Source organism: Arachis ipaensis, chromosome B3 (assembly GCF_059453495.1).
Source record: "Arachis ipaensis isolate K30076 ecotype BB chromosome B3, ASM5945349v1, whole genome shotgun sequence".
NCBI lineage: Eukaryota > Viridiplantae > Streptophyta > Magnoliopsida > Fabales > Fabaceae > Arachis > Arachis ipaensis.
In genome coordinates, this window is record NC_142438.1 from 144005426 (window position 1) to 144288664 (window position 283239).

At 33.9% G+C, this 283239-nt stretch overlaps 35 protein-coding genes, 2 long non-coding RNA genes, 1 other non-coding gene and 3 pseudogenes across 65 annotated transcripts in view; 14 read left to right on the forward strand and 27 right to left on the reverse strand.

The window, feature by feature from the left end:
* The window catches only part of SS4 (starch synthase 4), a 7955-nt gene extending 4863 nt beyond the window's left edge, over positions 1 to 3092 (reverse strand). Inside the window, exons 1-6 of one of the 2 annotated variants that reach the window (XM_016335048.3) lie at positions 2952 to 3089; positions 2660 to 2833; positions 2085 to 2307; positions 1433 to 1523; positions 235 to 1327; positions 106 to 157 (exon numbers count right to left, since the gene is read on the reverse strand). In XM_016335048.3, the coding sequence (XP_016190534.1) occupies positions 106 to 157; positions 235 to 1327; positions 1433 to 1523; positions 2085 to 2307; positions 2660 to 2799 (1599 nt within the window). In that variant the 5' untranslated portion in view covers positions 2800 to 2833; positions 2952 to 3089. Of the gene's footprint in view, positions 1 to 105; positions 158 to 234; positions 1328 to 1432; positions 1524 to 2084; positions 2308 to 2659 lie in introns of both variants that reach the window. The other variant, XM_016335047.3, reaches the window with a different exon arrangement.
* A 198-nt stretch (positions 3093 to 3290) lies between these two features.
* On the forward strand, positions 3291 to 5377 carry LOC107631557 (Pentatricopeptide repeat (PPR) superfamily protein). The gene has a single exon (XM_016335039.3). It carries the CDS (start codon positions 3291 to 3293, stop codon positions 5160 to 5162), a length of 1872 nt encoding a protein of 623 aa, XP_016190525.1. The 3' UTR covers positions 5163 to 5377.
* Positions 5286 to 10075, reverse strand: LOC107631559 (putative purine permease 10). Of its 5 annotated transcripts, XM_016335044.3 has the most exons (4): positions 9776 to 10075; positions 9429 to 9586; positions 8799 to 8922; positions 5286 to 6820 (listed from the first exon to the last, which is right to left on the reverse strand). In XM_016335044.3, exon 4 carries the CDS (start codon positions 6753 to 6755, stop codon positions 5628 to 5630), a length of 1128 nt encoding a protein of 375 aa, XP_016190530.1. In that variant the 5' UTR covers positions 6756 to 6820; positions 8799 to 8922; positions 9429 to 9586; positions 9776 to 10075; the 3' UTR covers positions 5286 to 5627. The 5 variants fall into 5 exon arrangements, 3 of the variants coding, with proteins under 3 accessions (XP_016190530.1, XP_088364143.1, XP_016190528.1); XR_015907199.1 differs by lacking the exon at positions 5286 to 6820 and having other exon boundaries at positions 8794 to 8911; positions 9776 to 10065; XM_088508017.1 differs by lacking the exons at positions 8799 to 8922; positions 9429 to 9586; positions 9776 to 10075 and adding an exon at positions 8558 to 8698.
* Positions 10076 to 14807: 4732 nt separating this feature from the next.
* On the forward strand, positions 14808 to 16761 carry LOC148572679 (uncharacterized). The gene is made up of 2 exons (XR_015907585.1): positions 14808 to 15045; positions 16475 to 16761. It is a non-coding gene; the product is annotated as an uncharacterized LOC148572679 (long non-coding RNA).
* Positions 16762 to 17022: 261 nt separating this feature from the next.
* On the reverse strand, positions 17023 to 18141 carry LOC148572680 (uncharacterized). Its single transcript, XM_088507689.1, has 4 exons — positions 17998 to 18141; positions 17717 to 17914; positions 17156 to 17629; positions 17023 to 17049 (listed from the first exon to the last, which is right to left on the reverse strand). Exons 1-4 carry the CDS (start codon positions 18139 to 18141, stop codon positions 17023 to 17025), a joined length of 843 nt encoding a protein of 280 aa, XP_088363815.1.
* Positions 18142 to 20779: 2638 nt separating this feature from the next.
* Positions 20780 to 28217, reverse strand: LOC107631558 (protein REDUCED WALL ACETYLATION 3). 2 transcript variants are annotated; one of them, XM_016335041.3, is made up of 17 exons: positions 27885 to 28217; positions 27732 to 27785; positions 27008 to 27099; positions 26080 to 26217; positions 25933 to 25989; positions 25769 to 25841; positions 24854 to 25012; positions 24272 to 24421; positions 23927 to 24182; positions 23430 to 23545; positions 23254 to 23340; positions 23059 to 23147; positions 22836 to 22898; positions 22634 to 22690; positions 21785 to 21881; positions 21501 to 21659; positions 20780 to 21270 (listed from the first exon to the last, which is right to left on the reverse strand). In XM_016335041.3, exons 2-17 carry the CDS (start codon positions 27762 to 27764, stop codon positions 21265 to 21267), a joined length of 1632 nt encoding a protein of 543 aa, XP_016190527.1. In that variant the 5' UTR covers positions 27765 to 27785; positions 27885 to 28217; the 3' UTR covers positions 20780 to 21264. The 2 variants fall into 2 exon arrangements, with proteins under 2 accessions (XP_016190527.1, XP_088364142.1); XM_088508016.1 differs by having other exon boundaries at positions 27861 to 28115.
* Positions 28218 to 33390: 5173 nt separating this feature from the next.
* LOC107631556 (WRKY transcription factor 28) lies at positions 33391 to 35047 on the reverse strand. The gene is made up of 3 exons (XM_016335038.3): positions 34446 to 35047; positions 34160 to 34315; positions 33391 to 34080 (listed from the first exon to the last, which is right to left on the reverse strand). The coding sequence occupies exons 1-3, from the start codon at positions 34910 to 34912 to the stop codon at positions 33627 to 33629; spliced, it is 1077 nt and encodes a 358-aa protein (XP_016190524.1). The 5' UTR covers positions 34913 to 35047; the 3' UTR covers positions 33391 to 33626.
* Positions 35048 to 48385: 13338 nt separating this feature from the next.
* Positions 48386 to 50192, reverse strand: LOC107633860 (putative ribose-5-phosphate isomerase 1 pseudogene; annotated as a pseudogene).
* Positions 50193 to 64350: 14158 nt separating this feature from the next.
* On the reverse strand, positions 64351 to 68489 carry LOC107631555 (two-pore potassium channel 3). 2 transcript variants are annotated; one of them, XM_016335037.3, is made up of 2 exons: positions 67034 to 68489; positions 64351 to 64923 (listed from the first exon to the last, which is right to left on the reverse strand). In XM_016335037.3, exons 1-2 carry the CDS (start codon positions 68185 to 68187, stop codon positions 64776 to 64778), a joined length of 1302 nt encoding a protein of 433 aa, XP_016190523.1. In that variant the 5' UTR covers positions 68188 to 68489; the 3' UTR covers positions 64351 to 64775. The 2 variants fall into 2 exon arrangements, with proteins under 2 accessions (XP_016190523.1, XP_088366336.1); XM_088510210.1 differs by having other exon boundaries at positions 64351 to 64898; positions 67034 to 68379.
* Positions 68490 to 70698: 2209 nt separating this feature from the next.
* LOC107631553 (double-stranded DNA-binding family protein) lies at positions 70699 to 74196 on the reverse strand. 4 transcript variants are annotated; one of them, XM_021119909.2, is made up of 8 exons: positions 73984 to 74196; positions 73346 to 73411; positions 73173 to 73225; positions 72971 to 73035; positions 72201 to 72292; positions 71406 to 71477; positions 71243 to 71321; positions 70699 to 70726 (listed from the first exon to the last, which is right to left on the reverse strand). In XM_021119909.2, the coding sequence occupies exons 1-7, from the start codon at positions 73984 to 73986 to the stop codon at positions 71283 to 71285; spliced, it is 390 nt and encodes a 129-aa protein (XP_020975568.1). In that variant the 5' UTR covers positions 73987 to 74196; the 3' UTR covers positions 70699 to 70726; positions 71243 to 71282. The 4 variants fall into 4 exon arrangements, with proteins under 4 accessions (XP_020975568.1, XP_088364145.1, XP_016190521.1 ...); XM_088508019.1 differs by lacking the exon at positions 70699 to 70726 and adding an exon at positions 70909 to 71017; XM_016335035.3 differs by lacking the exon at positions 70699 to 70726 and having other exon boundaries at positions 70909 to 71321.
* A 156-nt stretch (positions 74197 to 74352) lies between these two features.
* RPN12A (regulatory particle non-ATPase 12A) lies at positions 74353 to 80652 on the forward strand. The gene is made up of 7 exons (XM_016335034.3): positions 74353 to 74568; positions 75015 to 75093; positions 75859 to 75961; positions 76064 to 76327; positions 76656 to 76767; positions 76910 to 79541; positions 80287 to 80652. The coding sequence occupies exons 1-6, from the start codon at positions 74464 to 74466 to the stop codon at positions 77048 to 77050; spliced, it is 804 nt and encodes a 267-aa protein (XP_016190520.1). The 5' UTR covers positions 74353 to 74463; the 3' UTR covers positions 77051 to 79541; positions 80287 to 80652.
* LOC107631551 (S-adenosyl-L-methionine-dependent methyltransferases superfamily protein) lies at positions 77738 to 80652 on the forward strand. Its single transcript, XM_016335033.3, has 2 exons — positions 77738 to 79541; positions 80287 to 80652. The coding sequence occupies exon 1, from the start codon at positions 78366 to 78368 to the stop codon at positions 79494 to 79496; it is 1131 nt and encodes a 376-aa protein (XP_016190519.1). The 5' UTR covers positions 77738 to 78365; the 3' UTR covers positions 79497 to 79541; positions 80287 to 80652.
* Positions 80653 to 90186: 9534 nt separating this feature from the next.
* On the forward strand, positions 90187 to 92857 carry LOC107631549 (stress up-regulated Nod 19 protein). Of its 2 annotated transcripts, none has more exons than XM_016335030.3 (4): positions 90187 to 90488; positions 90959 to 91862; positions 91946 to 92107; positions 92424 to 92857. In XM_016335030.3, the coding sequence occupies exons 1-4, from the start codon at positions 90418 to 90420 to the stop codon at positions 92658 to 92660; spliced, it is 1374 nt and encodes a 457-aa protein (XP_016190516.1). In that variant the 5' UTR covers positions 90187 to 90417; the 3' UTR covers positions 92661 to 92857. The 2 variants fall into 2 exon arrangements, with proteins under 2 accessions (XP_016190516.1, XP_088364147.1); XM_088508021.1 differs by having other exon boundaries at positions 90188 to 90488; positions 90974 to 91862.
* Positions 92858 to 105083: 12226 nt separating this feature from the next.
* LOC148572681 (uncharacterized) lies at positions 105084 to 106344 on the reverse strand. Its single transcript, XM_088507690.1, has 5 exons — positions 106245 to 106344; positions 105673 to 106127; positions 105537 to 105611; positions 105359 to 105381; positions 105084 to 105240 (listed from the first exon to the last, which is right to left on the reverse strand). The coding sequence occupies exons 1-5, from the start codon at positions 106342 to 106344 to the stop codon at positions 105084 to 105086; spliced, it is 810 nt and encodes a 269-aa protein (XP_088363816.1).
* A 6166-nt stretch (positions 106345 to 112510) lies between these two features.
* On the forward strand, positions 112511 to 114852 carry LOC107631550 (uncharacterized). 2 transcript variants are annotated; one of them, XM_021119910.2, is made up of 4 exons: positions 112511 to 112689; positions 113096 to 113963; positions 114107 to 114265; positions 114352 to 114852. In XM_021119910.2, coding segments are annotated over exons 1-4 (1317 nt in total). In that variant the 5' UTR covers positions 112511 to 112687; the 3' UTR covers positions 114640 to 114852. The 2 variants fall into 2 exon arrangements, with proteins under 2 accessions (XP_020975569.1, XP_016190518.2); XM_016335032.3 differs by having other exon boundaries at positions 112562 to 112689; positions 113082 to 113963.
* Positions 114853 to 118101: 3249 nt separating this feature from the next.
* On the reverse strand, positions 118102 to 121960 carry LOC148572682 (uncharacterized). The gene is made up of 8 exons (XM_088507691.1): positions 121900 to 121960; positions 121440 to 121589; positions 120809 to 121299; positions 120511 to 120700; positions 120050 to 120306; positions 119698 to 119773; positions 118959 to 119123; positions 118102 to 118865 (listed from the first exon to the last, which is right to left on the reverse strand). Exons 1-8 carry the CDS (start codon positions 121958 to 121960, stop codon positions 118102 to 118104), a joined length of 2154 nt encoding a protein of 717 aa, XP_088363817.1.
* A 6308-nt stretch (positions 121961 to 128268) lies between these two features.
* LOC148572683 (uncharacterized) lies at positions 128269 to 130370 on the forward strand. The gene is made up of 3 exons (XM_088507692.1): positions 128269 to 129552; positions 129646 to 129653; positions 129782 to 130370. Exons 1-3 carry the CDS (start codon positions 128269 to 128271, stop codon positions 130368 to 130370), a joined length of 1881 nt encoding a protein of 626 aa, XP_088363818.1.
* A 934-nt stretch (positions 130371 to 131304) lies between these two features.
* Positions 131305 to 138094, forward strand: HEN1 (double-stranded RNA binding protein-related / DsRBD protein-like protein). Of its 4 annotated transcripts, none has more exons than XM_016335028.3 (10): positions 131305 to 131524; positions 132028 to 132325; positions 133016 to 133105; positions 133758 to 134212; positions 134283 to 134528; positions 135013 to 135935; positions 136019 to 136170; positions 136247 to 136363; positions 137076 to 137213; positions 137437 to 138094. In XM_016335028.3, exons 2-10 carry the CDS (start codon positions 132053 to 132055, stop codon positions 137881 to 137883), a joined length of 2841 nt encoding a protein of 946 aa, XP_016190514.1. In that variant the 5' UTR covers positions 131305 to 131524; positions 132028 to 132052; the 3' UTR covers positions 137884 to 138094. The 4 variants fall into 4 exon arrangements, with proteins under 4 accessions (XP_016190514.1, XP_016190515.1, XP_020975573.1 ...); XM_016335029.3 differs by having other exon boundaries at positions 131308 to 131524; positions 132033 to 132325; XM_021119914.2 differs by having other exon boundaries at positions 131313 to 131524; positions 137421 to 137602.
* A 496-nt stretch (positions 138095 to 138590) lies between these two features.
* LOC107631544 (histidinol dehydrogenase, chloroplastic) lies at positions 138591 to 142388 on the forward strand. Its single transcript, XM_016335022.3, has 13 exons — positions 138591 to 139140; positions 139220 to 139272; positions 139366 to 139438; positions 139563 to 139664; positions 140003 to 140104; positions 140197 to 140268; positions 140347 to 140409; positions 140556 to 140597; positions 140864 to 140923; positions 141064 to 141174; positions 141285 to 141455; positions 141634 to 141724; positions 141938 to 142388. The coding sequence occupies exons 1-13, from the start codon at positions 139048 to 139050 to the stop codon at positions 142216 to 142218; spliced, it is 1314 nt and encodes a 437-aa protein (XP_016190508.1). The 5' UTR covers positions 138591 to 139047; the 3' UTR covers positions 142219 to 142388.
* Positions 142389 to 142575: 187 nt separating this feature from the next.
* Positions 142576 to 144993, reverse strand: LOC107631545 (putative protein phosphatase 2C 39). 3 transcript variants are annotated; one of them, XM_088508324.1, is made up of 8 exons: positions 144881 to 144993; positions 144570 to 144635; positions 144224 to 144271; positions 143979 to 144140; positions 143585 to 143830; positions 143226 to 143499; positions 142954 to 143108; positions 142576 to 142876 (listed from the first exon to the last, which is right to left on the reverse strand). In XM_088508324.1, the coding sequence occupies exons 1-8, from the start codon at positions 144884 to 144886 to the stop codon at positions 142739 to 142741; spliced, it is 1095 nt and encodes a 364-aa protein (XP_088364450.1). In that variant the 5' UTR covers positions 144887 to 144993; the 3' UTR covers positions 142576 to 142738. The 3 variants fall into 3 exon arrangements, with proteins under 3 accessions (XP_088364450.1, XP_016190509.1, XP_020975575.1); XM_016335023.3 differs by having other exon boundaries at positions 143585 to 143833; XM_021119916.2 differs by lacking the exons at positions 144570 to 144635; positions 144881 to 144993 and adding an exon at positions 144458 to 144538 and having other exon boundaries at positions 143585 to 143833.
* On the reverse strand, positions 144761 to 148507 carry LOC107631543 (putative disease resistance protein RGA1). Of its 4 annotated transcripts, none has more exons than XR_015907248.1 (2): positions 145668 to 148507; positions 144761 to 144880 (listed from the first exon to the last, which is right to left on the reverse strand). XR_015907248.1 is itself a non-coding variant. In XM_088508322.1 (2 exons), the coding sequence occupies exons 1-2, from the start codon at positions 148363 to 148365 to the stop codon at positions 145778 to 145780; spliced, it is 2484 nt and encodes an 827-aa protein (XP_088364448.1). In that variant the 5' UTR covers positions 148366 to 148507; the 3' UTR covers positions 145455 to 145777. The 4 variants fall into 4 exon arrangements, 3 of the variants coding, with proteins under 3 accessions (XP_088364448.1, XP_016190503.1, XP_088364449.1); XM_088508322.1 differs by lacking the exon at positions 144761 to 144880 and having other exon boundaries at positions 145455 to 148052; positions 148157 to 148507; XM_016335017.3 differs by lacking the exon at positions 144761 to 144880 and having other exon boundaries at positions 145455 to 145805; positions 145898 to 148507.
* A 474-nt stretch (positions 148508 to 148981) lies between these two features.
* Positions 148982 to 154116, forward strand: LOC107631546 (uncharacterized). 4 transcript variants are annotated; one of them, XM_088508944.1, is made up of 10 exons: positions 148982 to 149553; positions 150785 to 151003; positions 151364 to 151434; positions 152043 to 152107; positions 152419 to 152463; positions 152566 to 152646; positions 152811 to 152878; positions 153213 to 153264; positions 153365 to 153525; positions 153731 to 154116. In XM_088508944.1, exons 2-10 carry the CDS (start codon positions 150837 to 150839, stop codon positions 153798 to 153800), a joined length of 780 nt encoding a protein of 259 aa, XP_088365070.1. In that variant the 5' UTR covers positions 148982 to 149553; positions 150785 to 150836; the 3' UTR covers positions 153801 to 154116. The 4 variants fall into 4 exon arrangements, with proteins under 4 accessions (XP_088365070.1, XP_016190512.1, XP_088365071.1 ...); XM_016335026.3 differs by having other exon boundaries at positions 149049 to 149553; positions 153216 to 153264; XM_088508945.1 differs by having other exon boundaries at positions 149208 to 149553; positions 150795 to 151003.
* LOC107633856 (uncharacterized) lies at positions 153999 to 164572 on the reverse strand. The gene is made up of 5 exons (XM_016337454.3): positions 163824 to 164572; positions 157567 to 157932; positions 157158 to 157376; positions 155027 to 156997; positions 153999 to 154705 (listed from the first exon to the last, which is right to left on the reverse strand). Exons 1-5 carry the CDS (start codon positions 164539 to 164541, stop codon positions 154326 to 154328), a joined length of 3654 nt encoding a protein of 1217 aa, XP_016192940.2. The 5' UTR covers positions 164542 to 164572; the 3' UTR covers positions 153999 to 154325.
* A 5215-nt stretch (positions 164573 to 169787) lies between these two features.
* Positions 169788 to 172688, forward strand: LOC107631540 (tubulin beta-5 chain). Its single transcript, XM_016335014.2, has 3 exons — positions 169788 to 170502; positions 171227 to 171496; positions 171826 to 172688. Exons 1-3 carry the CDS (start codon positions 170109 to 170111, stop codon positions 172494 to 172496), a joined length of 1335 nt encoding a protein of 444 aa, XP_016190500.1. The 5' UTR covers positions 169788 to 170108; the 3' UTR covers positions 172497 to 172688.
* A 4034-nt stretch (positions 172689 to 176722) lies between these two features.
* Positions 176723 to 179391, forward strand: LOC107631542 (dihydroceramide fatty acyl 2-hydroxylase FAH1). The gene is made up of 4 exons (XM_016335016.3): positions 176723 to 178524; positions 178595 to 178700; positions 178793 to 178939; positions 179087 to 179391. Exons 1-4 carry the CDS (start codon positions 178196 to 178198, stop codon positions 179207 to 179209), a joined length of 705 nt encoding a protein of 234 aa, XP_016190502.1. The 5' UTR covers positions 176723 to 178195; the 3' UTR covers positions 179210 to 179391.
* LOC107631541 (uncharacterized) lies at positions 176737 to 177959 on the forward strand. The gene has a single exon (XM_016335015.3). It carries the CDS (start codon positions 176737 to 176739, stop codon positions 177880 to 177882), a length of 1146 nt encoding a protein of 381 aa, XP_016190501.1. The 3' UTR covers positions 177883 to 177959.
* A 513-nt stretch (positions 179392 to 179904) lies between the features above and the next one.
* LOC107631539 (berberine bridge enzyme-like 26) lies at positions 179905 to 181920 on the reverse strand. The gene has a single exon (XM_016335013.3). The coding sequence runs from the start codon at positions 181592 to 181594 to the stop codon at positions 179990 to 179992; it is 1605 nt and encodes a 534-aa protein (XP_016190499.1). The 5' UTR covers positions 181595 to 181920; the 3' UTR covers positions 179905 to 179989.
* Positions 181921 to 183687: 1767 nt separating this feature from the next.
* Positions 183688 to 185725, reverse strand: LOC107631538 (monolignol oxidoreductase AtBBE-like 13). Its single transcript, XM_088508022.1, has 2 exons — positions 183849 to 185725; positions 183688 to 183789 (listed from the first exon to the last, which is right to left on the reverse strand). Exon 1 carries the CDS (start codon positions 185571 to 185573, stop codon positions 183996 to 183998), a length of 1578 nt encoding a protein of 525 aa, XP_088364148.1. The 5' UTR covers positions 185574 to 185725; the 3' UTR covers positions 183688 to 183789; positions 183849 to 183995.
* A 6065-nt stretch (positions 185726 to 191790) lies between these two features.
* LOC148572684 (uncharacterized) lies at positions 191791 to 194330 on the reverse strand. The gene is made up of 3 exons (XM_088509625.1): positions 192887 to 194330; positions 192417 to 192805; positions 191791 to 192341 (listed from the first exon to the last, which is right to left on the reverse strand). The coding sequence occupies exons 1-3, from the start codon at positions 193647 to 193649 to the stop codon at positions 191871 to 191873; spliced, it is 1623 nt and encodes a 540-aa protein (XP_088365751.1). The 5' UTR covers positions 193650 to 194330; the 3' UTR covers positions 191791 to 191870.
* A 17444-nt stretch (positions 194331 to 211774) lies between these two features.
* Positions 211775 to 212427, reverse strand: LOC148572685 (uncharacterized). The gene is made up of 2 exons (XM_088507693.1): positions 211958 to 212427; positions 211775 to 211835 (listed from the first exon to the last, which is right to left on the reverse strand). The coding sequence occupies exons 1-2, from the start codon at positions 212425 to 212427 to the stop codon at positions 211775 to 211777; spliced, it is 531 nt and encodes a 176-aa protein (XP_088363819.1).
* Positions 212428 to 214432: 2005 nt separating this feature from the next.
* Positions 214433 to 216301, reverse strand: LOC107631537 (berberine bridge enzyme-like 21 pseudogene; annotated as a pseudogene). The gene has a single exon (XR_015907411.1). The product of XR_015907411.1 is annotated as a berberine bridge enzyme-like 21 pseudogene (transcript).
* On the reverse strand, positions 214433 to 219466 carry LOC107631536 (berberine bridge enzyme-like 21). Its single transcript, XM_016335008.3, has 2 exons — positions 217650 to 219466; positions 214433 to 217271 (listed from the first exon to the last, which is right to left on the reverse strand). The coding sequence occupies exons 1-2, from the start codon at positions 219268 to 219270 to the stop codon at positions 217165 to 217167; spliced, it is 1728 nt and encodes a 575-aa protein (XP_016190494.1). The 5' UTR covers positions 219271 to 219466; the 3' UTR covers positions 214433 to 217164.
* A 141-nt stretch (positions 219467 to 219607) lies between these two features.
* Positions 219608 to 223544, reverse strand: REME1 (Pentatricopeptide repeat (PPR) superfamily protein). The gene is made up of 2 exons (XM_016335006.3): positions 222302 to 223544; positions 219608 to 221757 (listed from the first exon to the last, which is right to left on the reverse strand). Exons 1-2 carry the CDS (start codon positions 223488 to 223490, stop codon positions 219920 to 219922), a joined length of 3027 nt encoding a protein of 1008 aa, XP_016190492.3. The 5' UTR covers positions 223491 to 223544; the 3' UTR covers positions 219608 to 219919.
* A 10673-nt stretch (positions 223545 to 234217) lies between these two features.
* Positions 234218 to 235749, reverse strand: LOC107631533 (GRAS family transcription factor family protein). The gene has a single exon (XM_016335005.3). The coding sequence runs from the start codon at positions 235532 to 235534 to the stop codon at positions 234356 to 234358; it is 1179 nt and encodes a 392-aa protein (XP_016190491.1). The 5' UTR covers positions 235535 to 235749; the 3' UTR covers positions 234218 to 234355.
* A 3814-nt stretch (positions 235750 to 239563) lies between these two features.
* LOC148572686 (uncharacterized) lies at positions 239564 to 241190 on the reverse strand. The gene is made up of 2 exons (XR_015907036.1): positions 240304 to 241190; positions 239564 to 240123 (listed from the first exon to the last, which is right to left on the reverse strand). It is a non-coding gene; the product is annotated as an uncharacterized LOC148572686 (long non-coding RNA).
* A 2313-nt stretch (positions 241191 to 243503) lies between these two features.
* LOC107631532 (berberine bridge enzyme-like 26 pseudogene) lies at positions 243504 to 245212 on the reverse strand (annotated as a pseudogene). The gene has a single exon (XR_015907037.1). The product of XR_015907037.1 is annotated as a berberine bridge enzyme-like 26 pseudogene (transcript).
* A 2717-nt stretch (positions 245213 to 247929) lies between these two features.
* LOC107634724 (berberine bridge enzyme-like 28) lies at positions 247930 to 250964 on the reverse strand. The gene is made up of 2 exons (XM_016338148.3): positions 249972 to 250964; positions 247930 to 249059 (listed from the first exon to the last, which is right to left on the reverse strand). The coding sequence occupies exons 1-2, from the start codon at positions 250639 to 250641 to the stop codon at positions 248092 to 248094; spliced, it is 1638 nt and encodes a 545-aa protein (XP_016193634.1). The 5' UTR covers positions 250642 to 250964; the 3' UTR covers positions 247930 to 248091.
* A 1167-nt stretch (positions 250965 to 252131) lies between these two features.
* Positions 252132 to 255407, reverse strand: LOC107631531 (tetrahydroberberine oxidase). Of its 2 annotated transcripts, none has more exons than XM_088508743.1 (2): positions 255347 to 255407; positions 252132 to 255093 (listed from the first exon to the last, which is right to left on the reverse strand). In XM_088508743.1, exon 2 carries the CDS (start codon positions 253954 to 253956, stop codon positions 252355 to 252357), a length of 1602 nt encoding a protein of 533 aa, XP_088364869.1. In that variant the 5' UTR covers positions 253957 to 255093; positions 255347 to 255407; the 3' UTR covers positions 252132 to 252354. The 2 variants fall into 2 exon arrangements, with proteins under 2 accessions (XP_088364869.1, XP_016190487.1); XM_016335001.3 differs by lacking the exon at positions 255347 to 255407 and having other exon boundaries at positions 252132 to 254794; positions 254916 to 255317.
* An 11499-nt stretch (positions 255408 to 266906) lies between these two features.
* On the reverse strand, positions 266907 to 266978 carry TRNAP-AGG (transfer RNA proline (anticodon AGG)). The gene has a single exon. It is a non-coding gene; the product is annotated as a tRNA-Pro (tRNA).
* Positions 266979 to 271482: 4504 nt separating this feature from the next.
* LOC107631530 (basic helix-loop-helix (bHLH) DNA-binding superfamily protein) lies at positions 271483 to 272741 on the forward strand. The gene has a single exon (XM_021119924.2). It carries the CDS (start codon positions 271749 to 271751, stop codon positions 272457 to 272459), a length of 711 nt encoding a protein of 236 aa, XP_020975583.1. The 5' UTR covers positions 271483 to 271748; the 3' UTR covers positions 272460 to 272741.
* An 849-nt stretch (positions 272742 to 273590) lies between these two features.
* On the reverse strand, positions 273591 to 280522 carry CAND3 (tobamovirus multiplication protein). 2 transcript variants are annotated; one of them, XM_088508906.1, is made up of 13 exons: positions 280040 to 280522; positions 279365 to 279415; positions 278926 to 278959; positions 278638 to 278724; positions 278491 to 278542; positions 277660 to 277831; positions 277425 to 277520; positions 276186 to 276246; positions 275515 to 275579; positions 275187 to 275261; positions 275022 to 275097; positions 274642 to 274808; positions 273591 to 273905 (listed from the first exon to the last, which is right to left on the reverse strand). In XM_088508906.1, exons 1-13 carry the CDS (start codon positions 280142 to 280144, stop codon positions 273882 to 273884), a joined length of 1065 nt encoding a protein of 354 aa, XP_088365032.1. In that variant the 5' UTR covers positions 280145 to 280522; the 3' UTR covers positions 273591 to 273881. The 2 variants fall into 2 exon arrangements, with proteins under 2 accessions (XP_088365032.1, XP_088365031.1); XM_088508905.1 differs by having other exon boundaries at positions 276186 to 276255.
* Positions 280523 to 283239: the final 2717 nt, after the last annotated feature.

Sequence of the window (283239 nt, forward strand, 5' to 3'; positions counted from 1 at the left end):
TTATAAAAAAAAGAGAGAAGAAATATTGTTAGCATGGAGAGAAGCATACTAGACAAAATGAGTTAACCAGGATGAAACATAGGGATACGCAAATAATGGGTTCACCTTGGCAACTGGTGCCATCTCTGCTGCAATATGAATCACACGCAATCCCTGACTAAAAATTAAAAATAAGAGAAATATAAGGCAATGGATATTATATAAAAGTCATAATTTACAAGTAAAAGGTAATACCTTGTTGCAGATGATGTAAGCTTGAGAAATGCAGAAATAGCCTCATTTTCACTTTGTTCTTTACAAGCCATATATGTGTCTCTAATACGTCTGTCTCTCTTCCACACCTTTTCTCTCAAAAGATTTGCGTCATCCACTGATATTTTCTTTTCAAGTGACCAACCATCAATCATAAGCAACAATCGGCTCCAAAACTCCCATGGCATATCTTCCACTGGTCCATCCAGCGCCCTTTTCTTGGTTTCTTCTCTCAGATCACTAAGTGTAACTTGAAATTCCTTCTCTGAATCTTGATACTTCTGAACATAAGAATTTATTTCTTCATCTGACTTTTGAAGGCGTTCCTCCAATGATTTTATCTTCTGCTGCATTTCTTCATTGTACTTTTGCAATTTATCTGATGACAGCTTATAGTTATTAGCTTCTTCCAGGGATGCTTCCAATTTTTCAAGCTTTCTTCGAAGATCCTGGTTTTGTTGCAACACTGTAATATCTTGATTAGCTTGTTTGGTTGCATTATCTAGCATCACTTGTAGATCTTCAACCTTCTCCCGTAAATCCTTGCATTCAACTCTTAATGTAGACAGTTCTGAAAAGTCTTCCTGTGATTCTAGTAATTTTGATTCTAAGTCCTTCAGGGCAGATTCCAAAGATGACCGTTCTTTTTCCAAGACCACTACACGCTCACTAGTATTATTGACATCATTAAGCTGAGCTTTGAATGATTCTATGGCACTCTTCAGAGAGGCATTTTCTTCCCTCAAAGAATTAAGCTCCACAGTAAGAGAATGAATGCTTTCATTATGACTCGGAGGGTATTCATCGTTCAAAAATCTCTTTAGATGGGCGTGCAATTCAGTATCTCCTCCTTCAGGATTGCCCCTTTGAGCCAACTCACTGCGCAGTTTCTCTAACTGTTCCTCCAAGCGTTTCACATGTATCTTTTCCTGGGTTGCAACCTCAATTCGGGCATCAGTCTCAGCCAACCTCGTCTCTAAGACATTAATTTCTCCTTGTAATGCTTCCTTTTCAGCAAGAATCTTTTCAAGGTCCTGAAGTGCATGAATTCTAGCTTGATTTAGAAGAAGGATGTCTGCAAGAAGAATATATAATTATTAATAACAGGTGGCAAGACAACAAACCAAGAATGTTGGTAGTAGAAAAGTATATCCATAACCATTACAGAATGATATCTTACTTTTCTCTGTATTTTGTATCATGCCTAGCATATCCACAAGTTGACCACCAGACAATTGTTCGGCCTGCTCTGCTCCATTTATATTTACAGCCTATTTCATAGTTAAATAATTAGTTGGCTGACCTTCTAACCTCGACAAAATTTCCACCCAATAATGTCACTAGGTACTCATGTCTAAAAAACTTGCACATAGGTACATATCCAACTAGGGAAAAGAAAATTATGGAGATTCATGACATGGGAACCAAATTATAATGATTTTGTTATAATGTGCTTTTATAACTTTATGCAGTTCTATTGGGATCCTAGCTAGTGTGGTAATCTTATCTATAGATAAACCATCAAATCTAGGTCCTTTTTAATAGTTACATTATAGTTTTCTTGATCACTTTTGTACTTTTCATATAATCTACATTTCTACTAAGGCCTCTATATGTCTTCTCCTTTCGTGGTCCAACTACCTAAGATGAGACCCTACTATCTTTTAACAATGGCAACTGTTAACATTAAAAGCCTGGGGCTCTGTACCTATAAACATGCCATAATTCATATAAATAAAACGATTGGAAAATACAGACTGTATTTTTATAAAGAATCACACAGTATACATTCTCAATTTAAAGTTATATCTGTAATTAGTTGACTGTGATACCGAAGGTGTAGTTTCGGGTATTAAAATCGGACTATCCAATTGCTCCACAGAATCAATGTTTCCAGTATCAGTACTGCTCAAGATTTCGTTGTTTACGATTGGGAGACTATCCAACGAAGCCTCTCTGTGCTCTGAATCCCTATCTTGATCTGGTTGGGGATCTCCATCTGTGGAAGGCTGTTCATGAGAAGCTTTCTTGATATGTTGTTTCTTGTGCTGGGAACTGTATACAACACAATAAGTTCGTGTGCATGCTAAACATCAAAGATAGAGCATTACCAGCTAGAGGAATCCAATCAGACCTCATAAAAGCAAAATCCAAAATAGTCAACAAAACATCCCAAGAAAATGTAAGGACATTTTGAGAATCAGACAAGTAACGAAAATTGATGAGCCACATATTTGGAGCTTAGCTAAACCAATTCTAACACATAACGCTCATTTTCAAGAAACGCATAACACACAAGAAAGAAAGAAAGAAAGAAAGAAAGTAGCTAATAGGGCAGGGAAGGGCGTAACATCAAGCAAGCAGAGTGCAATAAAACAAAATTTGAATAATATAAAAAAAAAGGCACCTGAGACTCCGTTGGCGCATTTTGCAGGAAGCGGGAAGAAGAAGGCCATGGGAAGATGAAGAAGGAAAGCGAACAACCGTGTTGGGATGGCTCTGGTTGAGGTTCCAGCATACGAAGCATGTTGTCAACTTCGAAGCCATTCTCGGATCAATCTATCTACAAAACCTACTAGACCTATACAAAACAACTGTATATACTGAAATCTGGTATATTATGATCGCGCAAATACAACGAAGAACTGAAGAAGAAGAAGAAGAAGAAGAAGAAGAAGAAGAAGAAAGAGGTGTGTTACTGTGTTCTGTTCTTTTCTTCTCTTCTCTTTTCTTTTCTTTTCTCCTTTTGGTTACTTGGGCCGTTAGGAACGGTTCTTGTCACACCACACTCCCTTCCACCGCACACTTAGGATTTTATTTTCCAACGAAATAAGAGTGAGATTTTTACTTTTCTTGTACACCTATATATAAAAATATCTCACTATCTACCAAGCGACGGGAACGTGACTCTCCAAAAAGATGACGAGGCTTGGGTTCCATCACGTGCGCTCTCACGTGATCCAAGAAAAAATGCTCACTTTCCGTTATAGTATAGTTGGCGTGAGTGACTGAGTGTTGAGGTGGTTAATGGCAGTTAGATGAATGTAACTAGAATCCAAAGAGTTGTTCTCCTCAACAACCCACGCCGTCGCTGTTTCTCGACATCAACCTGCTTCGACATAGCAACTTGCATTGCGTCCCTTCAGTCATGTGCCCACCATGCCAACCTCTCCAAAGGCAAGGAGCTCCATTTGTATGCAATCAAAAGCGGGTATCTTGCATCGCCGCTTGTCGTAACCAGCCTCATTAACATGTACTCGAAGTGCACCCTCATGAGCAATGCCTTCAAGGTCTTCAACTACCCTACCGATCTTGATAAGAATGTCTTCGCCTACAATGCTGTCATTGCTGGATTTGTTGGGAATGGGCTTTCCCTTGATGGCTTCTTGGTTTACAAGCGAATGCGCCATCTGGGTGTCACTCCGGATAAGTACACATTCCCGTGTGTGATCAGAGCCTGTGTGGAGGATTTAGAGGTTAAGAAGATTCATGGATTGTTGTTTAAGTTTGGATTGGAGTTGGATGTGTTTGTAGGGAGTGCTCTGGTTAATACTTACATGAAATTTGGGTTGGTGATGGATGCACATGAGGTGTTTGAGGAATTGCCTGTTAGAGATTTGGTACTTTGGAACTCAATGCTCAATGGGTATGCACAAGTTGGGCTGTTTGAGGAGGCTCTGGAGGCATTTAGGAGGATGAGGAAGAATGGAGTGGTTGCTTGTAGGTTTACTGTTACAGGTGTTTTATCTATTTTTTCTGTGATTGGAGACCTTTGCAATGGAAGAGCTGTTCATGGATTTGTGATGAAAATGGGTTATGATTCCAGTGTGGTTGTTTCGAATGCACTGATTGATATGTATGGGAAATGCAAATGCATTACTGATGCCTTGGGTGTTTTTGAGATGATGGACGAGAAGGATATCTTTACATGGAACTCAATCATCTCAGCTCATGAATGTTGCGATGATCATTATGGAACTTTGAGGCTCTTTGATTGGATGCTGGGAAACAAGGTTCAACCTGACTTGGTCACAATTACGGCAGTGCTTCCGGCTTGTACTCATCTAGCAGCCTTGATGCATGGTAGAGAGATACATGGGTTTATGATTGTAAATGGGTTGGGAAAAGATGGAAGCAACAATGGTTTTGATGATGTTCTGTTGAAAAATGCTCTGATGGACATGTATGCCAAATGTGGAAATATGAGGGATGCTCGCATGGTTTTCAATAATATGAGAGAAAAGGATGTGGCCTCATGGAACATAATGATCACTGGTTATGGAATGCATGGCTATGGTGATGAGGCACTGAACACATTTTCTCGTATGTGTCAAGCTCAGATGGTGCCTAATGAAATTAGTTTTGTTGGATTGTTATCTGCATGCAACCATGCCGGCATGGTGGAAGAGGGGCTTGAGTTTCTAGCCGTAATGGAATCAAAATATGGCGTCTCACCATCCATTGAACACTACACCTGCGTGATAGACATGCTCAGTCGAGCTGGAAAGCTCACCGAGGCATATGAGTTGGTACGAACAATGCCATATCAAGCTGATCCTGTAGGATGGAGGTCTTTGCTGGCAGCATGCCGTCTCCATAAGGACACGGACTTGGCTGAGATTGCTGCGAGCAAGGTGATTGAACTTGAGCCGGACCATTGTGGGAACTATGTATTGATGGCAAATGTTTACGGAGTTGCTGGTCGATATGAAGAAGTATCAGAGGTGAGATATGCAATGAGGGAACAGAATGTGAAGAAGAGTCCAGGGTGTAGCTGGATTGAGCTCATAAATGGCTTGCATGTTTTTGTAACAGGAGATAGGACCCATCCCCAAACAGAAATAATTTATTCTGGTTTAAATTCATTGGCAACAGTTATGCATGAGTATGGATATGTCCCATTGATCTAGCATTTGGTATGCAAGAGAAAGTCTATTCACACATCAAAATGTAAACTTCCCTTTGCTTAATTGGTAGTCCAAAAGTTGCTTTGAATTAATGTCAATTGTCCACATTAATTGTAATTATTAGGATTGCTCATAACTCAACATAGGATATTTATATCAGCTACCAGTCTAACATCAATTACAACATACATAAATAAACTATAGAACTATTTTCCTCCTCTGAGAATAGTATATATGAATGACATTTTTTTTGGGGTGATATATGAGAAATCAAGCAGAGAGGAATGAATGAGTGGAGATATACAACTATAGGACTCCGTTCTATCATTGATATAATTGGATCTCAACATAAAACCCTTAATATTCTAATAACACACAGCTCCCATTTTTATGCCTATCCATCAATGTTAAACTAGATATATTTTAAGAAGTATGGAACCAGAGACAGGTTACAGCTTCAATAATCACTCAAGCCTTCCCAAATTGATCATTAATGTCTTCTAATGTTGAAGTATTGAGAATATGATCAGTATTGGAGCTCTTGTCATCCAGGTAGTACTGATAAAGGTATGACAGAAAGCCCCAAACAGCTAGCACCAAAGAGATGGCCTTTATTCCATGCATTATGTCATGAAAAACGAACACTGCCAAAATCGGAATGATAGGCAAACCCAAAACGACTATGGAATTGGATAAGAGGGAAGACGTCTCGAAAATCAGCCCCACACAACCAATGTTAAAGAGATTCCAACATATTGCTGAGAAACTGAGAGTTAGCAGATAAGATACTTTTCCCATCTCATACTCCTCTATTTCTGTATGCAGCTTATTTCCCTCTCCACTAGCAAATAGTCCCACAAGAGTAACAATGGTGGCCACAAGGGATTCGTATACTATCACATCCATAAGAACTCTGATAGTATTTCTTTTCAAAACCTTCAGAAATGAAAGCTGTGTAAGGGAAAGTAATAATCCATACGCAGCCGATCCAGCCACTGAAGCTATGAATCCTAGCACATAATTATGCTTAGAGTTCCCACTGGAAATTTCATTTTCAGGTTGAAAGGCAAGTAGGGTGGGAGAGAGAGTTAGAAGGACTAGAGAATTTATAAGGTAAGGTGTAAACTTCACTGAGTTGAGGAAAAAAGAGAAAAAGGCATTGAAAGCCAACCGGGATGAGGTAATGAGTGCAAAAGTGGAAGCAGGAAGGTGTGCTAGCCCCAAAGACTCCAAGTAACTGGTCAATGCCACAAGTAGACCAAGGGAGACATAGACAAGTGCTAAAGCTGAGGCAGATGGGTTTGGAAGAATGCTGTTTCTGCTGGGAGTTTTTCGTGTTGTGATGCAGTAATAAGGCAGCAGAATAGGGAACCCAACAACCTGGACAAGTGATCCCATCCATTTGCTATTTCCGCCTTTGTCATAGTACAACCTTCCCAGGAGTGTAGCAGCAGCCTGGCCGGACAAGACAAATACTGAATAGAGAGTTATGAGGAACCAACGACGATAACTTCTTTGATGTTTGATTGTTGGTTGATCTGCGTTGTTGAGAAAACCATTCATTGGTTGATCTGCATGGTTGGGAAAACCATTCATTGGTTGATCAATGTGGTTGAGCAAATCATTACTCTCCACTGGTTTTGTTTCATTCACTGCATAATCTGCAAACAAAATATCAGCATTCAGTGATTTGCTTCAAGACTTGGATGTTTCACATTCATGCAAGGTAGGATTTCTTAGCCTATGATCGCAACTAGAGCATAATCAAAAGAGTGAAGATGATGAACTTTAGTTCATTCCCTCGAGAAACCAGAAATATACAGTTATTAACTTAGCACTTTAGTGATACTGATTTCAAATCTCATAACTAAGGTGGCCTAATTATATGTTGAATAAGATGAAATTTATGTACCCTCCACGCAGAGTTGCACTTCCTGTGATTCTCTCATGTCAAAACAACTAGCTTGTGAGAAACACAGATGAAAGGGAGCTTGCATGCAAATGAGTGACTATGAAAACGTATGTAAAATGAAATGTGTAATGTGTTATGTTTGTACAAACTATAATACAGAGGCCAGTAAGATTGTAAGATGATATTTTATAAGATAATTAATTGTTTGGTATTTTTAACTTAGAAGATACATTTTGATTTTTTTAAAGAAAATGAATATTATGTCTTTCGGTCTCTAGTTAAAGTTAGTCCAACACACATATTCTGAAAGAGCAAAACATGATAATATTTATAAGTGTGAATGTGTTGCTTTTTATCTTCCTCATAAGTACTGGCCCTTTGTTACCTTTAAAAGGCATATTTCATTTACAACATCGCTTCTAAAATATAGTTTTAGACTTTCAAGAGGTATTATTTATTATTTATATTTTTTACGTCTTTTCACCTATTAATGCAGCCATCACACCGAAGGAGAAAAAACCGAAGGCAGTACTCGTTACTCAATTGACTTATTTGTCTGGCTGATGGTTGATACACACACACAAAGACCGAAATTTTAAAGCATTGAAAGCAATACCTATTGCTTAATTAGTTAATTTCAGAAAGAAAAAGCTTTAACTTGTCTTGTAAGCACATAAATGAAAAACCAAAGAAAATCTAAAATAGAAACATCGTGAATCTTTAGGCATTGCTATTAACGGGAATGGATCTTCTCAATTGTTAAAAAAAATTGAGAGTGTAAAGTGTGATCTCTAACCTTTCATTGTTCTCTCTCTCATAGTTATTTTTGATCCCACTTATAAAATTAATGGTGAGAGATCACACTTTACTCTCTTAATTGTTAAAAAAAATTGAGAGGATCCATTTTCGCCATTAACTAGGTATTAATGCAGTGGGGGCAAAAAAACATTAATACTAGAAATTTAGAATGTGCAAAAAAAAAAAGATATTTGTTTTATGGGTTTTAAAATGGGTCAGGTTATTTGTTTCTTTCAAATATATGACTAAATTCAATCTATTTAATGCTTCAAAGAAAGTTTAGACTAATTGAGCACCTCAATCATACAAGTGATAATATCGCTTTCGGCTTTTGCCCCTCAATCATATTGGCCCGCATCTAATCATTCTCTATAGTTTTTTATTATTGAAGGACTAAACTAATGACAACTTTCTTTAGAGTGCTAAATTTATATCACCTATAACTTTTGGGGATCAAAGTGATCGTTTGCTAGTTACTTTTTTATTTGAGACAAGAATTTCATTGAGAATGAGGAGGAAAATCAGCATTTAAAAAGAAAACGAAAAACAAACTTGATATTTCAAGTAATTACACATTGTCAATAACTTGATATCTCAACCAACTCGAAAGTAATTGGAGTTATTAATGACTGAGGTAATTGTTTTACGATGAAAATTGAAAAGTAAATGGACTTAATTCACTACGTACCTACAAAGGCTTTCTTGTCTATTTGTTTATTGATGACAGCTTGTCATTATTCATACATACAAATGGTGCTGTTGAACCAGAATATTGCATTATCTCAATGTGCAGAATCTCCCTAACTTGTTTTTGTTAATACTGAATTCTCTTGGCTCCCGCAATTAAATAATTTAGAAAAGATTGCATCAGAAATTCAGATTACATTAAAAAAAAAAAAAGAAGATAAATAAATAAGTAAATAACTTACAGCTGCATTTGGTAACTGAATTAATGGGTACAATCAGAACATCACTCCGATCTTCTTTCTTAGACAGTTAGACATGGTTTTACTTCATCAGATTGAAGCATCCTCTCCAAAACCTGATCAATGGCTACATCAATCCGAAAAGATAGAAAGTTAAACTTAGAAATGTCAAAAGGAAAGAGATAATATGTTCAGTACATTGTTTATGGCCACTATTCAAATGCAGTTATCCCTGTGTATCCCTCCTCACCCCAAAGTCGTTTCAGAACTCAGTTGTTCTGAAATGTTTCCAAATTGTTATGTTGAGGTTGAGCAGCAACCCTTAGGAAGCAATGCATCATATATCGTGTTTTAATTGGGGCAAAAGAAAGGCTAATTCAATAGAAGTTAGTACAGAAATCAAAATCAATAAGCAACTTCTCAAGGTTATTCTAAATAATCTCTCCAAATGTTCCAGACATATTATATTATATAATAAGTGCCATAAAACAACAATTTTTTTTTAAAAAAAAGTGCAAACATCATTTTAACAGAAAAGAAAAATTTTTTAAATTCAGATTGACATTAGATCAACATACTTTTTTCTTTATTGCACACACCACCTTCCAAGTAAATGAAGGAACAAGAACATACCCCCAAGTTGTTGAAACCGAATACCAAGCCATACTCTCCATTTGACCAATCACTTATTGGCAGTAAAATCCAAAATTCTTCAGCCTTCATTTATATACCCCGAGAGGGATCCAAAACCTCACTTAAAATCATAACAATCTCCCCACTTGTCTTCATTCCTGGTAGTGGCATTTTAAATCATACAAAAGCAATGCACAAAATCATTCACCTACACAACTAAACAAAAGAACAAAACAAAGTAGATTCTTTTCTAGACATTGAAGATCATATTTGAACCCTAACTACTTTGTACTTTCAAACTCTTTTAACTAAAAAAAACTAATGCCGAAAGTATTTCAAGAATTAACCTGTTTGTGCCACGAGAGCATTCTGCGAAACCTTCCGCATCGAAAACTTCCGCGAAGCCAAGCCATGCGGGAGCGCCATTTGTGATTTGAAAAGTTGGAATCGTACAGATGAAACAAACACCTTAGGGTTCTGATGTGGCTTCGGCGTCGGTTCGGGGGCAGTTTCCCCCATCGCCACGGCGGTAACGGTGTAGGTGGCCGTACATTCGCGGGAAAATGGAAACGAAATTGCGAAACGATAGTGACAGTGGCGCGAGGCATGGAATGAAGAACAGAAAAACTGTAACCCTAACCAAAAGGGAAAACAAAAAAAAAATCAAAGTCGAATTTATTGAGCAAAGCTGAATTATGGAAGCCCAATAAGAGTCCAATGTGAGCCCATTATATGCTGTTGTTAGCGTCTATCTTGGCCTGGCGGATAAGAGATACTGTGAAAAACAAATTAAAAAAATAAAAGTCTGTTCGTCCTACGTTTGTTAGAAGTAAGAACTAATAAAATTAGTAGTTTGTAGTTTTTTAAATAATTTAACAAAATTTAAATTTATCTATTAAAATATGTTTCATTAGATGGTAAAATTAGAATACATTTTCTTATAATAAATCTAACATAAAAATAAAACTATTTATAAAAAATCATAACACTAATAAATTGATAGTATATTTATAACCTTTTATTTATCCGAATATATAAAAGATTAAAAAAATAAAATTCGTCAAACAATTATGAATTTGAATATTATAAATAGTAAAAGTTTTTTTTATAGATATACATAATAAAAGATATTTTAAAAAATATATATATTAAATTTTTTTTATCTTAATTATATATAGTAGATAAGTATTTTGGACTTAAAAAAGAACAACCAAAAACAAAATCTTTTGTTATATTATCGAGGAAGTGATTTTTCTTAAATCAAATTTTTTAATTGACAAAAGATAAATATAATCCCCTATCATATAACTTTTAAATGAGACTTATACAAGACATTTATTAATTTATATAGGAATTTAAAAGTTAACACAAACATAATGCTTTTTTTTTTAACAAAAACCAAACAAAATGACGAGAAAAATATAAAATAAATGGTTACTGAAATATATTTTTTTGTGTGTCTATTTTTCTTTCCCTTTTCTCTTTTGTTTTCCTTTCACAAGTGTAAAAAGTTCATAACTTTTGGAAATCTTGATGTGTTTTCAGGAGCACAAAAAATGAAAAGGAGGATGAAGACAGGTATTTTTCTTTTCTTTGTTTGCACGTTCTAATAGGAGTCCTTTTTTTTAAAAAAGAAACTTTCCAACTGCATTATTAGTGAGTCAGTGGCAATGCCTCGAGATTCAAGAATCAAGATCTTTCTCCTTTCTATTTTAGGGTTTCTTTGGTTTTGCTTTGTTATGCTTGCAAGACAAGTTCAAGCTTTGATGTTTTGAAATTAAGCAATGGGTATTATTTCATATTGTTTTTTATTGGCTATTATGTTAGGCAAAGGTAAAAAATTGTGTCTAACCAACTTGTTCTCAAGAGTAGGAAATTATGTCTAGTCAAATTATTTTTTGGTCAACTATTTGGCTGTTTATTTGTTTGTTTGTTATAGCAAGTCTTTTGTGAAAATGGTTGATAGAAATGGACTATAATATGATTGCTAGAATAGTAGAATATGATTGTTAGAATAAGTTGTATTGTATTTGACATTATAGTTGACATTTTGGGTGTCTGGTCTCATTAAAACTCTCCTTAGGTAAAATTTTTCTTTGGGATAAAACCTCTAAGGAAAAAAAAGAGTACCTTCATCCGCTGATTACAAAATTTACGATCAATATAACTTTAATGAAAAAATATTCCAGTTCCCTGGTAATGATCGCCCTTTAGTGTTTGTAATTGATAAGCCTCCATTTCGAGCACTTTGGAAATTCGGAATGGTCCTTCCAATTTGCTGTGAGTTTGTTATGTGATGGAGGTCGCCTTGCTTCCTCTGTTCTTCTGAGGATGAGGTCTCCTTCATGAAACATTCTTGGTACTACTTTTTTATTGTGTCTTCTTTCAATGAGTTGCTTCATGGCTTTTTGCTTTATTGCCACGATTTCTCTCTCTTCCTCTATGAGGTCTACTTCGGCCGATCTTGTGTTAGTGTTATGACGTTGATTATATAGTTCGGCCCTTATGGTTGGAATGCCGACCTCGATGGGTACTAGTGCCTCCTTGCCGTAGACCAACCTAAATGGAGTCTCGCTTGTAGTGGTTTGTATTGTAGTGTTATAGCTCCATAATATTTCTGGGATCAAATCCGCCCATTCTCCTTTCGCTTAAGTGAGCTTCTTTTTTATTGCCTGCAAGATTATTCGGTTAGCAGCTTCGGCCTGTCCATTTGTCTGTGGGTGCTCGACCGAGCTAAAATGATGTTGCATGTTAAAATTTTTCAAAAATGATGTGAGTTTACTATCTGTAAATTGTCTACCGTTATCCGATATTATCTCTCTGAAAATTCTAAACATACATATGATGTTTCTCCATATGAAAGTTTGTACCTTTTCAGCTGTTATTTTGGCTAATGGATGTGCCTCTATCCATTTTGAGAAGTAATCTATTGAAACTAAGAGAAATTTTACCTGTCTCGGTGCTCTTGGGAATGGGCCAAGGATGTCCAGCCCCCACCTATAGAAAGGCCAGCTTACCTCCATACTGTGTAACACCTCGGCTGGCTTCATTGAAATGGAAGTGTGCTTTTGACAGTTGTCACATGCCTTGACCTTTGCTATACAATCCCTTTTCATCATCGGCCAATAATGTCGCGTCCGGATGATCTTGGCTTTTAGTGCTTGCCCTCCTATATGGTTGCCGCACACGCCCTCATGGACTTCGGCCATAACTTCATCGGCTTCATATTTGCCAAGGCATTTTAGGAGCAGTTGTGAGAATTCTCTCCTGTATAAGTTGTTTGCCACAGTTGTGTAAAAGCTTGCTTTTTGCCTAAAGAGTTGGGGGTTCGCCTCATTCTTCGGAATGGTCCCTGCATTAATATACTCAAGGAAAGGCATTCTCCAGTCGTTTACCTGGGTGATACTCATTATGCACAATGATTCGATACTAGGTTTTTCTAGTGTGAGCTGTGTTAGTGTGGAAGTGTGTGCATTTGCTCTGGTGGCAGCTAGTTTAAATAGTATATCTGCCCTAGTGTTCTGTTCTCTATGCACGTGCATTATAATAAAGTTATCAAATTTCGAGATTAGATCCTTTGCTATGAGCCAATATTGCTCTAGTAGAGGATCTTTTACCTGAAATCTCCTTTAATTTGTTGAACCACCAACAGAGAATCACAAAAGACCGTTAGGCATCGTATACAGAAGCTGAGAGCGAGCTTTAGTCCTGCTATTAGTGCCGCATACTTGGCTTGATTGTTGCTTGCTATGAAATGGAATTGAAGTGACTGCTCGGAAACTACTGCCTCCCCTTCCCTAAGCACGATTCCGGCTCCGCTTCCATCACGGTTTGAGGCTCAATCTACCTGCAATTTCCAAACCTGTTCCTCGTGTTGCTCACTAGTTGTAAACTCGGATACAAAATTTGTGATCTTAAAGTCGGTCGTGATTCACATTGAATATCGAACTTGGAAAGCTCGATGGACCACTTAGTTAGTCGTCCTGCCAATTCTGGCTTTGTCAGTATTTGTCGCAGCGGTTGGTCCGTTCTGATTATTACTGTGTGGCTTTGGAAATAGTGCCTTAGCCTTTTTGCCATTGTTACCAATGACAAGGCCAACTGTTCTATTCTAGGATACCTTTTTTTCACTGGTTGCATGATTCTACTGACAAAGTATACCGGTTTCTGTACTTTTCCTATTTCAACAACGAGTACTGAATTTATAGAATAGTTAGAAACAGATAAATACAAATATAAAGGTTTACCGATCTCTGGCCTTTGTAATATTGGCAGGGAGGATAAGATAGCTTTCAACTTGGCAAATGAATTTTCGCACTCATCAGTCCAATCAAACTTCTTGGTATTTGAGATCGTCCTGAAGAAGTGGTATGATCGGTTTGCTAATGTGGGCAGGAATCGTGACAGTGTGGCCACCCTTCCTGTTAACTGTTGTACTTCTTTAATTGTTTTCGGACTTGTCATTTTAAGTATAGCCTCACATTTTTCTGGGTTTGCTTCAATTCCTCGTGAAGTCAACATAAATCCGAGGAACTTTCCTCCTTGTACCCCCAAAAGCGCATTTCTCTGGATTGAGTCTCATATTATATGCTCGGATTCGTCTGAAGATTTTTTCTAGGTCGTCACAGTGTGATCCTTGTGATGGAGTTTTGGCCACCATGTCATCTACGTAGATCTCCATGTTTCGACCTATTTGCTTGTGGAAGATCTTGTCTATTAGTCTTTGATATGTTGCACCTACATTCTTTAGGCCAAATTGCATTACCTTATAACAAAAATTTTCATGTTCCGTTATGAAAGCTGTTTTGCTTTGGTCTTCTGAATGCATAAGGATCTGGTTATAACCAGTGTAAACCCCGGTTAAATTAGTAGATAATTAGTCAATAAATTAATTTTTAATAAGGAAGATTAGAAATGTGAATATTATATTAAATTAGGATAGAGCTCATCGAAACGAGAATTTTGACACTAATTTCGAAGAAATCGGTCCAAAATTAGACCGAACGGGCCGAACCGGTTGAACCGGGCCCAAACCGGGCCCAACCGGACCAGCCCTTTAAGTGAACCCACGTTCTTCTTCTCCCCATTTTTGGCAGCGTCGAAGAGCATCAGGGAGAAGAAAGGAAGAACGTCAAAATTGTTACGTTAACTTCCGATCCCCGTAACTTCTCCGTCCGAGCTCCAATCGCCGCACCGTTTGCGGCCACGCGTTCACCGCGTCGAGCTCTACATTTCTATCGGAACAATTTCATAGGTAACTTGCTATTTCACTCTCAGCTTCATCTTCCCCCAATTTTCGAATTTTAAGTGGGAATATTGAATTTCTTTGATTTCTGATGTTTTAGGATCCAATTAGCTTGAGAGAAACGTTCACTCTTGCTTATGTGAAGCTTGGGTAAGGTGAGGATACGATAATTCTATTTTAATTTCATTAAATTTGAGCTTTGAGTATTAAATTGGGTATATATGTATTATGAATGTGTATTAGGTTGAAAATAAATAATTGGAGCTTGAAATTGTGAATACTGGAACTTGGAGGAAGCGGATTAGTTGAGTTTTGAGGGGCTGTCTTGGTTTTGAATAAATAGCTTTGGTCGTTACGTGGAAATCGGCTAAGGTATGGTTTAGATTTCTTGCATTTAATATATAATGTTCTGTGAAAACTTAGGCTAGACGGCCATAGGATAAGTTGGAATGCAGGTGTATGTTTAATGTTTAGTAATTTGTTGATGAATATATTTGGTTGAAGTTTATTGGATAATTAGTTATTAATCTTGGATGGTGAATGTTATTGTTGATGAACATGGTTGGTCTAGTGCTAATGATTTGGTGAATTATTGATTTGAGATATTATGTGTTAGAAGCCTAGGGTTAGTGAACTATGATCCTTAGTTGAATTTTTGGTTGTTGGATTTGAATATTGTATGAATATAATTGTAAATCTGAAGTAGATTTATTGTGGTGACTGTTATGATGATGAGGAAGGGTATGTTGAATTGAAAAGAAAGCAGGTTTGGACCCGAAAAGGGTGGCAAAGTCCGAGTTTTAGAGGAGATGCTGCCGAAATTTTATAAAAAATTAGAGATTTTGTTTAGATGATTATTTAAAAGAGATTTAGATTTAAATGTTATATGGTTTGATTTTGAGTTATTAAGAAAGTGAGTATGTTTTAAGTTTGAAGTTTGATTCTTAGAAAAGAATGAATTATGTTTTGAATTGAAACTATTGATGGACGGAATGGGAGGTGTGATAATGAAGGATAAGGATTGAATATGTTTAATGTATGATGATGAATGAGATGCAATTGAGAATGATGTGGATGTTGAGGAATTATAATTGAATTATTTATATGGCTTATGAATTTGAATAATCTGAGATACGAGATTCCCTGGATTAAGTGCCGTGGCTTGCCACCACGTGTACCAGGTTGAAAACTCGATACTCTGTTGACCCTACGACGTAAGTGTGACCGGGCACTATATAAATTCCCGGGAATGTTACCCCCATTGAGCAATATTGATTATTTGAGAAAAATCTATGCATAGACTCTTGGGGATGCACGTCGGGGGACAGTCTAAGGACAATTCAGACTTGTCGGGTTGGCTGGATAACCGACAGATGAGCCTCATCAGCCATAGGACAGGCATGCATCATATGCATATTACTTGAATTACTTGCTTGTGTATTAACTGGGTGTGCCTAAATGTACTTGCCATGTTAAATGTATATTTGTTATCTGCAGTACTTGTAACCTTCTTGTGCTTGCCTTTGTCTGTTTAGTTGTCTGTGAAAATGCATGATGGAGTCGGAGGTATGGAGGAATGGCAGAATGGGATTTAGATTTAAGGTTAAGTTAAGTTAGGTTTAAATATCCTTAGTAAACCACCTTTTATGGTTTCTGTTTAATACTTTAAGCTCTACAATCTGAGTGTCGGCGTTCTAGGATTGCCTCTGGCATTCCCAGGACCTTATATATTATGTGTGTGGCACCTTTACCATACTGAGAACCTCCGGTTCTCATTCCATACTATGTTGTTGTTTTTCAGATGCAGGTCGGGAGCCATCTCGTTAGGCGTTTGGACTCTTAAAGCGGAGGGGTTACTGGATAGTGTTGTTGTATAGTTTTGTTGTACAGTGATGTATATATATGTACTTAGCTTTCTCTCCGCATAACTTGTCCTTTTTGATCCTCTTAGAGGTTTATGGAGAGGCAGGATTGTGTGTATGTACTTTTGGGTTTTGGATATGTATGTATATATGTGTAAATATTCTCCGGCCAGTCTTGACTTCGCAGGCTGAGTTAGGAGCTTGTTATTTTGTATCTTTGGCACTCTATTCCTACTTCTGTTATCTTATGTTTGACAGTTACAGTTTTCTTAGCATGCAAGTTAACTCGTTCCTTGAGCGTTGCGCTTTTATCTCGCGATTTTTATTTTCCCTATCCTTCAAGGCTCCTAGCATATTATAACTCTTCTGCTATTATATGTACTTATTTTATTTTAGAGGTCGTAATACCACATCACCTCTGTTTTACGACTTAAGCGTAAAGCTTTGTGTGGTAGGGTGTTACAACCAGAGTAGGCATCCATGAAGCTTAAGCTTTTGAACCCGGAAGCATTGTCTACTAGTTTGTCAATACAAGGCAATGGGTAAGCATCTTTTGGACAGGCCTTGTTAAGATTTGTAAAGTCTACGCACATGCACCATTTACCTAAGTTCTTTCTTACCATTACCACATTTGAGAGCCATGTGGTAAAGCGGATTTCTTTGATGAAGCTGGCGTTGAGGAGCTTCTTAGTCTCTTCCAGAGTTGCTTTCACCTTTTCTGCTCCAAGGTTCCTTTTCTTTTGAGCAACAGATCGGATTGTTCTGTCGATAGCGAGTTTATGGCAGATGACGCTTGGGTTTATCCCTGGCATGTCTGCCGATGTCCAAGTAAACAAGTCGGCATTGTCCTGTAGCACCTTTATCAGCTTTGATCGCTCTTCTCCCTCAAGAGCTCGCCCAATGTACGTGAACTGGCCGGCCTTTGCGGTCAAAGGAACCCTCTGAAGGTCATCCACCGGTTGAGGTCTTTCCTGGAAATCTTCCCTGGGATCAAGTTCTGCTAGTGACAGTACCTCATTTGTGCTATGGATTGCTTTCACTTCTTGCCGAGGTTTTTTCTCTATGTTGGCCCCCTTTAGGCTTGCATTGTAGCACTGCCGAGCTTGTTAGCGATCTAAGTGTATTGTCGCTATCCTGCCATCCTGTACCTAAAACTTAACACATAGATGTAAAGTAGATACCACTGCTTTGAAGGTGTTCAAGGCAGGTCTTCTGAGGATAATATTGTAAGGACTGGGGCAGTCGACTATGAGGTATTGAATATCAATTGTCTTTGATAATGGAGTGTTTCCCATTGTCGTTCTTAACCATATGTAGCCCTTAATTGAGACCCGCTCTCTAGAGAACCCAACCAGTTCTCCAGATGAAGGTTGCATAGCCTTTTCAGTCAGTTTCATTTTTTGAAAAGTAGAATAGAATAGGACATCAGCCTACTACCTAGGTCGAGGAGGACCTTTCTTACAAAAAATTCTCCTGTTTGGATGGAAATCACTACAAGGTCGTCGAGGTTTGGTCCTGGCGAAGCTAGGTCGGCTTGACTGAAGGTTATCTTGGGTTCTGCTGCATCCTCTTTTGTCGGGGATATTGTTTCTTCGATTGCCAGCATTGCTCGGTAACTTCGTTTTCATGCCGCGTTTGTCTCACCTCCCCCAGCAAATTCTCCGGATATGCAGTTTATAACCCCCTTGGAGGGCTAGGGTTGGCCCATTTACTGTTGTTTTTTTCCTCCGAGGTTCGTGGGCGCTCTTCTCAGTCCCGGTTGTTTTTCCTACTTCTTCGCCCTTCGACATACTTGTCCAGGAGGTCTTGTCTGGCTAATCTCTCCAACAAGTCCTTAGCTATCATGCATTCATCCGTTGTGTGTCCATACTTCTGGTAGAACGCACAGTGTTTGCCTTTGTCTACAAATCGCTGATCTTGGTAACTCCCTGCTCGAGCAGGGGGCTTTATTATTTTGGCGTTGAGGATCTCCTTGATTATATTCTCCCTCTTCGTATTGAATTTGGTGTAAGTATCAAATTTTGGTGTGAGCCTGAAGGGCTTCTTTGGCTCCTTGTTGCTTGTCGGCTTGTGAGCCTTCTCTTCTTCTTCTTTTCTGGGTGGGTGTTTATCTGTTTTTCGAGCTTCATGAAGCTCTTCTATCTCCATTTGACCTGCGGCCCTTTCTCGGAATTCTTCTAGAGTTCTCGGTTTGGTTACTGTGATCATCTCTTGGAACTTTCCAGGTCTGAGGCCACTTTTAAGGGCGTGTAGGTGGACTGCTGGGTCTAAGTCCGGAATCTCCATAGTTGCCTCGACAAACCGGGTCATGTATTCTTTTAGGCTTTCGTGCTGCCCCTGTCTGATTGTGCTTAGGTAGTTTGATCCATGCACATATATCCTTGACACAGCAAAGTAATCGATGAAGGACCTCGCCAATTACTCAAAAGAAGAAATCGAACCTACAGACAGCTTAGAAAACTAGAGTAATGCAACACCATCGAGATAAGTAGGAAAAGCTCGGCAAAGTATAGGTTCATTAGGTCCGTTAAAAAATATCATTGATTGGAACTTTTTAATATGGGCACGAGGATCACCGAACCCCTTATATGGCTCAAGGGCAGTAGGGAGCACAAAATTTTTCGGCATCTGAAAATTTGTGATTTCTTTTGAGAAAGGGTTGTCCAAAGTCAGCTTCTCTTTTGGTGGGGTGAGATTCTGGGGGTCTGCATTGCCTTGAGTCGAGATCTTGGAGTTTCCCTCGCCATACTTCCCCGTATTGTAGGCGGACGACAATTCAGCTATTCTCCGAACTTCCACCTGAAGTTCGGCAATTTGAGCTAGGAGTTCCGCTTGTGTGGGTTGTTGGACTCCATTGTAAGTCATCTTTGGGAATTAGGGATCCTGACAAAGAAAAAATGCAAAACTCTACAAAGAAGGTTAAATTCAGTGGGGTCTTTAGATTTCGGGCCCACGGTAGGCGCCAAATGTTCCGTCCGTATGCTGCCAAGGTATGATAACTCCTTCTACTGATGTTCTACTCGGGTGGAGGAGCTATACGTCGGCTTAGATGAAACACCACGGCGGGAACACCTGCAAAAAGCACTCCGACGCTCAAGTTAAAATATAGCTTAAGAGAAACAATAATGAAAAGATTAGAGTAACTTGTGTGACCTGTCTCTTCCGAGCTTACTACTTCGGTTTATATAGGTACTTAACAAAGTGGTTCTTGTTGATTTTATCCGAGATTCCTGCCTTGACTGAAGTTTGTTATGGTAATGGTTGTGGCTTATCTTTGACTGACGTTGTTGTTTGTTAAGTTTATCCGACCTTATCGTCTTTTCCGAGCTTATCGCTTTTTTGGCCGAGGTATAGAGAATGTATCACTAGTCATAACTGATTTTGTTATGTTAGACTAATTTAATTGAATTTAGTTAACAAAAAAACTTAGATGTGTAGCATTACTTTAATTTATTATATCACCTCTTAAATAGTTACATGGCCAACAATTATGGATCCTATATCACTTCTTAAATAGTTTGGTCAAATATAAAATAACTAATAATGAAAAAAATTACCTTAATTTGAATAATTAATTTATTCAAATACAGAGTCACGTAAATCGTCACAGTTTGTTAACTAATTGCAAAAACTAAATTATTTAACATCTTTAATAGTTAAAAACTGACATTTATTATATCACCTCTTAAATAGTTACATGGCCAACAATTATGGACCCTATATCACTTCTTAAATAGTTTGGTCAAATATAAAATAACTAATGAAAAAAATTACCTTAATTTGAATAATTAATTTATTCAAATACAGAGTCACGTAAATCGTCACAGTTTGTTAACTAATTGCAAAAAATAAATTATTATTTAACATCTTTAATAGTTAAAAACTGACATTTTCGAATGTTAAGAGATTGTCATTCAAGAAAATAGTTAAAGACCGGAATGGCTTCTACTCAAGAAAATTAGTTCTACTGTGATTATTTAGAAAGTAACATGTCAATAATAATTAAAAGCATTTTTTATTCCGTAGGTAATCATGATGACGACTATTTTTCTTTCCATCAATAATTAACTGAGAAGTCTGACCACCTCTTCCCACATTCTTTTTTACTTTCCCTGTCTCAAATTCAAAAATCACCAAGAGGACACACTTTTGCTACTGCAAGTCTGCAAGGAACTTAGCATTCATGCTAAAGTAGAAAGAACATTCCCCACAATGAAATGGTAACACTAAACACTACACTTGCATTTATGGCTGTTGAAAGAAATAGCTATTATTACAAGGGTATGACGACGCGTTTCTGCTCAAGATTGTCAAAATGAATATACATATTTCTCCTTATCCTTCACAGATGTAAAAAAGGCAAAAAATGACAACAAAAATTTGAAAAGATAATGAATCTTGAATTTCCTCACAGCCATGACAGAGAACTCGTAAGCTACCCTATTTTTTTTGTCTCCTTTTTATGTGTGAGCACAAACGAATTTATAGAAAATTGGTTCAAATTTCTTCAGGATTAGTCCCTCTCTTCCTCTGCCAACTTCAAATGCAAACCACCACCGTTCATATCTCTGTTGTGACTGAGGATATTAATTGACAACTACAGGACACACTGCTCCAAAAATTATGAGATTCCACATTTCCCTGTATCCTTATTTTAACTCACTAGTGTCCTTTCAGCACAGCAAATCCAACGGGAACTTTCTATGTAAAGTCTTTGGGGTCTTGAATTTCAAGCCTATCAACATCAAAGAAATTACAATTATTATAAATAAACACATTTTAAAAAATAAGAAGGCATCTTAGTTTTGGAGATATCATTTATATACTCCTCTTTCTTTTAATTTTTATCTTTTTCCCCCTTTTGCAGGGCAATTTTCCATGTAATAGCAATTAGTAACAAAATTATGTAATTATCCTTCATCAAGATTCTCCATAAACCCTTTTATGTAGCAAATAGAAGCTTACCGTGGAATGCGGAATCTGAAGTAGAACAACTGCAATGAAGTACAAAGAAAAGGAAATTGCAATCCCGGAGATACAATTATGCAGCAGTCGTCGATTGTCTTTGGTAGGTATGAAGACGGACTTGAGTGTATTTGTTAATTCAAAAAGTCGATGTGATATCTACAAAACCAGGTCAAGTGAATACAAAAGGCACAACTTATTAACATGGCTCTTATGAGAATTGAAGATGAATGGTAAAAAACATAAAAACAAAAAGCAAAAAGGTAAAGAGGAAGGCTACTTACGAAGACGTATATAGCTGTAGTAAGCATGAAGTTGAGCATAGGATACTCTGGGATGAGACACAGAAGCCACTTTGGCTGTCCATTTGGCATGTTAGATCTGTAGGCAACAAGGAAACAGTCAGTATCTTAATACTTACTAGCTAACAGTTCTTTCACCAGCTTTCTCGCATTATGATTAAATAGTGTATTGATAGGTACTCGCTATTCCACTTTTTATAAATTTTATAAATTAAACATGTACAATGATAACAAGTATGAGATTTTTCAAAAAGATAAGTACCTTGTAATCTAATTAAGAAGTTTTGGATTCAGATAATAACATTTTTTATGGATTACATATGAAAAATATTTTATGAAAGAGGGTTATGTACCAAACCTCTCTTGTACTGTAGATATGAAGAAGATTTACTGCTTACTTGGTGTCATTATTTTTCAAAGAAAGAAAAAAAAAATCCTTTTTAAATTAAAGAAACCAATTTAAATTTTTTGGGATATCTGGATAAATATTTTTCATACAGGCAGAATGCTAGAAAAGGCAAAAGGAAAAAAATTAAATTCTACACGACCAAAAATTTATTTATTTTCATAACAAATATGCTTGAGAATAAAAAATCTTTTATTTATATGATGTCCAAACATATTTGCATTTTCAAAAAACTTCGAAGACAATATCATTTTAGTAAAGTTTATGTGAAGACTCGTATTCTATCACACTAAAGTGAAACATGGAGGCCAGGATGATCAACAAAAGGAAACAGAAGACACACTAATCATGGAACAACAACTAAGATCCACACAAAATGATGCCAAATGAAGAGTGAAAAAACAAGTTGACCAATATGCACGAACCTCAACCAAATGTGAAATTGGGAAATGTAAGTCTCAAGAGTAATCTTCCCAAGCCACCTGATAAACACAAAATATAGAAAAATACGAAAATAAAAGATAGAAAAAAGCATAAGTACCGCTAAATTAAAAGGGGAGGTATGGGAGGAAGGGAGAGATAACCAAACAAAATGGAACTTCAATAACAAAGGTAAGGAACACATACGCAAATAGGGTCAGAGAGACATTCCGAAGCTGCTGAGTGAAATTCCTCAAGCAAATGTAAACACTGTAAAATATTTTAGTTAAAATCACAAGGATCAATGGAATAACCTAAAAAAAAAATGTCACCCGATATTATTATAGGATTAGTCTCCTTAATAATGAAAAGGAAACAATGGAATCTGAAAGAACGACAAAATGGCAAAAGGAAAATAGATAATACTGACGTAATTGGTATCCATGAAGTGTAGGGGTGCATCTTGTTATAATTGACCTTGTCCAGCTTGTAAATGTATTCATACCACAAGTACCCAGCCTAGAAAGGAATGGTGAGAGTGAGATATTCTTTCTTACTATTTTTGGTCTAGAACTGAGATAATTGAAGTGAAATATGAAAAGAGATGTAGACATGTATAACTCACAAATAATGAAATTGAAACAATGCTTGTTTTAATTGTTAATCTCCTCCTGGTTTCACACTCCTCCAATTTTTCCATCCATTTCTCAACCTGAGACAGTAAATTATTTCAAATTTAAATAGTTGGATATCATCAAATATAATTCCCAGACCCATCAAATAAACCAGCATATGGATTACATTTGGATGAAAGTAGGCATAAATCATTCCAATTATCCAGATGTAGCGATCAAGCCCAGATCTGAAATGCCACTCGTGCATTCGAGGGAGATCAGGCTTTGCAGGATCAGTATAACCTGTGACACATAAAGATTTCTATTATGTACTTACAGTGTAAACATGCAAGCTTATATTCTTGGATTAACAAATCAGCTTGAACCATGCAAATACACTACATGTAAAACCATGCACTTTAGACAGAGTATCTACAATATAACTATGATTTTTGTTTCCCTTCATAATATGATCACAATTGATGAGAAAATCATACCATTCAATTTACAAGTTAGCAGATCAAAACAAAGATCAAAAGAAAAACGAAGATTAAAAAACTAGTTCAGGACTTTAACCAGCAGGAAGATCAAGTAACTTAACCTTAAGAAAAATTGCAACAGAACAAACACAACAAAGGTCAAACTAATAATAATATAAATGTCCAAGTTAAATATCTTACTAACCCAAAAAGAATGCAAATGGACTCCAGAGTATGTCAAAGAATCCAGGGATTTCCCAAATCAAGATCACCACAAGAAAGCATGCAAGAATTTTTGCAGCCATCACTGAGCTGTTTTCGTTATACTTGCTATATATACCCAATGCTCCATACACCATCAAAGTGAAAAGCGTGTGCATGGGACATATATAATAGAGCATGTAGTCATTGTTAAGCACAATACAACAGAAGGCCACAAAAAAATTAAGCCGCCACATCATCTGCAAGAAGTTTAATGAGTTAATAATATTGTTTTATGAACAAAGAGTAGCAAGTTAAGGATACAGAATAGACACCACATATATATCACCTGAGCAAAGCGAGCAAGGCTGAAATCTTTTCTAACATAATAATATGAGAAGTTTCCAAATCCAGTCATCCAAACATATGCAGCAATAAAAACACGTATTGCATTGTATATCTCCGTCGCGGCAAAATAATGATACATTAGAAAGAGGACCTGAACAAATGGAATATGATCACAGCCACAGTTAAAAATTAGACACTGCAGGAAGATATTCACTGAATTATGGAATAATTGAAGAAATACACATATGGACTATGTTGAGCTAAATCCAATTTAAGTTTCATCTCTTAAAGTCTTATACATCTAGACTACATTTTTGTGATAATCAGATTTCAGTTTCATCATGAGAATAACCAATGGCTTTAATTTCCATTCTCCTGTTGTTAACCTTTTAAAAAAATATAATTCATGACAAGGCCTCAAAGCATCTATGACCGAGTGGCGTAAAATTTCATTCTAGCTACCCAGTTCTATATAAAGTTCAGTACAAGCTAAGGTGAGCCTATTCAATGCCCACACTCCACGCTATGATATGTACTATAATTAATGTACTAAAATATGTAAGGCATCCAAATTGAAACCTACCTGCATCCATCCTTTCCATTCCTCTGTTTGATGTCGGTTAAGATAAAGTATGCTTCTTCCAGAAAATGCTGATGAGTCATTATGTTTCTTTAAAGAGGTCATGGCTGACACTATAATCAGAAGAATGTACAAGAAGATGAAAAGATCCCGACTATAATTCTGTCAAACAAATAGAAAAGGAAAATCTAGTTAAAAAAGAAGCTATTACAAAATGGCAATAATTTAAGTCATATAATGATTTAAATACAAAGTACATGACAGCTTATTTAAACATATATTTTGATCCCTTAGCTCCAGTGCATTTTTGTATTCCCTTCTCAAGTCAAACCTGTGATACAACATATATCTAACCAAAAGCTTGATCCCCAATAAAATAAATAAATGAACTAAAATAGTTGCACACTGGAGCTTTGGCTATGAATATTGTAATCTATGATTCCAAGTGTAAAACCCTACAAGGTGAAACATATTGCAAGATATGTCTTCCCAAGCATTGATTGAACAACAAATTATTACTGACCAGAAAAAAGAAATAAATAAACAAAACAACAGCAAAATCGTTGCACAAAAGTGTACTGGGCTATGAAATCATGCATTATGAACTAAGCTAAGTATAGAAACTAAGAGTAAAAATTATAAACAAGGTGAAATGTATAAGAAATAGCCTCCTTTCATTTACTTTGTTCTTCATACAGTTAGTTTATAGGCTTTCAGATACAAATATCAAAAGGGGTACTCATATAACTCACATGTAGATAATTCACAAATTAATTTTATATGTTTTATAAATAAAAGAGCATTAATAGCATTAGCAATTTAGCACCAAAAAGAGTTTGTATAAACCCAACTGATATACTATATACTGATATTGCAGTCACGAAACAAGTGGAAAAGTAATAAGTGGTATAGAAATACCTTTGTAGACTCTCCAAGTAAGTTGGTTCGATCACAAATGTAGAAATAAAACAGGATCAGCCCAAACTCAGCCCTAATAATTGTTGTAAATAAGTTTTAAGAACTCAGAAGATTCAAGAGCATAACATAAAATGTTTTGAGTCATTTAAAGAATGATGACCTACAGTGCCCTTAAAGTTGCTCGATTTTCTAGCAAGAACGAATCATCCATGGTCAAAAACCTAGACAGGACAAGTAAGAAGGTAAGGATATTGAAGAATAAGTGTGAGAAACTGAAGACAACCTCATGAATATATAATGTAGAAAATGACCTGATCAGATTTGATTTGACAGATGATCCATAGAATTTTGCTGATGATGATCGTGTAAGCCCTGCTTCAAGCAAAATGGCTCGATCATCTTCCTTAATGCTTTCCTTCCCCAACTCATCAAGATTAGTGTCTGAATGACTGCAATCCTCAAAGACAAATTACTAAGCATCAGATATTTTTCTAAGAGATTTTTTTTATGCTTTTCAGATCTCAAAATCTTAGAGGGAGAGGTTAAAACCATCAAATACAAGTCAGTAAAAAAGAGTATTATATCCAGTTTACATGTTTCAACAAGATATACTTGTTTCAATCAGGCAACAAAAATTTTCAAATGGATCCAAGATGGAAACATAATCCATATCAGTCTCTTCTTGTGTCTAACTTTACTTGCATTTTTCTGATTTCAAATTCTTTAATAACTTTTAGCGGTTTTAAGAGAACTATACATCTAGTTTCATGCTGGCATGAAACCCATAAAATTGGATTTGTTATCTCTGCAAACATTATTCGGGTTTGTAATGTTCAACTCGTAAACTTGATAATGAAGTTTAAGTGCTGTTACTACATTTCTGGATGCATAATGATCCCTGAATACCTAGCAATCTAGCACAATGCTTATGTAAGAGATTTTTCCTCTACTAATCAATATATCTCATTATTTTCCAGATCTAGATTATCATCAACTGCCTCTACAAGACGTCCCTGCATATTAACAAAGTTATCACCTACAGAAAGATTGATCTGTATGTCTAGAGTTTTTTAAGAACATATTTTCATCACAAATCTATCCAATCACAGAAGATACATACAATTAATAGAAATGTGGAAACTCATCCTTGATATATATTCCACCACTTCAAAATCCAATATGATTTAATCTGTTGAAAGGTCAACAATTTCCCACGACTATAACAGTGCAACAACTTACACTTTAGGAGGAGGTGACACTTTCTTGTACTCTAAGTACTCTGAATATATCCATGTAACAAAAACTGGAATAATACCGAGCAAGAAAGACACCTGGGGTCAAAATAAGCAAAATTCCATAAGAAAATTGACTATTTCATATCAAATAGTATCATGATAATAGTATGGAAAGAAGGTAAAGAAACCATGATGGTGTAATCTAACAGAATTAATTCATTAAGCATAGATGCATTATTCAATGAGCATAAAAAAAGTTTCAAATTTAGATTTCTCCAAATTTAACCCAACTTCACTATGCTCAATTTCAAGTACACAGTTAAAGAACTCCACTCGAATTTGAAATATATCAAATTATGCTGTCATTCAGGTCCAACTCCAAAATTGTTTTTCCCCCAAACATACATATATTCATCCAAATGGTTTTTAGCTGCTGAACTAACATGACTCTGTATCTACCAACTTAAAAATCTCATTCGTTACTCTTACTCAATGTTCCAGATTGAATGAGAGTTATGACCTATATTATAGTCCAATCCGACATCAAACACTTCCCTTCCAGAAACTCAACCAATCATTAACAGTTAGATTCAAACAACATTACACCAAAGCAGATCACCGACAATTAACCTCTGTTTCGGAAATTTCACAACCGAATCGAAGTAATCAGAGAGAAAAATTATCAATCAGAAAAATCAAATCTCACAGAGACACACACACACACACACCTGCCCCGGCGTGATTGGCCCCGAAACAACCATGTTGGATGAACCTGCTCCAATCTGCAGAAACGAAAGGGAAATCAGCGAAGAAGCAAGCACATTGGAATGGAAGAATCGAAATCTGAGAGCGTATACCGAAAGGCAAAGAGATCGAAGCACCTGATATTGGTAAGGGGAAGGTGTCAGAGAATGATCATAAATAGCTTTGAGAGTGAGAGGAAGAAAGAGAAACCCTAGAGATCTGAAACGAGGAGTTTGCTTCAAGAATAGAGAAAATGTCAGAGGGGATGTCTCTCTCTCAAGTGGTTGAATACTTGAAGAAGCCTCTTCTCTTCTCTTCTTCTCCTTCTATTCCTTTTTTTCTTTCTTTTCTGTCTCTTTTCTTTTATTAGATCATTTCTTCTTGTGTGTTTTGTGTTTTATTTGTGTGTGTGCAACTGTTCTTTTCCTTTTACTAAATTACTAATCAGCATTAATGTTTGTTGCCACTTTGCTTTCTTACTTTCTTTCCTTGCCTCTTTTATTTCTTAAAACTAATCACATGATTTTGGTCATTTTTTAACTAACACTAAATAAATTAAATACGTATTCCCAATCCAACCACTGAAAGTTTGGTATGGCTTCATGTGATGATTAGTTTTTAGATTAATTAATTAATTAATAATTAATTGGAAGCATGATTGGATTGGATGTCTTGTTTATTGGATCAAATCTTCCTTAAAACTTGGTAAGTTTTTTCTTCAACACGTCTTCGTCATAAAATATGGTGAATTTATATGATCATAGACTTATGTCTGTGCTTCAATTGGAAATTTGGAATATTACAGCCGTACCAACTAGTAGACAAGGGTGAAATACTAAAGAATGGACACTGATGCAGCCGTTAAATAATGTGTCTCGCTATGGTTCATAATCCATAATTTATTATCGATTCGTATTAATTGCTTTGTATAATTTTAAATGCAAAATTAAACAATTTATTTCGGTCCACGCTGTTTTTTGTAAATACTAAATACCCTGCATCCTGTCCATTTCTTTTCAATTCCTTTCAGTGGTTGTCATTTTTTTAGACCATAAATATTTTCCAATACCCTAACTTTGACCTGAAGTTATAGGGTGTGTTTAATAAAATGGTAAGAACAAAATTATTTTAAAAATCTATTTACATATGTCAAAATCAATTTATATTTTGAAACATAGCTAAAATACTTTTAAGATTTATTTGTTTAAATTGTATAAAAATATGTATTTTGGTGGTTAAGATATAAAGTAAATATTCATAATGCACACATAAAAGACATATATTTATCATCTCATTATCTTCGTATTTTCTTTTTTATTTTTTAGTTGTCCACGATATTTCTCATCCAGACAAATCAATAACTAATCCATTACGGATCTTAATTCTATTTAAGGGTTGCCGCTGCATGTACAAGACGAGAGTCGACTCTCAACACTTATTTAAGCGGACGAGTGAGCTGTCTACTTCACGAATCCAAGTCGATTTATTTGTATTTTCTTTTAAAAATACAAAAAATAACATTTATTGGTCATTCGATTCTCTACATTGATTTCCCCGAAAACTTTTATGGAAGCCCAAATTAAAATATCTCTATTGTTGTGTTTCTTCTTTATCATTTTATTTTGGGCTTTGGCCTTGTTTTTCTTGATTTTGTTCAGATAAAGCCCAATATAAATCGTTTTTTTTTTTGGAGACAAAATAAATATTTTGTCACCAAATTTAACTACAAAAAATTCATCAAATCCAACTAATTCACCTAAAACAAATAAATCAAGCAATAATTAATACCCAAAAAAACAAGCAATAATAAACCAAAAAAAATAAATAATAAATAAAGCAAACAATATTTATTCAAAATATAAAAAAAAAAAAAAAGATTCACATATGAAATAACAGGGGAAAAAGATTCATAGAATTCTTGATCAAATTCGAACACCTAAAAAAGGTACCTTTGAGTATCAAATTTCCCCAGTCAAGTTTTAAGAAAATAAGCAAACAATAATTATATGGTCCAATATATTATCATTTGTGACTATATTCACATCACACATTTGGAGAACACCGGTTGTTTAAAATAAAATAAAAAATGTGTAGGTGTACGTGGATGTGAAATTATGGAGATCGCTAGTAATTGATAGCACAATAAATTAAATTTAAAAATGAATTAATTAATTAATTAAACTTTCTGAAATGAGATGAGTGGTCCTATTTCAGCTATCCCCCATCTAAAAAGTAGGCAAATTAATTATTTGGCGTAATACATCCCACATTTCTGCCTCAAAACATCGAATGATTACGATGGAATCCATAAAATGTATGCATGGGGTGGTTATATTAAAGAGCAGGTAAGAATTATTTTGGCCTTTACTTGTGGAACGGGATATCTTTTATTAATTAAAATGGGAAACTAAGAATCTAAGACCAAGTCTAGCTAAGTAGTTTGAGGACACACATACATAACTCACATTTAATTTGAAGGGAGGAATAACCATTAAATCTTGGCTAAATATTTAATTGATTTAAAACGGAAATATTTTCAAAAAAAATTAAGTAAAAATAGTCATAATTTGTCTTATTTAGCGACAATTAATAAATACTAAATAAGACAAGTTATAACTTTTTTTTCTCTCTTTAGCATTACCAATTTAGAACCCAAACTATATGCTGAGGTAGAATTAGGGCTGGCAATGGATAGGGTAGGGTAGGGTAGGGTTTGGACTCTACCCTAACCCTACCCGCGGGTTGAAAATTCTATTAAAACTCTACCCTACTTTATCCGCGGGTTGAGAATCTCTCAACCCTAACCCTACCTGCACCCTAAAGTTCTAAATCCTACCCTACCCTACTCTACCCGCAGAAATATTAAATTTTTTCAAAATAAATATAAAATTCAATCATTTCAAATTTTATACATATTAATAACATAAAAAATAACAAACTAATGCTCTAAATTACTAAATTAACTAACTAGTTTAGTGGTTGTTCACTTATTGTAAGTCATTACATAAGAGAGGTTGTGGGTTTAATTCTCACTTCCTTCACTATATATCTAATTTTTATAAAATATGTATTATATTTGAGGTGCAGGTAGGATAGGATAGGATACACCCTAAATCCGTACCCTACCTTACCCGCAGATATACCTGGACCGGATTGAGTACCTGCGGATAGGATATGAATTGCCAGCCTAGGTAGAATTCAATATTCATTCCCAGAAACATTTTTAATTAACTTTGAAATTACTATATATATATAATAGTACATTTATTTTGATGAAAGTACATACGATGTCAAACTCTCTCTAGTTTTACTTTTGTTTATTGACGACACATATATTATATGTCAACCTTAATTAAAAAAATTGCATTGACGCTTTTTTCTAAGGTTATTATAGGCAGTATCACGTTTGATGTCTTTTTATTTATTATGTCTATATTGATCTCGTTACAAAAATGACCAAGATCGTGCCTTATAAATATCGTGTGAATTTAAGTGTAATTATTTTTATGTAAAATTATTAATTAAAAATTATTAAATGATAATTTAGTTAAATATATTAATTTATTTAATAATTTTTAATTATAAATTCTATATGAAATTGTTTCACCTATAAAAATATATAAGGATATTGAATATCATATAATCTAAATTTTCAGAGATGGGTTACTATAACATATTTTGTTATTTTTGTATAGGAGCTTTTATTTTGTTATTTTGTTAGGATTACGGTCTAATTTTTAAACGTGATCTAATGCAATAGTTAGCTAAAAAATGCCAGCTTATAAAAGCTAAAAAAGTAATTTGAACATATCCTCATATGGTATGCATTTGTACATATTTATTTTAATCCTCCTCAAATTTCCTATTAAAATACTATAAATAAATAGTTTAATATCATACTATTTTATCCTAATTCTTTTACTTAAACTATTACCTACTTCAGTATCAAAATCTCTTCCAGTAGATACACGTACACCTGACCACCGTGGAGGCACTAACCTAAATCAAGGGAGATATATATGTCCTAATCTCATATTATTATTTATATCATATAAATTTAATTTATGTTCTACGAATATGAAAACTAGTCCTAATCTTACTTTCAGGACAGAGATAGTTTTACATCTTCTTTACTAATTTGAGAACAAAATATATACTAGTTTGTGTGTGTGTGGTGCTTTTCAGTTTTGATCATAAAATTTTGATTTTGTTTTATATTTTTAACTTGTATTTGAATTTTTAGGTAAAACAAAAATTAGGGAGTGAGATGAACATTATTAATTTTTTTGTATTAATTCATTATGAAATTTATTTGGCCATGGTCTATCTAAAATGATCTCTTTCAAAAAATTAATTAAACAAGTAGTAGTTAATAAAGTACACAAATAATCTTTTAGCAGTATTATATGACTAATAAAATTTATTGTTTTGACCAATATTACTAAGTACTAAATTTTAGTAATATAAAAATAAATTATGAATTCAAAGATTGACTAATAATATTAATAAAAAATATTATCTTTTATTATTCGTCATAATTTTATGTTGCATTACCTTTATTCCTTTTATCAAAAGAATGTTCTTATTGTTTTTTATGATGAAATAAAATTCTTCATTATATCATTTTAAAAAAAAAATTTCTTCATTATATACCATGTACTGCATATCCGTGAATGTATATAGCTACAGCTCCACAATCCGTAAATTTTTTTCATTATATCATTTAAAATTTTATTGATTAAGTATTGTTTAAAAATAATAAATTTTATTAATTAATTAAGTATAGCATTGCTAATTAATTTACATCCTCGCGCTATTCATATAATCTCATGAAATTAACTATGAAAATTTCCCTCTTAATTATATCCCACCTTTTTCTTAGGGTTAAACTTATATCCAATCCATAGAATAATCCACTTCCGATAAAAAATTATGAACAAGAGAGACAAATGATGCTAGTGAGAGGGCTTCAATGATATATGCATGAATGTATGGATACAATTACGTGGAAGCAAACTTGCCATGATTCTGAATTTAGACAATATTTTCTTACCTTTTTCTACATGGTTTCCAGTTTAAGATATAAAGCGAGGGCGAAACATGCACACAAAATATAATTTCTACTGTATTGTCGACTCCCTAAAAAAGGACAAGATATTAACGAAGAATATTTCTTTGTCACAGAACTTAATTAGCAGCTTTGTTTTACTTTGACTATGGAAGAGAATATTAGGCAAATGTGAACATGATTCAGGCCCTGCCTCTACATACATATGTATAATTTGAGAGTAATAAGAAAGGCCAATAATATTCAGAAAGAGCTAATATAATTATAGTAGATAATTGACTTTATGTATTATGTAAGAATACCAGTTTGTTTTTGGCACTTACACTACTTGTAATTGCGCCTTAAGATCCACGGTATATATGTACTTACTACTGTGCAAATACATACATATAAAACCCATTTTTAATTTAAATAAGCAAATCAATGATTTAATTAGGTTAACATATATGGATACACACTTGAAAATAAACCTATGAAATGAGCAGCATATATATATGCAGATCGAATAATTAAGCACATAAAATATATAGCTAGCTATTAATATAACCTCTCCTAGCTAAATATGAAATATTCTCTTGGACGAACACAAGAGTTGCCGCTAATATAAACGACGCAATTGGAATGAGCTGAGTCAGAAATACATAATGATAGAAATTAAACTAATAACTATACCCTGCTATATATAATTTAACCTTAATAACCATATATATGTACAAGATGAGAGATGATAACAATTAAAGAAGTAGTCCAAAGACATATATATATATATATATAGTGCGTGATAGAAATGGGAGATACATACTACATGATCTCATGGCTCTTGCTTGAGGAACATGGAAGGGAGCATGTCTTGAAGGAGGCCATATTCAGGAGGAAGCTGCTGATTATTATACGGATGATGATGATGATTGAGAAGAAGAAGAGAGTTATTATTATTATTATTGTTGTTGTTATTAAAGTTGTTGTTAATGCTCTGATGGTGATGAAACAATGATCCAGAAGCAGCGGAATATTGGTTGTGGTGGTGGGAAAGGGGAGCAAAAAGGGCGAGGTCGTGATGTGCGGCGGATGAGAGGAGGGGAGTGGGGGCGGAGATGGAGAGCATGGAAGGTGTGAACATTGAAGCCGCATTCCCTCTCAAAGAAGTGGGGACTGGATGGTTGTGTTGACCTTCATAGGTTGTTATCACAGTCGTTGGATCCTGATAACACCTCTCCACGCGTTTCTTCACGCTGCACTTCTGTGTCGTGCATCTGTAGTAACTCCTGATCATACAATTCAATTCAATTAGGAACAAATAAACCTAATCATTCTCATAGTGCTGAATTGAATTCTATTCTATACCTTGGATAAGGGCTATTCTTAACGGCTTTCTGTCCGTATTTTCTCCATCGGTATCCATCTTCAAGATGATCAACCTCGCTCTTTGTCATGAACGCAAACCTTGGCTCCTTCTGCTTCTTCTCCCCTTTCTTCTTATTATTATTATTCTCCTTGTTCCTGTAATACAACCAACATCCACATTCCAAATTCAAATACATTCATATATATAGTGGAAGAATTAATTAAGTTGCACTTTTCATAATTAACCTAGAATGATGGATCGGAAGGTTCAAATTAAAATTATTACCCCTTCTTAGAGGTTTCTCCTGCTGCTTCTTCTTTGACCTGGCTATCTTTGTTGCTCTTTCCAGAATCTTCTTCGCCCCCGGCTTCAGATGATGACGAAGAGATCGATGAGTTCAGGGTTGCAAGGGTTTCACTACCTCCACCACCGCCACCAGTTCCTAATACATCACCTTCGAGCTTTTGATTATTATTGTTGCCTTCGATGGATGAAAAGACCTCCGATGAAGAAGGAGACAAACCAAAAGAAGTTGCAAGCGAGTTATAGTCCATCCCTCCTTGAAGGCATTCAGTGAAGCTCATGTATGAAGATGGATCAAACGCTACTTGTGATGATGATGATGATGATGGAAACTGCTTCTCACAGAACATGTTGTTGGATAATCTTCCTCCTCCTGCAATAATATTCTGATTCTGATGATGATCAAGAATAAGGTCTTGGTAGAGAAGTTGTTTAGCTTCATCAGACATGAAGAACAAGAGGAAGAAAATGAAAAAGCAGAAGAGAAGAGAAGAGAAGACAGTGTGCCTGTGTGTGTGTGTGTGAGAGAAAGAGAGAGAGAATGGTAGTGAGACTTTGTAGCTTATCTCTTGAAGTTATTTGCAATTGAATACATATATAAGATAAAGAGAAAAAAAAAGAAAATTAAAATAATGAATGGAAAGTCTTGGGGTTTGAATAGAGAGTTGCTAGGGTCACTTTAAAAAGGAGGTTGACAAAATACACCTTCCAATCACAAGACCTCAAAGTGCTTTCTTATATGGAAACATTGATTCATCACCTATATAATATATATTCTATCGGTCCATGTTACTTCCATTAAGGAGACTTATCAGACATTAGTTATGCATATAGGGACATTGTCACTATACTGCACCACCACCATATATACCCCTTCCCATATAAAATTAATAAAATATGTATTTTACAATAAACAAACAATACTACATATCCATCATCTAGGAACAAAGTTGGTTATAACCTCACAATTTAGTTAAACTACGGGATATAATAAGGAATTCTGATCAAGACAAATTCTATTAGTATTTTGCTTTATGTACTAATAATTTAATTAAGTACGTATGTACATGTTCATATTATATATATTTTATAGAATTTCCTTTCTCTTTTTTGTTTTTTTTATTTTTGGTACATAGAACTCCTCATTTAATCTCCATGTCTGGCAGAGTATGTAGTAGATATAACCTTTTGAACCTCGAAAAGTTGGTAATAATAAAAATGTGATTGTTACTATTTTTAAGGATGTTCTATCTTGACTATTGTTCAGTCCAATATGGAGTCTTCCAAAAGTAGCCATATGTATTTCAATTTTGAACAGAAAGATTCTCTTTGTTCCCCTTTCTATGTATTACCGTAGAAGATATAAAACCATTGATTATTTTGGAACGAAAAATAAGAAAATGGAAGAAGTAGAATCCGAGGTGCCCCGGGCCAGTAAAACTCGTAGTCTCTTGTCCGTATTTCCGTTCTTTTGGTTTGATTGGGAAAAGAAGAGTCAAATAAAGCAGGGTTGACTCCGTTATTTTCTTACGTGAAACTCAATATTCTAGCTAGTATTTTATTTTCAGCAGCAGTATTTCACAAGGCGAAAAATAGTAGTAGCATAAATAAATGGAAAAATATAATCGAGTAGGTGAAATGAATTTCTCTTTCTAATATTATTGTTGTGATTTGTGATGTAGAAATGAGAGTGGAAAAATGAAAAGATCAAGTTGAAAGGGAGAGAGGGAGAGCGTGTGATTGCAGGCGTTGGAAGAGGAGCGTGATTAAATGAGTAAGGTGAGTCAATGATTCAAACTTTTCAACTTATGAGTGTGGTTTGGGAATGGGAATGGAAAACCTCACACGTGTCTGTGACTGGCACCGTCATTTGACCGTTGCCTCTTGGCACGTGTCATCGACGCTCTCTCTTTTTTATTCCTCCTGCTGATGCCACACCAACGTCATCATCTACATATTAATTAACATTTTTTCTCTCATTCCAAATATTTGTGTAATTTTAAATATACAAAAAGTATCACGGTATCTTTATAAAATTGAATACGGTTTCATCACTTTAGTTTCAATGATGTTTATATTTTTATCTTAGGTGATAATAAATTTGAAATAAGTATAAGAAAAAGGTGTTGCGTTGAGTGAGTCTTTGAATGGGAGCATTATTGCATGATGATGCTGTGCCCCCCCCCCCCCCCCCCTTCCTTTCTTTTCTTGTTCTCCTTATTTTGGATTTGCTTGATCATCTCCTTTTTAGTCCTTTCCTTTTCGTTCCCTTTGTTTTTTCCCAACTTAATATACCGATGCTTTACGTAAAGGCAATTCTAACACTGTGTTTTGGTCCCATTAGTAATAATGACGACGATGAATATTATTATTACTTCATATTATTAACATTATTATATTATTACTAATCATGTAGTCATGGCTTGGCATCAAAATTTGTAGACCAAGTAGGATAAATGTTGTTGCATGTGCTTTGACAATGTATAGCTAGGGTTTTTTTTTTTTTTTTTAATTAAAGAAGATGAAGTTTTGTAACATCTGAAAATTATAGTATGTATGACGATATTCCCTAGTGATGGGTGTGGTGTTGCTAATAGTTTTTGCCATAAATGCCGGAGAAATGGCATTGTATAGTTCAGTAGCGTTAGGTTGGTAGCCAGTCCAATAATGAGGCCTATATAATATAATATGGACATACATAAACGAAAAGGAAAAGAAATAGTCGCATACTTGGCTATTTCTGATTCATAGACAAACAACACAAAATGCTCTTTATCCTAATTTGTTGACATTTTCTCAACTTCTGTTTGGTATTATTTAGGAAAATAAATGTTTCAAGTGAAAAGATATATGGAAAGGCTATACTATATCAATTACTATGACCATTTTTATCATTCTTCGTCTCAAATTTTTTCTCTCTCCGTTTTTTTTTTCTTTTTTTTTTTTTAATTAAATATTTATATAATGATTATAATTTGTCTTCTAATCTTGATGAATTGTTCTTTACTTTTTTTGGTAGAGATTATTGTAGGTTTAATTATTCTATTGGTCCTTATTATAGTTTCGCAAAATTTTCAGATGCAGATTTTTTTATAAAAACACATGGACAGATATCATCATTCTTAAATTCGTTTCTGGCCAGATACTCAATAAGATGATTATACCACATTCGTTTAGATTGCTTTAGACCATATAAAGATCTTTGCAATTTTACTGAGTATAACTCATGTGAATATTTATTGGATGATTTAGATATCTTTAGTCTTTCAAAACTTTCATATAGATATCACGATCTAATAATGACCCGTATAAATAGGCTATTAACACATCCATTAGATGCATATGTAGTTTATGGTATGCAGATAAACTGACCAAATAACGCGATATTATTACATCTACTACAAGAAAATATGTTTCTTCATAATCTATACCGGACCTTTGTGAAAAATCTTGTGCCACAAGTCGAGCTTTATAGTGTACAACTTCATTTTTCTCATTTCATTTTCTCACAAATACCCATCTGTATCCAACTGGTTTTAGATCTTCTGATGTACGGACTATAGGAAGACTTCATGTTTTGCAAGTGAGTCTAACTCAGCTTTTATAGCTTCTTCCATTTCAGCCAATCATTCCTTTGTCGACATTTTTCGACTGTTCTTGGCTCAAGATTCTTACCTTCATGCATGACGTGTAATGCCACATTGTATGCAAATATTTCATTGACAATTGTTTTATTTTGGTACCATTTTCTCCTGTCAAGACATAATTTATCGAGATCTCATCATTTTCATAATTTTCAGAAATTTCAGGTACCTGAACGTCTTCTAGCATCAAAACTATAACAGAATTTTAGACAATTGCAGGTGCATTTACTATGTCTTTATCTTTTTCAACAGGAATAGTATTTACCTCTTTCTTTTCGAGGATATTTGTCTTTGGAGCCGACAAGCCTACCACGCTTTTGACGTGAATTTGTTTCGGTGGCCATTTGTCCAACTGGGACATCAATTCGAATTAGCGCATTTTTAGCTGGTATATAGAATTTAGTAATCCTTTTTGTATCGGAAAATATATCAGGTAATTCATTTGCTATTCTTTGCAAATGTATAATCTTTTGAACTTCTAGTTCACATTGCCCTAATCGAGAATCTAAATGCATCAAGGATGATGCATTCCAATTAAGTTCTTTTTGAAGAAACTTATTCTTTCCCCTAATGTTAGAAATTTTGATTCATCAAAATGACAATTTGCAAATCGAACTTTAAATACATCTCCTGTTTGTATCTCAAGATATCTCAATATAGAAGGAGAATCATATCCCACATAAATTCCTAATTTTCTTTGGGGTCTCATTTGTGCGAGAAGGTGGGACAATTGGAACATATATCGCACACCCAAACATCTTCAAATGAAAATATTTGGCTGCTGCCTGCTGGCCAAAAGCTAATTACATAGGAGAGAATTGATGGTAACTTATTGGTCTCAAATGAATAAGTGCTGCAGCATGTAAAATTGCATGTCCCAACAAAGGTTGGGAGCTTTGTTCTCATAAGTAAGGGTTTAGCAATTAATTGGAGGTGTTTAATAAATGATTCTGCTAATCTATTTTACGTGTGAACATGAGCTACTAGATGTTCAACGCTTATTCCGTTAGCATACAATAAACATCAAAAGTTTGGGAAGTGAATTCACCAGCATTATCAAGACGAATTACTTTGTTTGGATCTTCTAGAAACTGTACTTTTAATCGAATAATTTGAGCAAGTAATCTCGCAAACGCTAGGTTATGAGAAGACAATAAACACGCATGTGACCATCTCGAAGATGCGTCTATTAAGACCATAAAATATCTAAAAGATCCACGTGATAGATGAATGAGTCCACATATATCGCCTTGAATCCTTTCTAGAAATTTAGAAGACTCAAATCCAATCTTTATTGGTGATGGCCTTAAAATTATAAATTAACTTTTTTTGAGAACATGCAGGACAACAAAATTCACTAGATTTATGAATTTTCTGGTTCTTTAGAGAATTTTCTTGTTCTTTAGAGAATTTTCAAGGAAATTTTCAATAATTCTTCGCATCATGGTTGCTCCAAGATGTCTCAATCGATCATGTCAAATTATGAATTTATTTGGGATAGTAAACTTCTGGTTTATAATGACATGTGATTCAATTGTACTAATTTTAGTATAATATAACCCAGAAGAAAATGAGGACAGCTTTTCTAATATAATCTTTTTATTTGAATCATGAGTTGTGATATATAAGTACTAGTGATTTCTTTCATTCATTGTTTCAATATAATATCCATTTCAGCGAATATCTTTAAAATTTAACAAGTTTCTTAGAGACTTGATAGACAATAGTGCGTTATTTATTATAAAAATTGTTTCCTCTGGAAAACAAAATTATAGCTCTTCCGGAACCTTTTATCACATTGTTTTAGCCAATAATAGTATTAACATATTCTTCTTTTGGTACAAGATGAGTAAAATATATATTACTTTTGAGAATGGTATGCGAACTTGCACTATTCGTAAGGCAAACATCTTTATTATATATCCTTTCCATTTTCTTTAAAGACAAATAATAATAATAAAATGAGTAGCAGTACAGTACATGTACAGTAAAATTATATTCCTAATTAAAATTATTTTTCTAAAAAACACTGTACATAAAAATAGTATCATATACTAAAATATTATTATTATTACTACTATTATTATTATTATTTTTGAACTTGACATATTTAGTGATTTTGAAATTCATAAATATAAATATTTTATTAAACATTATTTATGTAATAATACTTGAAATTTAAATATATTAAAAATAAAACTTAACAAAAAAATTTATTTACATTATTTATTTACATGAATATTTTAACAAACTCACATATTAAATTTTTTCATCATTTATCAAATGGTCAATATTTTTTTCAGGATCCTAAAAAAAAATCAGATATTTCATAATGAGTGGTATAATTTTCAGCAACATCCTTTGAAGCAAAATTTGAAGCAAAATTCGTCTCCTTTCCTTTGCATCCTTTTTCAAGAATACTTGATAAAGATCAACTAGGTGCCTCAGGGTACGATAGGTAAGCGACCAATGGCCCTTTCCACCACAACCACAACATTTATCCTCTGTTGATTTATTTTACCCATTATTTCTTTATTTATCCCACTTCTGGTGAGATCCTTTTTTGTGAACATAATTGTTCTTCCTTTCATAAATTTTTCTTGTTACCAAAACTTTGCCATTTACTTCTTCTAGGATTATGATTTGCCGCATATACTTCAGGAAATGGGGCAGCGCCAGTTGGACGTACTTCATGATTTTTTAAAAGCAATTCATTGTTACGTTCAGCAACAAGAAGGCAAGAAATTAGCTCAGAATATTTTTTAAATTCTTTTTCTCGATACTGCTGCCGTAGAAGTACATTCGAGACATGGAAGATAGAAAAACTTTTCTCTAACATGTCATTATCAGTTATCTTTTTCCCACATAATTTCATTCGTGAGGTAGTTCGAAACATTGTTGAATTGTATTCATTTACGGATTTAAAATTCTGTAGACGCAAGTGCATCCACTCATATCGGGTTTGAGAAAGTATCACTTTCTTTTGATTATTATACCTTTCTTCAAGGTTCTTCCACAGATCTGCAAGATCTTTTAGTGTGAGATATTCATTTTTCAATCATTCGTCAAGATTACGACAAAGGAAGATCATGCTTTGGCTTTATCCTTTTGGGATGCATTATTTTTAGCCTTAATGGTATCTCCAAGATCCAATGAATCAAGATGAATTTTGGCATCTAATATCCATGATAAGTAATTGTTTTCAGATATACCACGAGCATTAAATTCAAGATGAGAGAGTTTTGACATAATAAAAATTTATTACTAAAGTCTTCCTAAATTTTGATTAGAGCTTGTGCTGATAACGTGTTGTAAAATAAATAAATATAAAATAAAAAAATATAAATAAAAGACTCTAATATTAATATTCATCACAATTAATATTTCAATATAATTAAGATGATTCATATATATATTGCAGCATATAAAGAGAGAAAAAAAAAAGTATTTATAAGGTGTATGTTTGAGATTTAGCCTCCTATTTATATACATACAATAGATTTATATTTTTTAATTTTTTTTAATACATTTTATCTTTAAAAACATAAGTCGTCCATGCATAATAAATGAGCATCTACATGCCCATTCCCGTTCTCATCACAACACATGTATATTTGTGTTGAGTTGTTATCTCTCTCTTTCTAAACTCTATTAAAATGAAAAAAACATATTTCTTTTCTCTTAGATAATAATAATAACTCTGAATCGGTAAATTCTAGCGTATATGTTAGTAAGACTTGCTTTAATTTAATGATTATGTGAATTGATTTCGAAATTAAAACTTAGAAGATACAAGGTCGAACTTAATTGTTCCAGCGATGCGTGCACTGATGCTACTCAAGTTAAATAGGAGTGTGTGTTTGTATATGTTATATATATACGAGAATATTTTTTGTTTATAAACAAATCATACGAGAAGAGCACAAATTCTTTTTTTTTTTTTCTTCATGTCAATTATCAACAGAGTTAGGACGCGCCTTCGACTCACCAAAGAAGAGATTATGTTCGCTTTTTCTTCTCTCTTCCCTCCTCGCCACAAAAAAAAATCTGCATATTATTATTAGAAAAAATATAAGAAGCCAATGAAATATTTATACAATATGTACAATAGAAATATAGGGATATTCGATTCAGTAAGATATTAGATGTTACCCGAATAGTTATTCTGAATAGTATGGGTGTATTGTATTTGAGAAATTAATAGTATTTTATTATGAATGTTCATTTTTTAACTCATATTGAACCAAATAAATAGTCTATTATATACGTTGTACAAATATTTCATTGACTCCCTAGAGAGATTATTATTATTATTATGTTTGATTGCTAAATAAAAATATGAGTGCATGGTGAGATATAGAATAATTATTCATGATTCTATTCCATCTAATAATTTAAATTTCAAACCAACAAACTATAATTCAAATAGCATAATCTTCTCGTATTCACTTAAAAATCATGCGTTTGAATCTTATTTTTAACTTAAAAAAAAAAAACTAAATTTCAATAATAAATAATTCACCATATAAGATTAGAATTTTCTAAAGAAAAATGTAGAATTAAATTTTCCATGCAAAATGGAATATAATGTATACTAAACAGAGTGCACGAGCAGTGGTGAACGAATGCAATGACTAACACTGTTGCTCCTTCAACGGTTTAATAACTACTGGCAGCGGCCACCGGTGAGGAGCCATTATTCCTACTTCGACGGCTATAGATTTATACTATTACTCGATATGAAAAACGGTATCTGTTGATAAATGGTTATATAATGACAGTCCTTATGAACTAATTGTTATACACTTCTTACTTGGTATAACTTGTTACATGGGTCGTAAGTAAAAATTTAGTTTTCGTTTGGGTATGCGCTCTTAGATTGTTGTTGCATATTCAGCTCCTGTTGCAGCGGTTACTGTTGTTTTCTTGAAGTCCCATTCCCGTATAGGGATTGGATAGATAACAAAATTCACAACAATAATGTGGGTATTGCAAAAAAAAAATTTGGATAAGGATTCATTGAGATTGTAAATTTTGAACGACATTTTTGAGTAAGATGAGAGAAGAGAGATCCAAGTAAGAGTGTGTGAATGCGAGCGCGGCAAAGTGAGTAATGGAGTGGAGTCTCTGCCTTGTTATTATATTTTTATTGACTATCGAGAAATGAGCAATTGAGCATTGATCTGAGGACTGTGAGGGAAGTAAAGAAACGAGGGGAGTGACTAGCAGTGACGGACCCAGAAAATTTATGTTAAGGGGGCAAAAATAATACACATTACTATCAAAAGATATATTAATCTAAATTTAATAAAATAAAAGTGTACATTAATTATTCGACTACAAAAATTATATTAGTCGCTAACTTTTTTTTCTTTAAATCTTGAAGGTATTTCTCTTCTTGTTTTTATATTTTGAAAATAGTGAATAATTGTTTCATTATCAACTTGATTGAATGCCTCTCTATATATGTAACCAAACAATCATTACTATTTTAAAATATTTTTTATTACTATTTTTAAAAATTAAAAATATATATTCTAAATTAATAAATTGACCAATTGAATTTAAAAGTTTATATACAACATAATTATATATAATAAAATAGAACGAAAGATAAATAAATAAATAATAAGGATCACTAAATTGGGAATAAAATAAAATATATAAATTCTTGAACAGAATAAAAAATTAGATTAATACCTAAACTATAATTACTTAAATTAAAATGTTTAAAAAAAATCAAAAAGAAAAACAATGAAATTAAAAGATACATAGAGTTATAGAGACGTATATAAAAAAATAGAAAATTTAAAATTTACCTTTTAATGAAGAGAAGATAACCACTATACTAAAAATAGAAAAAAAAGGTTGAAAATATAAAATTGAGAAGAAGGTTTAAGAGAATAAAAGAGTGGTGACGGCTGAAATTTTAGAATAAAAGAAGACTAAATTTGATTAAGTTAACTAATAATCAAAATGATAAAAAGATAAAATGGATTTAGAACTTTAAATAATTGGGCTTAATTTATTTATAATGAAATTATTTATTTAATTTAAAATGGATATATATATTTTAAAAAAAATTAAAATAAGAGTGGGGCAAGTGCCCCCTTTGCCCTGTGTAGGTCCGTGGGGCAAGTGCCCCCTTTTGTCCTGTGTAGGTCCGTCGTTGGGAGTGAGTACTGAGTAGGAGAGGCGCGTTGGGCTGAGCGCAAGAGGGAAGGTACGTCCGAATGACCGGCGGAGGTGAAGTGTCAGGCTGAATGGTGGAGAAGAGGACCGATATAAACAACAGTATGAGTAGATGAACAAAAAGATGGTTGAGATAGAATGAGAATGTGATGTGACGGTATATTAAGAGGAGGTTACGTTGCATAACCCTAATAATTTAAATTCAAAAAATAATTATTTTAATAAATTGAGAATTTAATTTTAATAATTAATTTAATTTTTTTTAAACCGTTATTCACATTGTTTAATATTTTTATTGTTTATCTATATTTTTTTAATAATTATTAAGGATGCACTAATGTACATCAAATAAATAATTAAAAACCGAAAAAACTTGTTTTTATTCAACTTAAAAATACATTATTATCTACTATTAGTACTATATTGGCATTTAAAAAAGATATTGTGAGTTAACACTCTTCAACTAATATTATTGTCGATATCCATTACTTAGAATTGAATATTAAAAAAATATTTGAAATTAGAAATAATAAAAATATTTAAAATTTAAACAAAAATAAAATAAAATAAAATAAATTTAAAATTTGGAATATTAACAACAACAATAATAGTCGGCCAATGGTGGTGGTGAGTGGTGACTGATAGCTAGTAGTGAATGGATGGAATTACAGTATCGGAACCTGACAAGAAGGATAAGAAATAATAAGAAATAAAAGAATAATTTAAAAAAAATGCTTTTTATTTTCCACAATCCACATAGAAGCTAAGGTCATCGACCGAGATTTTATTTTGCTTTGGTCAATTACCGTACCCTAAAATGAATGACAAGAAAAATTTGGGATTTGCAATTTCGCATACTAATTAATTTAATAAAACAAAAAACTGAAAATATCTCCATAACGTGAGACGTGAGTAATAACGCACATATCATCTTCCCTTAAGTATTTATACATTTTCAATTACTACTAATTCCACCTACTTTCTGCAAGCAGGGACGGATTTAGAAAGAGTGAGTAGTAGTCTCGACTCTTCAAAATTTTTAAAAATTATATTTATATATGAGATATATATTTAAAAAAATAAAAATTATTATATAATTTAATATTTTTATATGTATTATTTTTTATTATATGATAAATTTATGTTTTAATTGTTTAATTTATTAATATTTTTTATTTAACTAATTTAATATCATATCCTCAAATTTTTGTAACTTTTAAATTAGTTTTTATATAATGATTTTTATATTTATTTTAAAAAATTATTTATTTATTTTATATAAACATATTTAAAATTTATATTATTATATTAATAATAACTTACGTAGTTATATTTTAATAATCACATTATGTACTTTAGATATTCTTTTCTTATAAAGAATACTTATTTTTATTCTAAATTTATGTTGTTGAAGAAAAACTTTTATAAAAATATCTTATATCTTGTATTCTATAAAGGTATTGTGTCTTTCAAATAATTAATAATTTATCATTTATTTTTAATTTTTTTAAATTTTTTAAAAAATTAATTTTAATTAATAAGATATGTGATAATTTTTAACTAAACACGCTATAAATTATTGGTACTTTATAATTTTATAATGTACTATTGATATTGTTATATTTCTTTTATGTAACTATCATATTAAAAATAAAATTATAAAAAAAATTTATAATTTTATATATATATTTTGATAAATCTTTTGAAAAATTAACTCTAATAATTATATGTTAATTATTTTTATGAAATAAAAAAAATTTATCTAAAATTCGGCCCTCCATATTAAACTTTCTGCAAGTCTAAATATTATATATATCTTGCTTGGAAATATTTTTCCAGGAAGACGATCGAGTTTATTATTTGAAACCAACATATTAAGGCCCAATTTTGGTAACCAACTTAATTAAGCTACTTTTGATAAAATAACTTAAACAATAAATGACTCTGTTAAAAGTAACTTATAAATAAGTTATTTTGTGTTTGGATTTTTAACTCTAAAAATGCTTATTTTATAGAAATGTAATAAAAAGTAGAAGTATTATGAGAGAAGTCATTTTTTTTAACTTTTTTATAAGCTCCAAAATAGCTTCTTAAAAAATTACAATTTAATTTTAAAAATTACACCAAACATTAATACTACTACTTTTCATAAATTAAAAATAAAAAAAAGTTACCTCCAGAATTTCCAAACAGACCCTAAGTGTTTACTCACATGTATGCAATTCTTTGACTGGACCAAAAGTAACCATATATACTTTACATAATAGTCTTCGCTATTACATAAACAATTTGATCGTAAAAAGTGTAGACATGGGTTGATTTGCTTCATCACAATTTTCTTACACTATCAAACAAAATTATAAATTTGACGTACAAAATCTTAATTGCGGTCAACTTGACATTTCAAAATAAAACATATTAGATAGTCAACTTGTCAAAAGGAACTTTTACATTGTGTGATAGATATCTAACATAAAATGAGAGGGTACTTTCGGCATCTGGGAGACTGGGAGTTTAGTTTGAATGAGTCATGGGTAATGTTTCACGGGCGTGGATTCAACCTAAAAAGTAAAAACTTATTTTTGTTTTGGGTTTTTGAAAATTTTTTAGTTTAATTAATATATGTTCTTAGAGTACACATTAATATTACTATAAGTAGAAGTTTTTATTGAAATTTTTTATTTTAACCAATGTAAAATAAATACATTAAAATTTAAATTTTGAATATTTTCTATAAAAAAAAATTATTGGTAACTTAATCATATGCCTCTAGGATAAGCGAAGAACAAATGTTAAGTAAATTCAAATTTTATAAATATCTTAATCTTTTTATTATGATTGATTCTTAATGATTTATTTTGCCGTGTCATATAATTATTTAAACTATTAAAAAATATTAGATTGATAGATAAACACACATAATACACATAAATAGTTATACATCAAATATTTTTTTCTTACACAAACTCTTTTAGAGTTCGAAGTGTGAATTGTGCATTTCTTTTTTAACTTTTTGTATGTCTATAATAAATTATTTCTTTTAGAGACAATAAAAGTTAAATGCTAGATTTTTTTAATCATAGAAACTCAATCGCATATTATAAAATTTAACTATGTTACGTGTATATTAAAATTAGTCATTAGTATAAAATATAAATATACATTAAAATAAATAAAATTACATATAAATTTATATAAAAATAAAATAATAACTAATTTTAATGGCTAATTTTAATTTATGAATAGCATTTTTGTATAAAATTACTTATCCTACACTTTAAATAAATAAATAGAAGCACATTAATAATAATAATTTTATATCAAACACACGGGTGGCCCATCCAAGTGATATAATTAAGTATATAATTAAGGCTCTGTTAATTAACTTCTTTCTATAGTCAACCAGCATAAAAAAATTTTTTATTGTATTTTTTAATTTGACATATCAAAAATTAATTTATTATTGTATTGAATTTTATTTAAGAGTTTGTGAGTGGTCAATAAATTATTATATATATAAAGTAAAATTTAAATTTTTGATATTTATTTAAACAGACTAATAAACTAATTATTAGATCAATCTAATTTGATTAACTAGCATAAAAGTTAGAAACATTAAGTAGGACCGTAGAAAAGACTTAAAGAAAAAGCCATAAATTATGATGAGACGTTAATTAATTTGTTGGTTTTGATGAGGTTCAGTCAAAACTCTAGATCGATGCAAAAAAAGCAAACAACTGAACAAGTATGTCATTAAGACTCACTTTCTACTAAACCATCTTTTATTTATTTTCTTATTTAGGGATGTTGCTAACAAATGACCATTGTTAGTTATTTCAATCACAAAATTTTAAAGTTATTTTGTAAAGATTCAGCTATTTTTTATCCTACGAGAATATTTTAATAACATAATAATAAAAACTTAAGTTTTTATTATTTAATATATTAAAAATAGTTCCTTTTATAGTACTTTTAAAAGGATTTCGGTAATTTTGTGTCAAAAAAATTTCTTAAATAAAAAAATAATTTCAAAAAAAATTAAAAGAAAATTTTATTCCAAAATCCATTTTTTTTTAAGTATAAAAATTAGGTGGGTTGCAGCTTGGCTAAAATCGAGTAGTCCCAATCAATTATGATTTTTTGTTTTTTACATTTAATAATTTTCACGGACATAGCCAAATTGCTACCACCAACATAGTTAATGAGCTTAGACTCATCAACGATTATAACGAATTTCTTGCAAGCACCTTCAACCATCTTCTCCTTTAAGAGGGTGCCACTACATTCGTTGACGAGGTTAAGATAATAATCAACCTCGTCGGTATCGTCAACGACGAGATTAACGACAGGTTGAGAGTCCATATCCAACAAGGGGATCCCGAGAGATAGGGCTTGCTCGTGCGCCGACGATGTCCTTGAGTTTGTCATGCCGGCGTGTTTGGCAGTAGAGCCAATTCTGAGGCCAAAAATTATACCAGATTCGACGTACTCGACGGTTTTGTAGGCGGCGATTTTCTTCAAATCGTCTTGGGTGAAAATGACTTGAGAGAGAGAGAAAGAGGAAGATGGTAGAAGAAGGCTAGCTTCAGAAACGTGAGAGAGGAGAATGATTTTGAGTTGGAGTTGGGAGAGCTACAATGTGGTTAGGAATTGTTAGAGTTAAAAATTTACAAAGCAAGAGAGAGGGGGAAGCTTCGGCAGGGAGAGAGAGGGGGAAGATGATGGTAGCAATGGTGGAGAGAAAGATAATTTGGAATTTTTGGATAGTTTTTTAGGATTTAGATAGTTTTGTTATACGGAACTGATCTTTCATGGGCACAACTTCAATTTCGTTGTTTCGTAAGTAGATTTGTCAGCGTTTAAAACTTTCGTGGGTAGAAATAGTAGTTTATTCTATATATTTATTATATTTAAAATTATTTATTTATTTCATCAAATAAAGTAAGTTTAGTAAAGCTAATTATAAAAAAAAAAAGGAAAAGAAAAGTAAATAATGAAAGGAGAAAAATATTCCTACGTAATAGCCATCAAACTTTGATGGTGGAGAGAGAAAAAAGAAAGTAACCTCATGTTACAAGTGATTTACATAACAAATATTTACTTATAAATTGAAAACTTTTTTATTTAGTTTTTAATTCAATTTCATCAAACAAGTGAGAAGTCATCTAGAGAGAAAAACATAGATTTCTTTGAGTAGTTTTCTCTTATATATGTAGAGAGAAGTGTGTTCTCTTTTTGTCAAGAGAGTATTATTGTAATCTCCTTGTGATAGCGAGAACCGAGAAGTTGTAATTCTCAAAAAAAAATATTTTATACAAATTTTTAATTTTTTTTATCTTTATATTTTGTTGTGTCATTTGTCTGGTACCTAATAGTGGTATCAGAGCCTAAGATTGTTGATTAATATTTTTTTTCTTCTGCTGCAAGTTACTATCCAAAAAAAGGCAACAAAGTATGAGATTCCGAAATTCAGTGGGAGTAATTTTTACTTATGAAAATTGAAAATGAAAAAAATTATGAAGAAAGACAATTGTGTCGCAGCAATTGAAAGTAGACCCACTGTAATTACAGATGAAAAATAGAAGGAGATGGATGACAATGCCGTTGCAAACTTACACTTGGCACTCAGTGATTCAGTCTTGTCAAAGTGTAGCAGAGAAAAGGACAGCAAAAGAAATTTGAGATGCTCTCACTAAATTATATGAAGTCAAGCCGCTTCACAATAAGATATTTTTGAAGAGAAGACTTTATACTCTTCGAATGAGTGAATCTACATCGGCAACAAATCATATCAACAATCTAAATACACTATTTTTTCAACTCTCATCGTTGGATTACAACATAGCAGAAAACAAACATGCAGAACTTCTACTTCAAAGTCTACCAAATTCATATAATCAGCTCATCATTAACTTAACTAATAATATTTTAACAGACTATCTTTCTTTTGATGATATGGCTGCTGCGATTCTTGAAGAAGAATCCAGGCGCAAGAATAAGGAAGATAGATTAAAGAGCTCAAAGCAAGCAGAGGCGCTGTTGATGACGAGAGAAAGATCAATGGAGCGTGGTTCCAGTGGGAGTCAAAGTAGACCAAAGTCAGAAAGAAAGAAGCAATTCAAATGCTATAATTGTGGCAAGAGAGGGCACTTCAAGAAAGATTGTCGAAATAAGAAGAGTATAGAGAAAGTTCCAAAAGGATCAAGTTCTCAAGGATGTATTGTGAGTATCTCTGATGATGGAGAAATCCTGTATGGAGAAACAACAAATGGTTCTAAAGGTAGCAAACAACTCACTGATGTCTGGATTGTTGATTCAGGAGCAACTTTGCACATGACTCCTCATCGTGATTAGTTTTGTACATATGAACCTGTCTTGGAAGGATCTGTGTTTATGGAAAACGATCATGCCTTAGAAATTATTGGAATAGATACTGTATGTCAAAATAAAAATGTTTGATGGTTCTATTCGTTCATTTCAAGGGGTAAAACATGTGAAGGATTTGAAGAAGAATTTATTATCGATTGGACAACTAGTTGAACTTGGTTGCAAGACCCATATTGAAGGTGGGATCTTGAAAGTTGTTAAATGTGCTCTTGTGATAATAAAAGCAGAAAAGATTGCCGCAAATCTATACATGTTTATTGGAGATACTTTGCAAGAGGTAGAGGCATCAGTTGCTTCAGCAAATCAAGAAAAAATGACGATGATATGGTATCGCAAACTGGGCCACATGTCAGAGTGAGGCTTGAAGATTCTTGTGGAGCGTAATCTCATTCCCGAACTCAAATCAGTACAATAAACTTACTGTTTTATAAGCACTGCGTTACAAGCAAGAAACATAGATTGATATTTGGTAGATCAACTGCTCAAAGCAAGCACATGCGTATTGAAGTTGATTCATTTTGATGTGTGAAAATCGCTAGAGATGACCCTAGGAAGAGCAAATATCTTGTATCATTTATTGATGATTACTCTAGGAGGCTATGAGTGTACCCGATCAAGAAGAAATCAGACGTGTTTGTGATGTTTAAAGAGTTCAAAGCAAAGTTAGAACTTGAATCTGGAAAGATGATCAAGTGTTTAAGGACAGATAACGGAGGAGAACATATCGATTGTGACTTTCAAACATTTTGCAAGCAAGCAGATATTCAACGACAATTTACAATTGCATATAGACCTCAGCAAAATGGTGTAGCAGAGCGAATAAATAGGACTCTCCTAAAAAGAGCACGAGTTATGTTGCAAATTGTAGGTTTAGCCAAGTCTTTTTGGATAGAAGCTGTTAAAACTGCCTGTTATGTGATAAATCAATCACCATCAACTGCAATTGGGTTGAAGACACCAATGGTGGAGAGAAGGATAATTTAGAATTTTTTTGATAGTTTTTTAGAATTTGGATAGTTTTGTCATATGGAATTGATCTTTCATGGGTACAACTTCAATTTCGTTGTTTCGTGAATAGATTTGTCAGCGTTTAGAATTTTCGTAGGTAAAAATAGTAGTTTACTCTATATATTTATTATATTTAAAATTATTTATTTATTTCAATAATTAATAATTAAGAAATACAAAATAAAAAAATAAATACATTAATAAAGCAAATAAAAAAAAAGTAAGTAATAGCTCCTTTTGTTGCCCAAAACATTTTCGTATTAAAATTTATTAAGAATACATCATAGAAGACCCCAATACAAATACAAATGATAGATGCATAGATGAGATGCCTTTTGTATCTGAAATTATGAATGGGTTAAGTAACATATACCTACCTCTTCTAAATGTTAGTTGTTATGTAACAATACAGGTTTCTCAAGAAATAAAGTCCCGCCAAATTATTTCACTTCATATACAGCAATGAGAAAAATAACTAACGTCATGCATGATGAAAAGACATAGACCAAATCTTAAGATTATTCAAGTTGAACGTCGCTGTTGTACGATAGGGATATATATATATATAAGTTAAACGAAATTATTTAAAAGACAGATTTCGATAATAAAACTATAAATTACCTATTTCATAAATAAAATATTTATTTTATTTATTTTAACAAAAAATCCTATATCATGCCCAAGTTCCTATTTTCTTTTCTTTACCGAAAAAAAAAATGAAATTGTTTCAAAACAACGAGAAGTTTATAATATTATAAAAGTACACAGCATTACATTAAAATGCCAATAAATCAAGTTTGAGCCCTAAATATGAATATATAGGAGTATCATATTATAGCATCAAGGTCTCAACTACTAATTTTTATGACTCTGTTTCATACTTTCATTCAACAGGCAGCAACTAAAAATTACAATGCCGCAGCAACAATCAATAGTAGCATTATTCGTTATTTTCGTATTTAAAGTTAAACTATATTAATGAAAAAAACACATTCAGTTTGGTCCCTGTGGTACACAATGAAAAACAATTCATCATAATATAAAGTTAAACTATACTAATCATCCCAAGCCTATAACCAAATAATTAATTAAATGTGTGACGTATAAGAGAATAAGCAGCACGTCATGCGTTAGTATATCACACATAGTAAAAGCAAATTAAAATAATTCATATTATAGCTAGGTCTAAGACCCTAAATATTTAGAAGCTTAATTTAGCAATCTGATTGATAATATAGAAGTATAAATCTAAATACATCAATAATGTATGAAAAGCTTATGTCCTTCTTAGAAGACTACTCTGAAGAGAAATGACAAGTGAAAGAGAATTGATCGCATAACTTTTAGTGTTAATTGGATGGAAGAGCGGTTGCTTAAAAGGGACAACTAGTATTATTTTATTTTATTTTTTTCAATTGAAGAACTTGAACTTGAACTCAAACTTAAATTGATCTAAAACGAAGGAAAGAAGAAGAAGAAGAAGAAGAAAATAATGAAAAAGCATGATATTGTTGACCGGGATTAGTTTTATATATTATAATAAAGTATAGAAGTATTTGGTGTAGATTATGGAAGTCATCATCAATATAGAAGAGGGCAGGTTTTTGTTAGGTGTATGGAGCATTCATAGACATAAAAAGAATCTTTATTGATGTAGACTCACTTGGGTTGCCTCCAACCCCCAAATTTAAGAGCATCAATTAATAATAATAATAATAATAAAATAATAATAATAAAATTATTTTATTATTATTATTATTATTATTATTATTATTATTATTATTATGCATGGATAGTATAAAGTATTTTATACAGTCGTGCAATCACATCTATTCTTTTAAATGATAATTTACGTGATTAATATAAAATGTAGTTATTTTTATTGATATAGTATTATGTAATTGAATAATATAGATAAAAAATTACTTTATAATAATAATAATAATAATAATAATAATAATAATAATAATAATAATAATAATAATAATAAACAGTGTACAGAAATATCAAGCTGATTTAATTCGGAAGGATGATCACATGTATTTATATAATTTGATCTTTCGGATTTTGTTATTTTTTCATAGTCAATATATAATATTGAAGCCAATGAGTTATAGTTCAAATAATATAGTCTCTTTATACTCAATTAAGAGGTTGCGAGTTCGAGTCTCCTATCTTTAGTAAAAAAAATATATAATATTAAAGCCCTAATTAGGAGGATAAATAATGAAAGGTGCGTATGTATGTATAATGTATCCATCTATGTATAATTCACATGCCTCGAAGTCAAGCTATGTGAGCATTAACATTGTAAGGGTCCAACCCCAAATTATTTGAACCAAAGAAGATCAAAGGTAATGAATTACGTCACGTGTGACATATTTTTTGGGTGATCAACAATAACACGATCATTTAGGCCGTCTTCTTAATTAGCTATAGATAGATAGATAGATAGATAGATATTGGCCATTGTTTGGTCACATGTATGCTGGTTTCGAAAGGGCATTAACATTGTTATGGTCAGATAATTTCCCCAATATTACCATGTTCTAGCTTCTCTATTTAACACACAAAACATTGGATAAATTTACCTTATTCTCTATTATTTTTCATGTTAATTAATCAAACGGCTAAATATTAGGGTTTTAAGATTTGGCAGTCAAAGTTTATAGTACAAAATATAAAATATATGGATTCAAGTAGGGAGTCAATTTTATTTAGCTGATATCAACTAATTTTTGAAAAAATTAATTTACTTTAAATTTTAAATATTAAATTCTAAATTCTAAAATTTGAATTCTGCTAAACCTAAATCTTCCAAAAAATAATTTTACAATTAAAAATTGGTTCATATATTACCTAATTAAAAATTCCAATATAAACATTCTTTTTTATATTTATATATTATTATAATAAGGATTGAGAGATACTTAAAATAACCACTTTTGTCCGATAAAAACGTTAGTATATATAAAAAAAATGGAAAAAAAAATATATATGTGGCTAGTCAGGTATGAACTCTGAAGGGGAGACGCAAACTTTTCTTGAAAACATGGCATGTGTGATGTGTGCGATTATCGGATGATATAGAAAGCGCACATCGTTTATACTTTATACTTTATGCTGCACAGAATTAATTCAATTTCTCTGAAGCTAGCTAAATATATTTTTTCAATCATCTAAGTAAAATATAGGTCGTCATTGAACCAACTGATCGACAGAATATAATTATTTGCATTTATAATGTACATGAGCAAGTGGGAATTAAATAAGTGATCGTCACGCAAAGTAGCATAGGTAGAATAGTAGAATGTCCTTGATCCATCAGCGGTAAAAATTAGGAGTGTCCATGAATCGGATCGTATCCGCAGATCTGCGGTAAATATCCACATCCGATCCGAAAATTGCGGATATAATTCGATTCGCACTCTTTGCGGATCGGATCGTAGATATCTGCTCTACATTCGCGTATCCGATCCGCGGATCCGCACTATAAATTAAAAAATAAATAAATATATATATTTTTGGTATTGTATTTACTTGTTTGTATGTTTTAGTTAGTAATTATTATTCATATACTGTACTATTTTATTTTTGCTATTTAGAGAGAGTCTGATTAAAAATATTTTAGGAATAAATAAGTTTAAAAGTATGAAAGAAATATTTCTATCAAATTCTTTTACATAGAAATATGATTAAAAAGAGAAGGTTTAATTATGCGGATATATCCGATATCCGATCTGCAAATGTGCGGATCGGATCCGGCACTAAAAAGTACGGATATCATATCCGATCCGATCTGATGGAAATTGTGCGAATCGGATCGAATTTTTGGCCATATCCAATCCGATCCGATCCGCGGACACCCTAGTAAAAACTTTAATTCAATGAACAAATAAGGCTCTATTAATATAGAAAAATTACATATCTATGAGAACAACTAGGAAACCAAAAGCATATCAGCCAAAAATCAGCCAAAATGTGTTTGAGTTCCATGAAAAATTGGGTTTTGGTTTGTGCTCCGTGATCTCAGGAGCGATTTTCAAACATATTATTCAAAAAGTGATTTTAATTAAACAATTTTATTTACTTTTGGTTGGTCACATCTTGGTTCCATATACTTTTCTAATTTAATATTAGAGATTGAAAACACCAATAAAAAATAATTATATACGTACTTTTAAAACTCATAATTATTATATGAGTCGATTTATTAGAGAATAATATTTATGTAAAAGTTTAATATTCAAAAATTATCTATCTATCTATCTAATAATCTCTTTAAAAAGAGAAAATTCTACTCCCTTCAAAAGAAGTACATAATATAAAGTACTAATAATGCATATTAATTTGAAGTTAACAAGTTTTGTGGCCATATAATTATTCCACTTGCAGTTGCAACATAGTTCTTTGCGGATACAAGTCCAACTAGCTAGCTAAGCTATTAGTAGTGTTGCCTTCTCTTGCAGCATAAGTTTTTTTATTTTTTTATTTATTTTTTAATGTAACAAATCAATCCACATCACTAAACACTTTTTCCGCCTTCAATTAAACTCTCTCTCTTATCCTTCATGGATTAATTATTTCATATTGACTTGAAGGCAAAAGTCAACATTTCATCAATCATACATCCACGCCACTTGGAATGTTCCAACATGGTCTATGTAGCTTTTTCATTTTTTTCATCTAATCTTTTAGAGTATATATTTATTACATGATTAATTATTATTGATTAAAGTTGTAATATATTAATAGTATAGCAGCACAACTTCCCAAGGTTCCGTCTCCACGCAATGTTTGAATTTTGACGATCATGTATGTATGTGTAACGTGTGTGAAAGGTTCCCTTTGATTTGATTCTTTAGGAGGTCAAGGATTTATTTGACTGTTCTAACTTCTAACTACTAACACTTTCTACCTTTCTTTATTTCCACTTTATATTAAATATAATTTAAAACGTGACTTGATCCTACTATGTGACACACCAACTCAATCACTTACTAGTAAACAACAACATAGTGAAAGAAATAGCCTTTTCACTAAAATAATTGTTGGGTAGAGTCATTATTAAGGATAATTTAGTTTAGTCAAATTCGATTTTTTTTTTATGATTTAATTATTTTATCAATTTTTATAATTTTATTAAATTTTTATTTATTTTTTGTCAATTGAATCTCTATAATATATCAAATTTTATAATTATATTTTACTGTAACAAAAATATTAGATTAATTTTATTAAACAAAATAAATATGTCTAATATACATATTTGATTGAATATTCTGTTTTATTTAATGAAATATTTTATTAATTTTAATATTTTTTATAGTAAAAATTTAATTATAAAATATAATATAGTATAAAAATTTAATTAAAAAAAATATAAAAATTTAATTAAAAATTCGATAAAATTATAAAAATTACTAAAATAATTAAACTATTTTCTATCTCATTATATTATTTACCTGGTCTCTTTCGAATAACTTATTATTTTTTTAGTTCTATATGTGTAGAAATCAGTCACACAATCAGGTTTAGTATTATATTGTTTGTTTCAAAAGATTATCATCATATTCATATGCATTGAAGATATCTAATCGATCTTAGTCAACATTGCTTAATTTACCCTTTGGATGGACAATGGATGAGTAATATGTGCGTCCATTCCTTTTCTTTTCTTTGTCATCAATGAATTAATTAGTATTTAATGGATATAATATAAGATTGGATTGTTTCTGCATATAAATGTTTTGGATTTAATTATTATATAGTTTCCTAATCCAATTCACTAATAATTAATGCCAGTCACATAGCCTTGTAGCCTATTATATTCATAGGCTTCTATATTAACTAGTATATATTTGTTTCGATAATTCACTTAAATAAAATATTTAAAAATATATTATTTGACTATAATTTTTTTAAACTGAAAATGCAATTGTAATTTTTACAATTTTATAAAAATTGCTCCTGATAATAGTGGATTAATTTTAAACGTAAAAAGTTACTGATAGTTACAGTTTAAGTTAATTTTGATGCAATCAGAAATTTCTATAGACAGCAATAATTTATGAAGGAAGAAGTTAGACATAAACCACAATAGGCAATAGCAATTTATGTAAAGCGTGGCGTGACAGTAAACCGCTAGAGGTAGCCATAATTTACGCATAAAGAAACTATAAAACCGCGATAGCCAGTCACGGATTTTTCAATTAGTGTGAAATGGTAATTTTGTTAGAGAGAATAAATTTTAGAGAGAGAGGAGGACTTTGGGAGCGAATTTAAGTTTTTTCAGTAGTGACCTTTAACTAACAACATAACAGACGAACAGGGCTTGTACCGACTGAATGACATTGTCCACATTACCGGTGCCATTACTGACAAGGTTAGCTTATTCTTTTTTTAGTATTAGACTTTGGAATATACAAACTAGTATGTAGGATATAAGAAATAGAATTTATAATTTAACCTTTATAATTGATGACTATTAGACTTTGAAATATAGGATCTAGAATGCAGGGTATGGAAAATATAATATATAATTTAATATTTATAGTTTAGTATTAGACTTTGAAATATAGAATGTAGTATGTAACGTATAGGACATGGACAATATCATACCTTAAGATTTATGGTTTAGTGTGTAAGATTTAATGCGAATGAAATATTAGATTTTGTTTTGTTTTTGTAATTAGAAATACTGCGGATATTATTTAGTGTTTATGCGTGTACCAAGTAGAATTATTTAATTATTTAGCGTTTATATATATGTGTTGTGGTTATTTTGAATTATTTAATTATTTAATTGTTTGGAGTAATTATTTGGTGTTTATGCGAGTATCAAGTAGAATTTAATTGCATTATGATTATTTTTACTACATGGTGCAGCCAAGTAAGTATATCTACAGCATTTGGCGGCAATAGAATATGCCTATCCATCACCATGTACTCAACTCCATGTCGTATGCTGTAATCTTTTACGCTGAGCACAATTTCCTCCTTAATTACTTTGGAAAGAATGGCCAATTTGAAATTCCATTAGAGCGGTTGCATCATGCAGTCAGTGACTCCCAAAGGTTGCATTGACTCCCCGGCTGTTGGCCTATGGCCTTCAAGTTCAACGTCGACAAACGTGCAGGATGTTGCTGTGTGCCGAAACTTAATGGCCCATGAGCGATATAGGTGAATTGCTCGGAGTACCGTCATCACTATTCCTAACAATGTCGATTAGCTCATCATCCGAATCATCATCTCGCATCATATTTTCAACTCGATCTGGTCTAGACTCAACTACAAAAGCAGGAACACGCCGAGGTGAACTAGTAGTACCAACTACAACACATGGAGGATCAACCAACAGACAAGTAGGTGCTACTATAAGCATCAACGTTGAGGCACCTCCCATCGTCGTCGACTGAGGATTCGGCGCTGATGCCCCAGAGCTATCAACGCCATCTTTCAACTTGGCAAACAATTTGGGTATTCTAACTTCGGAAAAACTTCGCCTATAGTGAAACAATACCGGCATATCTTCATCAAACCCTATCACAAATGTCTCATATTTTACACCGGTTGACACAACAGTAATAAGGATCTTGTAGAAAAACTTTTTTACCCATTTTGTCCTACACACCCCATCTTCTGTAATATGCTACTTTTTATATCCGCCAACGTACTGGACGACCAGATAAAAATGCTCAGCGATTCCCTATCCATAAATTTAACACCGTGCCTTTTGCTTTTCTGAATTTTAACAGAACAATGCATTAGAGTTAGAAAACTCTCCTCACCATCCATTTGTGAAAAATTACACTCCACTACTATCTCATTGCCTTGGAGGAGTATATATAGAAAAGAAATATATCCATAAACCGCTACTGCCTATAACGGTTTATGTCCAAATCCCTTCCTTCAAAAATTGTTGTTGTCTATAACAGTTTCTGTTTGCACTAAAATCAACGTAAACCGCAGCTATCAGTAATAGTTTACGTTCAAAATTAATCCGCTGCTATCAGGAATGATTTCTATAGAAATATAAAAATTGCAATTGCGTTTTCAATTTGAGAATATTGTATTCTAGTAACTTGTGTTTTTAAACATTTTATTTGAGTAATCGCCCTATTAATGTTCTTCCCAATATATATCTTTAATTTCATCTTGATCAATAAAACAAACTTGAATACAACTTTCAGTTCATAGTAACAGATCAAGTAAATATATACACATATATGGAAATTGAGATTGGTACTTATTCCAAAACCCAAAAGTAGCTTTTGAAGTTTTACAATCTCTTACCTAGTCACACATCCAAACAATTATATAGAACTTTCCATTTAACAATGATGAAATTCGTTGAATTCCTTTTACTCTGGCTAATAACTTAAAAAAAGTGTTGGCTTGGCATCATTGCACAGAGAAATAAACACACACAATAAACTATATTCTCAAAACTACCATACAATTGAATTTCCAAAATGTCTTTGACTACTTAAAATTCCATGCATCACAGAGTGTAATCATTATTAGTATTTTGTTTGTTATATATCTTATATTCCAATATGAAGGCTGAAAATAATCATTGTTCCTATCTAAAGTAAAATAAAAGGTAAATAAGGAAGCACAAAAATAGTAAAGAGAAAAAAATTAAAGTTTAAAAAAAAGAATAAAAATAAATAAAGCATATATAGTGATATTATTAGAGAATCCAAATGGTTCACGACAATGCTTACCTAATTCCAACTATAGTACACTTTATATAAAACAAACAGTTATATATTGATTCACATGTGCTTTATAATAATCTCTGACTATGCTTTATCTCAACTCTTTTCATTTATTTATTTATTTTCAATTGCCAAAGAGAGAAAAAATTTGTCAAACAGTTTACATGGGGAATTCGGCTATATTAAGAATGGTGCAGGTTTTTACCTTTGTTGTGTAGTGTCCATTAATTTTAAATTGTAACTATGAGCAGTGGTCAAAGGAATGCATGGAGACAAGAAGCCTCAAATAAATGAGGGCAGTTTTGGACAGATGCTATATCTGTTTTTGTCATCTTCTTTTTGTTTGGTGCCTTAAATTATCTTCTTTCCATCAAATGCTATAGAAATTACAAATTGAATGCATTCATATAGCTTCTTATTGTAGTTTAATAATATAACAACTTGTTTAAGGACCGTCAAGTTGTACTCAACACAAGGGTTGAACAAGTCAAAAGTCACAAAGTTGATTTTTTTTTTTTTTTTTTTGGGTAGATTGATAAAAAGGTTGGTGTATTTATGTTCAGGGTGGATTGCTTGTATGTGGGAGAATTGACATTTTTACTAATGAATTATTAGATAAGTGATCATTATAGTAGTTTGATTTTATATAAAGAATGAGACAAAATTTTAATGTTACATCTCTCATTTACTTTCTGCAATATGGTTAAAAGAATTAAAATATTTTTTATAATTTTTACATATTTTATAATCCGTTATACTAATGAATCAGTTAATAGTAAAAAGGGTAATTAAAATAAAGGGTAAAATACTAAATTAGTTCTTATGTTTGGCGTAATTATGTTTTAATTCTTAAGGTTTAAAGTGTTCTATTTGAATAAAAAAATGTTTCATTTAGCATCAATTTAGTCCCACAGTGAGGTCAAAGTTAAATAATTAACGAAATGTCCTACATAACAACAGTACAAGAACAAAATCAATAATCTGGAGAACATGTACAAGCTCCAGAGGCACAAAATTGATGCATCAATACATTTATTTATTATTTTTCTTATAATATAAATAAAATATTTTCTATAGAACTAAAGAGAATGATAAATAAATGTATTGATGCATCAACGGTTGATTTTGTGCCTCTGGAACTTGTACTTATTCTCCAGATTATCGATTTTGTTCTTGTACTGTTGTTATGTAGGACATTCCATTAATTATTTAAGTTTAACCTCATTGTGGACTAAATTGATGCTAAATAAAACTTTTTTAGATTCAAATAGGATACTTTAAACTTTAAGGACTAAAAGTCTAAAACAGAATTACGCCCAAACATAAAAACAATTTAGTACTTTACCCTTAAAATAAATTATTAGGTTTTATTATTGTAGAATTTGCAGTGAGATGCAAAGTTAGTAGGTAGTCTTTTTGTTTTTTTATTTTTTATTTTTTAAATAATGGGTGGTTTAAATTGTTTTCATTACAGAACGCTGTATGGTAGTGGCTATAAGATTAACTTGGGCATTTAGAAGTTAGACACTATTAACCAACTTGAGTTGTTTAAGCGGTTAGTTTATTCGTTCGCTTAAATAAATATCGGGATTAAATTTGTGTTTTAGTGTTAATTTTTTTTTAAATATGCAAATTGGACCCTTCAATTTGCTTTACAACGAAAACAAATTTATTTCTCCTCACAAATCTGAGGCTCCATTTTCTTCTTGACCACAAATCGAATCCTAAGTTTTGTATTCTAAAGAAATCTGAATCTCCGATTTACAAATTTTAATTTTAAAAAAATAATCTCTATATCCATAAAAAATACGCCACTTCTTTATAACTGGATATAATATATTTTGGGTCTCCATAACTAGAAAAATTAGCCAATTTTTATGAAACACTTGAATAAATATTTAGAAGATGCACAAAAAAATTTGAAATAAGATTTGATCTCTAAATTTTTCTTTTTTTCTCAAAAATGTGGTCATTCCCAATAAAAAAATTTTAAAAAATTCACTTGACATAAAAATACAAAATTTTAAAAATAAAAAGATATTATTTTTTTAATAATTTTTATAAAAATTTATATCAAAATTTTATCTTTAAAGTATATTTTTAAAATATGTATTTAATATCTATTTTTTTTTCATATTTTAAATCTTTTTAAAATTTATTTATTGTTAATATAATTTTAAAGTTTTTTTTTTGGTTAGTAATACGAACTTTTGAAGATTATTTTAATAGTTTACTCCATATAAAATTAGAAAAATTTCAAGTGTACCGACAAATACCGGTGTTTCAGTTGTTTTAACCGTTAATTTCAATTAATATATATTATATATATTTTTTATAATTCAGATCAACGGTTAAAACAACTAGAACACTATCTAATTTTTAAATTTTTCATTATTCTATCTAATATTAACATAACCTATTCTATGAGAGATTCTCTTATATTTCAAAATCCAAGGTATAATATTATTATGTATAGTATTCTAAATCTAGAATACTAATAAATGCGATATATTAGATACTCAATTTGTGAGTATATTTAACAAGAAATAGAAATATATATATATTATTATCTTAGGGTAGGGCTATACGGACTCGAACCGTACCAGTGTTCCTAGTACACTTGAAATTCTTCCTATAAAATTATGTAAGTATTATTACTCAGTATCTGATGATGGAGGGATAATAAAAGTATACAACATGTCAGCAAACAAGAGTTATAGCCCAGCATTTGTATCTACTTAGACTTACTGACCCAGCTAGCTTTGGAGTCTAAGGGCCTCCCCATAAATGAATATAAACCTAGCTTGGGTGAATATAAAATAGGTCTATCTTGAGCCTAGGCCTAATAATTTTATACCTCTAATTGTCTTTCCAGTCAGCCCAATAATGCATCATGCAAACCAATTGTCAGCCCAATTTTTTTATGTTGCAATGTCCAACAATATGTAAAGTTTAGGTGGACTTGGGTGGACCAGAAATAGAAGGAAAAGGTCAGTGACAATTGAAGAAGGCAATATCTAAGAACAAAAATAAGCTTATAAGCATGACCCCAAAAACAAGAAATAATAAAATAAAAATAAAGGGATAATATTAAGGAAATTTCTTGTGTTCTCTTCATAGGATTCTGTATGATTAAAATTGTTAATACAACCAATATGATTAGTTAAATTCAGAAAAATTGGATGGTAGGTAATCTCACTTAGAGAAAGGATAATGTTGTTAGTTAAGTATTAGGTTTATTACTTATTAGGGTGCACACTCTTCTTTATAGTTCACTATCATTGAATTGATTACTGTCTACCCTTTGTCCCTCTCCTATTATTTAAAATAAAATAGAAGTATTTAAATTCCCCAAACCATGTCAATTCAAACGCCAAGTAGCCTATGCACATGAAATGGTGGAGCAGGACTACACCATGATTGAAGTGTAGCTTTATCTGTCATGTTCTCATCATATAACATACAAGTTCATGATAAAAAAAAAATATTTAGATACAATATCTCAATTTTCATAATGAATCACTAGTCCAAAATTATTGGTTTTTCAGAGAATTAAAAAGCTTCTTTTTATACATTAAAAGAAATATAATGAGTATATATATTTCACTAAATACTAAAACAGCATCTAGTTTTGTTCTTCTAGCATGGTTTTCCTCAAATAAAAATCTCTAGGCTTATTGAAGTGTCACTAATGTACAGGTAGAGAACAATTCAGAAACATGTACAAGGACAAAGTGTAATCTTAATAACTCAAATAGATAAATGAATTTAAGTGCAATCATCATCACTCAATTCAGAAGTGGATTATGAAAACCACTATAAAGCATTTTCTCTAACAACCTTAGCTACCCAAATGCAATAATCTTGGCAAACACAACAGAAGAGAGAGTCATCATCTATGAAACTTACTAAGACAATCAAAGCCAGAGAAAATGCTAAAGAATCAATTGCATTCATCTTGGTAAAGTATATGTACAAAAATAATGGTTTACCCAACTCCAAAATTTGCCTCCTTCATTACCATATATCTCATAACCTATACCTATATGTCTCTATATCTATATCTATATAATGTAAACGTGGTAGTAACGAAGTTATGGTAAGGTCATTACTTACCGTTTCATTAATTAATCCGCAAAATTCAGGCAAAAAGAACATAATATTCATGTTCCAGGTGCCTCCTCAAATGGGTGGAGGGAAAATCACCAATATGAAACTTGAGAATCTAGTATCCCTCCGAATCTCCGAATCAAGAAAGTTCGAAGCATGCTTGAGTATCTGAGAAGGCCTTCGCTGATGGGCAACATTGTAGGAAGAGAGTTTCCCTTGAATTTTTTAACTTTCTGTAAAAGCTCTTGTCAATTTCGAGCATCCATGAGATCAGCAAGTGTTATTTTTCCACAATTCCCAGTATCCAGTCTATCGAACTTCTCACTGATCTGCATAATGTCCTTCTCCGATACTTTTCCCATCTCCTTGAGCTTGTATATAACATATTCAGATTTACTACAGGACAAAAGTTCAATATATTTAAAAAAAAAAAAATGTATGTGTGTAAGTCACGAAATTCAGCCAAATGAATGAACACAAGAGACTCTTTTGTTGTCTTAAATGTTAATATAAATTACAAAAGCAGAACTATCACATTAATTATTTTTGATATTTTAGAAACAAGAAACAAAATGAAAATAATCTGTTGGTACAGGAAATGGAAACAAAAAACACTTTTTAAAGTCACATAAAAGAAATAAAGAACATAATTCAAAGTTCAAACCACAGGAAAGAAGGAACGAAAATATTGGGATTAAGGCCCTAAAGAAAAGTAAAGAATAGATTAATGAACATTTGGAGATGCAAATAGATCAACCCAAACTCATAGAACATTAGAATAAGTTTGCCCATAATCTGCAATAATAAATCATGACATGTTCTCAATGACCAGAGAGAATGGAAGAATCATTATGCACAAGCCAAATATTTAAAAACTATATGTGTATCTGAACTATTATCAGAAAAGAATCCATATATGATGAGCAGCGAATGGAAGGAAAACATGTGATCAGGTTCTTTTAGATTTTAAATATGATGATTTAATTAATAAAAAACATATCATCGTTTCTGATATTACAACCATCTGTCCAGAATGTTCTCTTATTAATACTTCACTAAAGCATCATAATGATTTCAATGCAGGAACTCATTCATACAACATATCTGAAAACTCAATCAAGTGAAAAAAATGATAATTAACTGCCACCTACAGTGTTCAAGAAAAGTCAAAATGAAGAGACATTCTTATTATAGTTAGTATATCACTAACTGAAGTGAACATGTAATGAAAAGTTATCCAGAGATTTGAATAAGCACAAAAATCTATATTAGTATGTTAACCACATATATTAAGGAGGTTATTGCAAGTTTAAAGATCTAACACCATATCGTAGCACCTAGTCGCCTTCTATTGCCAAGAAGGGAAAACAGAGATTCAAAGATGCAATAATTTTAAGTTCAATATGGAGGTGGTTCATAAGTGGATAGTGACATGTTTGGAGACTAAAGCAACATTTAAGTCAAGGAATTTGAGGAAATAGCTATCAAGGGTGGAAGACAAAGATTGCAGTTCAAATTTCGAAAATCGATAAAATTATAGCAGCACAATAAGCACAACAGCAATCAAATAAAGAAGTTATGGAGCACGGTTGTTTTGAGGCCAAAAAGAAACTCTTTCTCCAAACCTTTTTCCATTGTGCTCTAATCCAAGAACCATGAGCCATGCAAAAAGGTAATAGTGATTTATGTACCCTTAAGTACTTTTTAGTTTTTAGTTTTTTACACAAATTGCAACTACAGTTAAATCATGAATCATTGCACATGTTGCTTTGATAACAAGATTGCCTTACACACTTTTGCACTGGAATGTATCATTCAACATTTTGTAACCAACTAAAACTATCAGTTTTGTTTTCATTTGTTCAATCAGCATATAACCGAAGCTATAAGAAAGAAGAAAAAAAAATTCAAAACAAGATTACATTTACATTCCATTTTCTTTACAGAAAAAAAAAAATTATCAACCTGCACAATATACTGTGTAGTACTGCATGCTAAAATGCCACTTAGAAAGATAAAGCACCACTGATGCAGACCTACAAGCTAAGCAAATAAATCATGCAAACTACAGGCTTAGTTAATTGTATCCATAAGTGAACACTTCTAATGATAAGGTTGTCCAGATAAACATAATCAGAATGAACATGCATATTAGATTTCTCAATCTCTGTTGCTAGCAAAGAAGTTACAACATATGCAACAATGGAAGTTTCTAATCAGTCTATGAAGTATGAACACCCACATTTTCATCATGCTGTGTTATTTCATACTGAAAGATTCTAACTTTTTCTTCTGCTTTCATATCAGATTTTATATCTGCTGAAACAGATGCTGTACTTTTAGTTATTATGTCTATGCATTTATGCAGTTACTAAATTCATATATTCAAACTAAAATGGCCTGCAAATGACAAAAAATAACATAAATCTTGAACAATATCTACTGCACAAAATTATTACCAACACCCAAAAACTAGTCTATGATATGGACATGTAGTGATGCATACCTCACAAAACCATTGTTGTCCATATCTGCAGCAAGAAACTCAGCAACAGTCATATCCTGACCAAGAATCCACTTTGCCATCCTCCTGTGTCGCTTATCAACTCTTGCTTCGGCCAAATATAGGAATGCTCGTGCAACTGCAAGTGTAGACACAAGCAACCAAATGGCGGCGAAGATGCGACCATGCATAGTACTGAATGAGTGATCGCCGTAGCCAACAGTTGTAACTGACATAACAGAAAGATAAAAGGAATCCAGCCAGCTGAGCTTCTCCACAAAATGCAAAACTGCCACACCAACTCCAATACAAAACACAACAACTAGTCCTGCCAATGCCACCTTCATTCTAATTCTCATCCTCCCTTTCTTCACATCGATTATATAAGACCTCGCATCCTTTTCGCCCCTACTCTTCACTGTCCTCAACAAATGATTCTCCTGCAAATCCAGTACATAGCTAACCATCCCACTGAGCAATATGTCTATAAAACCAAAACCAATCAACACAAAGAATATCGCGAAAAGCTTGGTTATGGTACTATTTGGTGTGATGTCTCCATATCCAATTGTGCACATTGTAACTATACAGAAATACAATGCATCAACTATGGGATGAGTCTCAGAAACTGTAAAACTATGACGATTGAACCAATAAATGACTACCCCTAATGCCAAATAAAGAACAAGAAGGAGAAAAGCCTGATGAATAATTGACTGGCTACTAATTTGCGGCTTTTGGGGGGCACTACAATTGTTGAAATCGCTGATCACAGCCATAGCCGGTGCAGTTTTGGAGCGGTGAAGATTGGACTTGCGCCATGGATAATTGGGATCAATAAGCCAAGAAGATTGTTGCTGTTGTTGGTTAAAGTGTGGTGATTCAAGAAGTGCTGATGCAAAGTCCTGTGAAGAAGAGGAAGGACAAGGAGAAGAAGGTTGTTGTGGTTGTGAAAGTGCCAAGGCCTCAATCAAAGGTGAAGAATCGCTAGGGGAAGAACCAAGAGGCGAAGGGCCAAAGATGAGTCGGTCTTTGATCCAGGCAGGGGAAGCGGGAAGAAGAACCTCATCATGTTCCGGCAATGGAGAAAGCTGGTTTGATAATGGTGATTGCCTCTTTCTTGGGCTAAAGTATGGGAGCAAAGGCTCCTTTTCCATTTGATTCTTCAAGAAACCACGTCAACACAACGAAAAGATTGTAACTTTGGATGATTATAGAGTTTTCAAGAAACGGGTCGGTCTAATCGTGTGAATGCAGAGCAGGAGGGAAAAACAGAGGAAAATTTTGAGCTTTGTGGTTACAGTTTGCGAATTGGAACGAGACATGCGCAAAGGGAACAAAAAGGCAATGGAAATTATGAACAGAGATTGGGATTGAGATTGAGAGAGAGAGAAAGGCATGAATTTGAGTACAGAGGTACAGGAAACAGGACGGTGTTGACGTAAGGTGGGGTTGCAATGTTAACAATTATTTTTGTTGCCTCTATTCTTCAGGATTCAGGGGAAGGTTGTGATTCTCACGCGCTTCTTGAGGAGCGTGGGGATGCTTCAATTTTCAACACTAAATCAGTTTCATGTGTGTGGCAAAATCTGGATAAGACTTCACGTTCGTAACTTTTTGGCAGATTTGGTTCCGCGGTATAAGTTCAAGTGTTCAACAATTAATATAAGATTTAGTTATAAAAATTTAATAAAAGTTGATAAAATTATGGAGACGATTGAATAATTGAATTTAAAACTAATTGTATTTATTTTTATAAAATTTATATATTTTTGCTATTAAAAAATTAATAACTTTTTAAAAACTTAATTAGAATTGAAAACACTTGTTCCTAAGCATTTCGAATATAATTAGTATTATTAACAATTTGTTATAATCAATATGTATTATTATTATTATTATTATTATCAATGAATTTTTTTTCATCGAACTATTTATTAAACACCTTTTTAAATCGATAATTATTCACAAAACATAAAAATTGAAAGTAAAAATTATTTTGAAATAGATATGGCATGATGTATTGACTGCAGTTGTATAGACTATGAAAATAGAGAGAAAAATTTTGTTGCATACTTTATGTTTTGACAGCAACATATGAAGAAATTTGGCTATGTATTTTATTTGATAAGGTCATAAGGTAGCTGCAAAGTAAGAACGAGGCCATGTTGCATTACCGCATGTTGCTTGTGATGGTTGATCATTTCAAACTAAATAATGTGAGCGTTGCAAACACTAGTGGCCGAGAGTCGCTGCATAATTTGGGAGAAAATGATGTACATCGAATAAGACAAAACCATAGAAAATGATGGATCCTCATCTTAATGCCTAGCATAATTATCCACGTAATATTTGAGGGTTATCTATTAATTTAGAAAAAGTATAAATAAACAATAGATATATCGGATGTTTATTTTATTAGTGTATGAATGATTATTTTAATATTAAAATTTAGAGAGTTAATTTAGAGGTGTAATGTATTTTTATTTGATTAGTGATTGTTCATATTGTTCAACAAAATCATTGTCCCCTAGCATTCTCCATTAATTTAACACGCAAAACGAACATAGTCACATACTATGTAATACCCATCGATCATAGGTTTAACTTTTATATATGTTAATTATTTGGAATCAAGTTACGAAAATATAATTCTGACCATGATAGCGCAGGCAGGCATGGGAGCTAACCGAAATATATCACTTAATTACTAGAATGTTTCGTAATATCCAAAAGACAGAGCTTATAATAGAATGATTTCAGTTTTGATTTTTTTTTTAATTGTAATAACTATATTTGATAAATCAAAATAAATGATTTTTAATAAATACAAATTATAAAAGTTGTGTTTGATAAAATTACTTTTAATATTTAAAATAATTTTAATAGACATAAATATAATAAAAAATAAATATCTATTAATTTATAAAATCTTATTAAAATTTTAAACTTTGAAAATACAAACTAACTTTAAAAAACATATTATCGTAGTTGTTTTCAAAACAAAAAACACATACATAATATTTTTATTCACCCAAACATAAATGAGATTTCTCTAAAATACTTTACCAAGTCAAATCCTATTCACTTAATATTATCATATAACATGCTCAACAAAAACGAATTTAAATTTATTTGCAAATCAAATTGTCTTTTCGTATAACTTTAATTAGATGTTTACATGAGAGTGATTTACTTGATCATCCTTTTAAAGAACAATTTTAGTAACAGGACTAATCTGTAGATTTTGAACAATCAAGATTGAAAGCAAATCGAATACATTCAAATCTAGCTCAAAGAATTTCCAATAGAAGTTCACTCCATAGAAATCAGTAATCTTTGAACGTTTGCAAAGTTGGGAGTTTTCTTTGGGAAAAGCTAACATTTTTAGTTAAAAGATTTCAAAAACTAAAATTAATCTTTAAATGAATATAGGCAAAAATAATAGTTGGTAACTAACTCCGCTTAATAAGACAAAAACCTAAATATTATAGTATTCACTTTGACGTTTGAACATAGCATGCACCTTTTTGCTTCATTATTAGCACAGGAATAAGAATGATCTGTACCATGATGTCGTGCTACCATAATGAAATTAAACATTCAACACAGCACGTTTATTGTTTTTCAGCGTTGACTTCAAGGCTCATTTATACCCGTCACACAAATTACTGGCAAGTTCGACAACTAAAATACCTGCAAAGAAATGCGTCTTTCAACGTTTTGAGTTCCCACGGAAAGGAAAAAGAAAAAAAAAAAAAAAACACTCATCACCAAGGCTAACATTTGCGATTATAATAGAACAAGTGTCCCTATATTTTTTTTTTCAAAATAAAGAAAGAACTGTCTTCCCACTTCTTTATATTTGTTCAGGTTACTAATCCAACTTCACTGAAAATATATCATGTAATCACTTGTAATAACACATGCCAATAGACCAAGGCTGCAGCCAACAACCGCATCTTGTAGTCGTTACATTCGAAGGTTCTGGGATGAAAATTTCTATTTTAGGGTACATTGCATATTTGAAATTTTTGAGATGCCATCCACAAGCTAGAAATTGTTTTAGAGTATGCCAGAAAGTTAATTTTCCGAGTATATAGGTTAATTAGGAGGCTGGCAAGAGAACCAAAATTTTAGATAGAAACAGACATACTTCACAAACCCATTATAATTTTTTGGTAAAATATATAACAAGCATGAAATGCAGACCGTTTAAATGAGACAGTGAAAGCTAATCAGCAAACCGCGATCAATCATCGTCCTCAAGAACACTTCGACGCCTCTGTATCTGAAAAATTAGTAACATAAATGGCACCGTAAATACATGAACTTGTGGAGAATTGAACAACATAACCAATATCATACAACTTACTGTAACTTTGGTCTGCCTTGTTGTTTGGTTGTTTATCTGCTCCAGCAGTGTTATGAGTTTTTCTTCAGAAACCTAAACATGCAATTGAGTAGATGAGGTATGTTAGATACACTAATAGTTCCTCTGGAAAACTTCAATTTTCCACTTCTAACCTTCATTTGTATACAGTGTAGAGGGAGGATAGGAAAAAGAGAAACGGCGGGGGGCACGATAAAATGGGAAAACAATTTATAACCAGAATACTACATATCATAACCATATTTTCACAAATGGAACTCACACCATCACACAGCATTGTAGGGGCACAAAGAAGCCACCCCAAAACTACACAATCGGTTCATACAATACAAGCAATCATGAGAAACCAACTTCCTTGCATACAGAATAAAGAAACAGTGACTAACTACTCTCAACCAAACACTCATGGTCTACAAACTTGCAGGTGCAACATCCTACCATCAAAATTCAATAATATAAATTCTCTGATTTTAAGCCAAGTTAGTGATTAACATAAACTGCAGCACTGATATGTTCACTCAATTAGATGCGAGTTAAACGAAATATGAGAACACTAAACCTATTATAAATATGAAAAGGCACAATATAGTAATATACCATTTCTCACATTAAGACATAGTGTGCAAGTATAAATTGAACAAATAAGTAGTACAACTGGAACTTTGCTGCCCAAATGACAATACATTAAAAGTTAATAGAGATTATTATAAATGTGACCATCATCAGAATATGCTAAGAATGAGAGGTAGTAGTAAGAGACAAGATCCAGTGTTGTACCTTTTCAGCTATCTGACCCATTTGAGCGGCTCTCAGTATGACATCTTCAACCCCTCTTGCTTTCTCAGGTTTCACCAAAGCAATTCGAGCAACTGCAAATAATGATACAGAAATATAAAAGAATGCAAGAAATCCAATTAAATGTAGCCAAGTGCTTGCCTACAAAATTTCATCGGATAATCCCAAGACACATTGGCAAAGATGATATTTACATCTACAAATTCAAAAATTTTAAATCAAAATGTTATGGACGGAGCAGATCTGCATAGGCATTCCAGTATTTACTAAAATATTTTATTACGGTTCCTTTTGGTATATATTCTAGAAAAAGCATTTGGTCCTAACAAATATCTTATATATTCTGGAGCTTAATGTATGTTTTATGATAGTACACCGAACTCCACGTATATAGTTTGTGTTGGTAAGTAAAAAGTATAAGACTAATGCAAATACAACATATGAAAGTTTAAGCGTACACATATGAATACAAAAAACTGTGGCCAAACATAAGATCTATATTCATTAATGCATTTATTGAAGGAAGAATTGAAATATTAAATTATGCAATTGCAATTGATAACATTTTCACTTTTATCTTCTCTCAACAGTGTCATACAGCAAACTACATAAATAATTAATCAGACTAACTTCTAACTCCGACAGAAAACCACAAGCACAATGATGATTGATGGATGAAAAAAAGTCAATTAACAATTAGTACGGCAAATTGTCCACAAGAAAAACCAGGCAATATTGTATTATGAACTTACGTCTTTCTCGTGCTTCGGCTGACAATATCTGGCTAAGCATCATTTGTCTTCGCTCCTCAGCCTCCCTAAATGAATTTTTTTCCAATTCAGATCAATACTTTTATTGCTCCAACAAAAATGACTATAAAGGGAGCATCATAAGTATAACTGATTACTATAATTTATGCAATAGTGTATAAGATATCTATATCCAGAAACTAACCTCTTTGCATCATCCTGAGCCTTCTGCTGTTCTGAGTTCTGCTGATTGCCCTGCTATTTTTGTTTAAATAATAATAATAAAAAAAAAATCTCAGGAATATCAACATAATAAGAAGCAAACTCTTGACTTGGTTGTAAAGTAACAAAGATAAGTGTAAGGCAAACAGAGCTAACCACGCCATGCCTAGCCATAAGCTCCTGCATTCTTCTCTGTCTGATTGCTTCCAACTCAGGATCAGCCTTAAATTATTAAAATTATCAGTTAAATATAGAATAGGCCGTATTTTTTTCATTTGAAAGAAGGTGATTTAACTGTGAAAACATCATAGCATAAAATTAAAACAGGGAATAAAATGCTCAAATGCAAGACTTCATTGCACTAGGAATGAATGGTAGTTTAATATAATTAACAGCAACAAATTCATCACTCACATTTTCGCAAAACGCTTCGGACGTAAAGAAGGAACCACTTGATCAAAATAGTTAAACCCGCAAGCCGATTTGGGAGTTCAAATAATCAAATTGAAAGATATAGAGGGTTTAAATTCGTTGTCAAGGTTTTCACTATTAAAACAGTTACATGATGCAGATCATGGCGATAATCAGCTTAGCAGAAAAAAGAAAAAAAGAAAAACGAAAAACTAATTCCCTCTCTAGGTTCAAAGCTCAAAAACGCGAAAATGCATTGGAACGTTCAACTTGAAGTTCCAAACTACTACAATTGGAAAATAATTGAATCCAAGAATCGGGAACAGAGAAACTTAGCTTTAATTTCTCAAGAAATAAGGGGGAATCGGAATTAGAAAAGTTACCATGTTGTAAAACGAGCAGAACAAACCCTAAAGGAGGTGGCACCGAATTGGGTGAGCTTTTTTTCTCCCGATTCAGCAGAAACCACCGGCTGTGCAGGTAGCGTTTGCAATAAGCGATGTGATTGGGAGCTCTCACCGAGATAATAATGAGAATTGAGAGGGAATGATGGTGTGACTTGTCAGGGATCGACGGTCCAAAAGATCCCAATATATGTTTCGCCAATTATGGACTAATATTTATTTACATATATTTGGGCCTGGGTTGTTTGGTCAATAGTATTTAGGTCCACATGCATAATTGTATGGGCTTTGGCCCATGAAAAAGGCCCAGGAAACGTAAAAGAGGATCACTGCGTCCGTCGTTCTTTTTCTCGAAGGTTGTCGTTCGAAGCACTCCATCTGTTTTCTTCTTTCTTCTTAAAAGGAGGGGTTTTCTATTGCAGTGCGGTGAAGTGCAGTGTTGAGGAAGAAATAAGATTAATGGATCCGAAGCTAACAGAGGTTTCTCAGCTCTTTGAGCGCTTCAAGGCCGCGTTTCTCAGGAAAGACTACGATACCTGCTCCAATCTACTTTCCCAGCTAAAGGTGAAATTCCCACCATACCAAACCCTAGTTTACTTGTTTCACTCAATTTTCTTTTCTTTTTTTCGAAGAAAGAATGAAAGCTAATTCGTACTCGTTGTTCGTTCTTCGGATCAATTCGGTTTACCTATCTATGAATTTTCGAAAAGAAAATTGAACATAAATTTTGTGTTTTGAATGGTAAAAAAAAGGTTTTGGGTCGGTATAAGCTGCTTCAGGTCAATGATGCTTTATGGTTTGGTTTGGGTCGGATTGTACACATTGAAATTTTGGATATGCCCAAATTAGTTTACCTGCAATAATAAAGCGATGATGTCAAGCATGGTGTGGACCTTAGATTTGGCATCTTTACTTCATAGGAAAGCTGTAAATTTGTTATTGAGTTGCGAAGTGTTTTTCACAGCTGGGATTTAAACATACTATGGCTATATGATTGTTTTTACATGCAGGTTAAACTGACAGAGTTCAGAAGCCTTCCTCCCTTGTTTGAAGATACACCTAATGCTGTTCGTGAATTAACAATAGCAAGTAACGTGCTTCTTTCCAATTCATTGCCTTATCTTTGACATTAGATAAAATATATATAGTTGTTCATTTTTGTGTATCAGTGCTAAGTTTGTTTCTTAGTGTTATAGAATTATATCTATTCAACTTTAACATTATTGAGTAAAGCAAGTCTTTTTCATTAGCTTGGTCATATAGGCACTTTGTGATAAAACTGATATCAAATTAGTGTTGCCAAGATATATCATTGTCAACTCCTTAAGAGTATTAGAGGAAGTGGGAAGCCTGAGATTTTGATATATGTATATTGCAAGCACTGGCAATCAGTTACAGACTTACAGTAACTGATGCCAAGTTTGTTTGGCTGTTAGGAATTTTGTTCAACCTGAGTGCTTTGTGCTAACACTATATCTGTTCAGAACACAACTGATGTAACTAAGCTTAGTTCTCTCTGAATTTCTACCAGCATTTTGTATTTATCATTTGGCTCTCTTTGTGTTATAAATGTAATGATGGTTGCAGTGTAAGTACAAGCTATCCATTTATTGTTTGCGTGAGAGATAGTTAATATGGTTTGTTGTATATTAGAGGTAAAGAAAAGAGTACAACATTTTTTCGTGCTCAAAAGCAATGAAAAGACAAGCTATATGTATTAAAACAAACAAATTACTAAAATGTTTCTTCAAAACTAAATCATATTCACATGAATATTGAATTTTTATAATGATAACTGCAAAGTTGCTTGTCCCAAATTTTTATTCATTCCATTTTGTTGTTTGGAACTTCCAGGGGACATATATGAGCATGCTGTTGTCCTTAGTGTTAAAATTGAGGATCAAGATGCCTTTGAGAGGGATTTCTTCCAGTTGAAACCATATTATACAGATGCCTGGTAACTATATACTGTAATGTGATGTTTTGTACTTTGTTTTGTGTTTTGTCTTTTATTTTCTGTTTGTAGTTGTATTTAATAGGGACTTTTACTTGCTTGCAGCAATAAACTCCCACCATCTCCTCAAGAGTATCCAATATTAGGTCTCAACCTTTTGAGACTACTTGTGCAGAACAGAATAGCTGAATTCCATACTGAGTTGGAATTGCTTTCATCTGCTGCTTTAGAAAATCCTTGCATTAAGCATGCTGTGGAGTTGGAGCAATCTTTCATGGAAGGGGCATACAATCGTGTCTTGAGTGCTAGGCAGACAGTTCCCCATGATACATATGTTTATTTCATGGATCTTTTGGCTAAGACTGTGAGGTACTAAATGTTATTTATCTGTTTGTTCATCTACTTTTCTAATAACCTGGCAAATGTTTGAATTCAAAATAGGCTAGAAAATAATGGACCTGAAGCTTGATTTCTAGGCTAGTTTAGTTGTTTGGACTTTGTAATGGGAATCAGTTTCTGTACAACTTATTAAAATTTTCATTTAGTTTATTTATTTTCCTCTGATTCTATTGCTTTGCTTCCTACGCTGGCGATGAGGCTGAAGCATAGACTTCATTATAGTCTTTTGTTTTCTTTTCAGTGGCTGTGTATTATGTTACATATTTTGCATTTTTCTAATAGTGAAATTGTCATTCAGAGATGAAATAGCGGGATGCAGTGAGAAGGCATATGATTATCTCTCCATGAATGATGCTAAGCAAATGTTGATGTTCACCTCAGATAAAGAACTCTCGGAATACATTAAAGAGGTGAGCAATGTTGTGAACTGGGGAGCTGTCGGTTTAACTATACGTATCCATTGTTGATGTTTTCATAATAGAAAACAATTCATGCTTCATTGCACAATTGCATTTTTGTTCGTGTTCTGATGGCATCATCCATTGATTGCAGGACCATCCTGAGTGGGAGATTAAGAATAGTTGTGTCTTTTTCCAAAAGGCAAAAGAGTCCGCACCTTGCAAAGAAATTCCCTCCCTTCAACTCATCAACCAGACTCTCAGCTATGCTAGGGAATTGGAGAGGATTGTGTGAAATGAAATGGCAGTGGCTTTTGTTTTTCCAAGATTTCCGATACTGTCTTTTGAAGCTATTTATCATTATAATTCAATGCAAAACTATTAAATTGATCATGTCTGTATTTTCTTCATCTAGGTGATTGAATTGTTTATCAAGGTATCATTTTTTCCAATTATATTGTGCTCTGGGTAAGGATGAAGGAAAAATTATGTCCGAATTTCGGGCTCAACTAAGGGGACACATCCAACTATCCGAGTTACGGAGATGTGACTGTTTAGGAGCTCCTTGTAATCCTTTGACATTGGAAAATCTATAAAATTTGGCATATGCTTGACTATGGGGGATCAGAGAAGGATTTTCAGAAAAAAAAAAAATTTAATGGAGTCGCATTGGGTCTTAAAATTTTCTACAAATAACTGTTAAAACTGGTGTGACTTGAGGGCGTTATCTTCCACGCAATTTGAAGAAATGCAAACGATATAAATGCTAGAGAACATGGTTGAGAACATGGGAAGTTAAAATCTTCATGATTATTTTTTCACTTATGTTGTGGCCACCGTGGTTCTCTGGACAACACGTCCATGACCCTACTTAAATGGACATGTTTCTTTCGATTTTGGTAGATAAACTTAATCTCTCTGTTTATGCTTATGTATGCCGACTCCTCCATCTTAAATACGGTTGAACTCGAAACATTAGTTTATCTAAATTGGTCTGATATTATACAAAGATAGCTCGAAGAAAGAGAACAAATATTGAATAAGATCCAAGTTGACACAAATTCACGTGAATGCTGCTGACCCGCTGTCGCTTTGCCCGTTTTCCTATTCCATTATTTAATTACAAAATGGACAATTTGAAGAAAGAAAGAAAGAAAGAAAGAAAGAGAGATTAGGAAGTAGGAAGCAACCAAAGAGAAAAATAACGGAGACTCATGACGGTTGCTGAATCAATGCTCACCAGTCACCACCGACGAGCCTGCTATCATCCTGGATGGAACACAGCCACAGGAAGTAGCATGAATCTAGATTTAACATCAACATAGTAAAACCAGGATTCCTCGGACCCACACGTGATAAATAGCTGGAAATCGTTGTTAATTGATTATATGTAGCATTCACCACATCTACTCTTTCACTTTTTTAGTGCCACTTACACTAATCACTCACTCACTCACTCCCACTCTCACTTACTACTTCACTTAGCAAGCAAGTCAACCCCAAATCTAAATCTAATTCTAAATCTTAAACCCACCTCTAATGAATATTCGCAATTAAGCAAGACAAGAAGAAGAAGAAGAAGCAGCAGCAGCAAGAGAGGAAGGGAAGAAATGGCTTTGGCGTTCACCACAATGACACTGAACCTTGTTCTTCTGATGGCAATGGTGGCCACCAACATCCTCTCACTCTATCACCTCTCTTCAACTCTCCAATCCCCAAAATCCCCCAAACCACCCACTCCCGTCCCCGACCAGCTCCTCCACCAGCTCCACACAATACGCGCCACCATCAACCACCTCACGCGCCTCCAACACTCCACTGACACAACCACCACCTCCTCCACCATCCCACCAGATCTACTCCTATACTCCCACCTCAACCCGATAGCCTCTTCCTGCCACAACCACCCTGACCTCCTCCACAAGTACATGTCCTACACTCCCTTCTCCCTTTGCCCCTCCGACTCCGACCTCGCCGAATCTCTTATCCTCCGTGGCTGCCACCCTCTCCCCCGCCGCCGCTGCTTCTCCCGAACCGCGCCGCACAAACCCTCATCCCCTCTCCCACAAGACCCTTTCCCTTCTTCACTCCCCGATTCCTCTGTAATTTGGGACCATTACCCTTGCAAATCCTTCGATTGCTTCCACCGCCAAAACCCTAACCTAGGCTTCAACCCTTCCTCCGATTCGTCCAAGTTCACAACCTACAAGACCGACCTCGATCTCCCGATCTCGCAGCTCTTCCAGATCGCCAAGTCCGCAAAGTCAGTCATCCGGCTGGGCCTCGACGTCGGTGGCGGCACCGGGTCATTCGCCGCCACGATGAAGCTCCGCAACGTGACAGTTGTGACGACGACGATGAGCGTGGGTGCGCCATACAGCGAGGCGGTGGCGCTGAGGGGGCTTGTGCCACTTCACGTGCCGCTGCAGCAGCGGCTGCCGGTGTTCGACGGAGTGGTGGACCTTGTGCGGTGCGGGCGTGCCGTGAACCGGTGGATTCCGGTGACGATGATGGAGTTCTTGCTGTTTGATGTGGATAGGGTTTTGAGAAGTGGAGGGTACTTGTGGATTGACAGATTCTTCAGCAAAGGGGTGGACCTTGAAAAGCTGTATGCGCCATTGATTGGGAAATTAGGTTACAAGAAGGTGAAGTGGGCCACTGGGAATAAGACTGATGCTAGTGGCATCAAGAATGCTGAGGTTTTTCTCACTGCATTGTTGCAGAAGCCTACTTCAAGATGATCAACTTGAAAGCTTGCTTCTTTACTTCTTCACTTACACAACCTGGTAGGATCTAACTACCTATCTTGCTACTTGGAAACTTAACATCTTAATTAGTTAAAATTAAATTAGTTGCATGTTTCAAAACACACTCAAAGTCAAAATGTTCATGTTCTCCAATATACTGTTGCATAAGATAATTTCTCTAAGGTGAGAGTTGAAATACTGGTTAACCTGATTCATTCAAAAAAAATATCAACATTTGGTACTTCATTGCACAACCCACACCTGTTTAACGGCATAGACTCCGAATCCATCAAGAAATTAGTATTGTATATTTCAGGAAACACTTGTCATTCCAACTGTACCTTCTTTGTATTACGTGTTAGAGTGGCTACTTACAAAAAGAGATAGGTAGACGGTAGGTTGGTCCTTCCCTCATCTAGTAAACTTACCCTGTTACCCATAGGAAAGATCTGCCAGCATTACCCGTGTTTATGAGGGGAAGGGTACTTGGCATTGAAATATTGTCAAAGGCAAAAGCTAAAGTCGTTGATAACTGGGATGAGATGACTAAGTTACAATAGGTTGCATACAACCTTGAATGGAGCAGAAACAATGAGTTTTGTTAAATACCTGTGAACCAAACTTAAAAACTTGGGTGGTAGTTAGTATGGTATTTGATTTGGTTAGGATTAAGCAGGCAACATTTCTGCTTAATTCGTTTGGTTTGTGTGTTATTTTCCAGTATTATTTTTAATGGGAATTCTATTCTGACTCTAATCATCTGGTATGTTTGTGGTTGTTGCAGTTTGATATATGCTGTAAGAAGATTAAGATATGCAGGTCAGAAGGTAAATTATTCAGGTTTCTTTACTCCTAAAACGTTGATGGGGTAACCCAACTTCATGCCCTCTGTGATGATGAATCATCCAAATGTTGTAAAATGATCGACATTGGTAGGTAAAAGAAGACACATGCAAGGCAAGTCAAGGAAAGGTGTATAGGAACTGGTAGAGGAAAAATAGCCTTTATGATCATCTCCTTTTCTTTTCTTTTCTTTTGTAATTCCTTTATTTATCTTCTTTTTTTCCCCCTCTTATTTGATTGAATTGTGCAATCCCAATTAATTGTTTGGAAAATAAATATTTAAAAACGTAATTTCTTTGGTTTCAAATATTGGAGAGTCCACTCTTAAATTTGATAACGTCATTTCTGAATTATGTGATTTCTTTTTTCAAAGAGAAAGAACAAGAAACTAATTTTTAATTAATCGATAATAACTAATTTTTCGTTTTAGTACTAAAATTGTTATGTTTTTGGAATATTTAATATTTAATATTTATGATTTAAAAAGTAGGTTAAAGTTTTAAATTTTAAAATTTAAGATAAATAAGATCATTTTAATAACACTTCTCTCAAACTGAATTAATGAATGACAAAATTTATTAATGAATGACAAAATCTATTATCTCAAATTGAATTAATAATTCTTGCGCTGTGTTGGAAAATACAATGATTAGAAATATTTTTTTAGAGAAAATTACCCTCTTCTTTTCAAAAGATGTGTAAATGCTATTTGCTTTTTTTTATTTACAAAAATTATAAACTTTTTTCTTCTACAAAATTAAAACAATGTACATTTTAGTCTACTTAACCAAAATAATCATTATAATTATATATAAAATTAGTGGTAATTATTTTATTAATAATAATAACGATAATATAAAATATATATTTATTATTGTATAAATTTTTTTTATTTTTAATATTTATTATATAATATAAAATATTTTAACCTGTTAGAAGATATTTAATTCGACTTTTTTATATATTTCATGATTATTAATGTAAAACTCTAACTATTATTATTAAAATAAAATATTTTTATTAAAATATCATTAAAAATAACATATTTAATATTTTCTGTTAAAAATGTTTATAATTGTTTTATTTTAGATATATAATAAAATAATTATACCTTTTATTTTAAAAAATTATCATGTTTTGTAAAATAGTTTTTTTTTCATGATTATAATTGTAGTTTTATACAAAATGTACTTATGTATTTCTCATATCTAAATAATTTAAGTATTTCAAATTCTAATAAAGATTTTTGTAAATATATTCAAATAAAAATTGTTTTACTGCTTTAGTTTATACTTTATCTTCTACTTTTAAAGAAGTATTTCTCTCAATCATGCAAACAAACAAGGCTTATATTAAAAAAAAGTAACATATACAAAATAACAATTTAAATATTTAGAAATAAAATAATATATTAAATTGTGTCTGTTATGAATTTCTCTCAGATTTTATTAGAAAAATGTTATATTCCCACTTGAAGCTTGCTCTCTCCCACACCAAATCAATATCCCATGTATTAAATTTAAGGGAAAACACTCAAGTAAATCAAAGCTGTTCAAATATTACGCGAATCATTGAAAGTAAAAAATGTTATGTGGATATTCTCATGCATGTTATTATTTAAATTGAATTAGACAAATTTGATTTTCAAATTATAATAATAAAGTGAATTAGGGTATATCGATTTACTATGATGTAGAATGATTTGAAAAAAGGTGAATCGATTTACTAAAGAGTGCACATGTTTTAAATTTACCCATAAAAAATCGATACAAGTTATCTCGATTTAGTAAATGGTTTTGACCCATTGTAATTTGAATTCGCTGAATTTGATTTGCACCATAGTAAATTGAAACAGCCTTTATCAATTTATAGTAATTCGTGCTTCAATGTAAATCTATACAACCTCCTTCGATTTACATACAAACTCCTATATATAGAATTTGAATTCAATTTATTCGAATTACATTTCACTACACCATATCCCACCAAAATCGAAAATCCAGAAAAGGTAAGGCAAGCAATACTACAAGATTGATACTACGGAAATGGAAGACGATCTAAATCAAATCTATCGGATGGAGCCGCCGATATTGCTAGTAGCGAGCTTGAAGAGGTTAATAAATAAAATTTAATTTTTTTTCTTTAAAAAATATATAATTGTTAGTGATATTAAATCGCTTAGAACTTGATTATTATAATTACTAGAATGTCTAAACTTAAGTAGTAGTTAGAAGATTGTTAGTGATATTAAACCGTTTAGAACTTGAATATTATAATTATTAGAATCTTTAAACCTCGAATAATAGTTAGAATATTGATATAGGGATAGTAGTGTGTTAGGAAATTGAAATCACCAAGGTTCTGAAAATCGAACCGGTCATCGAACCGCTCTAGCTACTGGTTTATTGGTTTATAGGTTCAACCGGTTTGACCGTAATTGAACCAAAAAAACTGTTTTATAATAAAATAATAAATAAAATATAAATAAACACATGAAAATATAATTATAGTCTAATGTAAACTTTAAAATATCATTCAAATTAAAAGAACTACATAAACCAGAATGTTATAATCTCATTCAAATACAAATTCAAAAGTCAAAAAACAAAACAACCAATCAAACATAACATAGCAACATCAAAATGATCCAAGTTTGTCATCAATAATCAAAATCCTCCATAACTTGCTGCAGATTTGTGAAGATTCACATATTCGTTTTTCTTGTTAAATTCCAGTAACATAATTAATGACTCACCTCAAGATATCGCTTCCGTGCTTCATCCACTCCATACAGTTGAGCTTCACAAAGAAAGCACCATATGGACTCTTCGGTATCATTCGAATTTTGTGCAACATCTAGCCGAAACTGCTCAGCTCCTTCTTCAAATCTACGACAAAATGGGAATCCAATTCAGTCCCCCTTTTTACAGATTCATAAGCAATACATTATAAATATGTAATTCCATGTGAATAGTAATTAAACTCAAATAAATAACAGAAGAGTGTAGAGTGAGTACCTATCAAGGTAGTAAAGGGAGAGGCCCCTTTGCCAAAGATCTGGTAACAAACACAATGAGCACAACTAAATTTCATGTAACTTGAACTCAATTTACAATCATTCCAATCCAAAGTGCTGATATAACGCTTTTTTTTTCTTCAAAATGCTTATAAACATACACGCCTTTTGACGAGGGTCCAACTCAATTGCCCTGTCAAACTCCACCAGAGACCCTGAAACATCACCCTTCGCAATTTCACAGGCATCAAGTCATATATTCCTTCAACAAAGTGTTCAACTTCACTTACCAATATGCCAAAAGTGTTTATGAATGCTAGCATAAAAACAGAGTTATCCTAATTTTCAATCCAAAACCATAACTTGAGGTTGATAGTAAACAAAGCAAAATCAAAGAGCTACTCAATCAAAGAGTTCACAGTCACAGTTTAGCAGTTCATCATGCAACAGTTATTCAATGATTCAATCAAACAATCATAAGTTCATAACTAAAAAAAAATTACCTGGAACTCTTGGAAGCTCGAAGGCACCTTCAAGACTTCAAGTACAGAACATGCAATAGGGAGAGTGGGACTTGGGAGATAGCGACGCCGGGTGATGGAGGTGACTGGCTGGGCGACGGCTTCAAGCAGTGGTGGAGCACCTTCAAGGGACGACGGCTGCTGCGTGATGGAGGTAATTGTTCCGACGAACAACGGCTGCTGCACGACAGAGGTCACTGGTCGAAGGAGGTGACTGCGCGACGGAGGTGACTGCTCGACGGAGGTGACTGGGCGACGCCGAACCTTGCTCGATGAGAATTGTGAAGGGTTGAACTGCTGCGTGCTGAAGCCAATTAGGGATTCACATCATTGATTTAGGGCTTCAATGGCGTAAACGGCAGCATTTTGCTGCCCAGCCCAAAAACCGGCCGGGTCACGGTTCGGTTCGACCGACTGGTTATCGGCCGGTTCAACTCCGGTTTTCATTTTTTGCGGTTTTGCTGATTGTCCGAACCGTCTTTGTGCTCGGTTCACGGTTCGACCGGCCGGTTCGAACCGGTTTTTAGAACATTGGAAATCACAAATGCATGTTGGACAAAGGGTAAATAAATATATTGACGAGTAGATTTAATAAGTTTCGTTAGAGTTTGAGTTTTTATTCTTAGAAGTTTAACGAGGTTAAAAATTTGGTGGAGTTTAATTTAATTTAACTTAATTTAAGTTTATTTGGATTTCAAGTTTTGGATTATGTAGGCAGCAAAAGATTAGCAAGAATCTAGAATGATTTAATTTACAGATATGCTACGCATCCAAGCTTTATTGTCATCCAAGTCCAACTAATCAGACCCAACACCAACAAAATCCACTCTCATTAAAGAGTGTGTACACACGCTCAAAATTCCCAGTGTTACTCTTGCGCTCTAATATGAAAAACCATTCTTTTTCTTCTTTGCGCACGCAGGTTTTTCTTCGCCTTCTTCTTTCCTGATGCTGCATCTTTTTTTCTTCTTTTCTTTTTTCATTATCTTTCTCTTTTGTTATCGTCATTACCAACAACACCAATATTTTGCTAACATCTTTATTGGTTCTGATTTATTTGAAGTTTAATTGGATCCATACATGAATTTAATGTGTTTTTGTTGATGATTGAGTCTTTTTTACTATTTGTTCAAATCTGAACTAATTTCGGTTCATTTGGAAATTTATTGAGATTCACTTGATGCTGCTGATAAGTATTGACCAAATTTTTATTCCTTAGGTAATTTTGGTTTATTCTTTAGTTTAATTGAGGTTCATTTGATCCAGAAATGAATTCAATGTGTGTTTATTGACGATTGAATCTTTTTTACTGCATGTTCAAATCTGAACTAATTTCGGTTCATTTGTGTATTAATTGAGGTTTACTTGATGCTATTGATAAATATTGACCAAATTTTTTATTCCTTAGATAATTTCGGTTCATTTCTTAGTTTAATTAAGGTTTATTTGGATCCAAAAATGAATTTGATGTGTTTTTGTTGATGATTGAGTTTTTTTTACTACTTGTTCAAATCTAAACTAATTTCGGTTCATTTATGTGTTAATTGAGATTCACTTGATGCTGCTGATAAGTATTAATCAAATTTTTTATTCTTTAAGTAATTTCGGTTTATTTCTTAGTTTAATTGAGGTTCATTTGGGTACAAAAATGAATTCAATGTATTTTTGTTGATAATTGAGTCTTTTTTTAGCAAAGAAGAATGAAATTATTCATTATCACTTTATTCAATTGTATTAGATTTCATTCCATTCTATTCAATTTGTCTTGAAAATCATCCCAACCATTGGGATAAATTGTTCATCGACAACACACCTGGACTGCAAATGAACCGAAATATTTGTTGGGAATAATACACCATTCTCCCTTGAGAAAATACCTTTCATAGAGAAATAAAATAGACACAATCACAACACAAGAATTTAACGTAGAAACTCCAATTACCGGAGAAAAAAACCACGGCCGTTGTCAAATGACAACCAGAGAATATTACTATGTGAAAATTGTTACAACACATAGAATTTTTTCTCTATAACACCGGCACCCCAGTACACCCACACTCTCAAAGTAAATATTTAACTACACCTCACAACACTCTCTAATCAAAGAGTATAGAGGAAAAGAAAAGTCAGATACAAGCTTTAAGTGTTTCCGACCGGTGCAAAAAATATGGAGAACTTAGCCTCATATTTATAGCCTAGGCCACCCACTCCATTTGCTATCCTAAGCAATGTGGGACTAATTCAACTAAATCCTAACAATATTACGCTAACAATACCATTGTGTAATAACAAATGAACCGAAAATTGTGCATTATATAAACTCAGAAATTTCTACATTCTATTCAAATTTAAATTCATAAACAACACTGATTTTAGCAAAGAATGATGAGATTATTCATTATCAATTTATTCAATTGCATTAGATTTCATTCAATTCAAATTTGTTGAAGATGATGATAACGAAAGAAAAAGATAAAGAAGAAGAAGAAGAAGAAGAAGAAGAAGAAGAAGAAGAAGAAGAAGAAGAAGAAGAAGAAGAAGATGATGATGATGATGATGATGATGATGATGATGATGATGATGATGATGATGATGATGCGGCAATAGGAGCGTGAAAAAAACGTGTGCGCGTGTATATAAATGACTTGGTTGGACTTGCATGCTAATATAACTTGGATGCATAGCATTATTGTTTAATTTATTTAAAAAATTGAATTATCAAATGTTAGATTAACGAGACACTACAATTTTAGTTATATACTAAAGGGTTTAGCTTTATACTGTAAATAGTAGGTTAACTATGTTCCATTAGAATTTAATTTAATTCCGATTAAAGTATTTTTCGATTAAAAGTATTTGTTTTAGGTGATTATTATTTTCTAATGTGTTATGATTGTAAGAGAATTTTTTCAATATCATGCAGCCCACCGCCGTATCACGAGTATGAGGAGGCAACATGGTATGCCGTTAGACGATAGGATCATGCAGTACCTGCAAATGGCTTGCCTGACCCATCTCGCGAGTCTCAACGACCACTGGTTTTGGTTGGATGAGCCCTTAGTGAGTGCATTTATAGAGAGATGGCGTCCGAATATGCATACATTTCATCTACCATTCGGTGAGTACACGATTACGCTAGAAGATGTAGCCTACCAACTAGGGCTCCTGATCAATGGACAGTACGTCAGCGGATGTCTGACGGACTTCGAGCGGTACATCGATGGCGGCCGTCTGGCATGGGTTTGGTTTGAGGAGTTGTTGGGTGTGTTGCTGCCACCGGACTGCATCGACAAGTTCACTATAAAGTGCACTTGGATGCAGGAGACATTCAGTGACCTTTTCGAGGGCACAGATGAGGAGACAAGAGGTATGCAAAAACGTACATCATGATGCTATTATCGACGCAGCTCTTCGGTGACAAGTTCCACACACGCATGCATATCAGGTGGCTACCATACGTAGCGAGGTTAGAGGACATGGGCAAATATAATTGGGGATCTACCGCTCTGTCATGATTATACAAGTGCTTACACCGTGTGGCCAACAAGCACATGGTTAAGTTGGCAGGTCCATTGTAGCTCCTCCAGTCATGGATCTTCTGACGGTTTTCGAATTTTAGGACCGATGGGTTTGACCTCTTTCATTGGCCCTTGGCGACGAGTTACTCAATTGATTACTAGTTGTTTTCTGTATTTCAATTTTTTCGATTTTTTTGTCACTTGTTGATAACATATCTTAGGTGGCAAGTGGTCAGGTTATCAACCAACATCGAGCGAGAAGAGACCTCGAGTCGCGCACTGCATACTAAGCATAGATTTACTTCATGCTGGCGATGTGAGATTCAGACACTTTAGTGTTTCATTCTTTAGTGGACCCAATTTCCCTTTTTTATTCGCTTGGATGCCATATAGCTCGTCGAATACCATACACGCAGTGAATTCCAAGATATTAGAACCACGACACACATCATTATGGAGGTCAGTGATGGCATTGATCTACTCTGCTGTCATAGAGTGGCATCAGGTGGATCAGATTCTACCACAACTTGAAGGAGTACAGCATCGGTCGCGACCCGCACTGAACATCAATTTCTTGATGTCGAAGGATGGCAGAGGCGGCGATCAGTGGTTTTTCACTACCTTACAGCATTGACACACTCAATGGATCAACAGGGCACAACATGTCTTACGGTTTGATGCTGTTCCTGATCCAGGACCCTCTCATGCGTACTTAGAGTGGTAACATTAGTATGGTAGGCGATTCTTATAGCCTGAGCTATTCCTCGGAGACCCCAGAGCAGACGCAATCCCGGCCGAGGCGTTGCAGAGAGGTTCAGGACAGGCTCCACAGATGGATCAGGATTTCACGGATACTTATCAGTAAATTTAATTCTGGAACACATTTTTTTATTAATTGATCCTCTATAGTGAACCAAAACTAAAAACTATCATCACTAGCCATTGTGACTTCTACTATCATCAGGATTTCACGTTCAGCTCCTATTTATATATGTTGGTCTCATACTAAATCGAATTCACTAAATTCGATTTATACGTATAGCTCAATGCATACTAAATCGACAACGGTCGATTCGATTTACCATAGCCACCATCTTTATAAATCGAATTTGGCTTATTCGATTTATTAAGAGCATGTAAATCGAATTGGTTTAGTTCATTTTATTATTGCATCATGTAAATCGAATAGGTCTGATTCGATTTACTGGGACTTTACCTAATTTGAGTATGTTCGATTTGATTTATAGTTAACACAACGTTCCTATGTAAATCAATACAACTCAATTCAATTTATAACTATAATTTGAATTTGTCTAATTCAATTTATATAATGACATGCATGGAGACATCTACGCAATATTTTTTACTTTGGGTGATTCGCGTAATATTTAGATGGCTTTGGTTTATTTGAATGTTTTACCTTAAATTTAATCAGAAAGAAATCTGCCATGATAAAAGAAAATAAGGAATTAGCTAAAATGTATTTTTAAATTATATATTAAAGTTATTGATTAAAAATATTTCACAATCATGTTATAAACAAAAAATTAAATACCAAATCAGTTATTCGTATAAAATATATTTTAAAATATAAAATATATATTAAAAATAAGTTAAAAATACAAAATTTATTTTTAAAAATATTTGTTACACATTAATTGAAAAATAAATAAAAACACACACCCCATTAACTCAATGCATTAATTCACAGTATCATTTAGCTCAGAAAGTTAAGAACTAATTCGTTACGGATGATCTATATTTAAGAATTTGTTACTGATCAATAGATTGCTACATGTATAAGACAAAATTCAAACTTCCAATATTTATTTAAGCGGACTAGTGAATTAATCACTAGATAAATTCAAATTGATTCTCAATACATTAAATTTAATCAAAACAAAATATGCCATGATAAAAATACAAAGAATTAGCTAAAATAAACTTTTGTTTAAATTTTTTAATATATTTATTAGTGATTTATTAAGAAATAATTAAAATTTATACTACCAATAATTTTATCATGTATTTTTAACATTATCTTAATTAAATCCAAAAGTAATTAATTTATGTTAATCGAGTAGTTTGTTCACTTATTTATTTAAAGAAGTGTTGAGTTTAAATTCCATCTTTTATATGTATCCATTTATTTGCGAGCTACCAATCTTCAAATAGAACTTATATTGATTAGTCATTGAACAATAAAATCGAAAATAGAGGTGTTCAAGACCCAGTCCAACCCTGAGACATATTTTATCGGGTTCAGATATCTCTTTTTTTTTATCTGATGTTATTTTCGGTTCGGGTTTTGTTTTGACCCGGTCCAAAATTAATTTTTACGGTAAAAAATATTTATTTAAGTTAATTAGTAATGGTATATTATACTTTTATAATTCAATTAATATTTTTTATATTATATAATATTATTTTTGTTTTAAAATAATTTATTTTTTAAAAATAAAATTTTATTATTTTAATATAAAAAATTTACAAATTTGTATATACTAATGTTTTATCGGATCGAGGCAGTTTAACCCAATTTTTTGAGTCACTTCGGATCAGGTCAAAATAAACCTGTTGTTATTTTAGAATCGGGTCCGGACCTACTTAAACCGGGCCGACACGGCCCATAAACACCCCCTGCATTAACAATTTAACATGGATTGGCCCATTCCTCTAAATGTAAGATCTGTAAATGTCACTTTTAAAAAAAAAAAAAAATCTGTAAATGTCACTATTATTAGAGTATCTAGCTCCATGCCTCCATGTTTACCACCCATCCATGCTAGACGTCATTAAATTAAGCTAAGAGAAGCCAACCACTCCCATCTTGCGCCACGTGCAACAGTTCCACACACAATTAATTCTGTTCGATTACATCAGAATTTTCCAAATGATTTTGCTTTTTGGACTTAGTAGATTTAGCTTCATTCTTAGAAGGAATCTTGTTCACTATCCATACCATGCTCGTTTCAGTTTCACATATGATATGAGGACGTCTCACTCATCAAATTTGCATGGCCTATAAAAATCTCTCTGGATTGTCAAAATCTAAACGTTGCCGTCTTGTGTTGCGCCTCTCTTTAAGGTTAGTCAGTGAAACCATTCCATCTTCTTCTTTCATCACTGTTTTTATCCATGGCTATTTCACTTGTTCCTTGCAATTTTGTTGATTTGTGTGTGCTCGCGCGTGTTCGTAAACAGTAAAATTTTGCCCTTTCTGTGCATTATATGCTAATCAAAGCGTTTTCTATTAATAGTTTATTGCCCTTATGTTTTGTAATATTTGCTATTTACTTTTTCCCAATTTTTTATCAAATTTCTCTTGTTTGTGTTGCTGACAAGAGCCATGTTTGGTCACGCCTCTTTAGATGTACTCTGATATTTATGAATTGTGAGGTGTATTTTTGTCTATTTCAAACTCTTTCACGTGTACTTTTGTCTCTTTACTCATCTTTGTATGAACATTGTGTATTCTATATAATCTGCTTCTGTTTTGTAACTGCTTTAATTTATAGTTAGTTGTTTGGTAATTAATAATTAATAATAGGGAATTAGGGATTTTGATGACAGGTTAACTATCAACATGTCTTATGCATCTAAAGATATGGTGATTTCATTGGCAATACTATTGCTTATGTTAGGCACACCATGCTCAAGTGCTTTTTGGAAGACTCAGAATAAGATTAAGACAGCTGTTCATCTTTCTCCAAAGATTGAACTTGGGCCAGGGTCAGTTTCGAATAAATTTTACTATGACATTGAGTTTCCAAGAGGTCATGTTGCGCTTAAGAGTTTCAATGCTGAAGTAGTTGATGAAGCTGGAAACCCTGTACCTCTCCATAAAACTTATCTCCACCATTGGATTATTGTTGGATACCATGAATCCAAATCAAAACTTGCGACACACACAAAATATGATCTTCATCGTGTGGTTCGTGTGTCAGACTCAGTCTCAAAGTCACATATTATACTAAGAAATAGTGGCGTATGTCAGGGAAATATTCTTGGACAGTATTTTGGACTTGGATCCGAAACACGAGGAACGGCTACGGATATTCCAGATCCTTTTGGGATAGAAATAGGAAATCCTGCAGAAATTCCAGAAGGATATGAGGAGAAATGGTTGCTCAATGTCCACGCCATCGATACACGAGGTGTAGAGGATAAGCTAGGCTGCACTGAGTGTAAGTGTCACCTTTATAATGTTACAGTCAATGAATACGGCAACCCTTTGCCTCCAGATTACGCAGGGGGTTTGTACTGTTGCTATGATGAGACTCAGTGCAGGTTGAAGAAAGGCTTTCAAGGTCCAAAGAGAAGCCTCTATCTGAGATACACTGTGAAATGGATCGATTGGGACGAATATGTTGTTCCTGTTAAGATTTATATAATTGATGTGACTGATACTTTGAAAATATCAGATACTTCAAATATAGCAAGCTCAAATCATGATTGCCGGGTAAGTGATTTCATCACAAAACGTGTATATTGTCTCAATCAAAATTTAACTCCATAACATATTTTACTCTTTTTTTGTTACAGATTGAGTATGAAGTTGATCCTTGCAACATAGACCCCAAGAAGAAAGGTAATGGTTGTGTTGATGTGAAGAGGACAACCGTCCCATTGGAAAAGGGTGGTTATGTGGTCTATGCTGTAGCTCATCAGCATTCAGGTGGAATCGGATCAACTCTATATGGACAGGTGATGATCAATAGTTATTCTTAATATTTGGAAATTACTTTCTAGTGCCATGACTTCATATGAAAAGTTGTTATTTCAACCTGTAATGAATAATGATTCTGTCCTCTAAATTCAAAGGTCTCACAGATCAATTTCTGTTTTCTGTTCATCGTCCGGTGTGATATTTTCAAGTTAGGATCATAGGTGAAAAATATTTTGGTCAAGCACAATTTGGCCTTGTTTTGCAATTTGAAAGCTGATATATGTCTTGATCAAGAAGTTAAATGCATATTGTTGTGTAGCTTATGTTCTGAAATTTGTGCACCCTGGTTTTCAGGATGGAAGGGTAATATGTACCTCAATGGCAAATTATGGAACTGGGGATAATGCAGGAAATGAGTCAGGTTACATTGTAGGAATGACCACTTGTTATCCTAAACCAGGTTCTGTAAAGATCATTGATGGCGAAAAATTAACTCTGGAGTCTAACTACAGCAGCACCACGCGAGGTCACACCGGAGTCATGGGGCTTTTCTACCTACTGGTTGCAGAACAGCTTCCTCATCAACATTAGTTCACTCATTCCTCTCCTTTCTTCAGGAATATAAACAATGTATTCAACTCATTTTGGCAATAATGTTAATAGCAGTGGTGTGTCATGTAATATAATATAAATATGTGAAAAGTAAAATAAGTTATAGCATATGATACTTATAAATTAAATTAATATCTTATATGATAAAAAATAAATTAGGTTTATTTATTGAAAAACTTATGGGGTCAGCAATTGTTAGTATTTTTTATTATTATTTAATTAGTACAAATACTAAATTGTTTTTAACAAATAAATTTTAATAAATTTTTTTTTATCAAAGATAGAGATAATCGAATTCACAACCTCTAAGTGAGTATGGAGAGATTATACCGTTTGAGTTATAGCTCATTGGTAAATAAATTTTAATAATTAATATGTATAAATTCTGAAAAATATGTGTGTAAATTGTATTGATTTATGTGTATAAATTTTAGTAAATATAGGTATAAATTATATATTTTTTGTTTATAAAATTTTTGTAAATATAAATATAAATTATTACAGATCAAATATTGTCGTGTAGTAGCCCTTGTTTTTATTTATTTTAAATTATCTTTTGATAAAAGAGTGTTTTTTGTTTGTGGTGCCAGCGGATATGATTTTTTGTTCATATCAGAATCTCTTTTATGTTCTTTTTGAAAAATAAAAATCTATCCTCTCCATCTTGATCTCCATATGTTCTAGATCTTTTTTATTTTTTTATTTTTTTATGTGAAAATTATTCACACTCCATTTAGGTTTGTCCTCATTCCGTCGGAGATTGTTCATTTTTCATGACTTTTTTTTTTTTTGGTAGTCAAATTTCTAACCTGTGTTAGATTATTGGTATTTGGTAGTAAGCAATGAGCTTTGGATTTTTTTTTTTCTCTAATATATTGTTCATCTTTTATTATTGTTCTATTTGATAGTATTCAGTTGTAGATACTATTATTTCTGATTTGATATCTTTAAATTTTCTTTTTTAAAGTAGTCCCATTTTATTATCTCTATATGATTCTTTAGTTTTGGAGTAGATTTAGTTCTTGGAGGCTCTATTTGCAATTTAAAAATAGATGATATTTTTTTTCTGGGTTTGAGATATAGTTAGATTTTTTTTATGTAAATTGGTATGTATATTTTTTGTTATAAAAAAAGTTTTCTATATTAGTTTCATTGTGTCTCAAGTGATTATGTTGTTATTCTCTTTTTTTTTTTATCACTCTTCATATTATATGAGATATTCTAACTGCATAATTAACTGAAAATTGATCCTTTTGACATAATTACTGTATAGACTTATTCCACATTGCTTTAAGTTAAGTATATTTATCATGCATCTTTATTTTTATATATATGGATGAGTTTAATTTTCACTGAAATAAATTAAATTTAAAGTCGTTGTTTGGCTATTTAAATTAAAACTATATTATTTTGAATAAAACTGCTATCTCTACACTATTACATGGCAAGTTCTCATTTGGTTCATTCATATCTTAATTATGACTCAATTCTATATGATACATGAAAATTAAAATATGAATGAAAATTTTTCTGTCTATTAATATGTAATTAGGTAGTGTTAATAATGAATATTATTACATATATCAATTATAGCTATGCACATAGCAAGCTATGATGACTTTTTTTTGTCTAAATTCAAAAATACTTTAGCTTCCTCCTAATTTGAATTGTAGTCTACATATACTATATACACATAAACATGAAATAAACTCTATTAAGAATAACCTTTGGTATTTGATATTTTTTTATAGGCACATGTGGTTGTATTCTAAATTCCATTCCATTAATTTTAATAAATGTAGAAATTTTATAAAACATCACCAGCTACCGTAGTTGATATTATTATTGTAAAAAATTTACATAGTTAATCATTGTCTGATCTTTAAAAACAATGTAAGCTTTTTGATAACAGAAAAGCTCTGCATACAAGTCATTAGGGCTTGTATGCTTTACAAGTTAATTAACGAATAAACCCAAAAAACGCGATGCAAGGTCTACGTTCTTCTTCTTCTTCCTCTTCCTCTTCTTCTTCTTCTTTTCTTTCGTTTCTTGCCTTCTCTTTCTCATTCTTCTTCTTCTTGCTGCACGTTTTTCTTCCTCTTCCTCTTCCTCTTCTTCTTCTTTTCTTTTGTTTCTTGCTTTCTCTTTCTCGTTCTTTTTCTTCTTGCACGTTCTTCTTCCTCTTTCTTTTCTTCTTCTTTTCTTTCGTTTCTTGCCTTCTCTTTCTCCTTCTTCTCCTTCTTCTTCTTCTTGCTGCACGTTCTTCTTCCTCTTTCTGTTCTTCTTCTTCATTTACGTGCTTTTCTCTCTGTTTTCTTTCTTCGTTATTCTCGATTTCTATTGTTTTTTGACATCAAGCTCTGAAATCGTTTTTGAAGAAGAAGAAACAGCAAAAGATGAGGAGGAGAAAGAGAAAGAGTTCTGAAATATGCATAAGGTGTACTTCAACGAATTTTGGGTGTATTTCTTAAATCCTTTGGGTGTATTTTTGTAATCCTTTGGATGTATTTCTGTAATCGTTTGGGTGTATTTCTGAAGTTCTATTATCTTCAAATTTGGCAAGAAAATTGTTTTCATGGAGGAAGAAGAAGAAGAGTCGTTCATAATGCATGGTGAGTAGCGCGCTTTGGAAACAGGAAGTTGTTGAATAACATGCGTTTTATTTACTTTTAAATGTGAAAGTGTGTAATACGTTAATTAAGTATAATACGTGTGTTTTATTGGACTTGTAAGACTTATAAGCCAAAAAGACTTGTTTATATGTGTAGCAGGCCTCTTTTGATAAATAATTGCATACCAATATGTTTTGCCCATTGTTGTTTATAGTTTATTTTATGTCTGAATTAATTATTTAAAGAATTTGCAGTCAGAATTACTTTCTTTTTTCTTTATCATCCATTATATTTTGCTTACAAGCTATTATTGATGTTTCGAAATTGTAAATACTACTTTAAATCATAAACTTCTCTATTTTTGCTTTGTTACCTTTTTTATATTTAGTGGCTAAATTATTCATAGCTTAATCCTTAAGTTAGCAGAAATTATTACTCTATAATTTTTTATTAGACTATGGAGTTCCACCATAACTTCTTAAGCATGATTATGTTTTATACCTCCTAATAATGTCAAATTGGCTCTAAAGAGGGTGAGTTGTCTTTCCTTGATAAATAAATGTCTCCTAGATCCTAATAATCAATATATCAACGAGTGGCTTTGTAAGTTTTATACTAATATTTATTATTTGTATTAATATATGCAGATTAACAAAGCAAAAAACATATGAATGTTTAATAGTTTCTTATGGCATTTATCTGAAATTTGTAGAAGCTTTTTTCTTATTTCTTCTTGACTATGTATTTCTTTAATTATTTTCATGTTAAATTTATATATTTACTTTGCGGAAGCATTTAAAAATGATGTAGTTGTTTTAATTTGTATCCTCCCTTTTGATTTTTTTTTTTTTTGGATTTCTTCATCATAATTTGTTAATTTTTTTCCTCTTAAACTTTATTTAAAGTACAAAGTCTAATGCAATTGAAAAGCTTAAGCAACTTGAGTTAAACTTAAATTCAAAACATAATTCAATATTGAAAAAGGCAATAATGTATGCTTCTTTTGAAAATCTATAATTGTATTTTTTTTATTATCATCCATTTTTTTATTTTGATTTCTATTCTGTTAATGTATATTTATAATTTTATATGACTTTTTTCTTATTATGTAGCATGTGAAGTTAGTGATATATAGTTTTAAATTTTAGTGACACCACCTAATTTTTCAGTAGTGTCATTGCAGTGTTAGTTGACCTTAATCATAGAAAAAGGTTCATCTTCTCTAATGTGTGTATTATTATCTATGACTATTAACAAGTCTCAGACACAAATTTTAATAACTGAATGATTATATTCGCCGAAACTATTTTTACTCACGGACAAGTGGACAACTTTATATTACTCTTTCAAAGATAAAATTAAAATCAGGGTTAAAGTATTAATTGAGAATAATTTTCAACCAAAACAACTATGAATGTTGTTTATAAAATTTTTTTCTAAAATTTGGTTGATTATGTATAATTTTAAAATTTATTTAATATGTAATTTTTAGACATTTTTATTCTTCTAAAAATTTGTTACTTTTCTGTATAAATTACTTCTAGATCCTCGTGAATTTATTTTTAGACATTTTATTCTTTTACAAATTGTTTACAACTTTAGTTTGTAATTATCTTATAATGTGTTTGTTATAATTGAGCGGTAATCTTATCTTATATATTCTTACAATTTTTTCAAATATAAAATCAGATAACTTAATTCTTAGGATCTAATTTAAAATAAAAAGCCCATGTTTAGTTGCTTATCCTAATAATAGTTCAATATTAACTGATTTTCATTAAATTTATCAGTACGAGATACTCTCAGATCATGAAATTTAAACTTTAATAGAGTTCTGTAATTGAATGATTGATTTATTAAATGAAATATAATTTAAATACTACAGTATAATTTTTTTGTTATTAAGTTTTCGAAGTCAAGCAAAAAAACTCTATGCATTATTTTAATTCATTTTTAATTTAAGAGAGTAATTTATCTTTGTAGATGTCAAAAAAAAAACTTTGTAAAACTCAGTATTTATTTATGTTAGATATCATTCTGTGTTTGAAAATATATTTTAATTTAGGGTTAAAGTTTTCGCTTTGTCCATTCACTTGAGCAGGTATGCAACTGCAAGTGCAAGTTTTAATGGGTTTCTTCTACTTTCTGGTCTGCGAAGGGCGACGGAATGCTAATAATATTGTGAGTTATCTCTTATATTTTAAATATTTTAATTCTATTTGTAATGTCACACATTCTCATTCTATTGATTTGGCCCATCTTAAAAAAATTTTTATGGGTGATATAATTACTTCTAGTTATCACTGATATCCTTTTTCAATTATTAGTTTATCCTCTTGCCATATGATTTGATTGAATAGCACAGTATATGTAATTTTTTTATGGCTTTATCCTCTTTGAGCAGGTTATATGCTGAATTGAACTCAGAAAATAAAAAATAGGATTAATTGTAATTAAGTAACGCACATTTATCTGCTGTAGTTGTCTATCAGTTCAATAAAGACTAAGAGTTTAAGCAATATACTAGATATCAATATAAGCAGCAACCAATATTTATAGTTGACAATTTCAGATATTTGGGTGATGTCTGTGTTACTGTTTTCTTAGTGATTTAGAGAGAATACTTAGTATTGATTTTGCATTACAAGGATAATCGCTATTGGTAAATCTGATTGGCTATCCACTAGAGATATGTTGAATCCACCTATTATATTTCAGGTTATTTCGGCTCTAAGAGAAGCTGGTCTTAAATATTCAAATTTTATTCTTTGTTTAAATTTCACAAAAAAAAATAAGTAAAAATCTTAAATTTTTGTTTTTAAAAATATTATGAATTTGATATATATATATATATTGTTACGGTCCGGCCCAAATGAAATATGGGCCAGCCCGACCCACTAACCACCCGACCCGAACGGTCGGGTGCAAGGCGCCCAGACGCCAATTCGGACACGCGTCCCTTACAGCTCTGCTACAGCTGTGCGGAGGGAGCGTCAAAGAAGGTGGGCCTATCCTTGCAGGGCCCACCTCTGACACGGTATATATAGGGAAGGTCCTACCCTTCCCCCAAGGTACGTTACATGCCATTTACCCTTTTTCGCCTGCACACATCACTTATTAGAGCGTCGGAGTGTCTTTGCAGGTGACACCCCCTTCTCCATACGAAGAGCTCGGGACGTCGACTACACTCCCTTCAACCCAGCAACCCGGAACCAAGCGATTCCCCTCTCATTAATCAAAGCACCAACCCGAACCATCCGGTACCCGACCTACCGACATAAATATATATTAGCATATTTATGCAGTGAATGTTGAAAAGTTCAAATTTTATTCTTTGTTTTAATTTCACAAAAAAAAATAAGTAAATATCTTAAATTTTTGTTTTTAAAAATATTATGAATTTGATATATATATATATATATATGCAGTGAATGTTGAGAAGTCACTTTGTGATAATTGTAACAAACACTCACTTCATCGAAAAAGCTTTCATCGTATAGAAACAATCCTAATCTATATGATAAAGCGATATATCACTACAAGAAATAAGGGGTTTAGCCACGAAAAAAATCGTAGCTAAACTCTAAGATAAGCGTAGCAACCATACATTGGCCACGAAAGAATATTTGTGGCTAATCGGGGGGTTGCATTTTCAATTTGCCACGATTTTAACGTTATTAGCCACAGTTTTAAACACCGTGGAGACCTTCAAAGAGCCACAATTTATATATCATTGTCCACGTATAATGCCGTGACTAAATAATTTGTGCAGGCCGGGTTTTTCAGCCACAATTTTTTTGTGGCTAACATTGGATTATTTAATCACACTATTTTCGTGGCTAACTCACTCTATTTTTCACATACAATGTGGCTAATTTGTGCTAATTTGCTCTAATTGAACAATTTTATTAAATTAAAATTATATTTATATATATAACATTAATAACAAAAATCAAACTTTTTAAATATATTATATCTAACATTTTTTGATATAATAATAATAATAATAATAATAATAATAATAATAATAATAATAATAATAATAATAATAATAATAATAATAATAATAATAATACAAGTCTAAACTTATATATAATAAGAAATAAATTTTTTTTAACATAAATAAAATAAATTCTAATCCCTTCTAAAATAAATATATTTAAAATTTCAACTATTACTTATTAAATACACAAATTAAATGTCTGGCATATCACTGGATAAATTAGATACTTTATCACTGTATTTTGATAACAAAAATTTATACAGAGCTGCCAACTGAATCTTGCATTGGTTTTTTCATATCCATAGCTTTTTCTCTGAAGTTTCAACCAGCTTCTCTAAATTTATCACACGTCTACATTTTCAGCACCAAAGACTTTTTTCCAATTTACAACATTGCTCCACGGGCCATTACACCCAGAAACCTACCAATAAATTTGCGTCATTATCTCGACTTTGTCCATGCCCATCAAGTTCCATAATGTCTTTTTCATCATTCTTCAAATGCCAAACTTGAATTGATGTCCTTTTGCCAGTTGTGATTTCACCCGTAGAAGTATCTACAACCGAATACAAAATTGAATAAAATAAATAAATTAAATATTAGAACTCAAAAAATCACGTAAAAAAAATTAAAATTTCATATACCTTTGACATTCACGACTAAAGGGTCATTATAATCTTTTTCTGGTAGGTACAGTTGCTTGAAACTTATTTCGTCCGAATCTTCTGCAAATTCTTCATTGTTGTTGACCTGTGGTTATCGTAGTTCTGCTAAAAGGGTCTCTCCTAAGTTATTAGGTTTTCGCTCCACGAAAAAATCTGCTAAAAAAAATCAACAAATAACACCAAAAATTAAGAAAGAAAAAAAATCGGTATTTTGAGTTTGGAGGATATCTTATCATATGATAGGGTTCATATAGTGTGGTTAAAGAAAGTGTTTTCAGGTGCTGCACAAAAGTAGGAGTTAAAAGACAACGTGAATGATGGGAAGTTATATTGGAATTTGTCCGTGATTAGTGATTACTTTAACTTTCCGCCAAAAACTACTTCAGGTTAAGCGCACATTAAAATTTTAAATCTTAAAAATTCACTTTGGTTATTGTTATTTAGATCGTCTTTTAACTTTTTTTAATCTTAAGAATATTTCTTTTCATTCTACTGTTTATTATCTATTAAATATGCTTTAAATTATTTTATTTTTAATACAATAGTTATTTATTTATTTATTTTTTAATTGTTAAAAATGATTAAAAATTTAAATTTAAATTTAAATTTTGAGTCTGTAATATTTTTATCTTTAATTTTTATTATAATAACAATAAATAACCAACAAACTACTTTAATAAATATATGACTCTCACAATCTCTCATTTCATGCAGTTGATAGTTGACGATTTAAACAATGCACTATTATTTAATTATTTACCTATTATACACGAAACAATATAATAAGAGTTATACATTAACTAAGTTTTGCAAATATTTTTACCTAAAAAATTTAATAGTTAATAAATTTTAATTACTAAATTAGTTACTAAAATTTTATTACATTAGACAAACTAATTATCACATAAAATTGTTATAAGAAATTTTACAAATCAATTTCTTTGTTACTTAATAAAATTACAAACTTTTATATAAGTGACTCATAAATTAATTAGTATTAATTTTTGTATAACGAAAAATCATTATAAAATAATTAATTAATGAAATATACCAATTAAATAATAGTATAAATAAAAAATTTAATTCATAATTTCACAAAATAATTTTTAAAAAGATAATTATGCATATAATAAGAGTATAGTATTCACAAAAATATATAGTGAGTACTAAACCATGTAAATAAAAACTAATTTTTTTTATTTATCCTCATTTTTTTTAATTTTAAAAAATAATAAAATAATTTATTTTAAAAAAAAAAACTAAATTTTTTTGTTATACTTAAAAATTATTGAAATTTTTATTATCTATTCAAATTATATTATTTTAGTAGTCACCAAAAAAAATTATATTATTTTAGCTAAATAAATTTTATCTTTATAATTAACTCAAATATTAGAATATTATCTTTATTTTTATAATTTTTTGTTTTATCTAAATTCATTTTTTATATTTTTAAATTTAATTTCATAAATATATATTAATGCCATAATATTTAAAAAAATGATACTATACATTAATAAACTTATTTAATAAATTAATTTATTCAAAACAGGATAGTCATGACACGTTAATGTAAGCAGAAAGTACATGCGTACAGCTACGAAAAATATTGTATGTGGCAAAAGGTTAAATTTTAGCCACATAACAATGTTTCGTGATAAATAGAAGATACGGTCATTTATTTTTATCACGATTTAGTGTTAGTAGTTAAAATTTGGTGGCTAAACCCCATTTTTGTGGTAGTGTATATAATTAGTTGTACTCTTTCTTTTTTTAACGAAAATAACCTGATATCATGTTTTGGTTTTGATGATAATGTCTGTTTTGGTTTGGATCTTCATTTTGTAATTTTATTTTATCTAATTATAATTTTTTACATAAATAAAATAGTGTCTAAAAAATTCTTACCTTGTGTTTGTTCTTTTAAATGAATTTTTTATTACTATAAGAAGGGCTAGAAATAAAATGGTTGGACCTTTTTTGTGAAATTAAGGTTCTAAATTGTTTGACAATTATATACTAACAATGATGGCCGAAACTCAAGAATTTTAATAACTTAATTTATTGGATTAGTATTTTAATTACGTTATTGTGCTTTTTGAATAGGTTTTTAAACCTTTGCTTATAATCTAGTTATATTTTTGGTAAATTGATAGATAATTTGTGTGTGCATGTGAGCATGTCTTTAGTTTTTATTAGGCTATCTAATGTGTCATAATTTTAGTCATGTGTACATTATACTAAATATGTATTCATGTAGGTATTATTTGTTGCACTTTATTTATGTAAATCATTAATAAATCATACATCTCAACTATATTCTTCTAAGAGTTTCAATGTATATACAGTGGAATGTTAAAATTTTTAATATATTATATAATAGAATATTAGAATTTTCATTTCTGTTATCCTTTTTTTCTTTATGTTTAATGTTTAAATCTATTGTGTTACATGAATTGGGTGTTGATGATACAGCTAGAACAATGTAAAAAATGAAGTAGAATTTATTGGTAATTTTTCACATAAATACATTTTCAAAGAATCTTTTGAAAAGATTTTCAACTTTTATCCATTAGGTAGTGATCTATATATGCAGATTAGATTTTTTGTATCATTCATTTTTTTTGTTGCATCAACTAATTTTATGGATACAAAACCAATGTGCTTATTCATTGTGTTTTCATTGTATAGTATATTCCTACTGCTTTATGTAAAGAGTTCAAATCTTTTGATGAATTATAATTGGTTCTGACTCTTTCACTAATGGAGGATTCTACTTTAAGTTTTTTAATAGTTTTAGTAGGCAAACTGAGTTTAAGTTTGGTTTTGGATAGATGAATTTTGTTTTTGTTTACAAGTTGTAAGTTGCTTATATATTCAAGGCTCTATCAACATATCCATTTGAAATTGATATACTCAAAGATGTTGGATTATAAATGTGTTTAGTCATGTTATTTTTCGACCACTAAACTTTATTTTTTTTTGTATAATTAGTATATCATAGAACTGACTTAATTTTATTATATTTAGTTGTAAATCTTATATTCGTACGTATAATTATATTTGTATATTACAAGTTTAAATATTTTTATATGATTATATTTTTGGCTTACGATTTAATATGAAATTTATTACGTGTTACCAGTGTTAGACAGGGGCTAATAATATATAAGTTCAATAGCAAATTAATAAGGCAAATCACTTATATAAGTTAAGGGGAGGAAAAAATTACACGAATCAGTCAAATAAAAAATTTGTTCATGAATCAACCAGTCCACATTTCTATATAGTTCGAATCACCTTAATTTAAACTTCATCTCCATGTAATGATTCGAATTACACACACACGCACACGCACACACCCATTAATTTGAATCAACCTTATTCGAATTACTCACACATAGTAATTCAAATTAGGATGATTCGAATTACACCCATGCACGTGTTCCTAAGTAATTCGAATTGGACTGATTCGAATTACTCAATTTTTGTCTCTAGTAGTAATTCGAATTGGGGTATTTTGAATTACTCTTGCTTCGGCTATAAAAGGAGTTCTAACCAACCTCATTCGAACCACCTTTCCATTATCATACCCCACCAAATCCCAGAGAAAACGACCCATCACGACTCCAAGAAAGGCTCGAGCAGGATATTCAGCCCATGGGGGATAATCCGGACAGACTATATCGTTTGGATGGTGTAGCTCATATAGCCGGGGTCATCAACGAAGAGGTTAGTACGTAATATTTTTTTTTAAGTAGGATTAGGTAACTTATTCGTTTGTTTATATACGTTATATTAGTGGTTTTGATGGTAAATGACGTTGGTAATATTGTATGTGAATGATTTTTTATGTTTTGTTAGTGATAATGTTTGTGGTTTTGTTAGTGGTTTTGCACGTGGTTTTGTTAGTGATTTTGCAAGTGGTTTATGTTAGTGGTTTTGTTATCTGGTCTTGTAAGTGGTTTTGTTAGTGATTTTGTTACTGGTTTTGCTAGTGGTTTATGTTATTGGTTTTGTTAGTGGTTTTGCAAGTGGTTTATGTTACTTGTTTCGTTAGTGGTTTTGTTAGTGATTTTGTTAGTGGTTTTGCAAGTAGTTTATGTTAGTGGTTTTTGTTAGTGGTTTTGTAATTGGCTTTGTTAGTGGTTTTAATTATCTGGTCCATTATATGTGTAGCCCCAGCGATGCATCTCGAGCATGCGACGGCAGCAGGGCATGCAACTGGATGAGACGTACGTTCCGTACTTGCAGATGGCGGGATTATACCATCTTGTGAGACTGAACGAGAGATGGTTCAGATTGGATGAACCCCTTGTGAGTGCTTTCGTCGAGCAGTGGCGTCCGGAGACGCACACATTTTACATGCTGTTCGGGGAGTGCACGATCACACTGCATGACGTGGCGTACCAGTTGGGGTTGCCGGTCGATGGACGTTATGTCAGTGGTTGCTTGACGGATTTTCAGACATACATCCAGGGTGGCCGTCCAGCTTGGGTGTGGTTCCAGGAGTTGCTTGGTGTGTTACCTCTTGCGAACCAAATCCAAAAGTTTGCAGTGAACTGCAGCTGGTTCCAGGAGATGTTTGGAGAGTGCCCTGAGGGAGCCGACGAGGAGACAGTCAGGCACTATGCTCGGGCGTATATCATGATGCTGTTAGGCACTCAGCTCTTTGCTGACAAGTCCGGCAACCGTATTCACATTAGGTGGCTACCCTACGTGCCTAGGCTTGAGGATATGGGTGGCTATAGCTGGGGGTCGGCAGCACTCGCGTGGTTGTACCGGTGCATGTGCCGAGTGGCCAACAGACATGTGGTGAAGCTAGCTAGTCCATTACAGCTACTTCAGTCTTGGATCTTCTGGCGCTTTCCTGGGTTTAGACCTGCTGGGTATGAAACGTTCAGCTGGCCCTTGGCCTCGAGGTACTGTTATCATTTTTTTCTATTTCGTCTAAAATTATTCTATTCCGTGTCCGCTTATAATGTTATACTATGTGTGATACCTTGCTTTCTTTATACCATCGATGTGAGTTGCAGGTGGTCAGGTCACAATCCTTCTGCTAGCGAGAAGGGACCTCGAGTGCAGATGTGAAGGCAGACATCGTCAACTGAACTTCTAGCACTCACCGCGGGATCTCATTGTACGACTCATCCCAATTACCATAGATGTGGGCAACGGCCTTCTGCTTCGCCAACCAAATCCTCCTATACGTCGGCCTGAACCCAAAGTATGCCACCGTCGCATTCAGAAGCACCTTGATGCTGACGGATGCATCAGCTCTAACCATTGACATGATGAAATCCGAGATTACATGATAATCCAGACTCCTGTGATCGCTAGAGATGGACGTCGTGAGACACGTATGTGGTCTGTTGTATCATTTTACCTCCTAAATACCCTTGTGCTGCCGGAGACTTAGCCTAATCAACCATATGCACCCATTCCCAAACTCAGAACACTTCCCAACATACCGGCGATAGTCAGACTCCACCACTTTGTACTGTACCCTGCGTTGGATGCTACACGTCTTCACACTTAACACAGCCTCATATTTATCCTGAAACTGCTAACCAACCTGAAACTCTGTGAAACCTGCAGACCCCTGGTCATCTCTAGCACCAAATCCAGTAGGCTCTCCAGGAACTCCCTCCTGTCTCATGGCATCCAAGTCCAAAGATGAAAAGACTGTTGTGTGCCAGAGCTAGAACCACCTCCAGCCCTAGCTGGATCACTCGCTCCAATATCACATCAGCAATGGTATCCGGCTCCACATCATCATCGCCAACATCATCCAGCAATGCATCACCTAGACTAGCCGGTGCAGCACATTGTAAAGAAGTCGGCAAAACATCCACTATTCCAACCTCTCCACCTCCACTACAGTTGAGATCAACAGCGAACGACGGGGAGGCGACAGGCTCGACCGGAGGTTCATTCACAGGGACGGACGAACATGCACCAACAGGTTTGGAGCTAGAACCGGCTACCGTGCCTATAGTGTAGGTATTCCGGTTTGAATCTCCCGAGCTAGATACCACATCAACCAACTTCGCCAACAGCTCAGGTGTCCTAACCTCGGGAAATCGCCGACGACAATAAAACAGGACCTGCAAGTCCTCATCACTCCCGATCGTGAAACAATCATACTTCACTATTTCTTGCAGCACTGATATTGGAATGCGATAGAATAACTTGTGAACCCGTTTCACGCCTTGCAGACCAAGTTTCTATAGTATAGAATTCACAAACTCATCATAGTTCGTCGTAGGCCTCATAAAAATACTGAGAGGATCCTTATCAGTGAACTTCACACCAGATCGTGTTTTCCTCTTAATCGATCCTCTGTGATGAACCAACACTACAAAACTCTCCTCACTAGCCATTTTCTCACTCTAATGAGATCAATTCACGTTCACACCATATTTATACACATCTGGCCCAGTATAATTTGAACCAGTATTCGAATTACTTAGGAATGCGTGCATGTGTGTAATTCGAATCAGGTTGATTCGAATTAGTGGGTGTGTGCGTGTGTAATTCGAATCAGTGTAATTCGAATTACATGAAAATGAAGTTCGAATTAGGCTAATTTGAACTATATAAAAATGTAAACTGGTTAATTTATGAACAAATTTTTGATTTAGCTGATTCGTGTAATTTCCCCCTTAGCTTAATTAAGTGATTTTTTCAAATTAATATGAAAAAGTATTTTTGTTATGGAATATGAGATGAAATTTTTTTTTAACATTAATAATTAACATGTAAAGAATAAATTAAGTTTCTCATTCATGAAAAAATATTCGTGTATCTTAATTTAATTGGATTAATGGTACACATTATATTATGCATGAATAATATAATTTTTAATTTCCGTGCTTAGCAAGGATTCATTCACTAATGTACTAAAAATTTGAGATAACTATACCAAAAGTTTTAAAAATTAAAATTTATTAATTCACAAATAATTATATATAAATAAGTTGAAGAGATTATTTTACAATTTTTTAAATTTTTTAAATATTGTTTTATATTTTATTTTATTAGGGATTAATTTGTTCAAATTATACATGTAAATATTTAACGGTTATGTATGTGAATTAATATTTTATTTATGTCAGCAAATCGTTAGTAACTAACAAAAAAAATTATTATTTAATAGAAATAAGTATTATAGAATATTTTATATATTTTAAAATTAAAAAACTAAAGTATCTTATTTTTAAAGAAGATATTACTCATAACTATTAGATATACAAAAGATATTAAATAACTAATACTTTTTATTTTTATCTTATATTTAAACAAACTTTAACAAATTTTCTACTTTTTATACTAAAAATATGAGCTCTTGTATTTCTTTTTATGCTCATGTTGATTTTATTTGTATATTTTCCTTCGCTGATAAAATAGACTTAGGCTCAATTTAGATAGACAATTTAATTAAGTTATTTTTTGAAGAAATAATTTAAATAATAAATATTTATATTAAAAGTAGTTTATAAATAAATTATTTTGTATTTGTAGTTTTAGTTCTAAAAGTATTTATTTAAAAAAAATAATAAAAAAATTTTATTATGAGAGAAGTTATGAAGCACGGACACTTCGCTGAGTTATCGTGTCCGCGTGTCAGATATATTTTGGACATGACACTCAGCGATACTCGTCCGACACGTGTATCTGCTGTGTCCAACCGTATCTTAATAAAAAATAAAAAATTCTTCTCCAGATACGTCTAGACACACCTAAATACCACCACGTGTCTGCGTGTCCAGTCTTATTCGTAACATATATTCTTAAAATAAATTTAGATATAGTATATATTATTATTTATTAAAACAAAAAATATTTTAAATACTTGATATAATTAAAATAAGACATTAAAAATAATTAAAAATTTTATTTTATATTTTAATATCAATAAAATATCAAAATATCATTACAATTTATCTAAAAAATACTTTATATTTTATATATATGCGTGTCCCTGTGTCATGTAAGATTTTAAAATTCGCGTGTCTGCATATCCCGTGTCGTGTCGTGTCCCGTGTCAGTATCCGTGCATCATAGGAGAGAAGTCATTTTTTTTAACTTCTCCTTAAACACTAAAATAACTTTTTAAAAAGTTACAATTTTGCTTTGAAAATTATACCAGACATTAATACTACATTTTTTCATAAGTTAAAAATTAAAAAAAAAAGTCACTTATCAACCTATTCAAACGGACTATTAATATTACGTGTGGACGTGCATGAGATGAGTCAGCTGGGAACGTCTAACGTGTTGATACTTGATAATGAGAGAACCCCACTAATCCACTATGATATTATCGAAACTTGTTCCAAGTTTCAACACAATCACGAACCATGCATTGTATCAATCAATCAAGGGATTTAAATAGTTCATAATATAGTAACGTATATCACACGATAACAATTGAAGAGTCGGGAACAGAAGTGCAACACTGCAAATTAAATGTGCAATTGAAAGCTATTTCGAGCAAATTGAGTACACAAGAGGAAAGCTATTTGTTATTTTTTGTTATTAATTAATTATTAATATTTAAAAATATAAGATAAAATATATTATTAAATTATTAAATAAAAAAATTAAACTAAAAAAAATAAATTAATAGCTAAATAAAATAATAACTATTTTTCGCATTTTTATTATAAAAATATAATCTTTACTTTTTACTCACCATTACTTTTTACTATCCTAATATTATCCTATTAAAATATTTAGATATCAAATTTATACAATTATAATATTCTAAAACAGTTTATATTAAGCTAAAATATTTTACGAATTTTCACGTAAAATCCTTTGCGGATTATGTGCATTCAAGGTTAACTTTAAACCGTGATAGAGAAGAAGGATCATGCACAAAAACTGAAGCTGAAAAAAACACTATGGCCTTATGCTTGAACTAGGGTTTATAAAATGCGTTTTTGAGTAGCGGATTATGGAAAAATGCGTTGTGGTAACTTACAACCGTTTATGCATAATCATTTTTTAACTCTTCTATTCCCTTTTTTTTATTAGTAATGTCAATTTTTAAAATAAATCTTGTTTATTTCAATGAGCAACTTAGTTATTTATTATTTAATATTAAAAAAGTATGTTATTTTTTAAAAAAATTAAAGTCTAATTTGTCACCTTTTTTTTTATAATGATTAGAGACTATATTTTTAAAATTATAAAAATAACATATAAAATGATAAAATATATTGTAGAGTTTAATTTTGATGCATAATGCGTTTAATATATCATTTTCATCTTATCTATCCGATTCGAATAGAACTAAATTATCGCACTCTACGCTCCTATTTTATCATGCACCTCTCTCTTATTGTACACAAATCATTATAAATTGAGGAGTATTAGTAGGCCAACACTTTTATTAAATTCTGACAAGCACTTAATCATTAAAAGAAAATTGAATGATTCTACATATAATTTCACACCATTAAAAACATCATTGATAACTAATTAATGGCTAAAAATCACAAAATCTGCTAACCCCTAGACTTTTTCTTATAAATTTTCACAAGCTCCTCGTCAACGTACCTCTCTTATCCCCCGTGATTATTGTTTTTCCGTGACATTCAAGAACTTGTCCCCGTCACAATCAAAGTTTGGACACTTTATACACAACATGAACATCTATTTATGTTTAACATATATTTTGTGGGAAATGGATTCTCCTGATTTTATTTCAATCGAAGGACTAAAATGTAATATTTAATTTTTAATATTTTTTATAATTTTATTTATAAGATTAATAATAAAAAATTATATTTTATTCTTTTAAATGAAAATTAAAAAAATTGAAAAGATCTCATTCTATTTTATATTGGTGAGCTTACTTAATTGCATATCATCTGATTCATGGCAAGTGGTACGTGGACGCAAATAATTAGGGATGGGAGATTCTGTCATATATATGAAAAAGTTATGAGGATAAATTATGCTTTAAATTTATATCATCTTATTATAAAGAAGGATAAATACGATAGAATAATAAAATATATTTTTTCTTAACGCTGTTGTTGCTCGATGAAAGAAATGTCAACAATCGATATGTTGATGTTAGTTTAGCAATTTCTGAGATTAATGGAAGACTTGACAGAAAGAGAATTGGTAAAAAAATTTAACATTTGTTTGTATGTTATTGATTTGAGAAAATATAGGGAGTCAATGTTATACAATGTGTACAATAGAGATTTAAGAATATCCAATTCAATATTAGATATATAACTATTAGTGTTATCTTTTTCCATCGGCTGAAGTTTTTGGATGAATGATATCATGACATGATATCAAAACTCTAAATCCAAAAGATCGAGTTCAATTATTGGTGAATCTCAAAGTTCATATTTTTAACTCGACTCGAGTTAGTATCGATAGTATGGTGCGATTTGAAATTGATTTCAACTAGATAGTAAAACCGTTTTTTAAAATTAGAAAACATAATTTATGAGACAATTATCAAATTGTATTTGATAAAAACAGTTATTTTTGAGTTATCATCATCCTCAGATCAACACAGAATTAGTAAAAAAATCTTTATAAATAGAATAACAAATAATTTTATACTTTATTTTCATATAATTTATTTTTTTGCACTTTATATTCTAATTATATTTTTAAATCTTTTTATGTACATTTGCAACTATTATTATGTTTAGTCAAATTTTATTGACCTTTTAAGCATTTAATTTTATAAGTTAATTTGATTTTGATTTATTAGTTCATCGTTTGAAAAAAAAAATTAAAAGATCGTTGTTTTTTTATCATGACAAAATAAAAGACTTTAATGCATATCATAAAATTGATATTTACAAAGAAGCTAAGAGTAAATTTGATTCCCAAAAAGTTAGATATTGAACTAACTCGCATATTTTCACAATAATTAAAATTTATTTGCTTTGATATGTGAAAAATCTGCCAAATTGCCGTTAAGTTTAATTTCAACGAAAACGGCCATGATAAAGAGAACAAATGAATCCAGCTGCATTAAGAAGGACTAACTGATTCTTCTAGATGTAAGATTTGTTAATGTCACTATTATTCGTACTGTGTTGCTCGACGTTTCCCATTAAATAGTCATCCATAGCAGACGTCACTGCTTAGAGCATATAACCGGGGACTATATTTCGTATTAACCAAACTCCTTTCATCATGCACCACGTGTCCAAGGAAAAAATTTAGAATAAGTTTAATTTGTATTTTCATTTTTTATTTTTATTTTTAGTATTTTTTATTTTTTGTATTTTGTCATTTTGTGAAAAAAATAAAAAATACTAAATATAAAAATAAATAATAAAAATACAAATCAAATACATCTTTAATTTTTGACTTACATGTTTTAGAATAAGGAATAATTATATATGGAATGACTTTTATTGTCCTAATTTGGGCTTGTTAGTTTTCATTGCAATCTTATAAGATAGTGGGTGGGGTTACCAGGGGTTTTTTTATTTATATAAATTAAATAAATATTTTATTTACTAAAATAAATAATTTTAAAAATTATTACAAAAATACACCATCTACTTTTATTTTGTTTATACAGTAAACAAAATATGTGAATTTTTTCAATTTAATATATCTCGTTTACATTAAAATATATTAAAAATTATTTCGTTTACGGTGTAAACAAAATATATGTATTTATAAATATAAAAATATATTTTTAATGTTTGATCTATTTTAAATTATTAATATTTTTATATTTAGAAATACATATATCTCATTTACACGATAAACGAGATATATAGAAATTAAAAAAATTCATATATCTCGTTTATAGTGTAAACGAGATAATAATAGATGACGTATTTTTATAATAATTTTTTAAATTATTTATTTTAGTAAATAAAATATTTATTTAATTTATATAAATAAAAAATCCTAGTGTGTGATTTTTTATAACTTTAATTTTGAGTGAAAGTGACTTTAACTTAACTTTACATAATTGTATGTATATATTCCAATTGATGTGTTATTTTTTTTTTTAGTGAGTGCGACTTTAACTTTACGATAATTGTGTTTATATAATTAAATTGATGTGTTATTTTCCCCCCAAAAATACTGTATGGTAAACACTAAACAATCGATCATTAAATTATTTACTAGATTGTGTTTTAACATGTATTATTTGATATTTATATTGTGTTATTTATATGTACTTTTGATATATATGTAATTAAGTATGTTTTCATTACAAAAGTTTTCAAATAATTATATATTAAATTTTTTTTGTATACAAAGGATTTTTTAGACAAAACAATAAATTATACATAAATTTATTTGTACTTTTATTTTTGAGTAAACAATAAATAAATATCTGACTTTTTTATCCCAAAGTCTCGATTAATTAAAAAAACAAAAATATTTATCATTTCTTTAAAACGTAAGACATCTAAATTTTTTTAAGAGATCAAGTTATTTTTATATATTTTAAACAAAAAATTTAAATATTTTATATTTTAAAAAATCAAAAATATTTTTATATTTTTAATTAGAGAAAAACTTGCCTATCTTCTAATTAGAAAATTATGGAACTATTTCTCTGTTTTCTCTAAATATTTTATCCATTTGGGTGACATTTGTGATTTCAGACGTGAGGAAGTTTCTCTCCTCAAATATTTTGCCTATAAATCGTGGTTGCTGCTTCCGCATTCAATTGCACTCTGCCTTGTGGTGTGGCACTCTTTGAATTGAATGTAAGCAAATGAAACCATTCTATCCCTGTTTCCTCCTTCATTATGCATGCTCTTCCCTGTCTCTTTTCTTTTTCATGACCACCCTACTTCCTCTCAGATTATTGCTGCTGTCTGTTTAGCTTGTTCCATGTCAATAATGTCAATTTGGTGGAATTTATAAGTTTATTTTTGTGTTAATAAACACTGAACTTTTTTCCCCTTTTCTATACATAAGAAGCTAATCATTGTTTCTCCTATCGCCATAATGTTTTTTTATCAGTTTATGTCATATTTCTTTTCAGCTTTCTATGAATTTTGCATCATGATTAATAATTGCCTCAGAAACATACATAAATATATGCAAAATATCTCTATCTTAATTTATAATTAGCTGATTAGTGAACAATAATAAGAATTTTGATGACAGGTCAACCAACAAAATGTGTGAGGCGATTTCATTGGCAATACTCTTGCTGGTGTTAGGCAGTCCATGCTCAGCTTCTTTATTTTCTTGGAAGACTGAGAATAAAATTAAGACAGCAGTTCATCTTTCCCCAAAGATTGAAATAGGACCGGGAGCGGTTTCCAATAAAAATTACTATGATATTGATTTTCCAAGAGGTCATGTTGCTCTCAAGGGTTTCACTGCTGAAGTTGTTGATGAAGCTGGAAACTCTGTACCCCTCCATGAAACTTACCTCCACCATTGGGCTCTTATAAGATACCGTCAATCCAAGTCTAAACTTGCAACACACGCAAGCTATGATCCTCATCGAGTTCTTCATGTGTCAGACTCAATCTTCGAATCAGGGGTTGTGAGAAATAGTGGCATATGCCAGGGAAATGTTCTTGGACAGTATTATGGTATTGGATCTGAAACAAGAGGAACAAATACGGATATTCCAGATCCTTTTGGGTTAGAAATAGGCAATCCTGAAGAAGGGTATGAGGAGAAATGGATGCTTAATATCCACGCCATCGATACGCGAGGCGTGGAGGATAAGTTGGGGTGCACTGAGTGTAGGTGTGACCTTTATAATGTTACAGTCAATGAATTTGGCAAGCCTTTGCCTCCAGATTACATAGGAGGTTTGAATTGTTGCTATCATGAGACTCAGTGCAGGTTGAAGAAAGGCTTTCAAGGTCCCAAGAGAAGCCTCTATTTGAGATACACAGTGAAGTGGATTGATTGGGATGAATATGTTGTTCCTGTTAAGATTTATATAATTGATGTCACTGATACTTTGAAAATTTCAGATACTTCAAGTATAACAAGCTCAGATCATGATTGCCGGGTGAGTCATGAGTGGCTGAATTCTTTAAAAAATATTTGTTAAGTGGTTACACCTACAATTGAGTCTACATTATTGCTAATGAAAAATAATCTAGGTAACAGGAATAATTGAGCAACATGAATATTTATTCTTCTTTGTTACAGGTTGAGTATGAAGTAGATCCTTGCAACAGAGACACCAAGAAAGGTAATGATTGTCTTGATGTGAAGAGAACAAGCCTCCCATTTCCAAAGGGTGGCTATGTTGTGTATGGTGTAGCTCATCAACATTCAGCTGGAATTGGAGCAACTCTATATGGACAGGTGATTAATGACTATTCTGCCCCTTAAACTTTAAATATGTGTAGCTTGTGTTCTGAAAGTTGTGCAAACTGGTTTTCACTTTTCAGGATGGAAGGGTAATATGTACCTCAATGGCAAAATATGGAACTGGAGATGAAGCAGGAAATGAGGCAGGTTACATTGTAGGAATGACCACTTGTTATCCTAAACCAGGTTCTGTAAAGATCATTGATGGCGAAAAAGTAACCCTGGAGTCTAACTACAGCAGCAGCAGTCGAAGTCACACTGGAGTCATGGGGCTTTTCTACCTTCTGGTTGCAGAACAGCTTCCTCATCAACATTACTTCACTCATTCCTCTTCATTCTTCAGGAATATCAACAATGTAATTAATTAATAGGAGTGGTGTGTCATGTAATATAATATAAATATGTGAAAAGTAAAACAAATAATTCAGGACATTAGGGTGAAGAATATATATACGTGTGTTGTGTTGAAAAGAAGCCTTGCCTTCATGGCCTGTTGTATATTTGTAAACAAAATGTTTTTGGTCAATCGGCGTTGATTAAAATAATATAATTTCTGTGGGGTTGCGCACTCTATTTCTGCCTGATCTCCTTGTCTTCTCCGCTTCCGTGATTGAACAAAAGATCTTTGAAAATAACAAAATAAAAATTGTATATTCTGTTTGTGCTGATATTTTGTTTTCTTCGTTTAAAAGAAATCTAGTCATGAATTGATGATTAATTAGTGTGTTTTTTTTATATGAATTTAAATTTTATTATTTTAAATAACAAATCAGATCTTTAAATTTAGAAAATTAGAGAATTAAATTTCTATAATGCGTAATAATAAGATAATTTTTTTTCGTTCTCAAGTAAATCAGAGGTCCGATTAATATGTTTAAAAAAATTTTAATACTACTATACAAATTTAACTCTTAAATTTATATTTTTTAAAAAACAGATCCAAAAAAATTAAAAACCACAAATTTAATTCTCATATTTTTTATATAAAAATTACATTAAATTTTTATATTTTTTAAAAGATACCACTACAATTTCAATACTAAAAATAAAAAGCATTTTTATTTTTTAACAAAAGAATTTTTTTATGTATAGTTATATAATAAATTTATTTTATTCATTATGTTATATATAATTTAAATTAGATTATATATAAATTAAAAAATATATCTATATAAATAATTAAATATTAAAATATGTATATTTTTCATATTCTTTATTTAACAAGAATATATTATTTTGTAAATAAATTATAACTTAAATAACATAATTTTTTTATACTCATTTAAAATATTCTAAGTTCGAAAAGATCCATTTATAAAAAAGAAAACAGCACGCTCTGCCATTGAACTAATAGCCTGTTATGTGAACCTTCTGCTGAAATCTACTATGTCAAAAGCAAAAAAAATTCCATCCCTCTCTCTCTCTTTTCGCCTTGTTTGTACTTTAATGACTTTCGCATTTCCACGTCAGAACACCATTTTCAAACTTTTCATATTTGAAGAAAAACAATACAATAAATGAGAGTGATGATGTAATGAAAATGATGTGTAAAAATTAAAAAATTAGATGATGATTATTATCCGTATTTTTTCCACTAGGAAGTTATGCGGCACTATCTTAAACATATTCCAATGTTATTGTGTAGGTATTTGAATTCATTCAATCTCTTAAGTTAACATTAAATTAGTCTCATTTTTTTAATTAAAAATAAAAAAATTTAAATTTGTAATTTTTTAAATAAATATAAAAAAATTATACCATTTAAACTATAATTTATTAATTAATTAGTCTCATTTTTAATATTGAATAAAAAATACAAAAAAATTGTAAAAAAATTATTTTATTAACACAAATATTTATTATAAATAATTTATATCCCATAAATTCTAAATAACTCATACTCTATAAAATTTAAATTATTATCCTATTTATAATCATTTATTTTTTTAATTAATGATTATAATTTAATCTGATCAATAGTCTAAATTAAATATTCAAAATTTTTATTATAAATATTTAATTTATCACATTTTTTAAATATTTTTAAATTATTTTACACTATTCTTCATATTTCTATATATATTCATACTCTTTTAAAATATTATATCTATCTTTTAATTTACGTTTGTTTTTGTAGACATGACACAAAAATATAAATAATAAATATCTAAAAAATATTTAGACAGAGAAACATAAACATTGAATAGAATTTTTTTTTATTTTTGTATCTACTTTTAAACGAAGAATAATGATATGGACACAAAATTTAGGAAGATGGACACGAATTTTAATGAAATTTTTTTTCGCTTTTATCCATAGATAATTACAGTTCGATATTCTCTTCTTCTTGTTCTTTTTCTATCTCTGTATTCATTTTTTTTATTGTGTTCTTCTTCTTTTTTCAATTAGGGTAAAAAAAACAAATTCAACACCTATTCAATATCTCAATTTACACAATAAAAAATTTAGAAACAACAAAATAAAAAATTTAAAAAATTAAGAAAATGAATGGTATCCATAAAGTTTTAAATGTTGAGTTGCACAAAAGAGCATAAGCAAAGTTTAGCAAGTATAGTAGGTATCATTTTTCTACCATCCTTCAATAATTGGCAAAAGATTAGATAACAAAAAATGAGTGAAAGACAGAGGAAGAAAGAAAAGGGTAGAAGAGATATTTTTTTGTGTGACTATTTTAATTATTTTGCATAATATTTTAATCTTATTTATGTGCATTGAAACATAATATTGGACATTACATTAGTATGATATATATTATATCCAAACACAATCTACAAAAAATAATTTTTAATGTTTCTGTTCTATTATTTCTGTTTCAGTATCATATTATGTTCTATTCACAAAAATAAATGTAGTTTTAGGATTATCCAAAACTTTTGAAAGAAAAATTATAGTTTTCTTTTAACTTTCAACCTTTAATCAGTCTTTTAATTCAAATAATATTATTTAATTAAATTTTAATTAAAATATATTTCTATTTTATAGATAAATATATTAGTAATTAAAATTAATTTAAATTTTAAATATTAGAATTTTTTTTAATTTTCTACTCACTTCATAAAAACAGTTACTTTATCATTTTTCATTCTCTCCTACGTGCTTCTCTGAATTTCCTAAGTTCTTCTTTCTCTCTTACGTTCTTCTCTCTGGTGTTCTGCCTAAAAAATTTAATTCAAGAATACGATAAAACTGTGAAAGAATAGAAAAGATAAAAAAAAATTTATTGATTGTTAATTGATTGAATTGAATTGTATTATGAACGTAAAACTATATATACAGAGCATTGGCCTAAGAAAGATAAAAGCAAATAAAGATAAGATAAAAATAATTAAATATAAGATAAGATAAAATAATAAAGACTAAAATTGTAACTGAATTTGTGTATTTTGTTGAGCTAAATTTGTGGACCGTGAGACGTTTTTATTGTTGTCATTGACTAAGGTGGAAGAGTTATTTAATAAGTACTACTCCTTTGCATGTAAATTTACTATTTTATACTTAATATTTTATTATTTTTTTTACCAAAGTTATTGTTATTGTACTTCATATAAGAATAAGAAATACATGGTCCAAATTGGGACAAAAATTAAGAGGTGGGATTCTCCCAAAAAATATAGCCCTGGACTATTGAAAGGAAAGAAAATTACTTAAGAGAAAAAACACAAAATCATTTAATAAGGATGCAGAAGGTAACGATAGCTCTTCTAGTTTGGCCAAAGCTCTTGCTGCAGTTTCATTGCAAGGTTGAAGGTCTCCCAAGACGCTGTCTTTGTTCCCTCGAATATCTCTTGATTCCTTGATTTCCATAGACTCTAGCACAGAATAGCACACAAGGTCAGTTTTCTGTCACCTTCTCTTCCGGTTCCAATTGAAATCGTCAACTGTTTCCACCACTCTTCAAAGGTACTCATGGGTTGGTTCAGTGCTATCGCTGCTAATGTAGACAAACCCCAAACTTCTTTCGCAGCCTTGCAACGTAGGAGACAGTAACAAATGGTCTCTTCTTCCACACCGCATCTTAGACAAATCGGTAAAGTTGTTAGGAATCGTTGATGTCGCAATTTAAGAACAGGAAGTTTTTCATGGATACACTTCCATAGAAATAATTGAATCTTGTGTGGCATTTTCAGGCTCCATAGTCTTCTCCAAATTGCTGAGTTTTGCATTGCCTGTGGAAATTGCTCTATTGGGGCATGAGAGAAAGCATATGCAATTTGATATCCAGAGGCCACATCATATTTTCCATTCCTATTCCAGGCCCAAGTGATCTTGTCAATTCCATCTTCATTCAAACTTATAGCGCAAATTCGAGCAGCTGTGTTAGGGAAAAAAAGTGCGTTTATCAGCTCCAGGTTCCAACTTCTATCATTTCTCAATAGATCTTTAACTCTGTAAATTGTTGCTGCTGGATTATTGGTAGGATTAATATAAAAAGGGTATGGAGGGGGCAACCAAGGGTCTTGCCAAATACGTACTGATTCACCAGTTTCTATACTCCATCCAAGTCCCTTCTCCACTACCTTCCTTCCTTTTAATAAACTCTGCCAGCCCCAAGAAGAATTAACGCCTTTTTCTGCTGTTAATAACGATGTATACCGAAAATACTTAGTCTTTAGGATGCGAGCCAGTAAGAAATTATGATTAGTATTTATCCACCAAAACTGCTTACCTAGCAGTGTCAAATTCTGAGCTTTCAGATCTTTGAGGCCAAGACCACCCTCTCTCTTTTGTCTAGTCATTTTGTCCCAGCTGATCCATGCCATATTCTTCTCTGTTCCTCGTTGACCCCACCAAAATTGTGTAAACATCCTATGTATTTCATCTAGAAGCATTTCTGGGAGTTTGAAACATGATAAGGTATACACAGGAATTGCTTCTCCCACTGCCTTAATAAGTACATATCTTCCTCCTGCTGATAATAAATTCCTCTTCCAGGCTTATAATTTCTTCTGAACTTTATCTTTAACAGCTCTAAAGGTAGCCTTTTTGGATCGTTGAACGATAGCTGGGAGACCTAGATACTTATCTTGCATCCCTATATGCTGGATACCAAGCCTGTTAGCTAGTTGTAGTCGTAGAGAGTCTGCTGTGTTTTGGCTGAAAAAAATTGCCAACTTGCTGAGATTGACTTTCTGCTCACTTATTCTTTCATATGTTTCTAGGAGTCCTAAAATAGCATTGCATGATTCTAGAGATGCCTTATTGAATAAAATAGAGTCGTCTGCAAAGAGAATATGATTAATAGCTGGACACCTTCTATGGATCCTGATGCCTTGTATAACCCTGTTTTGCTCAGCCTTGTGTAGTAAGAAGGAGAGTCCTTCTGCGCAAAAAAAAAAATAGGTAGGATGATAAAGGGTCTCCTTGGCGGATACCCCTTGTTGGTTTAAAATAACCAAAAGGTTTACCTTCCACAAGAACCGAGTAAGAAACAGTTGTGACCACCTCCCGAATCCAAGAAATCCATCTCTCATCAAAACCCATCTTCATCATAATAAACCATAAGAAACTCCATTCAACTCGATCATAGGCTTTACTCATATCTAATTTAATTGCCATTTCATTCTCCAAACCACTCCTTTTAGTTTTTAGGTAATGCATGCATTCATGAGCTATTAGTATATTATCAGAAATGAGCCTGCCCTTTAAAAATGCACTTTGATTCACACTTACTATATTATTCATGAATGGCTGTAGTCTATGCACCAGTATTTTAGAAATAATCTTATAAAAAACTGATGAAAGACTAATAGGTCTAACCTGTGTCATATCTCTGGCATCTGGAATCTTAGGGATTAGGCAAATTTGGGTGTGGTTAAAACATTTCAGGATTCTCCCTCCGCCAAAGAAACTGCAAACTGCCTTAAATACATCTCTGCCCACAATATCCCAATAGAATTGGAAGAACTTCGCCGTGAATCCATCGCTCCCTGGGGCGTTTTGTGTACAAACACTGAATGTTGCCCTCTTGGTTTCTTCAAAAGTAACCGATCTCAGCAACCTTCGGTTCATGTGAGCTGTAACCGAAAGGTTAAAATCCTTAAAATTCATACTCGGATTAGTACTTCGTGCCGATGAAAAAAGCTGTTTAAAATAGTCCTCAGCTACCTTGGCAATATTTTCCAGAGTAGTGGCAATAGTACCATCCGCTCCAACTAGTCCCCAAATTTTATTCTTCCGGTTTCTAGTTTAGAACTTTTGGTGAAAGAATTTTGTATTACGATCCCCACTCTTAAGCCAATTGCATCTCGACTTCTTTCTCCAGTAGCTTTTCTCTGCTTTGTAAGCTTCTTCCAATCTATTTTCCAATGCATTTATTTCAGAACCCCCATGGGTACCCTCAGTTCTCTGCACTTCTAGTTTGAGAGTTAGCTCCTCAATTTCCTTTCTAGAATTTGACTTATGTTGCTGCTGCCAAGTTACCAATTTGTGTCTGCATAATTTGAATTTTTGGGCTAATATAAACATGGGTGATCCCTGGATTTCTATCTCCCAAACCTCCAAAATCAGCCGTCTAACCTCATCATTTCCACACCAACGCTCCTGAAATTTAAACTGCCTTTTACTTTTCCATGTTGGTGGGTCAGAATCCAGCAAAAGGGGAGAATGATCAGAACCATTCTCATATAGTCTTCGCACTACAACCAACCCGTATTGTTCCCTCCATTGCATACCGATCATCACACGATCCAGCCTCTCTCTAATCAGTTCATCTCCTCCTCTTCTATTAGTCCATGTGTACGGACCGCCTAACATCCCCAAATCAATTAGCATATTATCATCAATAAAAGAGTTGAAGTTTTCCATTGAGACCTCAGATCGAGGATTCCTACCCTCTTTTTCTCCCTGATTTCTAATAGCATTAAAATCTCCTAAAATTATCACTCTTCCATCACATTGTTGAATAAGTGAAGTTAATTCCTGAAACTGCCCCACTCTTATTGCTTCGTTTGTGCTAAGATACACCCCAAACAATCTCCATTCTAGGTTGCGACTGTTATCCTTAACAACTGCCTCAACAAAGTATTCATTATGTGCTTCAATTCAGAAAAGTATCCGTTCCTTTCATTATTTAGCGATCCTGGGACGGATACTTGTTTTGCTATTGTCCGAGCTTTGCTAAGGTTAGAAATGAGGGACTCCCTTTCACCATCCCACTCCTTTTTTGACTCCTTTAAGGATGCCACTTCAGCGTGTAGATCGGTCAAAGTGCGCTGAGTGACATCAACGGGAGTCTTCTCCAGTTCTCTTAACAAAGTTGCACAAACCCCAGCTTCCCGAATTCTACCCAAGCATGAACCTGAAGATGGATCTTTATGGCAACGTCATCTATACTGATAAAGCTGTGTGGAAGGATGTGTTTCTCACTCCAAGCAATGACATCAAAATCCTGCTCATAAATACCCCTTGGTTCCGAAGTCTTACACTTTTTAGGGTTCAGCTTAGAATTGGAAGGTGGAGGAAGAGCTGTCTGTTTTACCGAGCTAGAAGGAGGAGGGGTTAGCCGGGGAGTCAGATCAGAAGTAATCTTTATAGAGGTTGAGGCACCCGAGTCCGATTTAGAGGGTGAGGAAAGATTGACAGATTCACCGCCTCTTTTAGTTGTATACTTCGGGCGACAACATTCTTTCTAGCTGTCCGAGGAGTTTTCATAGTAGTTTTAGGAGCCATCTTATCTGTACGACATGAAAGTCGGGTCACATTATCCATCCACAAAGCAATCCAACAAAAAAGTATCTACAAAAATTAAGTGAAGGCTACCTAACTCATATTGAAGTTGGCTTAGGTTTCCTATAAACCTCTTCGTGTCCAGATAAGGAGCTCGGCCCCAACACTCCTAGAACAAAGCTACTACACTCCCTTCAACCACATCTACGTGGTCTAAATTATATTTCACTATTACCAGTCTCTCCTTCCAATACAAAGGGAAAAGGGTTTGTCTTTCTCATTTAGAAAAAAAGGTCAGACACCCTCAACAGCACGAATCTTAAAATGGTAATTTTTAAAGTCATTGAAAGAGTCATCAAAAAATGGCAAAGACCTTCCTCCCTTGGACAGCTCGAAAGGAGATCCAACGTTATTTTTTGGAGCTAAAAGGTTTGGTAAGAACAAAGAGATAAAAGAACTTAAGAGAAGGAAGGATGTCAAGTTCCCGACAAAAAAGCTGATAAATTTTTAAGAAAGCTCAGGAATTAGGATGAAGCTAGGAAGAGCAACGTTACAAACCCTAAGGACTTTAGAATCAAAGTCGGAAAAGGGAAGACTAACATCTAATTTTGTAAAATAGCAATCATATAGGTACATGAAGTGATGCTCCGACCTATCAAGTCGGAAAAAACACACCCTTTCCTCAGGGTCGGCAACTACAATCTCATAATTTCTCTCATTCTCCAAATTTAGACATATCCTATGGTGCCTATGGAAGGTTTCAGCATAATTGTTATCAATAACGGAGACGGGAATAAGAATTAATATATCTATCCAAATCAGGTTGAATGGGACCTTAGAAGACATATTGTGAATCACTGATTGAGACATAAATGTAAATCTCGGGAAATTAATAAAGAATTAGCTAATAAATCAATTATCATTTAAAAAATTAGGAAATTAAATTTTGATAAGTTAGAAGAGTAGAAATATTAAAAATATGAATTTTAACAATAATTTTAAAGGTTTTGACTCAAAATTGGACCAACATATAAATAGTTTAGTTCAGCCTTATCTCCCCCATAATCACATTGAAGTACACTAAGGAGGAAGGGGAAGCCATGGAACCCTAACCCAAATCACCTCCAAACTTCAATCTTCCATAACTTTCAATTCAGAGCTCCGATTGATGAGCCGTTTATGGTCATGCATTTGTCTCGGAGTTTTCTTCAATTCTAATGAAACATTGTGATAAGAAACTATAAATTTTGTGCACATTTCTCTGTTTTCCTCTTTTTCACGTTTTTGGTTTGGGAATTGAGGGATTTTAATGATTTAGGTAAACTCTAGTAGCAAAAAATCACTGAGTTTAGTCCAATTGACCCATGGATAACAATAAGGAAATCCTAACCCTTGTAAATTATTGAATTAGTGAGTTCTATGTTAATTATTGTGATATTGTGTGGAGTAGATTGTATTCTTGTTGATTTGGAGTTCAATTTGGCGGTTTGGAGCAAAATTCGGGTGATTGGATTTGCAGAATTGGAAATTGTGACTTGGAGCTTGTGAAGGAGAAGTAATTTGAGGTGTTTTTGGCTAGGAAAGAATCGGCCAAGGTATAATTTTGGTTTCTCGTAGATAATGTGTAATGTAACGTGAAAACTTAGGCTAGTTGACCGTAAGATAGGTTGAATTAAGTGAACTTGCTAAAGTTTAGTGATTTTGGTAATAATGTTGTGTGTATTATGAGCTTGTGATGGTGATTGATGTGAATGAAGATTATGAGTTGTGAATGTAGATATATTGATGAGTTGTATCGTTTTTATTGTGGATTGTTTGGAATAAAATTGATAAAATTGAATATTAGTATGTTGGGAAAGAGTTAGAATGATTATGTCATTGTTGGAATGTAATTGGTATGGTTTTAGGGGTGTGAAACATTGGTTTGAATTGGAGTTTTGGTAAAAATGAAGGTTTGGTATTTTTGGTAAAACTTGATTTTTGACCAAACTTCGATGGGCCATAACTTGGCTTCTAGATCCTCAAACTTTTTCAAACTTATTTCAAATAAAAATTGGGTCCGTGAAGTTTATGTCATTTAAAAATGGACCAAAAACAATTTTTAACAAAAAAGTTATGCGCATTGGAAGTTTGGTGTGCAAAAGTGATTTCTGCAGACTTGGCAGCTTTTTTGAAAAATACAAGGCATGCGTACGCAGACACATGCATGCATACGCGAGAATTCCTTCTGTTTCAATACCTTCGCGTACGCATGGGGTGGACGCGTACGCGAGTTTGGCTATTTTTGTAAACATGCGTACGCGAGAATGCCCAGTTTTCAACACATGCGTATATGACGATGTGAATGCGTACGTGAACCTCCTCCTCTGATTTGGACACCCGCGTATGCGGGAGGTGCTTGCGTATGCAAGTTTGGTAGTATTACATCCATGAGTACGCACCTCATACGTACGCATGACCACCCTGTTTTGGAAAAGTTGTATTTTGTAATTTAAATATGTTTTCTAGCTTCTAAACCTCTATAGTTACCTTCAAAAGTCCCAAATTTAGTTCCTAACCATAGAGAAAGGGGTAAACCTAAAGAGGAGAGTAACTTGGTAGTGAAGGAAGATGGTGAAGTGATTATTTAAGTTTGAGAAGTACAAAAATATTAAATGTGGTATGAGATTGAATCTGATTGAGAAAGAGACCCCGGATATGAGGCAGTGGTGTTGTCCACTTGGTTCGGATAAGAGATGAGGATAATGATTATGATTGAAAAGTGTGACATGCACTATATCCTAAGAGTGTACTGGACACTATATCCATGATAGATAGTGACTGTGACTATCATGAGGTGGATTGATGATTGATCCTGTTAAGTTGTGATTCTGCTTGTGAGATTGGTTGTGTATAATATGTTCCACTTGTGTTGCATCATCTTCTCTCTGTTGTAAAGTGTGTCGGGTACTATATCTCATGAGTGTGATGGGCATTATATCCCAAGAGTGGGCAGGCACTATATCCCAAGAGTGTGAGAGCACTTTACCCTGGGAAGTGTGTCAGTCACTATATCCCATGAGTGTGACGGGCACTATATCTCAAGAGCATGGCGGACGCTATATCCCAAGAGTGTGGGAACACTTTATTCCAGAAAATGCGGCATGCACTATATTCCATGAGTGTGACGGACACTATATCCCAAGAGTGTGACAGACACTATATCCACAAGAGTGTGGATGTATATCAGAGAGACGATATCCGGGTTAGTTACCAGGTGTGTTGGGTTCTGGCAAAGTAATCGATACGTGAGCTCACGGCCAGTAGGACAGGCATACATCATGTGCATTTGTATGATTTGTTTAAGTGTGCATTGTTTTGGTTTTCCTAATTGCTTATCTGTAATTAACTGCTACCTAAGCTATTTGCTATAACTGCTATCTATACTTGTGCTTTCCTTGTCTGTTTTGTATGTGTTTGCAACTGAGAGATCCCTCATGCTGGTGGAGGTGACGCTGAGGGTTGTTCCACCAATGTTTCGAAGGGTTGGAGGTGACAGAAAGTGAAATGTTAGGTTAAAGTTAGATTAGAACTTGAATCCCTTAGATAGTTTTACCTAATTTATGGTTTAGTTGGATCTTAAGTTTAAATCTGAGTATCGAAGTTCTAGGAATACCTCTGCCTTTTTTGAGACTTTTTATGTTAACTATGCGGGCACCTTTACCATGCTGAGAACTCCCGGTTCTCATCCCATATATATTCTGTTGTTTTCAAATGCAGGTTGAGAGGAACCTCGTTGAGCATTCTAGAGACTCTTGGAAGCGAAGAACTATTTTGGGACTTAGTATTTGTATTTTGTTTATGTATATATATGTATACAGATTCTCCACCCTTTATATATGATGTTTTGTCCCTCTTTGAGGTTGATATAGAAAAACAAGTATTTATTCTGTAGTTCGAGTCGTATTTTGGATTGTGTATATATATATATACTCTGGCCGGCCTTAGCTTTACGAGTCGAATCTAGAGCTTGATATCTATATTTTGGAACTCTGATCTTATATATATATTATCCTTTCCATTCAATCTTATCTACTTTTCTGCGTTGACCCGATCGAGAGTGATGCACTTTTTCTATTGGTGTTTCGTTTAACTTTTCTTTCAAGACTCCTAGTTAAACTATTCTTCGTATATATCTATTTACATATTTTTGTTTTAGAGGTCGTAGCGCCTCGCCACCTATGATTTACGTCCTAGGTATAAAGCTCTGTGTGGTAGGGTATTACAATAAATGCTACACCTACAGTACAACAAAAGGAAATATCATTACTACAAGTCGGCAAGACAGGTAAAACAACAAAATCCAAAGAGGTCGGGTTATTTTTAATATTACAGTTCCTACAACCCTGGATATTCAACGAGATCACATAAAAAATGGGACCATCTTCAGAGAAAATGGTGCTATTTAGGAGCAACACAAAAGAAAGCCCCACACTCAAATTCACAGTGATAATAACAAATAAAGATTAGGTTCAAGGCAAAGTTATCAAAACTAAAACTCCATTTTTGAAAAGCCAATTAAACCATTTCCAACACCAGTAAAAACAAAAGCAAGAAGTACCACCTAAAATGCAAAAAACAGAAATAGAAATTTAAAAGAATTAAAGCACTAACTTTAAAGAGAATGCAAAGAGGAAATGATGCATAGCAACAGCAAAGCCTATATGATCTAAAGCTTCTAATGTCTAAAACAAGAATTCAAGATAAAAATCTTGAAAAAACAGTAGAAATTGTAGGAAAGATAAAAGAGATTCTTCGGAAATAATAGAAAGAGTGAGTGCAAACATTTTAGAAAAAACGAAAAAGAAAAAAGAGAAATGAGTTTGAATATTTATAAGACATTAGGGACAAAAAAGTCATTTCATGTCCCGTCATTAATAATGTGCGCAGATCCCAAAAAAACTACAAAAGTTACGTGCGTTGTATCATGAAAAGACACGTCGTTTCGGATTTTGAAGAACACGTCGAGTACCCGCCCTTCTCCAGAAAGGAGGCATACCCGACATAGCTTGACTATATCCCAAAGATTAAACAAATCTACAAATGCTTGACTCCGACCTCTTAAAAGCTCGAACTTCAGTATGGGTAGTACTTTTAAAATCCTGTTTCATCTACTCCTACCCGACCTCATAAAGGTCGGGCACAAGGACAGCAGTTCAGCCTTACTTATTTGAATAAGTAACTACTTTTTAAGATATCTTCTATCCATCTAGAAGGGAAATTTAAACAACTTTTCTAAAAAAGAGGAACGGCCATCCACCATTTAAGGTGGAACTACTCCAAAAGGCATATTGAAAATCCAATCTACTAAAAACCTGTCTAAAACTTTTGCTAGTTTAAGTATCGGAATCTCTTGCAGATATCACTCTCACTTTCTCATGAAAAACTCGAACAGCGGCACCTCAACACCAACACAAGTTGGATGCTACCTTAAAGAAAGTTTAAACCTCACATTAAGGTCTAAATTACTGTTTCAGATAATCCCAAAACAATTATTATCCCGTATAGAATATGATACATATACAAATTAAAATAAATAAATGGAAATTATGATTTGTGAGGCCTGTATTTGGGAACTATACATATTATCTGCGGGCATTAGAATTGGAATTTATTCTATTTTTTGATAAAACAAAATTTCAGTCCAATTCCAGAGAGAATTTTATTCCAAGAGTCTTCAAAAAAGCACTTGTTTAGGAAAATTTATCTGCACATTAGTCTTAGATATTATGTTTAGACATCTACTTATTATTATTATTATTATTATTATTATTATTTATAAAACCTGGCTTAATGTTAAATTTGTGTTTATATAATTCTGCACGATAACGTGATCATAAAAAATTAGGCCCGTTTAAAAAGTTTTAAAATTTTTCACTTATGAAAAGTAATAATATTAATGTTTGGTATAATTTTTAAAATTAAATTGCACTTTTTTAAGAAATTATTTAAGAGTTTATAGAGAAGTTAAAAAAATGACTTCTCTCATAATATTATTTTTTTTTATCATAATTCTATAAAATAAACACTTTTAAAATTAAAAATTTAAACACAAAATAATTTATTTATAAACTACTTCTAATATATTTAGGTATGAGTGACGGAGTGAGCGGGGGGGGTTCACGAAGAGGGTGACACATAGTGAGGTAACCGGTAATGCCGGCGGTAGAATTAAGGGGGAGAGCGTCGGGGGGTTTGTATCTGGTGAGAAGGAGGAGGGTACTAGGGTTTCTAAGGAAAAACATGGCTTTCAAAAGGTTTCCTTTCGCGACATGGTGACTGGACAGAAGTCTCTGTCTCCTATGCTTTGGAATGAGGCTTTAGATGGAGAGAGGCTAGCCAAGGTGATCAAAGGGAACCACGGGGATTCGCATCCTCCTCGGGTCATCTTCTCAGAAGAAGGGCTGGCGGCGTTATCTGTACCATATAAGGAAGCGATCGTCGTCAAAGTCTTGGGCAAGCATATGAGTTACACAGCGATGGTGCATAAGTTGAGTATGGTGTGGAGATTGAAGGGTGGGTTTCAAGTTCTGGATGTAGGAAATGGTTATTTTCTGGTGAAGTTTGATGCTTTCGAAGATCGGGAGAGGGTATTACTTGGTGGTCCTTGGATGATATCTGGGTTCTATCTTGCTGTAAAGCCATGGTCACCTGAGTTCTATTCAGAGGAGGAGGTTTTTGGATCCACCATGGTATGGGTACGCTTTTACGGCTTAGGGATTCGTTACTACCATGAGAAGGCTATGTTGAGGATTGCCGCTGCGGTGGGAAAGCCAGTGAAAGTCGATGTAGCAACTAAGATGGCAGCAAGAGGGAAGTATGCGAGGGCTTGTGTGGAGATTGATTTAGGCGTTCCCATTACTCGTAGTGTTGAGGTGGATGGGAGGGTTTTGGATGTTGAATATGAAAGCCTTGAGTTGGTCTGCAATACGTGTGGTTGTTATGGGCATGTTGGCGTGGACTGTAAATTGATTAGTTCAATTTCGACGAACATTGATGAAACAGGGGTGAATGAAGACAAGGAACAAGATCATGAGAAGATGGATCAGGTACCATTTTCTTCTAATATTGAGAAGCCTTTTGTTTTTGGTAGTGCTACAATTGGGATAGAGAAGAATAAGGATAAGGAAGTGCATGTAATGGAAGGGGCACATGCAGGGGATACAACGTGGACCAAGGTGGAAAGAAAGGCAAAGGGCAAGAAGGTCTTTTTGGGTAGGCATGACCAGGATAAGTCCAAAAAAGTTTATGTGAATAAATCTTCTAATTATGTTGCTAAAGGAGAACCTGCTATGAAAGGCATCAATGGGGTTGAATCATCTTTACACATAAGTAAGTGCAATCAAGTGTTAAAACAAGCGAGGAACTTTAAATTAGCTTCGTCAGGTTTTACCTCTGGTCAAGGTGTGACGAGTGGCAAGCAAGGACCTGGTTCAGAATGGGTAGGGGCTTATTTGCAAGGTGCGGGGACTTCTAAAACGCTATTCAGAAGCAATTTAAAGAGATTAAGGCCTAATTCTCTTCAGAATTCTCCGGTTGAGAATGGGCACAGTGTGGTTACAGTGGAGACCCCACTCACTACCCTCAAATAATTTGAGGTGTGGGTCTCACTCCAAGTAATATTAATATGGATTGTGCAAATATTATAGCTTGGAATGTGAGAGGAGCTAGTAATAAGCTGGCTCGGGTGCATCTGAAACAATTGGTAAAGAATTTTTATCCGTACATTTTTATCATTTTAGAGACTCATTGTGCTTTCCAAAAGGTGGCTGTCTTTTGAAACAGATTAGGTTATACTCCTATTCATATTGAAGAAGCTCAGGGGCATAGTGGTGGTATTTGGGTGCTCTCTGCATGGCCTGGAGTATCTTGCAATGTCGTGGCAGCGAGTTCGCAAGTGGTGTGTGTTGAGTTTTCGAATGGCGGTTTCTCTTGGGTCTGTGCAGCAATTTATGCAAGTCCCGTTCCTAGCATAAGGGAAGAAGTTTGGAGGGTTTTGACAGATTTTTCCAGAAATTATTCAGGTCCTTTATTAGCTATTGGAGATTTTAATGAGATCCTTCTTTCATCTGAGGTTAAAGGTGGGAACTTTGTCTCTCGAAGGGCAGTGCGGTTTGGAGCTCTCCTAGATGAGTGTGGTTTGATTGATTTGGGAGCTCATGGATCCTTGTACACTTGGTTCAGACATATGCAGGGTAATCGGTTCATCTCAAAGAGGCTGGATAGGGCTGTGGCTACTGATACTTGGTGTTTTCGTTTTCCGGAAAGCTATGTGGAGAATTTGGCGAGGATGCATTCTGACCACTGTCCCATTATGGTGCGATGTCAAGGTAATGATAGATCAATGAAGGTTGTTCCAAATTTGCAGCTATAATATGGTCAATTTGGCAAGACAGAAATATGGGTAATTTTCAGGGAGTTTTCGGATCTGCTGGGTCAATTGCATACAAGGCTCGCAGGTGCATGGTGGATTTTGAATATACAACTCAGAATCGAGTGTGTTGCATCCAGGGATTAAAACCTCTATCTTGGTCTCCGCCAGAACCTGGTGCTTGGAAGTTAAATTGTGATGGGAGTGTGAACTTGGGGGATAATTGTGCTGGTTTTGGGTGGGTAATTCGCGATAGCTCCAGTCAATGGGTAATGGGATGCTCAGAAAATTCCTTTGGATCTAGTGTCATCAAGATGGAGTTGTGGAGTATATGGAAAGGTTTGGCTTGGGCTTGGGAGGCGGGTCTTAAGCTTGTTGTCTGTGAGACAGATTGCGCAGCAGCTTTTGAGCTAGTGACTGGTTGGCAAGTTCCACTTTGGCATCTTGAAAAAGAAGTAATACAACTGATCTTTGACTTGAAGTTAAGAAGAGATTGGGATATTCGTTTTGAGCTTATTCCGAGAGAAGCTAATGTCGTGGCAGATCGGTTGGCAAAGATGAGATCTGGAGGTAGCGAAACTGATGAGGTTCACCTTTGGCACCAGCCACCAGAGGTGGTTTGTCCTTTCTTACTGTGATGAACCTGATTTCTTTTCTTTTTCTTTTCTACTTTTTTGTTTTTTCTCTTGGTTGTTCACCAAAAAAAAAATTTTTTTTATCAAAAAAAATTTAATTAAATTATTTATTCAAACTGAATTTAACGTAAAATAATTCAGAGGAGAGTTCTGCCCTGGAATTTAGTGGAAGCCCCAACCCTTTTTTTTAACTTTTTTTTTGTAAGGCTTATATTTAAATAAAAAAATACTAAAAAAGAAAAAGAAAAAAAAAAAAAAAGAAAGAAAGAGAAAGACTGAAAGACCTGTGTGACTGTGAACTTAGCGAAGAAGTTAATAAGGTTGAAAGGGGCATGACCTTTGAGGTGAAGGATATTTTTAACCTCCAAAACCCGCTCTAAAACCTTTGCGTTCTTAGTTCTTGCATTGCACTTGCTATTACATTCAGAATCACAATTTCATTCGCTACATTCTCTTGCAATTTCTTTCGCGAAACCAATTTCCCCCGTTTTCACTTCTCTCACCTCAAGCCTCTCAACGAAGGTTTGTTTCATACTCTCACTCTCTTTCACTTAATCTGTCTTTCGCTATAATCCTCTCTCTATGTATTCATGATTCTTTTTTACCATCATCATCATCATCATCATCATCATCATTCTTTCGGAAATAGCTAATTCCCGGTGCTAGAATGCGTTTCCGCAATTCGCGCCTGCAAAACCACGCTTTATCATTCTTATTATTTTCTTGATCATACTGGTAAATGAGGGTTTGATTTTCTTTTTTCTTCTTCTAATTCTGGAGGTTGTTATAATCTATTGCGTTCTACTCATGCTTCACTTCAACATTTTACTCACCTTCCAAGAAAATGGGAAAAGGAATGCGTAGTTGTCATTTGTTATGTACAATCCGGATTTTGTGCCAGTAGCAACTTTAGAAGTAGTTAACTGTTGATTTTCGATGTTGAATACTTGAATTTCGAGTATGTAGAATAAAGACTAGTTCTTGGCTGATCAAATATATATATTTTTTAATATTTGGTTTTCAAGGATAGAGGATGCCCTGATCTTTTTCATGGAGACCAAAGAACTTACTGGTGTTGCACCGAAGAAGGCAATTGTTACGCCTAAAACTATAATACACCAAAAATTTGGCACTAAGGCTTGCTACACTATAGAGGAAGTTAAGGAGTCTGATGAAAATGATTGTCCTGGATTAAGTATACCACAGAAAAGACCCTGCGTTTATCGTTGCTCCTTGCAACTTCCAGAACTTCTTGTGGTGTCAGGGATCTTTAAGAAAAAGAAGGATGCAGAGCAATCTGCAGCAGAGTTGGCCATACAGAAGGTATCACTTAGTTCCAGTTAGTGTGCAAAATATAGAATTTCAATAAATAATTGTGCTTTTCTCATTTTTAAGTTAGATTTGTCTTGCTTCTATCTTCTTTATAAGCTGGGAGGAAGATGTACCCCCCCCCCCCCTCCCCCAAAATTCCTTTTTTTCCCTCCCTCTCTCTCTCTCTCTCTCTCTCTCACACACACACACATACACACACACACACACACACACACAGAAAATTTGGAAATGTCAATGCCAAACACTCTTGAGATCGTTTTTGCCTTTTTAGGATTGTAGTAAGATGTTATGATGCTATAATAGACATTTTCTAACTGTGTGTTTATCTATATTCTTCTCGATTTGTCATGTCCAGGTGCCAGGTGGTTTAAACTAGAATGTTATTTGTAAGAATTTTGATAGATGAGTGTCTTTAACTGGACCCTGGAATATTTCTTTCATTATTTTTGACAATGTATTGTAATAGAGATTTAGAGGTATTATCATTGTTTCTTTCATATGATATTCTCTTGAAAATACTATGGATAGGACATGAATGATTTCCTAATACTTATTTTGAAGCTACAATTTATTTGAATCTATTCTTTGTATTGAGCTAGTATCGGCTATTTTATTCTTTTACCTTTGTACTGAAGGATTGTGGCAGTTTAACTTTCACAACTGTCAATTGCTCTACTGCAGCTTGGCATCCGTGTTGATACCGATGACCCCACTCCAGAAGAAGCATGGGACAGCATTGTTGCTCGAATTAACTATTTGTTTTCGGAAAATGTAGGTAATCTATTTGAATTTTGAGCATTTTTAAGCATGAATTCATGCTCATACCTACTTTTAATTATGAAAAATAATTATGGTCATCACTGTGGTCACTTCAGTTTTTTGCATTGAATTACTTTTGGTTTATTTAGTTGCATTTTTTTAACAGCCAATTGATCAACCTTATTTATTTGTTTATTATTTTATTAATTTCTTTTTGTTTTTTTCATTTAGAGGTTCTAATTTCTTGAGAATTCAAGTTATTGAATATTTACGTTTATTGTAGTGAACTGTGAAGAATTTTGTATGCTATTTCTATATGTATTCATTGCCCTCTATCCGTATAAAGCTTAAGACCTTGAAATTTTAAAATGTAAAATGGATGGTGAAATAGAACGTTCTTTTCTTACATCCTTTCCTTACCAAATTGCTTATTTCAAGTAAAAAAATCTTTTAGGATGGATCTTATCTCCAAAAGTTTTTGTAATTGTCTATTCTTTAATTTCTACTTTATTTATGGCCAATTTTGTCTCATCGCTTGGTTAACTTTTGGTAAGATTTTTACAATTATTTTGGTTGGCCATCATGATGAAAATTAGACAAAAGAAACTATCAGCGATTTTCATTTCATTCTGACGCCCTTCTTTGTCATCTGACACTTATACAGTTTCTTTCATCTCTCCACCCGCTCAGTGGTCACATGGGAGCAATTTTACAGAGGAAAGGTGATCTTTGTGGATCACTTCCTGTTTCTGTCCTTGCTGTCTATGATGCAAAGCTTGGTAGCTTGTGTAAATATATTGATCCTGAGGTGGAGTCGAATCCATTTTTGGTTATGTCATACATAATCAAGGCCACTACAAAGTTATCTGGATTTATTGCTACTGCTGAACAACATCCCTGGATTAGAAAGCAAAGTCCATATCCTGAAGATATTGTAGATTCATTATTGAAACAAGACGGTTTGCAAGAACCCATTCAGGTTGCTGCTGTACGCATTCCTAGTTCAGAGGAAAAATCTGTTGAAGCAGTGACTCTTCATATTTCCTCAAAAGAGTACTATCTTAATATAATTGCAAATGAACTTGGTCTTGAAGATGCCTCCAATGTTTTGATTTCAAGGTGAAATGTAATTGAAAGGTGCATATCATAATTTAGATGGTTGCTTTCTAATATATTATTGACTTGACAGGAATTTGGGTAAAGCTTCTTCCGAGACAAGGCTGTTCTTTGCTGCTCCAAAATCTTATATACTGGATCCATCTTCTAAATTGCCAAATGGAAAAGATGGCCTTCATCTTGATGGACCTTCAAATTTAAGGGCAAGTTACTTGTCTGGTCATGATATAGCTGGTGATGCAATATTAGCATCTATTGGATATACGTGGAAATGTAGAGATCTTTTCTATGAAGATGTAGCAGTTCAGTCATATTACAGGTCTCTTTAAATTCACATCATTTAGTGAATTGTTTAACTGAAGTGCCTGAAGTAATTTTTTTCCCCTTCTTCTCCTCCAACCCCCCCCCCCCCCCCCTCTTTTTCTCATCCGAGTGCAGTGAAATTCTTTTTCCTTTGTATGTCTTTATCACATATCTTATAACTTGAAACTATATCCATAAGGATTTCTACATATCCTAGCATAATGCTTAAAATGCCTATAATTGTGTCTACCTTTATATGCATTCCCACAAACTTAGTGCACATCATTCTGTCTAATTAATATAGGCTCTAGGTGGCCAGTTTATTTTCTTGTTTCCGATTCAGGGTTAACATGTGGACAATGGCGATAACCATTTTGTTTCCCTTTTGTTGGTCACATGAAATCTGTGTCAATTTTTTGTTTGATAAATATCCTTTGTCATGTTTCTTGTACAAGTTTACCCAAGCTTGCATCGATTAATGATTCCTCGATTATATACAGGATGCTTATAGGAAAGACCCCAGGTGGGATTTATAAACTATCCAGAGAGGCTTTGCTCGCATCAGAGTTACCTTCAAGGTTCACCACAAGAGCAAATTGGAGGGGTTCGTTTCCCAGGGATATACTTTGTAATTTTTGCCGTCAGCACCGTCTATCTGAACCTCTATTCTCCATTATAAGCCATGCTTCAAAAGAACCAACTGAATCGTGTGGATCAAATTTGAAAGTTGCAGACCTGGGCAGAGATGTGATTGGATGTGTCAATGGGGCCCCTACAACTTCAAGACCAATGCAATCAGATACAGAGATGTTTCAGTGTGAAGTAAAATTACTTTCTAGGTGTGAGAATTTGATAATTAAGTGTTTCCCAAAGGATTGTTTTAAAAAGCAGAATGATGCCATTCAGAATGCTTCATTGAAACTTCTAGTGTGGCTGAACAATAATTTTAATAATACAGTTGTTCCATTTGAACCACTTTATGAGACTGCTGACATCTTCGGCATCCAGATTTTTTCTGAGAACTTTTTCAGAGAGATTTCACACTATCATTCAATTCAAAATTGTCAGCAGCTTAATCAATCACTGGGTATAAATTCATCATGTACCACGCCAGTAAAAGGAGTGTGCTTGTTAAAGATTGAAGGTCCAGACTCTGGTGTCTGTCCATGCAATGGATCTTTATCTTGTATAAGTTACTCAGTTTCTTTGGTTGTGGAGGGTGAGAATATTAAAAAAGTTATTGAAGTCACAAACAACTTTGAGTTTGAGGTGGGAGTCGGTGCTGTAATTTCCTATGTGGAGGAGGTTGTGATGCAAATGTCTGTTGGTCAGTCTGCTTACTTCACTACAAGCATATTCACTTCTGATTTGATTTTTGCTTCAGCAAGTGATTCAGTCGAAATGCAGTCCTTGTTATCTTCTAGTGAGTTACTTTCTCTTGTGAATCATGTTTGTTGAATGTTGATCAGCTTGTAATAAATTTCTGCTGATATTCTTGTTTATCAGAAGGCTGCTGCTTAGAATATGAAATAAATTTGACCAAGGTAGCAGAGCCTTTGGAGGAAAGGATGGAACAGGCTCTTTTTAACCCTTCACTTTCAAAGCAACGGGTGGAATTTGCAGTTCGACACATTATAGAATCCCATGCTACTACTTTGGTAAGGAAAATCTTGTCTGCACTGTTTTCTTATGTTAACCTGAGTTGTTAATTTGACGTTCAAGGGGACATTGCAGATTGATTTTGGATGTGGATCTGGAAGCTTGTTGGAAGCATTGTTGAAGTATCAAACTTCTTTGGAGAAAATTGTCGGTGTTGATATTTCACCGAAGGGTCTGACCCGTGCTGCAAAGGTCACAAGCAATTTCATATATCAAACTTATTTTTGTGTAGAGTACCTGGGTTTTTTTCTTATTTCTATGTACAAGAAAGAAATGGTTTTTTTTTTTTTGTCATTTTTAAAAGTTATGGTACCATGAGACTTGTCTGCACATGATCACATATCCTGAAGTGAGAAAATATATGTTGTTCACATTTCTTCACCTATCCTATGTTCATATTTGTTCTTGTAACTTTTTTTCAGAATAGAGAATATATTATCATTTTCATCATTTTTAGAGAACTATTACCAACTATATGTTGGTCCAAATGGAAAGGGCTTGGTTTCGTTAAGCATGAGTTTTTGGTTCCCATATGGAAATTTATGTGTATGGAAGGGGAGGGGAGTTCTTGCTTAGATGTGTTTCTCATCTGATGCCTAATGGATGAGGCGATACCCTAGGATTTTTTATTTTTCTCTTTTGAATAGAAACAACCAGATGCTCCTTTTTTGTAGATGGAAATATTTTAATATTGGAGGGTGATGTTTTTGGCATAAAGTTGTTGACTTCGTCTTCTGTCCAGTATGGAAATATTGTTTATGCAATTGAATTTTACGTTGGATGCTAAGTTAATCAATATGATCTTGAAGGGTATTCTGTGTAAAGCAAAATAGAATTAGGATTTTGTCTGTGTATAATGTGAATTCTATTAGTAAAACACTGTTTGGATTTTGTGTGTCTGCAGGTACTTCATTCGAAGTTGGTCACAAACTCAGACAGTGGTGTGCAGTTGACAAGTATCAAATCATTAATTCTCTATGAAGGTTCAATTACAAAATTTGGTTCCAGGTTGCAAGGATTTGATATTGGCACTTGTTTGGAGGTACTTGGTCTGCTATAGCTATATTCCACTATTGCCGACTTCATGTTTTTTATTTGGGTATATGTAAGGTCTGTCTTGTTACAGAAGGGGAGTCCTAGTTCAAGTTCTATAGAATAGGTTTTTAGTGTATACTACTCGAAGCTTTTTATATATTTTTTGTCTTGCCCTTAGCTGCGCCAGATTATTTGCTCATGCAGCATTATTCAGATTATTCTCTATGTAGGTGATAGAGCATATGGATGAAGATGAAGCATGCCTATTCGGGGATGTGGCATTGAGTTTTTTTTGTCCAAGGATTCTCATTGTTTCTACGCCAAATTATGAGTACAATGTGGTGCTCCAGAGATCCAATCTGGCAGCCCAAGAGCAATATGAGGAATCGGGTGAGAAAACCCTGTTACAATCATGTAAATTTCGCAACCATGACCACAAATTTGAGTGGACCAGAGAACAGTTCCAAAAATGGGCATCCGGCTTGGCTGCACAGCACAACTACAATGTGGAGATTAGTGGAGTTGGTGGTTCTGCTGATATTGAACCTGGTTTTGCGTCCCAAATTGCAGTCTTTAAAAGAGAATGGAGTCTTGAAGATGGCTTGCTCAAGGATGCTGATATGGATCACCATTATAATAAAATATGGGAATGGGTATGCCATAGGAAGAACAAATAATTGTTTAGACTGAATTGTACAGTTCTTTTAGGTACTCAAGAATCCTGTTTTAGTGAAGTAGAGAAACAACAGAATGATTTTTGGAGAAGGGCAGGGCGGTTAAGAGCTTTTAAAGAAGGGCAGATTTTATTGGATCATTTCTACAATTCCTTTATGAGATATTCTTGGGAAATGAATATAATAAAAGGTTACCCTGCTAGATTTAAGGAAATTTAAGGCTGACAATACTAGAATTGAAGGAAAAGACATGCCACTTAATCATGATTAAATCTGATTTAGACAATGACTCGGGCTATGATTATTTTTCTTTTACTTAGCGATAAAAGCAATTAAAAATACTAGAGTTTGTATTGTTTGTACATTGTATATCTCGACTGTAATATTAAGCCGTTCAAATTCATAATCAAATTCTAATTATGATATATACATAGTCAAGTAAATATAAATTTGAATATAATATGAATCTCGTCTTTGCACCATCAGACCATCCTTCAAAATGACTGAAACAAACTTATCGATTTCATGATAAATATGCTTTTTATAAATACATAAATAAATAAATCTCAAATGAATGAATAAATATGAATTTGAAGAAAAATAAATGAGTAGTATATTTCACTAAATAGTAAATTCTAAACATGATACTAGTTGTGAGATCTCTTCTGAACAAAAATGAGCAATCATAGTATTTAGCTTGAGGCTAGCCCAATAATTCAAGTCACCAAGTGAAATTTTTTTTTTTTTTGGTATTTCCAAGTGAAATCTTTTACCTACCAAACTTCTGTTCTGTACTTCTAAGCTCTAACTCTTTTTCTCGTTTTGTACTGCTTTTTTTTTTCAGTTTTTGGCCCAACGTGGTTTCTCGTTTAATTTTGGTGAGCCCACAACCACATCTGGGCCAACGCGGCGGCGACGGCGCGTGACAAAACAACACCACACTAACCGTAGAAGAAGAAAACCTCTCTCTAACCGTTCTTCATTCCATTGCACTCACAGCGTTCGTGTTAGAAGATACTATTAAGTATTAACTAACAAGTAACAACAGTCAAGCGCTTCTCTTTAATTATCGGAGGAGTACACGTATCCGTATCCGTATCCGTATCCGTATTCCATTTCCACGTCGTTGACCAGTACAGCAGTAGCTGCAACTGTATTTAGGTGAAGATGAAGTCGTATAGGTTGTCGGAGCTGAGTGATTCTGAGCTTCAAGGTCTCAAAGCTCGCCCTCGTATCGATTTCTCTTCCGTTTTCTCTGTGGTCAGTGTTCTCTCTTCAATCCTCCCCTGTTCTTCAGTGCATCCTTATTTTCACATTCTCGCGCTTTGCAAATTCGCAGGTAAACCCCATTGTTGATGACGTTCGCACAAGAGGCGATGCTGCTGTTAAAGAGTTTGTGCTTCTCTATTTTTATTTGTTTTTTTTATGGCTTAAGATTTTAGTCATGATGCATCAAAACTTGAACCTTTTGTTTTTTCCGGGTAGGTATACTTTGAAATTTGAGAAGGCTAAATTGGATAAGGTAGTTGAAATTGTGTCGGAGCTGCCTGATCCAGTGGTAGGTTTTCTTTGTTTATTTCTCTTGAATTGAAATTGAAATTCTGCAACTAATTTTCTGGTTTGAGTGATTAAGAGTCAGCTTTTTCTGTTGTTTAACTTCATGTGGTTCTATGGGAGTACAGCTTGATGGAGCTGTTAAGGAAGCTTTTGATGTGGCCTACAACAATATATATGCATTCCATGCTGCTCAGAAGACACCTGAGAGAATTGTTGAGAACATGAAAGTATGTATGCCATTCCAATTCTTATTCTTACTTTGGATCATCCATGTTTTATTAAGTCAATTTTTTTAAACAGTTGAAAATAAATTATTTAAAGATATGTTAAGTGGTGTCCTTTTTTTAGAAAAGGCTAGATATTCCTAGAAAGATTAAATACAGAATACAAAATACGTGGAAGATTTATTTTGGTTCTAGTCAGATGTGCATAACTGCCCCTGATTTTTGGATTTTCACCATTATGTTTGTGCCAAGTCCTTTGATTTTGTAATTATGCTTATGTGTTTGTTCATTCTTGGGGTGTTACACCAATATTTTTGTTTTGAGTCTTCTGAAAATACCAGGGAGTTCAATGCAAGCGAGTTGCAAGAAGTATTAATTCTGTGGGTCTTTATGTTCCAGGAGGAACTGCTGTATTACCATCAACAGCTTTGATGCTTTCTGTTGTAAGTGAATAGTTATTTCATTAGTTCTTGATATCATGTCCTATCCTATAACCGCATCATCATCGTTGATGTTTAATTGTTTTTGCTATCAGCCTGCACATATTGCTGGATGTAAAACTATTGTTCTTGCAACTCCTCCATCTCAGGATGGCACTATATGCAAGGTACTTTTCCATATTGTACAAGAAGTATAATTGTGTGGTTAGTTTTTTTTTTTAATATTTTAGAAATATTTTTTGCAGGAGGTACTGTATTGCGCAAAGAAAGCTGGGGTAACTCATATCCTCAAAGCTGGAGGAGCTCAGGTTTGAAAGATGATAACATAACCGCTTTTGTGTCTGCCTGTCTGGTTATGTGATTCTAGTCTAATCATTTAGCTGTTTGTATATGCGTTTATATTATAATTTCTTTAATGAAGCAATCATAAATATGACATTCGTCTTCATTACAGGCTATAGCTGCCATGGCTTGGGGAACTGAAACTTGTCCCAAGGTGGATTTTCTAAGTGTTGTTTGTTTCATTAGATTTTCTATTCAGATTATTGTTTGTAGTTATTGGACTGAGCTTTGCTTCTTTCAATTAATATTACTCATGTTATCCTATGTGCAATTGATTCATCTATTGCCTCTATCGTAATCTATATCAGCCTTTCAAAAATAAATAAATAAACAAATAAACAAACCTATATCAGTGCAAGTTCATTATTACTTATTAGATATGACAAATTTTATTATGAATTTGTGACAACGCTTTTGCAGGTTGAGAAAATTTTTGGCCCTGGAAATCAATACGTCACAGCTGCAAAAATGATACTTCAAGTAACGAATCAATTTGTTTATGCATTGCATTTCAAGCAACATATTGTAGTAACGAATCAATTTGTATATGCATTGCATTTCAAGCAACATATTGTAGTATCTCCCGCTGTGTTACTATTTAATCATAAAATCTTCTGCAGAACAGTGAAGCCATGGTTGCAATTGACATGCCAGCTGGTCCATCAGAAGTTTTGGTCATTGCGGATAAGCATGCGATTCCTCGTCATGTAGCTGCTGATCTACTTTCCCAGGTTTGATGAGTTTTAAAATGATTCTACTTGCATAATTGCATTTAGAAAATGTTTACATTCATAGCAGTGAATAACTACTATTATTTCAATATGGCACTTAAAATTTTCAGGCTGAACATGGCCCTGATAGTCAAGTAGTTCTTGTGATTGCTGGTGAAGGTGTGAATGTGAACGGCGTAGAGGAAGAACTCAACAAGCAGTGCCGGAGTCTTCCAAGAGGAGAGTTTGCTGCTAAAGCCCTCACCCACAGTTTTATAGTTTATGCACGTGATGTGCTCGAGGTCATGATCATATCTTTCTTTGTACCAAATGCCGTTAATTCTTTTTCTCAGGAAGTTACTTTTTTTTCCCACCGAATTCCTAGTTTCCTGAAGCTAATCATGTCTCAATTCATCAACATCATAACATCTACATTGGGGTTTCCAAACTAAAAGTTGTTTTTTCATCTCCACTCTCCAGTCAATAAATTTCTCAAACCTATATGCACCAGAACATCTAATTGTCAATGTGGAGGATGCAGAGAAGTGGGAGGGTTTTATTGAGAATGCAGGTATGACTTTTGTAGCTTGGCATATTCACTTTTTACCTATAAAAATCTTGTGTGTACTTAAACTGAAACTGGATGCAAACACTTTTAAAAGAAAAATAAAACTTGCTAAGACCCAATTCAGACAAACCAAAAGCAGATACATTGTTGCCGTTTTCTTGAACTTTGATGTATGATGACAATTTTACATTTCTAACGATTGTCTCTACACTACAGGTTCTGTCTTCTTAGGGCCGTGGTCACCAGAGAGTGTTGGTGACTATGCAAGCGGGACAAACCATGTGCTTCCTACTTATGGATATGCAAGGATGTACGGTGGTGTTTCATTGGATTCTTTCCTCAAGTACATTACAGTGCAATCTCTAACAGAGGAAGGCTTGAGAAAACTTGGGCCTTATGTGGCAACCATGGCTGAAGTTGAAGGTCTGGATGCTCACAAGCGAGCAGTTACCCTAAGGCTTGAAGACATAGAAGCAAGGTTTCAAGTTTCAACTTGAGGTGATACCTCAATTTGTTACACACGATATATGTTATGTAAGTCTACACCTAACTTTTTGATCACTCATGGCTAAGTAGTTGCCATTTTGATGTAGTAATTTGAATTGTTTTCATCAGCATTTGTTTTCTTGTTTAAGTCCAATGTAACAATATAATTGTTTTTCATGAACATTTGTTTTCTTTTTCTTTTCCTTTTTATTTTTTTATTTTTTAGAGCCAATATCATGGTCTGATCTTCATATAATTAACTCTGCATAACGTTAAAGCACTGGTGTTGGTTGTTGCTAGCTGTGACATAGTTGACTTCACTACTTAAGTGCTGGTCTTTTTCCTCTCTTATTGTCTAGATAAACATGAAAATTAACCAGCAGCTATTATATTACTTAATCAAAAACCAGAAGTTCAAGTAAAATGTAAGGAAAAATGCTGAAAGTCGAACTTAGATTCTTATTTGGGTGGAAAAATGGGGACCCATCTGAATCTACTATTCTACTTTGTCTACTGCTGTCATCATCTCAACTAGAACGTAACAACTATGCATGAAATATCATCACAGCTCCCTAGAGACTTGGCTTCTTTAACCAACTTCTTAGCTGCTTTCTTAGCATCATCAACATCATCTTTGATACAGTCACAAGCATCCTGATTTGTCATCACCTGCATCAGAGGAAAGGATACTTTATGCATTCTCTTCCCCATCATAAATCTCAGTAGTTATAAGAATTCACTCATACCTTCCACAAACCATCACTTGCCAAAATGATGAAGTCAGTGTCATCATCAATCTTCCGAATCATCACATCTGGCTCAGCAGTAATGTGCTCCTTCAGTTTTCCATCTCCAAATGCTCTTGTCATTGCTAATTGGCCATCTACTCTTGGAATAGATCCTAATTCCATCATATACTTTAGTAATTCAATAGTGGAACTTGTAGAGGAAAATAATGTTGCGTTAAATTAGGTTTGATGCTAATAACAAATATGTTATGTTGCAATCGAGACATTACCTGGTCTTGTGAACACACAGCCCCCTCTGGTTTCAACAAGATCTTTCTCCTTATCTGGTTCGTGATCCACAGTGATTGGTTTTGCAATACCATTTTTGCATGATATCGCTCGAGAATCGCCGACATTGGCTACAAGCAGCTTCACTCCATCAATTAGTATTGCTGCAACCACTGTTGATCCTCCCCGCGAATCAGCTATATTCTCTAAGATCTCATCGTTTGTAGCCTTGCACACTTTCTTAACTGCATGCACTGGTTTCTTCCAGAAACTAGGCTAACCATGCATGATCAACGAATCAAATATTAGGGAGATAATGGTTTTGATTAAAATTAAATATACCCATGATTAAGGGATATACCTCATTCAGTATGTTTTCAAATAGATGGCTTTGCAAGTATTTGGCAACATCATGACCTGAATGACCATCAAATATTGCATACAAACCCAAGTCATAACCATTGAGCTTCTTGTGTTGAGCAAAAATGTAGTCCTCCATTCCGTGGTTCAACTTTCCTTCGGTCAAGTGATATCCATGGCTGAAATGTCGAGCAGAAAGCTTGCTGTTTTCATCTCCATCTTTTATGAGTAGACCTTCATGAAGTCCCTGCTATAACAAGAATCAAAAGATTGTCATAGAAACTACACTACAAGTCTCACGAAGTTTACTTTGTCAAAATTTTGATCTCTTGGCAAGAAAAGAGCACAAATCAATGACAATATTTCCCTGGAGAAGAATTCAAGGACATGAATACCTCTGCAGTTTCCCCATCATCTCCTAGTAAGTACTCTGCTTCCTCTCCATGATCATCATTTGCATCCTCATCTGCCTCTGGTTTTATTTCATCAGTATTGTCTTCAACATCATCGTCATCTTCATCCTCACCATATTTTTCTTCTATGAAGTCATCTTGCTGCTGTAAAATGCAAGAATTTGCTTGGTGAGAGGAAGGTGCACTATATACACATACCAATAATGAGAGTGAGTGAGAGAGACAACCTTTCTCTCTCTTTCAACGGAGTCAACATGGCTTGCCATCCTTGATTTCTGATATAACGAAGAATAAATTAAACAGTTAATCCATATACACTTATGATTAAAAGTAGAAAATTATTCAGCAATAGTGTGACAATCAGACGTGTAAAAGAGAAAACAGCAGCTGATAAATTAGAAGAACTCAAAAGCTGGATTTTGGATGGAAGAGTTCTACTCTTGGCATTGAAGTAAACTCACCCAGATGAACTCCCATTTCCATGGGGGATACACATACCTAGCTTCACACAATTATGGGTGCACTTGTTATGCCTAAGGGCACACAGAAGTTGCATGCTTATATTATATATACCTTGAAAGCAGCAGCATTCCCTTCCGTTATCAATGTAGACTTTCTTTTCTGCAAGTTAGATTGGGCCTGATAACAAATTTACGTTTGAAATGAGAAATACTCAAACTGAATATGAGAATGTAAACATCATCATATGTCTGGAGTATCCAAGATCCTTCACAAGGTCATCACTACTATGTACTCTTTCTGTTTCATCATCCATGTACCAGAGATCATTTACCCTCGTATGCATAAGAAGATCTTATATTCTACCAATTGTTCTCTATTATATTCATGCAACATTGTAGCCACTTATGGTCAAAGCACCATACCTGCATTTGTTTTGATGGGAGACTTTCTCTTAGCTGAGTTCAGAACTTGTTCATCAAATGATGACACGATTTGAACTTGAGAAATAATGGTGATAACGTTATTTATGTGCATAGTAAAGTGCAGGATGAGTAAAAAAGAACTATTATTATTTTATATTCTTTTAAATGTGTCTGGAGTCTGGACATGAATGCACGTGTTTGACAAATACACGAGATAGTGTCCTTCACCGCTTGTGTTAGATTTTGCAAACTTAACAAGTGGTAGCCATTTTGATACATGCACTTAACTGGCCATGTTCACGAGACAAGAGTCAAGTTACTTTACCTCCAAGAATAATCTTTCTAATATGAAAAATAAAAGTTGATGAGAAAACAAGATTATCCAACTCAAAGTTAGGAAATACAATTATTGATATCAGCACATGGATCCCTGCTGTTTTAACTTTTAAGCAAATATTTATCTATGCTCAAGTTTTATTCAATTGTTCTTCTTCCTCGGATTGCTAACAACCCACATTGCTGCAGCCACTTTGTATCAGAAATCCTTATCTAAATATTAACAATAATGTATATCCTGTGGTTGTATATTCATTGAAATTTTGTTCAATTAACATTGTAAAATAACAAAGTTTTAGATAGGCTTCCAGTGTGGCAGTGTCTTTTTTTTATCAATTGCCAGCGCCAGCCTTATCAAATTGTTTTCATAACAAAACTTTCGGTGAATACAAAAAAGATAAAGAAATTGAAATATAATATTAAAAGAAATACTTGAGTAGGCATATCATACTCCTACAGGAAACATAGATCTGTATTTGAAGTTGGAGGAAAATGTGAGCAATTACAAACTTCAAATGCTCTACCACCTCAACAATCTCTGATTGTGCTTGCACCAAGTTATCAGATAGTGGTCTTAAACGCTTTCAAGCTTGCATGTTCACAAAAAGAGGACAAAGAAGTTAATAAATGCAAGCATATATATATAATAAAATAAAATAGTACTAGTGAAAATGTACTTACTTCAATATTTGGGATATGAGATATTTTACACCAATCAGGTCCTATATCTCTTTTGCATCTCTCAACTAGCTGAGGGCATCCAAATATCTTCAAGTTCTGAAGGTTATGAACATTATCCATATTATGTGGTAGTGTTAATTTTGGACAATCAGCAATTAGAAGGGTTTCAAGTGATGTCAGAACTGGGAACCATTCTGGAAATGCTGTTAAGCTCTGACACTGTGAAAGGCCCAGATATCTGAGAGTCTTAGAACATCTTCTTAGCCAATTAGGTAATGCTAACAATTCTGGTAGTTGGTTGATTGAGAATTGTTCAAGTTTCAAGGAATAGTCGTCATCAATTTCTTGTTCAGCTTCATCTCCAAAATGAGTCACCTCAAGACAAGCCTCAATACTAAGCCTTTTCAAAGCAGTTAAGTGTCTCAAATCATGTGGAAGGAATGTTAAGTTTTCACAATTCCACAAAATCAATATTTGCAAAGAACTGAAGGTCTTAAAACCTATACAAGACAAATCATTCATTTGTGTGGTGATCCACAAAATCCTGAGGCTCACAAGATACCTCAAGTTTTTTGGAATGTATTTAAGTGCTACACATCTACACAGATTAAGAACTTCCAAGTTCTGCAGCTTGCAAATGGAATCTGGGAGTTTTTCCATCCTTTGGCAATAGCTCAGATTAAGATACCTCAAATGCTTCATCTTGTTGAAACAATCAGGCAAGAACTGAAAATTTGAACATTGTAAATTCAACACCCTGAGGTACCTGAATTCCTTAAAAACCCATCTAAGAAATGGTTCAGTGATTGCACTTGCACTTTCACTTGCATGCCAGAATCCAATGGTTTGGACCTTACTCAACCTTTTATTACCAAAATTAGGTACTCCTTCTCTACTATCAGAAAATGATAAATGCTGCACATTTTCTCTCACATTGGTTGAATTAAACTTTACTGCAGCCCTTTCATTTTGCATAGTAGACACAGCAAGGTCATTAATAAGATCATGCATCTTAAAATAAGATATTCCTAGATGCTTAAGTTCTTCAAAAATAAGTCCATCAACAACTACTTGATCTTCAGGAACACCTTCAAAGAAAGATTTTGAAACTAGCTCTTGAATATAGAACTCTCCAAGATCCTCTGCCTCTTCATCTTCGTCGTTGGTTTGTAGCAGTCCATGTGCCATCCAAAATGATATCAACTCCAAATTGCTATATTCATAACCCTTCGGAAAAACTGAACAATAGGAGAAACACCTTTTCAATTCAGATGGCAAGTGGTTATAGCTCAGTTTCAATGCAGCCAAAATCCCATCATTTTGTTGGTCCATTTTCCAAATTTCACTATCTCTAGTTTTCTTCCACACACTTTCTCGATTTTCTGAGTGAAGCATGCACCCTAAACTCACCACTGCCAGGGGCAACCCTTTGCACTTTCTAACAATCTCTTTCCCAATTTCCACAAGCCTCGGGTGCTTGTTTTCCTCTCCTGCCGGAAATGCACACCTGAGAAATAGCTTTAGACAATCTTCATCAGGAAGATATAGCAGGTTCTGTTTATAAGCTTTCCCCATGATCGAAGCAACCTTTTCGCTACGAGTTGTCACGATAATCTTGCTACCAATTCTGTTATTTTCATCATCGTGCATTCCTACTAACAGATTTCTCAGTTCGTCCCACCCTCTATAATCTTCATTCCAAACGTCGTCGAGAACAAGCAGAAACTTCTTCCCATCTAGTCCCTCGTGCAGCAAATTCTGTAACTGATCATAACTATAATTGTGATGGGCATCTATATCTATTCCATGCATAGCCTTAAGAATCTCCAATGCCAACCTCTTAACATCAAAATCATCAGAGACAAACACCCACATTCGTGGAAAGAAATTCTCGATCACCCTATCATCATTGTACACTAGTTGTGCAATTGTGGTCTTCCCCAAACCTCCAATTCCAACAATTGGAATAACATCAATAATCTCATTACCAGAATCTGATGATGGAACGGTCAATAAACCAATGATCTTCTCTTTCTCCTGATCTCTACCAATCACATGGGAAGGCCTAACATAAGATTTAGTCTCCCTCCAAGCCAACTTTGGAACATGAACATCACTACTACTTGCATGAATCTCCGAGAGACCAAGTTTCATCCTAAAAGAAGCCAATTCATCTATTTTTTTCTTAATTTCCTTGATCTTATGAGCCATCTGAATACGAAATGCAAGAGGGTTAGAGAGTGAGAAGAAGCGCTTTACCTTTCTTTTGAAGCTTCCTTGGCTCTTGACAATCTTGTTCCTGAGTGCTTCACACTCAATCTCATCCAAGATGTCACGAGCATCGAAGAAATGATCCCTGAGCTGCTGCAGCCACTCCATGATGCCGTTATTTTGTGTTTGCTTGTTCTCAGCATCCACAAGGAAAGCATTGATGATTCTGAGAGAGTTCTTGAGGGTGTCAATTTCATCTTTAAGACCCCATAACAGTGAAATCTCTTTGTAGGTAGCGGAATCTACCCTGTTCAAGATATTGGTCAGCAAACCAGAAACTAAGAGAAACATGTTCTCAAGAAAAGCAGTAAATGATGTTGAGAAGCAGCAGCATATAACCAGTGGAGGAAACTGAAGGAGTAGAATAAAAACTTAAAACTCAACTCAACAACACCACTACGCAATGTCACATGCTGAAGCACCACGTGGCAACCAAGTGGGGCAAAAAAAATAATAATGAAGGAATCTATAAAGACCTTATTTATTTTGTGTCTTAAAAACACATCTTAAAATTATAAAATAAATTTTGTTATTAAAATGTTAACTAAATCCATTTATAAATACCTAACATAAATAATGAATTTAATTTTGATATATAATGTAAAATAACTTATTACTACATATATAAGATAGGATTTAAACTTCTAACACTTATTTAAGTGGACAAGTGAATTGACTATTTGGCTAATCTAAATTAATTATATAATTAAATATATTTATAAAATTACTTTACAACATAAAAATTAAATAGATAATTAATTTAGCGGACAATTTTTGTGTGATATATAACGTTCTTTTAACGTTACTGTTTTTGTGTTGATTATAGAAAGCAAAGGAAACAATTGGAAATTGGAAGACTGGGAAGTGGGAACTGTGGAACATACCATTATTGGTAGGTTGATACTGTTGTAATTTTGTGACATGAGTCGCGTGGCATCAGCGTTTTCCTTCGACGGCTACAAGAAAGGATGGAGCAGGGTGCACCGTCAATAAGAGGGTTCACTATAATAAAAGATTTCCTTCGAAAACCGATTCAACCGGTTTGCCTGAAACGACGCCTTTTGCCCAGTCCCTTCTCACCTCACATGTTCCTTTCCTTCCGAGACTTCTCTCTTCTTCAAGCTGTGTCGCCGCCGTCGAATCTGCTCCAGTCGCCGTCCCCACTGCCCCATCGCCGTCGCAACTCTTCTCTGCCATCACAACTCGTCGAATCGTCTCATTGCCACTCCTCCGCAAAGCGTCTCCTTCAAGCCGCCTGTCGCTCCTCCTCCGCGCCGCCTCGCAGTCCACCCCCGTGCCTCCTCTGCATCGGAATCGAGCCTCGTCCGCGCCGCTCCTGGTCCCGAAACGCGCCACCTCCACCAGATTCTCCCCGCATAGGATCGGTACAGTTCTTGCCCCTATCCCAGCCTTCCTTTTTTTTTGAATGATTTGATATGTTTAATCTCTGGCTAATTTTGGATTTGTCATGAGAATAGACAAAGAAGAAGTTCTTTTGTTTTTCAGTTATATATTTTGGTTTTGGATGTATTTGTGTTTTTAATTTTTTTTTTTTTTTTTTGTATTACTTTGTTTGATTTGGGGTTTGAGAGATCAATATAGTTTGGATGTGTCATGAAAATAGACAAAGTGATTTTGTTTTACCTCGAAATAATTTTGGACGTGTCTTGACAATAGATGAAGAGGATTTTCTCTTGACTGTTTGTGGTGTTCAACTATGTTCATTTTCAGATGTGTTTAGAAAGTATTATGTTTGTTTGTTATTTTAGATGTGTAGCTATTATATTATGTTAAATGTGTTGTAAAGTTTTGAAGTTGTATATATTATTCAGCTTTTGATTTTATCAGTTTGCAATGCAGGATCAATGCTTGTATCCAGGCAATGTATGTTGTGTTTAGAGCAGGGATTTTTATTTTTGGATGAGCTTGTACAAGTATTGGATGTATTTAGATAGTATTTTATTTGCTAAGATGTTATTCTGGATGTGTTTTGAGATTATATATTATATTAAGCTTTTGATTTTATCAATTTGTATATATTAGTTTGTGTTCAACAATGATACCACAACTTCTTGAGTTCTTTGATTCTTTGAGCTTACACGTATCAAGTTATTGTTTTCAGTAATGGTGATTCTTAGATATTTCTCACTTTGTTGCTGTGTTTTAATTGTTCCTATTAGTGTTGTTGCTGCATTTTAATTGTTCTTGTAGTTATTGTGATTTTTAGTTCATGTTCATGTTCTTGTATTATTATAATTTGCTATAACTTTTTAATTGTTTCTATCTTATAATTTGGTATAATTTGTTAATTTGTTAACTGGTTGGGTTGCTTAGTTATAAATTTATAATTGTTCTTTTCCTTGTTCAGTTCATGGCTCCCTTGTATAATTTGTACTTTGATAACTATATAAGACTTTGATTGACGTAGTGTTTTAAATTTGGATGACATTTTAAGGTTTATATTAGACTATAATTATATTTTAGTGTGTTTATTTATATTTTATTTATTATTTTATTATAAAACGGTTATTCCAGTTAAACTACGGTTGAACCAGTTAGACCAGTAAATCACTGAACCAGTAACTAGAACAGTTCGATGACCGTTACGGTTTTTAGAACCTTGCAGGAAACAATGAATCCATGAAAAATCGGTTGTTGAGGAGGAACAATGGCATGGCTTGTGATGATCGCTTCTCTGATTCTGGTTACATGGATCGTTTCACTCTTCACAATCCTCATTCTCTCGTTCTTCCCTTTCACCAATCTTAGAGCTGCACCTCTTCGCAAGAGGAACAACGTCTTGCTCGTGATCGCTCATCCCGATGATGAATCCATGTAAGTTAAAGTTCTCTACTTTCGTCATTTTTATTCGATAATGGCATTCACAGTTCACAGTATGATGTATGTGTGAGTTGGAAATGCCGTATAAAGATCCTAAAGTATGAGCTGCTAATTTTTGCTATTATTACACGTGGAATTAGTAATTGCATTTATTAGGGTTTCTTACCCCTATTCTGACAAACTAAAGCTAATAGGAAATGGCTGAAAAAAAGATAGATTACTCACTACTTCACTGCTCAGTATAGAAATTGTGTGAATTTTGAATGTTGTCAACATGACTTTGGTAACTTTTAGGAAATTGCATCTTTTGGTTAGGATTTCACATTGTGTTGAAAACTTGTTCCATTTCTGCAGGTTCTTTACTCCAACTATTAATTTTCTGACTTCAAGACGGCACAATGTTCAAGTACTTTGCTTATCTATTGGTGATTAACTTTGGACTGTTAGTTTTTGTCTTGTATTTTATGCTCCTTATTCTGTATCTGTAGTTAGGTGCTTATTTTTACGTATATCAGTTTTTGCTCATATGTTTTATTAAATGGAAATTAGTCGTATTCTTTTGTCCCACCATTTTGTAGTTAATTCGCCATCAAGGTGGCATCTAAATTAGTAAAGCAATTTTAGTTATTGTGTTGAAGAAGAAGTTAACTTCGATTCAAGTGGCACTGGTATCTGATGCAAATGGATATACATAAAATGTCCAATTTTATGCAATGACATATGTCTGGGGTTAGTTCTAGTTATCTGTTTCCACTGTTTGGATATAATATTTTTTGTTTTTTCTATAATATACAATTATATACAAAGCCCTTTTACACAAAGTGAAATTTATTATCACATACAAAAGCTGGAAAGTTATCTTAGCATGTCTGGTATGCTCTTCTAGTTCTCAAAAAAAATGAAAGCTTCAAGCTTAAGCACTTTAAAGAAAAGGTTCCTGTCTCACTATGCTATGAATTTTATGTATATGTTTTTCTCCCTTGGAATTTTTTTATTTTTTATTTTTTTAACTCGGTTTGATTCATTTATGTAGGTGATGCAGATGGTAAAGGAAATATCAGAAAAAAAGAGTTGTTTCAGGCTTGTGTAGCCCTCAAGGTGATTTACAAAATTGCTCAAAATGGTTGTGGTTTGACTGGTTCCAAAATCATGTAACAGCTTCTCATTAAATATTAAGCATTTCCCTGTTATGAAATTATTAAACATATTCTCTCTCGGACAAGTAGATCATTTAGTGGTCATAGGCTTATAGCTTTCCAATCATAGAACAAAATTTCTTGGTAAGCCCAGGAAACATTTCATCTAGTTGAAAATAGTGTTTGCATTAACAAAAAAAAAAAAGATAACAAACACTGTCTTACAACTTCATGAGATTATTCTTTCCATGACATCAGAAATCATGTAAACAGGTTCCCATGCAACAAGTGAAGATTGTCAACCATCCAGATCTGCAGGTTCTGGTCAAATAGGTCCCTGGAGTTGTAGAATTCAGTATTACTTCTGATTTTATTGTTAATTTCTTATATTACCATTGTTTATTGTGTTGTCATATCTAGGATGGTTTTGGTAAGGTTTGGAACCATAGTTTATTGGCAAATATTATAGAAGAACAAATAACCAGCCACTGCATTAATATGGTAAGCCTGTGCTTCTGTATTATTGTTGCCATTTTTAGGCATGTAAGTTAAGCTTTTATTTGTGCCACCATATGCAATCTTTTGGGGTGACTAATACCTTCTGTTCTAGTTATCTCTTTTAGAGCCCCCCTGTTTTTACTGTTTTGGTTTTTGTGCCTCTCCAGATTATTACTTTTGATAACTATGGTGTCTCAGGTCATTGTAATCATCGAGATGTGCATTATGGAGTAAGGCAAGTTGAGATATTATGATACTGCTATTGATCAATATTGAACTACTATTACTTTAAATTTTGTAGATATGCATGATGCTGATTGTTTACTTTTAATTTTATACTTTGGCACCACTTTTTTTGTTTGTTGTGTAATGCTAATTTCGATAATTATCACTGTGGATTGTTTAATAGTTATCGTAGTCCTTAGCTTATCTGTGTCAATTTCTGGCACATTATCCAAGAAAGTGAGGGATGATGGGAGATAAATGATACCTGACTTCATCAATGATTTGCCCTTTTAGATTTAGTTTTGTGTACTATATGACTGACATCAGAGTTTTTCCCATGTTAGCAGCAAGCTACTGTATGATACTTTACAAAAGGATATCGATGTCTGGGAGCTTGTATGTTTTGCCTTCGTGGTTTTCTTTTCTGAATTGCCATTTTATTTTGATATTAGAGTTGTTTTGACATATTTTCCTGCGGTATCTTCATTCATCTTAGGTTAGCACCAACATATTGCGAAAGTATAGTGGTCCCATTGATATCTGGTTGACCATGATTTGGGCCATGCTTCACTCAAGTGGAACAATACAGTACTTGGTAAACGAACATCCACGTAGGAGCTATTGTGCTATGGCCCAGCACGCAAGCCAGTGGGTCTGGTATACTTCATTCCCCTTATTTTGAATATAAACTTTGCCTCATCTTTTCTTTCTTTTTCAAGAAAAAAATGGACTTATCACTCTTCAAGTGTTTCCCTTCCCTCCAAAATCTCAAAAGCATGCGATTTCAATTGAAGCAATCTCGATATGCCTTGCCCAACAATACATCCTTCTCTCCATCTAAACTCTAATGCCATTTGTGCAGGTTCCGCAAGCTTTTTGTTACTTTGTCAAGTTATACGTATGTGAACACTCTTAGAAAGATACAACATTGAAAGAGTTTTGAAGATCAGTTTGGTAGCTGTAATTGCTGCAATAGTGTTTGCCATCATGAGGAGCGTGCATGGAAGTTTTCTCTTGGTTCAAGTCATAGATTTAGCATTTTTCACATCCTTTCGTGTTCTTCAACAAAACCAGAGCTAATTTTCTTCGAATATCCTAGATGATTACTTGAGTTTGTCAAATGTCAACAGTGCTCAACATCGCAGATTTTGCTTTCTTAGTTTACAGAAATTGGTATTGAAGTGACACAATGAATGTTTCTTACAACTGATATATTATCAATTAGCAAATGGTTATGATCATCCTTTATATTCTTTAATCTTTATATATCAAATCCTGAATCACCCATAGCTTAATAACTGTAAATGTTCTGTAGTTATATTTGCTGACTCTCTCTTGATAATGTTTATTGCAACATCTTATGTTCCTAATGTAGAAAAATATAGACTCTACTGAGGCCAAAATTCAAATGCAAAGAAAGGGAATGTACTAAACATTTAAACACATTACATAGTGGTTCATTTTCTACAAAACCGCACGACATCCTTGTCACTAGCTTTAAGAAACATGGCCTTAACTTTGTTCAATGATGCAGCAATATCTGTCATGTTCATTCGTTCTTCAGGTAAATCCTCACAACAATTCAAGGCCAGTTTCAAGATAGATGATGTAGATGCTATTATGTCATCAACATGGTGGTGACCTTCATCTTGTAACAAGTTGGAATCCACAACTCGATCAATTGCATGGGGTAATGATTCACTAATCCAACCTTTCATGCTTAATCCTGCAACAAACAAGTCATCTGTTGGCTTCTTTCTTGTGAATGTTTCCATCAGCATTATCCCAAAACTGTATACATCTCCCTTTGTAGAGATAATCCCTTTGGATCCAAACTCTGCAACTCAAATTAACCTCGTTATTTTTCTTAAAATATTTGTTTATAGAACAAGTATATGTGACACACAAGCCACTAAAATTGGAAACAAAATGTTTAGATACCACCACTACAATAGAAAGTGAATTTCTGAACTAATGAAAATTACTACAGAAAAAGTTAAAGAAGCATTGTAGTTACAACTTTGATTACAAATTATTACTAAAAGGTCAGTGAATGATTTATGATCTTCAATTGTATATGCATACTAATCAAGCATATGGTTATAATCAAATGACCAAAGTTAAAAGGGAAATTATAATCTGGTGTAGCATAACTTACCCGGTGCAATGTAGCCAACTGTAGCCATGGTCTTGGTATATTCTTTGGATTGTCCCTCGCCAAGCAATTTGGCAATGCCAAAGTCACTGACATGGCCAACCATGTCTTCATCCAATAAGACATTACAAGGTTTGACATCACAATGAACCACTATAGGTGAAGATCCATGATGCAGATACTCCAATGCAGATGCCACATCTATCATTATATTTAGCCTTTGCAAGAAGCCCAAACAATGGTTATGAGAATGCAACCATCTCTCAAGGCTCCCATTAGGCATGAACTCCATCACTAAAAGCTTGTAATCTATACTTGAACAACAACCTATGATCTTGATGAGATTTCGATGGCGCAGATTGCGCATTGCTTCGCATTCTACACTGAAGCTCTTTGATCCTAATTCCAAGTCCAAGTTAAACACTTTGACAGCAACCACCATCCCATTTGAAAGTAAACCTTTGAACACAGACCCAAAACTGCCCCTACCAAGCAAATTACTCTCATCAAATCCATTAGTTGCCTGTGATAGTTCATAGTATGAAACCATTCTGGCTGCTGGTAATGCTGATAATGTTCCTTCATTAGTATCACCACCATTCTTTCTTCGACGCCTGACGAGAAAAAACACACAGAAAACAACCAGAATGATTGAAACCATTATAGGTAATATGCATTTGATGAAGAATATGTTTGCATTTGACCTTTTCTTCTTTACTTTACTGCATGCTGGGACTTGTAATCTAGCATTTCCACAAAGTGCTTTATTAAACATGAAAGATTGAGCAGTGAAATTTTTGAAAGGTCCACCACTCGGAATCTCTCCTTCCAAACTATTATTAGAAAGATTGATGAATTCAAGATAATGAAGTGACTCCAATGATCTTGGAATCAAGCCAAACAAGTTGTTTTGAAATAAGTCCAAATCTGTCAAACTTATCAAACTGCCAAGTGAATCAGGAATACCCCCTACCAATTTATTTTGTGATAAGTTGAGAATTTGCAAATTTTGCAATCCAGAAATGGCCCCAGGAATGCTTCCTGAGATCATATTCTTTGATAGATCCAAGAAAGTCACAGCCTTTAAGTTCCCAATTTCAATTGGAAGAGACAGAGTTAAAGCATTGTCAGACAAGTTCACCTCAAGAATGTCTCTGAGGCTCCAAAGAGAAGAAGGCACCTTACTGAGTTTGTTGGAGTTCAAGTAAAGTTTTCTTAGAGAAGTAAGATTACCAAAGCAAGTTGGAACCTCTCCAGAAATTAGCTTGTTCTCAGTTATGTACAACTCACTCAGCTGCTTGATTTTGCAGATTTCGCTGATGATGGTTCCCTGCAGACGGTTGTTGCCAAGACTCAAATATTGAAGAGACTGCAAACCATTAATTGTAGTTGGAATGGTTCCACTTAAATCATTCCGGTACAAATTTAGCGCGTACAAATTGGTTAAGTTTCCAATTTCCAAAGGGATTTCACCATCAATACTGCAAGCATCAGCATCAAATAGTTCCAAATTGGACATATTTCCAATTGACTTGGGAAGCTTTGCATGGAATGGATTCCCTGATATGGAAAGATCACACAAGGAAGAAGGATACATTAATTCAAGAGTGGAAGAATGAGTGGTTAAATTATTGTATCCTAAATCAAGCTGCTGAAGATTTCTCAAATTCCCAATAGTATTTGGGATAACACCACTGAATTTATTTAACTTCAAGTCCATGTAGTTAAGCTTTGTAGCATTGGATATGCTACTTGGAATATTTCCACTAAGTTTGTTTCCATACAAGTTTAGCTCTTCCATGTTTTCAAGGCTGATATGTGATGGAAGAGAACCTGAGAGGGAATTATTTGCTAGATATAAGTAACTCAGTGAAGACGTGTTGAAGATATTTGAGGGAATTGATCCACTTAAATGGTTATCTCCCATGCTTAAGCTTGTGAGTAGAAGATCTCCAATGCCCTCTGGTATAGAACCTGAAAGCCATAAAAGTTCAGAGTAAGAATAACATAGATCAGATACACATGTTCAGATATATATTGTTTTAAAACTGCTCTGATATTCATTCATGTACTATGTTTAGTTAATGTACAAGTACAACAATGACATGTCTTGATTAATTAAGGATTGGCATACCTGTGAAGTAGTTGCTTCCCAAATGTAACTCTTGGAGCATGGTGCAATTTCTTATAGTTTTTGGAATACTTCCAACAAATTGATTATCTGCCAGATAAATGTATTCTAGTAAAGGAAGCTGAAGAAACATCTCTTCTGTGAGGCTACCGTTCAATTTGTTTTGTCCAAGGTTGAGTACTCTCATTGAAGATATGTTAAAAAGAGAGGGTGGAATTTCTCCTATACAGAAAACAAGCTTTATAGTTTATAATATAATAAAGAAGATCAATAAAGAAAAAACGTATCATTATTCATTAAGCCAAAAAAAACATGTATAGTTAATTTGCAGAAATTAATTATTTTGCTGTTTAATAACTCTTCATCTGTTATTGTTGAAAATGATTGTAACAAAAATAGTTTTGACACTAACCTTGTAAGTTGGCTTGACTAAGATACAAAGAAGCAAGCATAGTTAAGTTTCCAATATCACGGGGTATGTTCCCTTGGCTGAACTTGTTGTTTGATAAGTCAACATCGGTCAACTCTTTGCAGTGGTGCCAAACCGAAGGCATTTGACCAGAAAGCTGGTTGAAAGCTATGTAAAGCACTTGGATTCTTGCAAGTCCACTACATAAGTTTGATGGTAGGGTCCCAGATAAGTTGCTTGACCCAATCTCAATGTCTTGCAGCGTTGAACTATTCAACATTGTTCTTGGTATGGATCCACCAAGTGGATTATTTCCAAGATACACCACTCTTAGCTCCGGAAGTTCACCAATCTCCACTGGAATGCCTCCTTTTCATTCATAGTAATGAAAATAATTAAATTATTTAAGGAAAAGTATAAGTAGACAATGAGAATACTAAATAATGTCAACAATTGATATGTCGGATGTTCAATTTAATAGGTAGCAGATGATTATGTTCATTATTTTTAATTGGATGGTTATTTCTTTTGATTCGATTTACTCATGCACAGTTAACAATGGCTGGATGTTCAATTCACTAAGTGTATCCTAATGTAAAATTTAGGAAGTAATTTGGGTGGAGCATTTTTTTATTTTATTGGCTCAATTCTAAAGCTCATTGTTCACACTGTTTACAAAAATCATTGTTTACCTAACAAAACCTATTATTTAAATCTATCTTACAACTAATTCACATTGACATCATAATTTTGAGAATCAAACTGAACCGGTCACTTCAATCTAGTTAACTAGGAATCAACTACTAAATTAGTTTGGAGTAGAGTAAAAATTGCTTATGAAGTAAAAAAAATATATTTTACATAGTAGTTCTTTTGGATGACCATTCGCCCAGTCTGTTAGAAATAAGAGACTAGACTGGAGAAATGATTTGTATTGTTATTTAGTGTATTCGATTTGTCTATTTAAGCTGTGTAGAATGATACAATATAGAAGGATATTTATAGGGGCTAAGAGAATCGTAATAATAAAGATGTAATATTTTATAATAAATATTCAGATATACTAAATAATTCTAACTGATCCTAATTGATTCTAATTATATTCTAACACGGTCAATGTGAAAGATTTGAGTTTTATTTAAGGGTGTTAGAGAATCATTAGCATCAATTTAGATCAATTAGTATCGTCTATTTTTATATAGTATATTTGTATATTAATTATAGGATTCTATACCTTTATTACTCTGATTCATTTAGCACCTATAAATACCTCTTGTATATTGTACCTTTCATCAGATTCAATAATACACTTTTCAGATTCCTCTCCTAGTCTCTTGTTTCTAACATGGTATCAAGAGTTTAGGCCTTTTTTTTTTTCAATGAATATTCGTTCATAGCCCCATTGTTTTTTCCTTTCCGGCAGTGTTCTTTGGCCTCTTTTTCCGTTCCCTTTTCGACGCTTTGGTTCGTCACTCCCGTCACCATCTTGTTCATCTTGTCGCCGTGATTCCATCGCAACCAGAAATGCCGCCATCCGCCTCCAGACGCGCCTCCACGCGCCGCTGAAAGACGCTGCCACGACCAGGTTGCTCTCCCTTCCAGATTCCACCTGTGCCTCTTTGCCCTCATTTTTCTCTGTGTTTTCGACGCTTTGGTTCGTCACCTCCGGCATCATTGTGATCTTCTCTTCGTCAGCTTTCCAACGCCGCCGATATCGCCACCAGACGCCACCGGACGTGCCGTCACGCGCCGCCGGAAGTGAGCTGGCCACCTCTGTTGTTTTGCCTCCAAAAGGTTCAGCAGCCGTTGATCTCGTGCCGATCCAATGCTCCAGGTCCTGCCATGTGTCGCGACGAAGCTTTCCTTGGCCAACCCGACCCGCCCGACCCGCACCGCATCTGACCCGCACCTCCAGCTCGCTGCCAGCGTGTCTCTCTCCCTCCTCTCAAGTGCTGCCACGTGTCATTATTCGCTGACGTGTCTGCTGACGTGGCGCTGACGTGGCAGACAAGTGGGACCCTTCCTAAGGTTTTTTGGTGAGCTCTTTCCGATTTCGCGCTCCGTTTTCTCATTTTCTACTTCGAAATTGCAGTTTTCTCTCCTCTCTTTGATTTGTGTGACTATTGTTATGGAAAAGTCGGATGTTTTTGTTGCCACCGACAGAAAGGATACATTCTGTCGAAACTGCAACCGTTTTGGGCACCTTTTCTCCGTCTGCCCCTCTGTTGAATGTCGGACATGCCACCAAAAAGGGCATATTAGCTACCATTGTTCACAGTTGTTCTGCCGTTATTGCAAGCTCTCGGGACATTTGATTACTACCTGTCCTACTCGTCCACCACGTCCTGCGCCTGCTTCTGCTGTTGCTGCTACTACTGAACCTACCACCTCTGCACCTTTCAACCCGTCTCCTGTCTCTCTATCTGATATTGCATCTCTTCTACAGCGTCTTCTCTCTGTTTCTGGTAATACCCCTGCTGCTTTATCGACCCCTCCAGGTAATTCTAAATGGTACTTTGACTCGGGTTGCTTTAATCACATGTCTCCGTTGCGTAATATTTTCTCGTCCATGTCTACAACTACAAATGGACCTTCTGTCAATACTGCAAATGGCTCCTCTTGCACGCAACACACAAGGGTTCTATATCCCAGTCATCTCTTAATCTTCCTGATACTTACTACATTCCCAAATTAAACTTCAATCTTATTTCTGTTGGTCAACTTGTTGATTTGGGTTTTGACGTCACCTTTTCTGTTTCTGGTTGTCGTGTACAGGATCCTCGGACGAGACAAATCATCGGGACTGGACGTAAGGTCGGAAGGTTGTTTGAACTCGAAAGTCTTCATATTCCTCCTGTACCAAATCTCTGTGCTGCTTCTTCTCCATCTACCCTTCACTTATGGCATCAACGTCTTGCCCACACCTCCTTAGGAAAACTGCGTCCTCTTGTGTCTCAGGGTGTTTTAGGTCAGGTTCCAAATGAATCTTTTGATTGCATTTCTTGCCAAACTGCCAAACAACCTGCTTTATCTTTTCACAATAATTCCTCTATTGCTTGCTCTCCTTTTGATATCATTCACTCTGATGTTTGGGGCCCCGCTCCCACTGCCTCTATGGGCGGAGCTCGATACTTTGTCGTTTTCATTGATGATTATTCCCGTTTTACTTGGGTTTATTTGATGACTAATCGCCATGAGTTACCTCAGATCTATATCAACTTTGCTACTATGATTAAAACTCAGTTTTCCAAGGTCATTAAGGTTTTCCGACGTGATAATGCTATGGAATACCGTGATTCCAAACTCTTAGCCTTTCTTGCAGAACAGGGTACTCTGTCTGAGTTTTCTTGTCCTGGTACGTCTCAAAAAAATGGAAGAGCTGAACGCAAACACCGTCACATTCTTGACTCCGTCCGTGCAATGCTCCTTTCTTCTTCGTGTCCTGAGCGTACTTGGGGTGAAGCTGTTCTTACTGCTGTTCATGTTATCAATAGACTCCCTTCTTCTGTTCTTGGTAACGTTACTCCCTTTGAGCGTCTTTATCATACCCCCCAGATTATAGTTCTCTTCGAGTTTTCGGTTGTGTATGTTTTGTTCTTCTTCAGCCTCATGAACACAGTAAACTTGAACCTCGGGCTCGTATGTGTTGTTTTCTTGGTTATGGCACTGAACATAAGGGTTATCGTTGTTGGGATCCTCTCTCTAAACGTATTCGTATATCTCGTCATGTTGTCTTCTGGGAGCATCACATGTTTTCTGGGTTCTCATCCTTTGAGTCGATTCCTACTACTCAGTCACCTTTGTTTACTAACCCCAATGTTGATCTTTTTCCTAGTGATGACTCTACAGGTTCTATCTCGAGTGACCCTCCACAGCCTCATGTTCCTTCGCCTTCTCCATCTCCCGATGATTCCAGACCGGACGATGATCCTGCTCCTACCGTCATGCCTCCTCCTCCCGCTCGTTCTTCTAGGGTAAGGAATCCACTTCCTCATCTTCTTGATTACCATTGCTTTTCTACTATTCTTCATCAACATGAACCTAAGACATTCAGAGAAGCCTCCTCAAACCCAAATTGGCAACAAGCAATGCAAGAAGAATTACAGGCACTTGAAAAAGCACACACATGGGATCTGGTTGATCCTCCTTCTGATCAGGAAGTTGTGGGCAGTAGATGGGTATACAAGATCAAGACTCGCTCTGATGGCTCTATTGACCGTTATAAGGCCCGCTTGGTTGCTCAAGGTTGTACGCAAGAGTATGGTATTGATTATGAAGAGACTTTTGCCCCTGTCGCTCGTCTTACGTCTGTTAGAGCTCTTCTTGCCATTGCCGCGGTTAAAAAATGGTCTCTCAGTCAGATGGATGTGAATAATGCATTTCTTAATGGGGATTTGAAAAAGACAGTCTATATGAAACCACCTCCGGGATATCCTTGTCCTTCTAATAAGGTTTGTCTCCTTCGCAAGGCACTTTATGGACTTAAGCAAGCTCCTCGTGAATGGTTTGACAAGTTCAGCACTGCCATATGCAGTCTTGGTTTTACTTCTAGCCCTCATGAGAATGCGCTCTTCATTCGTAAAAGCGAACGTGGAGTTGTTCTTCTACTTTTGTATGTTGATGACATGATAATTACTGGGGATGATGTTGATGGTATCTCTGATCTCAAGGCCTCACTTCACCGTACCTTTGAGATGAAAGATCTTGGTTCTCTCAGCTATTTTCTTGGTCTCGAGGTCATCTCCACCGATGATGGCATCTATCTCTCTCAGGCTAAGTATGCTTCAGATCTTCTTGCTCGCGCTGGGGTTACAGATAGTCGCACTGAGTCTACTCCTCTTGAGCCTAATGTTCGCTTTACCCCTATGGATGGCACTGTTTTGGATAATCCGACTCTCTATCGACAGTTAGTTGGCGGTCTCGTCTACTTGACTGTCACCCGACCAGACATCGCCTATCCGGTTCATGTACTTAGCCAGTTCTTGTCAGCTCCTCGTACTACTCACTATGCGGCAGTTCTACGCATTCTTCGCTACATCAAAGGCACTCTCTTTCATGGCCTTTATTTTTCTGCCCATTCCTCTTTGTCTCTTCAGGCTTACTCCGATACTGATTGGGCTGGTGATCCCACTGATCGTCGTTCTACTACTGGTTACTGTTTGTTTCTTGGCGACGCTCTCATTTCTTGGCGTGCTAAGAAGCAAACGTTCATTGCTCGCTCAAGCACAGAAGCTGAGTACCGTGCCCTCGCTGACACCACTGCTGAAGTTGTCTCGGTTCGTTGGCTTCTCGAAGATTTTGGTGCTCCTCAGTCGTCCCCTACTGATATTTTTTGTGATAACCGCAGTGCTATTTAGATTGCCCATAATGATGTATTTCATGAACGCACCAAACACATTGAGCTTGATTGTCACTTTGTTCGGCAACGTATCCTTATTGATGCTATTCGTCTCATTGCTGTTGGAACACTAGATCAGACTGCTGATATCTTCACGAAAGCTCATCACCCGACTCGTTTCCGGATTTTGTTATCCAAACTCAAGTTGGTATCCTTGGCTCCTACTTGAGTTTGAGGGGGGGGATGTTAGAGAATCATTAGCATCAATTTAGATTAATTAGTATCGTCTATTTTTATATAGTATATCTGTATATTAATTATAGGATTCTATACCTTTATTACTCTGATTCATTTAGCATCTATAAATACCTCTTGTATATTGTACCTTTCATCAGATTCAATAATACACTTTTCAGATTCCTCTCCTAGTCTCTTGTTTCTAACAAAGGGTTTGTGGTTGGTCAATGAATTATTACATGCGCAAGGCGAAATTCAAATCTGTGACACTTGCTTAATCGAACGAGTGAGCTGACCAGCCTAGGCAATAATTGATTATGTAACACGGTGTAAAACTACTTTACACTTAGGCAGTTTTAAAATCGGAATAATTTTGATACTCAACTGATTTAAAATAATAAATAAAAAAATAATCTTTTTTATACATAAATATATCAGTTTATTATGAATTGGACTTTTAAATATTTTAGTTTAACGATTTGATTTTCAAAACCTCAGAGCTAACTTCACAATGACATCGTTGGATCTATCGAGTCATCCCGACCAAATGGAATAAGACTCTGTTAAGAATTGAAAAGATTGTAGTTATTGTATTTATCGTCACCTAACAATGGAATGTGGTTCCTGAGATAATTCATTAAATCAGAGAGACTAACTTGAAAGATGAGTGACATATAAATGATACCTGAGAGAGAGTTATAAGACAAACTGATTCCACGCAAAGAAGAGAGGTTAGAAATAGTTGGAGGAATGGCACCGGAGAGATGGTTTACTGACATGGATAAGATCCTCAACTGGCTCATTCTGCCAACTTCATCTGGAATGGAGCCTTCAATAAGATTGTGGTCAATTTCCAAGGTCTCTAGCACTGTTAAATTTGATATAGACTTTGGAATAACACCACCAAACCTATTGTTTCTAAGGTTCAAGTGCTGAAGAGAAGATAAGGCTCCTATCCATTGTGGAACATTACCACTAAATTCATTGTAGCTCAAGTTAAGTGACTTCAATCTTCGAAGATGAACTAGTTCTTGTGGCAAGTTGTGATGGAAAGTGTTACCACCAAGGTTGAGTTCAATGAGGAAGGAGAGGTTCCCCAAATGAGAGGGTATGGTACCACTAAGACCCATGTCACCAAGATTCAAGGCTCTTACCCTTCCATGGCGATGATCACAGGTGACACCAAACCAGTTGCATACTGAGGAGTTGGTGGACCAATTATGTGTGAGGAAGTGGTGAGGGTCCTGAGTTATGGAAGATTTGAGAGCAACAAGTGCATGCTTATCTCTAGTAGTGAAGTTGGTTCCACTAACAATGAGGCTCATGAAGAAGTAGTAGTGCAATTGCAATGAAAAACAGTAAGTGAAGAATGTCCATAGCGAAGAGTAAAGTTTATTGTTCATGTTCTAAGGTCGATTATGGATCTCACACGGTAGAGAGTTCGTTGCTACTTATATTGTATAAATAAGATTTTATGTAACCAACTCGGCTTGATGAAGTGGTCAACTTACTCATTTGTTTAAATAAATATTAGAAATTCGAATCTTACCTTAAACATGTAATAATTCATTAATTAGTAATAGACTCTTAAAAGTTTGTTTGGAAAGCTTTAAAAGTAGTTTTTTTAAGTTTTTGACTTATAAAAAGTAGTAGTATTAATGTCTGATATTTAAGAGCTTATAGAGAAGTTAAAGAAATGACTTCTTTCATAATACTACTGTTTTTTATTACATTTCTATAAAATAAGCACTTTTAAAACTAAAAATCCAAACACAAAATAACTTATTTATAAGTTACTTTTAATATAATCATTTATTGTTTAAATTATTTTTTCAAAAAGAATTTAATTAAGCTTTTTATCCAAACTGAAAATAAAGTTTATATTCGCGACGAATTAATTCTTGACCGAAAAATGTTGTAGACAAAAAAAATATGTACTTTATAATAAATTAAATGTATGTGTGATCCGCACTTAATTAATATTTATATATAATGTAATAATATTAATAAAATTGCATACACAAATTTATAATTAGTTATGTATATTTATATGTATTATTTTATATATTTTAATATACATTTTGTATATAAAAAGTGATAGAAGATCAATAAATTTTGTAATTTATAATTATTAAGTAATTATTAATAATATTTTTAATAATATGAGATTTTATCTAATAATATAAAATTATTTATTTTTTTTATTAATTATGCTGACTAAAATTTTAACAAAAATGCTGGCTTTTTATTTTATTTTTTTTAATATGTTTCGATTTAGTCAGTCAATGGTTATTGGTTAACTGTAGAGTACATGTAGGTTCATTTATTGGTAAGTTCAAGGAAAGTGCATGGCTCAGTGAATTCCAAATTCATGATAATTAATTAATTATTATTGGTCATGAATCTGGAATATCTTTTGAAGTGACGTGACTTTAGTGCCATTGATTTTGACTGTGGACTTCTATTCAGTACTAATTTAGTGTGACACAAGGCATCCTATTCATTCAGGGGAAAAGAGGGAGAAATATCAGTATCAGTTAATATGATGTCAATTAAGAATCAATTTACACTGATAGTAGTAAATACTAAGGAATACAACTTGTTAATTTAATAGTTAAACAATAGCTTAGTACTCGATTTATTTTGAGTTTTAATGAGGTCAGATAGGTGTAATACGTCGAAATAAAAATTTAAGTGTGTAATACATATGTATGAAATTAATAATAACTTCTGCATAATTTAAATAAAGAAAAAAAAAACTAAATCATAAAATCATTGATCAACGATTAAAAATTATTAAAAAAAAATAAAAATAATAATTCGTGTCTCATTTTTATTGAGCAAAAAGTTTTGTCTTCCATCAAATTGTTACTCACGTATTAAGTATATTTTTTGTCATTAACTCAAATTGTTAGTAATAGTAACGATTTATTCTCATATTAATCCATTTTATATCAATGTATTACACTAAATTTATATAATATCATCCTGTTACACTTTTTATTTTACAATATCTAAAAAAATAGCTACAATAGTAAGCAATGATTAAATGCAGAAAAATGTACTGAGTATAATAATGAGTTATTAGGTGCGTCATTTCTTCTCAAGTTGCAATATCAATAGAAAGATACAAATTTTCACAAAAAAGAAAAAAAAGGCTTGTAGGGTCACAAGTCACGAGGCAGAGGCCTCCCATGTCATCAAATGCAATGTGTTTCCATGAAAGCAATGGCCTCCATTTTTGACTTAGTAGCGGAGCAGTGGCGACAATGAAATTCTCTTACTCGGTTTAGCTCTTGAGAAGAAAACCAAACACGTAATAAATGAATTGATTTTGGATCTGCCACACAAAAATTCTGAAGAGGTCTGTGATCAATTGGCAATAATGCTAGTATGAATGTGAGAGCCACAAGTGTGCAAGATTGGTGGCCATGGGGGTATATGCGCTCAACAGAAATGAATTAACGAATTAAACAAAGGAGGACAGATAATAATGGATGTGTATGAACTCTATGATAGTTCCTGATGGAACTGCTTGAACTTGAGAATGGAGTTGAATCAAATTGGTTTAAAATTAACTTTTTGAGAAAGTAGTTGAATCAAATTGGTTTAAAATTAATTTTTTAAGTTTTTTTTTGTGGAAGTTAAAACAGAAAAGAAAAGAAGAGATAGAGGCCAACATGTATCTTAATTCAGTTTTTAAGTGCCATAAAACTTACATCCATCACTGCTATGGTGGAATTTTTACTATAATCAAATAGATTACAAACACTAATATTAATGAATTACAACCCAATTCATCTAGTATTTTTCACTAAGCTTTTTATCTCAAAGCCTAGCAACCCAAGTGTTGTCCCAACTTGAAAGGAGAACCTAATCAAATTCAGAAACCCTAAGTGTTATCCCAATTTGACAAAAGGAACCTGCAGATTCAATCTACCACCAAGTGCTATCCCAATTTGATAAGGGAAACTAAACCTCAGTTCAACAAAATCATATTACACAGAAACATTTCTTGACTTTTTCATGCATCTCTCTTACCTCTTTTTTCATGGCTTTTTCAACTCACATTCATAAACTTTTTTCTCAAATACAAAAAGATAACATTAGATAGCCATAGCAGAGAAAATCTAAAATGAAGTACAAATTGAATGAAAAGAATTCAACTCAAGTATATTGAGATGATGTTCTTGTATCACTCTTTTTTTCTTGCTTTCAAATGTTGTAGTGATACTTCTTATATATCTTCAGTTTGCTTTCCAATTAGCCTCTTTTATTTTTTTGTCCCAACTACCTATTGGAGCTGTCTCTGAAATATATTGTCCATGTTCTTCTTGCTTCACTAACTTTGAATGTTGAGGAGCCATTCCATCACCTCTGCTGTCATTGGATTTACTTTCTTCTTTGGTATGCATCCCCTTTTTTCTTTTACTCCATTACTTCTGCTATTCGAAGAGCTGCACCACTATTTTTACCTTTTTGTAAGTTTGTGTTTTGTTCTTTGCTTTATTGATGTTTTTGGAGTAGTGGGAGTGTCTCAAGTCTCAACTATTCTTGTTGTGTTGTTATTTTTTTTTTTCAACTGTCCTTGTTTTTTTATGATAAAAACAAACAAATGTTCCTTTATCATTTTGTAAATGCAGAATCTTCTTCCTTTATATTTTTTTATTGATCGGTACTTATTTAAAGATTTTGGACTTATACATTAAATTGAAGCATTAAAAAAATATTTAAATAATATTGTTGGACTGAGAAAAAAATAATAAACCTGTATCACTAAAACACACATTAAAACAAAATTAAGTTTTTAATAAATATTTGTTATCATAATTTATTTATCTAAATCAATTTTAACTCAACCGTTCCTTTGTGAAGAATTGAGGATTGGTTTCATATGCGGTGTCTTAGCATGAGATTTAGTTTGTCACATTAGGATGCATATAAATATTAGGCTTATATTAAAACTTGAAGCTCTCTGCACATGCCAAATGTCATGGAATTCAATTCATTTGGAGAGAGGTATATAAACTAAAATATTCAAATATATTATCAGCAATATTATTTGTATAAAAAATTATTTATTCGTATAAAAAATTATTCAAATGAGTTAAGTAATATATATATTTACGATTGTCAAATTTTTGAGTTAACTCATAAAATCTTTCGAATTCACATTGTTAAGTAATAGAACCGAATTGACTCGTTTTTAAATTCGTTTTTGAATAGACTCGGCTGAATTTGGATTGACTCAAAAAACTAGTGTTTACTCTGGAGCTTGCATGTTTGATTTTTATCCTATTATAAGTCCAAACAATGTCGCTTGTGCTTAAGAAATAAACCTATTGTTTATTGTCTAGCTCTACTACTCCTAGCCTCTATCTCCTTCTTTTTAGACCTTCTCCTTTTGTCCTTTCTATTTTTGATCTGCTTCGTGTTCACTCATTTTGATTCTATTTTGTCATTTTAGATGTTGATATGCATCTGCTTCTGAGTTCTCTCCCCGATTTGAGCTTTAAAGTTCTAATTCTTATATGTGCTTTGTGTTTCTACTTGTGCTTCATGCTTATTGCATAATAATAAAATATTTAAATGTACTTATTATAATTTGTATTATATTAGTATATTTTAATTTATTATGTGTTTTGTGGTGAAATTGTTAATTTAAAAATAATGTTTAGATTTGAGTAAATATATATTATGTATGATATATAATTTTAAAAAAATAAATGTATAACAAGTAAATTATGTGAATCTACGAGTTTACGAGTTAAACTTACAAGTTAAATTTAGGTGAGCTCCACAAATTTATTTAGGCTTGTGAATTTGATAACCTTACATGTATTTATACACAAATATAGAATAATTAATTTTTTGTAAATATTTTTTTATATATTATATTTTTGGTGACTTTTTATTTGTTGGTGTTTATCTTTTATATATTATATGTACTAGATATATTTTTGAAATTTTTTTAATATATTTTTATATTCTGAGTTATATTCAAAATCGAGTTTCAAACTAAATGTATTTTAGTGGGAAGTTTGTTTGATTTACGTTTTTATTTTTTATTTTCAGTATTTTTTTATTTTAGAATTTTGTAAACGAAAAGGTAATAAAAATAATAATTTTTTTTTCAATTTTTTTATACGAATTTGTATCAAGAACTAGAGAGAATTAGAGATAATTAAAGAGAATAGAAGAGAAATTTCTAAGATTAGAACTAAAGAGAGAAAGTAGAGTTTTCAATTACATCATGCATCTCCTACATTATTACATCATACTTCTATTTATGGTATAATTCTCTAATTGGACTAGTCCAATACTAATGGTATCATTTTCACCTCCTATTTTTGTATAAAAGTCTTGAAAATAAAAAATATTAAAAAATAAAAACATAAATCGAACCAATTTTTTTTTTTTTTTTTGGTCATGAAACCAATTTTTTCAATAATGAAATTTTCATGTATGGGGCATTGGGGAAGTATCATATTTTTGAGTTGGGCTTAAACCGGCCCAAAAACAAAAATGCACAGACGTTGACAGGTGGCATGTACGGAAGCGTGTGACAGAACAAAAATGTGAATCTGTTTAAGGACTATCCAAATTGGAGTGGTCTATATTTGATTTGAGTGTAAATAGCATAGGGTGATAGGGATGAGTGATGTCAAATGTGTAACTGTAATCATAAAGTCAATAACGATTGTTGGGTTGTTATCCATCGTGGGATATTTTTAGACGAGAAGAGAAGAATTGGGCGGCTCCACAGCTCATAATGGAAGAAAAGAACAAGCACCACCACACGTCATAAAATTAACCCTTAAACCACGCCATAATTACAATCCAAACCACGCCTTTTAAATTCTACCCTCCCTCCCCCAAAGCGCAAGGGAGAGTAAAGGAAAAAGAATATCACCTTTCGTTATTTTATCATCTCTCTCCGCTCTCCACCTTTCGTCACTTTCCCGAGAAAATGAGAGAAATCTTGCACATCCAGGGTGGCCAGTGCGGCAACCAGATTGGTGCCAAATTCTGGGAAGTGATCTGCGACGAGCACGGCATTGATCACACCGGAAAGTACAGCGGCGATTCAGAGCTCCAGCTCGAGCGCATCAATGTCTATTACAACGAGGCCAGCGGCGGAAGGTACGTCCCACGCGCCGTCTTGATGGATCTGGAGCCTGGAACCATGGATTCTCTTAGATCCGGTCCGATTGGGCAGATCTTCCGCCCCGATAATTTCGTGTTCGGGCAGTCAGGTGCGGGTAACAACTGGGCCAAAGGTCACTACACCGAGGGAGCTGAGCTCATCGACTCCGTCTTGGATGTTGTCAGGAAGGAGGCCGAGAATTGCGATTGCTTGCAGGGTATTCAATTCGCTATCTCTCTCTTTCTTTCATTCTTTCTTCTTCGATTTATTGTATTCTTGTGTTTCATTTTAGTATCGTTCAGGAGCCAATTGTTGTTTCTGGATTATTATTTTATTTTAATGCAATTTAGGTCCTCGTTCCAAGCAATTTTTTCCCCTGAATTTGATTCGCGTTGATATAAATTGTGTTCAAGTTTTTCCCTTGATTTTCTTTTACGTGCCTTGGATTGGTTATAATCTGTAATCTGTTCACTGAACTTTGGTGTCGGGGACCAAGCTTTGTTGTTTAGTTGCAGTCTGTGATTTTAGAACTTTTTTTTGGTTGGTCTCAACATTATTCGTGGAATGTGGATTTCTTCACATCATTTTCGTTCTAATCCGTCTCTTGTTTACCATAACATATGCTGATAGTCTGAAGATATTTTTCTGTCTTTGGCATTGATACGAGTTTTATTTTTATTAAATATCTGTAATGTGTTTTATTAGAGATTTAGAATACAGCTTTAAGCTTTTGTATGTTTCATATCGTTATGTAAAAATTCGATTCCATAAATTTAATCATTGGACTATACATTGGCATTTATTTAGTGTTGGTGCATGGCAATTGAAAAATCGTTTTTGGTTTCTTATTGAACTTCTTGCATATCTGTCAAAATTTAATCACGTTGCGTTATTTGCAACTGTGGCTAAGCAATTGAGTTATATGTTGAATATATGAACAGGATTTCAAGTCTGCCACTCTTTGGGAGGTGGTACTGGCTCAGGCATGGGAACCCTTCTCATCTCAAAGATCCGGGAAGAATATCCAGACCGTATGATGTTGACATTTTCCGTCTTTCCATCCCCCAAGGTGTCGGACACAGTTGTAGAGCCATACAATGCCACACTTTCTGTTCATCAGCTCGTTGAAAATGCTGATGAATGCATGGTCTTGGACAACGAAGCTCTCTATGATATCTGCTTCCGCACTTTGAAGCTTGCTACACCAACTTGTGAGTTTCTATTTGAATTTTAGTACAGTTAGTGAAATTTATGATTATTATTCTTGCTGTATGGATAATATTGATGTATTTATTTGCTTGAGGTAAAAAATGTGTTAAGTAATGATTAAGACGAAGTTTTCATTTTCCTTGACCATTCAATTTTGAATATTAAAATAGGAGTATATATCACGTTAGTGGGAGGATTCAAGTGGGTTTGTGTCTTGTGTCTCACTCATACCTGTGGTTATGGTTGTTGAACTTGTGCAATCATTGGTTTTGTTTGCTTGTCTAATTTGAACTCATAATGTATTTTATATCTATTTTTCTTCTTATTGCAGTTGGTGACCTTAACCACCTCATTTCTGCTACCATGAGTGGAGTTACTTGTTGTCTACGTTTCCCTGGGCAGCTGAACTCTGATCTTAGAAAGCTTGCTGTCAACCTTATCCCCTTCCCTCGTCTCCATTTCTTCATGGTTGGGTTTGCACCCTTGACATCAAGAGGTTCCCAGCAGTATCGCAACTTGACTGTGCCTGAATTGACTCAGCAGATGTGGGATGCCAAGAACATGATGTGTGCTGCAGATCCACGCCACGGTCGTTATCTGACTGCCTCGGCAATGTTCCGTGGTAAGATGAGCACCAAGGAAGTGGATGAGCAGATGATAAATGTGCAAAACAAAAACTCTTCTTACTTTGTGGAGTGGATACCTAACAACGTGAAGTCTAGCGTGTGCGATATTCCACCTAGGGGTCTCAAGATGGCATCCACCTTCATTGGCAACTCAACATCAATTCAGGAGATGTTCAGGAGAGTTAGTGAGCAGTTCACAGCAATGTTCAGGCGCAAGGCTTTCTTGCATTGGTACACTGGAGAGGGAATGGACGAAATGGAGTTCACCGAGGCTGAGAGTAACATGAATGATCTAGTTGCAGAGTATCAGCAGTACCAGGATGCTACTGCTGATGAGGAAGAATATGGAGAGGAAGAAGAGGAGGCTGCTGCTTAAGCTGCTTTAAATTGTGGAACAGTCAAAATACGTTGACTTGTTTATTGTTGATGTGTTTTGAATGGATTGAGGGTCGTTGAGACATTAAGTCATTGTATAATCTGGGATCTGCGGAGAGTGCTTCTATTTTGAGGTCATGGATGTCTTACTAGGTAGTTCCTTATATATATCGAAGGTGGCAGTTCCCCTCTATTACCATTGTTTCCCCTTTTTCTTCCAGTTGTTTTCTTTCTAATTATTTTATTTTTTTATTGGTTTTGAATTCAACAAGCATTAACTTATACTACTGCCTTTCCCATTTTATTTTGATTTAGCATGTTGTTGGGAGAGGAATAAGTGAAAAACAAGGTTGGATCGGAGGGAGCAGCCGTCGAAGTAGAGTAATTGAGTAACAAATAATAATAATAATAATAATAATAATTTACTTAATTTTACGAAAGTACAAAACCATACGTCTTGCTGTTAAAAACTTCTTGTTTGTGGGAACATATAACCATCAAATGCAGTTGGGCCCTCTTTCAGTTGTACGTTTCTTTCTGGTCTCAATTTTCTTTTTATATTGTCTCATTGTACAGTTGGACTTGGATAGTTGGGTACTTGGGTTTAATGAATATATCCGACAAAAAAGAAATAAATGAACACCACTATCGATGGGCTTAATCGCTTATATAAAATATAAGTTGAAATTGAATAATTGAGACACCATCATTTTTATGCGAGATTAATAATTAAAAATTAATTTAATTAAACATATTAAATTATTTATTAATTTTAAACGAAGCAATTATATATAAATTTTTATTTAAAATATATCATATGAACTACAATCAAACAAGAAGCGGAGGGTTTTGTTTTTTCCTAAAGTTAATAGTAAAAGATAAAGAAAATGATATATCCTGTTTAATTTCTGTTCCTGTTACCTAAACATAGCCCCTAAACATTTTTCTAATTTTTAAATAGAGAAAAGTATGATTTCTATTTTAGGGTTTTCAAAGTCAATAAATATATTTGATTTTTACTTATTTCTTATTTTAGAAAATAAAAGAGATAAAACGATAATTACAAGGATACATCATCGCTCAAAAAAAAAAAAAAAAAAGAGAAAAAAATTACGCAGGTTATACTCCGAGGTGAATCACACTTACCAGACAATAACTGAGATTGGTTGATATTTGTATGCATATGCATTAAGACAAATTTAAAATACAGTTAAAAATGTCAGTCAAAGAAGAGAGAAATGTTACGAAACCAGAGGACAAGACAACATTTCCACGAGGCCAATCTGTAAATACACAACATTATGCCACGTGCTTCTCATTCAGATTCCTCTCGCTTTCCCTTTACATTATCTCACTGGATAAAGGGACCAATAGTTTTCCCCCTTTCTCCTTTTATTTTTTTCTTCTCTTAAAAGATTAACTATGATTTTAGTTTCTAAAATATAGATTAAAAAATTTGCTCGTTCTTAATTATTTTTTATACAAAATCGTTTCTAAATTTTAAAATTAAGTTATAAAATTATTTTTTTATTTAAATTTTAAAATTTTGAACTAAATTATTCATAACAAAAAAATTATAAAATAAAAAAATAAGAGAAATATAATGTTTTTTTTTTCTGTAAAGAAAAAAAAGAAAAAAAGAGAAGAAAAGTACAGAAAAAAAAAAAGAAAAAAAAGAGAAGAAAAGAAAAAAAAAATTATTCATGATTCACTTCTATCGTCACTTTCGTACAATTTTGGTCCTTAAAATAGGAGTGGCAAACGGACTTAAACTCGACGGATCGGTCCGTGTAACCCGCCAAAAAAGGCGGGTCGGACTAGAATATTAGGACCGCCAAATAGCAGAAGTCTGCCTAACCTGCACCGCTTAAACCGCGGGTTTTAGTGGGGTGGAGCGGGCTTCCCCGCTAGGCTTAGTATTTTTTTAGTAAGGGGTATTTTCACAAATTTTTTTGTCAAAATCTAACTTTTTCCAACCCAACTTACAAGAGAATGAAGATGAAAATTGAATATTTATAGATAATATTTGGTTTATAGATAATATTTGGGGTGGAGCGGGCTTCCCCGCTAGGCTTAGTATGTTTATTTGGTTTTAGAGATAATATTTATAATTATGTTTTGGATTATGTTTATTTTACTTTGGGAACAATATTTATAATTACAAAGACTTTAATGTTTGTGAATATAAAAATTATAATTTGTTTATACCTTTAGAAATTATAATAGTTAAAAGTAAAAAATAGAAGAGATTTTTTTATACCTTTATATATATTATTTAATAGTTAAAAGTAAAAAAAAAAAAGGATATTTGGTGGGTTTAGCCCGCTGGCCCGCCGTTAAGCAGGGCGGAATTCTGGGACCGCCTCACTAAGCGAGGCGAGGTCGGGCTTCCCCGCTTGCCACCCCTACCTTAAGATAAGGACGATTTTAAAATCAAGTTAGATTTTATATGCAAAAAAAAAAAATTTGAGACAAAAAACTTTTCAACTTATATTTTAAGGACCAAAATCGTAGTTAACCTCATAAAAAATATATTCGTAGTTTTTCTGCTAATTATTTTTTACATGACGGATAAAATTGTGTCATATATTAATATGGGTTTAAATTAGTATATTCTATAAGTGTGATGTATATATAAATTGCGAGTTTACTTTTTTAAATAAAAAAATTAAAATCATAATTTAAGATTTTCTATATTTTTTATTCTATTTAAACTTGTAATTTAAGATATTTTAATTATTTTTTAAATTTTTTTTATCTTATTTAAAATCGTTATTCATAGTTTCTTCTTATTGTATATATTTTTATATCATTATATTCCACGAAAATATTGTAATATTAACAAAATCATAAATAAAATTTCAATATAAAAAAAAGTTCGCCTAACAATGGCAGGAAGACCCTACCTACTTAGTGTAATGAGTGACATTAGTCACATAGAGGGCCATAATCACAAAGCTTTTTGCATAGCACCAAGCTTAGCTTGACTTTTTCCATTTGGCTCTTTCCTCGCGCTTAGGCCCCTCCAAAAGACTAAAGTGCACTTTCTTTAAGCTTCCATTTTATTGTTAAAGCCTCAATTATAAGTTTCAAATATTTGATCCAAGTGGAAACTGGTCCCATGTAGAATTTATCTGCTTCCCACACGTTCTGTTCGTTCAAGCGTAGTGGCAAGAATAATGGGACTCATCAGTAACTGAAACTACATATCAACAACCACCTTGTAAAATATATAACTATCTTTAAATTAAAATATTTCACTGGTCACTTTTAAAAATGAGGTGTATTTGGTATGAAAAATTTGATTCGTAAATTGGAAACCGGAGGTTTCTATATTGTTAGTGTTGCAAGTGTGAGGAGTGTTGAAGTTAGTCCCACATCAAAGAAAGCAAGGAAGAGTGAGGAGTTTATAAGATGAGAGACCCATTAACTTGACACCTTAAGGTTTTGAGTTGGATGTGGTGTCTTCTCATCTTATATGACTATACATTTTTTTCTTTTTTTTTTCTCCCGAGATATAAAACACGTAATCTCCATTATTATGATTTTTTTTTCTTAATGGGAGAAAATTGAAAGAGGAGAAGGACAAAATTCATTTTCGTTCATATTATGGACAGATTGAAAACGAGTGGGGTGGGTTAGGTGGCTGATAGAGCAAACAAGAAGTCGCTCTCGGTATAAGAACAAAACTGAAATTCCAAAGCTAAATGCCAAATTGTATATCTATATCTATATTCAGATATTATTATTGGCCTAGTTAATTTTTTTCTTCTTTCAAACTCAGGAACATGTATATGCTTGACGTGCCACACTCATATTTATCTTTCTTATTGGAAAATAGTAGTAGCATTTCATCCTTCTTTTAGATTCCAAGTTCCAACGAAGGAAAAGCAAAGCAAAATAAGAAGAGATAAAATATGGGTTAGTAGTGGTATTAATAGTCCATAAATGAAGCAATTAATTATGAAATGAATAAAGTAACGCACGCCACATAGTAAGCATTCAACCCACACCAACTGCATCACGCGCCTTCAGCAACCTCTCTCTTTCACTCTCTTTATCTTTCTCTTTCACGCTATAAAAACGATCTTAATTTCTTTCACAACCCACTTTCCATCACTCTCTTTCTTTTTCGGCCCCCTTTATTTTTTCTTTTCATTTAATTTCTGCTTCTCATCCAAAACGGAAGAAAAAGAAATAGAAAGCGGTTGAGTAGCAGAGGGTGAAGGAGCCTGAGAACCATGCCGCCATGGAAGAAGAACAGGGTAACAAGAATATCTCAAATCGTTGCCGACCTTCAATCTCCAAGTCGCGGTGGCTCCCTCGTCGTCGAAACCGGATTCCCCACCTCCCTCATCGATCTCTTCGTCAAGAACCGAAGCCGCTTCACAAGAACCAAGTCAAAGAGACCTCTTCAACCCGGTATCTACGATCCTCCACCGCCACCGCCCTCCACGCCGGTGCTATCTCCTGTGCCGGAGACATTAAGTTCAGGCGATTTATCCGTGGTTCGGACCCACGCTCCGAGTTTGACACCGCTGGTAACTGTGAACGACGGTGGAGATGACGGCGGGGTATCGGGTTCGGAAGAGGTAAATCGGGTCGACGAATGCGGGTGTGGATCATATTCAAAATCTGTTCTTGCATCGTCCGTGAAGTGGAAGGCGTTGTTCGTGGTGGTGGTTTTGATTAGCAGCGTGATGAAGCTGACCGTTGGGATAACCGTGTCGGCAGTTACGCTTCTGTTTCTTGAAAACGTGGGGAAACGTTTCGTTGGGTGGTGGAGAACCGTGGGTATAAAAATGGAGCCTTTTACCGTAACGGTTTGTAATTGTGTTTGGTTTCAGAAACTGATGAAGTTGAAAAGCAAGAAAGAGGATCACTGTGAAGAAGTAGCGGGTGTTGGTGGCGCTGGATTGATGTCGTTGAATGAAACTATTGAGGTTGTTGAAAGTGAAAGCAGAAGCAAGGTTGGTGGTTGTTGTGAGAAGAAATGGTTGGAGGATATTGCGGATTCATGTGAAGAAGGTAGCCGAAGTAATAGGTTTACATGGAAGGGGGTGAAGAAACTGGTGCCTAAAAAGTGGAGAAGCTCTTTGAGAAAGAGAAGTAAAGAGAGAGAAGGTGAGTCTCGATGGAGTGGGAAAGAAGAGAAGTGTTCAAGAGAGGAGGAGGTTGATGATAGTAATGGAATGATCATGACTTGGGTTGAAGAAGAAGAAGAAGGTGTGATTAGAATCCATGAAGTTGGGAAGTGTTGTTCATGGGGACACGTCATTGTGTTAGTGACAGTACTTGGTGGGCTCTTAATGGGTCGTTTGGCAGCACTCGTACTTACACTGGCGTCGTGTTTTCTTTTTAAGATGCTTTTGAGATTTCACATGTAAATGTAAATGTAAATATAAATATAAATGAGTTTAGTCAATATAAATTCTTTTGGGTATTGAAATGGGCCCGAGCCCAATATGTGTAAAGATTGGGCCAATATGGGAGGAGGGTGTCGAAAGAAGTGGTAAAAAGGAGGTTATTGTCCATCACAATTGAATTAAGAAGGGAAAGTTTATGAACGGTAATAACAGTGTGTCCAGATTTGGGCGTGGGAAGGCGTCTAAATAGAGAGAGCGAGATCTGGCATTCTGGCTCTCTCTGTGTCTCTCTCTGAGTCTGTGGCGCGCGAAGAGAGAGAGAGAATATTGGAAGATGGTGAAGGTTGATTTGAAGAAGCCGCTGGTGTTCCAGGTGGGACATCTTGGAGATGGATACGATGAGTGGGTTCACGATCCAATTCTGGGAAAGGAAGGCCCCCGCTTCTTCCACAGCAATTTTCTGGAGTTCTTCACGCGCACTCCCTGGTACGCCATCCCAATTGTATGGATACCCGTCGCCTTATTCTTCATTCACAACTCCCTCACCATGGGCGTCCCTCCTTCTAATATTTCCCAGCTCATCCTCATTGGCCTCTTAGCCTGGACCCTCGCCGAGTACCTTTTGCATCGCTTCCTTTTCCACGTCAAAACCACCTCTTACTGGTTTGCATTTTCTCCTCACATCTCATCTCATCTCCTCTCGTCTCGTCTCATTCATTTCCTTTCTTTACAGGGGAAATACCTTCCATTATCTTCTCCATGGCTGCCACCATAAACACCCCATGGATCACCTCAGACTCGTTTTCCCTCCAGCAGCCGCCGCCATGTTTGCTGTCCCGGTAACTACCTTCTTCCTCTTTTTATTTATACAATGATTAATCACTCTCTCAAAATCGGTGACATTTTGAGATACTTGCTTCTTGAATCGCAGTTGTGGAACATTGTGAAGCTTTTCAGCACTCCAACAACTGCTCCTGCTATTTTCGGAGGTCTTTTGTTGGGATACGTCATGTACGATTGCACACATTACTATTTGCACCATGGTCAACCCAAGTCTGATGCTCCCAAAATGCTCAAGGTAAAACATCTCAATTCAATTTGATTTCATAAATCCTCAAGCCACACTCCTTTTCAAAATTACAAATTCAAATTTGTGGTCCAATCAACACAAGTCTTGTAAGGAAGAAAGAACACAAATAATATTTCATTCGTTCTGTGTTTGCAGAAGTACCACTTGAATCATCACTATCGGATCTCCAACTATGGTTTTGGGATCACCTCACCGCTATGGGATGTCGTTTTCGGAACCCTTCCTCCTTCTGTAAAGGGAGATTCCAAAAGTAGTTAAGTCATTGTCAGAACTTGCATATTTCTGCATTCGTTAAGATGATAGTGAACTCAGAGTTTCAGACAATACATAAAACATCTAATGCTTTTCATTGTGTAATTAATTAATGCTTATGAGGGTTAACTCTCCACCTTCTATCAGCCTGTAAAATTTGATATGTATCAAGTTTTTGTGGCTCAAAATTCTCTCCTTTCCTGTGCATATATCTTTTTTATTTTGAAATAGAGTATTAAAACATTGACCAAGCAAGGTCTGAAGCCAGCAAACATTCGGTGTCTCACATTTTCAAATGAAATGATTGCACTGTTTCCCATTGATAATGATAATAGTATAGCGAAGCAGGCTGTCATTATATCAACCACTGCCAATGTCAATTCAAAATTAAATACTAGACCAAAGTCTTATAGATCGTGAGATTGCATGTCACATCAAATAGGGATAGGCCACATTATTTACTAATATCATGGTAGGCAAGTGGATATACTTTTCCTAAAGATGAATTAAGAAATGTCAAAAACAAAGGAAAGTTAATCTCATAGGTCAGTGCAACATAGTGTTGGCTGCTGCTGTTTTTGGTGATCTTTCAGTGCGCCTGAAAGGTTGAGTTTTATGAAATGTGAGAATAATATAAGTTACATATCACTTTGGTCAATACAATTGTTATAATTGACAAAATTCGTAGTGGCACACAAATGGAAAGGAAAGTAAGGTGTAATTATTTGGAAACTGAGTTTACACAGAACACAAATATGCATAGGAATAATTCAAAGTTGTTGGCTTCTACCATCTCTTAGTGTGGAATGGAGGGATACTCTGTTCATGCCTAAAGAAATTAGATGGATCAACTTTAGTCTTCACCTGTACTAGTCTGAGGAAGTTGTTCTTGAAATATTTGAATCCCCAAACAGAAGCCTTTGAGAAGCTTGTGGTATTCTGGTGGTTCATCCCAATATCAAGATCCCTGTAGTTAACATAAGCTTCCCTTGGATATTTTGAAGCATAAGGAGCCATAAAGTAGTAAAATCTTCTGATCCAGTTCATATGCCTTGCCATGCTCTTCTCTCCATCAAGCCATCCAGTTACATACTGAATCTTGTAGAGAGTTCCTTGCCTGTGAGGGAAAGGTGTGGCAGATTCCGGAATCCTCCCCATCATTCCTCCATAGGGATTCCAAATCATGAGAGGCCCATCTTCCTGCAGGAAAATCTTCCATAGCGAGTTTAGCGAATTCTCCGGGATGACTTGCCTGATGAAATCAGATTTTGCTTTGAAGTAAGCCTTGGATGTTGATTTTGCTTGGAGCAGAACTTCAGGAGCAGTTCCACTGGGGAATCCAGCAATGTAAAGAACAGATTTGATCCAGCTGGTTTCTACGCAGTCCTTTCTTGTCAATCCCAATTCAGGGAAGCTCTGCTTCATCACTTGGAGGAGCGTGTCAGCACTGCCAAGGAAGAGAGCATTGTAAGAAGTTGTCACGGTTCTGCGCCCCGGAACGCTTCCGTTGGCTGTTTGAATCAAAACTCTGATGAACAGATTCTCATCAATGCTTGGTGCCACCTCCTGCCACCTATACAGAATCTTGTTTGCTCCTTGTTCTAAGCTCTTGGTAACCGTAAAAACTGTCACGGTTTCCGGCACTGGAACCAGCTTGATCTTCCACCAGAGGATAACTCCAAAGCTGCCTCCACCACCACCTCTGATTGCCCAAAACAAGTCCTCTCCCATGGCTTCTCTGTCCAGAATCCTGCCGTTGGCATCCACGATTCGAGCATCGAGGACATTGTCGGCTCCAAGGCCATACTTTCTCATCATAGAACCATATGCACCCCCTGTTATGTGGCCGCCAATTCCCAGGGTTGTGCAAAGCCCTGCAGGGAAGCCATGCACTGCGCTCTTCTCTGCAATTCTGTAATAAACTTCGCCCACGGTGGCACCGGCTTGAATCCAAGCCGTGTTCTGCGCGATATCAACGTTGATCTCGCGGAGCTTGACCAAGTCTAGGATCATGAATGGCTTCTCTATGAAAGAAACATAAGAGAGGCCTTCGTAGTCATGGCCTCCACTTCTCACCCTCATGTGAATACCAAGCTGTTTGGCGCAAATCACTGCAGCTTGGACTTGTGAGTCATGGAATGGTGTGAATATGAATTCTGGTTTTGGCAGTGAGGGTAGCAAGTACCTTAGGTTCTGAGCAGTGGATTCAAGGATAGAAGTGTAGGAAGCATTGTTAGGAGTGTACACTGCACTGGGAAATTCATTTGGGGTTTGAGAATGGAGTGTTACACAATGGTTGAAAGCTTCTTGAATTGGAATTGAGTTAGTGAGTGAAATTGACAACAGAATCAGAAAACTTGACAAGAAGGGCCTAAAGGAGTAAGACTCCATAATAATGCTCTAATCTTCTCCTCTCTTGTCTTGTGTTTAAAGAATACTGGTTGCCAATGCTGGTTTTATAGTGGTAATATACGTGTATGTTAGCTAATGTACACGTCATATTCATACACTAAGTGGTATTTCTATTTTATTTAGGTCCAGTTGCAGTGCTGTAGTTGAAATTATGACAAGGTGGAAGGAATATTAGTTTATTTGAATACAATTCACACCAGAAACTATCTCATGATGCGGATAATGATTTCTTTAATATGGTCAATCCACTCTTATGGTCATTGCAAATATAGCTTAGCTTGTAGAACTAAGTGTATAGTTTATTATTATATTCTTTCTTTAAAAATATTTTTGTGGTTGCAATATGAAGAAGGAAGGAATCACATTCTGAAATATCTACAAGCAATACACATGCATCGTTGGTATTATATACATTTGCGCGCCAATCAAGCTGTGAAAGATCAATCATAGAAGTCGCTTTGCTTAAAGCAAGGATAATAATGTAGGTGAGATAGAACTGAATATGCTAGCGTTAGACCAGCTCCACGTGCCATTTTTGTATGTCAAGAAGTTTCAAAGTAAACTACACTAATTTCTTTAGCATGTTAGGTTGGGATAAAAAGATGACAATGTGTGATTTTTTTGGGGGACATGTGAGGGCCGAAGGACCCATACTTTGTGGAGACTGGAGACAAATCTTGATAAGAAACAAGAAATAAGCTTCACTAATTATCTTTACATACATTTAGATAAAGTTGATGGAGTAATAATTATATTTGTAAAGTAAAATTAATGATATGAGATTCATTTTAATTTTATGAAATGTAGTATCTTAACATTATGCGATAAACTTTGACTCCTTTAAGAACTTATCTTTATTTGAATATTCCCATCAAATCTTCAATAATACCTTATTGATTGTTTAAACAATTTTTTCTGTGAGCCTTCAGAAGTCAATTTTTATTAATACAACATCAACAAACAACAATAATCTTATAAAAAACACACCAACTTTAATCGAATAATTTAACATAATGGATGCCACTGTTTCTTTTCCTTAAAAGTCAACAAACATGAATAAGTCATCGGGGTCATTTGTCAAACACGCACAGCGGATTAAGAAAAGAAGTGTTTTCTTCCTTTTGGAGTAGGCCAGGTACAACCAAACACGCCCCAGCCCAATACAAACAGATACCCAAAACCTACCCGACCCAAATGTTAAAACTGCTGAGAGTTTTTTTCTCCCCTTTTTTCTCCCCTTTTTTGGGTCTGGGCCTAAGGCCTCTAAAAGAACCCGGTTTGGAGAGATCCGCCCTGGCTCCACACCAAGTGCTGAAGCCGAGCTCTAAGGCTATGTTTGGTTGGAAGGAAAGAAATAGAGAGGAAGAAAATAGAAATGAAAGAAAGGAAAGGAAAAAAATTGAGTGGATTTTTATTTTCTTTAGATGTGTTTAGATGGAAAGAAAATAAGAAGAAAAGAAATGTTATAAAAAGACAATTTTATCCCTGTATTATAAAATATATTGAAAAAGTGAAGGAGTAGCACATTAGTTTTCTCTCCATTTTCTTTCCTCTCTAATTTTCCTTCTCGACCAAACAAAGAAAAATAATCATTTTCCTTCCTATTTTCTTTCCTTCCTTTTCTTTCCTTCCATTTTCTTCTCAAACAAACATAGTGTAACTGAAGAGAAGGAAAATGGTAATGTAGCTATTAATTTATCTTCTTGGAGACTCAATATTGGGCTTCAGACGCCTCGCCCAACAACAAGAACATGTTAATACATGTTTCTTCTTAATGTTCGTTGGGCCTGAAGAATTGGTAAAATTCATGCCTTGAATGTCTATGATTGCCTAAGCATTCATGAAACTATGAATTTCCATTTTTTTTTTCAGCGAAAGTTAGCATTCTCTTGGATCACGTAGCAAACTTATTAGTTTCCAATTGTTTTCATGTCTAAATCTTAACCATATAATATTTTGCCTGTGTCTATAAATTAGTGACACTTTCTGCCCTTTTAAATTTTCATGGAATTTATATATTTCTTGTTTTTAAACATTTGTATATTAATTAATTAATTATATAGAGCAAATAATTGTATAAGAAAGCATGCAGGACTATGTTGCCCAACTTCATATTTGTTTTTCATGAAACACACTTGATGAATCATACCAAAGACAAAATGATAGCTTTAGTACTAATAAGTAATACCACATTTTGTTTTTCTAGAGAAACAAACACCTGAGTCACAGTCACCTATAATGTTGTCACATACACAATCACAAAACACATCAAACACTTGAAACACTTCCATCAGTATCTTACAACATTTAAATCTAAAATGTATCCTTAATTATTCCCTCTAAAGTGAGCCAATTTATAGATAGCAGTAGCAGAGTTGCATCAGTAAGGAAGAGGTGGAATACTCTGTTCATGCCTGAAGAAGTTACCAGGATCAACCTTTGTCTTGATCTTAACCAATCTCTTGAAGTTACCCTTGAAATACCTATAACCCCAGTTGCTAGCTTGCTTGAAGCTTGTTCTGCTCTTGGAATTCATCCCCAAATCAAGATCTCTATAGTTCACATAAGCTTCCCTTGGTGACTTAGACACATAAGCACCCATGTAAGTGTAAAGATCCCTCAACCAATCAATGTGCTTTCCAGCATTCTCCTTTCCATCCTGCCACAAAGTGACATACTGAATCTTGAAAAGTGTTCCATTCCTGTGAGGGAATGGAATATGAGACTCTGAGAAGTCACTCATCTTTCCACCATAAGGGTTCCAAATCATCAAGGGGCTCTCCTCCTGCATCATCCTCTGCCACAAGCCGCGGAGGCCGGCCACCGGGATGGGCTGCCTCACGAAATCAGACTTGGCCTTGAAGTAATTCTTGAAAGTTGACTTCCCCTGAAGAAGAACTTGAGGGGGAGTGTTGTCTGGATACCCTGCAATGTACATAACAGATTTGATCCAACTTGTTTCCTCGCAATCTTTGGCGGTTAATCCCAGTTCAGGGAAGCTCTTCTGCATCACCTCAAGGAGCTTCCTTGCTCCACCAAGGTAGAGAGCATTGTAAGCGGTTGTGATTGTTCTTTTCGTTGTGTTGCCTACATTTGAAGGTTGGATTATAACTCTTATGAACAGGTTTTCATCAATGTAAGGTGCTACTTCCTGCCACCTATGAAGAAGCTTCGTTCCACCTTCTTCAAGTGTTCTTGGAACTGTGAAAACCGTAACTGTTGGAGGCACTTCAACCAGCTTTATCTTCCACCATAGAAGGATTCCAAAGCTTCCACCACCTCCTCCTCTTATGGCCCAAAACAGATCTTCCCCCATGGATCTTCTGTCAAGAATCCTGCCGTTAACGTCCACCATTCGAGCGTCGAGGACGTTATCGGCGCCGAGGCCGAATTTTCTCATCATGGAACCGTATGCACCTCCGGTGATGTGTCCTCCAACACCTAAGCTTGTGCAGAGTCCTGCAGGGAAGCCATGAACAGAGCTCTTCTGGTAAATTCTGTAGTAAACTTCGCCGATGGTGGCGCCGGCTTGAATCCAAGCCGTGTTGCTCTTCATGTCAACGTTTATGGCGCGAAGCTTGGCCAAGTCTACGACCATGAAAGGCGTTTCGATCTCCGAAACGTAGGACATGCCTTCGTAGTCATGGCCGCCGCTTCGCACTCGGAGGTGGATGTTAAGCTTCTTGGCGCAGATGACGGCTGCTTGGACGTGAGACTCAGTGTTTGGTGTGAAAATGAAGGAAGGTTTGGGTGCTGAAGGCACCAAGAACCTTAGGTTCTGTGCTGAGGAATCAAGAACCGTTGTGAATGATGCATTGTTTTGGGTGTATATTGATGCATCAAATGGGAATGATTTGTCCGAATTCACGTGTAAGCAGCGTACAAAGCTTTCTTGAATTGAATCTGAACTTGTTCTTGATAAAAATAGGAGTAGGATTATTATTGTTAAGTGTGACATTGTTCTTGGTTAGGTTTGTGGTGATTGGTGAAGCTATATATGTTGTATTTATAAGATATAAAGTTGAAGAGTATTGGAATTGTTTCTACTTTCCACTCATTTAATTATGAGAGTGTGGAACATACTCTTTTTTATTGCTTCTCTCCACACCATAAAATTTAAAAGAATGGAATTGCCCATTAGTCACGTGCAAGCCAAAGCAATAGTGTTGATCAAGCTTGATACAACCGTTATACGTCGGTTACGAATTATAGCTCGGCGAATCCCTTTTTAATCGGCACATTAACTTTGCCGACTTTATGGCATTAAACCACTATGATCGGTTACACAGAAACGGTCAATAAACGGCCATCATCTCCGAGTTATAAAGGAAACAGCTGAAATTGAAAAGGTAGATCATCGTTCTAAGCTAAAATAACTCTTCAAATAATTCTCTTTAGCTGACTTGAGCGTCGGAGTGCTTTTTGCAGGTGCTCCCCCCCCTTGTTTCACTTGGTGGTCGAGGCATATTGAAGTTCTCCAACAAGGTCGGACGTTCAACCCTCCAAGGAGACATATAGCTCGGCCACAACCAGGCAGGAACATTTGGCGCCCACCGTGGGGCCGAGGTTATAGAAAAATTTTCTTTCTAGGCCCCAAAATACCCTAACATCCATTAATGGCTGATGTGCCTCCCCCTTCTACGTCCGAGCTCCTTCGGATGGTAACCGAGCTTCAGCAGGCAAATCAACGCATGGCTGAGGCAAATCAACGTATGGCGGAGGAAAATCAAAGAATGCAACAACAAATTCAGCAGATAGCCAACGCCCGCCTTGAGCACAACGACACCCATCACGGGCGAAACACCAATGATGAGCATCAATCCCACCCAACGCATGTTTCGGAAACCCCTCAAGATGATGATGGCGGAGATCCCCATAACAATGAAACCTCGCCCAACGACGAGGAGGATGAGCCTGACAACTCGGCAGGACCTTTCACGGCCGATATTATGAACTTTCAACTGCCTAGACAATTCACATTGCCAACGACTCTAACTCCATATGATGGTTTGGGAGATCCAAAGCAACATATCAAAAAATTCCGATCTATCATGATCGTTAACGGTGCATCTGATCCTATTTTATGTCGTTGTTTTCCATCCTTTTTAGATGGTCCTGCACTTGACTGGTTTTGCTCTTTGCCTGCAGATTCCATTTCACGTTTCCAGGAGTTAGCAAAACAGTTTGAAGATCATTTTGCGGCATCAGCAATATATTTACATGATTCCGATTACCTGACGACTGTTAAGCAAGCCCCTCAAGAAAGTCTGAAGGATTATATCACCCGTTTTACAAAAATAGCCATGCGGATCCCCGACCTTCATCCTGAAGTACATCTCCATGCCATCAAAAGCGGCCTCCGCCCAGGAAAATTTCAAGAAGCTATTGCAGTATCCAAGCCAAAGACGTTAGCCGAGTTTCGAGAGAAGGCGAAGGGGCAAATCGATATTGAAGAACTTCGACAAGCTCGGAAGGCTGAAAGGTCGTCGGCTACTAAAGACGACGACAGACCTCGGGACAGTAAGAAGAACTTCAGACCCACCCCCCGCTATGAGACATATACTCAGTTTAATACGAAGAGGGACGATATTATTAAAGAGATTCTGAACTCCAAATTGATTAAACCCCCCCGTAAAGCTGGCAGTTACCCTGAACCGAAGAACATCGACAAAAGCAAGTACTGCACATTCCACCAGAAGTATGGTCACACAACCGACGATTGTGTGATCGCCAAAGACCTGTTAGAACGCTTAGCAAGACAGGGACACCTTGATAAATTCATCTCGGGTCATATGCAGAAGAGAGCTATTCCGACTTCAGATCCATCACCTGCACCACCATCATCATCATCATCGAAGGACAAAGAAAAGGCTCCTGCTCAACCTAGAGGCATAATCAATTGCATCTCAGGCGGTTATGCCGGAGGAGGACAAACAAGTTCGGCTAGAAAACGTACATACAGGGCCATGTTAGCACTTGGAGCTACCACGAGCAATCCTCAGCCAATGCCAGACGTGCCAGAGATGACCTTCTGCCAGAACGACTTTAGTTGCCAGGACACCAACTTGGATGACCCCGTTGTCATCTCTATCCAATTGGGCGACTTAATAGTTCGGAAAGTGCTGCTAGACCCAGGCAGCAGCGCCGATGTGTTATTTTTTACTACATTTGAAAAAATGAAGCTAAGTACTAACATTTTACAACCATCTGCAGGAGACTTGGTCGGATTTTCAGGAGAACGAGTTCCAGTTATGGGTTCAGTGTGGTTACAAACCACACTTGGTGAGCAGCCTTTATCTAAAACACATGATATCCAGTACCTTGTTGTTGACTGTTTTAGTCCCTACAACCTTATCTTAGGAAGACCTTTTTTAAACAGATTTGCTGCAATTGTATCCACTGTTCATCTGTGTGTCAAGTTCCCTGTGCAGGATAATATTGTCGCCACAATCCATGGAGACCTACAAGAAGCCCGATATTGTTATAATACAAGCCTAAAGCCTATCAAGAAAAGTTGCGAGCGGCGTGTAAACTCCATCAGTGCCGAACAGCCAACGCTGGCCGAGCTTGATCCCAGAGCCGATTTTCAAGATCGTCCATCACCAAACGAGGAGCTAACAAAGCTTATATTAACAGATGACCCGACAAAGTTTACTTTCATAGGATCCTCCATAAAAGACAAGGAAAGGGAAAAGCTCGTCCATTTTCTGCGGGAAAACACTGATCTATTTGCTTGGACATCAGGAGACATGCCAGGCATTGACCCATCTGTCATTACTCATAAATTGGCATTAAGCCCGGCCGCCCGACCAATATCCCAGAAAAAACGAAATCTTGGAAATGAGAAGAGGCTCGCATCTATGACCGAAGCCAAAAAGCTCATTGATGCAAATTTCATCCGAGAAATCAGGTTTACAACCTGGCTGGCCAACGTCGTCATGGTAAAGAAAAATAACGGTAAATGGCGCATGTGCGTCGACTTTACAGATCTTAATAAAGCATGTCCTAAGGACGCCTACCCTTTGCCGTCTATTGATACTTTAGTTGATAACTCTTGTGGTTATGGTACCTTGAGTTTCATGGATGCATACTCTGGTTATAACCAGATCTTTATGCATCCATCAGACCAAGAAAAAACAGCCTTCATTACTGAATATGGTAATTATTGCTATAATGTCATGCCTTTTGGCTTAAAGAATGCAGGTGCAACATACCAAAGACTGATGAACAAAGTCTTCGAACAACAAATAGGTCGGAACATTGAAGTATATGTGGACGACATGGTCGCCAAGACGAAGGTCGGCCACTCCCATATTGAAGACCTTGCTGAAATTTTTGGCCAAATCCGAGCTTATAACATGAGGCTCAATCCGGAGAAATGTGCCTTTGGTGTTCGAGGAGGAAAATTCCTCGGCTTCATCCTTACTAGCCGAGGAATTGAGGCTAATCCTGAGAAGTGTCAAGCAATCCTTGATATGAATAGTCCCACAAACATCAAGGAGGTTCAGCGATTAACAGGGCGGTTAGCAGCACTATCCAGATTCCTACCATGTTTAGCATCCAAGTCCTTCAGCTTTTTCCAATGTTTAAAGAAAAATACGACTTTCCAATGGGATGAAAACTGTGAAATGGCCTTTAACAGTCTAAAGCAATTTCTTTCTGAACCCCCTGTTTTACAGAAACCCAAGGTTGGCGAGCCGTTATATTTATATTTGTCAGTTACTGATATGGCAATTAGTTCCGTCCTTGTTGCAGAAACTAAGAGTGCTCAACGGCCAGTGTATTTCGTGAGTAAATCATTGCAGAATGCCGAGCTTCGCTATCCGAGATTAGAGAAGCTCGCCTATGCACTAGTTTTTTCGGCAAGACGACTACGCCCATATTTTCAGAGCCACACTATCAATGTTAGAACTTCTCAACCATTGCGACAAATACTCGCCAAGCCCGAGCTTGCAGGACGGTTGATAAAATGGTCCATTGAACTCTCCGAGTTTGACATCCATTATCAACCACGAGGATCTATCAAGTCACAGTACTTAGCAGATTTCGTGGCCGAATTCACAGGATCAAGCTCGGATACGAATATTGCAGACTGGACATTATTTGTTGATGGGGCTTCAAACCCTCATGGGTCTGGAGCAGGAATACTTTTGGAAAACACGGAAGGAGTTGTTATTGAACATTCTCTTCGATTCTCATTCAAGGCTAGCAACAATCAAGCCGAGTATGAAGCCCTAGTCGCCGGGCTCAGGTTAGCAATTGAACTACATATTGACAATTTGCAAGTTTATTGCGATTCTCTTTTAGTTGTTCAACAAGTAAAACAGAGTTTTCAAACTAAAGACCCAATTTTGTCAAAATATTTAGCAATTGTCAAAGACCTCATGCATCGTTTTTCAAAAGTTGAAATTAACCATATAGCGAGAGATCAAAATCACAGGGCCGACATATTATCCAAACTAGCTACCACTCAGTCACACACTGCCTCACTTTTACAATCCACCCTCCATGAGCCGAGCATAAATATACTTAATATCTATCATATAGACGATGAAGATAGTTGGCAAGACCCATATATTCAGTATCTTAGAAGTGGAGAGCTTCCAAAAGGCCTCCAGAACCTAAAAACGTTCAAAAGACAGGCATCTTTCTTTACATTACTGAATAACAAATTGTATAGGCGAGGCTATTCTCGACCATTGTTAAAATGCTTAGACAGGTCAGAGGCCGACCTGGCCTTAGCTGAGGTACATGAAGGTATTTGCGGAATGCATTCAGGAGCAAGGAGCCTAGCACAAAAAATTCTTCGTGCCGGTTTTTACTGGCCGACCATATGGAAGGACAGTCAGCAAAAGGTCCGAACGTGCGACCATTGCCAAAAACATGCCCCGATTATTAACATCCCTGCCGAGGATTTGCATCACTCAACGGTAAGCTGGCCATTTAATCAATGGGGGATGGATATTTTAGGACCTTTCCCTACAGCTCCAAGACAGGTAAAATATTTAATTGTTGCAATTGACTATTTTTCTAAATGGATTGAGGCTCAGCCACTTGCTAAAATTACATCGGCTCAAATGATATCATTTGTCTGGAAAAACATAATTTGCAGATTTGGTATACCTCGTCACATCTTAACTGATAATGGTCGCCAGTTTACCGACCATAATTTTAAGACTTTTTTACAGAATTTAAAGATAAAGCAGCATTTCTCCTCAGTAGAACATCCTCAATCCAATGGCCAGGCTGAAGCTGCAAACAAGGTCCTCCTTCAAGCTTTAAGGAAAAAGCTCGACGATGCTAAAGGACTATGGGCCGAGCTTGTCCCAGAGATTTTGTGGGGTTATAATACATCAACACACTCCGCAACTAAAGAAACACCATTTCGTTTGGTATACGGATCGGAAGCAATGATACCCATTGAGATATCACAGAGCTCCTTAAGGACACAAGCCGAGGATTATGACCATGCTCGACGAGCCGAGCTCGATTTACTAGAGGAAGTGCGAGCCGTAGCGGCTGTGCGCCATAAAGCCTTACAACAGCGAATAGGTCAGCGCCACAATAAAAGGGTGAAGCCAAGATCCTTCCACGTCGGAGACTTAGTATTGAGGAAAACCGAAGCAGCACGAAGGCCACCCACTCATGGAAAACTCGCAGCGACATGGGAAGGCCCCTACCGTGTTCACCAAGTGCTCGGAAAAGGAGCATATCGATTGGAACAATTAGATAGCACGGTACTACCTAACACTTGGAATATTCAATCCTTGAAACAATACTATAGTTAGCAATGCAGAATGCTGGCACTCTTTTTCCTACCTTGAGATTTTTCCTAAAAGTTAGGTTTTGCTCAAGGAGGTTTTAACGAGGCTAGCTTACCAAATTCAAGATGTAAAGGTACTGCGTCAGAACAATATTTATCTTCTTGTTACGACTTACTTTGTTTATGAAAATCTTATGTTACATACTTATCCATTCACAAACGGTATCTTATCAACACAAAAGTCGCATTAGACTCAAGTGCGCAAAATCAATAGCTGACAATCTTTCAGCACCTAATAATGATCAAACCCCATATGACGGTATCAGCTAAGCAAAATCTATGACAATAAACTATTCAAATATATTGTCAGCAAACAAAATAACAGTCACTAAAGGGGCCATGCACACTTTAATCAAAGCACACAGTGTTCATGAGAGTATTAGCATCCCTCAACACATCACAAAATATAAAACTAATTACTTCAAACATTTCTTAATCGGCTAAATTATTATTACCCTCTTCCTCCACAACTTCTTCATCATCAACCAACTGACCATCCCGAACCACCTTGCTCGGATCCAAAGCGGTAAAATCCTCTTCAGGATGTAAGAACTTCGCTTGAATAACGGCACGTTCAAAACCCTCGGCAAAAGCATCAAGGATCTCAGCTTCATGATTAGACTCCATATGTTTCAATTTTGCTGTAACCTCAATAATCTGGTCGCTCATTGTAGACAGTTCATTTACCTTTTTTCCTAGAGACTCTACTGCCCTTTCATGATCCTCTTTCACAAGTTTCAGCTTTTCTTTTGACACTGACAGCTCCTCTTTAAGCTCGGTAAGAACAATTTCCTTTGACTTCAATTGCTCCTTCAGCTCAGTTATCTCTAAACTATTACCCAGCATCATCTTATGCCTTTTTTCCTGACTTCGCCCGATGCTAACTAGTCGAAAACCTAGAACCTGCCCAATACCAGAAAATCAGTTAGAAGTTTTCAAAAAATATATACATATATCATTACATGAAACAAAACCGACCTGCATGAATTGATCTATCCCAACATCCCCAACTTCCTCAATGCGAGCAACATCGGGAGCAGATTGAACAATCTCATCCGCCAAGACATTGAAAGGGAACTTTTTATCCCACACAGACGAGCCATCACCCTCTTCTTCGAAAGAATGCAGCTTTTCTTGTTTAACAGTAAAATTCGATAACTCACTCAACGGTACCGCTTTTTCCCCTTCCTCCAGATTAATCACCTCAGATTTTCTCTTCTTAAAAACAATACCCTTTTTCTTCTGTGCCGGTTGGTTAACCTCAACCTCACCCTCTACCTTCTCGGCGTTTGAAGAAGACCCTTCAAAATTTTTCATTTTAAACCGGGCCCTCATGCTCGAAGCCGAAACTCCAGGAAACCTCCCGCCTACAAAAGAAACACAACCTTATTGAGAACAATTAAACAATATAAGCAAACCCAACTTACGTAGCGCAAACAGTGCCTCACCAAGGTATTGCACAACAGATGCTTTATCCTCTTCCCAAGGAAGCAAATCCGACACCGATACTAAACCACCTCGGTCAACCATTTCCATCAAAAAACTTATAATACATTCATTCCGAGGTGTTATTAGTTCAGGCCCTAGGATATGATTGGGTTGACAACACCAGTACAGGGGAAACTTCTCCCCAAGATGTTCATCTAAATAGAATGGAAATTCTTCATCTACTGGCTTTACCTTGAAGAACATTTCCTTAAAATCTTTGAAAGAAGATTTATATAGTTTGAAAACAGAAAATCCAGGAGTACTATTCAAGTTAATCCAGAGACCTTTCCATACACCCTTTGCTTGAAACAGGGAGAAAAAAAGTTCCAAATCAGGTTTAATCTCCAAAAACTCCATTAGGATTTGAAAACATTTAATGAACGCCCATCCGTTAGGATGAACTTGAGAAGGTGCGCAATTCATTTGGGTTAACAAATTGCATTCAAACTTAGTAAAAGGAAGTTTTACAGATAATTCCTCAAGCACACAGCTATACATATAAAAGTTTTCAAAACCTTTACTTCTATGAAAAATTCGATCCGTACGGTTGCATGGCAACAACTCAATATGAAAACCAGGTCTGACCATCTTAGACATATTCAGACCCTCGAAACTCTCTCTGTCAAAGAACAGAGAAGCCCTTATCTTCACATCATCATCTACCCATTCATACAAATCATCATCCTCTACTTTAGGAAAAGCTTTCACCTTTTTGTCACTCATTTTTCTTTACAGAAATTAGGAAAGAAGCAAATAAGAAAATGCAGTTACTTACCTCTTCTACTCATTGTTTTTGAAGGAAGATGAAGTGTAAACAGCAAACTGTAAGCGGAACCTGAAAAGAAAATTTCCTTTTCCCATTCATTTAATGAAACCCTTTCAATTCCAAGCCGTAATCATGGCCATCAATCCAAGACCCACTTCCAACGGTTCCAAGCCTACTTAGGAACTTGAGCCTTGCATTGAAAACTGTTGACATTCATTTATACCATCATAGCAGTTACTTTTTTAACTAATATTAATTGACGTTACAAAGTAATGAGTCAAGTTGAACTGGGGGCTCCATCCCTGCGCCGAGCTATAATTCGGCCATTTAATTTCAAAAGCTCAACCTGCCTCATTTAAAACACAGGCTAAGCTTGGGGGCTGTGATACAACCGTTATACGTCGGTTACGAATTATAGCTCGGCGAATCCCTTTTTAATCGGCACATTAACTTTGCCGACTTTATGGCATTAAACCACTATGATCGGTTACACAGAAACGGTCAATAAACGGCCATCATCTCCGAGTTATAAAGGAAACAGCTGAAATTGAAAAGGTAGATCATCGTTCTAAGCTAAAATAACTCTTCAAATAATTCTCTTTAGCTGACTTGAGCGTCGGAGTGCTTTTTGCAGGTGCTCCCCCCCCTTGTTTCACTTGGTGGTCGAGGCATATTGAAGTTCTCCAACAAGGTCGGACGTTCAACCCTCCAAGGAGACATATAGCTCGGCCACAACCAGGCAGGAACAAAGCTATTAAGAGATGAACATGTCTTTGTATACACACTCATAGTCTTTAAATTTGGTCCACATGACTCATCACTTAGATATTTGATTTGATTGAAGGCCCATACTTTAAAGTGATTAATTTTGACAAAAATGCTATCTTTACATCAAAATCAGCTACTAAAATTAGTTATCAATGTATTTGTGTATAAATACATGTGTATTTGTATTCTAACATATATTACGGATAACTTGGTAGCTGATTTTAGTGTACATGTAGCATAACTCTAATTTTAATTGCCCCTGCCTTAATTTTTGTAATACTTGTTTAATTAGTCTAATACTAATATGGAATTTGCTATAAATAGCTATAGCTAGTGTTGCTTGCTGTACAAGTGACAATTAAAGTTGTAGTGTAGTTTTTGAAGGTAGGCAGAGAAGTTTCAAGATGTAGTGTACGGTGTACCTATATGGAAAGAAAAACAACCTTATTATCCTCCTAAGTTGTAGTGTAATATGCTTTAATTAGAAGATGATGATTCATTTCCTTACTTTTGGAAGAAGCACGGTAGAAGTAAACTCAAACAATTTTCCAAGTCAATCATACTGATGGATTGTGTCAATTGTCAAAGTTGGAAAGTCCATTATGAACACAGCTTGTTTAAATAGAGTATTATATAACAAATTAGGAGAAGCAGAATGCTGGATCATCACATTCTATGTTTCCACTATATCTATTTGTATTAAACGTTACGTTGTTGTGTGTGGAGATTTAACAACCGCAAAATGATACAATTGAATTTGCATTCTTTAACCCCTTCAAAGTATTAGCAATTTATAGTTAAAGCGTAATTTTACTTCTTGAGGTCCAATCCTATATAATTTCATTTAATTTGATTATATATTTATATCTCAATTCTCAAGATTCAAGAGAGCCTATTCTGAAAAGAAGCAAATGAAAATAATATAAAATAAAGGTACTTAAGTTGGTTCAACTACTTCTTGGAGAGTCAAACAGTCCATACGGTGTATTTACTCGGTTCCATTCTTTTCCAAAAATGTTAAATAAATAAATCCCAAGTTTAGTACTTTATTTAGTTTACTTTTAATTTCATATTCTATCCATAACAAATAACAAATTTATTTGTTTGGTCATTTAATATTTTTGCTCATTAAATTATTGTGGATTTTCCTTGAGAGTTGAGATCAACCCTGATTATAGCCTTGATATAAGGCAACCAATTAATTAATATTTAATAGACAATGATACGTGATTATATTATAGAGTTTATTGTCTTAATAACTCATGTTAAGTTTATAAATAAATAAAAAATTATTAAAAATATAAAAAAAATAAATTTTTAATATATTTATTTTACGTTTATTAAATAAAAATATTTAAAAATTTTAACAATAATAAGTTTATGATGTGCATATTAACTAAACCCTATATTATTAGTAATACATTAATCTTCCAATATTTTCTTACCTTCCATGCATGCACATCTGGTACCAATGAAACCATGACATTCAAATTGCGACGAAGGTAAATTTAGCATGTGCAAATGAAAGCCTCAAATGTGACAAGAAATGTACGAGCTAACTAGTAATAAATAAAGATCGTGGAAAAAGAGATCAGCCACAACAAGGTTAGGTAGAAACATCAAATTTACAATCATGCTTTCTATAATTTTGTTTTTTTTTTCAGTTGAGTTTTCACATTATTATTATTTTTATTTTGTAATTAAATCGTATTAAAAATATTAAAATAATAAAATATTCTTTTAAAAAATATGTAATCAAAGATTTAATTAAGTTTTTAATTATGAGTATTTTTATTTTGCAAAAAATATTCTATTAATTTTAATATTTTATTATTTTTATCAATAATATTATTTGTATACTAAAATCAGTTACTAATATAAAATATATGTTAGAATATAAATACACATCGAAAATAAAGTAAACCACGCATGTATTTATATACAAATATATTGATAGCTAATTTTAAAGACTAATTTTAGTATACGAATAATATTTTTAATTTTTTATATTTGACAAAAATTTAATTACAAAATTAAAAATAGTTAAAAGAATAATTCAACCATTCAAAAACATATGAACATATTAATAATGTAGTCTTCTTTCAACACTCAATTATACATCTTCTTTTCTGTAGATATGTTACCTCTTTCGCTTTCAACTTTGGATTCAATAGAATGAGTGTATGTGGTGGCATCCCTCTTGTCTCTAGAGTCTAGAATTAGAAGCTCCCTATAGAATTTGGATAGCTTTAATTTATTAATCCCAAAATTAAATCTTTAAGAGTTGAACCCTTTTTCTTCCGTCTTTAGTCTCACATTATTCTTCTCCCTTTTCCTTTGTGGTGACAAGAATAATAAAGTAACTGTTTGTATCTTTGATCTTTCGCATATATGCCTAAATAATGCTAATGACCTGAAATAATATTCATTTCGGGTTCATTCCCTCAAATATGTATCTGTTTACATTAATTGAAACTTGAAAGATATTACTACGTCACACTTCTGTAATGCTCTTGTAATCAACCTTTGTTCGTTTTTATTCAGGTAAACATTTAAATTAGTTCTCTAAGAATTTTAGATTTGATACTTTAGTATCTAGTATACTTTTATTTTCTGAAATTTTTTTAATTTTTTTTATAAAATAGATTAACCCATAAGTAGTTCCTAATAATTTTATTATAAAACAATTAAATTTTTAAAAAATATATTTTAATCTAAATTAGTTTTCTTTTAAAATAATAAAAAAAATTAATTTGTTTAACAAAAATAATTTAAAAATAATTTTTAAAAAATTTTAGAAAATAAAAATATATTAAAAACTAAAGTGTAATTTAACTTTCTTAAAAATTAATTTAAATTTTTTTATTTTTTCTCATTTTTTTTTTATTTTTTCACCGCCACTTTTCATCACCGCTTAATTATATAATTATTGTCTATTATATATATATATATATAATTCAAAATGTAATGTAATAGTGTTTTTTATAATTATTCTGCATCCTCTTATTAACTTAAGTTAAAACTCAGTTTAAAATTAAGTGATTGGATGATTTGAGGTTAAAAATCTTTTTTTAAGATTTTATTTAATTTCTGCCCAACAAATAAAAATTATTGCTAACTGTGATTTTTGGAACGATTTTAAGTGAGTTTAAAATCTAAGATGGACGAGATATTTTTTTGAGTGGAAGTGTAAATACTATGAAAAATTACTAGTATTATTATAAAAAAATTTGTTTAACTGTAGGTACAGAAAATAAACTCCTTTGGAGTTGCTCTGAGGATAAAAATTTTTCAGTAAAATCGTTCATCATTTCAGTGGAGTCAAAAGCGTTGGACTTTCCTAAAATATGTCATACTTTTGATAATATCTGGCGGGGAATAGTACCTCCGAGAGTGGAGATGATGGGCTGATTTCTGATCTAAAGCAAGCTCAACACGATGAAAAGGCTGACCCAGATTAATGTGGTGGGTGCAAATGAGGTAACTTGTGCTTTATGTGATTTAGATGATGAGGATATAGATCACCTTTTCATCTATTGTAACTACATTACTTGTTTGTGGTATAAAGTTATGATTGTGGGAAAAATTACATGAGTTAAGTCAAAGGAGGTAAAGAGTTTCTTTGAATCTTGGTGTGAACAAGAGGTGATGAGAGTGGGAAGGAGAAGATGGATAAATTGTTGGTTTGCAATAGTATGGGTGATACAGAGGATTAGAAACCAAATTATTTTTGAAAGAAATGATATACCGTGGGGGAATGTATGAGAGTTTATTATGTACCAGCTAAAAGAATGAAAAATTCTTAACAAAAAAAGGAAAGAAGAGCAGTCAACTATTGTTCAAGGGGTTGCAAGTAGTCTAGGACATATGAATTTTCTCGGTGGATTTGTGCTAAATATGTTGCTTCAAAACAATGTATGGCGGTGGGTGGCTATCTTGTGAATGCTAAGAATAATATTATTGTGTTTTTATGTGAGTTTTTGAATGCAGATTCTAGAGTTAATGTTTTGGTGGAGTGCATTGAAACTTCCGTTCAATTCTTGCTGGAGGAGTAGTGCAATTTTAGAGCGGGTGGTTTTCAAAACTAATGAAGCAATCTTAGTGAGATGGGCCAAAGAAAAATGTGATAATTATTGAAGGCTAAATTTTAAAAGAAATAAACTAAAAAATTTTCTAAAAAATTTCAATAATATTAAGGTTTGATATGTTTTATACAAAGAGTTTAAATTCATCAACAATTGAAAAAAATGTTAATAATCAAAATGATAATAGAAAAGTCTTGTGGTGCTAATGAAAAATTGTGTGATCACTAAAATAATTTTCGTGTACAACTGTGACATTGATCATAGGGATGTAATATTTATTACACAGTGCTAGAGACAAAATATTGTAATAAAAAGTGGAGACAACATAGCAAGAATTATTGTAGCTTTAGTATTTAGTTGGAGAACTTATTTTTTGATTTGGTGTTAGTCCTTGAATTAGGTGTGATATTTATATATTTTAGACATTTTTATATTAGTAATGTTGTTCATCCTATTCTTGACGGCAATATTAAAAAAAAAATATGACTAAGATGTAAGATTTGTTTTATGTCTTTTTTTCTTTTTTTGACTCGAATTTATAACCCAACAATCGAAAAAAAAATTTGTGTAAAATAATAAACAACACTTATTGAAGCGCATTATTTCGGTAAGAGGAATACTAGGGGACAGTAACTTTTGTGATTTGTAGTTATTAAATAGCTATCAATGATGATTTTAATGGTATGAAATTGATATGAAATTTCATTCAATAGCTCACTTTTCTTTACTGATTACATACTGATCAGAATTTAACAAAGTGACTGACCCTAGACTTTTCCTTTCGATAATTTGAAGACAGCAACACACAATCTATACGTCCTCCATCCCCATAGCATCTCATCATTCATTCTCTTGGAACCTTAATTATAATATATGACTTCAACTTGCTAAGATTGAAATGGAGTATTTCAACAACTTTTGGCATCTATATACCCTTTTCTTTCTTCTTATTATTCATTTATTATTTTAATTTTTGAAAAGTGTCAGACACCAGTAATTTTTGTATTTTGTAATCATTAATTGGTCATCAATAATCTTTTTAATGGTATGAGATTACATCTAATGGTAAAAAATTACTCACTTTTCTTTTGATGGTTAAGTGCTGCCTACAAAATATAAAAATTGCTGGCTCCTAAACTTTTCCTTAATTTTTTTGTTACACAATACTATCTTATTAATTACTTTTATTTTATTAATTTACATTAATATTGACTTATATATATATATATATATATATATATATTTTTTTTTTTTTTGCTCTGATCTTAACAATTAATCTATAAAAGTGTTAAAAATTTTTTTATTATTCTTTCATTGTTAATATAAAATACATATTAAAAATAAATTAAACTATTTATATATTTTTATATAAATATATAATGATAATGATAAATTTTAGTGTTTACGTAATATTTTTATTTTAAATTACTTTTGATTTTTTTTAATAATAAAGCATTGAATCAAAGTTAATGTGATCTTTTGGTTTTGGAATGCCACTTTTTATCCTTTTAAGAATTAATCATGATAATTAAAAAACTTGCTCTTCTACTTAAAACCCGATTAGTAAAGAGAGATACATCAGCAAAAGCAAGATATAGAGAGATTGCTACTAATATATGCCCAAATACACAATGCTGATCGGACGTTGTTATGAAGCAATGTAAGCAACTAATATCAACTTTAATTAAAAAACAAAACAATGAAACATCAACGTCACCCGGTGTTGGTAAATTAATTAAAACAACACTATAAACATATATTAATTAAGTGTTGATTTTCAGTCCTTAATTAATCTTTGTCATCTTTTCTTTTCTTTTGGATTGGAAAAATTAAACTATCTGAAAGTTGAGGTAATTAAAGTACAATTGCAAACTTTTAATTAGTAAAAGCTGATTAATTAATCTGACTACTTTTTAAAGTAGGTCTAAAAGTTTAGGAGTCTTTTTCAAAGCTCATTGATATTCCTATACATCGTTTATTAACTTAATTGCCGTGTCTTCTCTCATAGTCTTCATAAATTACATTATTTAGAGTCTCTAATATAATATAACGGCTAGAGTATCCGAGTAGAGTATGTTAGCTTCTAATATATATCAAATTAAATTAAAGTTGCATATATATATGTTTAGAATAATTTATTTATTTAAATTAATTTATCAAATTATTGTTTAAACTGATCAAACAGAAAAGCTTACCATTATATGAAAGTTCTGTAAGAATAATATATCATTATTATCTTTATCTTTGAAAACAGTACACAAAAGAGGAAGAAGGAGAAAGAATGTAAGCATAAGATAAGAGTAGTAGATTAAAGGAAAATGACGGAGAATCCAATGAAGCATTCCATTTCATGTTTCATGTTTCAACCCCCTATAATTTTAATTTTAATTGTGCTAATCGTGCTCGCTTATAGCTAGACAAGGAACTTTAATTTATATTATTATCTTTATTTTTAACTCTGAAAAAGACGTATTTGTAATTTTGTATGTGAAAGCTACAATATCCTTGATTAAATAAAAAACTAATTAATTCACCATTTATTTTTCGTTTTGTGTTGAACTTTTTTAATTTTATTATGTCCTCTTCATCCCAATGACAGGCATAAATTGAAAGCTCTCTAAGATTAATATTGTTGACATTTGTGGTCGCCATTGTTTTGGTGTTTATATAGTATGTGACACAATAACTTTTAACATTACGTGTGCATGATGTTATCCCTGACGTAGCCAAAGTATTAATGAATTAAATGGCTCGTTACTATTATTTATTTTGGTTTTCATCCTTAGAAAAAATGTTAATTATTTTTCTAGATTTGTATCCATTCACACAACACTACTATATACAAATTCAAAACAAGTGCAGGACAACATTAAATAGGAATCTACCCACTTCTTGGCCTGCATGGATGCTAATAAATTGGTTAAAATTATGTAGAATAATGTGTAATTCTGTACGTAGTATATGTCTTGGTCCATTTTGGCACCCGCACGGGTTGACTCTATTAACTAGCAATAATGTTTGAGATATAATAAAAATGTATTGTATTTGATGTAAAATGTATTAGACTAAATTATGTATAAGTATTTTATTTTGTTTAAGATAAATATAAAGATATAGGATAAATTTAAAATTTAAAAAGCTAAATGAAAATAATTTAAAAAAAAATGTATATCATTAAAGTTTCAATTTTTAGTTTCAGAAATTTCAGTCCGTTCTATTTCTATTTTTAAAAAATATTGAAAAACTAAAATTTTGTCTTTCGAGATTAAAATTTTAACTTTAGTTTCTCACTACCAAATATAATATTGAGTTTCAATCCTCCAATCTCTATCTAAGTTTCTCAGTCCGATAGGTCAAAAACTAATCCGTCACGAATCTGAGCTCCATTTAAAGATCTGCCGCTGGCCAATGAGTTGCTGCATGCACAAAGCGATATTCAAATCCTCGACACTTATTAATTAAGCAGACGAGTGAGCTGACCACTCTACTAACCCAAATTGGTTATCTCCGTCTAAGTTAGACCAATCAACCACTACCTTAGACTATCTCCAGTAGGGAACTCATCCCAGTTCCTGTTTATGGCTCACCTGTCATAAAAAGTAACTCCACGTCAGCTTTTGCGTCATAAACAGTAAATAGGAACTCAAAGTATCTCTCTCTTCTCCGTTAGGAGGAACTAACTTTAGTCCCTGTTGTGGTCCTACTTAATTAATTAATTAAAATACTTGTAATTAATGTAATTAATTTTTTTTAATAATGTAATTTAAATATTTAAATTTAAAAATAATTCACTATTAAAAGATATTAATATTAAATAAATTCATATATAACAATAATACACAATAGATAATTCGGGGTTACACTAAAGAAAGAGTTGAGTTGAGTTGGTTTGGATCCATTTTTTCGAACAAAAAATAATAGTAGCAGAACTTTGATTTCGTAAACTTGGAAGAAGATAAAGAAGAGTAGTAGATAGTGTGAGAATAAAAGTGTATCTAAGTGGTATATATAGAGTAACAAAATATTAATTTATTAATAATAACGGTAACATAATAACGACTAGTTTTGCAACAGCTAATTTTACAACGGCTAATTTAATATAATAATATAAATATAAATAATATTTAATATTAATTATTATATAAATAATTAATATAAATTATTAATTAAATAAATAATTAATTATTTAATCTAATTAATTATTATAATTATTAATAAATTAATTATTATTTAAATAATTAATATAAATTATTAATTAAATAAAATTATAATTTTTTAATTTAATTAATTATTATAATTATTATTAAATTTAATATTATTTAATATAATTATTTTTTAATTATAATTTTATATATATTTATTTAAATGGCAAGTTACCATTGGTTATGCTTAAGTCCTGAGCAGAGACTTTTTCATATTGAAATTCGTGAAAGAACTCGTCTCTCTCTTTCTCCAATGGTAAGTTCTTCAATGTGTCAGCAAAAAGGTGAATAGGAATCACCCATTGAAAATGCTCTTAGTGTGGTGTGTGGAGTTGGACCAAGCTAAAGTAGTCATACAAAACGTGCAATGTGGAATAATATGAAATGAAATTTTACCAAAATATATATACTTGGTAATAAGTATATTAAAGGTAGCTAGAAATTAAAAGATACATTCACACGGATTCGGTCGTGGAAAGATCTCAATGCCATGTATGTAAATTAAAGTTTTTTTTCATTTGACTAAGCAAATGTTATTATTTATTATTGAATGCTTCTTTAATTTGTTGGCGCTTAATGCGCAGAGTTGTGCTTTCTTAACCAAATTAATTAAAGGTCATCAATTTGAGGGGTTCCCCTACTTTCCTTTTCAACTGGACGCATAGACTGCACTCTATAGCCATTATTAGCTTTTCTCCCATGTCAACATTTCCAACTCAAATTATCACCTAACCTAACTTGCAGAAATTGTTTGAAAAATTTAAAGTAGTGATGAAATGGACCAAATCAAATCAATCAGAAATTATTGTGTGGTCTTGACTAGTAATAATAAGTTGAATATGTTCTTCAATAATTAATCCATCCATCGCTTTATTTTTTTTAATTAACATGTTTTTAATGACTTATAAAATAACATACATACATCTCAACTTTAAATATATTATATATTTATTTATGTTTAAAATAAATGCCCCTTTAATGAAATCAATAAGTGAAATTGCATGAATAGTGTAGCTTATAATAAAACAAGCCAGAAATTCAGCCACCATTGATCAGAAACAAACGTATATATAATATATATATATATATATATATATATATATATATATATATATATATATATATATAGCGCAATTATCTTGCTTAAGAAATAAAGAGCGTGGTTATTTCTTTAAAGCAACACATGGCACATGGGTGTAAACAGAGGTAGAAAATAATAAAAAAAATATAAAAGAGAAAGTCCTGAAATAACACTTTTATTAAAATTTGGCCAATATTTTATCAACAAAAAAAAAAGTAATTTTATGTAATTTTATATTATTAAAAATATTAATAATAATTTATTGATAATTATAAATCACAAAACCTGTTACCCTTAATACTTCTCATTATAAAAAATGTATGTTAAATTAGGTTGTGAACTTGTGATTAAGGCTTGGTTTGTAAAGTTGTGTAAAATATGTTGTTGATATACAATTTTCTTTTCTTCCTTCATAAATATAATTTCTTTTGACAAAAATCATACACATGTTAAAAAATGAGTCCAACAATATAATATTAAAATTTTTGGAACTAAAGTACTAAACTATCATTGTATTTAAATTTTTTTTTATATAAAATGATGAATTCCTCAAACATTTGTCGTAATATCTTAAACTATAAATTCCAAAGTTATCTTGCTTAGATAACAAACAAAAAAGGATCGAATGATTTGTCATATAAAAATATTCTATAAATACTAAAAATTAGTCTCCAAATTAATTATTATATACTTGTATATATGTCATTTTGCACACTTTTTTAACAAAATAGTTAACTAACAAAATAATCAAACATATCATAGTAAAATAATCAAATATTTTTATTGCAGCATAATAAAAATTTTCATAAACATTTTATTACCAAATAAATAATTTTATATGATATCTAATTTGTAATTAATATATATGACATGATTGTTTTCAATATCTATATCTATATCTTTAATTTTAGAAAAAAAGATAAAAAAGTTTCTAACTTTTTAATTTAAAAATACATAAGTCTCTCACTAATTGAAAATACAAAAACATCATTTATCTTCTAAAATAATAGACATTTAAGTTTTTCTGTCCAAAACATATATAAAGACAAATAGATCTATCAACAAAATTTGGTTGTCTCACTTTTTTAAAAAGTGAATGACGTTTTTGTATTTTTAATTAGTTAAAAATTTATTTATCTTTAAGATAAAAGGTGAAGAATTTTTTTTTTGTCATTTTCTCTTAATTTTAACCTCATACATTGATATTTTGGGCTACCTATAATTTTCCTTCTTAAAATGATTAAAGTTGTGACCCTATCAGTAAACTCTTACGTGATAACATATAAGACACAGAAGCAAATAAAGACATATACCGCTAAGATTGAGAAAAGAAAAGTAAAGAAGTTGCTTGTGACACTAATTATTTAATGCTCAAGGGAATTACACATGGGCACCTGGACAACAAAAAATAAAAGCATGCTATTATTAATTAGTACCAAATAAATTAAAGTTACGGATAAGCCATCTTTTCACAGAATTTGGTCCCAGATTATTATTATTATTGTTTGGATTGTCGTAATTACTATCTAAAATTATCAATGATCACGATCATAACAGAGAACTCTTACGTGACATAACTACATGTTGCTCTAGTTAGGAGGGGTCCCAATAATTCAATTGGATTTTTTCATATGCACTAATAATGATGTTGTATATATTCCTGATCAGTGCAAGCAAATCTTGCAATAATATGGCATGATGCAATAGTTGTTAAACCTTGCAAATCTACCCATTTAGCTATAGCCTCAATATATTAGGACAAAGAAACTATGACAAGAGTAGTAAGTATGCTCTTGACCTAAAAGGGTTGGTCCCTTTAACTTGTAAGAAACTATAACGAACTTTTCATTTGTTTATTATCTGAATTATGCATGCATAAAGTTAATTGTGGAGCGATGAATCAGGGTACGTAAGAATTATAATTAATCTCTCAACTACTGTCTAGGCACTTTAGTCTCATAGTACAAGTGATGACATAACTAAGATTTACCGAATGATCATCCATATCTAGGAAATGAATCACACGGGATTCATGCACATCTTCATTACTACGTTCTCAATAATAAAGAATTTAAGGCTGCCTTTTGTTTATAGAGATAGGAATATAGATATATAAAATTGTGTTTGACATAAGGTAGTATTTATTTGAAGTATGAAACAGAGATTGAAAAACTAAAATTTAACATTCTGTTTATTGGTCCAGAGATTGTTACAACATTATGTTTGTTGGTCCAGAGATTGATATTAAAATTTCAGTCTTTATTATTAAAATTTTAGTATTTTAATACTTCCAAAAAGTGAGAACACAGATGATTGAAATTTTTGGGGACGGAGATTGAAACTTTAATAACATTTTATACCTAAAATACCTCCATTTCAATTAATTAATTCCAATTTTATTTTTTGTGCAAATTAAATTAGAGTTTCATTCTTATTTCAGTCTCTGTCTCCTATTTTACACCAAACACAATACTGAAACTTATTTCAATTTCTGTTACTCAGTCTCAGTTTCTTAGTCTTTGTCTCTCTTCCAAACACTACCTAAGAGACATGGAGTTTAGATGTGAAAAAAAGAGAAAAATAGAAGAAGAAAACTAAAGAAATCAAGAATGAGTGAAAGAACAAAAAAAAAGTTTTAGAAAATAAAAAGAAAGAGATAGAAGAAGAAGTTCTGAGAAAGAAATGAAATGAGTATTAGCATCTCAAAATGAGAAAATGAACTTCACAAAAAACTAACTTACTCAAATTCTATCCAATATATATGCTTACAATCAAAAGCTAACAAACTAATTTACTGCACAAGTTTTCAATTAAAAAATTCTAACATAAACTAAATGTGTAAAGATTATTAATCATGTAACACCCCCTCTCAAACTTGGAGTGTAAATGTCCAATAGTCCAAGTTTGTTATGACAGTTTTGAAATAGGCTTGGTGCAAGAGCCTTAGTTAAAATATCTGCTACTTGATCAGCACTTATTACTGGCAGCAATTTAATGACTCTCTTTTGCCATTTATCCCTTGTAATATGACAATTCACTTTGATGTGCTTTGTCCTCTCATGAAAAATAGGATTGGCAGCTATATGTAATGCTGATTGACTATCACAATAAATTCTCATTGGTCGTTGTTGGTTAATCTGAAGTTCCTTCATTATATAACGGAGCCATTGCGCCTCTCTTGTTTCTGAAGTAAATGCTTCACAAGATGATGTTGCAATTGTATCTTGCTTTTTGCTTTTCCATGAAATTATTGAAGTGCCTAAAAGAAATAATATCCTATGATGGATCTTCTAGAATCTAGACATATTCTCCAATCACTGTCTGAGAAGTTAGAGAGAGTGAGGTCAGTGATTAAAGAAAAGAATAAATCCATTGATGGGCCTCCTTTGAGTTATCTCAACACTCTCAATGCTACTTGAAAATATTTATCTGTAGCATAGTCTAAGAATTGGCTCAATCTAGACACTGCATAACAAATCTCAGGCCATGTATTTGTTAGATATAAGAGTCTTCCAACAATTCTGTGATATTCTGAAGTTAAGGCCAGAGGGGTTCCTGAGTCTTTTGACAAATGAGTGGTATAATCCATAGGAATAGATATTGGTTTGGCAGCAAGCATTCCATAATCCTGCAGTAAGTTAAGATAGTATTTTCTCTGACAAATGGAAATGCCCTTCTTGCTTCGAGCTACCTCCATGTCAAGGAAGTATTTGAGCTCCCCAAGGTTTTTAATTCTGAATAAGTTATGCAAATAAGTCTCTTGCAAGTCACTACCTGCAATCACTAAATCATCAACATATACCAAGATAACAGTGAAACTCTTTGAAGTATTCTGGGTAAACATGCTATAATCATGCTTAGATTGAGTGTAGCCAGCCTTAGTTAGAGAGCCTGCAAGCTTTGTGTGTCCATTGTCTGCTTGGTTGTTTTAATCCATAGAGGGATCTATCTAATCTGCATACCATACCTGGTTTGTGAATTTTGAGGCCTGGTGGAGGTTTCATATAGATAGTTTCATTGAGATCTCCATGTAAAAATGCTGTATTGACGTCTAACCAGTGCAAATGCCAATTCTTGATAGCCATAATGGCTATGACTATCCGAAACGTGTTCATCTTTACTACAGGGCTGAAAGTGTCTTTGTAGTCAACACCCTTAGTTTGAGAAAAATCACTACTAGAAAACTACTTATTACAGATAGATATTTCGATAGATTTTATCCCACAGAAATATAGACAGATTTTGCGAGAAAATTTTCGTCAGAAATAAAGAAAAATGAATTAGCATGAATTACAAATGGAAAAAAGAATCTGTCGATAATTCTGTTGAAAAAATTAGTGTTTTTTTCATGGAAAATAATTATCGATAGAAAATCTGCCTGTATTTAAATGGTTAAAACGCTGTGTTTTATTAAATTATTATAGACAGAAAATCTGTCTATAATTTAAAAGTTTCCATCAGAAAATATTGAAATAAGAGTTTCCACCCCGAACTCCTCATTTCAATTACGATACTTCTGCGTCTCCACACTCATCCCCTCCAAATGCTCCATCGGTGGCGCCTCTTAGCCTTGCACTGCCGTCGCACCGAACCTCCATTGCACTGAACTTGTATCGCACTGAAGCTCCATCACACCCCTTCCTGGATCTTCTCCGTGTGTTGCTCGCGTCTCTCCTTTCAAACCCTAACGTGCAATCCGCTAATTAACTGAAACTGAAGCCCTCCATTTTTCTTCGCTTGGAGGTTAGCTTTTCAATTTTAGCAATTAATTCCTCTTTTTTCAATGGAAGTTCAAGCGTGTGGGAATGGAGTATTGGTAATGCAGGAGGGGTTTTGTGGTGAATAGATATTTATCATTTGAATGGATAATGGAGTTTCTGATTAGGGATCAATACTCAATACTCAGTAGTTCTTGAAAGTGTGGCATTCTTCCAAATTAGGACATTAAAGTGTGTCATCATAGGTAGGTTGGGGATTTAGTTTCAATTTCTGAATTTATGTTATGTACATGTGAATATGTGATGGATATCATACATTGACGAACAACCTCTGTTATTGCTGCAACGTTGCTCCATAGCAGCACTTGAGGGGCATAGAGGTATATATGTAATAGCCATTTATTATGTTGCACTGGATGAATGTAAGCATCGCCCATTGTTGTTGTCTTTGTTGTAATGGCATTTGGGTTCTCAACTGCTTTAGGCTTCTGACCTTTTTGATTTGCGCTTCTGAGTTGTGACTATCCATCACCCTTGTTCTTCTTCATGGAGAGGGAGGAAGTTGGGGGTGAGGTCATGAAAGGTGTATTAGTATAGTTACTAGTTTTATTTCTATTTTTCTCTAACCCTTGAATTAGTAACATGAGATTGGAGTTAACTCTGTGCCACCAAGCGTGCTTTGTGTCTCTCTATAGATCCATCCGGGTTCAATTTGAGTTTAAAAACCCATTTGCAACCCACTGCTTTCTTTCCAGCAGGAAATTTAGTAAGTGTCCATGTCTCATTCCTCTCCAAAGCAGAAAGCTCATTATCAATAGCTTCTTTTCAGTTTGGATCCTTGATAGCTTCATCATAATTTTTGGGTTCTAAATGTATGGATGTAGCTAGTGTGAATGCTTTGTGCTTTGGGGACAATGACTCATATAAGACTACTTGTGAGAGGGGATATTTATGTGTGGTGCTACTAGTAGCTGAACCATTGGAGGAGGCCATCATTCAATGAAAGTCTCTCAAATAAGATGGTGGTCTCTTAGGATGAAGTGACTTTTGTGTCTCTAAATTCAACTCATGGTTTTCATGTAATGTATGTTGATAAGGTATTATTTGGGGTGCTGAACCTCTAAGAATAATTTCCAATTGAGGACTATTATGTGCAATTTGATTAGAATTGTCACTACTTAGCTCAATAGATGCAGAAGTGTGTTGAGAGTCATGAGATGCATGCTAAGTATCATTAGATTATGTGTGATTTTGTTATTGTTGATGATATTATGATGAGGTGAGTCAAAAGGATTAAAGAATGTATAGTATGTAGGTATACAGGGTGCTGCATGATGTTGTGATGATGATTCAAGTTTTTCAGTTTGCAAAAAAGGTAGTACATGTTCATAAAAACTGACATTTCTTGACAAAAACACTTTTTTATTTGACAAATCATATAAAATATACTCTTCAACTCCAATTTTGTGACCAATATGTACACATTTTTTGGCTCTTGTATCTAATTTCTTCCTATGTGCAGTCAACGTAGATGCATAAGCAAGGCAACCAAACACTCTCAAGTAAGCAATTTTAGATAATTTATTTTTTAAAATTTGATAAGGATATGATTCGTTGAGAAACACACTAGGAAGCCTATTGATTAAATGGACAACATAAGCTGCAGCAAAATGTTAAAAACTTTTAGGTACATTTGAATTAAACCTTAATGTTCTAGTAACTTCCAAAATATATTGGTGCTTTTTTTCTACAATTTCATTCTGTTGAGGCGTCTCAACGCAAGTTGTTTGATGAATTATGTTTTTAGAATTGGAAAAGAATGCATTTTGAACTCAAGACCATTGTCAGTTCTGATTTTCTTTATGGTGCTGCCACATTGAGTTTGCACAAAGTTGACAAAATTTTGCACATGGAAAACAGTTTCAGCTTTAGAGCGCATGAGATGCAACCAAATATATCTACTTTTATCATCTATTATTGTTAGAAAATATTTGTGACCTCCCATGGAAGGTGTTCTAATGGGTCCCCATATGTCCATGTGTACAAGGTCAAATGAAGCTGAAGATTGAGAGAAACTACGCGAAAAAGTTATCCTTCTTTGTTTGGCAAAATGACAAGAATCACAGGGATCCATAGATCCTTTATCTGTCAAAAATTCATATGATTTTTACATTATATTTATTCTTTGAAATGGTATATGTCCTAGTCTAAAGTGCCATAAGGCTCATGCTTCGTGCTTATTGGAGTTGTGAGGCCAACTCAGAGATATTAATGTTGTATGCAGTTTTGGTGATGCAATAGTTGTCAGACTCTCAAATGCATATAATCTTCTTCTTTGCTCAGCTACTCCAATCATCCTCTTGGAGAGATAATCCCGTATCTCACAAGTAGAATCATTAAAAATGAATTCACATTTCAGATCAGTAGTCAATTTTGATACTGAAATGAAATTGAATTTAAAATTGAGAATGTATAATGCATGTACTAGATGAAATATGTTGCTAAACTCTACTGTTCCAAATACATCATTAACTGTTTGAGTACCATCAGGAAAGTTAATGCATACAGGTTTTATATGATACAAATTCTTGAATGATTTTAATGAAAAGGAAATATGTTCACTAGCTCCTGCGTCTATGACCCAGGAATTTGGACTAAATGTGGCTAAATACATAATGAATGCAATACCTTGATTTGATGGTAGAGAAATGGTGTGATTAAAACCTATGTTACGATTATGCTGTTGATTATTCTCCCTTTCAAGAAGTGCCAATAATGCTGCTTTTTGATCTGCAAAGAACTGAGCCTCTAACTTGCTAATTGCTTCTTGAGTGTTGTTACTGATGTTATCACCATTCAAATCAGCAACCATGTTGATGATTCCACTGCCACCGCCACTCCTCATATGAGATGGGTATCCATAGTTTTTATAGCATACATCTTTAGTATGTCCACTCTTACCACAAAACACACATTGTTTGTAAATTTGAGTTCTACATCCTCTTCCATTCAATCTACCCCCTCTGTCTCTAAAGTTTCTACCTCCTCTAGTGGCCATATTGATCTGAGGGTTAAAGTCTTGATTGGTGTTACCGGTAGTTATCAATGCTTTTCCTTTAGTGATATCTGCATTTTGTCTCTCTTGTTGTAACAAAAGTGAAAAAGGCTGCATCTACCGTTGGAAGCGGCTTCATCGACATGATCTGGGACCTAAATACAGCAAACTGATCATTTAGCCCCCTGAGGAGTCTCACTACATAGGTATCTTCTTGGTAATTCTTCAGCACATCTAAACCACAATCACAAGTTCCAGTACAGTACTTACATGCTGGAATTGGTAAAAAATTATCTAACTCTTTCTAAATTCCTTTCAATTTGGTAAAGTATGCAGTGATGTTAAGGTCTCCTTACCTTATGCCAAACAATTCTTCTTGTAACTCAGCCATTCTAAAAGCGTCTCCCTGATAATAGCGATGTCTTAAACTACGCCATATGTCTGCAAGAATGTCCATCCACACCACACTGTGTGTTATTTCTAGACTTAAAGACAAATTCAACCAAGACACTACATATGTGTTGTATCTATCCCACGCATCAAACAGTGAATCATCCTCCGATGATTTTACTAAAGTTTCATCAACAAATTTCAATTTATTTTCAGATCTCAACATTCTACACATAGCTCTCTCCCAAGTATGATAGTTACTGGGACCTAAAATCATGAAAACTAAAGGAGTTCCTGGACTCTCACCAGGATGCAGAAAATATGGACTCATTGGATCCATAATTGGACTTGTGTTTGCTCGATTTGCTGCTGATTGCAACTGATTAACGAGATTCGCATGTGTTTGAATGTTAAAATTCGAGGTTTGGTTAGCCATTCTTTCTGAAAATTAGGGATTCAATTCAACGATCTTGTAAGTTTCAAGATTCGGATGCTAGAAACCACAAGTTTGATTCAAACTTCAAACTTGTTAGATCTTTTACATCAGTGCTCGTGATTGGAGCCTTCACCTCTGGTCCACGCTCACCGCACCATGTTGAAGAACCGTGAATTAAGGTGAAGCAACTCTCATCATCTCTGTCGTATGAGTTTAGATGTGAAGAAAAGAGAAAATAGAGGAAGAAAACTAAAGAAATCAAGAATGAGTGAAAGAACAAGAAGAAAGTTCTAGAAAGTAGAAGAAAGAGATAGAAGAAGAAGTAGTTTTGAGAGAGAAAAGAAATGAGAATTAGCATCTCAAAATGAAAAAATAACCTCACAGAAAACTTACTTAGGTTCTATCCAATATATATGCTTAATTACAATAAAAAAGTAACAAACTAACATACTGCACAAGTTTCCGGTTAAAAAATTATAACATAAACTAAATGTGTAAAGACTATTAATCATGTAACATGCTTGGAATCTACTTTTTCACAAATCAGAGGTTAATTATTCTCTATGACATGTTAAATAGTTATTGAAAAAATTTAATTGTGCCATCATGATTAACACTAACCATATTCTTTTAGAAACCAAATCACACAATTATAATAAAACTATTTTTATAAATTATAATTTTTTTTAAATAAGTCTTAATTTATAATTTTTAACATTTTGTTAAACTACTCAGTGTTGTTGTGTTGTATACATGCATGCTCATTAATAATTATAAATTTGAATTCTTTGCATTGCTTTTTTGTTTGGCACAAGGAATCATGTATTCATGTTAAAATAGTTCTAGCACATGTTATCCCTATTGTGGCAGTTATAGTACTATTTACTTTGACATATGTTCTGTCATGGAAAACCAAGCAAAACTTGAACCACTGAATAATAATTAGATGGTTTAAAAAAAATTACAAATTACAAATTAATTTTTTTCTAAAAGTTTTTGTAATTTATAGAAAAAGTTTTATTATAGTTGAATAATTTAATTTTTAAAACTTAGGTTAAATAAATAATTAGTATTAATTATAATGATATAATTAAATTTATATATCTAATAGTTATTGAATAAATCATAAAAGGTAACTAACTGTACTGGATGTCTTCGGTACGGGTTGAGAGATGGATCGGGAACTTGCGGGTCGAGGCGGACGTCGGACTATTTGACTGGAGCGATGGGGGGTGGTACCTGCAAAGACACTCCGACGCTCAAGTCAGAATGGATCTAAGAGGTAGAAAGTGTGAGGAATGAATGAATACTTGGGGGGACTTGGGCCTTTATTTATAGGTGATGGTGATTATCTTATCTTATCTTGTTTGGGTAAGATAAGGGGGACGTTCGAATTCGAAAGTCGGTTGGGAGTTTCTAGAGAGCCGGTTTCGGACCTTCCAGAAGAGTGAGGCGGATTGGACCTGAAAAACCGGAATTGGGTTCGATCCTGGTCCAGGATCCGTGGGCCAAATCCGTAACACTAACCTTTTATTTACCAGAAGTTTGACTAGAAATCACCTAATAAAAAAACGCTATTACATTCCCTCATGATTACTATATCATCATTTCTTACCTTTTCCTTTTTTTTGGTCTTGATCACTTCTTAGCTCAAAATTATGATGATGAACTATATATAGGCCTCTCTTAGTCCATTTTCACATGCGCCTAAAAATATTTTAACGATGTTAGCCCATATATGGACCAATAGAATTCCAAGCCCATCCTATTTACCATTTGTGAACAAAAATTTTTGGAAACTTCAAATTCGCCACAAATTAGTACTTAATTTGTTAGACAATAATAAAAATAATATTTGGGAGCTTCCAACCTTTCCTACAAGACATCATCCAAAAACAAAAAAGACTTCATCCAAATATATTCCTATCGTATGGTTCCAACTTCCAACCAAGCATGAGCCAAAAAAATAATTATCTCTAGGCATACACCTAAAAAAATGAATATTAAGATAAAAATAGTTAAAATTGTTAAATATTTTGATAAGTTTAACTAAAGTGCTTGACATTACATGTAGCTATATCTCAACAATCATTTTCAAATAGAAATTTCTCTAATCATCTTCATCTGAGTAGTCAGTTTGTTATCTTGTCTATCGTTAGAGAGAACTTACAAAAATAAAATAAAATAAAGAAAAAGAGAGGTGAAATTGTAATGACCAAATGATTAATCAAAAGAACTAGTGAAGTAGTAAATCCAAGCAATAATGGTACTACAAAAATAACTTGTTGCTCCCAAGAATTGGTATACTCTGCTCATTCCAGAAGAAGTTTTGAGGATCAATGGCACTTTTAACCTTCACCAACCTCTCAAAGTTTCTATTAAAATACTTGGAACCATAAACCACCCCATCTTGGTAGCTATCCTTGCCATGCATCTTCACACCAATATCAAGATCCCTATAGTTGAAGTAAGCACTCCTTGGATTCTTTGACACAAATGGAGTCATGTAACTGTACATCATTCTAATCTCACCAATGAACTTCTTATCAGCACCATCTCCTCCTCCCTCCCATGTCACACTATACTGAACTTTGTATAAATTCCCAGCACGATGAGGAAACGGTGTAGCATCATAAGGAACCTCATTCATTCTTCCACCATATGGATTGAAAATGAGAACAACTCTTCCCAACTCAATCATCTTCTTCCATATCAGATTAAGCCCGGCTTTCGAAATCGGTGTCTGAATATAATCCGATTTCTTCTTGTTGTAATGCACCCTGTAATGGCTTCTATCAAGCAATGCCTTCAATGTTGATCCATCATTGTAATTAGCCCACCATAAAACAGAGTCAATCCACCTCATTTCATGGCAAGTTTCCTTCTTTAAACCCAGTAATGGAAACTCCTTTTCCAGCAGTGTCACAACTTCATCAGCTCCTCCAAGAAACAAAGCCATAACCGAGGCTCTCATGGTTCTTTTCGCTACCGGCTGCATCACCAGCCTCATGAAGAGTCTCTCATCTGTGTGAGGAGCAACCTGCTGCCATTGGAAAACAAGATCAGTTGCATTCTGCTCAAGAGTCTTATCAACCTGGAAAACAGTAACCGTTTCCGGCACTGGAACTAGCCTAACAGTGTAGGACAATATGACTCCGAAACTCGCTCCTCCGCCGCCTCTAATGGCCCAGAAAAGATCATCCCCCATTGCTTCCCTGTCAAGAATCCTACCATTTACATCAACAATTTTCGCGTCGATGACATGATCAACTGATAAGCCATGCTTTCTGATCATGTTGCCATAGCCTCCTCCACTGAGGTGGCCACCAACACCCACAGTGGGACACACCCCTGCAGGGAAGCCATGAACACTGCTCTTCTCATAAATTCTATAGTAAACTTGTCCAAGAGTGGCACCTGCTTCGATCACAGCAATCTCGTTTTGAACATCCACAATTACATTCTGAAAGTGGAACATGTCAAGGATGATAAAGGGAGCCTGAGAGACATATGAAATGCCTTCAAAATCATGGCCACCACTCCTGATTTTGAGTTGAACACCAATGCTTTTCGCGCAGAGAACAGAGTTCTGTACATGGTTTTCATTAAGAGGGGTGATGATGAGTAATGGCTTTGGGGTTGAGGGGTTGTTGAACCTGGCATTTCTAGCAGAGGCTTTAAGGACAGAGTCATAGGATGCGTTTGTTTGGGAATAAACTATGTTTGAAACTTGGTTTGGTTGGTTTGTGTGGGTTTTTAGGCAGTTGAGGAAAGTGGCAAATAGGGAATTTCTTGATGATGGGGCTGCCAAACAGTCAGAGGCATAAAGAAGCAGAACAATAAGAGTAGCAAGGAGAGAGATTGGTTTTTCCATGGATTCAGTTCTTGGAAATTTAGTGTGAGGTTGGAAAGGTTCTTAATTCAGAGAAACATGTTGGACCACTTAAGTGTTGGTAGTGCTTTTCTGCTTTCTCTAATAATTGAGTTGTGCTGTCAACTACTCAAATTGATGATATTTTTCTCCAACACAGTTCATTCTAATAATTGTCTAGCTACATGTGTTGTCAATTTTATAAATTTGAAATGATCTCAAGTTTGTGATAATATACACATGATGAAATTTACATTATTGAGAATCCACTTCAATGCTTTAATTAGCTTCTGTCAGCTTAAAAGAGTGTAAAAGTAAAATATAAAGAGAAAAAGTCAGATATAGCATATTAGCATGTGGATGGTGAAGTGGTGCAAGAGATTCTTAGTAAAGAGAAAATTTTCTAGATTATTATTTAACATGTTCTACATGTAAACGGTTTCTCTGTATATATGATATATGATAGAGCTCAATGGCATCTTGATCTATATAGCCGACCCCACCTAGTGAGTCAAAACTTTGTTGTTGTTGTATTATTTAACACGTACTCTTTCTTTTTATAGTGGACATATGTACTCCTTTAATTATAAACTTAATTTGTACACAACCTTATTAATATATAAAAAATTTAATCATAGATTTTTTAGCAAATAAACAGTCATTTTGAAAAAATTAAGGGTATATTTGGTTTGTATTTTTATTTTCGATTCTTATTCAGTGTTTTCTAGTTTTAGAAATTTATAAAAGAAAATTGAAATTAAACAATAAAAATAATAAATCTGTTAAATGGAATTTTCAATCTACATTATCTATTTACAATAAAGCTAGATCAATTATTCAAAGGGCAAATTGGCCATGTATGCTTACTAAACAAAGTACAATAATCTTATAATAAAGAGTTCTAGGATGAGTAACCCTACCCCCTTTACCATGAGTTTTCTACCTAGGCTGCGGTTAAATGGTTTACCACCACCTGCAAGACAAGACATTCAAACATGAGTCCTACAACCTATGTATACTTGGGGCTAATAGATGATCAAACATCAAATTATCAAAGGTTTTCTTTTAAAAAGAGAGTATTAATGTGACAGTGGATACACTAAAATAGTTTGCCTAAGGTGCTTGATAATCTCAAACGTGTAAAATAAATAAATCAGATAGCTGAAGGATCCATTCCAGAAAACTGCATAATATTCTCAGAGAAAGAAGAAATCTTTCAGTTAGTCAGGAAAACCATGTTTTGCATTGAATATGATTGGATAATGTCTACCAGCCCAGTGCAACAGACATTTAAAAAAAAAAAAAGAAGGAAATTTCACTAGCAACTAAGGTATTATATATAGACACTTACTTGGATTGGTGGGAATGCTTTGTTCATTCCTGAAAAAGTTTCCAGGATCAACAGCAGTCTTGATCTTCACTAACCTCTGAAAATTATTGCCAAAGTACTTGGCACCATAAACCTCTCCTTCTTCATAGCTATTCTTCCCAAAATTGTTGGTACCAATGTCAAGATCCCTATAATTCAAGAATGCCCTTCTTGGACTATTTGACACAAAAGGAGTCATGTAACTGTACACCCTTGTAGCCTGATCCATGAAATTCTTTTCTTCAGCAACTTCAGATTGCTCCCAATTCACTGAGTACTGAATCTTGAACAGATTTCCGGCACGATGAGGAAACGGAGTAGCATCCGGCACTATCTCATTCATTTTCCCACCATAAGGATTGAAAACAAATCCAATTTTTCCCAACTCAATCATCTCCTTCCATAACCCTTCCAACCCATCTCTTGAAATTGGTGTCTGCACATAATCAGACTTCCTCTTGAGGAATTCGGCTGAGTAATTCCGGCCAAGCAAGGCTTCAGGCTTTGTGCCATTGTCGAAATTAGCCCACCAAATCACAGAATCAATCCAACTCATTTCAGAACAATTCTCCTTCTTTAAACCAAGCAAAGGAAAGTCTTTTCCCAACAATGTGACAACCTCATCAGCACCTCCAAGAAACAAAGCCATAACAGTGGCCCTTACAGTTTTCTTCCCCTTCACAGCCTTAGAACTCACAGGCTGCAATAGCAGCCTCATGAAAAGCCTATCATCAGTATTAGGAGCAACCTCCTGCCACTGCAGAACAAGCTCGGTAACAGTATCATTCTGTTCCAAACTCCTTTCAACCCTAAAAACAGTAACAATTTCTGGCACAGAAACCAATTTAACTGTGTATGATAATATAACCCCAAAACTTGATCCTCCACCGCCTCTAATGGCCCAGAAAAGATCATCCCCCATTTCCTCCTTGTTAAGAACCCTACCATTCACATCAACAATTTCAGCATCAAGAACATGATCAACAGATAACCCATGTTTTCTGATCATGTTACCATAGCCTCCTCCACTGAAATGGCCACCAACACCAACAGTGGGGCACACCCCTGAAGGAAAGCCAAGAACTTTACTCTTCTCCCAAATCCTGTAGTAAAGTTCTCCAAGAGTGGCACCAGCTTGAACCACAGCAACCTCGTTCTGAACATCCATAGTGATGTTTCGGAGATTGAACATGTCAAGAACAATGAAGGGTTCGTGTGAGACATATGAGACACCCTCGAAGTCATGGCCACCGCTTCTGATCTTGAGTTGAACACCAATTGTTTTGGCACAAATGACAGCACCTTGGACATGGGATTGTTGCAGAGGAGTTACAACAAGTAAAGGCTTTGGTGTTGAGGTTGAGTTGTATCTGGCGTTACGAACATAGGCTTGTAGAACGGAAGAAAAGGAAGAATTGGATCGAGCATAGAGTATGCTGGAGAGTTGGGGCGTTGAAGAGTTTGTGTGGTTTTTTAGGCACTGGAGGAAAGGGGTATACACAGATTCTGGTGTTGGTGCTGCCACCAAAGAAGACACATGATCAACAAGAACAAGAAGAAGGGAAATCGCAGACAAATGAACCAAAGAGGTTGATTCTCTCATTGCCTTAGTCTTTTTGACTAGGTGTCTGCGTCAGTGTGATTCTGGGTTTATGCAAGTTATTTCCTTTTTCTTGTCTTTTTTTCCAACTACATTGCCTCACACGTTAGTGAAAGAATTTCTATAGATTGTCTTAATACTTTAGTCAAGTTCCAAGTTCGTGTCTACTTTGGTTATAGAAAATAATTAAAAAAAAAAAAAAAAACTTTGAACAAATTAGTCTATAAAACAATATTTTTTATTAAACTAAAAATAATTAAGAATACATATTTCTCTGCACATAAAATCTTTAGAAATAACTATAAGTCTATAACTCGGTTTGAATGATAAGAATAAAAAGTCAAAAAGAAATTGAAAATTGCATTTTGATGTTTCCATGTTCTGTTTTACATTTACACCTTCAAAACACAAACTCCCTAGACCGACTTCCCTTCTTTCAAACCCAAACTGATTACCCGGGTTAGTTCATTCCTGAACGCTTTATGCATGAACTTCTGTCTTTATGTAGCCCAACGTCTCAAAGGTAGGTCTATATGTCTCTACTAATTGAACTATTGGAGACAAATGTTGAACCGCAGCTACTTATTCATCCCAGTTCACCTCTTTGTGAGTATCAATATATTCTGTCTTGGTCTTACGTGCTTCTACTATGCTACCAATAATCGCCACAGGAGCAGATACCATCTCTAAAATGATGGTATCGGATAGGGTCTCTAATTACAATGTGCCGCCGCTCTAACTTCGCTATAAGTTTTGCAAATATATGGCAGTCCCCACAGATCCTTAGGTTCTTCCATATTCTAATACTTTTCTCCCTTGGAAGGCTCATGATGCCAAAAGCAATTGCCAGTTTCTCACTGTGGTACCGAAGGGAGTCTTCTCTCTGTTCTCCTTCAAGATCTTTTAGGACAAAATTTGTATCAGGAACATAACCGGCACCCTTTAGTCTAGAAATAAATTGATCCAACTTCGTATTGATTTCATCAATTTGGGGATGCGATTTATCTCCCAAAATAAAAGCATGTACTTGCTTGTTGACTTCAATCCAGCTACAGCCAGGTTCTTTCCTTATGCCTCTCGCTCTCATAGTCCTCCGAACATCTACAACATCGTTCCACTTTTCCGAGTTTGCGTAGATATTAGATAACAATACATAAGCTCCTGTGTCCTGTGGATCTAACTTTAGAAGCTCTTTAGCAGCATATGTGGCTAAATCCACATTCCGGTGGGCTCTGCAAGCATAAAGCAGAGTCCTCCATGCTATAACATCCGGCTCACAACTCATCTCCTGAATTAGCTTAACCATGTCATCAAGCTTCCCAGCTCTTCCAAGAAGATCAAGCATGCAACAATAGTGCTCTGTTTCAGGATCTATCCCATAAAGATTCTTCATAGACCGAAAGTAGTTCCAGCCTTCATTTACCAGCCCTGCATGACTACATGCAAATAGAACCCCAAGCATTGTTATATAGTTTGGTTTTGGACCCATAACTTTCATGGAGTCAAACAAATCGAGAGCTTCTAAGCTGAAACCATTTTGAGCTAGTCCTGCAATCATGGTGCTCCAAGAGATAACATCCTTCTCAGCCATCCTATTGAAAATGAGCTTTGCATCTTCCACACTACCACACTTGCAATACATATCTAACAATCCATTGTTAAGGATAAGATCTTGATCATACTTCAGCACATGGACATGCGCCTGCATCCCTAACTCCAACAATGATAAACTAGTACACGCTCTCAGAACACTCGTGAGAGTCGGTTGTGTGGCCAGAAAGCCAGCTCTCCTCATCCTCTTATAAAGGTTCAAGGCCTCATCCCCATTGCTGTGCTGAGCGAAAGCAGCGATGATGGAGCTCCAAACAACAGGGTCTCCAGTCACCATTTCACGAAAAACAGTCTGAGCTTCAAACAACTCTCCCAGTTTTGAGTAAACATCAATAAGGGCACTTCTTACAAAGACATCAGACTCCAACCCCACCTTCAGTATGAAAGAATGAAGCTGTTTGAGATCAGAGAGCCTCTCACAAGACCTCAAAACAGAAGAAAAAGTGAACATGTTAGGCATGACACCTTCTCTAAGCATACCAATCAAGAGTCTCATAGCCGTATCATTCAGCTTAGCCTGAGAATAAGCAGATATCAAAGTCGTCCATGAAACAACATTTCGTTCGGGCATTTCGTCGAACAGCTTGTGTGCCTCTTCCAAGAGGTGGAATTTGACGTACATATTGAGTAGTGTGTTGACCAAGAAGGTCTCTGGAAGGTACCCATTTGAGAAGACGTGGCGGTGGACGCGCTTACCGACGCTGACGGCACGACGCGCGAGGCAGCACTTGACGAGCTCGGCATAGGTGAGATCATGGGCACGCACACCGCGCCTTTCCATGGCGTCCAAGGCGTGCATGGCTCTGGGAAGGTCCCTCTGGTGGCACATGGTGGCGAAGTCGTTGAGCAGCGACACCGTTTCATCGCCTGCGGCGATTGGTGACGCCACAGATGCACAACTTCGCACCCACCTCCAAACTACTTTCATAGCTTATTTTTGTCACAGGTTAAAGTGTTGTATTTTTCGAGACTTATTGTATTAATTAAATTAGCAATTCCATTAGAATCTTAATACAAGATATATACTATTGTGACATTAAACTATCCCAAGATGCAAGTGATGGGATGCTCTGTTCATATCTGAAAAAATTACCCGGATCTACCATGGTTTTCACCTCTACCAACCTATCAAAGTTTCCTTTGAAATACTTACTACCCCAAATACTAGCTTCTGCATAACCAACATTTCCATCTCCATTCACACCTATGTCAACATCTCTATAGTTCAAGTAAGAACTTCTAGGTGAATTACACACATAAGGTGTCATATAATCATAAAGCCTTCTAATTGCATCTAAATAATGATTAGCAACATCATTACCCTCCTCTTTCCAATTAACAGAATACTGAATCTTATATAGGTTACCAGCCCTGTGTGGAAATGGTGTTTCCACCTCAGAAATCTCACTCATTCTCCCACCATAAGGATTCAGTGTTAGAACAGGCTTTTCTAGCTCCATCATCTTCTCCCACAAGCTTTCAAGCTCCGTTTTCGACATCGGCTTCTGCACATAATCTGATTTCCTCTTCAAGAATTTCTCTGATTCAGGCACCCTTTGAAGCAAAGCTTCCCTTGAAGTTCCCACCGGATAGTTATACCAAAACAGCACCGAATCGATCCAACTCATTTCAATGCATTGTTCACCAACCAAACCAAGTTCAGGAAAATTCTCCTTCATTATACCTAGAAGCTCTTCTGAATCTCCAAGAAACAATGCATTGAACTTAGCCCTTATTGTTTTCTTCCCATTTCTTTTCACTGGACTAAGAACCACTCTAATGAACAAACCATGGTGTATTCTATGGGCAACATGCTGCCATTGCTGAACAATTTCAGTAGCACCTTGTTCCAATGTCTTTTCAACTCTGAAAACAGTTACAACCTCTGGCACAGGAACAAGCTTGATTTTCCATGAAACTATAACACCAAAGCTAGCTCCACCGCCTCCTCGAATAGCCCAAAAGAGATCTTCCCCCATTGATTTCCTATCCAAGACTGTTCCATTAGCATCCACAATTATTGCATCAAGAATGTGATCAACAGAGAGGCCAAATCTTCTCATCAAGTTGCCATAGCCGCCGCCGCTTAAGTGGCCTCCAACGCCCACAGTGGGGCACACACCGGCGGGGAAGCCATGAACCTTGCTTGTCTGAGAAATCTTATAGTAAAGCTCACCAATTGTGGCGCCAGAATCAACCCAAGCAGTGCGATCGTCCATGTTGATGTCCACTGATTTGAGCATGAACATGTCGAGAAGAATGAATGGGAGCTGGGAAACGTAGGAGAGGCCGTCGTAGTCATGGCCTCCGCTTCTGATTCTGATCTGAAGAGAGAAGTGGTTACAGCAGATGATGGAAGCTTGAATGTGGGAGAGGTGGGTGGGGGTGATGATGAAGGAGGGTTTGGGGGTGATGGGGGAAGTGAACCTGAGGTTTCTGATGTAGGAGTTTAAGATGGATGGGTAGGAAGTTGTGTTGGGAAAGAAGGTGACTTGAGAGATTGGAAAAGAGGGGTGTGAATGGAGACAAAGGCACTGGAGAATATCTGCAGCAGCCATTGGAATTTCGGGTAGAAAGATCGGGGCCAAAAAGAGTGCATAGGTAGTAGCCATTGATATTTGATACGATGCAGAGGTTAACTTGGCTTGTGTCCCATATACTGCAATCAGACCAAGTCCAAGTCCAAGGAATAGGACAACACCAAATAACTTTATAATATTTTAGATAATATTTTTATTAACAATTAATAATTTTAGATAATCTTTTTTTTGTGACTATTTTAGATAATGTTTAATAAAGGGTTAATTTTTTTAGTAATAGAAAAAAATTGTACAGTATTTCATTATCATGGCTAATTGGTGTATTTTTTTTTATACGGATTTTTTTTATTTTAAATAAGAATCTTTAGATTTGAGAAATTTAAGAGTCAAATTTTTATCGTATATTTGTGATAAAATAAAATTTTTTTCGTTGTAAAGCATGTTTAAAAAAAATTTTTAACACTAAAATACAAATCAAACTCTCAGATTTTTATATCTAAAAATTTAAAATAAAAAAAAAATCAAACCCTCAAATTTATAAGTTAAAAAAAAACAAAAATCACAAATCTAAGAGTTAGATTTGTGGTATCTATAAAAAAATACATAAAATTTTTATATTGTTAAAAAATACCACCTAAACTACAACACAAAAAATAATGTATGGATTATGACTTATGGACGAATTTTATCTTGTATGTGTAATAATTTATTGACTAAAAATAAATTATTAAATAAAATTTAAATAAAATTATTGAATTAGAAAATATAATAAAAAACTAAAAAAATAAAATAGAACTAAATTGCTGGCAAGAAGAAGAAGAGTGAGATAAAAAGAAACGGTGTGATTGTGTGAATATAAGAATAAATTACAAATTTTAAAAAAGTGATTGAAAGTTTGAAATCAATTATCAAAAGTGCTTCTAATTCTTAAATAGAGTTTAGTATCGGAATGAATTAGTTATTAACCTATTCCACTAAAGAATATCATAAAAAAACCAAAAGAAAAAACTTATCAAAAAAACTTCTAAAAATAGTAAATACTAGTTACGTAATCTATTTATTTTTTCTTTCTAATTTTATACATCTTTTATATAATAAATGTTCATTAAATTAAACTTTCTTATTTTTTCAATACAAACTTTTATACTTACCAAGTATTCTTAGTGCTAATTTAAATGTCATATTGTAAGAAAAATATACTTTAAAAAAAAAATTTTTTTAAATGTTAGTATATTTAAAAAAAATTAGGTAAAACACTTATATAAATCAAAGACAATCCAATATTACATGAATCACAGAAAAAAATATATTATATAAATATCTTTATGCATATTTTTATATAAATCGAATTCACTGAATTCGAATTACATATCATAGTATTGAATTAAATTAATATGTATCGAATCAATAGGATTTTATGTAAATCGAAGTAAGTAGCTTCAATTTAGCAAGGAATGAAATGCGAAAATACCCATAGTATTAGCTCATCTATAATAATTTGATACATCTTGTTTCGATTTAGCACATGGTATTTGGCACATAATAAATCGAATTGAATAAAATTGAATTACACCAATAGTAATGCGAATGAAGTGAATTTGAATTATGAGTAATGGTGTTCCAATGTAAATCGACACATAAATTCGATTTACATATATATCACTATATATATAATTCGAATCCACTTGTTCGAATTACATTTCACCGTACCAAATTCACCAAAAACGAAAAATCCAGAGTAAAACACCTAACTATACTAGAAGATTGAAACTGCGGAAATGAAAGACGACCAAAATCAAATCTATTGGTTGGACAGAGTCGCCCATATTGCTGGTAGCGTGCATGAAGAGGTTAGTAAACAAAATTTAATTTTTTTTTATTTTCTTTAAGAAATAAAGAAGTGTTAGTGATATTAAATCGCTTAGAACTTGATTATTAGAATGATTAGAATCTTTAAACTTCAAATAGTAGTTAGAGTATTGATTTAGGAGTAGTAGTGTGTTAGAATATTGAAATCACAAATGCATGTTGGACGAGGGGTAACACACATGTTGACGAGTAGTGATAACAGGTTTGGGCATAATTTGTAAGTTTTTCTTGTTAGAAGTTTCACGAGGTTAGAAATTTTGTTGAAGTTTAATTTAATTTAATTTAGGTTTCAAGTGTTGAAATAACTAGACAGTAGAAGATTAGCAATAATTTAGTATGATTTATTTTATTTCAAAAATTAAATTATTAAATGTTAGATTAACGAAGCACTACAAGTTTAGTAAAAATACCTTAGGATTTAGCTTTCCGTCCTAAATATTAGATTAATTATATTTTGTTAAAATTTAATTTAATTTTGGTTAATTTGATTTAATTTAATTTAATATAATTCTAAATATTTAGGTTATCTATGTTCAAGTTTGCAATATCTGTTACATTAAAGTATTTGTTTTACTAGAATTATTCGTTTTAAGTGATTTTTGTTTTTTAAATTGTAATGGTTCTTAGAGAATTTTTTCATTATCATGCAGTCCCACCGATGCATCACGAGCATGAGGAGGCAACATAGTATGTCCTTAGATGATAGGATCATGTCGTACCTGTAGATGGCTGGCTTAGCCCATCTCACGAGGCTTAACGACCACTGGTTTAGGTTGGTGACCCATTAGCAAGTGTATTTGTTGAGAGATGGCGTCTGGAGACGCATACATTCCACCTGTCATTCGAGGAGTGCATGATTACGCTACAGGATATAGCGTACAGTTAGAGCTCCTGATTGACTGACAGTACGTCAATTGATGTCTAACGGACTTCGAGCAGTACATCAACGGTAGCCGTCTAGCATGGGCTTGGTTTGAGGAATTATTGGGTGTGTTGTCGCCGGCAGACTGTATCGACAAATTCATTGTGAAGTGCACTTGGATGCAGGAGACATTCAGTGACCTTTCCCAGGACACAGACGAGGAGACAGTCAGGAGGTATGCGAGAGCATACATCATGATGCTATTATCAACACAGTTCTTCGGTGACACGTCCGGTACACGCATGCATATTAGGTGGTTGTCGTATATAGCGAGATTAGAGGACACAGGCAATTATAGCTGGGGATCCGCCGCTCTATCGTGGTTATACCGGTGCTTGTGTTGCGTGGCCAACAGGCAGGTGGTTAAGTTGGCTGGTCCATTGCAGCTTCTCCAGTCATGGATCTTTTAGCCATTCCCGGGTTTTAGGCTTGAGGGATTTGATGCCTTTCATTGGCCATTAGTTTTGAGGTACTCAATGTTAATAGTTATTTTTTGTGTCCTTATTTTTATGGTTTATGCCCATTGTTGATAACATGTGTTGGGTTATAGGTGGTCAGATTGTCAGCTAACATTGAGTGAGAAGGGACTTCAAGTCGTACACTGCAAACTAAAGATAGATTTACTTCAGGCTAGGGATGTGATTGTTAAATATTTCTTATTTTTATTTTTCAGTTATTTTGTCTACTTATTGTTCATGATGACTTTCGAGAACCAATTCTCTTTATAGTTCGTGTAGATGCCATACAGCTCGCCGGATCTCGTACAGGTGGTGCATCCCGAGATTCTGGAGCCACGCCACATGGCGTTATGGAGGGCCGTGACGGCATTGATCTACTTTGCTGTCATAGAGTGGCATCAGGTGGATCGGGTGCTACCACAGCTTGGAGGAGTACAGCATCGGCCGCTAGCTGCACTCAACATTGACTTTTTGATGTCAAAGAATGGCAGAGGCGGTGATCGGTGGTTTCTCTCTACCTTACAGAATTGACACACTCATTGGACCAACCAGACGCAGCATGTGTTACGATTTAATGTTGTTCCAGATTCAAGACCGTCTCAAGCGTACTTAGAGTGGTGGCATCAATATGGTAGGCGATTCTTGTTGCTTGAGCTATTCCTCGGAGACCCCAGAGCAGATGCAATCCCGGCCGAGGCATTGTAGATAGGTCCAGGACAGGCTCCGTAGATGGATCAGGTGCCTGATGTTCCAGACAACCATTGTGTTGAGCGAAGACGTCGTGCAGGGACACGTTCGAGCTAGCATGAGTGGAGGTGGCTCGACGATGCCATTGATGCATTAGAGGGGAGGGGTCGAGGTCGTAGAGTAAGTAGAGGTGCCGGCCATAGAGGAGCTAGGGGTGGTGGTCAAGGTAGAGCACGTCGTGGAGGGAGAGGCGAAGAAATAACATTATATCTTGTTGAGAAACAACGTACTTATAGCATATGTATTTTACTCTATTTAGTTGCACATGTATGTCATATTATTTAGTATAACATGTATGTTATATGACTATTTGATAATGTATTATACCGCCGTCTCATAACACGAGTCAATAACACGTAAAATACTCGAAAACCGAATGATGAAATTGAATTAACTGTCAAGTGAGAATGCAAACAACAATAAATCTTACAACAGACACCATTATTAAGGTAAATCAGCAAAGACACACCAGATAAAATATTACACTAAACAAACACAATGCTACACATTACTGGTGGGTGTCGAACCGATGTTGACTCCTCCCTATGGACACGTCCTACATGTGTGGCCTGACTGTCTGCACAGCCCGCATCTCTTCGGTCTGTTCGGATCAGCCTCATCCATTGTAGTACAAATCCTAGTGATCTTGGGACGCCCTTCAGATGCACGTCTCTTAGTTGGATCGGGAATGACTGTTGGACCATCGTATGGTGGCCAAAATCCCTCAGGGATTGGAGGTGTGAATCCCATCCGATATACATTGAACACTGAGTTAAGGCGATACACCTCATACATAGGTAGACCAACTCAATTGTAAGTAGGCACAGCATGCTAAGGCATGGCGACAAGGATAACGAAGTGCCTGAAAATATCCGCAATCATAGGTTTGGTCCCTGAGTGACACTCTATATGAGCCAAGTGAGAAGCTATCAATTAGAGTGGTCTCAGCAACATTAAACTCAGAATTATCCCTGTCGTACAAAGTCATCGTGAAATATCTTGAGGCCTTCAGATTAACTTCTATTGCCTTCATCAAATGTTGACTAAACTGCTGCATGGTTCCTAACTGTGCCTCTGCCTCTCTTCCTTTGCGAACAAATAGCTCGGTCAATCTTCCATAGGTGGACTTCACCAACGAACAAACTGGAAGGTTTCTTACACCCTTTAGTATCGTGTTCATCAATGATATTGGTAGTCATATGCCCGAATCGCCGGCCTTCATCCCGATGCTAAGTCAATTGTGCATAATCAATCCGGTTAGATAAAAAATGTTTTTATATAATTATACAAACATAATAAATAAATGAAGGTTTAATTATTCTGCAAGTCCCTATAGTTTTACCGAATTTTTAATTAGGTCCTTATACTTTTTTTCTTTTCAATTGGGTCCTTATACATCAATTTTTTTTTCAATTTAGTCCCTATTAACGTTAAACGTTAAAAAAATGTTAGTACATTGTAAAATTACTTGTATGCCCCTATCTTCCACCTTCTTCATCACTTTTTCGTTATTCACCATTACTTGTATAATCCCAACCTTCACATTCACAGGTTGTTTGTAGTAGTCTAAACTGTGAAATTTGAGTAGTTAAGATTAAAGCTAGTTTTAAATCAATCAAAAGGTACTCGGCCATGAAAATAGGTCATGTGACAATGTCTAAAAAATTCCAATTAAGATTCCTACACAAAAAATTATCTCAACGACACAATATTTTTTCTGGAACCACTCATCTCAACGACACAATATTGATGGTCGTCTCTCCGAAAAAGTTGTGAACTTGTGACTGTATATGATGAACGAGAGAGAAGCAGAAGATGAAGTACACTAGCAAGGAAAAGAAACATCTCCATAGCAGGATTGAGGAACCTAACGAATCCCAAGCAGAGGTTGGTTGGAAGGCGATTCATGACAGCCATCAACAAAGCTTCTGAAGGCTCCAATGGTGGAAATCAATAGAATTGAATTAAAAAAATAAAAAGAAAAGAATTCAAGAATAATTAATTTTCTTTTTAAATTGATTTGTTTCTCAAATTGGCCCAATTTGATTTATGAAAAATAATTTTTATACTGGGTTAATTAGACTAGAACACTTATATACTTCATTAATTATCCGTCCAAAGAAAAAAATCAATCATTGCCCCCACAATTTTCAAGATCACAGGGCATCTAATGGTCCAATTGCCATATTCAGCAGAAGACATATTCGTCAACTTAATTGGAGTAGCCCCCTCCAAAAAAATAAAAAATAAAAAACTACAGTCAGGAGCAAAATCATCGTTAGCAATCTCTGATAAGAAACTAGTCCGAACATTAACTTTGAGCAATAGCAGCCATAGTTACCAGGCTTTTAGTCATCAACAGCGGCGATATCTTCGAAGTTGCATCCAAGAGAGAATCTCAGCAGCATCGTCAAGTCCTCTTCGAAAAACCTCGTCTCATAACCGATTGGCAACAGTGGATACCAACGATTGACGGCAATAGGAAAAGACGCCGAACATTCCAACATCCATGATGTTCTTGCCTGACTACTCCGAGGTATAGCTCGTCCACTGATAAAGGTCGGTAGACTTCTCGACTGGATCAAGATATACGTCGGCAATGGATGAGCAGCGAGGGTGGGTACCTGCAAAGGCACTCCGACGCTCAAGTTAGTGTAAAGTGGATAATAGATCTTATCTTAGAAAGAGTGACGTACCTTCTGTAGCTTTCTCGTCTGCTTTATATTTTAGCGGAAAAGGTCGGCCGTTTTACTTAGGTTGTAAGGCCCAGAAAGAGGATTAATTGTATGTCCGACGTTATTGATTTGAGGTTGTTTATGGCTATTATGAAATTGTCGGTTATGATTGGGGTTTAGGCGTTACCGAACTATAACTTGTAACCGATGTTTACTGGTCATATCACATGATTAGCATCTTAATTAATTTCTATTATATACACATAAATATTTACCCAACCTTCATTAAAAATTCACCATCCTTAGCACAGTCAACGTTGTTGATTTTTGCTCTCCAAAATTACTACGGGTAAGAATCTTATTGGAGAGTCATCCTTAACCATTTTGACCACCACAGATGTCACCTATTTTTATATGAAATATTCAAATATTAAATTAATTTTTTTAAAAAATTATAAACTTATCAAAATGAATATTTAGATTACTTCTTAGTTAAATTCATAATTTTTTAAAATTAATATGTATGTTTGCAATTAATTATTTTTTGCTTTTTGAAAATAGCATAACATTAGTTAATTTTATTTTTTTCTTTTGTTAACTATAAAACTATTCCTTTTGCATTGTTATTAATTAATTCCCTGAACCCTTGAAATAATTCAACCTATATATATAGTCTCTTCTAGCACAACATAAACGCTACGAACTAAATAAGAATTCGTGTTATCTAATCTAATGCTAGAAAGTGATTTAATACTCACCAATTAAACTAACACTGAGGTATTTCCTTTCATATTTGCTTAACAATTTTTTTCCAACCATATATCAGTTCTTTTTTTTTTTCTATGTATTAATATAATTATTACACCTCACGCATATTAAATTAACACAACGAGGGGAAAAAAAGATGAGGATAATAGGAGCTAATCAGCTGATTATGTTTCCAATCCTTTCATTCAACTTAGACCTTACACATAGTTTAATTACTCATATATTATATTTCTTTTACCACACACACAAGAGTTGACGCTGCATAACTTTGAATATTAACACAACAACTAAAAAACTTGAAACACTCAAAGGACGTATAACAGCAAAATAAGTAATAAGTGATTACATGCAGGATTAGGATACATTGCCAAAGGATCATGGTTGCCCTATTAAGATTAAGCCTATGACCTAACTTGTAGGACTAATTAAAGGGGCACCTTTCTGTTTTTCGCTTCCCTGCCCATCATCATCATTGATGCAAACACCTTCTCCTCTGAACTTGAGACTCATTTTGAGGATGATAGAAGCTGAAAATTATATGGTATATGGTAAGGCCTTAACAGTAATGTGTGCTCATCAAGTCTCAATTGTGAAGCCCAAGAGAGGGAAAGTGGTTTTTGTAGGTGAAGAAGGGTAGGGAAAGTGGAACAAAGTATCTTCCCCGCATATGCTTCCACACATACTTTGATAACAAGCTTTTTTAATTTCTAGCAAATTGGTGTCACATTATTATGACCTTAGGAATCTACATTAGTCATATTCCATGTGCTTTATTATATTGGTGGACTATGAAGTGGAAGCAAAAGGTTAATACCTCCCACTAATGTGGTCCTGTTAATTTTTCATTTGAAGTCTCAAACAGGGTTGACTAATAAACTGAGGAAGACTGAATGTAGGACTAGAAATTGGGTTGTTTGATTTTAAATAATCTTTTCTATATGAAATGGAATATTATATATAAAACTTGTTGTCTACTAATTCAAACATTTTTTTTATTTGTATTAAAAAACACATCAATCTTAATAATACATTTGAATAATTATTCATAAATTTTTTACTTTTTTTTTTAAATAAATATCCAAAATTGATTCCCCACCCACTTAAGAAATTACGAGTTCGAATCTTTCTATTTTCGATAAAAAAAAATTATCCAAAATTAATTAATTACCAAAATGCGCATAAATAAAAAAGTGGATGAAAATGGACATGGTCAACTCTCCGGAGCCGCCCGCGAAATGGGATTCGCCACCAATTCATTCTAGACGGCCATGAAATGGAGGAGCTGCATATGTCAGGACCAACTCAGGTGTGTCATACGCGAAATGGTATCCTTATTAAACTACACTTTCAATTTAACTCAAAATCCAACCAATTTCTATTACATCAATTCAAGTAAAAATTTAACATTAGTCTTGATTATCGCTGTTCTAATAGGAAATAACTATCCTTCATGGAATAGTCAATATGGTCTGTCTGCGCCTTCTTCCGGTAGTTTTATCTGCACTTTTAATTTTTTCGAGTTCCGTATTCTGTTTCAGCAACTCAATCTGCACTCTGTTTAAACAGTTCCATTTGCACTCTATTGCGCTCTACGCGCCCTCTTTTTTTATCGCGCTCTACGCGCCCTCTCTTATTGCGCTTTACGCGCCCTCTCAAAACCACTCTTATTGCACCATACGCGCCATCTGAAGATTAATCTTATCGTGGTGTACGTGCTTTTTTTTTTTTAAGATCGGTGCTTGCTTTCTCTCCTTGTTATATTTTTGCCGTCGGCAGCTCTAGCTCCGCCGCACGCATCTCCCTCTGCGTCACCACGTCACACGCGTCCTACTCAACAATTTCATCGGAACTTATCCAAGCTGTGGATTATTGACATCTTCCATCCACCAGCTTGCGGGGGCGTATTAAACTACTATTCCACATTAGCTCATGACAACAATAAAGAAGTCTCGTGACCCACAAATTCAGTCGAACAGAATATTCAGTTACAGTTTTAGTCTTTATTATTTTATCTTATCTTATCTTTATCTTATATTTATTTGTTCTTATCTTATCTTTATTTGTTTTTATCTTTCATAAGCCAATGCTCTAAATATATTTAGTTTTACCTTCATAATTTATAATTCAATTCAATTCAATCAAATCAACAATCAATAAAATTTTTTCGTTTTTTCTTTTCCTATTCTTTCACAATTTTATCAGGAGGAGTTGCAGATTTGCATCCATGTTGCTTATGGTGCCTGCGAAGTGGACAAATAACATGAATTTTAATTTAAAAAGGAAGAAGATGCATCTGAGAAAAAAAATAAAAATAAAACAACGCTAGATAAAGGAGAAAAAGGGAGAAAGAAGAAGAAATTATAACAACACATAATATATTAGATTGTCATATATTAAATTATATTGCGCTTAATCTAATATATTTTATAATTTATGAATAAAATTTCAATCTTGATTTATTATTCAAAAACTAGTTTAAAATTTTATTAATATTTTTTCTGTTATTAGTGTTTTTTTAATTTTTAAATTTTAACTCTTTAAATAATAGGCATAATTAAATATAGTAGTTAGTTTCACAGACGACGTAGTAGAGGTTGAATACTATTTTTTGTGGAGGTTGGATACCATTTTGTGTATGATACACTTGGGTTGGTCCTAACAAGCTCTTCCATTTCGCGGACGCCGGAGATGAATTGGTAGCAAATCCCATTTCGCGGACAACTCCGGTAAATTGGCTATGCGCACTTTCATCCACCTTTTTATCCATGCACATTTTGATAATTAATCAAATTTAAATATTTATTTAAATAAAAAACCCAAAATTTTTTAAAAAAATTTGCTCAGAATTAGGTTGATCATGAAATCCATCAAGAATACCTATTAAAACAAATCTAAGCTTAGCAACTCTTGTACGTCTTGTATTTTAGGTGTTTAAGATAAATACATTTGAAGTCAAGGAGGATAAAGTAAATTTGCAATTGAAGCTTTTTCATTGGACCCATAGTCGTCTTTACTAATCTACTAGCATATGATACCCTTAATTGCTTCATTGGAACCCCAGCTCCTTGAATATTGGATTCAATATACTATAAGCTATTTGACAAAAAAATTGGATTTCATTTGAACTATCCTTTTCTTTGAAGAAAGGGAGTTGTTGATTCTGATTTTGTTCTTCACGAAAATCATGTATAGAGATTTATAGTCAAGAAGAAAAGGTGTGGCATCAGTTTCGAGTGATTATTTTCTTCACGGGAACTCTTCTTGTTTCACACTTTAAGGTGTTGAGTTTAACAATCTCTCATTGCACTATAACGTGGCATTGGCAATACTTGAAATCACGAATTTAAAAAATAATAAAAGTGAATAACATGGAGGATCCATTAAATAATTTTAAGAAATGAAGGCTGAATAAACCGCATGGCTCAGCTCATCCTCTGGTATAATTTGATTTACAAGATAGATGGCATACTATACTATATACATGTTTGGTACTCTTCATCAAGGCAGAATAAGACCAGAGGAGAAGCTTATTCCAGCCATATTCCATCCCTTCATTTTGCAATCAGGAACGGGAATCCAGGTCCAGTGGTTACACGTGGCATCATAGGAGAGCCAAATCATATTCCAAAACCCCTCAGAATTAGAGACCAAAGCAGCCCGAAGGATCCCATTCTTCTCCTCCAAGCAACCCATCATAACCCCATAAGGCTTCTCAACAACCTTCATCAACTCACTCGGAACCACCGAAACAAACTCCCACTTCCTCCCATCCAAACTCAACCCCCACAACTCCACGCCCTTCAACACCCTCCCCTTTCCACGCTCTCCACCCTCCGATTTCACTATCATCATGTACCCATCTCCGTACACGTGTAGCCTATCTATCACGTTTCCCCAACTATATCCAACGCTCAACCCTCCATCGCTCCCTCTCGGATCAAATCTCGGCCGTACAACTGTTGGCGCCTCGCACTGTGCTGTACACGCAACCAGAACGCTCTCCTGGGGCCCATGAGCCACGCTCAGGAAAATATTTCCACCTCCACGTGGCACAATCCCACTGGATCCAGTGCTTTCCTTCCCCTCCGTTGACTTCCACGTGTCGGTCTCGGAATTGTAGACAAACAAAACGGGCCGGTTGTCCACGCACTCGGCGAACAAGAAGCGGAAATGATCGGAGCCGTCCGGGTGGGAGACGAGCTTCATGCCGGACCTCCTCCACGATGAGGTGCCACGTGGACCTAACGGGGAAGGCGGGATCCTCTTGACGGCGAGGGTGACGAGGTTAACGGCGATGACCTCGCGGACGGTGTTGGAAGCGAAGAGGAAGAAGTTGGCGGAGGCGGCGAGGAAGTAGAGGTCGTTGTCGGCGTGGAAGTGGAGGTCTGCGATGCGGATCCGGAACCAGCGGTGGGAGCTACGGTGGGTGAAGGCGTGTAGGACGGCGTCGCGGAGCCAGCGCTTCTTGTAGACGAAGAGCCAGGTGGTGGCGGCGGAGACGGAGTTGCAGCGGCGAACGAAGGTGTGGTCGGAGATGATTCGGGAGAAAGATTTGTTGAGCAGTTTTAAGGGAAGGATTTCAGGCAAGACGAGAGATAGAAATATGTTTTGAATGAGCTCTTGCGGGAGGAGGCAGAGACCAATAGCGTTGGGTGTTGAACTTCGATGATCTTCCATTCAGTGAGAATGAGTGAGTGAGTAAGTGAGTTCTGTTGCAGGGGGTTAGGTAGTTTTGGTGGGAGGAGGTTGTATTGGCTGATAAATATATGAACAAGTTTTTGTCTCGGTGTGGTTGGCTTTTTATGGGATTTGTTTATTGACTTGATTAAGACTTTCGGATTTGTTTAATTATGTAAGAGTTTACTACTTACTAGTGACCACTGAGGACAATTGACCCACAAGGATTGCACTATTTTTCTTCATGGGGCGGTGTCATTGGTTGCCCTTTCAATTTTTTAAGTGTTTTTTCTTGGCTCTGCTTCATGCTGGGTCGGCTGAGGACTATTATAAAATTGTTTGAAAGGGCGTGCGGGGTGAGCTACTTATATTATAAAGTGTTTTGTGTCATTGTCATGGTAGAACTACTGATATAAGAGAGCTTGCTTATTTTTCATAGAGCTCTTAGTATTACTTGAAATTCATTTAATTATATGCACAGCACCAAGTTGGACCGAATGGGGTGCTTCAGGGTAGGGTCCAGCTGGAATATGAATTTTTGGTACATCAACTTTTGTTCTCCTGCTGTTGCTTTTTCATAAGTTTTCTTTTCCATGACAAGTAATGCCTTGGACCCCTTGGTCACGGTCAGTGTATGCTGAAAGAGAATTGACATTACAATACACAAGACTGTGCTTTAGGGTAATAATGCAGCCATGCTGGTAAATTTGATTCACTCATTATGCTGCAAGTGTTACTAATTGTATTTCAAATTGAACTAACTGCACAAGTTATGGCTTTGCTTTCAGTAATTATGCAGCTAGTATTACTTAAGGTATCTACGGGGTCAAGGACCCCAAGCAAGGAGGAAAAAAAACAAACACTACTAAACAGAGCTTAGAGTCTCGGGCGTAAAATGTCAAAACAGTCCAAATCTAGCGCTAAGCTAATATTGGAGGAGGAACATAAAAAATATGGAAGCCAAATGGGAGGATTATCCCTTTTTAGCAAGCATATCCGCAACATAATTTATTTCTCTAAAAATAAGTGACCATCTGAAAACATCAAGCCGTTGGACATGAATGAATGTTGATATCAACAAGAATCGATGCACAAAGATGACTCGCAGTACAACCATTTCTTACAAACTTAAGGACAGAGAAAGAATCTATTTCAATAACATGCCGCTTGAAATTGTTGGCCACAACAATCTAGAGACCGCACACAACCCCCACATTTTCGCATGTATAATAGAACAACTACCTAGTTGAAAACGAAACCAATGATATATCTTCCCAAGTGATTCCTAAAAACTCCACTGCATCCGGCGCTATTCTGGTTAGCGAAGAAAGAGCCATCAACATTAAACTTAATTTCATTCTCATGAGGAGGGAGCCAGCGAATAAGAGTACTAGCAGTTGGATTATTGTGCTTCTGCCTCCAATTCCCATTCATGACATGTAAATATTCCTTATGCCTAGCCTTAATCTAGATAAGAGTTGTAGCAAAAAAAATCAACATATCTTCAAAAACAAGCTTATTACGACAAAACCAAAAATGAGATGTTGCAATGCCAAACAGGTTTAACCACTTTGATCTCTTCGAGAGATTGTTTTGCAACCAGTTCAGCATATTAGAATTCAAAAAATGTCGAAATTGATTGGCAGGCAGGAGGTTTCGCCATACGTTTTTAGCAAAAAAAAAAAAATCTCGAATGATATAGAGAGTGAATTCAACATCATTTCTATACCGGGGACAATGATCGTCATTGGTAAGATGGTGCTTCTTCCTTTCCGCATTGGTAAGAATGGAGTCATGAGCAATAAGCCAAAGGAATAAACGCACTCATTCAGGTCCTTTCCAACTTCAAACAAGGCTGAAAATGTTGCTGGAGCTGTCAGTGGTATTCTAGATATCTTGGTAAGCAGATTTGAGCTTGAAGCATCCATCCAAGATGAGAGCCCACGTAATCTGATCTTTATCTTTTCAAGGGGACGGCGTTAGAGGTGTACGCAGATCGGATCGGATCGGATTGGATATGGCCGAAAATTCGATCCGATCCGCATAATTCCCATCAGATCGGATTGGATATGATATCCGTGTTTTTTAGTGTCAGATCCGATCCGCAAAGCGGATCGGATATCGGATATATTTGCATAATTGAACCTTCTCTTTTTAATCATATTTCTATGTAAAAAATTCAATAAAAATATTTCTTTCACATTTTTAAACTTATTTATTCCTAAAATATTTTTAATCAAACTTTTCTTAAATAACAAAAATAAAATAATACAATATATGAATAATAATTACTAACTAAAACATTCAAACAAGTATATATATATATATATTTTTAATTATTATTGTGCAGATCTGCGGATCCGCAGATCGGATATGCGGATGTAGAGCAGATATCCGCGATCCGATCCGTAAAGGATGCGGATCAGATCCTATCCGCAATTTTCGAATCGGATACGGATATTTGCCGCGAATCGGTGGATACAATCCGATCCATGAACACCCCTAGACGGCGTGGGATTCACAACAATCTTGCTGACTACGTCATTAGGGAGCCATTCTTTGATTTTGTCAGCGTCCCAATCCCCTGAAATAGAGCGAAAATTCATAAGGTTACTAGAATAATCAATGTTTCTATTACTTACCTGATTAATATGCATATCCAAACTCCCTAAATTAGGAACCCAGTTATATTTCCAGAAGTTGATGCTTTTGCCATTGCTAACCCGCCAAATGGTGTTTTTAGTGACATTCTCCCAATTAGCGCATACTCCTTTTCAGAGGTTTGAGTTGCTTTGCTTTCTATCTTCTCAAGGAATAATGTTATCACCTCCACCATATTTGGATCGTAATACCCTTTATCTACAGGGCATCCTTCTTCTCAATAAGCCTCCAACCAACTTTCATCATGAAAGCCTTGTTAAGAGTATGGGCATGACAAATACCCAAGTCCCCGTTTTTCTTTTGCTGACCCACTTTTTTCTAACTTAACAAGTGGATATTTTTTGTTCGTTCAGTCTCTCCCCAAAAAAAATTTCTGCATTTACGATCAATGAAATTATAAGTAGTAATAGGAAGGAAGTAAGGCAATTTGCATAGTATATAAAGAAATAGAATAAATGATAGAATTCACTAAAATATTTCTTCCTGCGAAGGAAAGAGAGGATGACTTCCAGGAGTTAAGCCTGGTGTTGAGTTTGCTGTCATCAAAAGTGTTATTTGAGACCTTGAAATAATAAAGAGGAACTCCAAGGTACTTTCCCAGATTGTCAGTTCTGGTAAAACCCAAAGCTTCATTGTTCTCCTCTCTGACCGAGCTTTCAACATTTTTAGAGAAAAAAAATGTGTGTTTTTTCTTAGTTGATCTTTTGTCCGGAACTCTCACAAAAGACACTTAGGCATCTATTAATGATACTAGCTTGCTCCATATTACCTTCAGCAAAAATAATCAAGTTGTCCACGAAACAAATGTGAGATAAAGACGACCCTCCTCTCTTAATATAAATAGGCTTCCAGAACCCATAATTCACATCACAGTTAATGAGTTAAGAAAGACGCTCAATGCACAAGACAAAAATGTAAAGAAAAATGGGATCGTCCTGCCGGATACCCTAGTTGGTTTAAGCTCCTCCATCTCCTCTCCATTCAAAAGAACTCTCATTTTGGTCATAGAAATACAGGCCATAATAAGCTCAACGGTATGCGAGGGAAACCCAATGTCAATTAAGGTTTCCTTAACAAAAGACCATTTAAGCTTATCATATGCCTTCTCAAAGTCGATCTTGATAGCCATCCAGCCTTCCTTCCCTTTTTTATTTCTCATCGAATAAATGACTTCCTAAGCAATTTCTCCATAATCTTTCTCATACGACTGGCAAAAATTTTAGTATTAACATTGTATGAAACATTGCACAGGATTATAGGTCTCATCTATCTTGGATTAGAAACAGAGTCGACCTTAGGTATAAGCATGATGAGCATTTCATTAAGGTTCTCAACACTGATCGGATTGTAAAAAATACTCTGCACCAGGTTACAAAGGTCAGGCCCAACTTTATTCCATTGTTGCTGATAAAAAAATAGCTTGAATACCATTTCTACCGAAACTTTTAGGCTTTTCATACCAAAAAGAGCATCCTTAATCTCCTGATACGTCACATGACAGCCTAGAATATTAAGGTCAGTCTCATTGAGAGGTGAAAACTCTTTACGAAGAACGTAGGGGGGTTATCATGGATGTCTTGATACAGGTTGGCAAAAAAAGTAAAGGCATGTTGTTCCAGATCATTCTTTTCTGTGATCCACGAACCATCCTCTTGTTGGAGGGCAATGACTTTATTTCTTCTCCTTCGAATCATAGTATACCCTTGAAAAAATCTTGTATCGCGATCCCCAAATTCAATCCAGTTGCTCCTAGATTTTTGGTACTATAACAATTCCTCTTGAGTAAGAATTTTCTTATAATCTTTACACAACTGAAATTTCCTTAAGAGCACGCTGAAATTGAAATTCATTGACACTAGCTGTCCAAGAAGCTTTAACCTTCCAGCAGTCCCGAACTATGTTGTCAAAATCTGGGTAAGGTAGTCAAACTGCAACAAAGAAAAAAAAATGCCTTTTTCATTTATTGAGCACAGAAATAGAATAAAGCTGAAGGCAGAGGATAGCATGATCAGACTTCAATATAGAAAGATGTTTAATACAATCATCCGAAAAATTTATTTGCCAATCTAAATTGTCAAGAGTTCTGTCCAGTCTAACTATCAAGTTACCTCTCTTTCAAGTAAAAGGTCATCCAACAAACCCTAGGTCAATCAGGCCATAGCCAGAAATGCAATCGCTGAAATCAGAGCAAGCGCCAGACTAAATCCTAGTGGCACCGTCCGCCTCTCATTATCATGGAGGGTGGCATTGAAATTGCCAATCATACATCAGGGATGATTAGTATTTTCCAACAAAAGATGCAAGTTATTCCAAAACAATTTTCTGTTAACCTTTTGGGGGCTTCCATATACAGCAGTAAGAATATCAACCTTCCAGGTACTCAGATCTCAAAAAGTCCAAATATCACCAGAATGCCCAATAGCATCTTCAACAAAACAATCTTCAAATTCTAATTTATTCCGGACTTCCAGACCCCGATCCCTACTAAAGTGAGTTTTGAAGAGAAGCAAAAAATTTGCATCAAATTCACGTCTTAAATCTCTAATAAGAGTGGAAAAGAATTTAGAACCATCACCTCTATCATTCCAACTGATAATATTCATAAAACCAAAAAAGGAGAGGAAGGTTACGGAAAATCTTAAAATCATTGTTGAGCATTCGCCCTTTAATTTGCTTCAGACTGCGATCCCGGGAAAAGCTTCCCTCTTTATTCTTGTTTACTGGCGACACCATCATATAAACATCAGGAGATCTGTTTGTTGGTTATTAACTGCCTTCTTCTTCATAGCGTCACCCGAAAAGGAGCTCGCCCCCAACCGTTGAGTGGAGAGATCCGTTTTTACAGTATGATGCTCCAGCACCTTAATGGACTCATTTGTCACCAAGAAGGCATTGTTCTATTCTTGCTGTAACCGACGCATACTATCAGGCATCACCGTTTCCAAAGTTTCCATATCTGGGTTCCTACTACGCGATCTGGGGGAGGAGACGCATCAGGAGTTTCAAGAGTATTAGCTACTTGTAATATATACTAATGCAAATTTTGGTGTATCAAAGACTGTGTGAGTTTGGATTACAGTTTGAAAATGGGAGTTTGCATAAAATTGACTTTGTAAACTTGATTTTGATGAAAAATAAGTTTTTGTTAACGTGATTTATGTTTGACAATCTTTATATCAAAATGGATCATGATAAAATAAATATTGTTTGAATTATACTACTCAAAATCACTTTTAGATGAAAAATTACTAAAAAAAATATCAATTCAAATAATGTTTTATATTATCCTATCATTTTATTTTAAATATTTGAATAGATCTTATTAATTCATTTTATAAATTTTTTTATATTAACTAAAAAATAATAAGTAATAATATACATGAAAAAAATAGAACACTAAAAAAAATAATATAAAAAAATAAAAGATAGTACTATACATTTTATAATGTCAAACAAAAAGGAAATGTTCTATAATTTTTTTAGTACTGTTAGTATTCTTTAATTTAAAATTATTTTGGACTATAAATTTTTATTATTTATGACTCTTTTGTTACTTATAATTTGTATATAATAAAAACGAGAATAAAGCACAGTAAGAAATACAACAAAATCGAAAAAAATTTTATACAAACATAATATATAATAATTACAACCAACAATATTTATCATAAATTACAATAAGAAGTAAATAAAATTCATATGAATAAAACCAAACAAAAAATAAAAAATTGAGAAAAGGACGAATAAGTCCCTAATCTTTTGCCCCGCGGACATTTTCGTCCCTGACCATTGAAAAATACTTTTAAGTCCCTGACCTTCACAAAACTTGGACGGATCAGTCCCTCCGTCCAAATGCTTCCGTCAGGGACTGATCCATCCAAATACATCCGTCAGGGACTGATCCGTCCAAGTTTTGTGAAGATTAGGGACTTAAAAGTATTTTTCAATGGTTAGGGACAAAAAGTCAGAGACCTATTTATCCTTTCCTCTAAAAAATTTATACACAACATAAATATAGTATAATAAAAGATAGAAAAAAATTTATATAAACAAAAAATAATAAAAATATTATAAAAATTAATAAAAATAAGAATTTATATCAACAATAGTTGTCATATGAATAAAAAATATAATAAAAATATAACATCAGAACACTAAAAAAATAACATCAGAATACTAAAAAAATAATATAAAAAATATTTATCATATAAATAAAAAATATAATAAAAAATATAAAAATTAAAATATGAAAGAGAGTATTAAAAATAATAAAAAATTAAAATATTTACCTTGGTAGATTGAAACAAATCTAAAAGATTTTGATGAAAAGAAGTGGAACAAAAATAATACATAAATAACTACTATGAAAGTTATATGGTTACTTGGATTTTTTTATGAAAAAGTATAGGATATCAACATATTATCTGCCAACTTATTACTAACAATAATTAATTATTATATTTTAAACACATATATAAAGAGACACATCCAGAAAACATATCTATAAAGACATTTCTATTAAACACAGTCATAAAAAATATATTTTTATTAGACACATCCACGAAGACACTTCCATTAAACACAATAATAAATAAGAGTTGGCAGAAGTTGGTAGAAATACTGTTGGTAACGTAGCAAAACCATTCTTTATAGAAGAAGATGAAAGGTAGGATTGGTAGAAAAGGAATAAATTTTTCAGCTAATTTCTCCAACAGTAATCAACTTTCTCTAACGTGAACGCATAAACTAAAATTTTTAACTTCACGTAAACGTATGTTTAAAGGTGAAAGTACTTCTGGGTTCAAAGTTTTAAAAAATTACCAAACATAAAAATGAAATGTTTAAAACACTCAAACGAGCTTCTTTTTTTCGGAACGTTACCCCAAATACACCATAGTGTTTGACTGGGTGTTAAGGTTTGTGTGTAATTATCAAATAGGTGTTTTCATTGACATTTTAAATTTATTGGGTACATTTGAGTTAGTAGTTACATTAACTGGTCATACCTCAATTAATAGGACGGCTGTATATGATTGATTTTAAGTATTTATTATTCATACAATTTGCAAGCTTTTATTCAAAGCTATGTGAAGACAAGTATATGCTTCTTTGCAAAAATTATGAAGTCGAACTATAATCTTTAAAATATATAGGCCTGGTTTAACTAATGACAACTTTTCAAAAACATTTGCTATGTTATGTTACTCTTGTATTTTTCTTAAATCATAATTTGACATCTCTTTGTCTGGTTGCAGTCAACAAACAAACTTGTGTAGTTTTAGTATCATTTTTATTTTGCTATCCACGATTAAGGAACAAAACAGGGTATGCCATTTATTTATGATTATGAAATAACTATGGGTAACTAATCTATTGTATATTCTTTTTCTAGTGGGCACTGATGGTACCTCTACAATGGTGGAATGCTCTGTTCATTCTGGAAAAAGTTTTCAGGATCAACTCTAGCCTTCACTTCTACTAGCCGCTTAAAGTTTTGGTTGAAATATTTGAGACCCCAAGATTGTGCTTCAATATAGCTTGTATTCGGACCATTCACGCCCAAATCAAGGTCCCTGTAATTCAAGTATGCTCGCCTTGGCAACTTTGACACATAAGGCGCCAAGTAATCATAGAGTGTTCTTATCCATTTTATGTCCTTAGTTGCATCTTCATTGGAATCCCAACTAACAGAATATTGGATTCCATATAACATACCCTTTCGGTGAGGGAATGGAGTTGCTGATTCTGGAATCTCACTCATTATTCCACCATATGGCGTCAGGATCATGAATTGTGACTCCTCCAAAACCAGCATCTTCCATAGTCCTTCTAAGCCAGTAGATGAAATCGATTCTGTTACGTAATCAGATTTTGTTTTGAAACTTGATGATGTTATGTTCCTGTTGAGCAAGACCTCTAAGGAGTGGTCCACTGAAAAACCTGCAAAGTAAAGAACAGATTGAATCCAACTCATCTCAGTGAAGTTGCTTCGCTGCAACCCGAATTCTGCGAAACTTTCCTGCATCAAAGGGAGGAGGTTCTCTGCGGTTCCAAGGTACATTCCCGTGAAAGAAAACACCACAGTTTTATTACCAAGTCGAGAAGCTGAATTGGAAACTCCAAGAACTGCATGAAGAAAGAGTTCTGCAGGAAGCTTTGGAGCAACAGTTTGCCACTTGGTGAAAATCTCAGAACCACCATCATCAAGATTCCTTGAAACCTCAAAGATGGTAACTGTTGATGGAACTTGGACAAGCTTGATCTTCCATGCTGTGATGACACCAAAGCTTGAACCTCCTCCACCTCTTATGGCCCAAAACAGATCTTCCCCCATTGCTCTTCTGTTCAGTATCGTCCCATTAACATTGATTATCTGCGCATCGATCACATTATCAGCTGCTAGGCCATATTTCCTGAAGATGGTGCCAAATCCACCTCCACTCAAGTGTCCTCCAATGCCAATTGTAGCGCAACTCCCAGCAGGGAAGCCATGGACCTTGCTTCTATTCGCAATTGCATAGTAGAGTTCTCCCAGAGTAGCACCTGATTGAACCCACGCTGTTTCGTCTTCCATGTTAATGGTTATGGACCTGAGGTTGAAAAGGTCAATGATGATGAATGGAACATTAGAGACATAAGAGAGGCCTTCATAGTCATGGCCACCGCTTCGAACTCTGACTTGGAGGTTGCTGTGTTTGGAACATCGCAGTGCTAGTTGGATGTGGAAAAGGTTGTGTGGAGTGACAATGAAGTTTGGTTTTGGGACTGAAGTGGCCAAGAATCTTGAGTTTCTTATAGAAGCATCCAAGATAGGTTCATAAGAAGAACTGGTTTTGGTGAAGACTATTCCTGAACTTGTGTTGCTGTTAACTCCTAGACCGGACTGAAAACATTGAAGGAAACTTTCATGGCTAGCCGAACCTGATGATGATGCAGAGAAAATTGAGATGAAAATTATGGCAGATAGGAGAACTAAGTTTACAACTGATCTAGTCATTTTGGTTTTCCTTCCTACCTTACCAATGCATTGCAACTCTCCTATTTATATAACCGTAATGCTACGGAGACAATAAAAAATTAATTACGTTTAGGTGAATAATGAGAGATACTAATAAAGAGTTGCATTTCAGATTCCCTAACAAACATTATATCTAATTAATTTAAAATTTGTTTACGTTATTTAAAAAAATGACGTTTTTCTACGTTTTTATGAACACAAATTTATCTTATTTAATATTTATTAATTTTAGCGATAATTAATAAATATTAAATAAAACCAATTTAGGTTCTTTTGTTATATGGCAACTCATGGACTGTTCATTTAAGGTTTACTAAAGAAATCAAATAATCATGGTGATCATTTGGACTAAAGAGTTGTGTTGGAAAATTATTATTATTGACGTCAAATTCCCTCAACAAAATAGTTCCAGATCCTCTGAATAATAGGAAAGAAAATCCGTAGCATTAACTTCTTCTGCCCAACCCTATTTTTCTTGTCTTCTTATTCCTATATCAGTTGAGCTTGCCTTTTTAATTTCATCGGTTCATTGCATCCCGCCAAACTATAAACTTTTGAATGGTCATCGAATATTAATTAAATGGATGTAATCACAATTATTAACAGAAATGACTGCTTAAAATATGATTTGTTACGGACTTAAATATTTATTTAAAATTAATAATACCGTATTTATTAGGATCATAAAATACGTGGCGCTCTAAGATTAAGATTACCTAACAATATTTGGTCAACGAAAGTGGTAAAGTCTAATGAGAACATGTTTCGTAGGAAGTGGCATACGACACTTTTGAGTTTAACCAATAATCGGGTTAACTTGGGAAGGTAAAGTGCCTTATTTCCACCATCTCTGCTTAATAAAATTCTAATTAAGAATTGAGAATAGTCAATATTGAAGTCCTAATAAGGTTTCTGTTCCAGAACAACTTGGTTATGTGGTGATTAGTGATTTGTTGCTTCTCCCTGTAAAGGTCCCGAAATGTGTCATTGTGGCTTGCACAATCCTATGTATAATTTGATCCAATAATCTTTCGTTTTCGTGGTTTTGTAGATTTGCGATTAGCCATTGACTCATTTTTGGACAGGCCCGTAATTAACAAATTAAAGTTCTAAATGTAAATGTAAAAGGCCGCATTATATATCATTAGTTTATTAATTATATATTCATAAAGAAAATGGAATCAAATTTGAATACATCAACTCGCAAGATTGGAATTCTTTAATTAGATATGTTTGAAAATAAACCCGAGTAAGCACCTACACAGGACTGTGTGTATAAGCATAACTATAGAAGAGCCAAGACGATTAGTCGTCAAAGTGTGGATTTAGCTTTGTAAACGCTATAAATTATGAAAGTCAACATAATTGTGCATCCAAAAATGAGTAGGGGCCACCAAAACGTATATTGTCATTAAAAATTTGTTATTGTTTTTTAATTCAATTTTAAAACAACAAAATAAAAATTAACCTCGAATTGGCTTACATTATTGAGGTAGAATAAGAATCCATTTATTTATTCACAAAACACTCCAAAAATTCTCTCCAATAAAAGCGCGCCCACGTGTGTATATATATATATATAACGAGGTTAGATATACAAAAATTAATTATTAATATAAAATATATTAAAAATAAATTAAATAATATATAAATATATAATAATTAATTTTAGTAGTTAATTTTAAGTATAAATAATATTTTTAGAAAAAAAAATAAATATTCAAAATATATAAAGATGAATTAGTCTCTTAAAAAAACTTAAATGTCTCATATTTTAAAAATTAAAAAACTTTTTTTATTTTTAATTAATTAATAACTTATTTATTTTTAAAATAAAAAATTAAAGACTTATTTGTCATTTACTCATATTTTTTATAGAAATCACAGATTTGGTTTTCAGTTGCGGAGTTAAAGTTATTTATTTGAAAAAGAGATAATAAAACCAATAGAAAACGTAGCACATTAATTTTCAGAAGATAGAAAACAAATTATATGTTAGCTATGATCATCAATGTAAGTACGTAACCTTCATGCACATACATATCCAACGTAACTTTCTCGATGCTCATCACTAGCCTCTGTCCTCAGATCTCATCTGATTCTTCACTCACCATGAAAATGAAAGAAAATTATTACTCAGACATTCTCATCATCATCCTGTGTACCTTCCAATCCACATCGATCATTTACTTAGTGCTACCTTACATCTGGATATGGTCAAAACCTGCCGGCCCAAACAACCTAATTTAAAATGGGTATAATAATAACTATGTTAATTAAAATAATAAAATTTTGTACTTAATATTAACTTTTTTTTATTACTATCTATTGTATTAATAGATAATTATGTAATTCTAAAGTTGTCATATTATCAAAAGATTAGGTTGATTTATTGGTTAACTCACTAGTTTGGTTAAACAAATGTCAAAAGTTCAAGTCTCACTTTTTTTCTGTATGCAGCAACTCATTGGTCAATAACAATTAACAAACTCATAAACAAAACTCCAATCTATAACAGATTAATTCTTAATTACTGAGTTGGGAGAAAGATAGTCTAAATTTTTATTTGGAGCTCATATAATGATATAACTTAAATAATTTATTTATAGTAAAAGAACTCCTTGCAATAATTAATCATTTTAAGGCCGCAACTTTCGGGAGTTATATCTATACACAGATAAAAAATATTTTTTATCCTCATTCGGCCTTTCTACAATTTCTTTTTCAACAACAATAGCACTAATAATAACAATAATATATTACCGAATTACAATACATATACATAGTTGATACACATGCACAAAAACATTAACTTAACAAATTAAAGCAGCTAATTACTTTTTATTACATCCTATATTCCTATAAAGATTTTTCTATCCTATTTGCGTCCCAGAGGCAAAAGAGAAGGTATACTTTGTTCGTTTCTAAAGAAGTTAAGAGGATCAACCTTGGTCTTCACATGTACCAATCTATTGAAATTATTCTTGAAATACTTAAGACCCCAAACGCTAGCTTTCTTATAACTTGTGTAGCCATTTTTGTTATTGACCCCAATGTCAAGGTCTCTATAATTGACATATGCAGCTCTAGGGGACTTTGACACAAAAGGTTCCATGTAACTATAAACCCTTCTAATCCAATTCATATGCCTTTCTGCCACGTCATCCCCCTCCTCCATCCAATACACTATATGCTGAATCTTACATATGTTCCCAGCTCTATGTGGGAACGGAATCTCAGATTCTGGAATCTCATCCATTCTTCCCCCGTAAGGATTGAATATCATGAGTGCATATTTTGCCTCATCTTCATAAAACAGAGGCCACAAACCTTCTAGACCTGACTCAGGAATTGGAACCGTCACATAATCTGATTTTCCTTTGAAATAAAACACAGAAGATTGAGTTCTGTTCAGCAACACTTGAGGGGATTCATTGCTTGAGAAACCACCCAGGTAAAGCACTGATTGGATCCAACTCATCTCAGAGCAATCTTGTTTAAGCAAACCCAATTCAGGGAAGCGTTCTTGCACCAGTGGAATGAGTTCATCCACAGTTCCAAGAAACATGGATTCAAATGTGGCTTGTACTGTTAAACTCCCTTGTTTATTACTTGATGATGATGAGTTCAGTCTCTGCAAGATGATCCTGATGGTTAGGTTGTCGTCTAGTTTATTTGCCACAAGGTGCCACTTATGAACAAGCTCCGTTGCGTTTTGTTCTAGAGTCCTTGCAACTCTGAACACTGTTACAGTTGATGGAACCGTAACTAGCTTTATCTTCCATGAAATTATTACTCCAAAGCTTGCTCCACCGCCACCTCTAATGGCCCAAAAGAGATCCTCACCTGCGTTTGTTAAATATTTGTATTATTTTTTTATATAAAATAATTTTCCACGTATATCTAAGGTCACATCATAGTTAAATAGTTATTCAAAAAGAATAGATATAAAGAAAAGTTTAGAAACCAGCAACTTTATTAAATTTGGGCCAACATATAACCATTAAAAGAAAAGTGAGTAATCTCACACCATTGGATAAAATCTCACACCATTAAAAACATCATTGATAGCTTAGCTACTTGATGGCTACAAATAACAAAAGTTGCTAACCCCTTACACTCCTCCAGATATAATTGTATGATTAGGTAAAATATAAAAAATACTAAAATACCATCAGAATTTATTAATTTTTACTATCATTTAACTATTATCTCAATTTTTTTAGTCTAATTTCTTTAATCTAATAATCCAACAGCATACTTTATCTTATATTTTTAAACACTGATAGCAAAAAACAATAAATTTCAATAACCTTTAACATTTTTTTTAAAATATTTTATACTTTCCATACATCAAAATTAAACTTATAAAATACAACATTTTTTTTATCTTCTCTCAACTATCACTTAAGTTTTAATATCAAAAGTGAAAAATAAGAGATGTGTATATAAAACTAGTGTTTGTAATATTACTCGACAATAAACTGATTTGACAATTTCATAAAAGATAGAATATATTATATAAAAGTTTAATTTTGATTTATTAATAAACAATATAAAATCAAGTATTTAATATATTTGTCTCTTTGAATTATCATTCACATGTGGTGTAAAAGATGATTACTCAATTATTTAATAAAAAATTCTATTTTTATTAAGTTGCTTCATAATTAAATACATATAAAATCAAAATTAAATTCATTAAATAAATGACAAGATGTAGCATTATAGTTAAATGAAGAAAAAAAAAAAACTCACCCATGGCTTTCCTGTCAAGTAATCTACCATTGACATCAATAATGTGAGCATCGATGATGTTATCAGCAGCGAGGCCGTATTTACGCATCAAGAATCCATAGCCACCGCCACTGAATTGCCCACCAACTCCTACGGTGGAGCACACGGCGGCGGGAAATCCTAGGGTTTTGCTTTTTTGGCTGATTGCATAGTAAAGTTGACCAATAGTTGCACCAGCTTGGACCCATGCAGTACGGTTATCTGCGTCCACGTGGATCTGACTCAAGTTGATGAGGTCAATGATGAGGAACGGAACTTCTGAAACGTATGAGAGGCCTTCATAGTCATGGCCGCCGCTTCGAGTTCTAATCTGCATGCCATGGCGTTTCGAACATATGATTGTGGCTTGGATTTGGGATATTTCTGAGGGTGTTACGATTACAAGGGGCTTTGATGTTGTGTTCGTTTCGAATCTGAGGTTTTGAATGGAGAATTGGAGTACGGATGAGTATGATGAGTTGGATTTTGTGTAAACAAGCTTAGATGTTGATGTTGAATTATTGGAATATTGATAAAGGCATTCCACCAAGTTTTCGTTATTGTTAGTATCATCATCAAGTGTGCTTGCTGATGAACATGTTAAGGATAAAGAGAACAGAAGAACAATGAAATAACAACTTATAAATTTCATTATATTTTGTGTTGAGAATACTATTGTGTGCTTTGTATATGAGTATCAGATTTATATAATAGTCAATACTAGGTAATTTAATTTGATACGTACCCAAAAGTGTGAATGAAGATTTATTTTTTTATATGATATTGAAGTTCAACACTACCTAAAAATAACATTATAATCAAAGTGTTAATATAAGAATAAAAGAGATTAAAAATCAATTTTGATCATGCAGTGGGAGACAATTCAATCACGTAAAAGTAGACAGATGGTTATTTTGAAAAATATATAGAATCCTCAAACTTGTTGAAAATTTGTTTAGACAAGTCTTGAACAATAAAGATATATATTTATTTCCATGGATAATATATATCTAAAGAAGCTTCAACTTAACAAACGCTACAATCAACTTATATCTCGCTCACACGCAAACTACTTGTTTAGACTTTAGACAAGTCGTGTAATTGAATATGTATGACTAACTGGTATGTTTACTGAGGCTTATCACTTTTGATGGAGCTTATCACTTTTGAAATTTGAAGGCAGGATCTACCTCAGATAGGACTACAACAAAGTATAGTTCATAGTTGTTTGTCTCTATTCAGTATTCAGGATTCCATTATTTAGTGTAAACTTCTCGGAATTATTGTAGTATTGCCCAGTCAAATTCTTCTACGTGTGAAAGTCAACTATGCTGATTGACATCCTGGAATAAAATTCAACCAATAAATAAATATCGTGCGTTGAATTTGAATTTAGTGTAATTGTGTCTTTTTAAATCAAAATCCTTCAGTCGGTTTTGTGACAAATATTGTAACAATTGAAAAGTCTTTGTGTAGAGTATACATTTTGTTTCTTAAGATTTTGAAAAATTTTAAAAATATTTTTTATGTTTATTTTAATTTCATCTTTAATGTTTTAATCTTTAAAGTTTTTTTAAAATCAACATATAGTCTATATTGTTGAGGCGATACAAGACATGTCTTTTTTGTTCTTTTATAATTTACATTTTCAAAAAAGAAACATCCGAAGTTTTAAAACATTTAGAACTCTAGAGCATCTATGATTCACATATGAGATAGTCTTTCTTATATTTACATTTAAAACGTTTATAATAGCAAATTCAATATGAGATTGTCTGTCTAATATGATTCACACATCCCATGTGCACTTATCAATTATACTGAGCAACATAATGGCAATAAGTTTTCTCTGTTTTAGACCTTCCAACCTAACAAATTGCATATAATTGTTAGTAATTGTTCATAATTATCTTAAGCTTTTCCTATCTTTCTTCTAAGTAGGAGTTTATGCGCCCTCAAAATTGTTGAAGCAAGCCGGATCACAATGTTTATCCAGAATCATCACCAACTTGTAAGTAATGATTATCTGCATAACCATTTTATGATCACGGCTAAGAAGCTAATTTGGGATTTCAATTAAGAGTTAGCACTGCCAGAATATTCCCAAGCTCTTCCACTCATTTTGATTCAGGATAAGAAAAATTTAGGACACAGTAAACATATTTTTTCATTTTTATAAATAACCATCTTGAAGCTCTCAAGGTCCTCATGCAAAATATATATTAGGCATTGAAGTAGCCTCTGAAATAATATTGTTATGGAAGAAGGACACCCTCCATACACTGATACACAGAAGCAAATGAATAAAGCAGCTTATTTGATTATATATGCTGCTGACATTCCAAGATTTTAGATCTTACATTATCTATTTGTGACTCTTTGACACGAGTGAAGGTATACTCTGTTCATACCTGAAGAAATTAAGAGGATCAACCTTGGTCTTCACATGTGCCAACCTATTGAAGTTGTTCTTGAAATACTTCTCACCCCAAACGCTAGCTTGCTTATAGCTTGTGTAGCCATTAATGTTATTGACCCCAATGTCAAGATCTCTATAGTTGACATATGCAGCTCTAGGGGACTTTGAAACAAACGGTTCCATATAGCTATATAGCCTTCTAAGCCAATGGATGTTCCTTTGTGCGGCTTCATCCCCTTCTTCCTGCCAAAAAACTAGGTAAAGAACTAAGCACAAGTTTCCAGATCTGTGTGGAAATGGAAGTTCAGACTCAGAAATCTCATCCATTCTGCCCCCAAAAGGAAACAATTGCATAAATACACCTTTGCCCTCATCTTCATTGAACAGTGACCATATTCCGTCTAACCCATCTTCAGGAATGGGATGTCTCAAATAGTCAGATTTTGCTTTATAATTAGTTTGCACTGAAGTTGGATTTCTTTGCAGCAAATAACTAAGGGATCGAGCAACTCTAATCATGAAGACAACCGATTCGATCCAGCTCATCTCGGTATAATCTTCCTTGACCAAACCCAATTCTGGGAAGCTTTCTTGCATCAGGGGAATGAGTTGATCCTTACCTCCAAGAAACACGGCTTCAAATGTGGCTTGTGTTGTTAACTCTCCCTTTTTACTTGAATTCACCCTTTGCAATATGAGATTAATGGTTATGTCCTCATGAATTTTACTTGCCACAAGCTGCCACTTAAGAATAAGCTTAGTTGCATTCTGTTCTAATGTTCTTTTAACTCTGAATACTGTTACGGTTGATGGAACTGAAACTAGTTTGACCTTCCATGCTAGGATGACTCCAAAGCTTGCTCCACCACCACCTCTAATGGCCCAGAAAAGGTCCTCACCCATAGCTTTTCTGTCAAGAAGCCTTCCCTTCACATCAATCATGTGAGCATCAACTATGTTATCAGCAGCAAGGCCATATTTACGGATCAAGAATCCATAGCCACCGCCACTGAAGTGTCCACCAACTCCTACAGAGGGGCATACACCCGCTGGAAAAGCCAGAGTTTTGCTTTTCTCATTGATTCTATAATAAAGTTCACCTATAGTCGCCCCGGCTTGAACCCATGCAGTTCTTTTTTCTATGTCCACCTCAATTTTTCTGTACTTTATGAGATCAATGACAACAAATGGAACTCGAGAAGTATAGGAGATGCCCTCAAAGTCATGGCCACCACTTCGGGTTCGAATCTGCAAGCCATGGCGTCGGGCACAAATTATGGTGGCTTGAACATGGGAAGCATGCCGGGGTGTCACAATGACAAGGGGTTTAGGGGTTGTTTTGGTGGCAAATCTATGGTTGTGAACAGAATACTTGAGTATAGATGAATAGGAGGAATTGGTTTTGGTGTAGACAAGCTTAAAGATTGATGCGGAGTTATGAAGTTGAAGACACTGAAGGAAGTCTTCTTCAGTATGAGACACACAAGACACGAATGAAAATAAAAGGACAATTATGAAAACAGTCAAATGTGGTCTTGGGTCCTTCATTTTTGTTGGTGTCTGTGCACCAGAGTTATTGCAAATTCAGAAACACCACTCTACTGCTTTTTAAATTGACTGCTTTGTCCCAAAATTTAGCACTAATATCAGCTGAATTTTTCTAATAAGAAAAGTGAGCAACATAAATGATCACATGTGTTGTATAAACACAAATGACCTCTAATACCGCTTTTTACATGACATTGTGAAATCCTGTTACCTGATCAAACAATATACTTCTTTTTCTATTTTTAATTTTCCATCAGCTTTTGTTTATGACACGCTTATGCTTCCTGTGAAGGGACATTGAGAGCTGACTGCACTATGGAGTTAGTGGTTTTCTTTCCTCTCTGCCATTCTTACGAAATTACCGTCCAAAATGTGTAGATAAATAAAGTTAATGATAGCTAATGCATAGTTGTATACTAGCACAACTGCGAATAGGATTGGGTAAGCATAATTGTATAGACAGCTAATAATTAAGAACTTGAACAGTTCTGAGAACTTATAAATTTCAATTATTTGGTAGAAAGCTATATGCATTATTTAGTCACGTTCATCACGATGTTGGATCCAGCATCAGCATGATGCTGAAGAGTGATAGGAGCAAAATTTGTACACCACTAAGCAGAAAAGATTTATATAATTAACAGCGAATGAGTGGCATTAATCGATGAAGGAGTAGATAATTAGAGAGAGGACAAACACAAACTACCCCACACTGCGAAATCCAGCCAACAGAGTTGGTTAACGTACCTTATCAAGAATCAAGTTGGGCCAACCCAAAATGATGGCAAAAGAGAAAATAAAGAGTAGTGTGGCCTTGAGTGGGGGAAGAATGTGCCCACTGTGAACAAGGAAAAGAATAAAAATAAATAATCTAACCATGATAATGTGAGAGTTGGAACTGTTATTCAAATGGAGTGTATTTTTATCCTTTAGTGATCTTTTCAGGTGTTAATTTTTACCTTGTTCCTTTGGTTTTTGGACTTTATGATCTACTATCTTCGGCTTCTCTTACATCTCTTAGCTATCAAGGGGGAAAAAGAATGAATACCTTCCATGAATTCATCCAAGTAGCTATTTTCTGAATTTCTTCACCCCAAACTGCTCAGCCACCCAACTTTCACAGCTGCAAGACTTCATCTGCAACATAAACCTACATCAGAAACTTCGATTCATTCATTAACAACACAAATGTCAGACAAGTATAGCAAGTCTTGCTCATACAAAAGTAAAACATAAAGATGATAAAGTAAACACAAACGATATCGTTATCCTTTAGTGACTGAAACCGAAAAAAAAACACATAGCCCTCAATAAATTTTGAATTAGGACTTATTAATCTGAGAATTTCACAAAGAATATGTAATATGGAGTATAGACATATATAACTCACAAGTATATAACTTAGAGAAATAAGTGCCTCAACACAACAATTGGAAAAAGATAATATACATAATAAAAATATTCTAGAAATAAAAATTTGTACACCACTTTTTCTCTATTCCAATTATCTACAGTAGATAAGTATATTAAATTTTCAAACAAAAAGACAACAAAAATAAATAATATCTTATTGTTATATTATTGAAGAAGTTTCTTAATAAAATTTTTTAATTGACAAGATAAATATAATCCCCTGTTATACAACTTTTGAATGATACCAATACAAGACATTTAAAACAAACATAACTCTTTATATGGACCAAAAACAAACAAAATAATGACAAAAACTTAAAATAAATGGTTATTGAAATATATTTGGACCTAAATCAAACTTCTATCTATAAGGGTCAAATCTAGAATTGACCATATTTGCAGAAATAAAAGAATAATCAAGCATCATTATTATTATTATTACGGTCAGTTAGCTTTTTGTTTTGTTTTATGGGTTTTAAAATTGGTCAGGTTATTTGTTTCTTTCAAATATATGACTAAATTCAATCCATTTAATGCTTCAAAGGAAGTTTAGACTAATTGAGCACCTCAATCATACAAGTGATAATATCGCTTTTGGCTTTTGCACCTCAATCATATTAGCCCACATCTAATCATTCTCTATAGTTTTTTATTATTGAAGGACTAAACTAATGACAACTTTCTTTAGAGTGCTAAATTTATATCACCTATAACTTTTGGGTATCAAAGTGATCGTTTGCTAATTACTCTTTTTTTAAGACAAGAATTTCATTGAGACTGAGGAGGAAAATCAACATTTAAAAAAAAAAACGAAAAACAAACTTGATATTTCAAGTAATTACACACTGTCAATAACTTGTCTTTGTTAACTTGTCTTTGTTAATACTGAATTCACTTGGCTCCCGCAATTAAATAATTTAGAAAAGATTGCATCAGAAATTCAGATTACATTAAAAAAAAAAGAAGATAAATAAATAAATAAATAAATAACTTACAGCTGCATTCGGTAACTGAATTAATGGGTACGATCAGAACATCACTCCAATCTTCTTTCTTAGACAGTTAGACATGGTTTTACTTCATCAGATTGAAGCATCCTCTCCAAAACCTGATCAATGGCTACATCAATCCGATAAGATAGAAAGTTAAAATTAGAAATGTCAAAAAGAAAGAGATAATATGTTCAGTACATTGTTTATGGCCACTATTCAAATGCAGTTATCCCTGTGTATCCCCCTCCTCACCCCAAAGTCGTTTCAGAACTCAGTTGTTCTGAAATTTTTACAAATTGTTATGTTGAGGTTGAGCAGCAACCCTTAGGAAGCAGTGTATCATATATCGTGTTTTAATGGGGGCAAAAGAAAGGCTAATTCAATAAAAGTTAGTACAGAAATCAAAATCAATAAGCAACTTCTCAAGGTTATTCTAAATAATCTCCAAAAGTTCCAGACATATTATTATATTATAATAATAATATGTGCCATAAAACAACAATTTTTTTTTTTTGAAAAAAAAGTGCAAACATCATTTTAACAGAAAAGAAAAATTGTTTAAATTCAGATTGACATTAGATCAACACACTTTTTTCTCTATTGCACACACCACCTTCCAAGTAAATGAAGGAACAAGAACATACCCCAAGTTGTGAAACCGAATACCAAGCCATACTCTGCATTTGACCAATCACTTATTGGCAGTAAAATCCAAACTTCTTCAGCCTTCATTTATATACCCCGAGAGGCATCCAAAACCTCACTTAAAATCATAACAATCTCCCCACTTGTCTTCCTTCATTCCTGGAAGTGGCATTTTTAAATCATACAAAAACAATGCACAAAATCATTCACCTACACAACTAAACAAAAGAACAAAACAAAGTAGATTCTTTTCTAGACATTGAAAATCATATTTGAACCCTAACTACTTTGTAATTTCAAACTCTTTTAACTAAAAAAAAAACACTAATGCCAAAAGTGCTTCAAGAATTAGCCTGTATGTGCCACGAGAGCATTCTGCGAAACCTTCCGCATCGAAAACTTCCGGGAAGCCAAGCCATGCGGGAGCGCCATTTGCGATTTGGAAGGTTGGAATCGTACAGATGAAACAAACCCCTCAGGGTTTTGGAATGGGTTCTGATGTGGCTTCGGGCGTCGGTTATCGGGGGCAGTTTCCCCCATCGCCACGGCGGTAACGGTGTAGGTACATTCGCGGGAAAATGGAAACGAAATTGCGAAACGATAGTGACAGTTGCGCAAAAAAAAAAATTAAAGACGAATGTATTGAGCAAAACTGAATTATGGAAGCCCAATAAGAGTCCAATGTGAGCCCATTATATATGCTGTGGTTAGCATCTATCTTAAGCCCACTGACTCTTTTGAAGACATGGAACAAAGAGGTGCTTAGGGATGTGTTCAGAAGAAAGGAGAGAGTTCTTAGAAGATTGAATGGGATACAGAAATCTCCAGAGTATGGCAGCATCAATTTCTATACCGGCTGGAGAAAGAACTCACGGAAGAATTAGAGGGAATATTGAAGCAGGAGGAACTCCTATGGCTACAAAAAAGGCAGCTATGAATTACAGAGGGTGATCGTAAAGATTTTACTTTACAAAAACTTTGATAAGAAGAAGGAAGAACCGTATAGTTAAATTGCGAAATAGTGATGGAAAATGGTGTGAAGATATAGAATGTCTCAAAGGATTAGTAATAAAACATTTTGATGACCTTTACACTGAAGATCAACAACAAAGTTTTCAACTAAACACTACACTCACATACCCGCTTATGGAGAGCGAACACTTGGCTATTATGGAAGCTAATCTCAAGCATGATGAGATAAATAAAGCACTGTTTGGAATCAGTTCCCTCAAGGCCCTAGGTGAGGATGGATATCCTGCTCATTTCTTTAAAGAGAATTGGAAACTGGTGCAGGAAGCGTTTTGCTCATATATCAGGTATTTATGGCTGAATCCGGAAGCTATTGCGGAGGTTAACCAAACTTTAATTGCTCTTATACCTAAAATTCCTCAGCCTGAATTTATTACACAATTTCGCCCAATAGCTCTATGTAATGTGGTATATAAATGCATTGCAAAGATCTTAGTTGCGAGAATTAAACCCACTTTAGCCACAAGGATTGCCCCTAACCAAGAGTTTTGTGCCAAAAAGAACTATACATGATAATATTATTATAGCCAAAGAGATGGTTCATGACATGAAGAAGATGAAGGGGGAGAAAAACTTTTATGGCTATAAAAATTGATTTTGAAAAAGCGTATGATCGTATAAGGTGGGATTTCATTCGGAGGAGTCTTGAAGAATTCGAAATTCCACACCACCTAAGACGCATTGTAATATCTTGTGTTGAATCTGTGTCTTATAAACTCTTGTGGAATGGGTGCAAATTGGAGAAATTCCTTCCAACTCGTGGCATAAGACAAGGAGATCTCTCCGTATCTTTTTGTCATTGTAATGGATAAACTATCACAACTCATAGAGGAAAAGGTCAACGAAAGAAGTTGGAAACCAATGAGGGCTGAGAGACAAGGACCAGCCATTTCACACTTGCTTTTTGCAGATGACCTTTTGCTCTTTGTGGAGGCTTCTACAGATCAAATGAATGTGGTAAAAGGGGTTTTTGAGGAGTTCAGGCTTGCCTCAGGTTTTCAGGTGAATGTTACAAAAATATCTATCTTCTTCTCCAGAAATGTGACAGGACAAACTAAAGAGGAAATAAAAAACCAAAGCAGTTTTATAGAAGCAGATTGCTTGGGAAGATACCTCGGAGCGATGCTAACCAATGCCCGAAAAGGTAAAGAGAAATTTAAGAATTTAATTGATAAAGTAGCAGGAAAGTTGAAGGGTTGGAAAAGTAGTTGTTTATCTTTTGCGGGGCGGATAACTTTAGCCAAATCCGTTATAAGCCCTTCTATGAACTTTGATATGATGCATATGAAGATTCCAAAAGGAATATGTTATGAAATTGAAAAAATGCAAAGAAAATTTGTTTGGGGTGGTGATATGGAGAACAGAAAGTTTCATGCTGTTAATTGGAACACTCTTTGCCAACCAAAATATTTGGGAGGATTGGGATTTGTTGATTAAAAATTTTAAATCAACTTGCATAGATTAGAATTTTCATGAAGCATGGTTAAAGAATTGAAGAAGCAAAGTTTGAGTTGAATACAAATAATCATCAATTGGTTAGATATTGCTAGAAGCTAATATTGGAAGCTTGAAGATTTTCTAAGAACATTCAAGAGAATTGCACAACTACAACATTCTACAACATTGAAGAAACTCAAAATCAAATTGAATTGAAATTAGAAGATTATGGAAACAACATGAATGCAAGTTGAAAGAAGATTCATGAAGCCAACTCATAAAATGGTGGTCGTTACAAAATTGATTTGTGATTCATAAATTATTATTTTAGTAGAAAACTTTGCCTATATAAAGGCACATATGCCTTATGTATTTTGTGTGTTCAATAATGAAATGTGTATGTTTTGAAATGTGAAAATTCTCTCCTTTGTTTTATGAGTGTTAGTGAGTTTGAGAGATGAAAAATATGATAGTGTCATTTATATGAGTGAGTGATCCTAGGGCCAATTAGTTGTGGGTATTATACTTACATTTGGTATCAGAGCTGGTTAATACAGCGTCTGGTGTTTGAGAATTTGTGAGGTGTGAGAGAGTTCTCACATAGTTGTTTATCATAGAGTCGGTATGGCAAACACTTTTAATATTGTGTGGTTCGGTCCCAAGTTAGATGGGAAACTTGATTATAGTTATTGGGAGACTTTGATGTCTACCCATTTGAAGGCCCAAAACCTGTGAAATTTTATTGAACCGGGTTTGCAAGAAGGAGCAGATGTTGCCCAACAAAGGAGAGATCAATTGGCGCTATCTCAAATTCATCAAGGAGTAGATTATACGGTGTTTGGCAAAATAGCAAATTCCAAAAGTGCAAAGGAAGCATGAAACACGTTGAAGCTGTCATACAAAGGCGTAGATAAAGCTCAGAAAGCAAAGCTACAGTCTTTGAGAAGAGAATATGAAAGGTATGAGATGTCGAGCTCAGAAACTGTTGAGCAATATTTTACTCGTGTTACAGATCTTGTCAATAAGATGAGAGTCTATGGAGAAGATATGCCCGATAGCAAAGTGGTGGAGAAAATTCTTCGCACCATGCCGATGAAGTATGACCATGTGGTGACTACGATACTAGAGTCCCACGATATGGATACTATGACGATTGCAGAATTGCAAGGAACCATGGAAAGCCACATCAGTAGAATACTGGAGAAGTCAGAAAAATCAACTGAGGAAGCCCTGAAAAGCCGAGTGAATTTCAACAACGTTGCAGAATCAAGCCGTACACAAGAAGGACGAGGTTGTGGTTTCAGTTTTCAAAGTAGAGGTAGAGGAAGTTTCAGAGGTAGAGGTCGTGGCAATTACAACCAAGGAAGTTACAATAACTTTACACCACCTAATCAAGGAAGAGGTGGAACGAATTTCAGGCCTATCAACCGAGGAAGAGGTCGAGAAAATTTTCATCAAGAAAGAACCAATTTCAACTGTTTTCATTGTGGAAAGTATGGACACAAAGCAGCAGATTGCAGATTCAAAGTGATGAATAATAATCAAGCACACGTTGCAGAAAATCAGCATCAAAATACTGATAACAATTCGGGTACTCAGACTTTATTTTTTACAAGTAATTCAAGTGCTGAAGATGAAAATATATGGTACTTGGATAATGCTTGCAGTAATCATATGTCTGGTAGAAAGGAGTTATTTTCTTCATTAGATGATTCAGTTAAACTATTATTGAAGTTTGGTAATAGTACAAAGATCCCTATTGAAGGAAAAGGGCACATACCAATTAGATTGAAAGATGGTTCTCTGAGTTATATTTCTGATGTTTTCTATGCTCCTGAACTTGATTACAATTTACTGAGTATGGGGCAATTATCTGAGAAGGGATATAAGATGATAACTTATCGTGGATATTGCACTGTATTTGACAACAATGGAAGGTTCATTGATAAAGCAAAGATGACTTCAAACAGAATGTTTCCATTAAAAATTCAACATGTTAATCCCTCTTGCATGAGTTCTGTGATACTTGATGATAACTGGCTGTGGCATATGCGGTTTGGGCACTTTCATTTTTCTGGCCTAAACTACCTGTCAAGAAAAGGACTTGTTTCTGGTCTACCACGGATTCATATTCCCAATTGTGTTTGTGAGATTTGTCAATTGGGAAAGAAGCACAGAGATCCATTCCCTACAGGAAAGTCTTGGAGAGCTAGAAGATTACTTGAAATTGTGCATTCAGATCTCTGTTCTGTAGAAGTTCCAAGTAACGGTGGTAGCAGGTATTTTATCACTTTTATTGATGATTTTAGTAGATATACATGGGTATACTTTCTGAAGCAGAAATCAGAAGCATGTGATGTCTTTAAGACATTCAAGGCGTTTGTCGAAAAACAAAGTGGCTATAAAATCAAAATTCTCATAACAGACAGAGGAACAGAATATCTTGCATGTTCAGAATACTTTAAGCAACACGGAATTCAACATCAACTAACAACTAGATACACTCCTCAACAAAATGGAGTTGCTGAAAGAAAGAACAGAACCATCATGGATATGGTCAGGTGCATGCTCAAGTCAAAACAAATGCCTAAAGAATTTTGGGCAGAAGCAGTCACAACAGCAGTTCATATTTTAAACAGGTGTCCAACAAAAAGTGTTCGTGATAAAACACCAGAGGAAGCTTGGAGTGGAAAGCAGCCTTCCATTCATCATTTCAGAGTCTTTGGGTGTATTGCTTATGCCCACGTACCAGATCAATTAAGGAAGAAGTTAGATGACAAAGGCGAAAAGTGTATCTTTATCGGCTATAGTACAGACTCAAAAGCATACAAGCTATACAATCCAGAAACAAAGAAAGTGATCATCAGCAGAGACGTGACGTTTGACGAGAAAGACATGTGGGACTGGAACACAAAGACAACATGACACAACTGAACAACCAGCATCATCTAGAAGATCGCAAAGAGAACGAAGACTACCTGCTAGATTAGCATATTATGAAGTTGGCAATGACAACGATCCGTCCGACGAAGAAATCATAAATTTTGCTCTATTTTCAGATTGTGAGCCATTGAACTTTGAAGAAGCCTCTAAAAACAACAATTGGAAGAAAGCAATGGATGAAGAAATTCATGCCATTGAGAAGAATGACACATGGGAGCTGACAGATTTACCAACAGATAAGAAGTCGATTGGAGTAAAGTGGGTTTACAAGACTAAGTACAAACCCAATGGTGAAGTTGATCGTTTCAAAGCAAGATTAGTTGCAAAGAGATACAAACAAAAACCAGCTCAAAATAAATGGAAGATACATCAAATGGATGTTAAGTCTGCATTTCTAAATGGCACTTTAGAAGAAGAAGTGTATGTTGAGCAACCTGCAGGATATGAAGTTCTTGGAAAAGAAGATAAAGTTTATAAGTTAAAGAAAGCTTTGTACGGGTTAAAACAAGCACCAAGAGCATGGTACAAGAAGATTGATTCTTATTTCATTGAGAATGGTTTTAGAAGATGTCCGTTTGAGCATACTCTTTATATCAAGTTCGTTGAACCTGGAGATATCTTGATCGTGTGTCTTTATGTTGATGATTTGATCTTTACTGGCAACAATTTGAAGATAATTACAGAATTCAGGGAGGCTATGATAAAGCACTTTGAAATGACAGATATGGGCTTGATGTCTTATTTTCTTGGCATTGAAGTGGTTCAAAGAGATGATGGTATTTTCATTTCTCAGAAGAAATATGCAAATGATATTTTGAAGAAATTTCAGATGGAGCACTCAAAACCAGTTTCTACTCCAGTCGAAGAGAAGTTCAAAAGCTTGATTGGAAGTCTGAGGTACTTAACTGCGAATAGACCAGATATTGTGTTTGGAGTTGGTTTGCTTAGCAGATTTATGGAGGAGCCTTGTACCAACCATTTGCAAGCGGCAAAGAGAATTCTTCGATATATCAAAGGTACTTTAAATGATGGAATTTATTATAAGAATACTAATGAAGTAAACCTTGTTGGCTACGCTGATAGTGATTGGGCCGGAGATATAGAAACAAGAAAAAGTACTTCAGGGTTTGTATTTCATCTTGGTTCTGGTGCAATTTCATGGTCGTCAAAGAAACAACCAGTAGTAGCACTATCTGCAGCAGAAGCAGAATATATAGCAGCAGCAAGTTGTGCAACACAAGCAGTTTGGCTAAGAAGAATTCTTGAGGAATTGAACGAGAAACAAAATACTCCAACAACAATATTTTGTGATAACAAGTCAGCTATTGCACTTTGCAAAAATCCAGTATTTCATGGAAGATCGAAGCATATTGATATTCGGGTTCACAAAATCAGAGAATTGGTGAATGAAAAAGAAGTTGTGATCGAGTACTGTCCAACTGAAGAACAAGTTGCAGATATATTTACAAAGCCATTGAGGACTGTATTATTTTACAAATTGAAGAAGATGCTTGGAATGATTAATTCTGCAAGTTTGATTTAAGGGAGGCAATGTTGATTAAAAATTTTAAATCAACTTGCATAGATTAGAATTTTCATGAAGCATGGTTAAAGAATTGAAGAAGCAAAGTTTGAGTTGAATACAAATAATCATCAATTGGTTAGATATTGCTAGAAGCTAATATTGGAAGCTTGAAGATTTTCTAAGAACATTCAAGAGAATTGCACAACTACAACATTCTACAACATTGAAGAAACTCAAAATCAAATTGAATTGAAATTAGAAGATTATGGAAACAACATGAATGCAAGTTGAAAGAAGATTCATGAAGCCAACTCATAAAATGGTGGTCGTTACAAAATTGATTTGTGATTCATAAATTATTATTTTAGTAGAAAACTTTGCCTATATAAAGGCACATATGCCTTATGTATTTTGTGTGTTCAATAATGAAATGTGTATGTTTTGAAATGTGAAAATTCTCTCCTTTGTTTTATGAGTGTTAGTGAGTTTGAGAGATGAAAAATATGATAGTGTCATTTATATGAGTGAGTGATCCTAGGGCCAATTAGTTGTGGGTATTATACTTACAGGATTCAAAAAGCTGGAGACTATGAATGTTACTTTTTTGTTGAAAATTTTATGGAGAATTCACACTGATAAAGAGGCATTATGGGTGCAAACACTGGTGAACAAATATGGAAGGGATAAAATCCTTCTACATAATATGAAGGCCTGTGCTACGGATTCTCCGTTATGGAAGGAGTTAACTAAACTTCAGGGGCTGTTCTACCAAAACATTTCTCACTCTATAGGGGATGGTAAGGAAGCAGATCTGTGGAGAGATAGATGGGTGAAGAATGAACCTCCGCTTTTGCTGAATAGCAAAAAACTTATTGATAACACAAACCTTAATATGACAGTTAGTGAGGCGGTCATACATAGGCAATGGAATTTTGAATTCCTACAACAATTTCTGCATGAGGAAACTTTATGCAAGATCAGAGCTATACCACCAGCTGAACCAGAACTTGGTAGAGATGGGTTGAGATGGAACCCTGCAAATGACGGTAACTTTTCTATTTCAAGTACATATCGAATACTTGAAAATCATGGAGAGGAAACCGACCAAATTTGGAGGATTATTTGGAAGTGGGGAGGACCCGAAAGGATCAAATATTTTATATGGCTAGTCGTCCGTGAAAGAATCATGACTTCACACAGAAGAGCATGGATTTTTGGATGAACTCAAGCTGCCATAGATGTACTGGTGTAGAGAAAAACACAATACATATGCTGCGAGACTGTCCAGTGGCGTCTAGAGTTTGGGTAAAGCTAATCCATCATGAGCACATACATGATTTATTTAGAGCTCCCTTTAATGCTTGGATCCGATGGAATCTTACCATGGATCTTGGAACCACAAAACAAGAAAACTGGAATACACAATTTCTAGTAATTTGTTGGTAGTTATGGAAGTGGAGGAATCAAGAAATATTCAATCCACCATTCCAAAAACCAATGCAACATTTGCCTTTTATCCTAAAACAGGTGAAACTACTCCAGGAAGCTTTCAAGAAGGAGGGTCAGGGGCAAAACAAAATTGAAACAAATATATGCTGGGAATGTCCACCTGAGGATTGGATGAAAGTCAATACAGATGGAGCTGCAAAGGGAAATCCTGGAATGGCTGGATGCGGAGGTTTAATTCGTAATTATCAAGGTAGATGGATTGCAGGTTTTGTTGCAAATATTGGTTATTGTACAGCTTACTATGCAGAGTTATGGGGGGTTTATTATGGACTCAAAACAGCATAGAAATTGGGATTGAGAAAAATCATTCTAGAAGTAGATTCCAAAGCGGTGGTGGACGTGATAAAAGGAGCAACAAATTCCAATAAACACCCAGATGCAATAGTGAGAAAAATAGTGGAGTTCCTCCAGAGAAAATGACAAACTAAACTGGTACATAATTACAGAGAAGGAAATAGAGGAGCAGACTCCATGGCAAATAAAAGCTTATTTACTGAACCAGGATATCATTTCATTGATCAACCAAATACTAAACTTAGGAGCATCTTAACTGATAATTGTAGAGGGACTACCTTACCCCGATTAATTTCTGTTTTGTAATTTTTTTGTTTTGGGTGTTATGTGGCATTTTGTATACAAAAAAAAAAAATAATAAATTTCGATCTACAGCACCGATAAGGAAATTTTTTTTAAAAACTAAAATAAAAAACATGCTATAGCACTGACCAATAAAAGTCAGTTCTTACATTTTCTTAAATAAGAATAGGAATAGGACAAACAAAGAAGTAAGAACTAATAAAACTAGTAGTTTGTAGTTTTTTAAATAATTTAACAAAATTTAAATTTATCTATTAAAATATGTTTCATTAGATGGTAAAATTAGAATACATTTTCTTATAATAAATCTAACATAAAAATACAAAACTATTTATAAAAAATCATAACACTAATAAAATGATAGTATATTTAACCTTTTATTTATCTGAATATATAAAGGATTAAAAAATAAAATTAGTCAAACAATTATGAGTTTGAATATTATAAATAGTAAAAGGTATTTTTTTATTTGTTTATAGATATACATAATAAAAGATATTTTTAAAATAAAAATTTATATATTAAATTTTTTTATCTTAATTATATACAGTAGATAAGTCATAAGTATTTTAGACTTATAAAAGAACAACCAAAAACAAAATCTTTTGTTATGTTATTGCGGAAGTGATTTTTCTTAAATCAAATTTTTTTAATTGACAAAACATAAATATAATCCTCTATCATATAACTTTTAAATGAGACTTACACAAGACATTTATTAATTTATATAGGAATTTAAAAATTAAAACAAGAGGGGCGTGTTCTTTGAATTCTGCAATACATGCTTAGAATTAACAATTATTGCAACGTCATGGAATTTCTGTCGAGTTCATCTGAAGCGGTAAAATAGAAGTAAAATGGGGGCATTCCGAGAATTGAACTCGGGACCTCTCGCACCCTAAGCGAGAATCATACCACTAGACCAAATGCCCAATGTTGGATGTTATAATTTGATCCGCTAATTATAATAGCAATTTAATGAAGTAATTGCAACATAAATGTCGATTAACAGTTAGTAGAGATACATGGACAATGTCTTCAGATGAAACGAAGTGGTGGTGACACTTTTACATGTAACGTATGTATCTTTGTTCTCCAAACGGGAACATCACTCAATAAAATACTTCAATATCAATTGAACCTTTTGAAAAAGCCAAAAAGAAAACAACAAAATGAAATAAATACTGCTTCTTGACATTTTTGTGAAAATGCAGCATAATCCAACATAGCCACTTTCAGTAGTTTGGACTGTTTGACAACTAACAAAATTGAGATAATAGATCTGAAATACTTGAAAACAATGTCAACTAGCTGATAATTTCCAGCAGTAAATTGTGGACAGATAGATTGTCAATTCTCTTGGAATTTGAGGAGGATGAACTTGATGACATTTATAATTTTATATACATCTATGTATCTTTGATTCCAAGTTTGGTGTATGTGGCAGACAAATTGCTAAATACAAGAACTAATATGTTGCTTTGCCTAGTCAGATATTGACTTCAATTTGTTGCAGCAGAAATCTATGAAGCATGGACACTGACACGGATACGGGATGTCGGGATATGATCCGATACGAGATACGCGAATTTAAAATTTTTATAAAATGCGAAAATATGGTATATATATAAAATATAAAGTATGTTTTAGATAAATTGTAATGATATTTTAGTATTTTATTGATATTAAAATATAAATTAACTTTTTAATTATTTTTAATATTTTTCAAATATATAAAGTATTTAAAATATATTTTTTTTAATAATTAATAATATATACTATTTCTAAACTAATTTTAAGAATACATGTTAAGAATAAAATTGGACACGCTGACAAATGATGGTATTTAAGTGTGTCATCCGAAATTTTTTTTATTTTTTATTAAAACATGATTGGATACAGAAAACATGCATGTCGGACGAATATCAATGTGTGTCCAATACAGGAACACGACAAATAAAAAAAGTGTTCGTACTTTATAGAGCAAAATCGATTACTCATAGTACAAGTTCTTTTTTTCTTAAACATATTTAAGACATGTTTTTAATTTTGATGTACTCTTTTTTATACTTTTTCTTTTTTATATTTTTATTAATACAGTCATTTAATTATATTTTTTTAAATAATTATTCATATTATCAATATAAAAAATAGTTATTTTTATTGACATAACTTTGCATAATTAAATGTACATATAAAACTATTTTTATATATGTATTAAAATTAATTTTTTAAGAAAATATAAATTGTTTCATTTTTACTTTTATATACAATTCATAGAATTTAATTTTGATGCACTATCAGTGTAAAATAGTTTTACATATGCACCCAATTACGTAATATCATATCAATAAAAATAATTATTTTTTACATTAATCGCATAAATAATTATATAAAAAAAAAGATGTAATTGTATGAATGTGTAGAATGCTTTACACAATCAGTGCATAAAAATAAACTCATAATTCACAATGCATCAATAAATATAAATCTTTATAATACACATATAAAGCATATATAAAATATGGAAACCTTTTAAGTATACCAATGCACGGTATTTCGATAAATTTTTATGGTAGATCTTAATTATATATTTTTTCTATAATTCTCTCTTTTAAAGTTTTCCTAAAATATGCCAATAAGTAATAGCTCAAATGGCATAGTCTTTCCATACTCAATTAAGAGGTTGCGGGTTCGAGTCTCCTATCTTTAGTAAAAAAAAAAAAAAAGTTTTCCTAAAATATGTGGTAAGAGTATGCAAAATATTTCTATAAAAAGTAATCAATGGGCTATGCAATACAATTAAGAGTTTTACCCCAAACAGAGTCACGGATCATGCATCATTGCGATTAATCTGTTTATAGAACCACACGAAAGGGGATTGCTATTTTGATAGTTAACTATGGCATCATGGTCATCATTATATTCATCAATGACCCAACCATTATAAATCATATTTATCTATCTATCTATAACTTTACAATAGCAAATTCTTTCTAAATTTTCTTCGTTAATAATTGCTGGGACCCCACATTATATAATGTATATGTCGACTGCATTTATAAAGTTATAATCTTCAAGTGAATCTAAGACACTATCACTGTGCTAATCTAGGGAAGTTTGGCTATATTGATTTCACTATAATGCATGTGGTTGGTGAACAAATGAAAAAAAACAAATATTATGTGTAATATTGATAGTTATATATATTATATATAATATTTTAAGTTCAAGTAAAATAACTATAGGACAAATGATATACAATACACTACATGATTCTTTGTTACCAAAAAACACCTTATCCATTAATAGAAGAAAAATGTTTTGTAGCTAGCTTTATTGTTGTTGTCCAACCCTTGTTTGCCCAACCTAGTGACATGTTAGGTAGGCATATCATAACTCTTTATTTTATGATTTTGACAAATTATATTATTTTATCAAATGTTCTAACTTTATGTACCTGTTGTAAAGAAAAATAATTTTAATGTATTAATAGTATAAATAGAGTCATTTAATTAATTTATCTCTTATGTGGTGATTTTAGAAAGCAAAACTATTATTGATAAAACAAATTAACTCAAAATGTCACCAAAAAAAAAATTAACTCAAAATCAATTTTGATACATAACATATGGAGATATGAATAGGAATTAGTTCTTGTAGAATCATTATATGAAAGATAAATAATTATGATTGAAATACTATTAATCTTTAGTATATATATTTTTTGCCCACCCAAACACACCTGAATAAAGTAGCTCTTGGGGTTAGCAATTCAGAACTCAGAAATCTTAACTCTTAACTTAACTGCAGTTAAGTATTTATTTGAATTTATTATTACTCCATTCTAGTTTATATATTGCATTTGTCAAACCTCACGGGGCCCACACCCTTCTTCACGCGTGCTCTAATCCAACGGTCAGAATTTCACCCGCGATGAACGGAAGTGCATTTCCGAGACCCATTCTGATCCAATCCAACGGCCCAGATTCTCCATGTTTGACTCCTCTCTCTCTCTCATCACTCCCTTCAAAATCAAATCTTGCGAGTGCTCAGTGCTCCCCATCTCCAAACACAGGCCCAAATATTATATTCACGTTCTTCAACTCTCTTTCTGATCCTCCCCTCCTTCATAAACCCTAAGTAAGCTCTTGTTCTCTCGCTGATTTATTTACCCCAAATTGTTGCATTCAAAATTATCAAATTCTCAGAAAGGGAAAGTTTTTTCTGCTTGCTTTGAGCTGGACTGATGTTAGTTTGAAGATCTGTTTCTTAAAATGTGTTCTTTTTTTAATTCAGAAAAAATAACCTGCTTGGCTAGGGATTATTGATTGCTAGGGATTTCTTTGTAAAATTGACTTGGTACTGTTTTATGTTTTTTATTACAAAGTTCGGAGCCTTGCTGTGTAGCTGGCTGCAACAATACAGTTTAGTGCATTTGGTATGCTTTTAAAATAATGGGTTTTGAGCTTTAGATTAGAATTATGATTGGTTCTGAGGGGTGTTTCAGCTGCTTTGTTTTTATTGTTTTGTTTAATATGTAGAGTTTATGAATCTTTCTCAATCAGAATGGGATAAATCATGTTCCTTTTTATGGTTCTTGCTTCTTAGTTCTCTGTTGTGCATAGTAGTCTTTTTCATTTACATTGAAGCCATACTTTAACATTTTCAGGTCTGAGGTTTGAGTTTGAATTTTCTGCTAAGCTGGAGTCAAGCTGAATCAAGATGCCGTGGGTTTCTTTGTTTGTGCCTTACAACAGGAAGTGTGTTCGCTTGGTGGTGTTTTTTCGTGTGATTCTGTAATTTATTTAGCTGAGGTTAGCTATTTTGTGCTGCCATTTATTTTATAAATGTTTCCCTTTTAACCCAGGCTATAATTCTATAAATTCTGATGTAAAGAAAATGCATTTATTACCATATGTTTTTTCCTATGATTTTTGCTTGGTTCGCGAAGTGGAAATGTGTAAGCAAGTTTGTAAGTTACTGTATATGAAGCAATATACTGAACAACACTGCTATTGTTTTGCTCTTTTCATGTCATCTTGTATATGGGGCTTTCTCTTTATGTCCGATGTTCTAATATATTTTCCTTATGTTGTAGGTGAAGCTCCATTAGGTGTAGAGAAACTCCTTTTATTAGTACTCTCTTTTCTTTAACTATCAAAACTGTTGGGTTGGTTGAGAATGAACTTTGCGCCATCGATCAAAAGAAACCGAGCTGTGAGGGAAGTTGGGCAGATTACAATGTGTGTTGGTGTTATAGCATACAATCAATTGATGCTAGTTTTCCAGGTAAATATTCTTCTCCATTTCTGGATTGCAATTTGATTGGAATAAAGGGAGTCTGTTGCGGCTGTATTATTTATTGTTCATACAACACTATTTTCTTTTGCAGGCTGAGTATTTCCGTCAGTTACTTAAACCTGTTACGTAGTCTAGTATTACATACCATTGGTTTGGGGTGGGACTACATTATATTGGATTCCATATTTTCATCATTGAAGGCTGAAGAAGATATGAAAGTTTTAATTTGAAGAAAGTTGTTAGATGGGCTCACTTTAGTACCTAGTATTTTTAAGTTTTTGCTTTCCTTTTAGAAACTTCCATCCAGCTTTGGTACAGAATAATTGCCAGTTGCAAAGGTCAAACCAATACCGCTCACTGCCTCACTCACTGCTCAGTGAGAGCGAAAAAGTATCATTATGCAGACTCATGAATATTTTATCCCAGGAAAGATGCCACTTCCTGTGGCAGGTGAATCAGTTGATAATTATATGAATGCCCCACTCGCTTCTACCCTTGATGTAGCCTTGCCTCCAGGTATGAGGCAGGTGATGCCCTTTGGAAGAGTTAAATTGCAGCCGTCTGAGGTCTGCCCAAGGAATTTCATTATCTTTGATCAAACAAATCAACAGAGCAGGATGATGTTCCATCCTGCTGTGACATATAAGTTTAATACTCCTGGTTTTGATTTTCAAGCTACTTGCCCCCAGGATTTTGAAAAGGGTAAAGTCAATCAACCTGAAAGAGATTTGTCATCTCCGTTTGAAGAGGATTCTAATGACATTGCTGCATTGCTGAGCTTGGAAATGGATGATGAACTAGAAGACAGCATGGATGAGGAAGAAGTCAGCACAGCAAGGACTCACGACAACTATGAAAGTACATCAGATACTTGTTCGAGTTACTGCTCAAAACCATCAAAGAAGAGGTTGTCATCGAGTCTAGAGAAGTCTGCCGGGACTAGGGGTGACCACAAAAAGCAACAGGAGATGAAGAGAATGGTGAATATGCTGAGAAGGATTGTGCCCGGCGGTGGTAACCAAATGGATGCAGTTGCTGTTTTAGATGAAGCTGTTAAGTACCTCAAATCTCTTAAGGTTGAAGTGGAGCAATTTGGAGTTGGACCCTGATCATGAAATTCTGGCAAAATTTAAACTTTCCTCAATATATCGGTTGGCCTTTCCATTCTCGCCACCTTCCTAATTCCCGCTCATTGGAATGGTCTTGCAAAGTAATAAATTTCAATGGCAGTGTGTAAGAAATTACTGTCTGAACTGTACTTAAATTATGTTTGGCAGTGATGTTGGTTTATTTCCGTTTTGAATGGATATTCAGGTTGTCAGACATTTTATTATGCTGTTTAATGTACTGTAAATTTTATTTTATGTGATTGAGCTCTGGTTTCCTTTATACTTGTCCTTTATGCCACTTGTATCTTCTTGTCTTCCACTACTACATTCTTGCATTGGATTTTATTTAACACGCATGCTCAATTTGAAGCATGCTTCTCGAAGTTGACTTTTTGAAGTGTTCTCCAGTGGATTTGGTCGAGATACCAAGAAAGGGAGACCACGTTTTTGTTGACCTTGAACGTAACATCACCTTGACCAAGTTGCCATTGTCATTATTTTTGTTATATATGTTCTGGCCATCCCTTTATTTTTATTATTCTTGGTGATGGCCTGATGGGTCTTAACTCTCAAGAAACAGTCACAGAGCACTGTCATGCATTTATTGATTGTGGGTTACTGTCCCCAAGACCCCCCCAATTTTATGGTGTTAGTGGCGCACCAACGAATACTTTTCTCTCAGTGCTGCTCGCCTTGTAATTTTCATGCAGTTTTAGGTCCCACAGTGATTCACACTCCATCTAGTTGCTTGACCTTTGGGGTTCTAAAATTCTATACCAGCGCAAATATTTTATCTTCCTTTACTTTGATCTTTTGTCCAGTCATCACAAAAGAATCCATTGAGATTCCAAACCATTATTGAGAACAAACCAATCAAAATTCACTAGGCTTGATGTAAATATGTGGTTTGTGACTCGAGCTGCATATTATTCTAGAATTTTGCTAAGAAACACTTTAAGAAAACACTTGTTAACGTTTTGACAAACAAGAACACATGTGAACGCGAGCCACATAACTTGTCCTAGCCAGTTACCGGAGTTAGTCGGGTGACAGAGAAATTGATTCAGCGAGAAACCGGGGTGGATGAACATGTTCACTTTGCAAGTGTGTTATTAACATCGGACAAGAGTATTTCCAAAAAGAACCCAAAAACAATGACACATTCATTAGCATTCCAAAATTTGTATAGTAGGAAGGAAGGGAATTTTCATATATCAAATTGCTGATATTTACATTTATATTTAGAATGTAAATACAGTGGGAACGTAGATCTCGATGCCCTAGAGCACTTGCACCTGCCTGCTTTGTTTTATCTCATTTGCATCTTCAGGGTTTGACATTCTTGAGAAATTTCAAGAGTGTGCCCAAAAGTCCATCCGAACAAGATATGTATTTGAAAATGTTATGACATCGATCATATATTCATATAGGGCTCGCTCTAGATGCCTGCAAAAATAACACGGCTTATATTACTACACAGTTCTTCATGTAGGACTTAAGTCTGAAACAGAGACTACCTGGAAACAAATAAAACGATAAAAACCCATATAAATTGGAAATAGTTGAAGTAACCTAAAACAGAGCTAGCTTAAGGAGTCAGAACCATAACTGATATAGAGGTACTAATGATAAAAACAACAAAAACCATGGATAGGAGTACCAAAAATAAAATCTATATAGGAAACATCATACTAGCAGCATGTGAACCATACTGGTTCACTAAAAATTGTCCTTATTATTATTCTTGGATAGATGCACCATTTCTTTATTTATGCTTGATCATCACTTAAATACACCTTCCATCCACACTATTCAGAAACAATATGGTTGTGAATATTTAACTTCTAATAGTCAGTTTAGTTTATTCCATTTGAAGAATAAAATAAATAAAATTCTGAGTTATGTTATCACGGGATTGTGCTCCCCATGAACCTTACAAACTAAATCTGACATGATCTCATCCATTGCCTTTCTAATATCAACATATTTGTAATTATAAAAGATTTTTGAATGGATGGGATCATGCAATGTTTAACAGAACTCTCTGTATTGATAAAGGTAAAGACATGGGGTAAAAATAGGGAAGATTGGGAGAGTCCATCATTATATCACAAATTAATGACTGAATAATGCAAGTATAACTTAGTCTGAGCACAAACGGTTAAGTTACATGATATAGTACCTGATTCTGCATGCTAGTTGTTGTAGTCCAGCGCTGAGGATTATGAGTAGCAACTGAACTATCAGCAACAAAAGTTAATGTTCTTGATTCTTCCTGTACATTAGAAGCTTCTGCAGGTGGCAATTCTCTCATTACCCACAGTACCACTGCTGATGGTAGTGATGAACCTGGGAGAAGTGAAAGCTTCAGATTTACAGGAGATATGAAATTCATTTCAGAAGGCGATTACCAATTGTAAACTCAACTAAAAGTTGAAGGGAAAACATAGACCATGAAAAATATTTTCACAATTATCACTCTCATGAGAGTATGAAACTGTGAAAGGGCATCAATAGTAGATTCCAGTAAATGAGCCATGAGAACTAATAAACAGCACATACCAACGAAATAATACAAAACAAGTAGAAGAGAGGCGTAAATATCATTCAAAGGCCACTGGTGCCAGTGATACAGTAACTGCAATAGAAAAAGTTAAGGAAATCATTAACCTATCAAAAAGAAAAAAGGACATAGAATAACACTCGGAACCATTTATTCATACATACAGGAATATCAGTTAAAAGCTCTACACAGGAACTTGATACGAAGCACAGTACAGATACAATAGTTAAACCTGCAACCTGAGAAACAGAATACATCAATAATCTATTATTTAAATTTAATGCACAAACATGAATGACAGCATAAGTCATTAGATTGTATGCATGCAACAGATCAAGAAGTAAATAAAGTGCGCTTCAAGCTATGGGTGCTATTCGCTGGCAGACCCACCACACCATTTTTGGAACCAAAAGAAGAAGTTAGAATGATAAAAAGATAAAAAAGAAAGGTTGCATATTTCTAATACTCCAGCAGAAACAGCAAACATAGTACCTTCCACATTTCAGATGAAGGTTGCTCAGCTCTAACTTTTCTCATCTTCAAGTACAATAGGATTCCTGTATATATATTTATTTATAATTTATAAAAGGTAATAAATTAGACTGTGTCTACAAAAGTAGGCATCTCACTAGCTACCAAAACTCATCCAAAATATATAATACACATTTTGAAACTACAAACTCATCCAAAATTTCAGATATTGCTCTTCCATTAGATGTACCTAACAAACTATGGCTTACACATGTTTACTATGTCAATGCCATGTGATCATCCATGTGCAATTCGGCCAGATCTGTAGGAAGTACCGTAGTATTGTACATGGTTTAATCTTTATCATCTAGTTACTTCCCAAGATTCCTATTTTACAATTACATAGTGGTAAGAGAGTGTACAGCTTTTTTTTTTTTTTTTGAAAAAAAAGGTCAAAACAGAGAACTTATCATGTCACCATAAAAAGCAGGTGTTTTATTAACATATTTTATTCATAAATCTTTTCAATATTGCATAATGCAGTTACACAAATGCTAAGCAATGAGCCTGATAGATAATCAATGAAATATATTTACACGGGACAAAAAAAGTAGAACATCTACTCAAGTACCAATCAATGCCAAATGTACAAAATTTTAGAATGGAAAAAAGCTTGAATAGAAGAAGCTCACCATAACATGCTAAAGCTGCTCCCAACAAAACCATTGCAATAGCAGAAAGATCCAAGTATACCTGCATGATCTTTATAGTCATTTAAACCATGCTTGAAACATTTTGAAAGACTAAACTATGGGAGCATGCATGATTCATGAAAACTTTCAAATTTAAAGAAGAGAATATCACACATCTGAATAACAGTGACAGCTCAGTGCCCTAAGCTAATTTCACATATGTACCAATAACTAAGCACCACTTGTCCAGCAGCTTCACCAAACCTAATACTACCTCCATCAACTAAACTGTTACATACCCTGGAGAGAGAGAGAATGCTGACTCAGCAGCAAAGGCAGCCAAAAAAGGGAAGAAAATAATCCCTTTACCTTATCATTATTCTAGAAGAAGCAATAAAGAAAAGGGAGGGATAATAGGGCAGGAGAAATGTGTAATCATAAGTGACAATAATTGATGATTGGATTAGTCAGATGAGAGCATCAGGGAGGCGTAATCGTAGGAGTTGAATGCTAATTATGATAATTAATTTGAGGGAAGGCAATAAAAGGAGGAGCTGATTAGGTGAGAGGTAGGAAAAGATTTGGAAAGGCCTAGGCTAGGAGAGAAGAGGAGTCTCAAAGTTCCTCTGTTGTCTTTACTATTCTATTTTATTTCTATATTTCCCTTAAAATAAATTCCAGTGTAACAACTGGTATCAGAGCATCATAATTTCCCTAAAATATATTAAAGGAGCATCATAATTTCATCATCATCCTATCAATAAACAGCACAAATTTTTTCATTCGTTTCAGACAGCAAACTTTGGGGAAAACCTCCATTATTCCTATCTAAAACCTGCTATATTTTGAAAGGAAAAAGAATCTACAATATGGATGTACAATCTTCTAACAAGGTTCCACACATCCTCTTGCAAATATGCTAAGAGGTTGGGTGGCTGTGCTTCATCAATAATTTCTTTGTCCTCATTACTTAAGCAAAAAGGGTCCTTCAATATCTTTCGAGTTTGGTATCAACTCAAAATAAATAGAAGCTTCATACTAAGAGCGTAAGCTTAGACTTGCTTTTAAAAATAAATAAAAATAAAAAGAACTCGTTTATATTCAAGGAAAAAGAATAGCAACAATGATTAACATAAAAAAAAGTCAGTTATCACAATGACACTAATATTATCAAAAGCTGGTGCATGACTGCATGGCATGGTAAATAATAAAACAATACTGAAATAACTGTTTACATACTCGAGAAGCCACTTCAGAATCAATGGGATTTTCTCCTAGGCCAATCCAGATTATTACAGCAAATGCCATCATGATGATGAAAAGTAGCAAGGTAACCTGAAGAATAAATTAATGGAAATGATTCAGAAAAGAATAAATAATTAGATAACTGTCAAATGAAACAGGTAATGTGATGCCACAAAATGAATAAAGCATAACTACATGAGAAGAAACTCAAAGAAGAAATTTCACATACCAAAATAACAAGCTTTTGCCGATATCCAATACGAGAAAGACGAACAGGAAAACACTTTCTATGGCTATCTATGTTTGCTAAATTTGCATGTGAAGTTTTTTCTAACAAAGCTTCTTCAATAAAACTTCCTTCATAGTCATCATCATCATCAGGCTGATGGCAAAGGTCGACCCTGCAAAGGGAAACCCAAGTGTAACAACATAAAGTAGTTCATAATTGGCAGAAATGAGAACAAAGTAGGTTAAAATAATATGAAGGATAATCAGATAATAGTAATACATGCACAAAAGGGGACATGCAACCTAGAACCACCTTAGAAGCTAAAAACAGTAAAACACCCAAAAGGACTCAATCCCCCCACATACACACCCCTCTTTTACCACCATGAATCACTCTTAAATAGTTAAGGCAGAATAGTAAGTGGTTTGAAGTACCAATTTCAGGACAAATATATATTTGACTCGCAAATTCTCAAAAAACAAGTTCTTGGCAAATCCTAGAACACCAAACCGAATATTTAATGCCACTCCTAAAAGATGCATTCTTGTTTGTGAATAACGACTAATGAAGCCTGAGAATTGCTCCCATAAAAGAGAACAATATATCAATAGTACAGTTGTAAAGAGGGAAAGCAAAAGAAGAGAAGTAAGTAAAAAGGAACTAATCATTGACAGAGGTTAATAAAAATAAGAGATAACAGTAAAGACCACTTAAGAGAGACTGTAAATATTTGCTATATATAAAATTACTCTAGCAAACACTTCTAGTGAGTCATCATGCATATTCAAGTATAAAAATTCGAACATCACCAAAATAAGCAAGATTACATACCAGAAGGATAAAAGAAGAAGAAATGCTGCAAAAAAAAGTATTTTGGGGAAAGCTGCAAAACAATTTTCAACATTTCAAACTTCAAACATTTTAATCAAGGATATGAACTCATTGTAGATGTCTAGTCAGTAGAGAATGGGGTCATACCCATAAAGATAAAACCACAAGAGTCTGACCAGCATCTCCATCCATTGCAAGCAGCAAAAAGTGCCAACACCAAGTAAACAAAGTAACCTGAAATTTAATACTGATGGAATCAGGATAAAACAGCTGGGATAAAATATGAAATATTGCTAGCTCACAATTTATTCAGGAAAGCATTATTTTTCAAAATAATGTCCAGAAGTTATCATGTCTGCATAAAACCAAGGTGCAAGAAAATAGGTTAAGCACGTATTAAATAGATTTGAGCTACAAAATTAAAATACAACTAACCCAGATTAGAGGAGCCAATCAATACATGAAACACCTGCAACCCATCATATTTACATAGCATGAGAAACTAAAATATATATACAGAAGCTGTTAATCATAAATAATAGCAGCAAGTAATAATTAGTGAACCTGAAAGCAGAGATTGGCATCAAAAAAGCATTTTCTGATCTTTACAATAAAAATAAAGGATCATTGATTAATATCCCCATGCAGTGTACTAAACCCTTTCACATTTTGGAAACTGGTATATAGTAAGGACATAATTCAAACACCATTGCTATACCTAATCTGCAGTGTACTACAGTACTAACCAGTAAATGGTACTCATTCACTTATTACATGTTGAAAACACTCAAATTGGTAGATTCTGTTAAAAAAAACACTGGCCTACTGACTACTGTAGCAATCTCTGACATAATAGCTTGCATAATGTACTTACTTTTTGTCGAGTCCAGCCAAGCTCTTGATTACGCAAGTGAATCCTAAGCAACTGAGATTCCATAGGCAGAAAAACAGACAGTAAGTAAAGGCAAAGAACTACAGTGCAGCACACTCTTGCATACAAGAGCTTAATGTCTCAACGTTAAGGTACACTAGCCGAATTCTTAAACCGTATGATGATCAAGAGCAATTACAAAAGTAAACTTCTACGTTATTAAAATCTGAATCATGCCCTAAAACCTGCATAATCGTACCATGGTAACAGAACTCACTGCTTAATGATAACATCATATATCCCATGCTAATTCTTCTATATCAATTGATGCTAATGAAGCTACCGAATTCATATATAGAAAACATTTTCCTAGGGCAAGGAAAAAAAAGTAGGCTACAGTTTAGGGATAAAACAATATAACAGCTAAAAATATCAAAATTCAAAATGCAAGTTTCGAAATCTGAATATCTTCTCACAAATTCCCCAATTTTTCAAATTACGCCAATCACCCATCCTCTTTTCATCGTTATTTTTCAATTCCCGTTTCCCCACCAAAACAGCCCTCAAATTGTGCACGACACTAAAAAAACCCCTAAAATTTGCAAATGTACGAACCAATTTCATATCCGAAAAGCAATGCCGGCGCGAATTGAAACATGAAAGAAAGAGGAGAGGAACCTGAAACAACGCAACGAAAGCAACGATTCCTTCAACAAGGGCAAGACCGACATTGACACCGAGCAAGAGACGCGGAAAACAGTTGCCGCCTCCGAGCTCCGACATCTTCCCACGTTGTCCCTTGTCGTATTCGCTTTTGGAAGGAATCGGTTAAAAAAGGTATAATCAGAAAACGAGGATGGGGAGGTGGCGCACACGTGCTCCAGTTTCACGCCATTGGGGATTGGATTGAGATCTGTGAATCCGTCACAGATTACTAGCAGCACCACCACAACCACATGACAGAGTCCAGTGTTGGTTCTCGCAGATTTTGTGGAGGGGCATTAATGGTAATTTTAGCTGAAAAATGTGAAAATCTCGAGAGTTAGTGTGTGTGTCAGTGTGTGTGAGAGAGAGAGAGCGCAAGCGAGAGAGAGAAGGTTGTGTTTGTGTGGAGAAAAGACGCGTTGCTCTTCTCCTCTTTTTTTTTTTTTTTTTCTTTTTGATTTGTCACGTTGTCACTTTTTTAGGTTTTTATGAACAAAGAAGATTCCCCTGATCCCCTCTTTGACTTAATCCCTTGACTCTCATAAATCATAATCCTAATATCGCATCTTTCCTTTTTATTTAAAAGATTTAAAATCAATAATAGCATTCTATATGTGATTAACCGTTTCTTTCCCTAATTAACAAGTTATTGTTTACTGATTAATTAACAGAGAAGCTAAATTATTTCTCTATCTTCTCGAATTTGAGCATTAAAAGTTTAAAACCAAAAGCAAAAAAAAAAAAAGTAAAAGTCAAATATATAAATTTACAATCTATTATTTATTATGTATTATATAATATTAAAATTAAATTTCTTGGATTAATAGTTTAGCTAATTTGACATGTTCTTGAAGATGTTTTTATTTATTTTATTTAATTTATTTAAATGCGTTAATTAATTATTTATTTATTTATTTAATTTGATTGAGATAAATATTAAATTATTTAAAATTTTATTTAATTATATTAACTATAAATAATTAATTATATTAATTATTTAATTTGATTGAAATAAATAAATTAAGTTTACATTAATTTATATTATTTTTTGCCTTATATATTTTGATTATCAAATTTTAAAAGTGTTATGATTAATTATTTATTTAATTTGGTAGAGATAAATATCAAATTATTTGATATTTTATTCGATCATATTAATTATAACTAATAAATTACATTAATTATTTAATTTCACAGGAATAAATAAATTAATTTATTTTAATTATATTAATTTTTTGTCTTATGTATTTTGATTAACATTTTTTAAAAGTTTTATAATTAATTATTTATTTTATTTGATTGAAATAAATATCAAATTATTTAATATTTTATTTGATCATATTAATTATAACTAATCAATTACATTAATTATTTGATTTGATTGAAATAAATAAATTGATTTTGTTTTAATTTGTATTAATTTTTTATTTTATGTATTTTTATTAATAATTTTTAAAAGTGTTATAACTAATTATTTATTCAATTTTATTGAGATAAATATTAGATTATTTAATATTTACTATAACTAATCAATCATATTAATATTTGATTTGACTAGAATAAATGGATTGATATTGTTTTTATTTGCATTAATTTTTTGTCTTATGTATTTTGATTAATAATTTTTAAAAGTGTTATAATTTTTACATGATATATTTATAAGATATTTTTTACTTATTTAACTTACTTTATTGAGCCAAAAAATTATAATTAATTGATTATATTAATTATTTAATTTAATTAATTCAAATATGCCTTATTTGATTCAATTTATTATCACGTTAATGTTTGTGTCGTTGTTTACTAAAAGTTTTTTTTATTTTCTTCCTTGATTCTAAATATTTTTATTCATTGTTTATATTTTATTTTTTATTTTAATATCAAATTTAATATTTTTATTAATATTTTTTTATAATTCATTATTTAATAGTTATATGTCTACCATTAATTATACCGTCATGAATATTTTTTTAATTTATTAAAAAAACACAAATTTCATTCCTTCTTCTTTTATTTTATCTATTTCTACATAAGTTATTCACTCTAAAATGTCATATATAATATAAGAGAATCTCATTTTTTTTACCAATTGTTCTTTCATTGAATAATACTTTTTTTTTCTTATGATGTATTATTTCTATTCTTTGATTTTTTTTATTAAACTATAGAATATTATTATTCATTATTATACTCTATCACTTTTATTTTTTATTTTTTCTAATTATTTAAGTTTTATAAATTTTTATTACAAATTTTATCATTTTTATCACATACAAGTTAATTTACCATATTACATGTTGAGTTTTCTCGATGTTTAAATTATATTCCTTGTGCTTAATTTCATTTCTGATTTGGGGGTTGAGTGATAAAATAACATTAATGAAGACTGTCAGTGCGATCTTTTTCTTTATCTTCTTGGCTTACCTTCCTTTATGTAGGGATTATGAGTAATTATATACAATAATACTTCTGTATAAAGGGTAAGTATAAATTATATCTTATCTTTTTTTAGTACAAATTTTACTATTTATCTTGTATTAAAAAAATATTATAAATTATTTTCAACCAATAAATTTATCATCATTGTGGACAAATATAAAATTTTAAAAACTTATAATTATTCAATGGTTACTTCATTTAGTTTAATATGTTAGTTCTTTTAGTCGAATGTTATCTTAGATTTGTGTTGAATTTAAACACAAAGTACAGCTTCATCCCAGTAAATAAGAGGTATAGTGGCTATAGAAAATATAGCTAGACTCATTTTAAATAAGTGTCTATGCTTTCTTTCAGCTAATCTATTTTGCTTAGGGGTATATGAAAAAGAAAATCCGTGATGTATCATGTATGCCTGCTTTGTACAAAAAATCAGTAAAACATCTTGAGGTATATTCAGTTTCATTATTAGTTTGAAGTTCTTTGATTTTATAGTTTGTTTTCTATATAGGTTTTATACTAAAGAAAAGCATGATATACCTGAGACTTGTTAACTAACAAGAACGTACAAGTACACCTAGTATAAGTATACTAGCGTGAAGACCCGTGTAAAAATTAAAATTTTATTAACATTTTAAAAAATAAAATTATTCAAATTACTTAATATATTTTAAAAAAATGTTCATATCTAATATTAATATTATAGTTTAAAAAAAAATAAATGACAAATAGGTTCT

Bases quoted from the DNA above. Each gene is read 5' to 3' on its own strand.
- LOC107631557 (XM_016335039.3), top strand. From the start codon at position 3,291: ATGAATGTAACTAGAATCCAAAGAGTTGTTCTCCTCAACAACCCACGC.
- LOC107631559 (XM_016335042.3), bottom strand. From the start codon at position 7,156: ATGCAAGCTCCCTTTCATCTGTGTTTCTCACAAGCTAGTTGTTTTGAC. The intron at 6,821-7,071 runs GTACATAAATTT...TTTTGTTTGCAG, and splicing joins AGTGCAACTCTGCGTGGAGG to ATTATGCAGTGAATGAAACA.
- LOC148572680 (XM_088507689.1), bottom strand. From the start codon at position 18,141: ATGCTGGCAATCGAAGAAACAATATCCCCGACAAAAGAGGATGCAGCA. The intron at 17,915-17,997 runs GTAAGAAAGGTC...CTGACTGAAAAG, and splicing joins TCCAAACAGGAGAATTTTTT to GCTATGCAACCTTCATCTGG. The intron at 17,630-17,716 runs GTATCTACTTTA...CAAGCTCGGCAG, and splicing joins TGAACACCTTCAAAGCAGTG to TGCTACAATGCAAGCCTAAA.
- LOC107631558 (XM_016335041.3), bottom strand. From the start codon at position 27,764: ATGGTTGTTTCGGGGCCAATCACGCCGGGGCAG. The intron at 25,990-26,079 runs GTCATTTTCTAC...TGTCCTGTCTAG, and splicing joins GTCAAATCAAATCTGATCAG to GTTTTTGACCATGGATGATT. The intron at 24,422-24,853 runs GTAGGTTTCAAT...CCATTTGTTCAG, and splicing joins AATGGAAAGGATGGATGCAG to GTCCTCTTTCTAATGTATCA.
- LOC107631556 (XM_016335038.3), bottom strand. From the start codon at position 34,912: ATGTCTGATGAAGCTAAACAACTTCTCTACCAAGACCTTATTCTTGAT. The intron at 34,316-34,445 runs GTAATAATTTTA...GTTGTATTACAG, and splicing joins GGAGAAACCTCTAAGAAGGG to GAACAAGGAGAATAATAATA. The intron at 34,081-34,159 runs GTATAGAATAGA...TTGTATGATCAG, and splicing joins AAGAATAGCCCTTATCCAAG to GAGTTACTACAGATGCACGA.
- LOC107631555 (XM_016335037.3), bottom strand. From the start codon at position 68,187: ATGGAAAAGGAGCCTTTGCTCCCATACTTTAGCCCAAGAAAGAGGCAA. The intron at 64,924-67,033 runs GTATGCATCACT...TTTGTCCTGTAG, and splicing joins GACAACAATGGTTTTGTGAG to TAAATCTGAATATGTTATAT.
- LOC107631553 (XM_021119909.2), bottom strand. The intron at 73,226-73,345 runs GTTAGCTCTGTT...AAACAAAAATAG, and splicing joins TTATGGCTAGGCATGGCGTG to CAGGGCAATCAGCAGAACTC. The intron at 73,036-73,172 runs GTTAGTTTCTGG...AAATTCATTTAG, and splicing joins GCTCAGGATGATGCAAAGAG to GGAGGCTGAGGAGCGAAGAC.
- RPN12A (XM_016335034.3), top strand. From the start codon at position 74,464: ATGGATCCGAAGCTAACAGAGGTTTCTCAGCTCTTTGAGCGCTTCAAG. The intron at 75,094-75,858 runs GTAACGTGCTTC...TGGAACTTCCAG, and splicing joins TCGTGAATTAACAATAGCAA to GGGACATATATGAGCATGCT. The intron at 75,962-76,063 runs GTAACTATATAC...ACTTGCTTGCAG, and splicing joins CCATATTATACAGATGCCTG to CAATAAACTCCCACCATCTC.
- LOC107631551 (XM_016335033.3), top strand. From the start codon at position 78,366: ATGGCTTTGGCGTTCACCACAATGACACTGAACCTTGTTCTTCTGATG.
- LOC107631549 (XM_016335030.3), top strand. From the start codon at position 90,418: ATGGCCTATAAAAATCTCTCTGGATTGTCAAAATCTAAACGTTGCCGT. The intron at 90,489-90,958 runs GTTAGTCAGTGA...ATAGGGAATTAG, and splicing joins GTGTTGCGCCTCTCTTTAAG to GGATTTTGATGACAGGTTAA. The intron at 91,863-91,945 runs GTAAGTGATTTC...TTTTTGTTACAG, and splicing joins GCTCAAATCATGATTGCCGG to ATTGAGTATGAAGTTGATCC.
- LOC148572681 (XM_088507690.1), bottom strand. From the start codon at position 106,344: ATGGCTAGTGAGGAGAGTTTTGTAGTGTTGGTTCATCACAGAGGATCG. The intron at 105,612-105,672 runs GTGGTTCTAGCT...GCCATGAGACAG, and splicing joins TGATCCAGCTAGGGCTGGAG to GAGGGAGTTCCTGGAGAGCC. The intron at 105,382-105,536 runs GTTGGTTAGCAG...ATGGTTGATTAG, and splicing joins CAGGTTTCACAGAGTTTCAG to GCTAAGTCTCCGGCAGCACA.
- LOC107631550 (XM_021119910.2), top strand. The intron at 113,964-114,106 runs GTGAGTCATGAG...TCTTTGTTACAG, and splicing joins GCTCAGATCATGATTGCCGG to GTTGAGTATGAAGTAGATCC. The intron at 114,266-114,351 runs GTGATTAATGAC...TTCACTTTTCAG, and splicing joins GAGCAACTCTATATGGACAG to GATGGAAGGGTAATATGTAC.
- LOC148572682 (XM_088507691.1), bottom strand. From the start codon at position 121,960: ATGGCTCCTAAAACTACTATGAAAACTCCTCGGACAGCTAGAAAGAAT. The intron at 119,774-120,049 runs GTTAGACCTATT...ATTATGATGAAG, and splicing joins ATGCCAGAGATATGACACAG to ATGGGTTTTGATGAGAGATG. The intron at 118,866-118,958 runs GTAAGCAGTTTT...CGTTATTAACAG, and splicing joins TCAGAATTTGACACTGCTAG to CAGAAAAAGGCGTTAATTCT.
- LOC148572683 (XM_088507692.1), top strand. From the start codon at position 128,269: ATGGTGACTGGACAGAAGTCTCTGTCTCCTATGCTTTGGAATGAGGCT.
- HEN1 (XM_016335028.3), top strand. From the start codon at position 132,053: ATGGAGACCAAAGAACTTACTGGTGTTGCACCGAAGAAGGCAATTGTT. The intron at 134,529-135,012 runs GTCTCTTTAAAT...GATTATATACAG, and splicing joins GCAGTTCAGTCATATTACAG to GATGCTTATAGGAAAGACCC. The intron at 136,171-136,246 runs GTAAGGAAAATC...GGGACATTGCAG, and splicing joins AATCCCATGCTACTACTTTG to ATTGATTTTGGATGTGGATC.
- LOC107631544 (XM_016335022.3), top strand. From the start codon at position 139,048: ATGAAGTCGTATAGGTTGTCGGAGCTGAGTGATTCTGAGCTTCAAGGT. The intron at 140,269-140,346 runs GTACTTTTCCAT...TATTTTTTGCAG, and splicing joins AGGATGGCACTATATGCAAG to GAGGTACTGTATTGCGCAAA. The intron at 140,410-140,555 runs GTTTGAAAGATG...TCTTCATTACAG, and splicing joins TCAAAGCTGGAGGAGCTCAG to GCTATAGCTGCCATGGCTTG.
- LOC107631545 (XM_016335023.3), bottom strand. The intron at 144,141-144,223 runs GTTGTCTCTCTC...TGCATTTTACAG, and splicing joins CCGTTGAAAGAGAGAGAAAG to CAGCAAGATGACTTCATAGA. The intron at 143,109-143,225 runs GTAATGTCTCGA...TGATGGAATTAG, and splicing joins CTGTGTGTTCACAAGACCAG to GATCTATTCCAAGAGTAGAT.
- LOC107631543 (XM_016335017.3), bottom strand. From the start codon at position 148,459: ATGTTTCTCTTAGTTTCTGGTTTGCTGACCAATATCTTGAACAGGGTA.
- LOC107631546 (XM_088508944.1), top strand. From the start codon at position 150,837: ATGGCATGGCTTGTGATGATCGCTTCTCTGATTCTGGTTACATGGATC. The intron at 151,435-152,042 runs GTGATTAACTTT...TCATTTATGTAG, and splicing joins AGTACTTTGCTTATCTATTG to GTGATGCAGATGGTAAAGGA. The intron at 152,464-152,565 runs GTTCTGGTCAAA...TGTCATATCTAG, and splicing joins TCAACCATCCAGATCTGCAG to GATGGTTTTGGTAAGGTTTG.
- LOC107633856 (XM_016337454.3), bottom strand. From the start codon at position 164,541: ATGAACAATAAACTTTACTCTTCGCTATGGACATTCTTCACTTACTGT. The intron at 157,933-163,823 runs GTATCATTTATA...ATGAATGAAAAG, and splicing joins GTCTTATAACTCTCTCTCAG to GAGGCATTCCAGTGGAGATT. The intron at 154,706-155,026 runs GTAAGTTATGCT...TTTGAGTTGCAG, and splicing joins AGTTGGCTACATTGCACCGG to AGTTTGGATCCAAAGGGATT.
- LOC107631540 (XM_016335014.2), top strand. From the start codon at position 170,109: ATGAGAGAAATCTTGCACATCCAGGGTGGCCAGTGCGGCAACCAGATT. The intron at 170,503-171,226 runs GTATTCAATTCG...ATATATGAACAG, and splicing joins GAATTGCGATTGCTTGCAGG to GATTTCAAGTCTGCCACTCT. The intron at 171,497-171,825 runs GTGAGTTTCTAT...TTCTTATTGCAG, and splicing joins GAAGCTTGCTACACCAACTT to TTGGTGACCTTAACCACCTC.
- LOC107631541 (XM_016335015.3), top strand. From the start codon at position 176,737: ATGCCGCCATGGAAGAAGAACAGGGTAACAAGAATATCTCAAATCGTT.
- LOC107631542 (XM_016335016.3), top strand. From the start codon at position 178,196: ATGGTGAAGGTTGATTTGAAGAAGCCGCTGGTGTTCCAGGTGGGACAT. The intron at 178,525-178,594 runs GTTTGCATTTTC...CTTTCTTTACAG, and splicing joins GTCAAAACCACCTCTTACTG to GGGAAATACCTTCCATTATC. The intron at 178,701-178,792 runs GTAACTACCTTC...CTTGAATCGCAG, and splicing joins CCGCCATGTTTGCTGTCCCG to TTGTGGAACATTGTGAAGCT.
- LOC107631539 (XM_016335013.3), bottom strand. From the start codon at position 181,594: ATGGAGTCTTACTCCTTTAGGCCCTTCTTGTCAAGTTTTCTGATTCTG.
- LOC107631538 (XM_088508022.1), bottom strand. From the start codon at position 185,573: ATGTCACACTTAACAATAATAATCCTACTCCTATTTTTATCAAGAACA.
- LOC148572684 (XM_088509625.1), bottom strand. From the start codon at position 193,649: ATGAGTGACAAAAAGGTGAAAGCTTTTCCTAAAGTAGAGGATGATGAT. The intron at 192,806-192,886 runs GTGAGGCACTGT...TTTCTTTTGTAG, and splicing joins ATCTGTTGTGCAATACCTTG to GCGGGAGGTTTCCTGGAGTT. The intron at 192,342-192,416 runs GTCGGTTTTGTT...GGTATTGGGCAG, and splicing joins GGATAGATCAATTCATGCAG to GTTCTAGGTTTTCGACTAGT.
- LOC148572685 (XM_088507693.1), bottom strand. From the start codon at position 212,427: ATGGCTAACCAAACCTCGAATTTTAACATTCAAACACATGCGAATCTC. The intron at 211,836-211,957 runs GTAAGGAGACCT...ATTGTGGTTTAG, and splicing joins GAAGAATTGTTTGGCATAAG to ATGTGCTGAAGAATTACCAA.
- LOC107631536 (XM_016335008.3), bottom strand. From the start codon at position 219,270: ATGAGAGAATCAACCTCTTTGGTTCATTTGTCTGCGATTTCCCTTCTT. The intron at 217,272-217,649 runs GTAAGTGTCTAT...CTTGTCTTGCAG, and splicing joins AAGCATTCCCACCAATCCAA to GTGGTGGTAAACCATTTAAC.
- REME1 (XM_016335006.3), bottom strand. From the start codon at position 223,490: ATGGCTACTACCTATGCACTCTTTTTGGCCCCGATCTTTCTACCCGAA. The intron at 221,758-222,301 runs ATGGTGGGAGAA...CTGTGGCGTCAC, and splicing joins TGTTCTAACACTGAATCCTT to CAATCGCCGCAGGCGATGAA.
- LOC107631533 (XM_016335005.3), bottom strand. From the start codon at position 235,534: ATGGAAGATCATCGAAGTTCAACACCCAACGCTATTGGTCTCTGCCTC.
- LOC107634724 (XM_016338148.3), bottom strand. From the start codon at position 250,641: ATGAAATTTATAAGTTGTTATTTCATTGTTCTTCTGTTCTCTTTATCC. The intron at 249,060-249,971 runs GTGAGTTTTTTT...TAACAAACGCAG, and splicing joins ACTTGACAGGAAAGCCATGG to GTGAGGATCTCTTTTGGGCC.
- LOC107631531 (XM_088508743.1), bottom strand. From the start codon at position 253,956: ATGAAGGACCCAAGACCACATTTGACTGTTTTCATAATTGTCCTTTTA.
- LOC107631530 (XM_021119924.2), top strand. From the start codon at position 271,749: ATGCAGACTCATGAATATTTTATCCCAGGAAAGATGCCACTTCCTGTG.
- CAND3 (XM_088508905.1), bottom strand. From the start codon at position 280,144: ATGTCGGAGCTCGGAGGCGGCAACTGTTTTCCGCGTCTCTTGCTCGGT. The intron at 279,416-280,039 runs GTTCCTCTCCTC...ATGGAATCTCAG, and splicing joins CTTTCGTTGCGTTGTTTCAG to TTGCTTAGGATTCACTTGCG. The intron at 278,543-278,637 runs GTATGACCCCAT...ATTGTTTTGCAG, and splicing joins TTGTGGTTTTATCTTTATGG to CTTTCCCCAAAATACTTTTT.